At 45.9% G+C, this 285,024-nt stretch overlaps 10 protein-coding genes, 2 long non-coding RNA genes and 1 pseudogene across 28 annotated transcripts; 4 read left to right on the forward strand and 9 right to left on the reverse strand.

Moving 5' to 3' along the window:
- Positions 1-3,251: 3,251 nt before the first annotated feature.
- On the reverse strand, positions 3,252-4,275 carry LOC112320063 (ubiquitin-ribosomal protein eS31 fusion protein-like). Its single transcript, XM_024577441.1, has 2 exons — positions 4,120-4,275; positions 3,252-3,578 (listed from the first exon to the last, which is right to left on the reverse strand). Exons 1-2 carry the CDS (start codon positions 4,273-4,275, stop codon positions 3,252-3,254), a joined length of 483 nt encoding a protein of 160 aa, XP_024433209.1.
- Positions 4,276-7,211: 2,936 nt separating this feature from the next.
- LOC112319972 (protein FAM187B) lies at positions 7,212-15,557 on the forward strand. Its single transcript, XM_024577364.3, has 3 exons — positions 7,212-7,981; positions 10,951-11,336; positions 15,457-15,557. Exons 1-2 carry the CDS (start codon positions 7,212-7,214, stop codon positions 11,333-11,335), a joined length of 1,155 nt encoding a protein of 384 aa, XP_024433132.1. The 3' UTR covers position 11,336; positions 15,457-15,557.
- Positions 15,558-31,648: 16,091 nt separating this feature from the next.
- LOC112320254 (large ribosomal subunit protein eL32-like) lies at positions 31,649-32,056 on the forward strand (annotated as a pseudogene).
- Positions 32,057-73,732: 41,676 nt separating this feature from the next.
- FXYD5 (FXYD domain containing ion transport regulator 5) lies at positions 73,733-90,475 on the reverse strand. Its single transcript, XM_045185640.3, is given in 11 exon segments — positions 73,733-74,066; positions 81,657-81,731; positions 81,811-81,840; positions 82,844-82,936; positions 83,951-84,046; positions 85,500-85,586; positions 86,882-86,926; positions 87,690-87,770; positions 89,566-89,626; positions 90,342-90,434; positions 90,437-90,475. Coding segments are annotated over 11 exon segments (750 nt in total). The 3' UTR covers positions 73,733-74,016.
- A 403-nt stretch (positions 90,476-90,878) lies between these two features.
- FXYD7 (FXYD domain containing ion transport regulator 7) lies at positions 90,879-99,360 on the reverse strand. Of its 4 annotated transcripts, none has more exons than XM_024577633.4 (6): positions 99,212-99,360; positions 94,938-94,967; positions 93,215-93,289; positions 93,043-93,076; positions 92,859-92,899; positions 90,879-91,290 (listed from the first exon to the last, which is right to left on the reverse strand). In XM_024577633.4, the coding sequence occupies exons 1-6, from the start codon at positions 99,240-99,242 to the stop codon at positions 91,268-91,270; spliced, it is 234 nt and encodes a 77-aa protein (XP_024433401.1). In that variant the 5' UTR covers positions 99,243-99,360; the 3' UTR covers positions 90,879-91,267. The 4 variants fall into 4 exon arrangements, with proteins under 4 accessions (XP_024433401.1, XP_024433400.1, XP_053771334.1 ...); XM_024577632.4 differs by having other exon boundaries at positions 93,034-93,076; XM_053915359.2 differs by lacking the exon at positions 93,043-93,076.
- A 171-nt stretch (positions 99,361-99,531) lies between these two features.
- On the reverse strand, positions 99,532-103,740 carry FXYD1 (FXYD domain containing ion transport regulator 1). 4 transcript variants are annotated; one of them, XM_053916224.1, is made up of 7 exons: positions 103,603-103,740; positions 102,429-102,493; positions 101,925-101,957; positions 101,350-101,424; positions 100,995-101,031; positions 100,013-100,062; positions 99,532-99,833 (listed from the first exon to the last, which is right to left on the reverse strand). In XM_053916224.1, exons 2-7 carry the CDS (start codon positions 102,487-102,489, stop codon positions 99,811-99,813), a joined length of 279 nt encoding a protein of 92 aa, XP_053772199.1. In that variant the 5' UTR covers positions 102,490-102,493; positions 103,603-103,740; the 3' UTR covers positions 99,532-99,810. The 4 variants fall into 4 exon arrangements, with proteins under 4 accessions (XP_053772199.1, XP_053772198.1, XP_045041580.1 ...); XM_053916223.2 differs by lacking the exon at positions 103,603-103,740 and adding an exon at positions 103,453-103,503; XM_045185645.2 differs by lacking the exon at positions 103,603-103,740 and adding an exon at positions 103,132-103,193.
- Positions 103,741-107,124: 3,384 nt separating this feature from the next.
- On the forward strand, positions 107,125-115,703 carry LGI4 (leucine rich repeat LGI family member 4). Of its 3 annotated transcripts, XM_024577617.4 has the most exons (9): positions 107,126-107,975; positions 108,387-108,458; positions 108,709-108,780; positions 110,215-110,286; positions 110,417-110,488; positions 110,863-111,032; positions 113,177-113,341; positions 113,442-113,947; positions 114,803-115,703. In XM_024577617.4, the coding sequence occupies exons 1-9, from the start codon at positions 107,803-107,805 to the stop codon at positions 115,115-115,117; spliced, it is 1,617 nt and encodes a 538-aa protein (XP_024433385.2). In that variant the 5' UTR covers positions 107,126-107,802; the 3' UTR covers positions 115,118-115,703. The 3 variants fall into 3 exon arrangements, with proteins under 3 accessions (XP_045041537.2, XP_053772193.1, XP_024433385.2); XM_045185602.3 differs by lacking the exon at positions 110,215-110,286 and having other exon boundaries at positions 107,125-107,975; XM_053916218.2 differs by lacking the exons at positions 108,387-108,458; positions 108,709-108,780; positions 110,215-110,286 and having other exon boundaries at positions 107,125-107,975.
- A 902-nt stretch (positions 115,704-116,605) lies between these two features.
- FXYD3 (FXYD domain containing ion transport regulator 3) lies at positions 116,606-122,522 on the reverse strand. Of its 2 annotated transcripts, none has more exons than XM_053916220.2 (8): positions 122,429-122,522; positions 119,694-119,747; positions 118,551-118,583; positions 118,418-118,441; positions 117,466-117,540; positions 117,348-117,384; positions 116,921-116,958; positions 116,606-116,796 (listed from the first exon to the last, which is right to left on the reverse strand). In XM_053916220.2, exons 2-8 carry the CDS (start codon positions 119,731-119,733, stop codon positions 116,777-116,779), a joined length of 267 nt encoding a protein of 88 aa, XP_053772195.1. In that variant the 5' UTR covers positions 119,734-119,747; positions 122,429-122,522; the 3' UTR covers positions 116,606-116,776. The 2 variants fall into 2 exon arrangements, with proteins under 2 accessions (XP_053772195.1, XP_024433383.2); XM_024577615.4 differs by lacking the exon at positions 122,429-122,522 and adding an exon at positions 119,852-119,877.
- Positions 122,523-122,546: 24 nt separating this feature from the next.
- On the forward strand, positions 122,547-165,067 carry LOC123478425 (uncharacterized). The gene is made up of 3 exons (XR_006653626.2): positions 122,547-122,662; positions 125,888-125,986; positions 164,258-165,067. It is a non-coding gene; the product is annotated as an uncharacterized lncRNA (long non-coding RNA).
- On the reverse strand, positions 132,193-142,446 carry LOC139440384 (uncharacterized). The gene is made up of 3 exons (XR_011650606.1): positions 142,251-142,446; positions 135,589-135,722; positions 132,193-132,497 (listed from the first exon to the last, which is right to left on the reverse strand). It is a non-coding gene; the product is annotated as an uncharacterized lncRNA (long non-coding RNA).
- HPN (hepsin) lies at positions 161,599-178,657 on the reverse strand. 3 transcript variants are annotated; one of them, XM_045185604.3, is made up of 14 exons: positions 178,496-178,657; positions 177,880-177,949; positions 172,459-172,560; positions 172,341-172,382; positions 167,415-167,438; positions 166,686-166,815; positions 166,491-166,613; positions 166,315-166,355; positions 165,708-165,873; positions 165,417-165,607; positions 162,827-162,922; positions 162,491-162,633; positions 162,166-162,330; positions 161,599-161,946 (listed from the first exon to the last, which is right to left on the reverse strand). In XM_045185604.3, exons 2-14 carry the CDS (start codon positions 177,893-177,895, stop codon positions 161,908-161,910), a joined length of 1,278 nt encoding a protein of 425 aa, XP_045041539.2. In that variant the 5' UTR covers positions 177,896-177,949; positions 178,496-178,657; the 3' UTR covers positions 161,599-161,907. The 3 variants fall into 3 exon arrangements, with proteins under 3 accessions (XP_045041539.2, XP_053772194.1, XP_024433255.1); XM_053916219.2 differs by lacking the exon at positions 162,827-162,922; XM_024577487.3 differs by lacking the exon at positions 167,415-167,438 and having other exon boundaries at positions 178,496-178,655.
- Positions 178,658-180,567: 1,910 nt separating this feature from the next.
- Positions 180,568-189,946, reverse strand: SCN1B (sodium voltage-gated channel beta subunit 1). Of its 2 annotated transcripts, none has more exons than XM_024577646.3 (6): positions 189,550-189,946; positions 187,755-187,921; positions 186,756-186,996; positions 181,861-182,002; positions 181,275-181,346; positions 180,568-181,188 (listed from the first exon to the last, which is right to left on the reverse strand). In XM_024577646.3, exons 1-5 carry the CDS (start codon positions 189,587-189,589, stop codon positions 181,280-181,282), a joined length of 657 nt encoding a protein of 218 aa, XP_024433414.1. In that variant the 5' UTR covers positions 189,590-189,946; the 3' UTR covers positions 180,568-181,188; positions 181,275-181,279. The 2 variants fall into 2 exon arrangements, with proteins under 2 accessions (XP_024433414.1, XP_045041541.1); XM_045185606.2 differs by having other exon boundaries at positions 181,270-181,346.
- A 2,723-nt stretch (positions 189,947-192,669) lies between these two features.
- On the reverse strand, positions 192,670-216,156 carry GRAMD1A (GRAM domain containing 1A). 5 transcript variants are annotated; one of them, XM_024577546.3, is made up of 20 exons: positions 216,099-216,156; positions 215,011-215,310; positions 206,054-206,264; positions 205,946-205,966; positions 205,433-205,517; positions 205,203-205,306; positions 205,035-205,130; positions 204,138-204,218; positions 201,027-201,139; positions 200,729-200,879; positions 199,986-200,184; positions 198,874-199,017; positions 197,617-197,735; positions 197,397-197,539; positions 196,697-196,800; positions 196,440-196,613; positions 196,251-196,338; positions 194,980-195,087; positions 194,777-194,897; positions 192,670-193,125 (listed from the first exon to the last, which is right to left on the reverse strand). In XM_024577546.3, the coding sequence occupies exons 1-20, from the start codon at positions 216,131-216,133 to the stop codon at positions 193,033-193,035; spliced, it is 2,490 nt and encodes an 829-aa protein (XP_024433314.1). In that variant the 5' UTR covers positions 216,134-216,156; the 3' UTR covers positions 192,670-193,032. The 5 variants fall into 5 exon arrangements, 4 of the variants coding, with proteins under 4 accessions (XP_024433314.1, XP_053771439.1, XP_053771440.1 ...); XM_053915464.1 differs by lacking the exons at positions 215,011-215,310; positions 216,099-216,156 and adding exons at positions 206,366-206,479; positions 212,117-212,237; XM_053915465.2 differs by lacking the exons at positions 215,011-215,310; positions 216,099-216,156 and adding an exon at positions 212,053-212,327.
- Between the last annotated feature and the right edge of the window lie 68,868 nt (positions 216,157-285,024).

Raw genomic sequence — 285,024 nt, forward strand, 5'->3', positions numbered from 1 at the left:
TGCTGGATACAGTAATCTTGGATGTAGGTCCTTGCGTTTAATCTTGGGTAATGTAATTATGATGTGCCTTGGCGTGTTCCTCCTTGGGTCCAGCTTCTTTGGGACTCTCTGAGCTTCCTGGACTTCCCGGAAGTCTATTTCCTTTGCCAGATTAGGGAAGTTCTCCTTCATTACTTGTTCAAATAAGTTTTCAATTTTTTGTTCTTCCTCTTGTCCTTCTGGCACCCCTATAATTCGGATGTTGGAACGTTTCAAGGCGTCCGGGAGGTTCCTAAGCCTCTCCTCATTTTTCCAAGTTCTTATTTCTTCATTCTTTTCTGGTTGGATGTTTGTTTCTTCCTTCTGGTCCACACCATTGATTTGAGTCCCAGTTTCCTTCGCATCACTATTGGTTCCCTGTACATTTTCCTTTGTTTCTCTTAGCATAGGCTTCATTTTTTCATCTGTTTTTCGAATAGATTCAACCAAGTCTGTGAGCATATTGATAACCAGTGCTTTGAACTGTGCATCCGATAGGTTGGCTATCTCTTCGTCGCTTAGTTGTATTTTTTCTGGAGCTTTGAAGTGTTCTGTCATTTGGGCCATTTTTTTTTTTTGTCTTGGTGTGTCTGTTACTTTAAGGGGCGGAGCCTTAGGTGTTCACCAGGGCGGGGTAATGCTGGTCGCAGCAGCGCTGTGACGCTGTACGTGGGGGAGGGGCCGAGTGGGAGCAATGGCACCCGCCTCACTCTCCTCCGGATTTCAATCTTTCACTCCACTACCCACAATCAAACTGGGCCACTCTGGTGCTGGTTCCCGAGTGAGTGGGCCTGTGCACACTCTAGGCCCCTGTGGGTCTCTCCAACAACCTCTCCTGTGAGGCTGGGAGTCTCTCCTGCTGCCTCCCCAACCCCCACGGGCGTTTTCAATCAGAGGTTTGAGGCTTTATTTCTCCCGTGCTGGAGCCCTGGGTTACGCCGTCTGCTTCGCTCCCTGCCGTTCGTCCTGGTTTATCTGTGCACGAATGTGGGGCCGCGGGGTGCTACCCGCTGCTCTGCCTGCCCCATTCTCTGCCACTCTGAGTCCGGCCCTCTGGGTTTATCTGTGCAAATGTGGGGCCACAGGGTCTGCTAGTGCTTGGACTGCCTGCGCCATTTGTCCCACACTCCGCCAGTCTCAGTCCCGCCACAGCCACTCGAGTCCTCTCCACCCCGGTGCCCGTCTCCGCCCCTCCTACCAGTCTGGATGAATGTTTATTTTCTATTTTCTTGGTGTTGGTCCCCCTTGCTGTTCGATTCTCTGTCAGTTCTGGTTGTGCGAGGAGGCGCAGTGTGTCTACCTACGCCGCCATCTTGGTTCTCTTTTTATTGTACTTTTGTTTTTTGTCCAATTTATTTCTGGTATTTGAGATGCTTGGTTAGATCTTTAGTTTTTATCCTCTTTCCCCAAAATATGTAATCAGACTGTAAATTTCTCACTAAGCACAACATACCTGCATCTCACAAGTTTTGATAAGTTATATTTTCATCTTCAGTCAGTTACAAATACTTTATATTTTCAATTATGATTTCTTTTTTCACCCATTGCTTATTTAGACATTGCATTTTTAAGTATGTAGGAGTGTTCTTATTTTTTGTCATATATGTCCAGCTTAATTCTAAAGGTGAAAAATGTGATTCATTCCTTTAACATTTATGGCCTAGAATACGACCAATTTTGACATGTAAATGTGAATGGAATATATGTTCTAAAGTTGAGTGCTGTGTTCCTTATACAGGGTGTGGCAAAAGGATGTTTACAGTTGTTCACATGGAAAATAATACAATGATTAACAAATAATAATATACAAATAAACTCTGTGTTTTGTGTACTCACAACTATAAACCTTTTTTTGCCCCACCTTGTACATAAGTTAGGTCAAGTTTATATCAATCACATGGTTCAAATCCTCTATAGCACTACTAAAATTTTGTCTGCATGTTCCACTGTGGATTTGTCTATTGTAACATTTAGTACTCTCAGGTGTTGCTTTATATATTTTTAGGTTTATGTAAACTTAGGGTCATTATATCTTCCTGTTGAATTGACCATTTAATAAAATGTCTCTTTTAGTCTCTATTAATACTTTTGACCCTATTTTACTTTCTATTATTAATATAGCTACTACGGCAGTTTTCTTTTGGTTATCATTTGCATGATATTTTTCCATATTTTTACTTTCAACTTTTCTATATTCTTTTATTCTAGATGAGTGTCTTTTAAGCACTATATATTTAGGTATTTGTTTTTGTATTAAGCTTGAAAACCTTTGTCTTTTAATTGGAATATTTAGTTCATTTGCATTTAATGTAATTACTGATATAGCTGGGTGTAAAATATTTCTATTTTTCTACTTGTTCTTTTTTATGGTTCTTTTTTTTGCTTCTTTTTTTCTTGCTTTTGGATTCACCAAATATTTTTAAAATTATTTTTTCTATTTCCCCCTCTAGTAGCTTAGTAGATATGCATTCTGTTGTTAATTTTTTAATAATTTTCTCTAGAAATTACAACATTAATTCTCACTCATTAGGATACAATATAAATTTGTGCTTGTATCATTTCCTATGCAATGCAGAGAACTTAATAACCCTATAGCTCCTTGTATTTCCCTTCCATCTGCTGTGCTATGGTTATCAGGTATTTTTATTCCATGTATATTTTAAGCCCTGTGAGACATTATTTTAAAACACTCTCAATATTAATTTAGTTTTACCCACATTTTACTCTTCTAGTGCTCCCCCCCCCCCACACACACACACACTACATTCCTTCTATTTGGGATCATTTTCCTCCTGCCTGGAGAATTCTCTTCAGTATTACTTTTAGTATGCTCTACTGTGGTGAATTCTCTGTTTTCATCAGAAAATATCTTTATTTTTGCCTCCATCTTAGAAGGGTATTTTCATTGTAGTATATAGAATTGTATATATAGAGTTCTAGATTGGCAGTCATTTTCTGTTAGTGCTTTAAAGATGTCCTTCCATTGTTTTCCAGCTTCCATTACTTTTTACTAAGTTAATGTGGGTGCTTTGATTGTTGCTTTGAAAGTAATGTATCTTTTTCTTCCCTGGCCATTTTTAATATTTCCTCTTTGGTTTTTAGTAATGTTTTCTTGTGAAGTACTTAGGTTTGGTTTTCTTAATATTTATCCTGTGTGGGGTTTGAAGACTTTTTGTTTGTTTGTTTTGTCTTTTATTAACCCATATGTCTTTTAGTTTTTGTCCTTTATTAACTCACTTGTCTTTCATTTTATTGAAGCAACAGGTTAGACAACATTTGCCACAATAATGTCTGTCAAAGTGGCTGACCATAGAAACTCCAGCACCACATTCATCTGAAGGGCACTCCTGACAAAGGCAACTGATTTTGTTATTCTCATCCACTTTGTAGTATTTCAAGAGAGCCAAATCAGCCTTCTTTCTCTTACGTTTATTCTTCTTGGGAGTAGTGTAAGACTTCTTCTTCCTTTTCTTAGCTAGGTCTAAACCACCACGAAGTCTCAAGACAAGATGAAAAGTAGACTTCTTTTGAGTGTTATAGCCATGTAAAGTATGTGTTGGCTAAAAAGCTCATTTGTTTTTTTCTGTAAGATGGCCCTAGTAGCACTTAGCTGTCTTTAACTCCATTCAAAACAATTTTTAAAGATTTTATTGTGACAACTGTCATATCAACATGCATTAAAAAAAACACATCAAAATTGGTGAATTTTGTGTAGCCATTTTAACATTGAATATGGAAGAAAATACACATCATCTTTGGTATATTATGCATTATTATTTCAAGAAAGGTGAAACCACAACTGAAATGCAAAAAAAAAAAAAAAAAAAGATTTGTGCAGTGTATGTAGAAGGTGCAGTGACTGACTAATCAAATGTGTCAAAAATGGTTGTGGCATTTCATGCTGGAGATTTCTTGTTGGACAATGCTCCATGGTTGGGTAGAACAGTTGAAGTTTATAGCAATCAACTCAAGATATTAATTGAGAACAATCAATTTTATACCACACAGGAGATAGCCGACCTACTCAAAATATTCAAATCAAAAAGTTATTGATGAAAATGAAAAATTTGTCATTTATTTTACAGAAAAAAACATATGGACTTTTTGGCCACCCAATATGTCCATATTCAGTCTTTGCTGATCAGGAGGAGTTCCTTCCTTATCCTGGATCTTGGCCTTTACATTTTCTCTTGTATCTGAGGGTTCAACCTGAAGAGTGATTGTCTTCCCCATAAGGGTTTCCACAAAAATCAGCATGTTGGTGGCTGTTCCACCACAGATGGCTAATGACCTTCTTGAATTTGTGGCTTGATGTCTTTCATCAGTCTTGGAAAGTTTCATTCAGTACTTCTTCAAATATGGCTTATGCTTCTGCCCCTTTTTTTCTTTGGAGTCTCCATTTACATAAATGTTAGAATTTTTTACCATGTCTCATAAACCTCTTACACTGTTTTTTGTATTTTTCCTGTCTTTTTCTTTGTATAGATATTTTTCTATGGACCCATCTTTCATTTTCTTAGTTTTCTCTTCTGTAGTGTCTAATAGATTATTACCCTTTCTAGTGAATTTTTAATTTCACAAATTTTATTTTTTAATTGTAGTATTTTCATTTGCTTCTTTTATACAGATCAAAATCCTCATCTTGTCATCTCTTAGACATTAATAATAAGCCTACAGTTCTTATCAAGAGCATTAACCTGCTGTAAACTACTCAACTATAGCAGTAAGCAGAAATATCACCTACATTACTTACAGAATAGCAGGGAATCTGGATTATTGTATGAAATCTCTTGGATTTTACATGTTGCTCACTAATTTAAATATTCTAAAAACACCCTAAGAAGCTCATTAAGACATTTTTTCATCCAGTTTGTGACTCCTCACCTAGATAAAATGAAAGTTGGAAGTGAGCTTTCTCACAGTCTCCCCTCATAGATCTAATTACCTGTTTAGAAAAGATTCCCTGGGCTGAGGAGAAAGGCAGAGAGGTAGGGGGATGGAGGGGAAGTACTAGTGGTATAGATGTTAATGTGGCTTAGATAGAGGGGCTTTATAAGGTCTTGGGAAGCTCACAAAAAATCTAGATGGTATTATAGCTCTGAGGGCACAGAGAGAATGTGAGAGCAGAGGGGATGTGCTGCTCCTTGGGTGGGATTAGCAGCAAGATACCATAAAAGCAAGAGATTCAGAGTTTAAGCATATAGCTTATGCCACATACAGCCTGTAGAGGTCACCACATGGGGCAAGGGCATAGCTAAGAGAGCCCTCAGCCTTGAGGAGCCAGGGAAAGAGGAAGGCAGGATGTCTCAGCAAAGACTTGGTGAACTCTGACCATACCCACCATCACTCTTCTTTGGCTACTCCTCAGTTTCTCTGCCTCCTCATTTTTTAAGCAGACAGCCATGTCAGGGTCTAGCCCTCTCCTAGGAATATTCCTTCAAATATCGACGTGACTCTTTATCTCAATTTATTCAGGTGTTTATGAAGCTTCACCTTCTCAGAGCATGCTCAGACAGGCCATCAGGATGATCACATCCTCCCTAAGGTAGCTCGTAAACACACACAACATTTCCCTTTCTATCACCAATTCCCTACTCTATTTTTCTCTTTAGTAATTATTGTGCATTCACCTACACACAAAGATGTATTTGTAACCCCCAAATCAATACCCACAAGTGCTTTTATAGTCATTTACTGACAAACACAGAGTGATGAAAAAATTGAGTCACCTAACAATGCACATTCCCAGCTGAGGTTGAACAAGGTGACATTCTGCCTTCTTGTTTCAGCTCTCATACTACTAGTGTCCTTTTTACAGTATTTTTGTGCCACTTCATTTTGCATTTTTTGCTTTTTTGGGGGTGATTTTGCTGTATAAAATAGCTCCCAAACAAAGTGCTGAAGTGCTGCCTAATGTTCCTAAGTGCAAGAAATCTGAATTGCCACATAGAGAAAATACATGTGTTAAATAAGCTTTATTCAGGCTAGAGTTATAGCTGTTGGCTACAAGTTCAATGTTCATGAATCAACAATATATATTAAAGTGTCTTTAAATAGAAACCTACCTAAAGCAAGGTTATGTATTGGTCAGTTGACAAAAAACTGATGACCAAAGGTTTGTAGGACACTAACCCTATATTTCTCCTGGGAGCAGTGTTTCAGTATTTGCTAGTTCAGTGACTTAAAAAAAAAAAGTTTTCATTTTCAAAAAAAAAACCATGTGAATAATGAGAATCTGCTGCATCTGACAATATGTATTATATGTTTAATTTTTATCTGTCTCTTCCACTAGAAGGGAAGCTCAAAGAGGGCAGAGGCTGTTCACTGTGTAGCCTGTTCACTGATTAGAATAATGGCCAGCACGTGGTAGGCATTCAGGAAACATTGTGAAATGAGTGATGAAGGCAGATCAAGCCTGATAGCAATTACTTTTAATTTCAGGACTAAGGAGTTAGGAAAGGGTTTGGGAAGGGGGGAAATGAGAAAAATATTTATTTCTTTTATTTTTAAAGATTATAATTATTTATTTTTAAAGAGGGGAAGGGAGGAAGAAAGAGAGGGAGAGAAACATCGGTGTGTGGTTGTCCCTTGCACACCGCCTACTGGGGACCTGGCCCACAACCCAGGCATGTGTCCTAATGGGAATTGAATTGGTGACCCTTTGTTTCCCAGGCCAGCACCCGATCCACTGAGCCACACCAGCCAGGGCAGAAAAATATTTATTGTTTAAAAATTAATTGAGTTATGCAGATTACCTCTGGGAAGAGCCGGAGACCAGCATGTGCAAAGGTCCTGAGACAGGAGCACTTTGCTTTGTATTCAGGGGACAGCAAGAAGGCCAGCATGGCTGGAGAGGTTAATGGGGAGGGATAGGAGGTCAGAATGGTAACCAGAGGATTTATTTACATCTTCATCCCCAGTACTAAGAAATGTGCCCAGCACATAGTAGGTGTTCAGGAAAAGTATGTTGAATGTTTGTTTACATGTTATGCTTTAATGCCAAAGCATGGGGGTGGTAGGGAAATCCTGAATAGACAAATTAAGTTTTCTCCTACCCCAGCAAGGTGGAAGGCTTATAAGAGAAATTAAATAGGATTGTTAACTTCTCACAAAACAAATGGGGATGATGACCTTACATACCCATGGGGTGTACTCCAGTTCATTCTGCTGCCCAGGGCTACGGCATGAGTGTCATGGGTGACCTCACAATGTCCAGGGTGGTGCCCAGCCCACTGCCACAGTCCCAGTCCACCATGCTGTCCACCCTGTGGCTGCTGCTCAGCTCTGCGGTCTCACTGCTGGGGTTCTATGTTTCCATCAGCTGTCCCCGTGGCAAACAATGCCAGAGGGCCCTGCTTTCCAACAATGATATCTTTCTGCACTGCAACTCCCCTGGGGCACAGTGGTACTACTTTCTTCAAGATGGGACCAACTGGTCCAGCCCCACCCTCAGTTTTTCGAACATAGAAACAAGGCCCGAAGGTGGCATTCTCATTAGAAGTCCATTGCCATCCCAGACGGGCTTGTACAACTGTATTGACAAGAAAGGCATCCAAGTGGTACAGTTCGAGATTGACTTTCAGGACGTGAGCACCCTGCACATTACGCACAGAAGTCTGGGCCAAGTGCCCTTGCAGAATGAGACGCTGAGTCTTGGCCTCAAGGAACTCATCTTCACCCAGTGGGAGCCCTGGCAGGACTGTAACCGCTGTGGGGAGCCGGGTGAACGCAAACGCCTGGGGTACTGCTACATCCAGGAGCCCCTGGAGAAACCCATGCCCTGCCAGCTCTACCTGGGAAATGCTATTCTGTGGTCCAACCGCATGCGTCCTGAGATGCAGATAGAAGCCTGCCATGTCCAATGTAAAACATCAGATGTGGAGAATGTTTTTTTTGACAACTTTGAGCTCAGTGAGGAGTCAGGATCTGCATGGCTCACCTGCCCCTTGGGGTCCATCTACAGGTGATAGAAGTGTGCACCAGCCCTGCCATTGGTCCCTAGCCAGGCTCTCTCAGTCTGGGAGCCTTCATGGTTAACCCATGCAGAGAAGGAGGGGTTCTACATGGGTCGGCCCCACAGTCTGTCTCCACTGACTCCTTTGGCAGGAACCCCCTGGTGCCCACACACTGTTGCTTTACCAAGTAGAACAAGGACAGCCAATACTCAGGGAGGGCTTGGCTAACTGTGCCCATCCCTGTGCTGGACGATGCTGTGGACATGGTGGTCATCAGACTTCCTGCCCTTAGGAAGCCACCAGCCCAGAGGGAGGCAGCCCAGAATGGTTAGGGCTGGGATGGGAGAAGCCCAGGCCAGTGGAGGGGCTGTCCTGGGGAAGCCTAGGAAGCTGTGGGGCTCTGAGGCCTCTGACTCATCTGGGGGGGCCGGGGGCTCCAGAGGAGAGGATGATGTCTGAGGGATGCCCTCAGGGGCCTGCCTCCTGCAGCTAACACTCATATTCTTCCTACCTGGAGCCCCTGGGGAGTATCACCATTGGCCTCCTCTACCCCAGTAATAAGAATTAGAACCACTCATGGTTTCAATGGGGGCCAGCCCTGGGCAAACTCTCTTTGTGAACTGCATCCTCTCCCATCCCTTTTCCCTGGCCCCAGATGCTGTGGACTCCAAGGAAGTCCATCTATAGATGGGGAAATTGCAGCTGGGGGGAATGCAGTCCTTGACCCTTAATCTCACATACACCATGGAGTCCCCTTCCCCTTTTTCCCCATGCATCCTAGCAGTAGCCTCTCCCTTGCAAGGGGAGAGCCCTTGTAATCTCTTGGGGCCTCTGCAGCTATAGGTTCTCTGGGATCTGGCCTCACCAACTCCCTCTGGTTTTCTTTTCCTTGTTTATGCCAGCTGTGATTCTCATTCCTCTTTTTCTCATTCTTACATCGTTTTGTCTTATTTCCTCCTTTCTTCCTCCCCTTTTAAGTATAAAAACACCCACTCCCTAAAAAATAGCACAATTCAGAAGTACAGGAAAGTGCACTATGAATTCCTCCTTCCAACTACACTGGGACACCTACTTGTCACTTTCCAGACAAGGAGTTCCCAAGTGCCAGTCATTGGGAGCTTGAGGGAAGAGTGAAGAGAGGTTACTGAGGCTTCAAGAATAGCCTAGGTGTCTAGGAAGCTGACCGGAGTGGCACTTTGTGTGAAGTTTGTGTGAGGTTTGTCTGAGTAGAGAGATCTCAAGCTCTGGGTTCAGCCAGGTCTGGGTTCCAATCCAAACTCTGCCATTTTCCAGCTGTGTACCTGTGATGTTTCTCTAGGCCTCAGTTTCCCTGTCTGTAGAATAGGGGCTGCATTAGTTTGCTAGGTCTGCCATTACAAAGTATCACAAACCGGGTGGCTTAAAACAACAGGAATTTATTCTCTTACAGTTCTGGAGGCTGGAAGTCAAAAATCAAGCTGTCAGCAGGGCCATGAGCTGTCTCAGTTGCTGGGTAGGATCCTTCTTTCTGGCTGCTAGTGGTGGCCAGCAATCCTAAACCTTCCTTGGTTTATAGCTGCATCATTCTAATCTCTGCCTCCATCATCACTTGGCGTTAGCTCCGTGTGTGTCTGTGTCTGTGTCTGTGTCTCACCTCCTTATAAGGACACAGGTTGGGTCATACTGGATTTAGGGCCCACACTATTGCAATGACCCTATTTCCAAATAATGTCACATTCTGAGTTTCGATCAGAACATTAATTTGGAGAGGGCACTATCCGATTCAGTACAGAGGTCTTGCTACCCCTGGGCTCATGGGATAATTGTGATGCCTGAGGGGGCAAATGCCTGGGAAGGCACAACAACGTCTGACAAACTTCCAGACTGATAAGTGTTAGTTATTCCTTGTATGATTGTTGGCCTTGCCAATATTGTCTTTTGAGTGTCTCCTCTGTTTCTCAGCCACAATGGGTGTGCTGTGTGCCTGATTCACTTACCACTTTCCACATTATTCACTTACAGTGTCATTCACTTACCATTGAGCATTTATAAGGTGAACACTGTTCTGGGTATCTGAAATGCAGTGCAAAACAAAACTGAAAAAGAGTCCTGCCCTCAAAGAGCAATAATCAATCACATGAACAAAATATTCAGTATTTTAAACCATTTTTTAAAAGATTTTATTTATTTTTAGAGAGAGGGAAAGGGAGGGAGAAAGGGAGAGAAACATCAGTGTGTGGTTGCCTCTCATGCACCCCCCACTGGGGACCTGGCTCACAACCCAGGTGTGTGTCCTGACCAGGAATTGAACCAGTGACCTTTTGGTTCACAGGCCAGCACTGAATCCACGGAGCCACACCAGCCAGGGCCATATTCAGTATCTTAGATGGTGATAAAAGCAGTGAAGGAAGATGAGAGTGGGTGAGATAGAAGTTTTAAATAAGGAGGTCAGGGATGGCATCTCTGAGAAGGTGTGATTTCAGCCAAGACTGAAAGAAGGTGAGGGAGCTAAGTGCACTCCCAGCAGAGGGAGCACCCAGAGCGAAGGCCCTGAGGCAGGACCATGCCCAGCTTGTCAGAGGAACATCAAGGAGGACAGTGTGGCTGTAGCAGAAGTGAGGGGGAGAGTAGAAGAAATGAAGCCAGTCAGGTAAGGAGGCACAAATCATTTAGACAGCACTCTTGTTAATCCCTCAATCCCTAAACAATTCTCTGAGGTAGGTACAATTACTACACCCCCAGTGTTCAGATGGGGAAGTGGAAGCCCAGAGAAGTGGAGGCCTTTGGCCAGGTAGCCAACTCAGTATACAGAATGGCTCCAAAAACTCCCAGCTGTCCTGCCCCACCCTCCTTGCTCACGACTGCATAGTGTTCCTCAGAGACGGTGCTATTTGCTCTTCCCCAGGGAGGAGGATGCTGCTGTCTCCATCTCCTTCAGACATTTGTTCCTTTTCTCCCAGGGTGCTACAGCTGAGCCCTCCTTTGCCCTCCTTTGCAGGCCCATCATCTGGGAATCCAACAGTACACCCCTGACTTGGCAGGGCCAGCTCTCTGGCCAGGATGTGAGCACCATCCTAGAACCCTCCAGTGGCGGCAGGCGACTGCAGGTCTTCCAGCCAGCCATTTACAGGTGCTTCGTGCAGCAGGAGTTCATGGCTCGGTTCAACCCCAAGCCCAGTTTGGACACACTGGAGGTTCTGCAGAGAGAGGAAGCTAGACAACAGCAGGAGGCAAGGGAGGTCTGGAAGGGGAAGGACTCCATCCTCCAGGGGCTGAAACTGATGTTGCTGGTGGGCACTGTCCTGGGCCTGTTCGGGGTGCTGCTGAAGCTCTTCTGCCCTTCACAGAGTAAAAGAAGCAATCAGGTGCTACTGGTGAAATAAAGTGAGTTCCCAGTGCTCAGGAGATCTGGCCTCCTATATCTTCATTGCCTCAACTGTCATTTCCATAGTCTATGCTCTGTACCTGCCCCACACCACACTCTGAACGCATGTGGGCCACACACCCTTGGCCACAGCTAAGGGTGACTGAGCTTGTCCCTCTTCTAGGTCCTCCTCTGTTAAGTCATTAACATTCTCCATTCCATAGATGAGAAAATTGAGGCAAGCCTACCTGCCTAGTAATTGGAGGGGGGCTTCAGTTCAAATCCAGGTTGCCTGGCTCAAGCCCTGTGTTCATCACAAGAAAAAAGGAGAGGTAGAATGAGGCCATTTTGGGTGTGAATGTCTGTGGTTGGTAAACTGTAGTCACCCCACTCACTGCAGTTCCCTAAAGATAAGGACTGAGGCAGGGATAAGAGTATGTATTCCCTAGGTCCCCCAAGATCTGCACTGGTCTGCTGCCTTTCCTTGCCTGTCCCTTTCCCCACCTTGCCCTAGTTGTGCCCATGGCCTTTAGGCTTAGCTCTTAGTATATCTCCCCAAGGTAGGAGATGCTGCCAGATTGGTAGTCCAGGACAGTGGGATACACACCACCCTTTCTGGCTTTCACAATGGAAATAGCCCCCTCAGAACCTGAGATTGGAAGACAGGTCCCTTTACTGGGACAAGGGACAAGGCCTGGTACAGGCCACCCATGGAAATCAGTAGGACTAACTGTCCCAGAAATTCTATACACTGTTTAGCAGAGTGCAAGAGTGAGAAATAAAATATTAATGCCTCATCAAACTCATTGCCCTATAGTTCATCATGACCCAAAGAGTCCTGTAGACTGGGAGAGACTTCTGGTCAAGATGGATGTGTAGGTAGACATACTTCACCTCCTTGGGCAACCACAAAAAAGAATGATAGAATGACAACTAAATCTCAAAACAGATAACACCCAGAACTGTCAGAAAATAGAACTGTATGTAAGTCCAACCACCAAGGATTTAAAGAAGCCACAATCATCTAATTGGGTAGGAGGGACAGAGATGGGCAGAGAGGTGAGGAGACATGGTATGGCACACAGAGGCAGTGGCAGTGGCAGAATGGACATGGACAGTCCCACATTCATGTGTGGTGGATAAAAATTGGGAGGGATACCTTGGGAGTGAGCAATCCCAGCCACAGACCAGATCACACAGCCCAGGGTTCCAGGGCTGGGAAGATAAATCACCATAACTTCTGGCTATAAAAACCAGTGGGGGTTGGGGTGACAGAAGAAACTTCTGGATTTTCAGGACACTTCACTTCAAGGGCCAACGCAGTCTTAACACATATGCAGGCATACCCACTCTGGGACTCAACACCAGGGCAACAGCTAGAAGGGTGGCCAGTCACATATGGGGAGTGGGTAAAGTGACTGCAAATGGGGTGAGTGCTGGGCAAACCCTCAGAAGCCAGGCAGTGGCACAGTCTCCTCTCCAAGCCCTCCCTCCACACAGAGCCACAAAGAGGTGAAGGGGGTTTCTCCACCCTGGCGATTACCTAAGGCTCTGCTCCACACAATTTACAGGTGCCTTTTACAGGGAGTCAAAGAAGCTCTACCTAATACACATAAACAAACACAAGGAGGCTATCAAATTGAGACAAAGAAATATGGCCTAAATGAAAGAACAGAACAAGACTCTAGAAAAGGACTAAACAAAAAGAGAGATAGCCAACCTATCAGATGCAGAGTTCAAAACACTGCTGATCAAGATGCTCAAAGAAATAATTGAGTAAGGCAACAATATAAAGGAAGGAATGAAGGTTACACTAAGTGAAATAAAAATCCACAGGGAACCAACAGTGAAGGGAAGGAAGCAGGGATTCAAATCAATGATTTGGAACATAAGGAAGATAAATATTCAACTAGAAGAGAAAGAAGAAACAAGAATTTTTAAAAAATGAGGATAGTATAAGAAGACTCTGGGACATCTGCAAAAGTGCCAACATCCAAATCATAGGGATGCCAGAAGGAGAGGAGGAAGATTGAGCAATTAAAAACTTACTTTAAAAAAATAATGAAAGAAAACTTCCCTAATTAGGCAAAAGAAATAGACATACAAGTCCAGGAAGCACAGAGAGTCTCAAACAATTTGGACCCAAAGAGGACCACACCAAGACACTTCCTAATTAAAATGCCAAAGGTTAAAGATAGAGTATTAAAAGGAGCAAGGGAAAAGGAGACAGATACCTACAAAGGAGTTCCCATAAGACTATCAGCTGGTTTCTCAAAAGAAACTTTGCAGGTAAGAAGGTACTGGCAAAAAGTATTCAAAGTGATGAAAAGCCAGAACCTATGACCTAGATTACTCTATCCAGTAAAGCTATCATTTAGAATGGAAGGGCAGATAAAGTGCATCCCAGACAAGGTAAAGCTAAAGGAGTTCATCATCATCAAACCATTATTATATGAAATGTTAGGGGTAATTATTTAAGAAAAATAAGATGATAAAAACTATGAACATGAAAAAGGCAACAAATTCACAACTATCAACAACTGAATCTAGGAAGGAAGGAAGGAAGGAAGGAAGGGAGGGAGGGAGGGAGGGAGGGAGGGAGGGAGGGAGGGAGGGAGGGAGGGAGGAAGGAAGGAAGGGAGGAAGGAAAAAGAAAGAAAGAAAGAAAGAAAGAAAGAAAGAAAGAAAGAAAGAAAGAAAGAAAGAAAGAAAGAAAGAAAGAAAGAAAGAAAGAAAGAGAGAAAGAAAGAAAGAAAGAAAGAAAGAAAGAAAGAAAAAGAGAGAAAGAGAGAGAGAGAGAGAGAGAGAGAGAGGAAGGAAGGAAGGGAGGGAGGGAGGGAGGGAGGGAGGGAGGGAAGGAAGGAAGGAAGGAAGGAAGGAAGGAAGGAAGGAAGGAAGGAAGGAAGGAAGGAACAACCAGAACAGGAACAGAATCATAGGTATGGAGATCATTTGGAGGGTTATCAGCTAGGAGGGGGAAGAGGGAGGATAGGGGGAAAGGTGCAGGTATTAAAAAGCATAATTGGTAGGTACAAAATACACAGGGGGATGTTAAGAATAGTATAGAAAATAGAAAAGCCAAAGAACTTATATACATGACCCATGGACCTGAACTAAAGATGGGGAATTGCTGGAGGGAAGGGGAGTACCAGGCAGAGGCCAGCAAAGGGAGAAAAACTGGGACAGCTGTAATGACCTAATCAATAAAATATACTTGAAAGAAGAAGAAAAAAGAAACCAAGTATAAAACAAGTTATTCTATTCATATTTCCCTAAATTTTGATTTAGATTATGATGAAACCACTTGCAAGATTATAGAATAAATTTTTTAAAAATCAGATCAAGGATTTAAAAGAAAAAATGGGGGAGTGTTCATGGAGATCTAAAGGGGGTTTGTTGGGAGGCAGAGGCAGAGGCAGAGAATAACAACGATAATAGTTTCTAATATTTGTGGACCTCCTGGCATGGTCAGAACTTGGCCTTTCACAAACTTGTCCTCACAACCACCTGTGCAGCTGAGAACATCTAGGCACAGAGGGCTAAGGCAAGCTGCCTGAGGTCATACAGTGAAGTTAGGAAGGGGCCGGCAAAAGGAGAGTGAAAGACAACATCTGAGCCCTCACCCCACATGCTGCCAGGAACCCACTGTGGCCCTGTACCCATAGCAGTCCCTAGCATGTAGTGACTGGAGGCAGAACAGCCAGAGACAAGCCTGAGTCTGATACCTCGGCCTATGACTGGAGGTGGTATAATCCACACCCAGAGTTGTTGGTGCCCCAATGTGGCACACAAACTCTAAGGTCTCCCTAGTGATTTCCACCCCCACAGTCCCTGCCTCTTTGTGACTCCATTCCCTTCAGTGTGGACAACATCTGTGACTCATTTCTAACCAATAGAATATGGTGAAGGCATTGGGATGTCACACCCTTGATTGGATTACAGCTCCTCTGGCTGGCTTGATGAGTAAGCAACATGTTGAGCAAGCCCACTTTGCAGGGAGCCTCTAGTAGTCTCATGTAGCCTCTAGAATCTGAGGATGACAGCAAAAATCGTGAACCTCAGCACACAGCCATAAGGAAATGAACTTTGCAGACAACCTGAATGAGATTAGAAGCTAATTCTTCTCCAGTTGGTCCCTAGAGGAGAATGCAGTCTGACCACACCTGGACCACAGCCTTGGGAGATCCTGAGCAGAAGACCCAGTCAAGCCATGTCTGGACTCCTAACACATGGAAACTGGAGAATTATGAATGTGAGTTGTTCTAAGCTCTTAAATGTGTGTCAATTTGTTATGCGGTGACAGGCAACTCATACACCCACCCATATCCCTCAGCCCATCCCAAAGGCCCCCACAGCTTCAGCAGTTACATGGGTGGTTCCTGTGGGCACCGATGGCTTCCTAACTCCCATCAGGAGCCTGCTGGGCCAGGCTTTGGGTGGGGGGTGGCTGGAAGCTGGGAAGTTGATGATGCCAGAGGCAATCTTTACCCACAGGGATGGGAATGGAGGATGGATATCCAGCTTCCCCAGCCCTGGATGGTGTAATTCTGCAGCATTTTCTACTCATTCTCTCAGAGGATCCCAGCAGCACTGAGCTCCAGGTGGGTAAGGAAGCAACCATCTCATTAAAGCACCATTATCAGCTTATCCCACCTCCATGCCTTGTTCTCCCTCACTTCAGATTCCTGAAATTATATACTTCAAATGTTTTTTTAGCCCCACATTCCCTCTCTGTCTCCTGGGACTCTGAAGGCATAAATGTTAGACCTGTTGTTGTTCCATGGGTCCCTGAGATTTTGATCATTCTCTTCCAATTTTCTCTGTTGTTCAGGTTAGAGAATGTGTATTGATCTATCTTCAAGTTCACTGACTCCTTCCTCTGTTATCTCCATTCTGATATTCAGTCCATCCACTGAGCCTTTTACTTTTGTTATTGTAGTTTTTAGTTCTAAGATTTCCATCTGGTTGTTATTTATATCTTCTATCTCCTTGTTGAGACTTTCTATTTTGGTATTTGTTTTTAGGAGAACCCTAACTGAGACACCATGGTTGCTAACTCAATGGACTCCATGAGCCAAGTAGAAAACAAAACTAAGGGGAAAGACCTTGGGGAGCTGCTGCAATGTATGAGTTCTTACACGGGGTTGATGGAGAGGGGCTGTGGATCTATGCCATAGTTCTTGCTGATTAATGCCATGCACAAATGCAGGCCTGGTTCCTCAGGAAGTCTCGTATGATTCTGGGAATTAAGATGTTTCAGTGAAATCATCCAATTTATGAATGTTGGCTTAAATGAGTTTTCAAATACAATGCCAGCCAAATAAAACTATCCATAGGATGAATTCAGCCCACGGGTGTTTGTGAGCTCTTAGTTCAACTTTTATGGAGGTCAAGTGCACATTTCCATTTCAATTATTCAGTCAACAAATGTTTATTGAGCTGGAGTAGCCAGGGACAGACAACTTCTTTGGAGAGATGACATTTCAGATGAAGCTGAATAATAAGAAAGAGGTGGACAAGTAAAAATATGGAGGAAGGGTGTATTAGTTTCCTGTGGCTATTGTAATTTTTTATGATTTTTACGGCAAACTTAATGCCTTGAAACAATACAAATTTATAATCTTACTGTTCTGAGACCAGAAGTCCAAACTGAGCCTTACCTGAGTCTTAATTTGGTTTGGGTGATGGGGCAAGATGGTGGCAAAGTAGAAGGATTTGTCTTGCAATGCCTCCTAGAACCAAACTGAAAATAAAAATAAAGAGAGGAAACATACACCCAAAATAAACAACTGAAGTGTACCTGAGGAAAGACATTTAACCAAGGATGGACAGAAACCACCTCAAGACCAGTAGAAGGACAGGGATGCAAAAGGGGCCAACACCACTTTTATGGGCAGCAGGCTGAGTTTGCAGCATAGCTGTGGGAGTTTCACCCTGATGGGAATGAAGCCTGGGCCCCAGACCAGGCTCCCAAGCACAGAGCATCTGTGCTGGGATCACCTGCCCATGCAGCATCCAGCAGGAAAAAGCAACAGGGTTTTTGCCCACCAGAGAGAGACAGAGACTGCTGGAAACAAAACCATTTTTTTTCCTTTTATTTCTTTCTTTTTTCCTAAGGATCCAATGCACAGGATTTGTGTGCACAGCCACTCACCTTGGGCTTGGGTGAAGGGAGGGCAGTGCAGTCTACAGTCAAACAAGGAGAGTCTGGAGTCGGAGGCTGGGAGAAGAGTCATGGGAGAATGGCTGCTGGGTTCCTGGTGCTAGGACATACCTCCATACCACAGCAGCCATTTTTCCTGAGAACAGCAAGCCCCTCCCAGGGGAAAAACAATGACCCCACCCCATGGGAAGCCATTCACTCTACCCTCTGGTGTCCTCCTAGCCCCACTCTCTGGAATACTGCACACCCCACCCTCTGTATCCTGATCACCCTATCCTGCATCCTTTTTTTTTTTCTTTCTTACTTTTCCCCAACCTGCATCTTATCCCCTGCTGAGGAGAGAGTTAACATAGGCATAGTCAGGGGTGTTAGAGATTGGCTTTAGGGCACGGCCATTCCACACATATCTCTGGGAACCAGACAGGCATTCCTCCCTTGTGGGAGAGCTTTGGAATGCCCTCCCAGTTTCCAGCAGATCCAAACTCTGGGCCCTGGAAGCCCCACCAACTTTCCTACTATGGGCTTCTCCCTGCTAAGTTCAGGGAAATAATTTGGGACAGACTCAACATGCGGTGCTGGGTTGGGGGAACACACCCACCATCCTCCATGAAGTCTGAATGGCACCACCCATAGGAGATCCAGAGGTCCCATCCCCCAGATTCCATCAGAAGTTCTCTCAGAAACAGGTCAGTGGCTAGAGTAAGTCTAATGGCAGGACAACAGGCAGAGGCAGGTGTAGGTGGATTCTGCAGTGTCTTTGGTTGTTAGTTGTCCTATACCTGGGCCCTTGGCTGATAAAAAGCCAGCCTTGCAGAGCAGTGAGTCCCATCCTGGATGCAGGCAAGCCTGAAGGAAACAGCCAAAAACTGTGGATTGCTTCTAGCTTCAAACAGGCTGCCTATAGCTAGATGTGGACAGCATCTGACATTGGCTTACACCAGCTTCAGACAACATCAGAGTTGTAGCTAGAGGGAGAACCCATCAGGTAAGCACTAAATTCTGATGAACCCATCAGATAAGCACAAAATTCCAAATTCCACTTTGTTCCTTTTCATTATTTTTGTTATTTTTATTTCACATAGCTTTTCATCATTTCTTTATCTTCCATTTTTTCTTATTTTTTCTCTATTTTTCTTCCAAATCTTGTATTTTACTCTTTCCTTTTTTTACTCTATTTTGCCTTCTTCCTTCCTTTGCTTATTATTTTAAATTTAATTTTCCTTTCTTTGTTCTTTTGTGGCAGTTCCCTGTTTCTGTTCCTTATTCTTATAGTTTCTCTTCCCTCTATCTTCCCATACTCATTTTTCTTCCCTTTGATCTTCTTGTATTCCTTTTTCTCTTACAATATGCTGTTTATCTTTCCACTTTTATTCTTTGCTCTTTCATCACTGATTTTTCTGTTGTTGAGGGTTTTTTGTGCTTGTGTGGGTTTTGTTTTCTGTATTGTCTTGTTTTGTTCTGTCAGCACCTGCACAACAGCATATAAGACATGGTGGGGTTTGAGCCTCTTAGTCAGTCAGCTGGAGGCGAGAACCCACTGATGAATAGGCCAACAACAATCAAGAGTCAAATACAACAGGAGAGCCTACATATACTGTACAAGGGGCAGTCCTAGTGCATCCAGCTCAGGATATCAAGAGGACAGCACCAATGAAACTTATAGGACTCCTACCACATCAGGCCATGCTACAAAGACAGGAGGTCAAAGAAGATCTATCTAATATGTAGAAAGAAACAAAAAATAGCCAACTAAAATGGGGATACAAAGAAACAACCCCCAAATGAAAGAAAAAAGGAATCCCCAGATAAAAGGCTAAATGAAATTGAGGCAAGGAATTTGTCAGATACAGAATTCAAAGAAATGGTTATAAGGATGCTCAAGAAACTTAATGAGAATTACAAGGAACTTAGTGGGAACTTTATCATCATGAAAAAGTACATAGAAACCATGAATAAGAATGAGTTGGAAATGAAGAATGCAATATCTGAAATGAATACACTAGAAAGAATTAAAAGCAGGCTGACTGAAGCAGAGGATTGGATCAGCAATTGGAAGACAAGGTAGAGAAAAACACCCAATTAGAGCACCAAAAAGAAAAAAAAAAGACTTAAAAAGAGTGAGGATGGTTTAAGGGAACTTTAGGAAACATGAAATGTAACAAATCCACATGATAGGGGTACCAGAAGAAGAAGAAGAAAGCAGGATGGAATAGAAAACCTGTTTGAAGAAATAATGACAGAAAACTTCCATAACCTACTGAAGAAAAAAGTCACTCAAGTTCAGGAAGCACAGAGAATACCAATCAAGATGAATCCAAAGGGACCCACACCATGACACATCATAATTAAAATGGCAGTTTACAGACAAAGAGGGAATCTTAGAGGCAACAAGAGACAAACAGTCAGTTACCTAAAAGGGAGTTCCAATAAGACTCTCAGCTTACTTCTCAACAGAATCACTTCAGGCCAGAAGGGATTGGCATGAAGTATTCAAAATAATGAAAAGCAAGGATCTGCAACCAAGATTACTCTATCCAGTAATTCTATTATTAAATTTGAAGGCAAAATGAAGAGTTTCCCAGACAAAACAAAAGGGCTATAAAAGTTCATTAACACCAAACCAGCATGGCAAGAGATGTTAAAGGGACTGCTTTAAGAAGAAATGGCTGGGGGGGCAGCGGGGAGGAACATAGGTATATAGGAACAAAATGTCAATGAACAAGTGCCTATCAATAATAACCTTAAATGTAAATGGATGAAATGCTCCAATCAAAAGACATAGGGTAGCTGAATGGATAAGAAAACATGACCCGTATCTGTCTGCAAGAGACCCACCTCAGAACAAAAGTTTCACACAGGCTGAAAGTGAAGGTATAGAAAAAATATTCCATGCAAATGGAGACAAAAAAAAAGGCTGGAACAGCAATACTAATATCTGACAAAATAGACTTCAAAATGCAGGCCATAAAAAGAGACAAAGGTCACTACATAATATTAAAGGGATTGATCCAACAAGAGGATATGACACTTTTAAACATATATACATCCAATATATATAAAGAAAATATTGGTGAAATTTAAGCAAAATATCAACAGCAATGCAGGCAACACAGGGGATTTTAATACCCCACTATCACCATTGGCTAGATCTCCCAGACAAATATCAACAAGGAAACAGCTACCTTAAATGACACACTACATTGAATGGATTTAGTTGGTATTTACAGAACATCTCAACCCAAAGAAGCAGAATATACATTCTCTCAAGGGCACATGAATAATTCTCAAAGATAGACTACATGTTAGGACACAAAATAAATCTCAATAAATTCAAGAAAACTGAATTCATGTCAAGCATTTTCTTGGATCACAACAGCATGAAACTAGAAATCAACCTCAATAAAAAGGTCAAAATCATTCAAATACGTGGAGGCTAAATAGCATGCTATTAAATAGTGAATGGGTTATCAATGAGTTAAAGGAAGAAATCAAAAAGTACCTGGAAACAAATGAAAATGAACATACAACAACTCCAAACCTATGGGACACAGTGAAAGCAGTCCTGAGAAGGCACTTCATAGCATTACAGGCCTACCTAAAGAATATAGAAAATCTCAAATAAACAATATAACCCTACACCTAAGAGAACTAATAAGACAATGACAAGCAAAGCCCAAAGGCAGTAAAAGGAAATAATCAAGATCAGAGCAGAAATAAATGACATAGAGACTAAAAAAAACAATTAAAAAGATCAATGAATCCAGGAGCTGGATCTTCAAAAAGATAAACAAAATTGACAACACTTAACCAGACTCATCAATAAAAAAAGTGAGAAGATCCAAATTAATAAAATCAGAAGTGAAAGGGGAAATAACAATGGATATCAGAGAAATACAAAAGGATTGTAAGAAAATACTATGAACAACAATATGCCAGGAAACTGGAAAACCTTGGTGAAATGGATAAATTTCTAGAATCATACAATCTCTCAAAACTGGATCAGGAAGAAGGAGAATACCTGAATTGACTGATAACAACTAATAAAATTAAAACAGTAATCAAAAAACTCCCAGCAAACAAAAGTCCTGGGCCAGATGGTTTCACAGGTGAATTTTCCCAATCATTCAAAGAACTAACACCTATCCTTCTCAAAAACTATTCCAAAATATTCAAGAAGATGAATGGCTTCCAAGCTCTTTTTATGAGGCTGGTATTGTCCTAATTCCAAAACCAGGTAAAGACACAACAAAGAAAGTAAACTATAGGCCAATATCCCTGATGAACATTGATGCCAAAATCCTCAACAAAATACTAGTAAACCAAATCCAGCAACACATTAAAAAAGATCACACGCCACAATCAAATGGGATTTATCCTGGGGATGCAAGGTTGGTACAATATTCACAAGTCAATAAATGTGATGCATCACATAAACAAAAGGAAAGATAAAAATCATATGATTATATCAATAGATGCAGAAAAAGCATTTGATAAAATCCAGCACCCATTCATGACAAGAACTCTAAGCAAAGTGGGAATAGAGGGAACATACCTCAATGTAATAAAGTCCATATATGACAAACCTACAGGCCAATATCATGCTCAATGGGCAAAAACTAAAAGCATTTCCTCTAAGATCAGGTACAAAGACAGAGACCACTCTTATTCAACATAGTACTGGAAGTCCTAACCACAGCCATTAGAAAAGAAGAAGAAATAAAAGTTATCCAAATTGAAAAGGAGGAAGTAAAACTAACTGCCTTTATTGACAGACAACATGCTATTATATATTGAAAACCCTATAGGCTCCACCAAAAAACTACTAGACCTAATAAATAAATTTGTAAAAGTAGCAGGATACAAAATCAATACTCAGAAATCGATGGTGTTTCTATATACCAATAATGAACTATCTGAAACAGAAACAATTTAACCAAGGAGGTGAAAGGCCTGTATTCAGAAAACTATAGGGCACTGAAGAAAGAAATTTAGGAAGATACAAATAAGTGGAAGCATATACGATGTTTATGAAAGGGAATAACTAACATCATTAAAATGTCCATACTACCCAAAGCAATCTATATGTAGATTCAATGCAATTCCTATTAAAATACCAATGGCATAGTTCACAAATCTAAAATAAATACTCAAAAAAGTTTTATGGAACCAAAAACACCCCCAAATAGCCTCAGCAATCTTGAGAAAGAAGAACAAAGTTGGAGGGATCACAATACCTGATATAAAACTATTACAAGGCCACTGTAATCAAAACAGTCTGGTACTAGAATAAGAATAGACACATAGATCAATGGAACAAAATAGAGAGCCCAGAAATAAACCCATGCCTTTATGGTCAATTAGTATTACAAAGGAAGCTAGAGCATACGATGGAATAAAAACAGTCTCTTCAATAAATAGTGTTGGGAGAACTGGCCTAGTACTTGCAAAAAAATTGACCACCAACTCATACCATACACTAGAATAAATGCAAAATGGATAAAAGATTTAAATATAAGTTGCAATACCATAAGAATCTTATAGAAAAACATAGGCAGAACATTTTCAGATATCTTCTGTAGCAATTTTTTGCTAATATATAGCCTAGGTACTGGGATCAAAGGAGAAAATTATCAAATGGGACTACATCAAATTAAAAAGCTTCTGCACAGCTAAAGAAATCATCAGCAAAATGAAAAGGGAACCCACTGTATAGGAGAACATACTTGCCAATGATACATTAGGCAGGGGTTTAATCTCCAAAATATGTAGAGAACACTTGTGATTCATCACCAGGAAGACAAACAATCCAACTTAAAAATGGGAAAAGGGCATGAATAGACATTTCTCCAAGGAGGACATACAGAGGGCCCATAGACATATGAAAAAATGCTGAACATCATTAGTCATCAAAAAGATGGAAATTAAAAGCACAATGAGATATAGCCTCACAACTGCCAAAATGGCTATCAATAAATCAACAAACAAGTACTGGTGAGGATATGGAGAAAACGGAACCCTAGTGCACTGTTGGTGGTGATGCAGACTGGCACAACCACTCTGGACAATAGTACAGAGTTTCTTCACAAAATTAGAAATGGGACTGCTTTTTGATCCAGTGAGTCCACTTCTGGGAATATATCCAAAGAATCCCGAAACACCAATTCAAAAGAATATGTGGACCCCTTATCTTCATAGCCAGCATTATTACAATAGCCAAGATTTGGAAACAGCCTAAGTGCCCAAGAGTGGATGAGTGGATTAAAAATCTCTAGGACATTGAAATACTACACAGCAGTAAAAAAATAAATTCTTACCTTTAGTAACAGCTCGGATGGAACTGGAGATTAATATGCTAAGTTTAACAAGTCAGTCAATGAAAGGCAAATACTATATGATCTCACTTATAACTGGAATTTAATGAGACAAATGAATGAGCAAAATAGAGTCACAGGCACAGAAACATGGAACAGGTTGACAGCTGTAAGAGGGGAGAGGAGAGGTGGGGACTGGCTGAAATAAGGTGAAGGGATTTGACAAAGAACATACGAGGCCTGTCAGGAAAAGTTCCAACCATTGTTAATGAGAACATTTGAAACATTGATGTAACCTGGCAGCCAAGGAGAGTGGACTAGAATGCACATACATGAACAATGACAACTTCACTGTCCTAGTCAGTGAGGGTGGTAGGTGGCATTGAGTGAGCATGTGTACTGTGTGACTGTCACATTCAAAATGACTGAGCAAGTTGAGCAATGAATCTGAGTCCAATTTTGCGTTAAGCTTGAACATTCCTCTGTAGAAGCTATTCAGATGATTCAGAAGGCCACGGCTATGAGCAACTGGTGACTGGCAAGCTTCATCATGACAATGCATCCTCTCATGCATCATGTAGAGTTTTTTTGTAAAACATTAAATCACCCAGGTGACTCAGCCCCACTATAGTCCAGATTTGGAGCCCTGTGACTTCTGGCTTTTCCCAAAACTAAAATCACCTTTGAAAGGGAAGAGATTTCAGACTACCAATGAGATTTAGGAAAATATGATGGGGCAGCTGATGGTGAATGGGAGAACTGTGTGAGGACCCAAGGTGCCTACTTTGAAGGGGACTGAGGCATCATTGTCCTATGTACAATGTTTCTTGTATCTTGTATCTTCTTCAATAATTGTCTCTATTAGTCATAGTACATGGCTTGATACTTTCTGGACAGACCTTCTATATGCATGACCCATAAACATGAACAATGGTTTGGGGATTGACTGTGGGAATGGAGGGCTCCCTGGGAGAAGGGGGGAAAGGGGGAAACACTGGGACAACTATAATAACATAAACAATTAAAATGGGTTCATTTATTATTCCTTCTTTGTTTTTTATTGTTGTTCAATTACAGTTGTCCCCATTTCCCCCCTCCATTACTCTCCCCTGCCCTACCCGCCCCCACCTCCCACATTCAATCCTCCCCCCCACCATTGTCCTTGTCCATGGGTCCTTTATACATGTTCCTTGATGACCCTTTCTCTTCTTTCCCCCCTTATCTCCCTCCATCCTCCCCTCTGGTTACTGTCAGTTTGTTCTTTATTTCTGTGAACCAGATACATGGAAAAAATGGGTTTAAAATCAAGGTATTGGCAGGATAGGATCCTCTGGAGGCTCAAGGAAGAGAATCCATTTCCTTACCTTTTCCAGTTCTTCCTTCTCTTCAAAGTGAGTGGCAGAGCATTTTAAAATTTATCTCTCTGACTCTCCAACCTATGCTGCTGAGGTCACAGTTCCTTCTCTGACTCTGGCTTTCCTGCTTCCCTCTCATAAAAACCCCTGTGATTACATTGGGTTCATTCAGTAATCCAAAATAATCTCCCCATCTCAAGATCCTCATTATAATCACACTGCAAAGTCTCTTTCAGCTGGGGGTTGGAAACAGAGCTCTTTGGGGGACTATTATTCAGCCTACCACAAGTGGTCCAGGAAGAGGCAGTGTTTGTAAGGGCTCTGGGATGGGTGTTGGCTGGACCAGTGTTTGTTGGATGGACCCGACTGGGGAAAGCAGGAAATCAAAGAGGTAGCCAGGGGCCAGATCATGTGAGGCCCTAGGTAAGGGCTTTGGACCTTATTTGTAGTGAGATGGGAGCCATGGCAAGCTTTTGAGCAAAGGAGAGATGTGAGCTGATGTCCATTTAAAACAGGTGATTCTGACAAGGTAGAGTTCCTTACATGGGAAAGCCCTCAGATTGGAGCAAGAAGTCGCAGCCACTCTCCATGTGGCCAGCTGGACAATGAGATGTTACAGACTCCGTCTTGCAGAGTCTGCGTGGTTTGTGGCTGAAGACGAGAATAAATGCACACAGACTACAGAAGTCCTGTGGAGAAAAAGGGACGGTACAGCTACTTTCTCAAAATGAGTCCTACGGCTGCTTCTCTCAAGGGGAGAGCACCCTGGCCACTCTCTCAAGGGGAGAGCGCTCTGACCCTTGCCTGGACAGTCTTTTATTGTTTCTCTCAGGTCTTACATCAAAGAAGGGTTTATTATCTATTACATAGAATGTTGTTGTCTACATTTTAGGTATAATCAAGGAAGCGAAAATAACAAATGCAGAAGGGAAAGGTGGTGAGCTGATTGTGCTCCGTCCATGGGAAAATTCATACAGGCTTTGGAAATTACCTTGAAGATAGGCAATAAACATCTACTGTTTCAGACCAGGGTGAGGGAGTTTTAGCAAGAGCAAGCCAAAACAGTCTGGATGCATTTTCTGGGCCTGATTCCCACGGGAAAACCGGTCTGAGGGTCTGGCTCCTGACCACCACTTTGCTTCTGTAGGTTTTCCAATGCAGAGCTGAACCACATTGGCCATTGCCAAGCAGACCGGTTCCCTACAATGAGCTTTCATCATCTAGCAGAAGTGTTACCAAAGTGCAGTGTAACCCACTATGCCCCATATTTCATTTTTAACCACCCTATTCTGCTCTTTTCCTTTCCATATTGTAATTTTTGAAGACTTTTTTTAAGAGTAGTTTTAGGTTCACAGCAAAACTGAGAAAAGGTATCAAGATTTTTCACATACCCTCTGTGCCTACACATGCATAGCTTCCCCCCGTATCAACATCCCCACCGGGTACATTTGTTATAATTGACGAAACTACATTGACACATCATTATTACCCAACATTTGGTTTACATTAGGGTTCACTCTTGCTGGTGTACCTGCAATGTCCTAAAAATCCTCTGTGCTCTGCCATTCATTTCTCTCTCCAATTACACTTAACCACTACTGATCATTTTACTGCCTCCATAGTTTGCCTTTTTCAGAATGTCGTATTCAGTCATGTGCAGTTAACAACAGGAATACGTTCTGAAATATAAGGTGTTAGATGATTTTGTCATTGTGTGAACATCATAGAGTGCACTTACACAAACCTAGATGGTATAGCTTACTACATACACCTAGGCTATATGGTTTTGCCTATAGCTCCTAAGCTACAGTATAGCATGTTACTGTACAAACAAGAGATTAAATCATGCACTAGAGAAAATGATGCAACTGAGAGACTATAAACATGAGGTGTATGAGGCTGCTACTGACAATTGTTTCATAGCAATTTTATAAGCATAATGAGTAACATTAACTCTAAAATAACAGAAATTTAGTATAGTAAATACATAAACCAGTAGCATAGTCATTTATTGTCATAATCAGGTATTATGTACTGCATATATTGTATTGCTGTACTTTTATACAACTGATAGTGCAGTAGGTTTATTTACACCAACATCACAACACATCAGTAATGCATTGCACTGCCACCTTAAGGCAGCTACAGCCTCACTAGGTGATAGGAATTTTTCAGCTTCATTATAATCTTATGGAACCACCATCATATATGCGGTCTGTTGTTGAGTGAAACATCATTATGCAGTTCATGACTGTAATTGGAATCATACACAGAATGTCACCTTTTCAGACTGGCTTCTTTCACTTAGCAATACGCATTTACATTTCCTTCATGTGTTTTCATGGCTTGCTAGCTCATTTTTTTGCAGCATTGGTTAATATGCTATTGTCTGGATGTACCACAGTTTGTTTATCCACTCACTTACTGAAGGACGTCTTGGTTGCTTCCAAGTTTTGGCAATTATGAACAAATCTGCTATGAACATCTGTATGCAGGTTTTTGTACAAATATACATTTTCATCTCCTTTGAGTAAATACCAAGGAGTGTGACTGTTGGATTGTATAACGAGAGAATGTTTAGTTTTGAAAGAAACTGACAAACTGTCTTCCAAAATGGCTGTGCCATTTTGCATTCTCACTGGCAATAAATGGGAGTTCCTATGGCTTCACATCTTTGTCAGCATTTGCTTTGTTAGTGTTTCTGATTTTGGCCATTCTGGTAGGAGTGTAATGGTATTTTCTTATTGTTTTAATTTGCATTTCCCTGATGACATATGATATGGAGCATCTTTTCATATGCATATTTGTCATCTGCATACATTCATTGGTGAGATGTCTCATATTGTAGTTTTTTAACTTCTTAGGCTGACTTTTTAAAAACTATAATTGCTAATAAATCCAATTTTAGCACTTGGCCTTGCTACAGCCTCTTCTATCTGCTAGAGAAAGAAAGGAGAATAAAGAGGAAATGTTTCCTTTTTTTTTTTCTGATGCTGTAGAAATGCAGACAAGGCTGCCACTAGCCTATATGTTGTAGTGCCAATTTTAAAAAGGCTTCCATAGCCTGATACCAGGGTGCAACTTGGTGAATAGGGCATGGAGTAGATCTCTCCTTGCTCCTGGCTGGCCAATTTGCAAAGTGCGCAACCTGCACAACTCCACATGCCAATCCTGAACATAGACACTTACTGCATCATGAAATTGTCCTTGCAAATGTTACTTCTATTGGAGGAGTACTACAAGTCATTCTGTATTAGTCACTATAAAATAAACTCTGCTACTGTAACAAACCACAGAATAAACACAAAGATTTATTTCCTTCTCACATCATAATCAGAAACAGCTCAGGGCCTTCTTCAAAGCAATGACTCAAAAGTGTAGGCTGTCATCTGAAGTGTGGTTTCCAAGGTCATCACATAACAGACAGAGAGAACATAGAACCAGGTATGGAAGAGGTTAGGGCCAGGCTTAGAAGTGTCATTTGTTTTGTCCACATCCCATTGGCCAGGACACCATCACATAGCACCCACTTAACTGCAAAGGAAGTTTGCATATGTGGCCTTCTATGTGCCCAGGAAGAGAAGATAAATTGTTGGAAACCTGGCCAATTACTGCCACAATCCAGGCTCCAGAGATTGTGGCCATGTCCTCTGATGTAATTTTAACCTTTAAAAGATCAGTAATTCTCCCTGACTGGTGTGGCTCAGTGGATTGAGTGCTGGCCTGTGAACCAAAGGGTTGATAGTTTGATTCCCAGTCAGGGCACATGCCTGGGTTGTGGGCCAGGTCCCCAGTAGGGGGCGTGTGAGAGGCAACCACACACTGATGTTTCTCTCCTTCTCTCCCTCTCTTCCCCTCTTTCTAAAAATAAATATATAAAATCTTTTTAAAAATCTGTAATTCTTATTCCTTGTACTAATTTGTCAGCCTCAGAGTAACATTTAAATTGACACCCCTGAAACTTACATATACTCATCATTTCTTTGTTCAGATGTAAGAGGATCATTGGCACTTCTTTTTTAAAATTATATTTTATTGATTATGCTATTACAGTTGTCCTCACTTTTCCCCCTTTGCCCCCCTCCATCCACCACCCTCTACTCCCTTAGGAAATCCCCATACCATTGTTCATGTCCATGGGTCATATATATATATTCTTTGGCTACTCCATTTCCTATACTGTACTTTACATTCCCATGGCTATTCTGTAGCTACCAATTTGTACTTCTTAATCCCTTTATCACTTCACCCGTTCCCCTTCAACCCCTCCCAACTGGCAACTATCAAAATTCTCTCTGTATCCATGATTCTGTCTGTTTTTCTTGCTTGCTTAGCTTGTTTTTTAACAAGCTAAGCAAGTAAGGTTTGTATTTTTATAGGCTTGTATTTTTTGCCATTTTATCGTTCATAGTTTAGATATCCTTTTTCTTAAATAAGTCCCTTTAGCATTTCATATAATAATGGCTTGGTGATGAAGAACTCCTTTAGTTTTTTCTTGTCTGGGAAGCTCTTTATCTGCCCTTTGATGCTAAATAATAGCTTTGCTAGATAGAGTAATCTTGGCTGTAAGTCCCTACTTTTCATGACTTTGAATATTTCCTGCCAATCTCTTCTATCCTGCAAAGTTTCTTTAGAGAAATCAGCTGACAGTCTTATGGGAACTCCCTAGTAAGTAACTAACTTCTTTTCTCTTGCTGCTTTTAAGATCCTCTCTTTATCTTTAACCTTTGGCAGTTTAATCATGATGTGTCATGGAGTGGACCTGTTTGCATCACTCTTGTTCGGTACTGTCTGTGCTTCCTCAACTTGCATGTCTATTTCCTTCACCAAATTAGGGAAGTTTTCTTTCATTATTTTTTCAAATGGATTTCCAATTTCTTGCTCTTGCTCTTCTCCTTCTGACACCCCTATAATGTGAATGTTGGAATACCTGAAGTTGTCCCAGAGGCTGCTTATACTACCCTCATTTTTTTTTATTCTTTTTTCTTCTTCTTGTTCTGATTGGTTGTTTTTTGCTTCCTTATGTTCCATATCATTGATTCGATTCTCAGCTTCATGCACCCTACTGTTGTTTCCCTGTAAATTATTCTTTATTTCAGTTAGTATTCTTCGTTTCTGACTGGTTCTTTTTTATGTTGTTGAGGTCCTCACTAAGTTCCTTGAGCATCCTTATAACCAGTGTTTCGAACTCTGCATCTGATAGATTGCTTATCTCCATTTCATTTAGCTCCTTTTGTGTGTGTGTGTGTGTGTGTGGAGTTTTGATCTGTTCTTTCATTTGGGCCATGTTTTTTTCTCTCTCCTCATTTTGGCAGCCTCTCTGTGTTTGTTTCTATGTATTAGGTAAAGCTGCTTTGACTCTGTGCCTTGGTACCAGGTTTCAGGGTCCAGTGGCACAGCCTCCCCTATCATCCAAGCTGGGTACTTGAAGTGTGCCCTTTGTGTGGGCTGAGTACGCCCTCCTCTTGTAGTTGAGCCTTGGTTGCTGTTGGCAGATCAATGAGAGGGATTTACCCAGGCTAGGTAGCTGCAAGGATTGGCTGTGACCACTGACCACATTCCTCCACCCTCCATGGAGGATCAGCTGTGCAGGGGCAGTGTGATGGTGCTCCAACATGGTCTGTAGCTGTCCACTGGGTGCACTCACCCTGGGGTTTCCCAGGTGGTACAGGCCAACGTGTTTTGCCCAGAGCCACCCTGCCTGAGCTATAAAGCAATCTGAGATGGCTGCTACTTGTGCTGGGCTTGGAGATTCCCAGCCAAATCCAAGCTGTGGATTAAGCTGGCTGCAGCTAGTTGGGGCCTGGAGCTCAGTGAGGCCAGCTGTTGCTTGTTTGATAGGATTTAGGAAGTTGTGCATCATGAGCCATTCACATAGAAAAGCAGCTTGGGTGGGCCCATAAGTTGGGTGGGGCAGAGTCTCTGGATATCCCCAATATGGGTCAAACAGTGTTAGCCAGGTTGATGGAGTCTCAGATATGGCACCAACTTGCTGGCTCTATCAGGTAAGGATTTAGAAAAGGGACAATGGCCTTTGCTCCCCTTGATGCAAGACACTTCTCTTTCTCCCTGTATGCCCCTGGTGCTGATGGGGGACTCAAATGTTGGAATATTTTTAGTTTCAGGTAATAGCTAATAAGCTTAGTAATCAATGTATATTAAAAGCTATTGTTTCAGGAACTGAAGGTATGGCCCACCTTGACTCCAGGAGACCATAAGCAGTTCTACCTTTGTACATCGGGAGGACTGCAAGCAATCAAGATGGTATCTGAGCCATTGTGCTCCAGGGTGAGATACCCACCACCCAGGACACAGCTAAAGACCACCACCCAGGACACAAATGAAAGAATGCTTCAGCTTTTTATCTGATTAAATTTTCCCCTAAATTCCAATCCCCTTACCTATACTTTGCTTCTCCTTATAAAAGGGTCAGTTTAAAATGGAATTTAAGCTCTCTTCCTCGGTGCTGTCTACAGAGGTGGCAGCCATCTCTACTCAGCACCATGGATGCCCTCAGACCCCTGGTTAAACCTAAGATTGTCAAAAAGAGGACCAAGAAGTTCATTTGGCACCAGTCATACTGATATGTCAAAATTAAGCAGAACTGGTGGAAACCCATAGGTATTGGCAATAGGGTATGCAGGAGATTCAACGGCCAGATCTTGATGGTCAACATTGGTTATGGGAGCAACAAGAAAACAAAGCACATGCTTCCCAATGGTTTTTGAAAGTTCTTGGTCCACAACATCAAGGAGTTTGAAGTTCTTCTGATGTTCAACAAATCTTACTGTGCCGAGATTGCTCTCAATGTCTCCTCAAAGAACCTCAAAGCCATTTTGGAAAGAGCAGCCCAGCTGGCCATCAGAGTCATCAATCCCGATGCCAGGCTTCACAATGAAGAAAATGAATAGACAGATTGTGTACACACTGTATTTGTTTTAATAAAACCTCAAAATTCTGCAAAAAAAAATAAATAAAATGGAATTTAAGACAGTCTGTTAGGTAACCAACCTGCCATCTTCTCAGATCGCTGGCCATCTAAATAAAGCACCCATAAAGATTCAAACCCTGTCTTTGCTTATTGGGTCTGACAGGTGACAAGCAGCATGAACACTGGCTTTTCCAGTTTCAGTGCCTTTCAAAATGCTACCCCCATGCTGGAGCTCAGAGGGAGTGAGCCTAAGTAGGTGGGTCCTTGTGTGGGTTAAGAGAAATTGCTTGGGGCTCCAGAAGGTTCTTCCACTGGCTCAATCCCTGCTGGTTTTTACAGCCAGAAGTTGTGGGGACTTATTTCCCTGGCACTGGAACCCTGGGCTGACAGGCCTGTCATGGGGCTGGGACTCCTTGCTCCTGAGATATCCCTCCTGAATTTTATCCACCACACGTGGGTGAGGGACCAGCCCATTTCACATCTGTGCCCATTCTACCAGTCTGGATGGATGTGATTTCTTCAATTCTGTAGTTGTCAGATTTCCATTCGACTCAATTTCTGACAGTTCTGAGCAATGGTTGTTCTATATTTTAGTTGTAATTTTGATATGGTTGTGCAAAGAGGCAAGCCATATCTGCCCATGCTGCCATATTTGGCACCTCTTTTCCAACATTTAGATAAAAAATATCTTTAAACTGGCCAGTCTTATTAGGAAAAAAGTTTCAGAGGGTCCACATCCTTCAACAACAGCTTGGCACATATCCTGGTGGCTTTCATGTGGGTTCCTGGCCATCCTCTCCCTAAATTCTCAAGCAAATCCAAGAGGATCCTACATCTGCCTAAAACCCCAGCAATGTTTTTTGGGTCTCCTCCTCTTAGTTTATTTCTCATATCATTCAGGCCTCAGCTGAAGCATCACTGTTCCATGGAAGTCTTCTCACCACATTTAAATTTTCAGAATGGCCATTAGTGCTGCTCACCAAATCTGTCTGGGAATCCATCTTAAAGGAACAGGGTCAGAGATGCTTCTGGGCCTCCTTATGGTTGGGTGGGCCCATGCCATATGAGATGTGAGCAGTAGTATTCTGAGTCACTTCCAGGTTAGAGCAGTTAATTGCCAGAGCAGGATAATCTAGAGTTCTCTTACTTCTGTGCAGAACTCACAATACTTGAGAGGGAGGCTGCTCTGCCAGCCTGGGTCAAGGAGAGATCAGAGCTCCAGCTGACCCACAATAGACATGGCAGATAAGTAAAACAAATAAACTTATGTTAATATAAGCCATAGATTTGGAGGATGTTTGTAGCCACAGTATTACCCATTTCACATTGACTAACATACTCCTTCCAAAACACTTGTGACTTTTGCATTTTTAATGTGTTTCTGTCACTATGGGATAATTTTTTTAACCCACTGAGCTGAGAGCTCCATAACATCAGGGATATTTTTGTTGTTGTTTCTGCCACTGTATCCCCAGCTTCTGAAAGAGCTGAAATATAATAAGGGCTAGCTAAATGTATGTCAACTGATTGAAGGAAGAAATGAACAAGCAATAATCCTTGGAGTTAGATACAATTTTTCCTGTTTTAAAGGAATGAAATGGAAACTCAGAATGGTTGCATTGGTTGGTTGCCATGCTCAGAGTCGCATGGCAACCAACCAATGCAACCAATGCATGGAAAATGGCAGAGACTGGATCAGAACCTAGGTCTAACTGAGTGCAGACTGATTGTAGCTAGTTTGCAGCTATCTTTCCTTGACAGGAAGGCTTGAGGTACCAGGTGCACCTTTTCCCAAGAGTCTTCACCTCTCCCACCAGAGAATGTCTCTATGTTGGTGACACTAAGGGCTAAAGGGGTTGGGAATCCGTTGGACATCTACTCTGGAATGAATGATCCACAGCTGGCTAGACAAAGCAAGGAGGTTCAGAGTCGAAGGGGTGTTTGTCAGATATCTTTGTCCTTCATTTTACCTCTTTTAAAACAACTTCCATTAATTAAGTGCTCATTCTCTGCCAGGCACTATGCCAACAGCTTTAGGATCATGAGCCTACAGCATCTTTATTACCATCTCAAATGATTCCTGAGGGCCAGAGAGATGGGTTCACTTGCCCATGGATACAAAATTAGTGTATCAGTTATGGCTATAAAACAAAACACACCCCAAATCAGAGATTTAAAATAGTAAGCATTGCCTTGACTGATGTGGCTTATTGGGTTGTCATCCCACAAACCCTAATGTCTCTGCTTTGCTTCCCAGTCAGGGCACATGCCTGGGTTGTGAGCCAGGTCCCTGGTTGGGGGTGTGAGAGAAGCAACTGATGTTTCTCTCACACATTCATGTTTCTCTCCTTCTCCTTTTCTCTCCTTTCCCTCTCTCTAAAAATAAATAAATAAAATCTTTTGAAAAATAAATAAATAAGAGAGTAAGAATTTATTGCTTATAAGTTTGTAGACTTATAAGCTGGGTAGTTCTGGTCTCATCTGGAATCCTTCATGCTTCTCTGATCAACAGTGGGTTTGGCTCTGCTGATCTTGGTTGAGCTCTCTCATGTGTTCAAGAGTTGTCTGTCTGTAGGCTGGACCAGGTGTCATCAGCTGGGGCAACTGGGCTCTCCTCCACTTGGTCAACCCAGGCTAACCTAAAAGGTGGTGGCAGGGGTCCAAGAAAATGAATGGAAGCTGTAAGGCCTCTTGTGGCCCAGGCTCAGAACTAGCACATGGCCAGAGAGAGGGATAGGAAGGACTTGTCTTGCTATATGACCTGAAGTTCAGGTTTGGGAAAGCCTGTGGGTGTGTTGGATTAAACCAAGATGTATCGGTTATCTAATGCTGCATAAGAAACCACCCGAAACTCAGGGGCTTAATACAACAATTATTTATATTTCTCTTGATCCTTTAGGTTGGGAATATGGTCTGGGCTCAGGTGAGTAGTTCTTCAAGTTTTGACTGGGCTCATTCGTGATTCTGTAGTCAGCTCTGTAGGCTAGATGGCTCTGCTTCAGGGGGCTGGGCAGTTGGCTGGGAAGCCTCCAGTCTTTTATCCTACAGCAAGACATGTCCACAAGGTCAAGGCAAAGGTCCAAGAGAGCAAGCAGAAGCTGCAAGGCTTCTTGAAGCTTAAGCTTGAAACTAGCACAGCATCACCTTCACAATGTTCTGTTGGCCAAAACAAGTTACAAATTCAGCCCAGGTTCAAGGGGTAGGGAAACAGACTCCATCTCTTGATGAAAAGAGTGGCAAAATCATATTGTAAGAATTTATACAGAGGGAAGAAAAGGATTCCATCCATTCTGTAATCACTTTACCAAAGACAGTAAGTAACATAGATGGGATTCTAGCCCAGGAGACACACTGCCCCCACATAGCCCACTCTTCTCAAGCTTTAACACTTCTGTCCCTTTCCTTGTATTTCACACTGCCTCGAATATCTTCCCTGTTATTTGGGCCCCCACTAGTCTTCTGCATTAGTCAGAATACATTTGGCTGCAAGTAACAGAAATCTAAGCAGAGTGGTTTAACCTAAGAAGGAATTTATTAGCTGCTGGAATTGAGAAGTCTAAGAGTACGTTCTGCATCGGGCACAGTTAAACCCAGGTGCCCATAGAATATCCTCTGAGTTGTCTTTCTTCATTTTTCTACTCCGTGTGTGTGTGTGTGTGTGTGTGTGTGTGTGTGTTGTCTTAATCCCCGAGCAGAAGATGAGAGCAGCCCAAGGATTATATCACAGCAGTTTAGCAGCCTTGATGGAAAGGGATCACCCTATGGTAACAACAACAGCAACAACAGAGAGTTCATTGTGTTCCAGGCACTGTTCTAAGCATTGAGCAGGTGTTAACTTATTTAGTTCTCACAATACCCTATGAGATATAAGTAATCATTATCCCCATTATACAAATGAGGGTAGTGAGGGCCCATAGAGGTTAAGATCTATGTCTAAGGTTACATAAGTAATAAGTGATGGGGCTGGGAGTTGAACCCAACCAGGCCGGCTCCAGAGTCCTTGCTCTTAACCATTTAACTAGTTCAAACAGAAAAAATAGTAATGATAGCAAAATTCTATTCAGAGAAGATACTCTCTGCCTGACATTGTTCATAGCATTAGGGTATAACAACAACAATAATAAAATCGTATCCATTTAATCTTTCCAACGACCGTATAGGGTAGGCATTGTTATTATCTCCATTTTACAGATGGGAAAATTGAAGCACTGAGAGAGTTCATAAGCCTAAATTTACATGTGGGGCAGCTGGGACTTGAATCCAGACAGAAGGTCCTCTAGAATCTGCATCTGTTGCACCCAGGATCCCACTCATGAGTCAGGGGTGAGGTCAGCCTCTGGGAACTTCATTAAGTGAAATGGATGGAGGCCCCAGCACAGCCCAGCACTCTCACAGACCATGTGTCCACACTCCCTCCTCTACCCACCCTGCCACTTGGCACAGGCTTCCCAGAGCCCACTTGAGGACTTACCTAACACAGTCTGGGCCCTACAGCCAGTCCAAGAAAATGGGAAGAGGCCAGGCCTATGACACAAAGCAGGGCTCACCAGGGCCCAGCTTGGCACATGTGAGCTTGTGTCAAGGAGGGAGTGGGGTGGTAGGGACAACACCTGGTGCCATAGACAGCTGGGGTTAATTTTGAACCAATGACCTTGACACTTGCTAGACTTCTGCAAAACAGTCCCACCACCCCAACAGGAAGCCTGGTCAATATGCCAACTCATATTTCATGTATCTATGAGAAACCAAGACATGGCTATTTATGGCCTTTGGATTTGCCTGCTAAGGGAGAACTGGATAAATGTAATGGCATCACAAGAGCAGAATCTAGGTGATGCCACCTGCTCCCTAACACAGACAACAAGTGCCACTGGCCACATGACTCCTCAGGCTCTCATGGCAACCTGTGAGTGTGGAGAAATAGGCTCAGAGAGCCAGATGTAGCCGTGCTGGGGATGTAATGCAGGTGGACTCTTAACCAACCCAGCAAACTGTGTCAGCAGCATGGCCAGGAACTATAAGGGCAAAATTTTATTTTCAGTTATTTGCAGGAATCTTTGGAAAACTTTCATCCCCCACACTCCACCTTTCCTCTTCACTCTCATCCTTCCTCTTTGATATAAAAAATAGTTTCCTCTTGTCTCTGTTCTTCATTTCTTCCCCCTTCCTCTCTTCTTTTCTTCCTTTGTCTTCTTTTCTTTTAAAATTGAGGCCATAATTATAACACTAACAATAGCTAGCATTAGAGGGTCCAGGTAAATCACCCAGCCTCAGCTGACTCTAGCAAATGCCATTTTTATCCCCTTCTTACAGACCTAGGTGAGTAATACACCCGCCTCAGTTAGAATGCCAAGGTGGCTCCTCCAAGCTGTATCTCCCCAGTGCTTTTGGAATTTGCGTTACTCTAGCCACTGATGCAGTCTTCCTGACTGATGTGGTCACTGTGGCTGTCACTGTGGGTCACAGAAAGGAGTCAAGAAAGTGTCCACGTTTAGGGGAATCTGATGTTTGATTTAGTCTTACTCTGCAGTGGTTCACAGAAAAGTCTCCAATTCTATGGCCTTTCATAGAGTCACAGTTCTGTGCCTTAATTTCCCCCCTCATCCGTATTGTTGGGAGGATCAAATGAGTCGATACATGTGTAATGCTTAGGACACTGCCTGGACCAGAGCACATGCTTACTGAATGCTTGCTGTGGTAGTTGGTGCTGTTACTGATCAACTGTTGGTTCAAAGAGCTGGGTAGGACAAAGCCCTCGTGGGTGTGCCCACAGGGACCACTCCTTTTCTCCTGCTATCAAGCTGGGCTTTGCCTGTAGGCTGGTTTTCTAGGCTCCAACAGCAGCCTCCAATCCTCAGTCAGTAGATGTGATTTTGTTACCCCTTCTTCCAAGATATTATCAGTAGGGTGTGGACACTCACATGAATGAGATGTGCAGATACTTGGGATTTTAGGAGGGGAGGCTGCCAGGTTCTTAAATTCATGATTTCCAACCTCATTTCCTGATGGCTAACATGCTGATGTTGCAACATCAGCATGCCTAGTTACCCAACTCACCCCCTCCCTCCACCACTTCCTCCCACCAGAGACAAGCAATAGTCAGGGCTTCTGCTGTTACTCTTTTCGCACAATTTCTGCATCTCTTTGCAAGATGTTTGTGCCTCTGGTTTTTGATTCACCACTGTTACCCACAAAGCCATTCATTGTTGGCTTCCTGCTACAGAAGGTGAGGATTCAATTCATATCATGCCTCTTCTGAGGTAATAATACCATCCATTGATGCCTGGGCCTCAGTTTCCACAACTGTAAATGAGAATCATAATAGCACCTACCTCATAAGGTTGCTGTAAGGACTAAATAAATTCATTCCTGTGAAGCCCTTAGAATGGGGCCTTGCCCATAAGTAAGGGTGATAGGTTGGCTATTATTGTTGTTATTATAATTATCTTCATCATTTTTGGTTTTTGTATTAGTTATCTTTGTACCTTTCAAACACAGGCAGATCTCAATTTCTTTTTCTTGCCTTTCCCCTACCTTGGCCTGAAATGTGAGCAGGTGTCCATGAGACACTGAGGACAGCTCCTTGGATGGCACTGTAGCAGGAGAGGAGGGACAGCTGGGCTCTCACAGAGAAAGATCCAGGCTTCTGCCTGGTTGGAGTCACCATTATTTTGTATGTATATCTTTCAAAGCAGTGGACCCAATTTCCTAGCTATACATAGACTTTATTTCTTTCCCAATATTTAATTATGAAAGATTTCACCCCTACAGAAAAGTTGAGTGAATTTTACCATAATACCCACATACCTATCATCTAGATTCTACAATTGTTACCACTTTTCTGTATTTGCTTTATCATATACCTTTCAGTCCATCCTCTATTTATTCATCAATCCATAAGATTTTTTGATGGATTTTTAAATAAGCTTAAGTGAAGTATTTGAAAGTGAACATCAGTATTCTTAACCCCTAAACATTTCAACATTTATGTCACTAACTAGACTTCAGTGTTTATAGTTCTTTACTGAGTAAAATTTACATATGATGCTATGCACACATCTTAATATGTTTGCTGAGTTTTTACTAATGCATATACTATGGAATACAGCCCTTATTAAGATGAAGAAGTTTCTCATCATCCTATAAATTCTCTTTTACCTTTTCCCCTGTTATACCCATCCCCACCCCCAACCCCAAACAAGCATGGTTCTGATATTTTTATACATTTACTGTTGAATTGTCAGGATTGTTGACATATATGTTCTGGGAGTGGCCTTAATTAAATTTCATGGCTTGGTGGCTGGAGTTGAAAAAAAAATTCATTGTTGCCCTCTACAGAATATGGGGATCATAATCAACGCTATGATGCCGACAGTGACTGGGTCTGGAGAAGATAAGGGTCTCTCAGCGCTGACAGCCGGGACTGTGACTGGTGAGGGAAGTGGTCTGAACACTTAAGGGGCCTTACTGCTTAAGTTTCTGTGCCATCTTGTGTGCATTACCCACCCTGGGTGTATCACATAGAATGTTGTTGGCTGCAAGTAAGGGAAGAGCAAGATCCAAGCACCTTTAAAAATAAAAGCCTTTATTATTTTATAAAACAATTAGTCTCATCAAAGTAGGAAGTTCTACAGTGGTCAATGCATCACTTGAATGGGTATCTTCATAGACTAAGAATCATTGGCATGTTGGTAGCATATGTCATCCCTCAAGGTGGCAACATAGCTGCAACATTTCCAGCCATCATTTTCTTCTTTTTTTTAAAGATTTTATTTATTTACTTATTTATTTTTAAAGAGAGGGGAAGGGAAGGAGAAAGAGAGGGAAAGAAACATAAATCTGGGTTTGCCTCTCATGTGCCCCTTACTGGGGACCTGGCCCACAACCCAGGCATGTGCCCTGACTGGGAATTGAACCAGTGACCCTTTGGTTTGCAGGCCAGCCGTCACTTCACTGAGCCACACCAGGGTTCTTCTGAATTTTTGAAAAGAATCTATCAAGCCTATCGAAAGCACACTGATGCTGACCAACAGGCACCAGAAAATGTCCAATGGTAAACATGACTTTTATTGGCCAAAGTGTCCCAGGTATCAGAAGGAAACTCCAACGTTTAGATGGGGCATTAGGAATGAATCCCTCCCAGTTGGTGGACATAGTCTTTAAAGTTTACAACACCCAGGAAACAAGGAAATTGAGGCAGGCCACCATTTTCTTAGAAATAGTGTTGGAAAACCAGAAGAGATGGAACCTGCAAGGAAAAGGGAAAGACCCATTAGGTGCCAATCAATGTGCCTATTGCAAGGAGGAGGATCATTGGAGAAGGGAATGCCTGAAATTTGAAAGGAGAAATAAAGAGTATAAAAATCTTCACCGAGAAATGCTAGAACGGACTGGGGAATTTGATGATGAATGGGGGGGGCAAGGGCTCCCCTAGACATCTCCCAACATATTATATTTCCTCACAGGAGCCTTGGGTACAATTGACAGTGGGGAAAAAAGCTAATTAATTTTCTTATAGATATGGGAGCCACATATTCGGTGCTAAATACAAAATTAATCAAGAAAAGTTCATCTGCAGTAATGGTTACTAGAGTGACTGGACAATGACAAAAACAGGTGTTTCTTCAACCCCAAGAATGACAGCTTGAGATCAAAAGCTTATACATAGTTTTCTCTACATGCCAGACTGCCCCATTCCATTGCTGGGCTAAGATTTCTTTTCTAAATTGCATGCACTAGTAACTGAAACTGAAAAGAAAGTAGCAATTATGTGTAGAAGTCCCACTGGAACATGATATCCAGCTCCAGGCACTTCCCACTCACCCAGGAGGACTTAGAGGTAAATTTTTCTCACCCGAGATCTACGAGCAGGTCAATCAACCTGTTTGGGCCAATGCAACCCAAGATAGAGCGGTTAATATCCAACCTGTAAAAACTAAAGAAGGGTGTGGATCACATGGAAGAAACAATACCCCTTAAAAAGAAAGCTTTAGAGGGGATTCAACCAGTAGCCATAAATGACAATGTCCAGGACATTCATCCTGTAGGGCCCAACCCTTCAACTTTGTTAGACAACCCAAATGTTACCTTAAAGACTACCACTACCTTGAACCAGACCACCCTGCTCCTGGACTCAGAGGGAGACTCAGTCCTCCAGAATAATTTCTTAGACCAGCCACTGTCAGCACTGGACTGGGAGTTGTATATAGCCGGGAGCAGCTTCATGGAAAATGGCCGATGACAAGTTGGGTTTGGACTTCCTCACAGCATTCAAGGTGACAATGGACCGTAATTCACTTCCAGAAGGTTGGACATTACAGATTCAGTGGAAACTACAGGCATCTTAGAGACCCCATTCTACAGGAAAGACTAAGAAAATGAATAATATAATAAAGAAGACCCTGGCAAAAATATGCCAGGAAATGCATTTGAAATGGGACCAGGCACTCTGTATTGCCTTGGTCTGAATGAGGGCATCATCCAGAAGTGGGCTTAAATTGAGCCCTTTTGAAATAGTGTATGGGAGACCCTTCCAGATCTCTGTTTTAGAAACAGCCCCTTTATATTTAAAGTGTGAATCAAAAATCCAACAATATGTACAATGTTTAAGACAAACACTAAGAATTTTGCACAAGTTTGTTCATTGCAGGTCCATCTATCCATCAGATGAGAGCCTTACACCTGTTTCAGCTGGGAGACTGAGTCTTACAAAGACTGGAAGACTAGGCAGTTAGTCAAGAAATGGACCAGTCCCTATGATGTCCTGTTCACAACACACTCTTCCCCAAAGCTCATGGGAATCAAGCCTTGGATTCACTGCACATAAAAAAGCAGGTGCCACCTGGGGAGGGCTCAGACACTGATGCTGTGGTTGGTCCTGAAAGGGAAAGCTGAGCATGCACTCCTGAAGGAGCGTTAAAATTCTTCTTTTGGAAAGGGACAGAAACTCCCAAAGCTAAGTCCTTTCTTTGTTTTTTGCATTTCCCATGTGGTGGCTTCCTCAGCAAATTTATTCCGCTGAGGTGAAAGGGAGGTGCCACCCAAAGCCTTATTCCACAATAAGGATTTAGCAAGGCATAGGAAAAAAAGAGCCTGTTTCATGAAGTTATGAAATGTGTTTGCAAATCTAAGGACTTCTGGCTGTCTGATACAGACTTATAGTATAGTCTTTTCCATTGTTAAAAGGACAAGGATTGAAAGGGAGTTAGGCTACTGAAGGTGTATAGAAGGTTTGTGAAAGTTGTAGAAAAGTATATAGAATGTTGTGAAATTTTGTGAAACTTTTAAATTCGCAAAGAAAGAAACCTTAGTTCTTGGTTATAGTTATTCTTTGCTTGCTTTCTTATCTTTTGGGGACATGGCTTGATCTTTGCTGTTTTGTATACACCAGGAATCTTCTGTCTCTGCTGCTTGGGCTTCGTGCCATTTGGAGCTTGTCAGCTAGTTTGTGGTACTGGTTGGTGTGAGATAAAATTCTAAGGCTAATCCCAGGCTCTCCTTTTAGAGGATTTTAGTTTGAGAGTACTTGTTTGAAACTTTGTCTTTGCTTTAGATTTTGGTTTTTGTTCCTGTTTTGAAAGGAAATTGAGGATTCTAAAAGTTAAAAGTCCATATTAAAGTTGGAAAGAAATTTTATGGTTTTAGAAATAGAAGACATAAGGCATGGACATGCAATTTTGGTGGATATTGGAAGGACAAGTGTTTTTATTTTTGCTTTGTGTTTTTCTCCCTACTTCATCCCTCCAGAATTTGATATTCTTAATAAATGACTAATGGCGTAAAGTTTCTTTGCATGGATCCAGTAAGACCAGTTTCAAACTGTGGTTTTATTAACTAAAACTTTGACTGGAATACTATGTCTGAAGGAGGCATGCTTGGATTCTGGGTGTCACCAGAGAGCCTTGAGGAACTGAGATTGACTTTTGAAGCTAATGAAGACCCATTAGAGCAATGGTCTTGTACCTTGTTTGGTTTCATGGTTCATAGAAGTCTTTCCAGGTGAGGAACAAAGGTTGCTTTCCTAAAAGATGGCAAGGAAGAACTTTAAGACACCTTGGGAACCTCAAGGACTTGAGGGGTATAGGTACTGCAGGCAAAACTCAATGGCAGTTGTGTGGCTTGGCTCCTGTGCCCTGAGGGATGACTAAATCTCAATTAAACTCTCTTTGTGTAAGTTCCAGCAAAGCATATTAAAGAGCCTATGAGATTAATTGCTGCTCTTGTTGTGTTTATGCAAATAATCAAGCAAAATTAAAACTGGACTTAATGCAGCCTCTTTGATGACAATGAGGATGATCTTAGGGAGAGGGATCATGTCTCAAGAAAAATCACAATGCCTAATTGTGGATATTGGACTATAGTACAGCTAACTGTCTTTAAAGTTTTGTTTTCATTTGGAAGCTGAAATGGTTTCTGTACATGCCACACAGGTCTTACCTCAGCACTTGATGACATCACCAGATATGCTCAATTTAAAGGCAAGAAGAATTTGTTAAATTGTCACTGCAACTGGACCTGGCAACTGGACATCTCAAAAGACATTCTTGTGGACTTAGAGACTGGTTCATGATTTGTTGTGTGAATTAACCTTTGTGTTCTTCCTTCTGTTTTCATAGGTGCATGCCTTCTAACCTTCTTGCCAAAATGGTCACCTCTAAAATGCAACAAGGATGGCAACCTGTCCAGCAATGCCATCCTTTGAATATCACATACACCACTTCCCAGGGACAGCCAACTGACCTGGACTTTGCAAGATGCTTCTCCCTCACATAAAGGCTTCCTTTCATTCCAGACCACCACCTCCCCGCCCCCACACACACCTTTTTGTTAAGAATCTCTGGACCTGAGGATAGGTAATACTACAACTTAGCCAGCAGGAAGTAGTTACAGAAGAATGAGGCCTTTGTCCATTTGCCCTTTTAAGATTACAGGTGTCCAAAGAGTTGAAGGGGTAATTGATACCAGTAACCTGGCCAATACCCAGAGTGCCAGCAGGAGCAGAGGGGAGGGGCCACAAAGGAAGCACATTGTTGCCAGGGTAACCAGGCTAGCATGGCATGTGAAGACAGATCCCCTCACACCCTGAAAAGATGTGGCAGGAGGAAGTCATTGTGCTGAACTTGCCCAAGTCTAGTTTGGGAAAAAACAGGGTTGGTTGGGAGGGCCAGACCCCCACTCCCAAAGCACACAGGAGTTTAAGCACCTGGCCTGACCCACAGGGTTAGCTTATATAAACCAAGGAAAGGGAGAGACACACTCTTTCTTAGGCCCACCACACAGCTGTGTGGGCCTGGGCTTGCGGGACCAGCTGGCCCTGGAAACCATGTAGCTAATGGTGGCTTTGAGAAGGAGGGAGCCTGAGGCCCAACAGTGGCAGAGAAGCTGAGCTGCTTGGAGTGCATCTCACTGGCTGCCTGCAATTCCTCAAGGATGGTATTTTGAATGGGAGAAGGAACTCTGGGCACAGCCTGGGACTGGTTGGGCAGAGGGTTGTGGGGGTTTTCTCTGGGTTTTCCAGAGAGGATGGGCTTTGTGGTAGGAGCCTGCTGTCCTCCCAGATTGTGCAGCTTTCCCTTTCTCACCAAACCTCTGTCTCTGGAATTTGCCTATATGGGTGGTGGCAGGCAGATGAACCTTACTTTCATTTGGTAACACTATGACTGGCTTAGATCACTTTTCCTGAACATATGCACAGAGCTAATAAGCAAGCTAATAAAATCAGGGTTCTTCCCACAAAGATATAGAGAGAAGGAAAATGGATTTGCTTATTAATAATGCACATTGCTAGTCCTGCTGCTGGTTGCAGAGATGCTTCTGTAGTCATCCTGCTGCAGCCTGGATTTGGATTCTGCTTTTCTGCCTCAGGTTGAAGGAAACCCTCTCAGGATTCTTAGAACCAGAGTCTCTGGGGGCAGAGGGGAGGGGAAGGAAGCAACTGCTCATATCCCTCAAGGGAAAAGTAACTTAGCTTGACTGTCTGCATATCTTTGAGGCTTTATTACCAATCAGGCCTTGTTGCAAGTGACTGAAAACCAAACTAGTTTAAGCATAAGGGGATTTATTGGTTCTTATAATGGAAATGTCCAGGTGGAGTTTGGAGTTCCAGTATGGCTGAAGCCAAGTGTCCAAACACACTGAGGACTGTGCTCCTTTCCCTCTGACATTTCTGCTTTCCTCAGTATTGAGTTCATTTTCAGGCAGGTTCTCTCCTCCCCCAGCAGTTACAACTTCATATCCTACAACATAAGTAACCATGGCCAAAAATAATTTCAGTTTTCTAGTAGTTCCAGCAAAAGTCCTATGGCTGTCTCTCCTTGGCCCTTGGATGACCTGCTGATTTCTGGAGCTGAAAAATGGGGTTGGCCCCATTGAAATCATGACTAAGAGAAGGGAAGGATGGTTCCCAAAGAAAAATGAGAAGGGGAAATAAATGCCCATCAGGTTAATATACCTCAGATATATAAAGAGAAAGAGAACCCTTGGGAGCACTAATCTATCCTGTTTTATCACAAAAAGCATTTCAGCTGCTAACAGGGTGATAGGGGCTAAATTAGCTGGGAGTGGTCAGGAAAGGCCACCCCCAGCTAATTTAGTCAAAATTGAAAGCAGAGCCCTGAGGGATAAAAGACAGTGTTCCAAGCAGAGGGAACTGCAAGGGCAGATTTGATGGATGAGTGGTTAACTACAGGAATGAATAAGTGGATGCCTGTAAGTGGAGATTGTAGAAAAAGCCCCATCTTCCTTCTCTCAAGACCCATGAGCCCTGGTAGAAATTGGGGAGCTGGGATTGGACTTCAGACTTTGCAGTGGAAGTGGGGAGTGCACACATGGCCTCAGACAACAAGAGGAAGGTGGGTTTGAACTCCTCTAGAGCCAGGAGAAGGGGTTAACAGCAGACCCTGCCTGGGAGACCACAGCTCACACCCCTCCCTCCCTGGGCTCTCTGGGCTGCCTGTAAACCCCCACCCCCAGTCCAAAGCTTCCTCTCTCTTCCTTCTCTCATCCTCCTACCTCATTTTCACTTCCACTTTTCTGTTCTTCAAATATACCAAGGTTGTCCCCACTTCAGGGCCTTTGTGCTTGCTGTTCCCTCTGTCTGGAACTTCCTTCCCCAAGAGCTGGCTCATTCATAGCTCTCAGGTCTCAGCCAAGAATCTCATCCTCAGTGCAGCCCTCCCTGACCACCCCAACTGAAATTCCCACCTCCTTGCTCCTGCAGTCCCTTTTCAATCACACTATCCTGCTTCACTTCCTTTCTCTGAAACTTTCATGTTTGTGAGCCTGTTGTGGTCACAGCTGTCACCCCAGTGCCCAGCACAAAGCCTAGCATGGAGTAAGTGCTCAGAGAGTTCAAGATCCAGCGGCTCAGAGCCCTGCAGCACCAGGGACCTCATTCTGGTTATGCTGTACTTCCCATTGTAATAGTGCTCTCTCTGTGCCTCACTCAGTTCCCTCCTGTTAAATGGGCATAACAACAGATACAACTTCTGAAGACAACTTCTCTACAGCACATGAAGTACATGGAGCTTAGATTATAGTAGGTGTCCTATAAGAGTCAGCACTAAATTATCATCATCACCACTCAGGATTATTATGAAGTCTTTTGGAGGAAGTTCAGGCACAGTGGTTACGTGCATATGACTCTCTGATAGGGGAACTCAAAAGTCAAAGATTTTAGCCTTAGTTTACAGGCTTAAGTGACTAATGCATGTGGAAAGCTGTTATTCCAAGAACTGGAATGCATGACCACATGACTCCAGGTGGCCAACAAGCTATTCAACCTTTGTACCCCAGAGGTTTTGAAAGCCATGGAGATGGTATCTGAGCCATTGTGTTCTGGGAGGGAACCCCTGTGATATAGATAAAGTATTGTTGATCAACAGATAAAGAAGTACAGTGGTACTTTGGTACTTATCATTATTTTGATCTGGAACTCATGATGAGTACTGAAACCAACAAGTACCAAATGATGAAGCATTTTCTCTTGCAGGGTGGCATCATGACACATACAAGTTATAGCAAGTGTGACAAGTCCTGAGCAAGTGCCAAGTGCTGAAACATTTTTTTCTCTTCAAAATGCAACAATTACAGGGTTTGATGAGTTCTGAAGCCAACAAGTACCGAGGTATGACTGTACTAGGAATATCGGTGGGACTGCAACTCTTCCTAAATCCCTTATCCACCTTTTCTTCTTCTTATAAAAAGGTTGACTTGAAAGGAGATGTTAAGATGGTTTTTGAGGGTAAATAGCCTGCCATCTTCTCAGATCACCAGTCATGTGAATAAAGTGCCCATAAAGATTCCATGCTTTTCTCTATTTATTGGTTCTGGTAGTGACATCTCTAGTGTCCAGAGTCCATCCATGACTGCGCTTCCTGGCTGTATGACCCTGTTCAAGTCACCTCTCTGCTCTATGGCTCTCTTTCTGTAAAATGGGGTTCAATGGAGCATCACCAAGCTCCTGCACTCTGCATCAGACACACACACACACACACACACACAGAACTGTGGTGCAGGTTTAATGAGCTCATGCAGATAAAAGTGCCTAGTGCAGGACTCCAGGCAACAAATGAAAATTGATTTATGATGTAATTTGTTCATCCAACTTCAATCTAGAGAAGGGTTTGTGGATGAAGAGGGGACACATACGAAGCCTGACAAGTTCAGAGGAGGCCGTAGCCTTACAAACTCAGAGACCTAAAGTAACCACAAAGAATGGTCTAAAATTAAAACTTATTAACCAAAAGCAGGTCATGGTGAGCAGTCATTGCCCTAGGCTAGAATGTTCCATGACAAAAAGTCAATCTTCACCTTAATTAAGTCTATCTATTGTCTTTTTGCATCTATGATAATATACCTCCAGAATATTTAGTAACTTCCACTTTTTCCAAACACCTGGGACCAGAGCAAAAGCCACAGATCCCCTTATTATTGTTGTTGATATGTTCATTGTTGACTGTTAACTATCCTATGCCCACCTATGTAAAAGAAGCATGTGTCTACCATTTTACCTTTTTATCCAATCCCAAAGGTTTCTCTGCTTAGCTTTCTTCCATCCCCTATGCCTCCTCTTTTGATTGTAATGTATAAAATAAGGTGCAAAACTGTAATTTTTTCAGTCCATTGAGGTCTTGCTTCCCTGCAATTATCATCAGTTTGGCTCAAATAAAGCCATAAAAATTCTTACAAGTTTTGTTACTGAATAGCAAGTGGGGTCCTGCTGCCCACCGCCACCCTCTGGGCAAAATTCCAGAGGCAACAGTTTGATAATAAAGAAAGGAGTCTTTATTCAAAAGCTACACAATTTTGGGATAACAGCTTTCCACATGCCTTAGTCACTTACAGCTTTAATCACTTAAGCCTATCAACCAAGGCTAAAATCTTTAACACCTGAGTTCTATCATTCCCCCTGTTAGTTTTTAATTATCTTATTTCTATAGGATTAATTTACAAACTAAAACAACATAAGATACAAAGCTACACAATTTTGGAAGAATGCCAGGCTTCTGCCTCAGAGTCATCCCCTCTAGAACACTCTAAGAATAACCCTGCCATCCCTAGCCAGGCCAGCCCGATCTTAGGCTGCACCCGGAGTTCCTTCTCATCCAAAATACCACCCATTGAGAAATGCAGGCAGCTGCAACATGATCATCCAGGCATCCTCCAGAAAGAAAAGAGAGAAAGCCAGTATCTGCCCTCTTTTTATTTTGAATCTTCTGGCCCATAATTCCATGCACTCTGGAGGCAATCAGCTTCTCAGCCAATCCCATCCTACACTGTTTACCATTGCCTCAGGCAACCTCCTGCTACGGCCCCTCCCTACTCCTCCCCAGTGATCTGATCAGATTTCTCCTTCAGTTTGGATTTCTTGGCAGGATCTGTGTCTTCACCAATGGCTTGGGTTGGGCTTTACCTTCAACCCTCCCCCCACTTTTATCTCAACTCCCTAGGAACAGCGAGGGGCTATCCTTTACATGTCCTTTGCCCTATATAATGCTCCCTGCCTTGTCCATGCTGTCCCATAACTCTGGAATAGGCACTTACAGCGAGGGGAGTTGGGGGTGGGGGTGGGGTAGACTGGATCAGGAATTTCCCTGTTCTCTAAACCAGACACTTCTTTCTCTCTCCCTCTCTCCCCACTGCTCACCCCCCTGTCTCACTCTCTCTCTTTCAAAATCTCTCCCAATATCTCTTAGAGTTCAGTTGTCTTAACCCTTAAAGATCCCTTGGGGATGCAAGACAGGGACTTGGGAAAGCTGGCTTTTTTTATTTAGACTTCAGTATTTATTTTCACAAACTGGTAAAGTGTGCAACAAAAATATGAAGTCTGGTATTGTGTTCCTGCTTTTGAAAAATATTTGCAAGTAAGGACATGGAAAATAAAACAAAATTACTAAACAAAAAAGCATTGCCATCCAATAAAAAATGGGCAAAAGACCTGAAAAGACACCCCACCAAAGAAGATATATAGATGGCAATAAGCATATGAAAAAATGCTCCATATCATATGTCATCAAGGAAGTGCAAATTAAAACAACAATGAGATACCTCTACACACCTGTAGAATGGCCAAAATCCAAAACAGCACACCATCAAATACTGGCCCGGATGTGGAGCCACAGGAACTGTCAGTCATTGCTGATGGGAATGCAAAATGGGACAGCTACATTGGAAGACAGTTTGGCAGTTTCTTACAAAGCTAAATATACTCTTACCATATGGTCCAGCAATTGTACTCCTTAATATTTATTCAAAGGAGGTGTAAACATATCCACACAAAAGCCTGCACACTGATGTTTATAAGCAGCTTTATTCATAATTGCTAAAACTTGGAAGCAACCAAGATGTCCTGTGGTAGGTGAATGGATTCATAAACTGTGGTATATGCAAACAATGGAATATGATATTATGCAGTGCTAAAAAAGAAAGAGCTATCAAGTCATAAATAGACTTAAATGCATATTACTAATCGAAAGAAGCCCAATCTGAAAAAGCAACATACTGTATGATTCAAGCTATATGACACACTGGAAAAGGCAAAACTAAAGAAACAATTAAAAAATCAGTGGTTTCCAGGTGCAGGAGGGATAAATAGAGCACAGAGGATTTTTAGGGCAGTGCAGCTACTCTGTACAATATTATTGTGATAGATACGTGTCATTACACACTTGTCTAAACCCATAGAATGTACACCACCAGTAGTGAACCCTAATGAAAACTATGTACTTTGGGGGATAATGTGTGCAGGTGGGTTCATCCATTGTAACAAATGAATCACTCTGGTGGTAGATGTTAATAATGGGGGAATCGTGCCTGTGTGGGGACAGGGAATATATGAGAACTCTCTGTACTTTCGATTCAATTTTCCAATTAATCCAAAACTGTTCTAAAAATTAAAACTTATTAAATGAAAAATAAAAATCATTGCTATCAACCACAGTGGCTTTCAAAATTTCTTGACTCCAAGGAGGTCACTAATAGGACAAAAGCCACTTTCTCAGTCCCTCTTTCCCAGAGCTGGCTAGACATCCAAGCACAACTGACCCTAATTATTTTATGAGCCTTTATCCCCAGGACTAGAAAATTACTGGAAGCGCCCTGAAGGCTCAGAGGCTCAGGGAACTTACAGAACAGGACATACCAGACCACAACAGCCACCAGACCCTGCACCCAAAGATAACATCAAAACAAGCTGCAGCCTAACTGAAACATCCTGCTCTACAACCTCCCCATTACCCGATAAAAACTCAAAGCCCTAACCCCTCAGTGCTGGTGCTGGTGCATATCGCCACACCTAGCCCTTCCCCTCCCTTGGGAAAGTAAAATAAAACCGTTACTCTGTGCACTTTCTTCTCTTTGTGAATTCTCACAGCCTGTGTAATAGTCACCTTATATGACAATTTAGGATAAACACATGATCACAAAAGTTTCCCAAAACAACCCGTCCTGCCACCTGAGACAAACGCTAATACTTTGAAAATTTTCTTCTTGTATTTGATTTCATTAAAAATAAAGTGCTTGTCATGACCTACTACTACATTGATCTCATGAGTCACTAATCAGTCACTACACGCTGTATGCAAAGCTCTAATTACACACACAAAAAAGGATGTTTTAACACCAGAAAAAAGTAGGAGGCTTGTACCCATAAAATATTCCTTTACACTGAATACATTTCACTTAATGAAAACATCATAGTTTTGCTGTTAAAAAAAAATTCTGTAACAGATGGGAAGTGTGACATGGGTAGGCACAGATAAGGGAAGCTAATTCTGTGGAACTAATTTCAATCATTCATTCATTCATCCAGCAAATTTGTGTGGGGTGCTGAGGTATTGGCTGCAGTGATGAGCAGGAGCCAGCTCACACAAGCTGGCAAGAGCCTATTGTTAACATTTCAGGAATTGTGGTCAAAATCACATTGATGGCTTGAAATCAGCCATGGTGGGAGATTTACACCATGGAAATCAGCAAATGCTGTAAATCAGTGAATTCTCCCACCTCCACCTTACCCTGTAGCTGGTTGTTAAACATTCATGAGCATACTACTGGCCAGCAGTGGCCAACACGTGATCCCTGCCCCACCTGACAGAACTTATGTTCTAAAGGGCAGGGGCAGGGGGGAGGCATAGTTTACTGAAATAACCATAAACATAAATGTAAAGATCATAAATGTAAAGATGACAAATGCTATTAAGAAAAGGTATAGGAATCCATAATAGCATATGATGTCAGGGGTCCAAGAAGGTTTCCCTGGGCACAAGAAATCTAGCAGTGACTTGAACGATGAGGAGATTTAACTAGATAAAAAAATGCAGGGAAGAGTATTTCAGGGAGAAGGAATAGCATGTGCCCTGTATCAAGAAAGAGAACGATGAGTGTGAGTGATGTAGCTGGAGTAGAGAGCAAGTGAGAGCAGAACAAGAGATGGGAGGAGAGATGGCAGACATGGGGGCCAGCAGGCCTGCAGCGTGTGGTTTTCATGCCAGAGCAAGTCACACAAGGCTGCTCCCATGCTGTGTGGGAGAGGTTCCTATAAGTGCCCACTCTCATAGCTTCTCCCATCAAATTCTGTGAACTAGATTTATGTTATGAGTTGTACACAGCGGCAGAGGAAAGAGGACATCTCCATCTCTTCCTGGCCTGCCATTCATTAATGATGAAAACTTGCATTTTAAAATTCAACCTCTGGGAGGTCAGACATCATCATAATGAACATAAAGCATTTTGCTGAAACTTTGGAGAATGAGTTGAACTGATTTTAATTCAAAACAGTAAAGGAAGGAACATCTATGGTTTTTCTTTTAGCTAGCCTACGGTGAACTTTGAGCCAATGTCAAGAGGTGATTTAGTAGCTGATCAACCCACACCTAGAATAGATAATAAGAGAAACCAGAATATTTAACAAGGAGCAGTAGAAGAAACCAGGGGTTGATAATGAAGAACAGACACAGTCCACAGGCAGCTGCTTCCAGCATTTGCTGGCCTTGACATGAAAGAGATAAAAGCAATTTACCTGTGATCATACAGGGCAGAATGAAGATGATTAGGTGGCAATTATAATGGGGCAGCTTTCAGCCCAAAGTGAAGAAAGTCTGGCTCTGAAGTGACAAGAATTTGGTGGGTGTATCAGTCAGGATACTGCCACATAGCTGGCACTGTAACGAAATGTTCAACAGTTCATGCCAGGTTCCAGTTCTGGGTCCAAAGGAGTAAGCACATGCCACCCTTTCTTCCCCACTGGATGCAAATATAAAATCTGGATAGAAAGAAAATAGATAAAATCTGGACAGAATATGTGGCCCAGCTATTTGAAGATCCTGAAAAGTAAATCACAAAAGGTGGAATTCGATGTACACTGTGAGAAATAGATTTCTGTTGTTTATAATGTACTCGGTCTATGGTGTTTTGTTATAGTAGCCGGACGGACTAAGACATCATTCTGTGTCTTAGCAACTACCTCATTTGGTCATGGATATTTGGTGGAATTTGAATAAATGGTGAATTTACCATCTTATTTTTCTCCTGTATCCTCTGACCTGAACTCAACACAGTCCAAAACTCAGAAGGGAGCACTGTGGTGCAGACAGAGAGAAATCTAGGCAAAGTCTGGCTCAAGAAGCAGGAAAGGGAATTCCTAAAACTCAGAGAGAATGAGGAGATTTTCTTTTCTCTTCCTTTTCTCTTGCAGGAAAGCCCGCGGCAACAGCTATGATAGCAATAGTGCCTGGCAGTCAGTGGACAGAAGCCAAGACTGTGAGGTAGAGAGACCTTTATTCATTTGTTGGAGCCCTGGCTCCAGAAGAGCATAGCCAAACCTTATTTTTTCCCCATCTCTGTTGTCTTATCTCTTGATCTTAGACTTGATACAATCATGGAAGTGGCCAGTTTATAGCTGGAGGATCACAAAGGGGTGCTCAGAGGATCAGGAAGTACCAAGAAGGTATCAGAGAGAAAAGGGCTTAGGAAAGTTGCCCCATAAAGTTGTTTATATCCTCCTGGGCTCTTTGGCCTTAATTAACATATCGAAGACTTTGAGAACTAAGCTAATGGTTAGGCTTCTGCCCAGACCCCACGCTAACCACCAATGAGAAATCAGAATAGCATTGCCAATGCTTAAAAACTGAACTGACATTGGAACCACAGACTACAGAAGACAGGTAGGGACTTGCATTATGAATTTACCTGAGTCAATTGGCCTCTAAGACAAAACATCAGCAATCTTCATAGGATTTAAACAAGACTCAGAATTTCATAATACAATATCCATACTGTGCAGGAAACAATCCAAAATTACTTGGCATATGAAGAATTTCCCAAATCTTAACTCTCATGCACAACCAATAGATTTTATTGCAACAACACAAATGTTGGAATTATGTGAAAAAGTACTTTAAATCAGCTATTTCAAAGTGTTCAAACGAATGTGCAAACCAAGATGGCGGCGTAGGTAGACACACTGAGCCTCCTCGCACAACCAGAACTGACAGAAAATCGAACGGCAAGGAAGTCCGACACCAAGGAAATAAAAAATAAACATTCATCCAGACCGCTAGGAGGGGCAGAGACGGGCAGCCGGGGCAGAGAGGACTTGCATTGCCGTGGTGGAACCAAGACTGGAGGAGTGTGGGACGAACAGGGCAGGCAGTCTGACCACTAGCAGACCCAGTGGCCCCACATTCGCACACCGATAAACCAAGAGGGCTGGACTCAGAGTGGTGGAGAACGGGGCAGGCAGAGCGGCGGGCAGCACCCCGTGGCCCCACATTCGCGCACAGATAAACTGGGACGTGGGGAGCGAAGCAGACCGCGCAACCCAGGGCTCCAGCTCTGGGAAATAAAGCCTCAAACCTCTGATTGAAAACGCCCGTAGCGGTTGGGGAGGCAGCAGGAGAGACTCCCAGCCTCACGGAAGAGGTCGTTGGAGAGACCCACAGGGGCCTCGCTTAGAGTGTGCACAAGCCCACCCACTCGGGAACCAGCACCAGAGGGTCCCAGTTTGATTGTGGGTAGCAGAGTGAAAGATTGAAATCCGGAGCAGAGTGAAGCAGGCGCCATTGCTCCCTCTCAGCCCCTCCCCCATTTACAGCGTCACAGCACAGCAAACAACGTTACCCCACCCCGGTGAACACCTAAGGCTCTGCCTCTTTAAGTAACAGACGTGCTAAGACAAAAAAAAAAAAAAAAAAAAAAAAAAAAAAGGCCCAAATGACAGAACACTTCAAAGCTCCAGAAAAAACACAACTAAGCGAGGGAGAGATAGCCAACCTATCGGATGCACAGTTCAAAACACTGGTTATTAAGACGCTCACAGAATTGGTTGAATTTGTTCGAAAACTAGATGAAAAATGAAGCCTATGCTAAGAGAAACAAAGGAAAATGTACAGGGAACCAATAGTGATGAGAAGGAAACTGGGATCCAAATCAATGGTGTGGACCAGAAGGAAGAAAGAAACATCCAACCAGAAAAGAATGAAGAATTGGGAATTCAAAAAAATGAGGAGAGGCTTAGGAACCTCCAGGACATCTTGAAATGTTCCAACATCCGAATTATAGGGGTCCCAGAAGGAGAAGAGGAAGAACAAAAACTTGAAAACTTATTTGAACAAATAATGAGGGAGAACTTCCCTCATCTGGCAAAGGAAATAGACTTCCAGGAAGTCCAGGAAGCTCAGAGAGTCCCAAAGAAGCTGGACCCAAGGAGGAACACACCAAGGCACATCATAATTACATTACCCAAGATTAAACGCAAGGACCTACATCCAACATTACTGTATCCAGCAAAGTTATCATTTAGAATGGAAGGGCAAATAAAGTGCTTCTCAGATAAGGTCAAGTTAAAGAAGTTCATCATCACCAAGCCCTTATTATATGAAATGTTAAAGGGACTTACCTAAGAAAAAGAAGATAAAAAAAATGACAGCAAACTCACAGTTATTAACGACCACACCTAAAACAAAAACAAGAGCAAACTAGGCAAACAACTAGAACAGGAACAGAACCATAGAGATGGAGATCACATGGAGGGTTGTCAATAGGGGAGTGGGAGGGGGAGGGGGGGGAAAGGTACAGAGAATAAGTAGCATAGATGATAGGTGGAAAATAGACAGGGGGAGGGTAAGAATAGAGTAGGAAATGTAGAAGCCAAAGAACTTATAAGTATGACCCATGGACATGAACTATAGGGGGGGAATGTGGGAGGGAGGGGGTGGGCAGGATGGAGTGGAGTGAGGGGGGGGAAATGGGACAACTGTAATAGCATAATCAATAAATATATTAATAAAAAAATAAAAAAATAAAAGTGTTCAAATGAGCAATTTTAAACATTTTTGAAACAAATAAGAAAATAAAAGGTATCGGTAAAAAAATAGAATATACCAAGAAAAAAAATAAAGGGGAATTTTGCAAATGAAAAACACCATATAACCAAAAAAAAAAAATTTACAGGATGGTCTCAATATAAACATGATAGAAAAATGTAGTAAACTTAAAAGTACATTGTCAGAAATTATCCAATCTGCCAATCTGTACCATAGAGGGAAACAAAATTTTAAAAAATGAATAGACCTTTAGAAAACTGTGGAATAACAGCAACAGTTTTGACTTTGTGTTCCAGAAGGGCAGGAGAGAGTGTAGTGCTGGAAACTTAAAAAACAAACAAGCAAAAAATGTATGAAGAAATAATGGCTGAAAACTTTTTAATTTTTTGGAAAAACCCAAAAAGCCAAAACAGTTAACTCACTGGTTCAAGAACTTGAATGAATCCAAGAATAGCTTAAACCAAAAGAAATCCATGCACAGACAAATCATAATTAAACCACTAAACCCAAAATACGGAGAAAACATCTTGAGAGAAGCCAAAGTGAGACAACGCATTACCTACATATGAATGACACCCCAGTGACGGCAGGTTTCTCATCGGAAACCATGGGAGCCAAAGGGAAGTAGTTTTTAAGTGCTGAAAGAGAAGAACTGTCAACTAGAATTTTATATCCAGTGAAAATGTCTTTCATAAATGAAGATGCAATAAAGACATTCTCAGATTAATTAAACTAAGACATTTCATAGCCAGCAGAACTGCTCTACAAGAATTGCTAAAGGAAATGTTTCAGACACAAAGGAAAGGATACCATAAGATAGCTTGGAACCTCAGGAATAAAGGAGACAAACAGAAATGATAACTATCTTGGTAAATAGCGTAGACTGTTCTCCTGTTGAATTCTCTAAAATATGTTTGATAGTTGAAAGAAATAAGGTAACATTGTTGATGGGATTTTCATTTAATATAAATGTGATATATAGCAACTAACATAAAGGAGGAGAGGTAAAGGGACATATTAGTGGTAAGGTTTCAAGTAGTAAAATTTTGTTTATAAATATACTGTGAAAAGTTCAGTATGCATTTTAAGTTCCTACAGTTACCACTAAAAATTATTCAAAGATATAGTCAAAATTGTAATAAATAACTAAAAGTGAAATACTATTCCTACTTGATTAAGTGGTTTTAAAAAAAGATTGTATTTATTTTTTAGAGAGGGGGAAAGAAAGAATAAAGAGAGGAAAAGAAACATCAATGTGTGGTTGCCCCTTGCACACCCCCATTGGGGACCTGGCCCACAACCCAGGCATGTGCCCTGACTGGAAATTGACCTGGCAACACTTTATTTTGCAGGCCAGCACTCAATCCACTGAGTCACACCAGCCAAGGCTATTAGGTGGGGTTTTCTTTTAATCATGAAAGAATGTTGAATTTTGTCAGTGCTTTTTCTGCATAAGTAGAGATAAACACGGTGTTTTTTCCTTTATTCTGTTTATGTGGTGCATTACATTGATTGATTTTTGTATGTTGAGCTATCGTTGCATTCCAGGAATAAATTCCACTTGGTAATAATATGTAATTATTTTAATATACCATTGAATTTGGTTTGCTAGTATTTTATTGAGAATTTTGCATTGATGTTCATAAGGGATATTGGTCTCTAGTTTGTTTTTTTTCTTTCTAGTGTCTGTCTGGATTTCGTATCAGGATTATGCTGGCCTCATAGAATGAGATAGGATATGTTACCTACTCTCCAATTTTTTGGTTAAGTTTGAGAAGGATTGACCTTTTTTAAATGTTTGGTAATGTGAATGAAAAGGGGGCTACCTGGCAGACCTGACAAGTTCAATAACTGAAAGTTACCATTCAATGTTCTGACCATAAAAATTTCTCACTGAATAGGTCATAATAGGAACTCATATCCTAAGCTGTATGATAGATTAATCTTTACCTTGAGCAAGCCATATCCCTTTTGTTCTATTTTTGCATCTAGAATAGCAATCTTAAAATGGTAGAATGATCTCTTCTCCAGACGTCCAAAGATAAACACCTTGGTACCAGGACAAGAAAACTCCAACATTCTTCACTGTTATTTTTTACCCACCTACTGTAAACTATGTATGTTAAATGTTAACTATCTGTACCCACCGATGTAAAAAAAAAAAAAAGAGTATCTTTCCATTTTACTTTTTATGCAATCCTAGAGATTTCTTCACTTTACTTTCTCCTGCCTCCTTAATCTACCACCAACAGATTTCACATAAACTTCCTTACACCTTCTTTGATTCTAATGTATAAAATAAACTGCAAAACTGCTATTTCTCAGGGCATTTTCTCAGTCCTTTGAGATTTTACTTCTGTATCTGGCCCTCAACACTTGACCTAAAAAAACTGTTTCACCCTTTCTTTAGATTTGGAATTTGTTTCACAACAGTAGGGTTCACCAGTGAAGCCTTCAGGCCCAGAACTTTGGTGGGGGTGGGGGGTAGATTTTTGGTTACTGATTCAATCTCCATGCTATTGTACGTCTATTCAGATTTTCTCTTTCTTCATGATTTAGTCTTGTTAGGTTTTGTGTTTCAAGGATTTTTCCATTGGTCCATTTTATGTAGGTGATCCAATTTGTTTGTGTATAATTGTTCACAGTACCCCTATAATCTCTTAATTCTGTAGAGTTAGTAATAATGTCCCCACTTTCATTTTGACATTATTAATTTGAGTCTTCTCTTTTTTTCTTAGCTAAAGGCAATTTTATTACTCTTTTCAAAGAACTAGTTTTGGGTTTCACTGATTTTTCTCTCTTGTTTTTCTATTCTCTATTGTGTTAATCCCTGCTCTAATCTTTATCTTTCCTTTCTTCTGCTAGCTTTGAGTTTAGTTTGTTCTTTTTTTTTTAAGAAATGAAAATACATTTACTTTTAGAGAGAGGGGAAGGGAGTGAGAAAGAGAAGGAGAGAAACATCACTGTGTGGGAGATACATTGACTGGTTGCCTCTCACATGCCCCCAGCTGGGGACCTAGCCTGCAACCCAGGCATGTGCCCTGACTGGGAATCAAACCAGTGACCTTTTAATTCATAGGCTGGTGCTCAAACCACTGAGTCACCCCAGCCAGGGCTGCTGTTCTCTTTATAGTACCTTAAATTGTAGAGTTAGGTTGTTGATTTGCAATCTTTCTTACTTTTAATGTAAATATTTATAGCCATAATTTTTCCTCTAGCACTACTCTTGCTGCATTTCATAAATTTTGGTATGTTGTGTTTTTATTTTCATTCATCCATAAATATTTTATAATTTCCTTCTTATCTTTCCTTCATCATTGATTTTTAATATTATTTTCACAATTTTGTGAATTTTTTAGCTTTACTTCTGTGATTGATTTCTAACTTCATCTCATTGTGTCAGAGAAGGTACTTTGTATGATATCTATTTAAAAATATTTTTTCCTTTTTTTGATTTTAAAGGGAGGGGAAGGGAGGGAGAGTGAAGGAGAGAAAAAAATGATGAAGAGAGAGACATCAATCAGTTGCCTCTCCTAGGTGCCCTGACCTGGGACCAAACCTTCAACCCAGGCATGCGTCCTAACTGGAATTCGAACCCATGACCTTTTGGTCTATAGGACAATGCCCAAGCAATGGAGCCACATTGGCCAGGACTTGATATCTATTTTTTTTAAGATTGCATTTCTTTATGTTTAGAGAGAGGGGGAAGGGAAGGAGAGAGGGAGAGAAAGATCAATGTGTGGTTGCCTCTCACATGCCCCCTACTTGGGATCTGGCCCATAACCCAGGCATGTGCCCTTACTGGGAATCGAACCAGCAACCCTTTGGTTCGCAGGCCCGTGCTCAATCCGCTGAACTACACCAGCCAGGGCAATACTTATTTTTAAAAAATATCTAATGAGTCTTAATTTGTGACCTTGCATATGATATCCTGAAAAATGTCCATGTCTCTTTGAGAAGAATGTGTATGCTATTGTTCTAGGGTAGCGTGTTATGTATGTCTGTTAGATCTAGGTGGTTTATTCTAAGTCCTCTTTTGCCTGGTTGCTCTCTTCGTTATTGAGAGAAGGGTATTGAAGTTTCCCACTGTTGTAGAACTGTTTCTTTCTACCTTCAGTTCTGTCAGTTTTTGCTTCATGTTTTTCCATGGTCTGTTTAGGTTAGTAAAGGTTTATAATTATTGTATCTTCTTGTATTGAACCTTTTTTATTAATCTATAACATATTTCTTTGTCTCTTGTAACATGTTTTACTTAAACTCTATTTGGTCTGATATTAGTATATTCACCCCACACTCTTTTGGTTACTATACGAATGGAACATACTTTTTCATCACTTTAATTTCAATCTATTTGTGTCTTTGGATCTAAAATGAATCTGTTATGGGTTGTGTATGTGCTTACCCATTCTATCAATCTCTGTCTTTTCATTGGAGCATTTAATTCATTTACATTTAAAGTAATTACTGATAGAAAGAACTTACTTTTGTCATTTTCCTATTTAATTTCCAAATGTCTTACACCTTTGTAGTCTCATTTTCTGCATTGCTATCTTATTTTGTGTTCAGCTGATATTTGTGTGTATGTGTGTTTAGAGAATTTTTTCATATATTTTATTGATTATGCTATTACACTTGTCCCCTTTTCTCCCCTTTATTCCCCTCCACCCTGCACACTGCCTCCCACCTGCATCCCCCCCTCCTTCGGTTCAAGTCCATGGGTCATACATATAAATTCTTTGGTTTCTACATTTCCTATACTATTCTTAAACTCCCCCTATTTTCTACCTACCATTTATGCTACTTATTCCCTGTACCCTTTCCCCATTCTCCCCTTCCTCCTCACTGCTGATAACCCTCCATGTGATCTCCATTTCTGTGATTCTGTTCCTGTTCTAGTTGTTTGCTTAGTTTGTTTTTGGCTTTGTATTTTTTTAGGTTGGGTTGTTAACAGTTGTGACTTTGTTGTCATTTTACTGTTCGTATTTTTTATCTTCTTTTTCTTAGGTAAGTCTCTTTAACATTTCACATAAGAAGGGCTTGGTGATGATGAACTCCTTTAACTTTACCTTATCTGGGAAGCACTTTATCTGCCCTTCCATTCTAGATGATAGCTTTACTGGACAGAGTAATCTTGGATGCAGGTCCTTGCTTTTCATGACTTTGAATGCTTCTTTCCAGCCCCTTCTTGCTTGCAGGGTTTCTTTTGAGAAATCAGATGATAGCCTTATGGGAACTCCTTTGTAGGTAACTGTCTCCTTTTCTCTTGCTGCTTTTAAGATTTTCTCCCTATCTTTAATCTTGGGTAATGTAATTGTGATGTGCCTTGGTGTGTTCCTCTTTGGGTCCAACTTCTTTGGGACTCTCTGAGCTTCCTGAACTTCCTGGAAGTCTATTTCTTTTGCCAGTTTAGGGAAGTTCTCCTTTTTACTTTTTCATGTAAATTTTCCATTTCTTGCTCTTCCTTTTCTCCTTCTGGCACCCCTCTGATTCAGATGTCGGAACGTTTAAAGTTGTCCCAGAGTTTCCTAAGCCTCTCATTTTTTTTTTTTTGAATTGTTGTTTTTTCATTCTGTTCTGGTTAAATGTTTATTTCTTCCTTCTTGTCCAAACCATTGATTTGAGTCCCAGTTTCCTTCCTGTCACTCTTGGTTCCCTGTATATTTTCCTTTATTTCACTTTTCATAGCTTTCAATTTTTCCTCTATTTTGTGGCCATACTCAACCAGTTCCATGAGCATCCTGATTATCAGTGTTTTGAACTCTGTATCTGATAGGTTGGCTATCTCTTCAGTGCTTAGTTCTTTTTTTTTTTTTTTTTTTCCGCTTTCCTCTGTTCTTTCATTTGGGCCATTTTTTTGTCTCGGCGTGCCTATTATGTGGAAAGGGGCAGAGCCTTAGGGATTTGCCAGGGTGGGACAATGCACATCACTGCACTGTGGGGCTGTATGTGGAGGAGGGGTCTGAGAGGGAACAATGATGCTTCTTCAGCTCTCTGCTAGCTTTCAATCACTCCCACTGCTACCCACAAGTCAATTGGGCCCTTCTGGTGCTGATTCCCGGGTGGGTGGCTTTGTGTACATTCTAGGACCCTGTGGGTCTCTCCAATGAACTCTCCTATGAGGCTGGGAGTTTCTCCCACCACCTCAACCCTCACAGGTTTTTTCAGTATGAGGTTTTGAGGCTTTATTTCCCTTCGCTGGAACCATGGGTTGTGAGGTCTGTCTCACTCTCCAGTTGTTACTCCCTGTTTATCCACACACAAATGTAGGACCACCCAGTACACCAGCTGCCACCTTGCCACAAGTTCTCTTTGCCAGGCTGCCCATCACCACCCCTCCTACCGATCTGGATGAATGTTTCTTCTTTAACTCCTTGGTTGTCGGACTTCCATACAGTTTGCTTTCCTGTCAGTTCTGGTTGTTTTCTGTTTTTAAATTTGTTGTCCTTCTTTTGGTTGTGTGAGGAGGCAAAGTGTACTAACCTACACCTCCATCTTGGCCAGAAGTCCTCAGCTGATATATATATATATATATATATATATATTTAAATTTTTATTGTTATTCAATTACAGTTGTATGCCTTTTCTCCCCATCCCTCCACCCCACCCCAGCTGAACCCACCTCCCTCCCTCACCTCCACCCTCCCCCTTGATTTTGTCCATGTATCCTTTATAGTAGTTCCTGTAATAACCTCTCCTCACTGTCCCCTTCCCACTCCCCCCTGACCATTGTTAGATTGTTCTTAACTTCAATGCCTCTCATTATATTTTGTTTCCTTTTTTCTTTTGTTGATTATGTTCCAGTTAAAGGTGAGATCATATGGTATTTGTCCCTCACCGTCTGGCTTATTTCACTTAGCATAATGCTCTCCAGTTCCATCCATGCTGTTGCAAAGGGTATAAGCTCCTTCTTTCTCTCTGCTGCATAGAATTCCATTGTGTAAATATACCATAGTTTTTGGATCCACTCATTTGTTCAGCTGATATTTTTTAAGTAAGGAAATGTTTAAATCTCATTTCCTTATGTGTGTATGCTATGGCTATTTTCTTTGTGTTTACGATGGGGATTATATTTAATATCCCGAAGTTATAACTCTAATTTGAATTTATACCATCTTAATTTCAACAACATAGAAAAACTGTTTCTTTATAGCTCTGTTCCCACCCTTTTGGTTACTGGTGTACAAAACTATATACATCGTGTGCCCCCAAACATGAAGTAATAATTATTTTAAATACATTAGTCTCTCTTTTTTTACTTTTTAAGATTCTATTTATTTAGCCCTGGCTGGTGTGGCTCAGTGGACTGAGCGTTGACCTGCAAACCAATGGGTCGCCAGTTTGATTCCCAGTCAGGACACATGTCTGGGTTGCAGGTCAGGTCCTCAGTAGGGGGTGCAGGAGAGGCAACCACACACTGATGTTTCTCTGCTTCTCTTTCTCCCTCCTTTCCCCTCTCTCTAAAAATAAATAAATAAAATCTTTTTTTAATAAAAAGTTCACTGATTTTTTTCTTCTGTCTGCTCAAATGTACCATTGAATACCTCTAGTAATTTTTTTATTTCAGCTATGATGCATTTTAGTTCCAGAATTCCTTTTGGGTTTCATGTCTTTATTGACATTTACATTTTGTTCATATCTAATTTTTTTACTTTCTTCACCTAAACTTCTTTGAACATCTTTCAGACAGCTGTTTTGACATGTTTATCTATTAGATATGTTACCAGGTAATGCTCAGGGACAGTTTCTGTTGCTTTATTTTTTCCTATAAATAGGTCATGTTTTCCTGTTTCTTTCTATGCCTGGTGATTTTTTTTGGTTGTTGCTGAAAATCAGATATCTGTATTAAAATATGGAAACTCTGGAAATCAGATTTTCCCCATCCTCAAGTTTTGTTACTTTTGTTATTATTATCATTTATTGCTTTTATATTGTTGTAGGCTGTCTCTTTGCCAAGGAGCACAGAGTAAGTTTAAGGTCTTCTGAGGTCTTTTCTGAGCCTGCACCTTATCCTAAGTATTCATAGTCATTTTCTAATTTTCTCTGTATATGCTGTTGTTTTTTAATGGCCTAGCCTTTACTATCTGGCTCCCAAAAAGAGGCAAGGGGAGAAAAAAATAAAGGTGGGAAAAAGTGCACCAGCCCTTTAAATCTCCTGTTAGTTACTTCAGCTGGAGGGAGAGAGGCTTACGACATGAGGGAAGGTGCAAAAACATTGACTGCCTGCCTTTTTGTCTGCAACTCTGTGATCAGAAGTAGCAATCGGCGATAAGAACATAGATCCTTAATATTTGGAAGGCAACATGATTTTTGTCTACCCTGGTCCTGCAGGATATATGAAAGCTACTCTAGGAACACATTCAAAACTGCCTACCACAGGGCTGGGTTGGAGGTGTGAGTAGCTGCCACTGTGCTAAGAGCCAAAGCTGACTGAAATTAACCAAAATTTACCATCCAATCCTTGTTCTGGAAGTTGTTAGCCCTCAATAGACCCCAGAATACTTCAGTAGGCTCCCCACCTATTTCAATTCTAAGAGATACCATAAACTAGTGAATGCCAAAGGTCTCTGTGATATCTCTATTCTTAGTACTGTTTCGGCTTCACTAGCCACTGTAGTAACCATGCCCAATTTATCTGTGGCATGTAAGTGCCACCACGTCCCTACCACCCCTGGGTCTCATCGTACCTATTGCATTTAGAGATCCCTGTTCATTGGTAGACAACCCCACTAGAATTTCTGACCTACAGAGAAGAGCCACCATAGAGCTCTTCAAGGATGCCAAGACTTTCCCTCTTAAGTTTATTTCTGATAGCTATCTGATAGTTAATGATAGTGATATCATTGCATCCCCTTGACCTTCCCAGTGTCTGTGGATGAGTAAGTCTTAAATGACAAAGCTACTCAGTATTCCAATCTTCCTAAGCCTGTGTGCTTTTCCCCCAGATTTACTGAGGTATAATTGACAAGTAAAAATAATAATAGTTAAGTTGTACAATATAGTGCTTTGGTATATGCACATATTGTGAAATGATTTCCAAATCAAGCTAATTAACACAGCCATCACCTCAGACAATTATCCTTTTTTCCCCCTGTGGTCTTAGCAAATTTCAGTATTACTGTAATAAATACAGTATTATTAACTCAAGCCACTGTGCTCTATATTAGATCTTCAGAACTTACTCATCTTACATGACTGAAACTTTGTGCCCTTTAACCAACATCTCGCCATTTTGCCTCCACCCTGCAGTGAGCCCCTGGCAACTACCACCTACCGTCTTATTTTATGAGATTCTCATTTTTAGCTTCCAAGTATAAGTGATATCATGCGGTATTTGTCTTTCTGTGTCTGGCTTACTTTAGCATAGTGTCCTCCATGTCCTAAGCCTTCAGAGAACTTCCTGTATAGCAGGGGTCAGCACATTGCCACCCACAGGCTGTTTTTGTATGGCCTGCAGGCTAAAAATGGTTTTCACATTTTTTAATTGAAATAAAATCAAAAGAATAGTAATATTTTTAATGTGTAAAAATGATATAAAATTCAGATTATAGTGTTCATAAACTTTTTTTGGAACATAGCCATTTTCATTCATTTATAAATTGGCTGCTTTTCTGCTGTAATGGGAGACATGAATAGTTGTACTGGCACTGGCCTGTAAAACCTAAAATATTTGCTATCTGTCCTTTTATCAAAAAAGTTTGCTGACACATGCTCTACAATATACCAAGAATTTATGACATTTCAACCTAGTATAGGTCACCTTTGGGTCCATATACCAGTTAACCAGGCAAACTGTCAGAGCCATTCTTAGCCCCTGGAGCTCAAACACTGCATCCAGACAATTTCTGCTTAGTGAGCCAATATCAATAAATTTGACCTGATCTAACTTTATATTCTCCCACCTAATTCCACACTCTTAAGACCTATTTCCACACATATTTTCCAGCTTTATGTTGATAAAAATTGGCAAAGAGAAATCGGCAATTGTTTTGGTGTTATATTGTGCCTCTTTGTGGATCATACCTTACCCTTTGGATTCTGCTGAGATGTGGATCTAGCTATAGGTGTTAGAAGCAAGAAGAGGCAGTAGGAATAAGTCCTGACAAGGATCTACAGGATCTTTCCAGGCAACTATCTTAAGGAAGGCCATTACAGTTTCTTCATTCCAAAGGAGACGAGCCTCCTCAGACAGGGTTGCAGGCTGCTTCTATGAACAAAGAAGATTTAGCGGAATTTAGGGGTTTTAGGTCCCCAGGGTTATTAGAATCTGCTCATATGTCCTCATCCCAATTTTCAGGATCTTATACATTCCTAATCAGTATCATAACTTGAACAAGAAAGACCCTGTGAGGTTGAAAGTTCCATTGGTGTTGTAATCCTGTCGACCACAGGGTTTGACTTTGAGTTTCGTTTGTAGAACTCTCAACCTCACAGCCCTAGGAAATGAGGGTTTCTCTCAGTGCAGCCACAGAAGCTGCCAACCCCCTTATACAGATCTTGAGCTGGAAATTCAAAGCTCTGAGCTCACCATTTTCTTTCCCCAAGTTTTTCACCACAGTTAGAAGCAACCAACCAACACCATTACACTCTTTATTTTCACTAAATTGTTCTGTGGAAGCAGATACTTGATCACCCAGAGCCTTGCCTTCTACAGGCACCTGATACAGGGATCCCCTGGTAATGGTCTGAATAACTGTTTCCCCGCTTCAGGCTGTGACCTATCAGTGTTCCTTTACCACTGAAAACAGGGTTGTTAATGACTAAATGCAATTACATCAGGGAACCAACTCCAGAAAAACCTAGAACTCACCCTTAAGATTCTATTCTTCTGGAACCACCCTGAGACCAAATTCTGTGTCAGCAAAGCACAACCACTAATACACACACACACAATTTGTTACAGGGATTTGACCTTTCACAATTGTGGGAGCTAGTTAAGATCTCTCTTTCAGTCTGTTAACTCTGTGCTTATGCTGGAACTTGAAGTCCAAAGGCAGAGACAGTCAGGAAGGTAAGATGATGTAAGGTTGGGAAGATCAAGAACAATCTGAAACTCACAAGCACAAGTTTGGAGTCCATGAGTATGGACTAAAGCCCATGTTATTCTTTTTGGCTTTGACCTTGGTAGTGCAGGTGTCTTGCTGAAGCCAGGGCCCTTCATGATGGGGCTAAGCACACACCTGGCCCAGGAGTGGGACAAACTGAAGCAGGATCCAAGGGGAGGTGGAACAGCTGCAGGCCTAGTTGCTGCCTTACATGTAAGTCACAAAAGGCTGCTGCTTCCACCTGCACCCAGCAAATCCACTATGAGAACATCTCTGTGGCCTTCCCTAACCATAAGCATACACACATATAGGGAGGGGATTTCTGGAAAATGTAGTTTAACCTGGACAAGTGGACACATTACAAAGCCAACTTGGAGGATGTTCCAAAACCTGTTTAATCCCCACCAGCAGGAGCTAAAGCACTTTGATTCACCAACCTCCTTAGAAGCAAACGCACCTCACTGAAGCAGGCATTAGAGGTCTCTCCCAACACCCCATGAAAAACACAATCTAACTTCGTATGAGTAAATGGATTCCTTTCAGTTAATGTAATTTGGCCTTAATTCTTTCAGAATAAGAACCTTGTCAGTGTTGTACTCAGGAGGCTGGCTGCATTACAGGAGCCACTCCATTAGCTCTTGGCAAGAAATCTCTCCCCTGATGTAAGAGTGAAGGAGGAGGCTTCAGTTCAGTCACTGAACAGAAAAATGTGTCTTATGCCAGAAGGGGATTGGGCAGCAGATGACAGCCTTTGGGGAGCACTAGGGGTACTACTAGATGTCTTTTCCAAGTCTGAGATTCAGTGTTCTGCCCCCTAGAGGTCTTAACATACCCCAGTATTGTTTTCCCTGATGGTATTCAGAATGTCCTGGACTAGGTTAAAAGACTACATTTCCCAGTTTCTTTTTGCAGATAGAAGTGGCCAATCAAAAGCAAGTAGAAGTGTTTGAGAGGGGTTCCTGGAAACTTTCTTTAAAAGGTATTGAGTCACCTAGTGGTTTCTTTCTCCCACCATTTTCTTTGCTGCTTCCTTTTTTTCCCTGAAATGTGACATGAAGACTGAGGCTCCTGCAGCCACTTCATGATCTTGAGAACTACAGCCACATGCTAAGGATGGCAGAGCAGTAAGTCATAAGAAGCCTGATCCCTTATGACATCAAGGAACCCCTTCCTCAGCCTTGGGCTATACACTTCAGAGTTCTGTTTTGTGAGAGAGAAATAAATCACCTTCTTTAAGCCACTCTTGTTTCTGGCTTAAGTCTCTTGCAGTTGAAAACAGTTTCTGCTCCCAGAATTCTTACTACGTGAGATAATGCATTCCCTTTGTGGCGAGCTGTAGTATTGTTCACCAATATCCAGAAGATTGTAGTTTCCTGCCCTCTTAAACTCAAATATGGCCTTGCGATTTGCTTTGGCCAATGAGATGTGAGCAGAAATGATGTGTGTCCCTTCCTGGCAGAGGCTACAAGTACCAGTGTGTGTCTCACCTCATTCTCTTTTCTTTTTGTCAGTGATAAGCAGAAATGTTTCTGATAGCGGCTTCTCCATCAGCTTAGGCTGCAACATCATTCCCAGCTGACCCATGATGAACATGCAGTATGAAGGAGAAACAAACCTTTGTTTTTGTAAACCACTGAGAGTTTGAGGTTGCTTATTATTGCCAATTTTAAGCAGAAATGGGCTGTCTTGATATATAGGGAATTAGGGGCTGACAAGCTCTTTGGAAAGCCTAGCTGAGTGGGCTTTAGACTGCGACTTTGCCAACTATTCCCAGAACATGACTGCAAGGAAAACCTCATTCCTCCCGTTTCTCTCCTTCATCCTTACACACAACTACCACACTCACAATTCTGATGATGAATGTGAAGGGTGTTTTCTCTACACCAAGCAATTCTCTGTGATACCAGCTGGGTGTCCTACAGTTCAATCTGACATTAACAGAGTTAGTGCTGACCCCACAGGTTAGGGGCTCAGTCCCACAAGACTGCCCCTACCAATTCAGATGCCAATTGCTACTAGATCCTCAGATTACCCACAACTTCTGTCCAACTTGGCTACCAATTAAGGGTTTCCATGACTCCCCTCACCTTGGATTTTACTATTTGCTGGGAAAACTCACAGAATCAGGAAAACACTTACATTTACCAGCTTATTATATAATAACAAATATGATAAAAGCTACAGATAAGCAGTAAGACAAAGAGATACATAGGCTGAGGTCTAGAAGGGTCCTAAGCACAGGAGCATCTGTCCCATGGAGTTCTGGTATGCCGCCCTCCCAGTACATTGAAGTATTCACCAACCTGGAAGTTCTCTGGACCCCATACTATTGGGGTTATGGAGGCTTCATCATGTAGACATGATTGATCATTAACTCAATTTCCAGCCCCCTTCTCCTTACTAGATGATAGAGAATGGGGCTGAAAGTTTTAAGCTTTGGACTTCCTGGTGACCAGCCCCCATCTGGGAGCCCACTAAGCATCACCTCATCAGAACAAATGATACTGCTATCACCCAGGAAATTCTGAAGGATTTAAGAGCTCTGCATCAGGAACTAGGGTCAAAGACCAAATATTGGAACAGAAAATGCTCCTGGTGCTCTTATGACTTAGGAAATTATGAGGGCTTTAGAAGCTGCGTGCCAGGAACTGGAAACAAAAACCAACATATATATTTTCTATTATTTCACAATGACAAAACTGATCCATCTAAGGAGCTTCTCCCTCCACCCTAATTGGGAGGACCCATTGTGCATGGCACCTTCAGAATCCTGTTGCTGTGTCTATGATCCAGGACCAGACAGTCTTTACCAAGCAGGACATAACTGCTTTTTTGTTTTCAATTTTGTTGTGTTTTGTATTGAAGTATACCTAACATGTAGTAAAGTACACAGATCTTTTTTTCCTTTTTATTGAATTTATTGGGATGAATTGGTTAATAAAATTATGTAGGTTTCAGGTGTACAATTCTATAATACCTCAAAAAATTAAAAATAGGACTGCCTTATGACCCAGGTATTCCACTTCTGAAAATATATCTGAAGAAACCCAAAATGTTAATTCAAAAGAATATATGCATCCCTATGTTCACTGTAGCCTTATTTACAAAGTACACAGCTCTTAAGTGTATACTTCAGTAAGCTCTGAGCAATATATACATTCCTGTAATCTGTACCACTGTCAGGATCCACAACATTTCAATCTTTCAAGGATGTTCCCTCATGCACCTTCTCAGTCAACCCCCACCCCCACAGCAGAGAGAGTATAATAGTAGAGGCCACTGTTATTATCTTACCTCTACCACCATCAGTTAGTTTTGCTTATTCCAGAGCTTCATACAGGTGAAATTATACAGTCTGACCTCTTTTGTATCTGGCTCCTTTTATTCAAGATAAAGCTTTTGAGATTCATTTATGTGCTGTGTGCATCAGTAGTTCCTCCTTGTTATTGCTGAGCAGCATTCTACCACATGCATATGCCACAGTTGGTATCCACTCACCTATGCTGATGAACTTTTAGGGTTGCACTCAGTTTTTTTGTTTTTATAAATATTGCTGCTACAAACATTCATGTACAAGGCTTTGTGTGGACATCTGATTATGAGTTAAATTGCTGGGTCATATGTTAAGTGTACATTTACCTTGTAAAGAAACTGATAGTTTTCTAAAGTGATTGTGCCAAATTACAGCAATGAAAATTCCACTTGCTCCATATCCTCTTCAACACTTGGTATTGTTAGTCTTTTTAATTTTAGCAATTCTATGTGTGTGGTAGAGTCTCGTTCTGGTTTTTATTTACTTTTTATTGATGACTAAAGATATTGAGCATCTTTTCATGTGTTTATTGGCCATTTAGATGTTCTTTGTGAGTCTGTGTGCATAACTGCCTCTTAATGCTCACAGGTTAGTGACTGGACACTGCAATGGTGTGACAAAAAACCTCATCACCTCCGTAAATATACTCACAAGCAGAAAATAGCCAATTAGGCAGAAAGATATTCTCTTTTGGCCTTCTAAATTTCATAGAGGGATCTCTACTTAGCGGGGCTGAATCTGCATCCAGAACCCCATCTTAGGGGCATCACAGAAACATAGGATTAGCGTTTTCACCCCCACCCCACAGGAGATAGGGTGAGGGCTGAATGGAAGCAGAGTGCCAATCCACCAATGACCCGTGCAGTGGGTCAGCATTGCCCTTCCCCTACCCTGGAGGAGGCCAGGTATTCTCCTGAGCTGGTAAATCCTTTAGTCCAGGCTGTGCTGCAGTGGTGGCACATGAGATAGTTTTGGGCCCCAAATAATACTGCCTCACACTGAATCCCATCATAAGAGAACATATCACTTTTGAATGTCTTTTAATCGGTCAAATGACATGAGGTATGGGGGCTCTGTGTAGTAAAAATTAACCTTACCCCAAAAAAGGTCTGGCTTTTGCCCTTAGCTCCTGAAAGGTAAGACCCTGGAATATCCTGTCTCTGAAGAGTGTCTTTCTTTACCTGGGGGCCTTGGGCACCCTCCAAATAGTTTCTAACCATGGGACAGATGGTGGGGTCTTTGGGCCACAGGTACCAGCTCAGTCTCCAAAGAGGCTGAAAACTAAGGTGACCATGTGAGTGATCAGTGATGTCTTTGTGACTGAGCTCCTGTAAAAGGTCTGGGCACCATGGCTTGCAGAAGCTTCTGTAGTTGGCAGTATTCATGCATGTTACACATTGTTGCCAGAGGTAGCACTGTCCACGGGTCCACTGGGAAAAGACAATTGTGTTGGTACTTTCCTGGACTCTGCCCACATGTCTTTTTTCTTGGCTAATTCTAGTCTGGTTCTTTTCACTGTAATAAACTCTAACCTGAATATAATGGCTTTCCATGCATTCTGAGTACTTCCAGTGAATTATTGAACATCAGGGTGGCCTTGGAGACAAACTCGCAGTTGGTGGCACAAGTGAGAGTGGTCTTGGGCCTTCCAAGGCCTGCAATGTCTTTGGGCAGACAATTGCTGGTCTCCTCCAACAGAGCAGGCAGACTCTGGTCTCCCACTCAGAGCCCTGGGCCAACAACTTGGTTTCCAGCTAGAATGCAATTAATCCTTTTTCTTGTTTATTTTTATTGGGTTTATCTTTTTTCTTTAAAGATTTTATTTATTTTTATTGGGTTTATCTTTTTTCTTTAAAGATTTTATTTATTTTTAGAGAGAGGGGAAGGGAGGGAGAGAGGGTGGGAGAGAAACATCAATATGTGGCTGCCTGTCATGTGCCCGCCACTGGAGACCTGGCCCACAAACCAGGCCTGTGCCCTGACTGGGAATCAAACCGGCGAACCTTTGGTTTGCAGGCCGGCGCTCAATGCACTGAGCCACACCAGCCAGGGCTTATTGGGTTTATCTTAATGGCTATCTTCTATTTATATCAAGCAGTACTGGTTTTCCATATGATTGTAACTTTTAAAATAAATGTATTTAAGTTAAAAACTGAATTGACCTTATATATGTGTGTGTATATGTAATATACACTATCATATACATAAGAAAGAAAACCCCTCCTGATTATTTAGGCATCTGTTCTGATTAGTAGGTGGTGGGTGCCAATCAAAAATATTTTTAGTATTCTCCCTACATGCATATGTGTATCACATACAATATATATCATGTATATAGTATATCTATTATTCATAATTTATGTATATATAATACAGAATATATTCCACATATTTAAAATATATACCACATACAATAAATGTATTTGTTTTCATTGGATTCATCTTTCTGGTATCTTTTATTTATAGGAAGCAGTGTGGGTTTTTCTATACATGATAATGTCTTTTAAAATAAATTTATTTGTTAATAAGGGAGTTGATTTCTTAAAATAAAAGTTAATAATAATAATAATAATAATAATAATACAGGTAGAATGAAATTCTGGTGAAAAATTGAGAGGAGGAAATATATGTATATATTTATACTGTTTGATACACTGATATTTTCTTTTGTACTTATTACTTGTCTTTTTCTTTTTCTGATGTTACTCATAGTCCACTAAATTGATTTTGTAATCCATGAATAGGCTGTGACCTGAAGTTTGTGAAATATTGTTACACAAGCACCTGTGAACAGGACCTTGTCTCTTTACTTTGGCATGATGACTCTTTAGCTTGGGTAGAGGCCTCTGCTCCAAGCCCTGTGCTTCAGAGGGCCCGCTCTGGCCTCTTCTGGTTGAGCCCCTCCTCACAAGCTGCAGAACCCAAGAGTCTTCAAGAAGTGCCCACTGAAGCCTGTGCTTTTCTTAACTGTGCTCTGGGAAACTGGGACCCAGGATCCCCCACCCAAACTGCTCTGAACCCACTCCAGGGCCAGGTGGTCTTCTTGGTGGGCAGGCATTCTCTTAAATCAAGAGGTAGCCTAATTAGTGAGTTAGTGGTGTGGATAAAGGCTGGGTGCAGATAAACTCATGTGTGTGCATACTGGAGGGATTTGGGGTGTCAAGAAAAGGGGTCCACTATGGATGCGGGACCTGCCTTGTGCTTTACAGCCCAATCAATGTTAGGGGTGAGCTGACATTGGACACCAGGCTCTGTGTCTATGGCAACAGGTGCCTCAAGTTGCCATAGGCAAAATCCAGCACTGACCAAGGTCCTTGCAGCCCTTCCCCCAATCCCTCCCGTTTCACCCCAGGCTGGCTGCATTCACTATATTTTTTTGCCTTGGTTTTTGAGTGTGTGACCCTCTCACTTCAGTTCTCCAGGAGCCTCTCCCCAGCCTCTGCCATTTTCTTCCACCCTCAGTCATGAATGATCACAGATCATGAGACAAAGATTACAGTGCTTTACTTATTTGCTGAACAGAGTGGTCAACATGGTAGGTCAGTGCCTGGGGAGCTATGCAGCCTTCGGGGCAGGCAGAGTTGGGAAGGTAGGGGACTCAGGCCATCAGCCCTGGCTTTGGCTCCACCTGTGTCTTCCCTCTCAGGCTGGGCTTTAGTGAGTATTCAGTAGGTTCTGGGAGGGAAGGGAGGAGGTGGGCATGGTGAGCTGCTGGTGGCTTGGTCTCTGGTGCCCATCAGGTCATTGGCCCCCACTTCTGATGGGTTCACCTGTTATGATTCCTGCATAATCGGGGCAACTGCCTACACTTTCCACCTGTGGATGAAGGAAATGATCCCATCATGAACTGGAAGATATTGATTTCTGTGTGTGTGTACTCTGGATGCTGGAGGACAAGGTCTATCAACTTTGCTGCTCAGAGAGCACCAGCCAACTCTGAGCAAGGGACAAGAAGCAGATAGAAGTAGAGCCAGTGCAGGACCCATGGGAGGATCTTCCCCCACACACAGAGGAGCACTTTGGAAACATTCCTTATTTGTGTGTTATGTATTTGTACCACAAATGTTTATTGTGCACCTACCGTGTGCCAGACACTAGTCTAGGTACTGCAGACACAGCCAAGAACAACAGTTACTAAAAGTCTTGTTCTAGTAGAGCTGACTTTCTAGTAGGGGAGGCTAGCAATGAGATAAGTAACTAAGTCAACTGTATGGACGGTCGTAAGTCAGGTGGTGGTGAGCACTATGAAGAACAAACAATGGTGGTGGGAAGATGGTGGCAACATAGGTGGGAGCGGAATCCACTTCCCCTCAACGCCAGGGAAATACCTAGCTGATCTGAGCAGCAGAGCAAACAGCCAACAGTATTCCAGCATATACGAAGATCAGAGACCAAAGATAGAGGACATTGAAAGATCTGACGGTGAGACAACAAAACCTGGAGTGCTGAAAAGACTAGAGTTAGACCGTGTTAAACACATAAACGTCAGCTCAAGACCAGTGAGCACAGGAGAGTAAGGAGACAGCACCACCGAATCCCACTGGCATTCTACCATAGAAGTTCATATCATAAACCCAGGGAGTCAGAACAGAGCAATTTAAGAAGCAGAGGCCAACAAGAAGAGCCTCACAAACAATGGGAAGACAAAGAAACAATTCCCAAATGAAAGGAAAGGAGGAAGTCTCAGAAAGAATACTAACCGAAAAAGAGGCAAGTCAACTATCAGATACTGAGTTCAAAGCAATGGTTATCAGGAAGCTCACGGAGCTCTCTGAGCTCAAAGAGAACTACCAGAAACTACAAGGAAACTACAATGAACTCACTGCAAACTATATCAACATGAAAAAGGAAATAGAAACTATCAACAAGAGCCAAGAGGAAATGAAGAATACAATTTCTGAATTGAAGAACACAGTAGAAGGAATTAAAAGCAGACTTGATGAAGCAGAGGATCGGATCAGCAAGCTGGAGGATAAAGTAGAAAAAAACACCCAGAAGGAGCAAGAAAAAGAAAAGAGGCTCAGAAAGAATGAAGAGGGGTTAAGGGAAATGCAGGACAACATGAAACGTAACAATATCCGTATAATAGGAATACCAGAAGGAGAAGAAGAAGAGCAAGGGATAGAAAACCTGTTTGAAAAAGTAATGATGGAAAATTTCCCTAATCTGAGGAGAGAAAAAGTCACCCAAATCCAGGAATCACAGAGAGTCCCAAACAAGAGGAACCCAAAGAGACCCACTGCAAGACACATCATAATTAAAATGGCAAATTTCCAAGACAAAGAGAGGATCTTAAAGGCAGCAAGGGAGAAAAAGGAAGTAACATACAAGGGAGCCCCAATAGGGTTAGCAACTGACTTCTCAATGGAAACGCTCCAAGCCAGAAGAGAATGGCAAAAAATATTCCAAGTAATGAGAACCAGAGGCCTGCAACCAAGACTACTTTACCCAGCAAGGCTCTCAATCAAGATAGAAGACCAAATAAAGAGTTTCCCAGACAAAAGAAGTCTAAAAGAATACAGCTCCACCAAACCAGCTCTGCAAGAGATGCTAAAGGGACTGCTTTAAGGAAAGGAAGGAAAAGAGAAAGACAGAGGAACACAGGTAGGAAATAATGGCAATGAATAACTACCTATCGATAATAACCTTAAACGTAAATGGATTAAATGCTCCAATCAAAAGACATAGAACAGCTGAATGGATAAGAAAACATGACCCACACATATGCTGCCTACAAGAAACCCATCTCAGGACAAAAGACTTACACAGACTGAAAGTGAAGGGCTGGAAACAAATTTTCCAAGCAAACGGACAGGAAAAAAAAGCAGGGGTAGCAATACTCATATCAGACAAAATAGACTTCCAAAGAAGGGCCATAAAGAGAGACCCAGAAGGTCACTTCATAATACTCAAAAGAAGAATCCACCAAGAAGACATAAACATTATAAATATATATGCACCCAACATAGGAGCACCCAAATACATAAAGAAAATCTTGGAGGATTTCAAGAAAGATATTGACAGCAACACAATTATAGTAGGGGATTTTAACACCCCACTATCAAAAATGGACAGGTCTTCCAAACAAAAGATCAACAAAGATATTGTGTCACTTAACAATACCCTAGAGGAAATGGACTTAACTGATATATACAGAGCTTTTCATCCCAAAGAAGCAAAATACAAATTCTTTTCAAGTGTCCATGGAACTTTTTCAAAGATAGACCACATGATAGGACACAAAGCAAGCCTCAACAAATTCAAGAAAATTGAAATCATATCAAGCATCTTCTCTGACCACAAGGGTCTGAAACTAGAAACCAACCCCAAGGGTAAAAACCCAAAACACTCAAAATCATGGAGACTGAATAGCATGCTATTAAACAATGAAGGGGTCAAGAACGAGATTAGGGAAGAAATCAAAAAGTTCCTGGAAACAAATGAAAATGAACTCACAACAACCCAAAACCTATGGGACACAGCAAAGGCAGTCCTGAGAGGGAAGTTCATAGCAATACAGGCCTACCTTAAGAAGTTAGAAACAGTTCAAACAAACAACCTAACCCTACGCCTACAAGAACTGGAGGAACAACAACAAAGACAGCCCAGAGCAGGCAGAAGGAAGGAAATAACCAAGATCAGAGCAGAACTAAATGGCATAGAGACTAAAAGCACAATTGTAAGGATCAATGAATCCAGGAGCTGGTTCTCTGAAAAGATAAACAAAATCGACAAGCCTTTAAGTAGGCTTATCAAGAAGAAAAGAGAGAGGATCCAAATAAACAGAATTAGAAATGAAAGTGGAGAGATTACAACTGATACCACAGAAATACAAAGGATCGTAAGAAATTACTATGAAGACCTGTATGCTAAGAAATTTGAAAACCTAGATGAAATGGACACATTTCTAGATAAATATAATCTTCCAAAACCGACTGAAGAAGAAGCAGAAAACCTGAACAGACCAATATCAGCAAAGGAAATTGAAGCAGTCATCAAGAAACTCCCATCACATAAAAGCGCTGGACCAGATGGTTTCACAGGAGATTTCTACAAAGCTTTTAAGGAAGAACTAACCCCTATCCTTCACAGACTATTCGAAAATATCCAAACTGATGGAAGACTCCAAAACTCTTTTTATGAAGCCAACATCATCCTAATCCCAAAACCAGATAAAGACACAACGAAGAAAGAAAACTTCAGGCCAATATCACTGATGAACATAGACGCTAAAATTCTCAACAAAATATTAGCAAACCGCATCCAGCAATATATTAAAAAGATCATCCACTATGACCAAGTGGGATTCATCCCAGGGATGCAAGGATGGTACAATATTCACAAATCAATAAACATAATACATCACATCAACAACAGCAAAGACAAAAATCACATGATCATATCAATAGATGCGGAAAAAGCGTTCGATAAGATACAGCACCCATTTCTGATAAAAACACTCAGCAAAGTGGGAATAAAGGGAGCAGTCCTCAACATAATTAAGGCCATATATGAGAGACCTACAGCCAACATCATACTCAATGGACAAAAACTTAGAGCTTTCCCACTAAGATCAGGAACTAGACAAGGATGCCCTCTCTCACCACTCCTATTCAACATAGTATTGGAAGTCCTAGCCACAGCAATCAGACAAGAAAAAGAAATAAAAGGCATCCAAATTGGAAAGGAGGAAATGAAACTGTCACTGTTTGCAGACGACATGATAGTGTACATGGAAAACCCTATAGACTCCACTCAAAAACTACTCGACCTAATAAATGAATTTGGCAAAATAGCTGGATACAGAGTCAATACCCAGAAATCAAAGGCATTCCTGTACACCAACAACGAAACTGCAGAAACAGAAATCAGGAAAAAAATCCCATTCGATATAGCAACAAGAAAAATAAAGTACCTAGGAATAAACCTAACCAAGGAGGTAAAAGACCTGTACTCAGAAAACTACACAACACTGAAGAAAGAAATTAAGGAAGATACAAACAAATGGAAGCATGTACCATGTTCATGGATTGGAAGAATTAACATCATCAAAATGGCCATACTACCCAAAGCAATTTATAGATTCAATGCAATCCCTATTAGAGTACCCATGACATATTTCACAGATATAGAACAAACACTGCAGAAATTCATATGGAACCATAAACGACCTCGAATAGCAGCAGCAATTTTGAGAAAGAAGAACAAAGCAGGAGGGATCACAATACCTGATATCAAACTGTATTACAAGGCCACTGTAATCAAAACAGCCTGGCACTGGCATAAAAACAGGCACATAGACCAATGGAACAGAATAGAGAGCCCAGAAATAAACTCAAATCTATACAATCAATTAATATTTGACAAAGGAGGCAGGAGCATAAAATGGAGCAAAAACAGCCTCTTCAACAGATGGTGTTGGGAGATCTGGACAGCTACGTGCAAAAAAATGAAACTCGATCACCAACTTACGCCATACACGAAAATAAACTCAAGATGGATAAAAGACTTAAATATAAGCCGTAACACCATAAAAGTCCTTGAGGAAAACATTGGCAGGAAAATCGCAGACATTCCACGCAGCAACATGCTCACACACACATCCCCTAAAGCAAGGGACATAAAGGAAAGAATAAACAAATGGGACCTCATCAAAATAAAAAGCTTTCGCATGGCTAAAGAAAACAGCACCAAATTACAAAGAGAACCAACAGTATGGGAAAACATATTTGCCAATGATACCTCAGACAAGGGCCTGATCTCCAAAATATATAAAGAACTCACAGGACTCCACTCCAGGAAGACAAACAACCCAATTAAAAAATGGGCAAAGGACTTGAACAGACACTTCTCCAAGGAAGACATACAGAGGGCCCAGAGACATGAAAAGATGCTCAGCATCACTAGCCATCAGAGAGATGCAAATTAAAACCACAATGAGGTATCATCTCACACCAGTCAGAATGGCCAACATAAACAAATCCACAAATAAATGTTGGAGAGGATGTGGAGAAAAGGGAACCCTAGTGCACTGTTGGTAGGAATGCAGACTGGTGAGGCCACTGTGGAAAACAATATGGAATTTCCTCAGAAAACTAAAAATGGAACTGCCCTTTGACCCAGTAATTCCGCTGCTGGGATTATACCCTAAGAACACTGAAACACCAATCCAAAAGAATCTGTGCACCCCAATGTTCATAGCAGCACAATTTACAATAGCCAAGTACTGGCAGCAACCGAAGTGCCCATCAGCAAATGAGTGGATCCAAAAACTATGGTATATTTACACAATGGAATTCTACGCAGCAGAGAGAAAGAAGGAGCTTATACCCTTTGCAACAGCATGGATGAAACTGGAGAGCATTATGCTAAGTGAAATAAGCCAGGAAGTGAGGGACAAATACCATATGATCTCACCTTTAACTGGAACATAAGCAATAGAAGAAAAAAGCAAACAAAATATAACCAGAGACATTGAAGTTAAGAACAATCTAACAATAGCCAGGGCGGGGGTGGGGGGGTGGGGGCGGGGACAGTGGGTAGAGGGGATTACAGGAAATACTATAAAGGACACATGGACAAAACCAAGGGGGAGGGTGGAGAGGGGGGAGGGAGGTGGGTTCAGCTGGGGTGGGGTGGAGGGATGGGGAGAAAAGGCATACAACTGTAATTGAATAACAATTAAAAAAAAAAAGGAAGAAAAAAAAAAAAAAAGAACAAACAAGAACGAGGCAGAAGACCTGGAAGAGGTGAGAGGGGGGCCACTTGGACATCTGGAGGAAGGGTATTCCAAGCAGAGTAAACAGTCACTGCAAAGGCCCTGAAGTAGGAAGGGACAGGTGGGCAGGGAGACCAGGAGACTGGACTATAGTGAATGAGAGGGGATTTTAGAAGACGAAGGGTACTCTTGGTAACCATCCTTGTTTCCCTGACTCCTGGCCCCTCCTGGCCTCTTTCCATAGTTATTGCCATATGCTCAGCTCAATACTGCATCTAGGGCTCCTCCCTCTACCTGTTTGTTTTTTTTAAATCATCTTTCTCATCCTCAGGAATCAGTTCTGATTTTACCTCTTTAGAGGAAGCACCTCTCCCTGTCCCTCTCAGTCATGTCATGCGGCTTTATTTTCCTCATGGTTACTTTATTATCTCTCTCTGTATCCACTCTGCTCATTAGTGCATTTACCTGTTTGTTGTCATCCCCCTTTGAGATGTGAGCTCCCTGAGGGTGGGACCAGCATCATGGCAGTTTGGGCACAGAGTAGGTGCCCACAAATATTTGTCTGTGGAACAATTTATGGCCCCAGAACTAACATTCAGGCTCTGTCCTCACATAGACCTGACTCCAGTCCTTTCCTGATTCTTAATGTGCTATGTGACCTTGAACAAACCCCTCAGCCTCACTCTTCCTACAGGGGAGAGAGTAGGGCCAGACACAAAGTTAGGATCAGTAAATACGTGTTGCTTGACCCTTGATTCAGTGAGGTTCAAGCTCGTATTAACAATCTCTTTTTATTATTGTCAGTATTCTGCTTCCTACCTTAGGACTGAAAAGATGTGGCTGTGCCCATTTTCCTGGTAGGGAAGTTGGACAAGAGAGGTATTGAAACTTGGTATAGGTTACATAGCTTAACTGAGAGCTTGCAAACTGGGGGCCTCTGTGTTTTATTTAGCGTGCAGCATTTTAAAAACTTTTTAAAAAATTAGTTTCTCTGCTTGTGAGTCTCCCTCTGCTCCCTTCCCAATGTGCTGGTGGGCCTTGGGAGGCTGACCTGAGATGCTACCGTCCCAGCCCCTTGTCCTCTACTTGAGCATTGGCTAGGAGGCACCAGCAGGAGAGAGGAGGACAGGACGGGAGAGAGGTTTATTACCTGTTCAGTCCCCTCCACCCTGCGTCCTCTTGGCTGGGTTACAATGACACAGTGGCTGCAAACCTCTCCGATGGTTCCATCTTTCACCATGTCCCAACACAGCCATTGACTCCCCTCACACCTTCAGGCAGGTGTGATCACAGCTCTCCACTGCCACTAGTCCTGGAGGCTGCACCATCCTGTTATCCTGCTGCCACCATGTGAACAAGCCCAGGCCAATGAGGTGAAGAACTAAAGCACCTGACTGGCAGCTGACCTCAGATGTGTGAATAAATCCAGCTGTGACCAGAAGAACCACCCAGCTGAACCCAGCCTATATTTCCAAACTGCAGAATTGAGAGCTAGGTAAATGGTTGCCATTTCCAGCCACTGAATTCTGTGGTAGTTTGTATGCTATGAAACTAAGGGATATGCCTCATTTAAAATCACCTTACACAGGGGCCTTCATGAAGCTATCCCCCCACCCTAGGTCAGAGTGTATGCCAAGGCTTCCTCCCTCCCAATCTTGGTGCCCCTCCTGCCCAATGCCCATTCTCACTGGTGAGGATGACAATGCCTGTGATGAACAGCACAGCTGCAACCAACAGCCCCTGTTTCCGGAGAGTGACCTCGTCTGCAAAGAGAAAAGTGGAGAGGTATGGTGAGAAGGCCTTCACCCTTTCCTCCCCCTGCATCCTCCATGGGTAACTTACCATAGGAGAAGGGGTCATCCTCACTTGAACCTACAGGAGACAGACAGGGAGCAAGTCAAAGTTCAGCAAAGGTTTGTGGAGTGAATCAGTGAATGACAGGGTCAGGGAGAAGGGACAGCTGTGTTTCAGCATTGCTGCACTTAGAAGAAAACCCAAAGTCCTCATGTGGCACACAATCTGGCTCAATCACCTGTGACCTGCCAGGCCACTCCCAGCCCAGGGCCTTGGCACTGGCTGCTTCCTCTGCCCAGAGCCCTTCCCCAGATATCTTCATGGCTTCCCCTTCAACTCCTCCTCAGAGAGGTCTTCCTGGCCCTTTACAAAAATAGTGCCCGGTCACTCTCTGAGCTCAACCCCGTTATATTTTTCTTGATAGAACTTTAAAACCACATGACATATAATCAACATGGTTATTATTTATTGTTTCTCTCCCTGCACTGGAATGTCTGCTCCATGAGGACAGATATTTTTGCTGTCTCATTCACTGCTGTGGGCCTGGCACATAGGTGGATGCTCAATAAATACCTATTTAATGAATGAATGAATGAATGAATGAATGTGACACAGGGGTATATAATTTCCACCTGTTCATTGGGGTTGGCTGGTCAGGAAGTGGAATATAGAACCACAAGGGGAAGAATTATGGTGCCTCTAAAAACAGCTCCTCGTTGACCCCCAAGGTGATCTCAGATGCACAACTCCAGAAGAGAGCAGAAGGACCACCCAGCTGAGCCCAGACTTCCAAATTGCAGTCTCAAGTTTAGCCCTCAAGAACTAAACAAATGGTTCTCATTTTGAGTTATTGAGTTTTGGAGTGGTTTGCATGCAGCATTCATTTATGTATTCATTCATCCATTCAGATATTTATTGCATGTCTACCCTCTGCAGAGTGTCCACCCTCTGCCAGCCTTGAAGTTATGTATTCAGCCAACATATGTTTATTGAAGACTATTCTGTGCTGGGCAGTATTCCAGGTGCTAGAAACACACAGTGAACAAGAAATAGCTTGTTTCCAATCTGGGGAGTTACTGACCAGTTGTGCTCAGGACAGGGTCTGTCATGAAGTCCTGGTCTGGAGACTGCTTGGAGGGCGTAGTGCCTTTAGTGGGATCAGCAGGGAAAGTGGCTAGATATGGTGGAGGGCAGCAGTGAGCCATGGAGGGAAACAAGGGGCATCAGTTAAGGTCTGTATTTGTGAGAAACCCCTCTCTCACATCTACACATTCAGTGAGCAGGAACAGGTATCCCCCACTCTAAACCCTGAAACCAGTAAGGAATGGCAGGAATGGATATATTGAAATAAGCTCACACACCTTGGTTAAAACCAGTTGCCTCAACCTCCTGACTCCTCTCCTAGAACCCTGTGGACTGACCCATAGTTCAGGAAATAAAGGATGACATCTGTCATAGCCAGGCTGGGCGCCTCCAGGACCTTGGTCCAGTTACAGAGCATAGAGGCACTTGTTATAAAACATTTTGAATATCACCTCTGCTCCCAGGCCAAAAATACCAGAGGGTTCCTCTCTCTAAAAAAAAAATCAATGCCCCCCACGACCTGCCCTTCTGGCACTGAGAAGCACCCTCAGTGAAGTGGCTGATAGCCAATCTCAGCACCTCACTTCCAAAACATGAACCATTAGCCAAGGATTCTGACATGTTCAGGAAAGCCTTGCCCAGAGGTAGGCAAGATCCATAGCAGAAACAGAGGCAGGATTACAGAAAATGTAAAGGATAGACTGGGCAGTGTGTGGTGCTCAGGCACCCTGGCACTGAAGAGACTGGGCTCAAATTCTAGTTCTGCCCCCTGGGGCTGTGGGCTAGGGCCAGCAGAGTAACCTTTTAGGCCTCAGCTCCTTCCCTGTAAAATGGGGTTAAGATAGTTCCCACCACATAGGGTAGTTGTGAGCATTGAGTGAATACATGAAAGCTTAGCACAGTGTCCAGCACCAAGCAAACTCTCAGCTAATGTTGGCTGTTATTATCTACTTGGCATTCACTCCTCCATTCTTTTGGGAACAGCTTCGCCTTTCTTAAGTTGGTAGGGGACAGGGAGCTGTGGGTACAGCTCCAGCTTCCCTAGTCTATCTTGTTCTCCTACTGTAACCCAGGCCACAAGAGGAAGCATGTGACCCAGTCTCACCTTTCCCTGGGACCTTGCAAGTTCCAAGCAGGGATTCTGAGCGGAAGCTAGGTGAATCTTGGGAAGCTCTAGCCAGCAGATGATAGGAGCCATTTCCTCACAAGGTGGAAGACAAGATCCAGCATAAGAGAAAGAAAGATGGAAGGAGAGAGGTGTTGGGGGCTTTTGTGCTCAGGCTCTGGTCCACCCTGAGGCTGAGCAATGCTTTTACAATTTGGCTCCATGACCCGCCAGCCCAAATGAATTTCTGTCACATACAACCAAGAGTATGGAACAACACATAGTAAGTCAGATCAGCAAGGACTTGGAGCAAGTGAATCAGAGATGTGAAGATGTTTTCTCAATTGGGAATTGTGAACAGAGTTGCTCACCCCTACCCCCACTTGGGGAAGTCCCCAGGACCCTTTATTTCCATCTTTCACAAAATTGTTTTAATAGACAGATTCTGTCAGAATGAGGTATTTTACTGCAATCACTGGAAAATTGTAACAATTATAAAAATTGCCATGGGGAATGGCATGACCTTAGAGGTGGTGCTCTTACACAGTGCCCAAACTGCACACTGTGGATGTATCTCAGCCTAGGAGTGGCTCAAACTGCAGCACTTTCCAGCAGGGGCTGCTCCTCAAATACAGAGCATCACACAGACATTAGAAGCCACCTTCATCTAGGTTCAACCCCCTTTGACAACATTATCTACTCACTGGTCTTAAGGAAAACCACCTCTTCCCTGACTGACTCTTAGTGTGTGAAGTTCAGACAGGGCTGAGAGGTTTTCCAGCTTCAGGGTGGGGGGACAAGACTCAGGCTTCACCAATCAGAGCAGTCACTTTCCCAAGTTGCCATTTGTCAGACATGGGCATGTGACCCCAGCTGGGCCAATGAAAGTCAATGCTATACCTGGGGCTACAGATGATGAGAAAGAGATGTGGCTCTAGCTGATGAGTTTGTGAGCTAAACTTAGAACTCCAGAACCATCTTTGCCACCAAGAGGGGAAAAGCCACTTGAGAATGAAGACCACAGGGAGAAGGAGCAAGTCTGTCACGATGACGTGAGCTCCTTGATCCAGCGATGCCTGAAATTGGTACCTCTGGACTTTACAGAACATATACAACCAATAAGCCTTTGTTTTAAGTTGGGTTTTCTGTATTTTGCAATTAAAAAGCTCCTGCTCTAACATGAAGACATACACAACGGAAACATCCTCAGCCACATTTCTAGGTACCAGCTCCATGAAGGAATCTGAACAAGAGAAGGTCCTGAGTCTATCAGGTTTGGAAACTGTTATAAACTAGATTCCCCTCTTGGGGACACTTGCTGCAAATAAACTTTATTAAGATTCTGATAAATCTCACCAGAAGGAAACGTGTCTAACTTTATCTTAGAGTTTCGCAAACACCTTTGGCTGCAAACCAAAAAAAATTTTTTTTGGAAGATGTATTAACAATTCCCCAAATGGGTGCTCTGAGAAACATCCTTAGGGGAATGCTGACCTAGATAGAGAATTAAACAAAACTTGTATGTTGCTGTTCTACTGCTAGGCTCTACCTTCTGTCCCCGGAGCTGTAGTAAGAAGCACATCCACTCCTGTCAGGTGCTGTGTCTGCGTCTCCATCTGGGATGCTGTTACTTCTACTGAGGTCAGAAGACGAAGGAGGGGAGGATAAGAAACAAGTGAATCAGCAACACACAGATTCACAGAACAGCAAGGGGCCCTCTCCCCCAGATCCCACTGGCACAACTCAAAGATGTTCATTAGCCAAGTGGTACTGTGGGAGTGGGGTGGGAGACTCACATATTGCTGGTGGCAGGGCAAATTGGTGCAGCTTTGAAAACAAATGTTAGTGTTCATGTCCTTGACCCCATAGTGTTGTGGGCAAAAGCAGGGCTCCAGAGTCAGGTTCTTGGACCCTGATCCCAGCCATGTCACTGACATGCTGTGACACCTTGAGCGAGTTACTGTGAGCTTCCATGTCCCTGTCTGTAAGGTGGGGGTAATGATCACTTCTACCTCAGAGGGTTTGTGTGAAGATTGAATGAGTGATCAAGGGTAAAATATTTGGAACCAAAGTGGTGTAAGCAACCAGGGTGCTCATCAAGATATGCACAGCTTCATTAACTGTGCACAGGCACCCTGTGGAGAACACAGCACTGAAAAAATACAAGATCAATGTCTCTATGGGAATGTGGGAGAGCTTCCATATATTATTTCATGGGGGGAGGGGCAGGGCAGGAAGCCAGTTGCAGAATGACAATCGTTTAATACCCTTAAGCTCACACAAATACACCTCCCAGTCAGCATAGTTTTTCCAGGTTACACACACATAGTGTAGTCTCATTGGGGAACTACCCCCGACCCATTGCTAACAGTGGGAGCCTCCCAGAGATAGGGGAGAGAACAAAGATGAGGAATGAACAAAGGGACTTTGTCTTCCCTACCACATTTTTATTATTTATGAGGAGAATGTGTTTATGCATTACTGTATCATTAAACATTAATGATTTGAGGAGCACTTTTTGAATTATATTAGACTATAAGAAAAAGTTAAAAAATGATTTGAAAATTCAAAAAAGGAAAAATAAAGAAATTAAAGTAAGAAGTACATGGAGTTGGCCTGTGAGAAATTTGTGGGGTGTGTGCAAAGATGTATTCCTCAACCTGGTGGTGATTATACAGGGGTTCGACTTAGAATAATTTGCTAAGTTGTACATTTATGGTTTTTGTACTTTTCTACATGCATGGTGTTTTTCACAATTCCAAAAGTTTTTTTTAAAGAAGTGAGTGGAGTTGGCTCTCCCACCACAAATTAAACCAGGGGATTCAGAGCTGGGGAGCTGAAATGGGCAACCAAAAACCCAGGGTGTCAGAGGAAAAGGGGAAACGATGTCGGTCCCAGGCCCACCTGCCCCTGCACCGCTGCCCCACTCACCACTAGCCTGCAGGGTTGATGTCTGGAGTTCTGGGTGAACTGTGTCTGAAGTCCAGAAGCAGGGAGAGAAGAGAGAGAAGAGATGAAGAAGCTCCTTGAATGGTGGGCAGTATGAGGGGATTTCCATAGCAACTCAAGTTTGATGTAATGGAAATTAGTTAATTACTCATTGCCTAAATGCAATGCTAGCATCTCCCCTGCCTCAGGCCCTGCCCTCCCGCAGATGCCCATTCCTCTTCTCAGTATCCACCTACCCCTGGTAAGAACCCCAGAACTTCCTTTGGAGAACCGTCCTTTCCTGACACTTGGTCTACTTAGTTCATTGGGGCTGGCACCAGCTCTGCTGGAGGTTGAACATGAGACCCAAATCTGGCTAATAAGTTTTCTGTGCCTGTGGCCAAAATGATAAACTCACTGGTGGGCATAAGCTCACTGGTAGGCATGTGACCTGAGCCTGGTCAATGACACTCAGTCCTGGGACATTTGCTGGATTGAGGAAGGGGAAATTCCCTTTCCTTCAGATTTTTAGCAGGTAAGATGAAAGCCCCAGGTATCTAGATGCCATCTTGGTGCTATAAGAAGAGAAGCTGCCTGAGAATGAAGCCAACACAGAGGAAACAGAACAAAGAGATGAGAACAGGTTCCTGATAGCATCATCTAAGAACCTAGATCAAGCCATGCCTGAAGATCTATCCTTCAACTTTCAGTTACACAAATTCAAAATTTCTTGTTTGGTCCAGCTGAGATTTTTGTTGCCATTGTTATTTGCAATGACAGGAACTTACCAGACCTGTCCCTCTTTCCTCACCTGGGGTTTGAGTCACAGCATGAATGTTCACAGTGGTTGTGCCTGCTAGAGAAATGGATGTGGCCTCCTCCAATGTCTGTCCTGAGAAATCAAGAATGAGAAGCCAGGGAAGAGCCTTTGGTCCCCCTCTCATCAACCTGCACCCCTGCCCTCCCTTCTGAAACCTTGGGTGGTAATTCAAGAGGTCCTTCTGCTGGTGGAACAGCACACAGCTGTTTGATTGATCAGATTTGTTGGTTTCAATCCATGATGCTGGAAGTGTTTTAAGAAATACTAATGCCCCAGCACCCTTCCTCCAGCTGCCTTTCCCTGCCCATCCTTGTGGGATGGGAGATGGTTTAGCCCAGGCGTTAGAGTCAGCCAGGGCCCTGATCTCAAATTCTGTTCCCAACACCTTCCTTGCTGTGCAACCTAGAGCAAGTAAAGACCCTATTCTAAGCCTCAGTTGCCTCAACTGCAAAGTGAGGATAATTGAATCTACTTCTGAGGACTGTAGAGAGAGTAAAATAAGATGGAGGAGGGAAGAGTCTCCTCCACAGCTTAACATGCAGTCAATGCTGGACACAGCCACTGCCTTGCCCTTGCCCAGCCTCCATCCTCTCCCTCCTGGACACCACAGCCATCTCCTCCCTGGACTCCTGCTCTTGTCCTGCCCCTACAATCTGCTCCCCAGACACAGCAGAGGAGGAAGCCTTCGAACACCTGAGACAGATTGTGGCCTGGCTGGCTCAGAGCCTCCCCTGACTGCACCTTTCACTTGGTAAAAGCCAAAATCCTCACCCTATTTATAAGTCCCCCCTTCATCTAGACTCATGTCACCTTTCTGACCTCTCTTTTGCCCACCCTGCCCCTTGCTCACCCCAACCAATCCATGTGGCCTGCTTGCTGTTCCTTACGCTCACCAGACTCACTCTTTCCCCAGATATCTGCTTGGCTCATTCCCTCATTCCCTTCAAGTGTCTGCCCACATGTCACCTCCTAGTGAGGTCTTTTCTGACCACCCTATTTAAACAATCCTCATTCCTCTCCTCTATTTTTCTTCATAACACGTATCACCATCTAGCAGTCTATATAATTTACTGATGGGTTATTTATTTTCTCTCTTTCTGAAATAGAATATGAGCTCCTAGTTTATACATTGCTGTTTCCACAATGTATGAAATAAGATCTGGCACATAGTAGCTGATCAACAAATACTTGTTGAATGCTTGAAGGAATACATGAAAATCATTTTATCTAAGAGAACTAGGACAGTCAGGGGAGAGTAGGCTTGGGTTCCAGGGACAGGCAGGATGATTGGATTCCAGCCCCTTCACTCACTAGCCTCTGGCACAGGCACTTCTCTTAGCTGAGCCTGTTTCCTCATTGTATAACAGCCAGGGCAATATGTATAATACAGTAAAGCTGAACCCAAGGCCAACTTCCGTAGAAAGCACCTGTCAATGCCACCATAGCTATTGTCTTCAGGGAGCACTTCCCAAGCAAAGGGGAGACATCTCCAGCTCTTGAACTGGCTGTGGCTCACCCCCTTTGCCTAACTGTGCATCACCCAGGGATCCAGAGAGCTGTTCTGCTGGGAGCCCAGGATTCCTGGCTGCTGAGTAGAAAACTGACACCAATCTCCCCGCCAAATCAAACTCAGTTCTTTTTGGAAGAACTGAGATGGAGGTTGCTCAGCAGGACAGATTCTGGCTAGACTTGTTGGAAGCAGCCACCCAGGTCTGAGGTGCCCGAAAATGGTGTAATGTTGGCCCCTTCATCAGCACCCCCACTTCCTGGTACCAGCTCAGTCGGGGCCGGGCTGAGCACCCAGGCCAGTGCACTCAGGCAGAGCTGGGGGCTCTGCAGCAGGGTGGAGAAAAGGGCCAGGCCTTACCTCTGGTAGTGAGAATCAAGCCAACAATGGTGAGGAGATACAGGCGACCAGAGGGCGACATCTACGGGGAGATCAGGAGTTGAGGTTGGCCATGATGTTAGTGAGGCAGGTCCAGGGCAGCCCTCAGGGATCCTGCCAGCCCCTTCCCCAACCTGAGCAGGTATCTTTGCCTTCAAGGACCTCTTCCCAGGGCTAACAAGAGAGTCTCAGAAGTAAGGGTTCCCAACCGCCACTCCCCCCTTCCCCCTATAGGTCCCCAAAGAAAACAAGACACGTCAGACCAAACCGGGCTTCCAGTAGCAGCCACTGTACACGGACACCCCTGAGGCAAAGAAGCATTTACCCCACCCAGACTGACCCTGATGACCACCAAGAAGGGTATGGGGCACAGGAATAGATCCTGGGGCCTCCTCCCTCCTTCTGGGGCTGTCCCCAAGTGGAGGAGTCAGCAAGGAAGGGAAAAAGGAAGAGTGAGTAATGTGCTCCTGATCTCAGAGGAAAAAGTGACTGGTGTCAGGACCTCACTGCAGAGACAATAGAACTGGATGCTGGGCAGATCTGGGAAGGAGTGATCATGGAAGGGTAGAGGAGAGCTGGGGAGAGTGAGGCAGGAGGGAGAGAAGCAGGACAGCCCACGATGGCTGTAGGGTAGAGCAGGCCGGAGAAATGAGCATGAATGGGGGCAGAGAGGATCTGCTAAAACCAGTCTTTACCCACCTGGGCTCGGGCCCTCGGCCGAGGGGAGAGAGTGGAGAAGGGTCTGAGGAGAGACTTACGTCGGAGCTGGGGGTCCGAGCCGGCAGCCTCGAGGATAGAGGGCAGCTGCCGCAGCTGCGCCCAGGCGGAGGGTGTGGCCAGGAGAGTGCAGGCAGGAGGGCGGGTGGGCGGGGACCCAGACAGGCTCAGTCATTTCCTCTTGGGTTTCCTGGCTTCAAGAGCCCCGGGTAGGAGCAGGATGGTGGGGAGACGCCAAGGGTGTTGGGGGTGCAGGGATGAGAAGCAGGGCAGTGACCTCCACCCACCCTGCCTGTGGCAGGCACATCTTGGTTGGGTGGGTCTTCTTCGCGGAGGAGGGCAGAGACGAGGGGTAGGGAGGGGTCTATTAGGGCCTTTGGGGTAGGAGAAAGAAGGGCCAACTGGGGAGGGGTAGTTGAGGGGAGGGAAGAGAAACTCGAGGGGCTCAGAGAAAGAGGAGGAAACCACTGGAGAAGGGAAGAAGGAGGGATAATTCTGGGGACTTGGGCAAGAGCCCCCCAGGTTCAGTTTTGTCCCTCCCCTATTTCGTCCCCACAGATGAGAACACACAGACAGAACAAGGGGAAAAACCAAATGCACATTTATTTAGCTCAAGACGTAGACACCGAGGGTGCAGGGGAACGGATCTTTGGAGAGGAGACAAGGAGGTGCAGAGGAGAAGTACACGGGGACTCTGGGGGCTGTGTGGGGGTTGGACTCCTGGACTCCAGGAACTGGAGACCTGAGTCCCTGGATCTGGGACGCAGATGGGTCTTTGGGGGGTCGTCATTGCCAAGGCCTGGGGAGAGGCAGCAGGATGCAGCGGCTCCAGCCTCGGGGTGGGTGGGGCGGCTCATTCCGGGGATCGCTCCCAGCAGCGCAAGGCTGGGATCCCCACTGCCTCCACCCGGTCCTCAGGCTCCCACACTCAGGCAGGGACAGCAGTGGAGGTGCCCAGAGGCTGGTGTTACACGCCACCACCTCCAGGGGCTGGAGAGAGAGAGAGGGAGGGAAAGGGAGCAAGAGAGAATGAGAACTAGTTTGGGTCAGCGCCTAGAGGTGTGGAAGCAGCCCCCTCCCCAGAGCCAGTGAGCCCTCCATCCCCACCATGGAATCCAGATCCCCAAGGACTGACACCCTTGAGTTGTCTTGCCTCTCCACTCTCTAATGTGTGATCCACATAGGGACACCTGTGTGTCTTTGTCCTGCCCAATAAGACACTGTCATAGAGAGGAACATACCCGTGAAAAGGCCGAGGCACACTGGCCCAGCCTGGGCTTTTCTGCGGCTTCCTCTTTCCAGAAAGGGAGCCTCCATCTCCCTCCCATGCCCCTCAAACTCCTCCTACACCCCCCCTTACCCACACCCAGCCTCCTGAACATTGGGACACAATAGGAACTCCCCTGTTTCCAACCCACATGGGACCATCACTCAACCTGAGTGGGTCAGAATCCTGTACATTTTGTCAGACCCAGGCATCAGGGCCATCTTCTCCAATCATCCACAAAGTGTCCCCTTAATGTTTTTAAGTCTCATTAAAAGAACATGAAAAACACATAAAATTTCCCCCCACAAAATTTCCCCCAAATATTGAGTACCCCAAAGCCCATTTTTTAAGAGGCAGAGATATTCCCATCTGATTTTTTAAGTCCCTTTTAAAAAGGGGGGACGGGAGGGGGAGAGAAAGCAGTTCCACTAAAAACAGGTCGAGATATTTTTACATAATTAAAATTAACACCCCCAAGGAGTCACAATCTTTCATCTACATGCTTATCCTCATCCTACAGCCTACATCTCTCTCCAGCTTCCTTTACACCTTTCATCCACCTGTACCCACTCTCCCCCACCAACACCCCCACTCCTCCTATGCCCCCACTCCCCTCTGTACCCACCCCTCCTGCATTCCATTCTCCTGCCACCTCCATCCCCTTCATCCTCACCCTCAATCCCTTTTTCTTTTTATCCCTTTCCTATATTTTCTATCATTTCATCTTCATACTCCTTACATCAATTTTTAAAAATCTGTATTCTATACATCTCTCCTTTTGTTATTTTGATACTATTATTCAGAAGCCCTTCCTTCCTTCACCCCTTCCTCCCTCCCCCCTCCTTCCCTTCTCCTTCCTTTTTATCCATCATTTCATCCTAGACCTTCCAAAATGAACAATTAAGTCTGGAAAACATTCTGCCTTCCTGCTTCTCTAGTGCTCAACTCTGTCTTCATTTGACTGCAGAAGTCCTTTTCCCATGTGGGGCTCCTTTCTTCCCAGGCTTATGGCTTTCTACTCTGGGGAATTAGTTCATCCTTGCTTTTATAGGCTTGTGTACTTATTTCTGGGAGGCTTAGTGGACTCTTAAGGACATTTCACATCCCACTGACTTGTCATGGTTTAACATTTTTGATCTGTGGGATCTTGGCTCCTACTAAATTTCCTATGTCCATCCATTGGGTTGGTGGCCCCATTCTCGGGGATACCCAATGAAATTCCCCTTCTAATGACTCCCCTTCCTGCTCCCATCTGTCCTCCTTCCAGAACCACACACTTTCTCACCCTTACCTGAGGAGGGAAGCTCTGACTTACAGGACTTGCATGTGGGGCTATGGAAGCAAAGATGGAAAGAAAAGCATAAAGAGGCTCAATTGCAGCAGGCTTTACATAAAACACAAGGCAGGCCCTGAGCCCTTCTCTTACTGCCCCACCCCTCTTCCCTCTCTCCCCACTGCTGCCAGACCTCTCAGACCTGGAGTCCGCCTTCCTGCACTTCACTTTCTTGCCTGTTGGGAGAGAGATAGGCAGAACAAGAAGACAGGATGTAAGGGCCTGGTCAAAAGCCAACAGGGGAACTGTAGGTGCCTGACCCTGAGGTGGCCCACTTTGAGGGGTTTTAGAGCCCAGGAAAGGGTCACACTTACTGATGATGATGAGGATGCCCAGCAAGAACATTATGGTAGCCAGAGTCATGCCCACAGTCTGCACAGTGTCGTAGTCTGGAAAAGATAAGGGAGGACATCAAGGTGGGGGTGGCACCTCAGCCCCTCCCCCAGCCTGGCTTCAGATACTGCAGACAGAGGTCCAAAATTCAGGGATGCTGCAGGCTGTGCTGGAGGTTCCTCCAGTGGGTTAATGTGAGGACGGATCTAGCTCCTTTTGTCCTCTCTATCCCTTACCCCCTCCTCTGCAGTCTGTGGTTGTGTGTGTGTGTGTATGTGTGTGTGTATAAAATCTCCATCTACTGCCTCCTCCCCTGGTCCTGTCTACCAAAGTTGCATGTCTGGACTACTGCAGCAAGCAACCTTCTCTATGATCTCTGCCCTGCCACCCCACCCCTCAGCCAGAGGGATCTTATTAACACCTGAGTCAGATCAGGGTTCTCCTCAGCTCAGAGCTGTCCCTCTCCTCTCCCTGTATTTATTGCATGTCAAGTAAAAGCTAAAGTCCTCATCATAGCCCACAAGGCCCCATAAGATCCAGTCCCTGTTCCTTCTCAGACCTTACCCTGTTCTACTTCCCTTCAACCCCCTAATCCCAGGCACACTAGTCTCTCTGCTATTCCTGGACCATATCAGTCACAGTCCTACCTGAAGGCCTTTGCAAATGTGGTTCCCTCTTCCTGAGAGCTCTTCCCCCAAATATGCCTCCATTACCAGCTTCTGGGCTTTACAAATGTCAGTGAAAACTTCTCTAGCTGTCCTGTTTAGAATTTCCCATCCTCTCTTCAACACTTTCTAATCTCATTCTTTCTTTTATTTTTCTATATGAGTTATTTGTGTCTAATTATACTACAGTGAATATTTTTTTAAATATTAATTTGTGGAGCACCCACTGTGTAGAAGCAGTGGTCCAAGACTCTGCCCTCAGGAAGTTGACTTTCTTATTGTGATCAGGCACTAAACAAAAAATCGAGTCATGTGACTATGTATAGATGTGGTGTGGCTCTTCTTGCCTGGGATTCAGGGAGGGCCTCTTTTAGTCGAACAGTCAATATTTTATCTGAGGTCTGAAGAAGGAAAAGGAGCCTTAGCTGGCTGTGTGAAGAGCTAGAGGAGGAGTATTTCTGTCGGAGGAAGAGCAAGTGCAAAAGCCCTGAGGTGGGAAAGCACTTGGCACATTGGAGGAACAGTATGTGAGCAAAGGCAGAGGGCAGGAAGGTGTTTACAGAGGGAACTGAGGCAAGGTCTGCTAGACCTGGAAGTAATTTCTTTGAGCTTCCATGTTGTGGGAATGATTTAATGGCATCATCCAAGTAAATCTTTCCCACAACCCTCATAGGGGGGAACTATTACTATCCTTTATTTACAGAAGGGACCAAAAAGGCAAAGTTGCTTGCTCAAAGCCACAGTTAGTGAGTGAATAACACAGGATTCAAATTAACCTGGCCTCAGAGTTGTTTGCTACTCTGGTGACTCCAATGCACCAGCCCAGAGTCCTGGTGAAGCCTGAAGGGGGCCCAGAGGAGATACCCCCAATCTCATTCTGCCCTCCATGAGCCCAGCTGGTTTATCCACGTGATCACGTGGCTAGTGCCCCAGCACATATCAGCCACAACTGAAGCCACTTCAGCAGTGACCCGTGATGATCTGCAGCCACCCCTCCATCAAGCCCCAGGGTACCCTCATCACAGAATCTGCCACTCACCATAGTAAAATGGGTCAGGTTCCTGAGGAACTGGGAAGGAAGGCAGAAAAAGAGAGAAAGGGAAAAATATTTCAACACTGGGTTTCTTAACATTTTTGAGGATCCAGATGGGGCCACTGGCCCAATTGTTTCTGTGTAGAAATCAGATAGAGAGACCCCTCACTCTGGGTGATATAACTTTATGGCAGTACACATGGCTTAAAGCATAGGATGGATTCCAGTGTCCACTTAATTCATTAATTGGTACCTTCCCTTCCTTGTACAGTGCACGACCTACCCAACCACACATGGCAATCCTGGTCCTAGTCCCCTGTGGAGGTCTTTTGCAAGTTATAGACTTATTTCCTGGAAACACATACATAATCCCATTTACTTATGGTGCTGGGGGTAAAGAGACTCCATTACCATCGGGGGGGCTGCTGAGTGTACCGGCTTCCACTGAACACTCCCTAAAACCTGTCAGTCAACTGAGAGCTCTAAAAGGCAGGCACCGTAGCTACTGCTGTCATCCACCCACTCCTGCCATCACAGGGGAGCTGTCCTATAATATACCCTGTATTATGATGTATTTTATATTGCATATTTCTAAGGCATTACCAGTTTTAAGATTTATAATTGATTTTGTATAGCTTCCCCAGTGTGTGTGTTATGCATGAATATATATATAATTATATATGTATATATATATATATATAACTGTACCACATGAAATACACCCATTTTTTGGAAGACTCACTCTAACTTCATAAATGCTAATGTGTGGGTAAAATATATGTATATTTGGATTTACTTTTCCCCATCTCCCACCTCCCTGCCCCAAACTATACTCCCCTTCAGGAGAGCTCATAACATCCTTCCCATTGAAGAACCCATCCTGACGGCTCCCTAATGCCTCTCACAGTCCTTAGTACAGCAGTCTGCCTTGTCTAGAGCAGAATTCTAGGGCACCACTAGGGGAGGGGTACCAGCGATGCCAGGTGTTGGCATCAGTGTTCTTCCCCCTCCAGGCTCAGGGAGAGATTGCTGCCTTGAGGGGGACAAGGAGAGGGGCATGTGACTGATTCTGGCCAATGAATTCTGAGTGGAAACATCATCATCACTTTCAGACTAGAGCATTTAAGAGCCCATACAAGAGCTCCCTTTTGACTTTGGCCTGGTGACATAAATGTTCGAGATGGCAACTGCTCCAGTTTTCTTTGGTGAATAGAGACCCTCAGCTGACCTGTGATAGTATAAGTGAGTATAGTATAAGTGAGAAATAAACCTTGGTTGTCAAAAGCCACAGATTTTTGGTGCCATATGCTACCCCAGCATGCTCCAGCCTAAACTGATACAGGTGGCACCTAGGCAAGATCGTGAATAGCACTGACTCACACAATGTGTAAGTTCACCCTTCTCCGTTCTCTGTCCAGTCTTCAAAAAGGAAGCGTTAGGTAGGTGCTGATGTGCCTTTAACACCTTCCAACGCTGTTAATTTCCCCCTTTCCCCAAGAAAACACAGGTCTTGGGCTCAGAGACTTCAGCAGGCAACAATATCTAGGTAAAATTTTGTGACATTATTTGGTTTTCTCCTTTATTTATTCTCTAACCAGCACATGCCAGGCTCTCTTCTAAACACTTTACAGATATTAACACATTTAATTTCCACAGCAGCTTTCTGACGTAGGTGCCATCTTCATCCTCATTCCACAGAAGAGGAACACTAACGCCCAGAAAAGTGAAGTCATTCATTTATGATCATTTTATACTTGCCTTCAATTTAAGGCAAAAAATAATAATCCTTATTTTTCCATTTGTGGTGGTAATATAACATAAAGCTAATTAAGTTTTGTAAAAGTTAATCGTTTGAAGAAAAAATATTAAATAAATAGCAGTGTAGGGAACATTGGGATAGAGCAAAAATCATGAAGGTTTTTCTCAAAGGCATCAAGATGCAAAAACAATATTTTAGAGTCATCTGTGCTCTGTCTTAGCTCCTCCACCAGATAGGGACATTTGTACATTTGTTTGACTCATCTCTGTTGGTAATCCTGGAATTTATAAGTCTCTTAAAGAAGTTTTGAAGGAAGGAAGGCAGTAAGGAAAGAAGGAAGGGAGGAAGGAATGAAAGGAGAAAGAAAAGAAGGAAGGAAGGGAGGGCTCCTTCTGGCCTGCAGGAGACTGCATTAGAGGTGGAGCAGTTGGATTATCCTGCTTTTGTCTCTTGTGTTTCCATGCACCCTCCCTGACCCAAACCTTCAGAAGCCCACTGGGTGAGCGCTTGTCCCAGAATCCTCTTTGGTTCCTCCCTGGCTCTTCTGTGCTCCATGCAGAAGTTCTTCTGGTCCCTGCTGCCCCAGCAATCTGGGTCCTTAGGGCGAGGCTGGGCTAAGGGTGGAGCCAGGAGGCAGGAGGAGAAATGTGCACCACTCCTGGCCAAGTTCCAAAGACAGGAGGAAGGAGGCGGTTGCTGTGGCAACTGGGGCATCTTGAGAGAGGTGAAGGGTTCTGGTACCCCAGGCTGGGCGGGGTCCTGTGGGAGGCTTAAGGGTTGGGTTTCTAACTCCCTCTGCTCCCTTTGTACCTCCCTTTATTGCCCCTGCAGGGCTGGTTTCTGGCCAAGCTGAGGGTCCTTCTCAGGGGTAGGGACCCAGGCCCAGTGGGGCTCCTGCATTCCCTATTTGCCCCCTAACTCTCCCTCCTGCTCTGTGACAGGTTGGGGAAAGACTTCACTTTTCTCTTCCCACTCTCCCCTCCAACAATCCATTATTTAGTTTCCTTAAGCAGTTTGCAAGGCACAGCATGCTTTCCTCCCTTCTGGATTTCCCAAGACCTGTGGTCCCCTCTCACGGTGTAACTGGGGAAAAGGTGGGGGAAGCGCGGAGCTGAGGCATCTGTCCTCCCACCTCTGCCTGCCTGCTGTCGTCGATCCTGCTAACCATCTCCACAAAAAGAAGTCCTGGGCTCCCGCCAGGCCTGCTGGCTCAGCCCTGCCCCCTCTCCCTAGGGTGGCTTCCAGCCTCTGCAGCCCCCCCACCCCCGCCCTGCTTCAAATTCTGCAGATATGGCTCAGTGCAGCAGCCCCTGCCTGCCAGGAAAGGGGGCAGGGAAGGAAAGGTTGGAATGGGGTGGGGTTTCCTCAGCATCGATAGCCTATCCCCTGGCCCCACTTCCAGTGCTGGAAACCCTTTCCCTGCCCTCTGCCCTCAATGAAACCAATCTTCCCCTTGCTCCTCTGAAGAAGCTGGTTCAGGAAAGGAGGCTCTTAGGGGAAAGAGCCTGTTTAAATGGGTGCATATAACTGGGTTAATGGGTGTGAAATGTAAATCGCTGTGGCTGGATGGGGGTGGAGAGCAGCATCTGTGTGCACCCGAGTGCACCTCCCTGTCCAGACAACACCCCTGAATGAGGACTGGAAAGGAGGGTCTTGTCACCCATTCCTGCCCCGGGGGCGGGGGCTCACTGCAGTGGTTCAGGCCCCACCCTGTGCTGCCCCTCCTCCTCTCTCTATTCCTCTCTGGCGCTTTGGGTCTATCTCTCTCCTGCTCTTTCTCTATGCCTTCCTCTTCACAGTTACCTCAGTCTCTGTCTCTGATTTTCTCTCTTTCTCTGCCTCTCTGTTGCTCTCTGTCTCTCCCCTTCAGTCTCCCTGAATCTCTCTGAGTCTCCTATCTTTCTTTCTGGGTCTCCTGTCTTTTTTGATCCCTTTCAGGCTCTGTCAGTCAGTCTCCGTCTATATTCCTTTCTGTCTCCCCCTCTTTCTGTCTCGCTCTCACTTCCTCCCTCTGCCTGTCTTTCCCTTTTTCTCCCCTTTCCGGCTGAACCTGTCTGTCAGGAATTTCAGGAAACACCCACCATAAGAGCTGCCGTTGGAAAAAAGAGGGATATGGACCCCTTTCCTTTACCCACCTCAGGGACCCTGAATGGGCGGGAACCTCTGTGGCTGCAGACCCACTGGCCCTCAACCTCAAAGTCCCATCTCTTCGCGTCCGCTACCATCGCGGTGCTGTACAGGACCAGCCACCCGGTTGCCATAGCTACCGGTCTGAGCATCCTTTCTCTTGGGATTGAGCTCGCCGACCGCGGGTCCCACGAAGGAACACCACCACCGGGAGATGGTGTACAAGCCCAGAGGGGCTCCAAGGAGTGCACTGCAGGGGCCTCCGTCCATGGGAGGAACGGACATCCTCTTCCCCACGCCCCTCCCTTTCCAGTGTTGGTTTCTCCCCAGATTCTCTCTCTGAAGCAATAAGATCCCGGAGCCCCCCTGCGCCCTCTCCCCAGGCGACGCTCACCCTTCGTGGGGGCCTGGGTTGGGGTCGCCATGCCGCGCTGGAGCAAGGGGCGGCTGGATACTGAAGCGATGAATGCGAGGCTGCAGCAGCTGGAAGCTGGACGGACGGATGTCTGGGGGAGATCGGGGAGCCCTGGTGTTGGGGGGGACCGTAGCCAATGGGGGCCCAGAGAGCCCGCCCCCGTCCAGGCCACCCCCGCCCCCGCCCCCGCCCACTGCCAACGTCCCCGCCCCTTCCCCAAGAGTGGGGGCGCCCCCTGCCGGGCCCTAGGAAGTGTCTTCCCAGGCTTTCGCACAGAGGGACTGACATCCACAAAATGCTGTCAGGAGAGAAAAGAACGTTTTATTGAAGTTTGGAAGGCAGAGAGGAGTCGGTGGGGACTGGGATGGGGAAGAGCGCAATCCAGATGGCGGTGGGTGCGCGGGTGGTGGGTGGGAAGCGTCAGGTGCCAGGGGAATCCTGCGAGGGTGAAAAGGATGAGAGGCAGGAGAGCCCCCCAGCCCTCCTACCCCAGCCCTCGACCCCTCCTCCTCTCCCTTCCCTTCCCCAGTCTGCTCAGAGCTGTAGGGCCCGGCTGGGTTCCATCGCGCCAGGTGTTTCTACCGCCTGCGGGTGGACAGACCTGAGGGGGAACACAGAGAGTTCGGGTGTCAGGAGGGGTACCCTAGTTCCTGTGGATGGGGGAGCGGCAAGGGACTGCCCGGTTTCAGTTCAAGCCCTCCATACGCCCAGAGAGGGCCAGGAACCGGGATCATGGAACCAACCCTCACCCCCAAACACCCGAAGTCTTTCCAAACTCACGGCGGATGGAGCTGCGGAAAGTTCCCTCCTCTTCATCAGGTTCTCCAGTCCTGGGAATAGAGAAGCAGAGGGATTGGGAATGAGAAAGGAGAGGAACCCTTTCTCAGGAGAGTAGCCATTCCCAGAAACCCCCCTAATGCAGACCTCATTTCACAGACGGGTGTGGACTGAGGCCGAGATGGGCAAGGAGCAGGCGCGGGCTCCGTCGGAACATCAGAGAACCCAGGAGCCCTTTAAATGTGTGGCAGAAGTGCCCGTGAGGGTACCCGTGAGTACCTCCCAGAGTGCTGGGGAAGGGACTGGGGGTTGGTGGGGGAGGAACGACCAAATTTGTCCGGAGAGGCAGATGGCCTCGAAATGGCCTCATCTTCTAGAGTGATCTTGGGCAAGTCATTTTACCTCTCCGTGCCTCGGTTTCCTCATCTGTGAAATGAGGTTAATAACAGCGTCTACCTCAGGGACGTGGTGTGAAGGGTATCTGGCAATTGGGACATGCCCAGTAAATATTAGCTATTATCTACTATAACATCTATAATTGTTTTAACATGAAAAGGGTACTTATACATTGACTGGGCTTAAAATTTTTAATTTAAAGATGAACCAAAGAGCTAGCAAAAAGGCTGAGCTCAACTGGGCCACCAAGTGCTGGTCTCATTTCGCCGCGGCTCTTTCACAGGACTCATCACGCTTTATCATTTTATATTTGTGGAGCAGTTGGAACCTACGGCCAACGATTTTATATTTGTGGAGCAGTTGGAACCTATGGCCAACACCTCTACTGGGCTGGGAGCTCAGCCGGACAGAGAGGGCAGTTAATTCATTGCTTGGTCCCAGGACTCGCTTGGGGCTTAGCACGTAGTAGATGCTTAATACAAATTTGTTGAAGGGTCGGGCTCTGGCCGCGGGTAGGGTGGACTGCAGGCATCGTATTCAGAGCCCTGCAGAGCGGGAGCAGGTGAATGAGTGCTGGGAGGCCTCTTACCTCTGCTGCTGGTTGAATTTGCACCGGCACCTTCTGCCTGTGAGTAGGTAGTAGGGGGAAGACAGGGCTGAGAGTCTGTTCTAGGCCATCACCGAGAGGCGCTCCTGTTCCAGCGGGTGCTCGGGAGGGGCGGAACCGCCGGGGTGGGCGGGGCAGGGGTCGAGGGCCGGAATAGGAGCGGGGCAGAATTGGGCGGGGCTGGGCGGGGCAAGAACTGGGCACACGCGGTGGGTGGAAACAGGGCGGGGTTGGAGGCGGGGCAGTGAGGGGAGGGGCGGTGAGGGGGGGCAGGGACGAGGCGGTGCTTGGGTGGAAACTGGCAGAAGCAGGGCTGCAGGCAGTGGGGGCAGCTCACTGAGGATGATGAGAATTCCCAGAATAAAGAGAACCCCAGCGATGATAAGGCCTCCGATCCTCAGCGAGTGATAGTCTATTGGCAGCAGGGAGGAGGAAAGGAGAGAAGGGCAGAATGGGGCGGGGTGGGGGGGAGGTGGCAAGGAGGAAGGATGGGCAGGAGGAGAGGAGAAAGAAGATCAATCAGAGGAAGGAACAGATAGGGGGAGAGGGAGGAGGTGGACCAGGGAGAAGAGAGTGAAGGAAGGGGAGGAGGTGGGCAGTGCAGGGAGGACGGAGGATAAAAGAGAGCAAAGAAGGATGATGGCAAGGATGAGGGGGACAGGGAAGGGAGAAAGGACAGGAAGTAGCAGAGGATGGGCCATAAGATACTGAGAGGTAAAAGGTGAAAGAGAATCAGAGAGACAGAGAGGGATCAAAGAGAGACAGAGACACACAGAAAGAGGCAGAGAGAAGCAGAGGGGGGAGAGAGAGAGAGAGAGAGAGAGAGAGAGAGAGAGAGAGAGAATGAGGACAAGACAGGAAAACCCAGCCCCTGATCCAATTCCCAAACATAGATGCCCCTCTCTCCCTCACCGTAGGTGAATGGGTCATGTTCCTGTGGAGCTTCTGGAAAGAGAAAGAGAGATCAGGGGTTGGATGCTTCCCGGGATCCTGGACAGGGATGAGCATAAAGAGACCCTTTTGGAGGCTCTATCATCCTGGGCTGAGAATTGAGAAACAGTTGGACCCTGAGCAGGCTACCCACCCTCTGTTGGGTCTTGGCTACCCCTTCTGCACTGCCCTGGGTGAGGTGGGGAGCATCTAACTGTCCCAGCTCCCCATCTCATTACAGGTTGTCTGTGATTCCATCATTCTGGGGAAGCCAGGCACCATTCCGCCCTTTGCCCAACCTGGGCATCCTTTCCCCTCCCCCAAATACTAGTCTGTTCCTAGACCCCATGTCAGAACCCCAATTTCTTGGTGCCCCAACTGACTCAGTTTAGGCTAGAGTCACCAACTTGGTTCTGTTGCAGAGTTTTCCTGACTCCTGCCACCCTTGGGTCAGAGGTGGGTAGTGGGCTGTCTCCCCAGACTTACCTGCACTAGTCATCGCAAGGAAACCCACACAAAGGACCAAGATGTGGTTGAGAGATGCCATTGTCCTGGGGGATACCAAGGGTGAGAAAATGTATACCCTCGTCCACCCACCCACCCACCATTGTTGCCTGAACCCAAGGGGTTAAGTCAGAGACAGTTGAGACATAATTCCAAAAGCCTTGTCATCCACCCTGAGTAACAAGAGCACCCCCTCCTTCACAGGACACAATGTCACCAAATCAACTCACAGAATGGGGATCACATGGCAGCAGGGATGGGGTGAGATACACATAGCCCATGGGGATCTCCTGCAGGCCTGGGCCTCCCCACAGAAGGCCACAGAGTCCCCACACCAACTCTAGTGGAGAGCAGGAGACCTCACCCTACCCACATGGACAGACAGATACACTGCAAGGGACAAGACAGGCAGGACACGCCCAAGGGCCCACCTGCCCACACACCACGGCCTTGCTGTGTCCAAAATATCCCAGCCCTCCCGCTCTGGCTGCCGACAGCCACTCTGCCTGACCCTGGGTATAAATATCTCCCACTTCACTCTGGAGGAATTTGCCTCACACAGGCCACCATGGCAACAGCCTTCCTTCTCTTCCTCGGGGTCACGCACAACCCTGCTGGGGAAAAGGCCACCCCTTCTCCTCTTCTGGAAACAATGAGAAGAAGGAAAAATATTCCCTCCACCTACCCCTGGGTGACATCTTTCACAATCGGGCAACACCAGGCAAGTGACATGAGACAAAAGACAGATGCCAGGGGCAAGGACACACACATGCACACATGTGCGCATGCTCACACACACAAATACACATACAGGGGCTGAAATGGAGCCTGTTTCCCATAGTTCTGATTAGAGTAGGACATGAGGCGGAGACACAGTCAGGCACACAGTACTACTCAGCTAAGCTTCCAGTGCCCCCAAACAGTGACGCAACATGTGAATGTCCACAACCCACACCCAGCCATGGGGCAGCAGCAGGGAAGAGAGAAGTTACACTCGCACTCCCACCCCTTGGGGAAGCCCAATGTTTCCACCATATTCCCTTCCTCTTGGGTCCGGCCTGCCTGGGAAGACAGTGCTGGCCTCTCCTGCTCCCAAAATAGGCTGCCCAGCCAGACGAAGGGTGAGGCTGAGAGGGGAGGGGTGGGGGATGCTCACCCCAATCAGGCTGTCCCCTGATGGAAGCAGGCCCCCAAGTCCGGCTGTGACTGGGAGAGCACTTTGGACCCCCTGGCCCAGAGCTGGATGCACCGCCCCCAGCGGTCTTCCCTCCCAGCCCCACCCCAGCCATGCCCTCCCCAACCGGCAGCTGTAACTGGAGCTGGTGCTGGAGGGGGGCCAGGGGGCGGCCCCCAGCCCAGACCGCCCTGGCCCGCTAGGTTAACTCTCTCCGCTCAGATGGAGGAACACTAGATAGCCATGTGGGGAAAGCTGGCAAAGAGGACTGAATTGCAGGCACATACACACACACGCACATGCCTTGGGCCCGCCTCAGAGAGCTTCTAAGCTGAGCTAGGAGGTGTCAGTGATATTCTGTGCTGCTCCCTGGAAATTGGGTTCAGGCAGAACCTAAGGACACCTAGACTGAGTGTCGAGGAGCCCACTGACCCCTGACCCCAGTGTTCTTTGGAGCACTGGTCAGCAAACACCACAGGACTGTTTGGGGGACATTTCAGTGTGTGTATGTGTTGTCCACTGCTCACTGCAAAGTCCTTCCAGAATGTGTGCATACAGATACTGAAACCCACAGGCCCAGGTAAATAGGCAAAAAAGCATACAAATACATGTATGTATGTACATACAAACAGAGAGGCAGACAAACACACAGAATAACACAGAGAGAAACCCAAAGACACACACACAGCCAACACCACTTACACCAGTCACAAAAAAACAAGACCAACACATTTGTGTACCTAAACAACATACACTCATATTCATTCAGATGGATACCTGTACAGAGGCACAATCAAAGACACAGCCACACAACTATCCCCTCTTACAAATGGTCACAAAGATACATACTCTTATGAAGATATCCTTAAAAATGGTGGTACACAAACACACCAATACACACATGCCACACATAAATGCACTCAAAGATATAGGCACACAGGCACACAGCTGGCACTCCTATACAGTCTCAGAGATGTGAAAGCCCACAAACCTGTGTACACATGTGCACCGACACACACATATTTACATGGCACACAGAGAAGCAGAAACTCTGTCAAGGACACAGCAGACAGCCACAAAGACAGACACACACATCTGTGATCACACCTCATGCATGGCAAACAAGCACCCAGCTGGCCACACAGTCACAGACATGCAGGCTTGCACGCTTTCGTTTGCACATTGACAGCATCAAACATGAGTTGAGGTGTTTAACCCTGAACTTCTCCTTCCCTGAGCTCATGTGACCTCTAGGACTACCTGGAGGACAACACAGCTTGTGCCCTCATGGGCAGGCCATGTCAGAAAGCACTGGTGACAGAGAAACCTGGGGTCAGGACACAACCAGGACTCTGCCACTCCTGGTTGTGTGAACATGAGAAGTCCATGTGATCTCTCTGTGCCTCAGTTTCCCTTCCTATAAAATGGAGAAATCGTTGAGATCATACATGTAACCTCAGGCCAGGCTCAGAGGTCTCTGACTGGACATTGTTTTATTATTAATTCCATTTTAGGAAAGAGCAAGCCTAGGCTGAGCAAAGTGGAGCTAATTTTCCCAGGGTCCCCCTGGTGGTTAAGGGCAGAAACTGCCCCCCCTTTAGTCAAAGAGGTCGGAAGCAGGCCCAGACCTCAGGCTCTACAGGACACAGTGCACATGCTGACATTCAGGCAGGCGTAGCCCTGGCAAGCATATACATGTGTGTGCATGGCCTCAGAGGACCCAGGAGGCTTTGAAAGGCTCCCTCATCCCTGTCTGTCTGAGCCCTCACCCTCTGCCCCGACCCCCACCCCCACCCCCACCCCCAGGCCTGTACCCCAAGGTCACGAGCAGTCCCTGGTTAATGATAAGTCTGATGTTTATGTAGCACTGGGGAGGGGTGACAAGGAGCAAAAAGGTGAGTGAAGAGGGGGCACCTAGCCAGGTCTAGCTAATCCTCAACTCTCTCCCCTCACAGGGCCAGCTGCTTCAGAGAACAGTGGTTCAGCCACTTTCTAGCTGTGTGATGTTGGGCAAATGACTTAACCTCTCTGTAGCTCAGGTTCTTCTTCTGTAAAATGGAAATAATAACAGTATTCACCTTACAGGGAGGTTGGAATAATTATCTGAAATGATCTATGTGAATCATTTAGAACAAAACCTGGCACACAGGAAGTGACTATCATTATCATCCTTGTCATCCTCATTGTACGCTGGGGTGAGAACCTTGCTGGGCTGGGCATACTGTGTGGTTTAGGCCTATCTGTCCCCTCTGTGCCCTGGCACTATGTTCTTTATGTTTTCAAAGACTCTGAAAGGAGTTCATCATCCCTCATTTATAGCTGAGGTAACCAAGACCTGAGAGCCTTGCTCAAATCACAGAGCTGTTTAGATGCAGACATGTGCTTGGGTCCAGAGTCCACCCCAAGCCCACTGACCACTGTGTGGTGCCCACCCGGCACTGCACCCCAAGCTGGGAGTGTGGCCTCCATCATCTCACTGAATGTTCGACACACCTGGGAAATGGGTGTCATGATTGCCCCATTTGACAGATGGGAAAACTGAAGATCAGGAAGACTGAATGATTTGCCTAAATCCACACAGAACTGGAACCAAGATCTTTGAGACCCTGCCTTTGGGGCCCTGCCCCAAGTTTTTTGGATGTGTGCAGCAGAAGGAGAGAAGCTGTGTATTTTACTCAATGTCAGGAATGAGTGGTTAGGTTTGGATCTGTCCAGTGCCATGAAACACTATTTAAATTCCTCATGCTTCAGTTTTCCCATCTATAAAGTGGGAATGAGTAATACCACCCACCTCATGAGGCTCTTGTGAGGACTGAGTAAATTCATATAGAGACAGACACACAGTAAGTGTTCAGTAAGCATTATTACTACTATTCAGGGTTTGGCAACAAGTGCCATTTATTTATTTTTCTTATTTAATGGACAAAATCTATCCAAATTGCTAAAAGCTTAGTCCAAATAAAAACAACCACTATCTATGACTTCTGATTTCTAGAGAAAGAATGCAAAATCATGTGTAGAGGCCCTGGGGCTTAGGCTCCAGCCCTGGCTCTGCCCTTTCCGGGTATGCTAGACCTCAAATTACCTGACTTCTCTCCTCAGTATGTCCCTCTGTAAAATAGCCATAAAATAGTATCAACCCCAGAAGGCTGTGGAGGGGTCAGAAGACCCTTCAGGACAGGGTCTGGTGCAGAGTCAGTGCTGTAGAAGGGGATGGTATTATTATCATCTTTTTTTCTTGGGTTGACTCTCTACCCCCAGTACGCGGTGGACACTCAAGGGGTTAATTTTGAACTGGGAAAGAGGTGGGTTTGGGGCAGGGTAGCGCCTGCCAAGTGTGGCCACCAGAGGGAGCAGCTGGACCTGAGCTGGCCCCTCCAAGCTTGTTTGCCAGCGCCGCCAACAGGGTCCTGCTGCCCGGGGTGGGGGCTGTCTGGGAGTAACTAAGGTGACTCCAGCCTCGCAGTGGTCTCTCCTCTCAGCTCCTTCCTGCCTGTAGAGCCATCTGGTCCCCACCCTGGTGGCATCCTCCTCACTCTCTGAATGGGGAACCGGGGTAGGGGGTTAGAAGGGAGTGGCCAGGGCAGCTTCAGCCTTTGGTGACTCCTCCCCTCCCATGGGGCCATCCAGGCCCTTCCCCAGCGCTGCTCTTCCTATGGCCTCTGACCCCCCTCCTTATTCTTACCCGGCTTTTTGGGCGCACCCGGTGCCCATTGAGTCCCTCTCCCAAACCTCTTGGGAGAAGGGGTGTGGGAGGAGGGGAAGAAACATACACAGAGCTGGAAAGGGGGGTTGGGAGACAAGAAATAAAGACAGAAGGAGACACACACACCACAGAGAGGCCGACAGACTGAGAGACAGACAGAGAAACAGAGACAGAAAAAGAGACAAAGGCAGAAATAGAGACAGAGTGGGAAATAGACTAACTCACTGAGTAAGAAATAGAGAGGGGGAGAGAGAGAGAGAACAAGGAAAGAGATATAAACAGAAAATTAGACTCCAAAGAGATACAGGGAGAAAGACAGATTGAAAGAAAGAACAGAAAGAGAAGAGAGAAGCCAGGGCAGAGTGTGCCAGCTGGCGGAATGGAGGGTTCCCTGGCTTGGGAGATGTAGTGGCTGAAGCCTGGGCAGAACTGGGTGGGCAGGAAGAAGCTGGTGCCTCAGCGGGGGTGAGGGGAGCATGGGAGGGGCAGGCATTTTGCTGTTGCTGCTGCTGGCTGAGGCCAGGACGGGGGTGGCCTGGAGACCCCCAAAGGGAAAATGTCCTCTGAGCTGCTCCTGCTCCAAAGACAGTGCCCTCTGTGAAGGCTCCCCGGACCTGCCCGAGAACTTCTCCCCGACCCTGCTGTCACTGTGAGTGCTAGGCCTTTTGGGGGCTTGAGGGTGGGGATGGGAGTTCTGGGATCCCAGGGTTTAGGGACAGGGGGTCAAGAAGGGGTCTGTCAGGATCTTGGAAGGTGGGCAGCAAAGGATGTTGGGATGCCCAAAAGGGGACTGCTGGCATTTGAAAGGGAGCAGAAGGGAAATTCCAAAGGGCAGCAGCAGCATTAGCAGCCTAGGAGAAGGGATTGCCAGGGGGTGGGCTGGGTGCCATCGGGATCCTTGCCAAGTGAGGCGGGCAAATGTCTGTCTCCCTGGGATATAGGGGAAATACACCCAGGGTCAGGGTGGCATGCCAGAGTCCCCCAGACAGGAGACAGCTCTGGGATGACGCTGGAGCATTGGAGTAGTTTTCTCCTCACCCACCATTGCCCATGTCACCAGCTCACTTGTTAAGACTGGAGCTACCCAGCTGAAGACCGGCAGCTTCCTGAGGGTGCCGTCACTGCACCTGCTGTGAGTGGGGCCCAGCAGAGCCAACAACTAGCTCAAGGGAGTGGGTGTTCATGCACATATGTGTGGGGCTGGATGCACACATATGTATGTCTGTGAAAGCGTTTGTATACACACATTTACTCACATCGAATGCATGCATGTGTGTGTGTGTATCAGACCGTGCCCAGGTGGGTTGAGGGTGGGGGCCAATTTAAAATGTCAGATAGGGGGCAGCAACTCTTGAAAATTTTCTTTCTTGCTCCCTCGCCAGCCTCCTCACATTCAACTCCTTCTCCGTGATTGAGGACGATGCATTTGCGGGCCTGTCCCACCTACAGTATCTGTGAGTGAGGACAGGGGATGGGGCCAGAATGGGGACCTGAGAGAGGAAGGAGGGGCCCCTCTGTGGCTTCCAGAGTAAGGGGAGGTAGGACTTGTTGCCCTGGGGAGGAAGTGTCTGGACAAGGGTCAGTCCCTCCTTGAGGGACAAGGGGCCTAGCCTCGTGGGTGGGGTCAGGGCCCCTGCTTAACTGTGTAATCTCAGCCTGCTCCTCTCACTGCTCTCTGCTTGAAGACCCACAAAGAGCCTGGATACCCGAGACTGTTTCTGGCCCTTCCTGACTTACGGAAGTCCAGGGAGGGTGCAAAGAGGCCAGAGACAGAAAATGTTTCAAATTAACAGGAAACAGCTCTGAATTAGTGATGGTAGTGATGGTGGTGGTGGGGGTGGTGGTGACAATAGTATGACCGTGTTGGTAATGGTGTTGATGTTAGTGTTGAAGAGGATGGTGATGAAGATGATCCTGCTGCTGCTGCTCACAGGGAAGTGGTGGCATTATTGCGAACAATGGAGTGGGGCTGATGTTGATAAAAATGGCCGACCCAACAGTGATGTGCTGTTGGTGATATGATGAAGTTCGAGGGGTTGGTGGTAGTGACAATTATCAGTGTAGCAGACATTGGTAATTCCAGTATTAGTGTCAGTGTTGGTGTGCATGATGGCTGTGTGTGGGATGTCAGTGTTGGTGCGATGAAGATGTTGTTAGTACTAGGTTTGGTGGTGATGGTGGAAGTGTTGGTATGGATAAAAGTTGTGGCAGTAGTGGTGCTAGGGATGGGTGAAGAGGGGAGTGTTGGGGATGATGGTGATATTGTTGGGGTTGGCAACGCCGGTGCTAGTGCTGGTGCTTGTGATAATGGTGGCAGTGCTGATGATGACAGTGGCAGCCATCTTGGTAATGATCATGAAGGCTGTGTTGTTGGTGAAGCTATTAGTGTTGCTGATGTTGGGGTTGGTAATGATAAGAGTTGGTGCTGGTGTGGATGATGGGAGTGGGTGGTGACATTGGTGTTGGTGGGGAGGGTGGCAGTGTTGGTGACAGTGGTGGCACAGTATGGTGTTGGTGATAATGGTACTTATTAGTACTGGGGTTGAAGGCAATGGTAGTGGCATGGGTATTGGTCATAATGGATAGCAGTGGACGTGCTAGTGGTGAAACCAGTGCTAGTGCTGGCATCGGGGGGCACATGGGTGGTGATGGTGGTGGCAGCATTCATCGTGAGGCTGGCAATGGCCACGGGTCTGGCTCTTGGCTCCCAGGACAGTAGACTGGGACCTCAGTGAGAAGTTTTGGGGGAGGCATCCCTTGAGATTATGCCAAGTGTAGGGGGAGAATTCAGCACATTCCAGTGGCATATGGCTTCCATGGGGTGAGTTCCCCTAAAAACTGTGGAACCACAGCAAGAAACTCCCCCTCACCCCACCTTCCCTCCACAGCTTCATCGAGGACAATGAGATTGGCTCCATCTCTAAGAATGCTCTCAGAGGACTTCGCTCACTCACACACCTGTATGTGCCTTCCAGGCCTCACTCCTCCACTGCCCCAGCCCACCCTGACAGGCACCCCACACTCCACCACCCAGACACAGGGTGTCCTGGTAGCTGCTGACAGTCCCTCCTCTTTCTCTCCTTCCTCCAGGAGCCTGGCCAATAACCATCTTGAGACCCTTCCCAGATTCCTGTTCCGAGGCCTGGAGACCCTGACTCATGTGTGAGGCTCAAGGAGACTGGGTGGGGGTGGTGTGAATGTTTGAGAAGGGAGGGGATATCTGTGGCCACTTTTGGTGGGCACAATGTATACAGCTGGACTGGTTCATATTTTTCACACCACTTGTGGGGCTCCATCCTGAACTCTTGCCCCTTTCTGAGTTACAGAGCCATAGTTTGGGGGTAGAATCAGAATCTTGGGCCAGTGTGTGTGTTGGGGGATGGGGAATACTTTAGGGTTCACAGTCCTTGAGGAGTCAGTCTTGAAGTCAGTGTTGCATGATGGCTGTGTGTAGGAAAGGGAGGGGTGGGGGTGGGGAGTGTGGCCTCCAAGGGGTGGAAGCCGGGTCGCAGCCCCTCCCCGGCCTCTTGCCCCAGGGACCTCCGTGGGAACCCGTTCCAGTGTGACTGCCGTGTCCTCTGGCTGCTGCAGTGGATGCCCAGCGTGAACGCCAGCGTGGGGACTGGGGCCTGCGCCGGCCCCACCGCCCTGGCCCACATGCAGCTCCGCCACCTCGACCCCAAGACGTTCAAGTGCAGAGCCATAGGTGGGGGCTTTCCCTGTGGGGTGGGGGTGGTACCACAGGGGTTCCCAGAAGAAGGTGGGAGATTGGGTACAGTGGCCAGGGCTGAGGGGTTCACCACACTTCCTGCTTCCTGCCATTTCCTGGCTGTGAGACTCTGAGGGAACAGCATCACAACACTGAGCCTCAGTTTCTCTCTGTAAAATGGAAGTAATAAACAGTGACGTAGGATTGCTGTGAGAATTCAGTGATGTGTCCACGACCACAGAGCATTTGGCACAGGGCCTGGGATGCGAGGCCCTTATAAATGTTCACTCTTGTTATTGCTGTTATTAATATAAAAATGGCCATTTCTAAAGTGCATCCTATGATCATTTCACTTTTTCATAAATATATTTTTGTACCATTATGGGTACTGGACAATGCAGAGGACACAGCAGTGATGAAGACAGTACTGGGTCTAGTCCTCACAGAGCCCACAGTCCGGAGGAAAGCAGAGACTGATAGTTCAGAATGACCAGGGCCAGGTTAGGGGTGGCACAGAGTGGTCAGGGCTGGGAGGTGGAGAACCTGCAGGGTTGTGGGAGCCCAGAGCCAGAGCGAGGGCCAGACACTCCTGAAGGAGTGGACATTTGAGTTCAAATTTGAAGGCTATTAATATAATAACTATTGTCATATTCATCATCATCTAAGTGTGACATATTTTAGGTCCGTGGGACTCATAGAACAAGAGTATTTAACTTAAGCGTCATTCTTTATTAAGTTATTCAGCAAATATTCACCAAGGTCCACTCTGTCCCCAGCCCAGTGAGAGGCAATGGGTACACCGGGGTGATCAAGATAGGCCTGTGTCCTGGCGGGGGGGCAACAGACATTATATAAAACATTGCACAAATAAATGTATGCTACATGTTGTGGTAAACACAGGGAGTGATGGAGAAGGTAAGGGGGGTTCCTACCTTACATGGGGTGTCTCAGAAATCTCCTCTGAAGAGATGGCATTAGATCTGGAGGCAGCTGAGTCAAGTGCAGTGGGAAGAGCATTGTAGAGCAAGGGGACTGATGTGCAATGGTCCTGAGGTGGCATAGAGTTGTCATGCTTGAGGATCAGAGGAAGGCACGTCTGGCTTGGGGGAGTGAGTGAAGACAAGAACCCAGAGGAGGTCAAAGGTGCAGAAGCCTCACTGTACAGGACATTGAAAGCAACAGAAAGGAGAGTGGATTTCCCCCTGAAGGCTGTGGGAAGCTATGGTGTGTTTTGAGCAAGGAGTGATAATTTGATGGACATTTTAAAAGATCCCTCTGGGTGGGCATCCTTGGTAGTTTTGGTCATTGCCCCAACCCTGGCACCTAGAAACAAGGCCTGGCACACAGAGCTAAGTAGTATGACCTGGCACCAACTGCTAGGCTCTACCACCACTGTGCTGGGTGACCTGGGTACATTGTTACCATAAAGGTTAAGGTATAATAAAGAGATTCAAAATGCCATGAGTTAAAGACAGAGGGTCTAAGGTGTGCACTCCAGGCAGGTGGAGCAGCCCCTGGGTGTTGTCCTAGTTTTCATGGTTGACACCAACTTGTGGCAGGTCCATGTACCAGTTCTTGGGGAGAAGGGAAGGAGACCAAGTCCGGGATGAGCCACCTTCATACACTTGAGGCAGGCATTACACCCACCACTCTGCCGCTGTTCCATTGGGAGTTTGGCCTGGACGTGGCCACACCTAACTTTGGGAGCGGGTGCTGGGGGACTGCTGGGATAATGTGGCCTCTGGCTGGGCAGATTTGTGCCCAGCTCCAATCTTATTTCATGGAAGATGGGAAGGATGGATTTTGCTGGACAATTGGCTGCCTGTGTCTCTTAGCTTTAGTTTGCACATCTGTGAAGTGGATGTAATAACAGAATGTACCTTATAGGGACTTTGTGAAATTAAATGAATAGATAAACGTTGTTTCTAAGCACGTATTTGATAATGCCACAAAGCTTAGAAAATAAACTATTATCATGTTGGTTTGAGTTAATACATCTATAAATTAAAAAGATTCCACTCTATGTCCCTACAAGACAAACACCATGATGGTCCTCATTTCAGACATGTGCAAACGGAGGCTTGGTGATGAGGACCGTTGGGGTCCCCGGGGCCTACCTGACTCTCTCCTGCCACCCTCAGAGCTGTCCCGGTTCCAGACAGTTGGAGAGTCAGCACTGGGTGTGGAGCCTTTCTCATACCAGGGGGAACCCCACATCGTCCTGGCACAGCCTTTTGCTGGCCGCTGCCTGATCCTCACCTGGGACTACAGCCTGCAGCGCTTCTGGCCAGAGGAAGAGCTGTCCGGTGAGCCCCCCTCCCATGTTCCTGCCTGCTCAGTAGCCTGCCTCAGGCCTGCCCTGCCCAGCTGGCCTGACCTGCCTCTTGTTCTGTGACTCCCCCACAGCGCCCTCAGTGGTGTCCTGTAAGCCTCTGGTGTTGGGCCTGCGCCTCTTCATGCTGGCTGCCCGCCTCTGGGGAGGCTCACAGCTGTGGTCCCGGCCCAGCCCTGACCTGCGCCTGGCCCCCACTCAGGCCCTTGCCCCGAAGCAGCTGCTGCGGCCCAATGATGCTGAGCTCCTGTGGCTAGATGGGCAGCCCTGCTTCGTGGTGGTCGATGCCTCCAAGGCAGGCAGCACCACACTGCTGTGCCGCGACGGGCCTGGCTTTTACCCACGCCAGAGCCTCCATGCCTGGCACCGGGACACAGATGCTGAGGTCCTTGAGCTGGATGGCCGGCCTCATCTGCTGTTGGCCTCAGCCTCACAGCGGCCGGTGCTCTTCCACTGGTTTGGGGGCCGCTTCGAAAGGCGCACAGACATCCCTGAGGCTGAGGACGTCTATGCCACACGCCACTTCCAGGCCAATGGGGATGTGTTCCTGTGCCTGACACGCTACATTGGGGACTCCATGGTAAGCCTAGACCCAACCAGGTAGGAGGGGCAGCAGAGGCCACAAGCCACTCCTGACCTGCAGCTGACTCTTACTCAAGGGCTGCCTTTTTAGCACAGACCACCCAATGTGGGCTGGTCTTTCAGCATTGACTCCCACTGGCACATTGGCCTCTAAACTCTGACCCAGGCTCTCAGGCTGATCTTCAAACTCCAAACTCATCTAATGTGTTGATCCTTGAATCTGACCCTACCCCAACACTGACTTCAAGACTGACCCCTCAAGGACTGTGAACCCTACAGTACTCCCCATTCCCCAACATAGACACTGGCCTGAGATTCTGATTCTACTCCCAAACTGTGGCTCTGTAACGCTGACTCACTGCATTTGACCACAACACCACACTCTGAATCCCCAAGGCTGATGCACCCCAGCACTATCTTTTCAGAGTAAAATATAGCCAGGGGGAGAGTCTGAGCCTACAAGGCACTGATCTGATTCAGATGTCCATATAGTGTCTGTGTGGGGGGCAGACTGTGGGCACAGGGATAGGAATAGTGGGACCTGGGAAGAGGAGACTATAGCTGGGTCAGAGAGCAGCCAGAGGAGATTGGAGCAATATATACCATAGTAGGTAAAACTGACAGATTTCCATTACTGATGGATTCTATTTGGGGTGTGTGGGAAACAGAAGGCGCCAAGAATGTGGCCTGAGCAGCTGGGTGGAAACATCTATAAAGATAAGAAAGCCATAAGAGTTTGGGGAAACTACAGGCCTGTTTATAAGCAGTTTCCAAGTCCTACAAAGCCTAGAGGACTACCAGCAGGCCTGGCCATCCTGGATCCCAGGCCCTAACTTGCCACCACACTTCACAGGTCATGCGCTGGGATGGCTCCATGTTTCGTCTGCTACAGCAACTTCCATCACGTGGTGCCCATGTCTTCCAGCCACTTCTCATCGCCAGGGACCAGCTGGCTATCCTGGGCAGCGACTTTGCCTTCAGCCAGGTCTTCCGCCTTGATCCTAAGAAGGGGCTCCTGGAACCTTTGCAGGAGCTGGGGCCCCCGGCTTTGGTGGCCCCGCGGGACTTTGCCCACATCACCATGGCTGGCAGGCACTTCCTCTTTGCTGCTTGCTTCAAGGGCCCCACACAGATCTACCAGCTTCACGAATTAGACCTCAGTGCCTGACACTGGATGGGACCCTGGACGTGGCTGGTGAAGGGGTTGGTGTGAGAAATCTTAGGCCTCTGGACAACCTCTTGATTGACCTCCTGGCCCCACTTGGGATTATGGCTGGTCTTGTGAAATACTGGCCACAGGCCAAGTTCAAGGCAAGAGCTGTCCTCCCAGTCTAAAGCAACAGCTTTGCTGGGTTGCAAATGCCCCCCCACCAAGGGTGATATGAGAGCTCAGGCTGGAGCATGGAGCCAGAATCCAGCATCATGGTGGGGGTAAGGTGCAGAGTTCCGTGAGGTCTGGAAGCAGCCCCTTCCTGTCAAACCACCCTTCCTGCTCCCTGTGAAAGTACTCAGGAGGAGATAACTTTCCTCTCAATCTGGCCAATCGCTTTTAGTGCACCCCTCCATGACGTCATCAGTTGCTGGGCGGGGTTTCCCTACCAGGTTTACTAACTTCCCCTGCTGCTTGTGCGCTTGCCTGCTGCTAAGGCGGAAACCAGCCTGTTTACGTCTTGCTCGCGGAGGGGAATGGGAGGGAAAGCGAGAGTTGTTGTAGGGCGTCCCGGGTACCCCTTTCCGGTGGGTGCCAGGGTTGAGGGCAGAAGGTGTCTGAACTCAATAAATGCGCTGTGCACCCGCCCCACTCGTTGTTGTGGGATCATTGGGAGAGTGCATCCTGAGTGACATGGCTGGGGGGCGGTGCCCCAGGAGGAGTGTTACGGAGGGTGTGGTCCCAGAAGTGAGCCTTCGGAGTTGTCTAAGGATTGTGGGTTCATGATTATGGGGGGCTTAGGGGATGTTCAAGGGATATAAGGGCATTATCAGGGACAGGTCACAAGTTTATTGTGGGTCTTTTCTTGGGTCTGTTTTTGAGAGTGTTTTGAAGGGTTGTAGACATTTTAAAGGGTGGCTCTTGGGGAGATTTGGAGGTCTTAGTGGGTTTTGGGGAGTCTCAAGGAAGTTTGAGACTCATTGGAGGTTCTCACGCCATATGGCCATCATCCTATATTATGAGGGTTATCATGGACAATTATTTAAAGGTCTCACAGGGACATTTGGGTATTAGGAAGGGTCTTCAGTAATAAAGTGGGGTCTCAGCAGTGAGTGGAAGGGTTATAGAAGTCCTACTATTAAAATCATAACCTATCTGTGTACTCATGTCACGGTATGAACAACCTTGACATGAGTACCCAGTGTCCACCTGAATGTCCCAGCACTTCTTCTGGTTATAGCTCCCTTTCACTCTCAGAACGTCCCCTATTTGAATACTAGAAAATTCTCAATTGCACACGTGGCTCCCAAGACCATGGAGGCAGAGAAGAGAGCCCATGCCATTCACCAGGTCATGAGGGAATAGGCCTTCGGGCTTTTTCTAACAGAGATTCAGCTTCCAGCTTCTGTGGCAGCCTCCAGTGCATGTCCACCTTCTGCCCCCCACCCCAAGTCCTACTCCAAAGCACACATAGGGAGTCTCAAGACTGCTTGGGCGAGAGGAAGATCATTTTAGATTAAAAATTTAATGAAGAGATCCCTCTGTTGAGAAGTGAGATGAGGCCTGCAAGGCCTTCTGAGAAGAGGAGGGAGGATTCCATCCTGGAGTGAGGTTCCTGTGCAGAATCAGGACGTAGGGAAAGAGAGAGGCTCTCTGTGCTCTTTTGTGGATCTGTCCTCAACAGTTGTGGGCAGAGCCTGGGAGAGGTGATGGGGTCAGCTCGTGAGAATGGATGGAGATCTTCCTCCCCAGGGCACGTGCATACACACACACACACCTCACATCCAATGTTCCCCTCAGCCCCATCTGTCCCTGTCTTACCTGGAGTGACAAGAGGTGGGGTGTCCCCTGATTGGTGGCTGAGAAAAGAAAAGTGGTGAGATCTATATCCACCATTTGTCCTCTCCCTCAAGACTAGAAGATTCTCAGAAAACTGTACTTGAACAACAATAAAATTAATAAATAAAATTAAATTAAAAGACTAGAATATTCTCAGCTTTCCCTAACGTAGCTTCTGGACTATTTTTCCATCATAGGGTTGTACAACCCTGGGGTCCAAAGCATTTCAAGATTTGGGGCTCTCTGAGGGTTTTCAGCTCTGAAGAATAAACCTAGGAAGTCTTAGTGGCAGGAATTCTCCAGGGCAGAGCCTGGAGGCCTGGCCTCTTTCTGTAAGATTTCTCTTTCACTCATGAAAGGTGTGTGTCCAGCATGAGACAGGCAGGCACACACAGGGAACCTATCTCACCTGGGCTTCTGGCTGAACTTGCATTTGCATTTCCCACCTGTTAGGGAGAGGGGAACAGTCAAGAGAGGGGACCCACAGCACTGCCCTGCCCCACTCCCCTGCCTGCTCCTCCACTCACTCATGAGGACGATGATGCCAATGGCACACAGAATCCCCGCACAGATGAGCCCGCCGACCCGGAGGCTGTGCCAGTCTAGGAGAAACCCAGAGGGGGCCCTCAATGCCAGCTAGTGTCCCCCCTATTCAAGCCCCCATCCACTTAACAAAGATATATTGGGTACGTATGATGTGCTGGGGATACAGCAGTGCAGACAACAAACCCCAGCCTTCCTTTGCTCATGTTTAGTTGATACGCAAGCAAGTGACAAGAGATTTAATGTAGGATCAGGTGGAGAGAAGTGGTCTGAAGACGAATAAGCAGAGCCAGGGAACAGAAAGTCAGATGGCAACTCTTTTAGGGAGAGTGGGCAGGAAAGGCCTCTCTAAGGGGCCCCACTTGAGCAGAGACATAGGGAGGAGGTGAGGAAGGGAGGCATGGGGCTTGTGGGAGAAAGTATTCCAGACAGAGAGATCAGAAGGTATGAAAGTCCAGAGGCTGGGAGTATGTCTGCTGAGTCTGAGCAACAGCAGAGAAGCCATTGTGGCCTGAGCAGCAGCAGTGAGGTGGAGAAGGGGGAGTAATGACAGAGGGGTGGCCCAGAGCAGATCATGTAGCATCTGGAGGCCACAGAAAGATTTGGATCAAATAGCTCAGCTCCTCCAGGAAGTTTTCTCAAGTCAACCCTTCTCCCAGAAGAGTTGACCTGAACCATAACAATGGCTTCTTGTGAACTGTCCTTGATTCTTGTAAACTGTCCTTGCTGGATAGTCATGGATCTTCCCAAGGACTAGGCTGGCACGTCTTGTTCCCTTAATTCACTGTGTTTACTGGCCAGTGCTTCAGTCCAGTCCCATCCTTGCCCCCTTTTCACCCACATCAGACCCTCGTCCAGCTCTCTGTGGGAACTTTGGTACAAAATAGTATGAGGGGTGGGGGTAGGAGGAGCGAGGGGAAGGGCACCAGCTCTTACCATAGTAAAAAGGACTGTTTTTATCTGAAAGGAAAGAAAAAAAGAACATGAATCCAGGAAAACAGTTGGGATGTAGGGGTCTCAGGGGGAGAATTTTGAGGTGGAACTGGTAGAAGAGTACAGTCTGACTTACCTTCTGGGTCGTTGGCCTCCAGTGCAGGAAGGCCTGGTGGGAGAATCAGGGAAGGAGAGGAGTTGGTGGTGCAAGTAGGACCACAGGGCCTCAGGGATAATGTCCCCTGATGGACAGTTCCCTGCCTCCTGAGGGTGCAGGGGTCCAGCCCCAAACTAGCTGCCCCAGCATGTCCCATCTCAAAGTGTGGACCCTCCCTCCACTCAGCCCCACACCTGAGAGCCACACCAGCATTTTGCCTCCTGAAATCGGTGTTAATCTGGGTGGCTTTAGGCCACCCTTCGTCCAAATGTTTCCAGACACCTGCTAACCCATGCCTCCTCCAGAAACAAAGAGTGTTCTTGTCCACATAACAGACAGTGTTGGTGCCCATTCGTCCTCAGAGCTCATCTCCTTGTTCTGTCTGTTCTAGCATTGGCTCACCACTCCCCTTTAAAGCAACTTACTAAGTATAAACTAAGTAGACTTTATTTAAAAATACATTGTTCTGTCCCTATCCTAAATGGAATACCAGTCTTGCCTGATGTAACAGATAAAAGGAAACACAATGAAAGCAAGGACTACAATTGAATTCTGTCTAGAAAGAGTAGGCTGTCTGAGCTCTGGGCCTAAGCTCTGTCCTTTCTTGGTTAAAGGGAGATCAATAATTTTAAATTATACTTAAAGTACAAACAAATAGTGCTTACTCTGTACAGGCACTGTTCTAAGTGCTTTTCAAATACCAACTTGTTTAATCCTCACAGTGACTTTTATGTAAGTGCTATTATAGTCCTAATTTTTACAGATAAGGAAACTGAGGCACTGGTAACTTGTTACATAACCTCTAAGTTCCCAGTTAGTCCTTGTAACAAAGTGTTAGGGAGGTGTGGAAGACACAGCACAAGACTGAGCCTTTTCCTTGATCTCATCAATGAGATCAAGACTGGACTTTTCTAGCCAGTTTAGCTGCTGCTATGAGAGGTCCTGTCTTTGTGTTCTCTTGAAATCACCAGTGTGACACTTCTTCCCTCAAGGAGGTGCTATCCTGACAGTCATCAACCCACAGGGGAGGCAGAAAACACAAGAGAGCCAGACACACGTGAGGCTTGCCTGCCATTCAGCTGAGGAGTTCAAGGGAAAGGCATTTCAGGACACAGCACTCACCTGCCAGGAGGATGAACAGGCTCAGGGCCACTTGTTGCATGATGGAGAACTGGCCTGGAGGGGTGCAGGGGAGGGCCCAGCTTTAGCAGGGATGCCACCAGGGCCTCTGGTTCCCAATCCCCTCCTCCTCTACACCCGACCCAGGGTTCACAGTTTACCCCAGAGCAGAAAGGCTGGCATTGAAGGCTGAGAGACAAGGAGCTGAAAAGTGTAGTGGGATCTAGGTGAGAACTCAGAGAGAGCAGCAATAATAACTCACTGGACATAGACTTGAGGTATGAAGTCCTGGCAACCAAATGAGGGGGAAGCTGCCTGCAGTTAACCCCATTTTATAGATTGGGAAACCGAGGCTCTGATAGGTACCTTGCCAGAAGTGGGATTTAAACCGGGCCTGTCTCTACAGCAGCTGCCCCTGACTCAGAAAGGACTCTCAGGGCCTCGGGGTGTTTTGGGAAATGGGGTGTTAGAAGCCAGGTGGCAGGAGGCCTGGTCCCTGGGAGTGTTTCTCATAGACAGCTTGGAACCTGCCTGCCTTGCCTAGACTTTGCAGACCTCAGGCTGCCCAGGAAAGGGTGCGGGGGAGAGAACATAAGGTTGGGGTGGTGAGAGGGCAGACTTGGGAGAAGAATTGGCCTGGCTGCGGCCCCAGCCCCATCTTTTGTGCCACCCTGACCCCTGGCCCCCAATTCTGCCCCACCTCTGCCCATCCCACCTCAGTACCTGGTTCTTTCTATCCCAGTTCCAGGCACTGCTCCTAATCCAGCCCCTGCCAAGCTCCTCCTGATGACAAACTCTTCCTCCTTCACCAGCGAGCCCTGCCCAGCATGATGAGGACCCCTCTGTCCTCGCCTGGTCTAGGGTTAGTCCATCCTTCCACCATCATCTGTGCCCGGGATCAGCACCTGGTCTGTGTGCGTCCCCCTAGATCCACAGGACCCCACTCTCCCCACCCTCTCCCTGCCCCTGTCCCATGGCCACAAGCATATGTTGTTGTAACCTTAGCAAGAGCTTACACTTAACTCTGATCCACCCCACACTGGGCACTGCCAAATGCCCTTGCTGCGTTTTCACTCATTTAATCCCCAACAACCCTGGAGGTCATCTGTTACGTACTCCCTTTAATGATGGGAGAATATATATCCTTCCCAACCCTAATAAAAAGCCCATTTGAGCCCTGGCTGGTGTGGCTCAGTGGACTGAGCACCAGCCTGTGGACCAAAAGGTCACCACTTTGACTCCTGGTCAGAGCACGTGCCTGGGTTGCTGGCCAGGTCCCCAGCTGGGGGCATGTGAGAGGTAGCCGATCCATGTTTATGTGGCACATCAATGTTTCTTTCCCTCTCTCTCTCTCTCTCCTTTCCCCTCTCTCTAAAAATAAATAAAATCTTTAAAAAAATAAAATAAAATCTTTAAAAAAACCCTCATTTGACAGTACCTGCTGTGTCCTTGCAGGGACTCCTGTCCACAGGTGGAGAGGACACCCCCCCATCTCTCTCTCTCTTCCCTCCATGAAACACCCACCCAAGTTGCTTTCTGTTTCAGGAAGAGGACCTGTAGTTTGGGGGAATATTACTAAGGTAGTTAGAAATGCACAAAGTTTAGGGGCAGTCTGGACTGAGTGTGTGGGCCCAATAGCCCAAAGGCTCTGGGCTCAGGTCTGTAGAAGCTCTGCTGTTGTTGAAAGCTGCCTTGTGAGGCTTTGTCACGCTGTGACTATACTAGTACTAGTAACAGAGCTTGGACTTATTGAGTGTTCAACCCATGGCAGGAGCTGGTCTCAGCTCTGTGCACTTCCTTGCACATATAATCTTCCCAGCTTGATGAAGTTGGCACTATGATTAGCCCACGTTGCTGTCGCAACTCAGTAACCCCTGCAAGCTAAGCTTAATGCACTATACTCTGTTACCCGAAACTCAGAGTCTCAGCTCTTAAGCCTCTTTCCTTGGGATCCTCCAAGTCCCCTACCTGCTGGGAGGCCTTTGTTACTCCCCCTCTCTGAGGCGCCACCCAGCATCCCCAGCTCAGGGGAGACTGATGGCTGGCTCAGCTGTTCTCCAGCCTCTACACAACATTCCCAGCCTGGCTCTCCCTGTGGGGCAGGCTGCTGGGAGCTGGTCTGCCCTCCTCTTTTCCTGTCAGGCCCTTGTTGGAAGAGGCCCTGAGCTTCTCCCAAACTGATAGTTGGTGTGAGGCTTGGAGAGGAAGGCAGCTTGCAGGAGGAGGCTCTGCCCACCCCTTTCCACTCCTGTCTCTGCCACCTGCCCTCTGCTCTCCCCTCTGTTCCTCCACGATGGTGGCCAGGCCTTTTAGGCAGGCAGAATGACTCCCCATGCCCCTGAAATAAACTCCCCAAAGGTGGTTACAGATCCTCAGGAACCGCCTTTTCTGAGATCCATAGGACCCTAGACACTCTGAGTCTACCCAATCACCCTCCATCTGCTGATACCCCTGGCCACCTATGGTCGGTCCACTTAGATACCCCATTCACCCGGGTACCCCCAACCCACTTCTGTTTACCCAGATGCCCCTGGCACTCCAGATATCCCCGTCCCACCTGTGGACCTTATCCTCACCCCAGCTGGCTCACCCAGCCCCTGAGAGGAGAATGATGGGAGGAGGATCACATTAGGGGCTTTCACTAATCTCCTGCCCACTCCCCAGAAAAGGGCCTTGAAGGGTGAAGGTCCTAGAGTCTTTAAAAGAGAGCAGTGGAGGGAGGGGGCCCCAGTTCTCACCTGTGTGGCTCCCTAGGCCGTGTGGAGGTTCCAGGTTCCGCCTGAGCCCTACCTTTATTAGCAGTTGCCACGCCCTAAGCAAACCTGGGCAAAGCTGGGCAGGCAGAGAACAAGTCAGACTCCCTAAAGCACAGGGGCTCTCATCCCATTCCTGCTCTTAAAGAGACAGCTCCTGCCACCAACCCCACTAAGTGACAGGAAGCTCCCTGGGGTCCAAGGTCACAGCAGCCTCAGGTGAGGTACAGTGAGAATAAGATGGGCTGGAACTCACCCTTCATCCCTCACCTTAGAGGAGGGGGCTTCCTCCAATGGGGGTTCTCCTGCCCCTTAGAAAAGGACCTGGAAGGAAGAAGTTCCAGCATCTGGCAGTCTGGTGGAGCACTGGGGGAGGGCTATCCAGGGGTATAATATCCTAACTTCTTTTACTTAAATTGTGTGTTGTGCTTGGAGGAGGGATTGGCAGCAGTTTTGGGAGATCTTAAGTCCTCTTCCAGGCCACTTGTGGCTGTTGACTTGGTCTGAGGGTCAACAGAAGATGTTGACATGACCAAGGTCCTAAAGTAAGGGTGGAGCTGTTAGGCCTTAGACCATGACCTCTTCCTCGTCATGTCCATCTTGCCCTAGAGAGACTGGGAACTGGCTCCTGAGCACCAGGCCAGACCTCCCTAGCTCAGGCTCTTCCCAAGAGTGCTAGGAGCCTGGGACTTCACAGTGGGCCTTGGGCTGGGGGACTGCCTCCCACTCCGGACAAGGCCCACTGCACTGCACATGGCTCCTTTCTCCCTCTCCTGCCCCTCCTCCTCCTCATGGCATTCCTTCCGGCTGGGGTCTGTGCAGGCCCCCACATGGTCCCTGTTGGGGTGCATCCTCCCCCCAATTCCGCCTTTTTAGACAGAGAGACTTTTGTCTGGGGGCTGGATGTAGAACAAGGCGCCTTTGAGTGGCTGGCGGAGGATTGGGGTCATGGGGAGGGGCAGGGCCAGGAAAGGGTGGCTCTGTGCTGGCCACCAGCTGGACTCCAGGCGACCCCCAACACTATCATAGGGGTGGGGAGGAGGGCTGCAGGAACCAGGCCAAGGAGAGGGTACTATCAGGAGGGTGGAGTGCAGGACAAGGAAAGGGGGTTTGGAGGTGAAGCCTCTGCTGGGGGCTGTCTGCTGGGGGCAAGGAGAACAGGACCTCCCCCCCTTCTCAGCAGGGAGGCAGGAATGTTCACCCAGCTACATGGCTTTCTTTATGTGATTCCCTCAGGCAATTTCTCAATCCCATGCCCTAGACTGGGATAAGGTCTCCTGCTACTCCCATTCAAAAGGGTCCAATCCCTGTAAGGAGTGAAGGGGGCACTCAGAGAACGTGGGGCTCAGTCAAAACGGGAAATGCTGGGAGGGGGTGCGGTGGAGATAGAAACAGAGGAAAGCGGGGCCTGATGGGGATTCCAGTCCAGCTCAGGGGTCTTTGTGTCTAGGCAGGTAGCATCTCTTGCCCAAATAGTTCAAGATTGTAATGTCCCTGGGAAGACCCCTTCCCTTCCGTGGTCTTTTGGGAGTGGAGTGGTGTCTCCCTCTGCCGGGAAGTCTGGAAACTACAAGCATCAGAGAGCAATAAGGGCGGAGTGCACTGTGGCTAACTAAGAAGGCGTGCCCTGTCCTTCACCTGTGCCAGAGTCTGCAAACTCAGATTCCAAAGATGCCAGGCAGGAATCATGAACGAGTGCAGCAGGACGGGCGTGAGATTATAAGGTACAGTGGCAACTGGGCAAACAGGAGAACTATTGTCCTGCCTAAAGGGTAGCCACTAAAAAGACTGGAGCAAGCTCACATGGATAGAGAGAAGTACTTCCCAGATAACTTGTTAAGGGAAAAAAGTAAGATGCAGTGAAGTGTGCTACCAGTTGTGAATGGGGAATCAATGTATATGCATATACATTAATGAATAAAATATTGTTGCTTCTGAGGAGGTAGACTGGGAGGCTGCAGGATGGGGTGGAAGAAACACTCACTTATATATCCTGAAAAAGTATTACCTTGGAAAAAAAGTTTGATTAAAAAATTAAAGGATAGACTTTACACAGTTTCAGCCAATTACTACTATATTTTCAATAGGTATAAGAAACCTGAATATTTATGTGGAGTTACCAATATTAAAAATTGAATCAGATTATTTTAAAAATTACGCAGGTCAAACAGAACACATCTGAGGGCCAGTCTCAGTCTGGAAGACCACCAATTAGAGACTTTGTCAACTTCATTTCCTAAATTAAAAAAATATATATTTTCACCCAAGGATATGCTTATTTATTTTAGAGAAAGAGTGGAAGGGAGAAAAAGAGAGAGGGAGAGAAACGTCAACGTGAGAGACAAACATCCACGAAACATCCATCACTTGCCTCCTACACGCCCCTACTGGAGACCTAACCCACAACCCAGGCATGTGCCCTGACCAAGAATCAAACCCAAGACCTTTTGGTTTATGGGACGATGCTCCATAAAACTAAGCCACAGCAGCCAGGACTCCTGGATCTTAATCACTGTGGTTTTGAATTTGGATATCCAGGTGTTTATGGGACTTATACCCAATCCAGGCCAACCATAGCTTCCTCCGAGGGCTGGACTGGAATGTGCCACAACGAAGAGTGAGCTGGGCTCAGGCTGGGGCTTATGGCTGGGAGGGATAGGACCAGAGACTCTGCCCCGTGTATGGGTGAAGGTGTTCACAATGGGACCTTTGGGAGGGTCTTCAGGGAGTCGGGTGAGTGCAGTCCCTTGCACCATATTGGGGGTTGGACTCTTTCAGGGTGGGTTCTCTAGGTCAAATTTGACTTTAGTCTTATTAAAGTGTGTCCACTTATTTATTTATGTACATGTTTATATATAAATATGTTATATATATTTATTATATTGTATATATAATAATGTTACTTGAACTAGTTCTCTTTCATTTTGCTTTTGAAATCCTTTGGCCCTGAAGAACCTGTCGAAGCTGTGATTGGCTGCAGTTTTTCAGTATCCTGGGAATCCTTTCTAAATGAGAAAAACCAAACCCACAGAGTTTCTGAACATCACAAAGTTTTCAGGAATGTTGCATAAAAATATAAAAGTAAGACCATAGGGCAGGGATGTCAAACTCATTTTCACCAGGGGCCACATAAGCATCCCGGTTGCCTTCAGAAGGCCGAATGTAATTTTAGGATTGTATAAATGTTACTCCTTAACTAGGGGCAAGGAGCTCAGCACTGCTGCTCAGTAGAAACAAGGTGCCAGGCAGGATAAAACAAGGTGGAGGGCCGGATTTGGCCCTGAGGCCTTGTGTTTGCCACCTGTGCCATAAGGCGTTTTGTAGTCACTGAATCAAAGTTATATTAATTTTGGTTTTTAATATTCAGGGGTCAATAATTTTAATTTCATTTTTTTAATTCCTCACCTGAAGATATGTTAATGTTTACTGATTTTTTTTTAACAGTGAGAGGAAGGGAGAGAGAGAGAAGCATCTATGTGAGAGAGAAACATCGATCAGCTGTCTCCTGTACACGTCCTAACATGGGTTGAATCTGAAACCTAGGTATGTGCCCTGACTCTATTGAGATCTATGGGGATCAAACTCGCAACTTTTGGTGTACAGGACAGCATTCCAACCAACTAAGTCACCTGGCCAGGGCTATTGTTCTTTTAAGGCTATGAATGTTGCCACATGTTACAGAATGGACCAGTGGGGGCGGGGGGGATAAAATACTATTACCAAATGGACCCCATTCTCCCGGGGTCCCCCTGTACTAGGTTTGCCTTGCCTGCCACCAGTGAATTATGGCTCTCAGTGTCAGAGATTAGTGAAAAGGAAAGGAATTATTTATTCAAAAGTTATACAGACTTATAGTAATGACTTAATATCTTCATTAAAATCCTAAAGTCCCTTAAAATACCCACAAACACACACAGTCCTTCCTTCCACCCTTTGCCCAGTCTGGGGTACCGTATCTCAGGAAAAAAATAGAAGTTCATGGCTCAGGTAGGCCATGGTTCTTTCCAGTATTCTGTGCTTGGCTGGCAGGCCTCCTGAGGCTCCCAGCACCATCAGCTGTGTCACTGCGATCTCCAGTTCTTAATCCAAACCTGTGTGGCATCTTCTCCTGGCCCACCAGCAGTAGTCCTTTCACCCCCTCCCTTCCCACAGCGTCTCTTGCATTCTTCCAAACTTCTAAGAGAGAGCTCTACATCACTGCTACATCTTGCTTGCTGGCTTCCTAAACTGCGTGGCAAAGGAAGCCCCAAAGCCTCATCGTTCCCCCTCTGCATGGCTGCGGTGCCTGGGTTTAAATCCAAGTGCCAGTCTTCTTCTGCATCCCCACTTCTGACTCCTCCCACAATTGGCTACACCTGCCAGCATTCCCATATTTTTCCAGCTTTTCTGGGTTGCATGGTGGGTCCAGGCAGGTGTGGCCCCAGGGCAAGAAGTGAGTCATCTGCAAACTCTCACTCAGGCACTATAACCAGGGGGAGTTGCCTTCCAGTTACATACTGGGTGGAAGTCACTCCCATCTCCCTGGCTCAAAGCTTGGCTGCAGCTATTTAACATATCCATGAGACCAGTCAAAAGTTATAGATATGTTAAATGACCATTCCTAGGTTATTTGCAAAACTGTTGCTATACAGATCAACTCTCAATGGCCCTGCTCCATGTGTCCCATCCCCCAGTTCAGACTTGTGGGGGTGAGGACATCCTATATATATTTTTTAATATTTCCTGGACACCCTGAGCTCTGGACCCCATTACAAATCCCTCTTTGTGGGGCCCCCTGGCTGCACCCTGTTATACACAGGCTCCTGGTAATTTCATAGGCCCTAAATGGGCTAGGCTGGAGTGTGGGAGCCAGAGGCACCCTCACCCATGAGAGGGGTTCTGGTTGGGCCAGTTCCCCACCTTCCCAGGTGGAGACTGAGAGTCCAGGTTGGTGGGTTGGGGAGGTATGGTTACAGCAATACTCCAAACTCCTACTTCCTGGGCAAGATAGGGACAGAGAGACCCATGGGCAGACAAGTATGGCCTCCTGGGGTTCTAGAACTGCTCCCTGTGGCCTCTGTATTCAGCACCTGTGAAAGAAGAGTGGGTGCTGGTGTTGACAGGAGAGACCTGGTTCTTCTTGCTGACACATGTAAAGAATCAGCAATAGATCAGTACATCTATTAGCATTTAATCAGTTTATTAGTGACCTGTTCCCATGGAAGAGAATGGAACTAGCTAGAGTGGGGGGTGAAAGGCAAAGTTTCAGGGCAAAGCAGGGTGGCAAAAGAGTGGCTGAAAACCAAGGTGTCCCGAGAGCCAAGAGCGCCAAGAGCACCCCGAGCCTCCGAGAAAGAGAGAGAGAGAGAGAGAGAGAGAGAGAGAGAGAGAGAGAGAGAGAGAGAGAGAGAGAGAGGGAGAGGGAGAGAGAGAGAGTCTTTTGTTCTGAGGACTTATATAGTTAGTGGGATAGGAGGAAAAAAAGGTTACATATTGATTAACAGGTGAATGTGGTGTCAGCTTTCCTGGGGGAATGTGACCACCCAAACTTAGGTGTATGTGGGGGGTCTGTTAGCTCCAATCCTTATCTTGCTCCAGACTCCATTTGTTCATCTTGTTATAAAACGAATACATAACAGGAGGCAGTTAATTAAAATTGGGGCACTTTCCTAAAGTTACTTATGGGCTCTTTCTGCAAGCATCAGGGACTCCCTCATAAAACAGATAGTGACCAGAGGTAGACAGTTAAACAAAGTTGTTTTATGGGCTGCTTCTTTGGGCACCGGGGACCCACTCCCGAATTCCAGTCCCTGAGATGAAAGCACAGTTTCGAGGCTTTCTTTCCCAGGTAGTGAAAATGCTACATAGAATTTCAAGGACTTCCATTCTTTCTTGCTATCATAGTGTTTCTAGTGATGTTGGAACACCTGGCAATATTATCGCACCAGGCTCAGGACTGCTGAGTTAGTGTAAGAAACATGTCTCCTTCCTCCTCCCTTCCTCGGTTTACTGTTTAATCTACCTAAGTGGTAAAAGACATTGCCTGGCAACCAGGATGCTAGATGCTGGTCAGTAACAGCAGTGCAGTCTCAGAGTTCTTCCTGTGCTGTCTCCTGCCCCACTGGCAGGTGGCCCAGTCCCGCCACTTTGGGGTAGTGTGGCTGTGAACTTCCAGGAGCCACTTGAAGTGCCACACAGGATGGCCTACGCTCTACTGGCCCCTTGAGCTCTGCCCTCTGTGCTGCTTTGATGTCATCGCCCACCAAGAGAAGCTGGAAATGTTGGTTTTTATGATGTTACCTCCTGGTTTTTAAATGTTGGTAAGTGACTTGGTAAATGTTGGTAATTCCTTTGACACCTTGTGGCCCAATGGTTGGATAAGGCCCCGGGGATACTGGTTTGAGTCCTCCATTTTAGGCACTAGGCAAGCTGGAGGAGGTTCAGCTCCACCCACCCCCAACACTGTCACTCTGTTCCAGCCTTTTTCTATTCCCGGAACACTCCAGTCATGTTTCTGCCTCAGGGCCTTTGCAACAGCTGCTCCCTCTATCTGGAATTTTTTTCCACAGGTCAGTGGGGCTCATTCTGTTACATTCTTCAAGTCTTGGCTTAAATGCCACCTTGTCACATGGCCTTCCCTGGCCACCCTATTTAAAATCAAAACCACACTCCGCTCTTTCTATTCCCTTATTGTGGTAGGCAGTTAGACAGACATGAGCAGAGCAAGGATGATGGGGCAGAAAGCCCCAGGGTGCCTAACAACTGGGAAAACAAGGATTTCACCCCCAGGATGACCTGTCCTCCCCTAGCATATCGCTGGTCCTGCTGTTTGGACTCCTCAAACTTTCATATTGTTGGTCATGCTATTTAGAATTCCTGACCTTTCCTCCTTAGAGATAACATCTAGGCCTCAGTTGTTTTTCAGCTCCAGGCCCAGAAAAGCAGTAAAACTGGGTGGATGATGCCAGTGTTACCAGACAGGGGCCTGGCCCTGAGTGGATCTGTCTAGGACCATTTGTAGCGTGTGGGTTCTTGACTTTGTGTAGGAAAAATTCGACAACATGAGTCCAGGTGACTATGAGGATACATTTTTTTTTAAAGCTGGGGACATTGAAACAAGGAAGAGCTTAGATGGAAGAAGCAACAGGAGAGCCTAGATGGAGCTGCCTTAGCTCACTGCAAAGTCAGAGAAAAGGGGGCTTTGGGGATAGGTCCAGGGGATCAGCCTGGGACAAGCTGCCAGCTGCCCACTGCCTAGAGTTGAGGAGACCTGTGCCTGTGGGGAAGGAAGGGAGAAGAAGAAAGGAAAGGGAATGGCATGGGCTGCTCCCCAGGAGAGCGAATACTTTGGGTCCTTTGTGTTGAGGCTTTTATCTCTTTATTTTATTGATTAGAGGAGGTCTCAGGGGAAGGTTTCAGTAGAATATGGATCAGTTCTCCAGGTATGCTCTTCCTGGGTCATGGTCTCCACTGATTGGTCAGTGGCAGGGCAGGGCGGTCTTTAGTTGAAGTTGGTTCTGCTGTTGCCCACCTGGTTTTGCTGGTTTTTGGGGCCTGGAGCTGACATACAACTGAGGCTTAGATATTATCTCCAGGGAGGTGACCTTTTGTGTCTGGCTGTAAATTGCTCAGTCACTGTGTTCAGCTGTCTACCTCAGATTCCCTGTTCCACTTGCCGAGGAATTTTCCTAGCTTCTCATTACCCAGCCTCACCAGGACCAGCTGCATTGACCCACTTGGCTCCAACCAATCAGGGGAGAGCATAATCCTGAAAGGACATACCTGGAAAGCCGTTGAATATTCTATTGAGATACTCCCCTGAGACCTCTCCTAAAATCTCCACCCTTAAAAGCCCTTAGGATGGAGAGGAGAACCAAGATGGCAGCGTAGGTAGACACACTGCGCCTCCTCGCACAACCAGAACTGACAGAAAATCGAACCGAAAGGAAGTCTGACACCAAGTAGATAAAAAAGAAACATACATCCAGACTGGTAGGAGGGGCGGAGATGGGCACCGGGGCAGAGAGGACTCACGTGGCCGTGGCAGGACCAAGACTGGCGGAGTGTGGGATGAACAGGGCAGGCAGTCTGACCACCAGCAGACCCTGTGGCCCCACATTCACACACAGATAAACCGAGAGGGCCGGACTCAGAGTGGCGGAGAACGGGGCAGGCAGAGCAGTGGGTAGCACCCCGTGGCCCGACACTCACGCACAGATAAACTGGGACGAACGGCGGGGAGCAAAGCAGACCGCGTAACCCAGGGCTCCAGCGCGGGGAAATAAAGCCTCAAACCTCTGATTGAAAATGCCAGGGGAGGTTGGGGAGGCAGCAGGAGAGACTCCCAGCCTCACGGGAGAGGTCGTTGGAGAGACCCACAGGGGCCTAGAGTGTGCACAAGCCCACCCACTCAGGAACCAGCACCAGGGGGGCTCAATTTGACTGTGGGTAGCGGAGGGAGTGACTGAAATCCAGTGGAGAGTGGAGCAGGCGCCATTGCTCCCTCTCGGCCCCTCCCCCAGGTACAGCATCACAGCGCTGCGACCAGCGTTACCCCGCCCTGGTGAACACCTAAGGCTCCGCCCCTTTAAGTAACAGACGCACCAAGACAAAAAAAAAAAAAAAAGGCCCAAATGACAGAACACTTCAAAGCTCCAGAAAAAATACAACTAAGGGAGGAAGAGATAGCCAACCTATCAGATGCACAGTTCAAAACACTGGTTATTAAGACGCTCATGGAATTGGTTGAATTTGGTCGAAAACTAGATGAAAAAAAGAAGGCTATGCTAAGAGAGAGAAAGGAAAATGTACAGGGAACCAATAGTGATGAGAAGGAAACTGGGATCCAAATCAATGGTGTGGACCAGAAGGAAGAAAGAAACATCCAACCAGAAAAGAATGAAGAAACAAGAACTTGGAAAAATGAGGAGAGGCTTAGGATCCTCCAGGACATCTTGAAACGTTCCAACATCCGAATTATAGGGGTGCCAGAAGGAGAAGAGGAAGAACAAAAAATTGAAAACTTATTTGAACAAATAATGAAGGAGAAATTCCCCAGTCTGGCAAAGGAAATAGACTTCCAGGAAGTCCAGGAAGCTCAGAGAGTCCCAAAGAAGCTGGACCCAAGGAGGAACACCCCAAGGCACATCATAATTACATTACCCAAGATTAAACAGGAGAGAATCTTAGAAGCAGCAAGAGAAAAGGACACAGTTACCTACAAAGGAGTTCCCATAAGACTGTCAGATGATTTCTCCAAAGAGACCTTACAGGCAAGAAGGAACTGGCAAGAAGTATTCCAAGTCATGAAAGGCAAGGGCCTACATCCAAGATTACTGTATCCAGCAAAGCTATCATTTAGAATGGAAGGGCAGATAAAGAGCTTCTCAGATAAGGTCAAGTTAAAGGAGTTCATCATCACCAAGCCCTTATTATATGAAATGTTAAAGGGACTTCTCTAAGAAAAAGAAGATAAAAAATATGAACAGTAAAAATGACAGCAAACTCACAGTTATTAACAACCACACCTAAAACCAAAACAAAAGAAAACTAAGCAAACAACTAGAACAGAAACAGAACCACAGAAATGGAGATCACATGGAGGGTTATCAATAGGGGATTGGGAGGGGGAGAGAGGGGGGGAAAGTACAGAGAACAAATAGCATAAATGATAGGTGGAAAATAGACAGGGGGAGGGTAAGAATAGTATAGGAAATGTAGAAGCCAAAGACCTTATAAGTATGACCCATGGACATGAACTCTAGGGGGGGAATGTGGGAGGGAGGGGGTGGGCAGGATGGAGTTGAGTGAAGGGGCGGAAATGGGACAACTGTAATAGTATAATCAATAAATATATCAAAAAAAATTATTGAATTATGTGACTTTAAAACCCAGGCTTAGGCCCTGGCCTGTGTGGCTCAGTGGATTGCCAGCCTGCAAACCAAAAGGGTCACTGGTTCAGTTCCCGGTCAGGGCACAAGCCTGGGTTGCAGGCCAGGTCCCCCGTAGGAGGTGAGTGAGAGGCAACCACACACTGATGCTCTCTTCCTCTTCTTCTCCCTCCCTTCCTCTCTCCCTAAAAATAAATAAATAAAATCTTTTTAAAAAAAGCCCTTAGGATGCAGGACCCATCAAGCTCTTCCTCTTAGTAGTGTGTTGGATCCTTTCCCCTCCCCCTCTGCTTTCTCCCAGGCGAGTTTCCCATGCCTCTCCTAAGATCTAAGGGGCTCTTCTCTTGCCTCTGTAACTTTTTTACCAAGCCCATTTCTCCTACCACTTGCTTCTTCTACCTCTGTGACTTTCTAAATAAACTTTCTCTTATAGTTTGAATCTTGGCTCTAAATTCTTTCTTAGCCAGAACTCAAGTACAGAGGTTGCTGAACCAAGGCCCACTCTGACTCCACCGATCTAATACGTCGTGCTGTCACAAGTAACCAGGTTCTTGGTGATCGCCAAAGAGTTGAACCAAACCCACAGAGAGTTTATAGCAGAAAGAGAGAGAGCAGATTTATTATGCAATAGTACACTCCACAGAACATGGGAGCAGGCCAACTCTGAGCAGAGACTGACCTCAGGGGCTGAAGGGATTCAATTCTTATAGGGCGGATCCTTCCTGGCTAGTTTAGGCGGGGTTTTATTGTGCATGTACAAGTAGTTGTATTACTTTAAGCTACTGCACATGTGGTCTCCCATGATTTTCCTTGATTGGCCACCGGGAAAAGGGATCACACAATGTTAATTTATTATAATGCTATTATAATGAAGCAAGGGTCATGCAGCATCTTCTGCACAGGTGCATTCATGATTCACCATGATTCAGCACTTTTCCAGAAAGTGGGAACAACTGGTCTTGGGACAGGGTCTCTATCCTGTATCCACGTCGTTTATCTTAGCACTGGGGCACCTCCAGAATTTTCTCCTTCCTGACTATCCCTGCCTCAGTGCCATTCTTGCTGCCACCAACAGTATAACTTATCAATCTTCAAAGCATTTTCTAGGAAACTTCTCTTTGCTTTCTTGATTTGCAGCTTCCCCTGCTAGCATGTCATCTCCTCCTGAGCAGAATGAAATGCTCCCTTTCTCTGATGGCCTGCAGGCTAATAGCGCATGCTGTAGCTATGCTAATTTTACCAGGAGCATTCTTGCTTGAGGCTGAGCAGCCCCCTTGTCAGCAAAGGGGTAGGGAAATACACACACAGTAATGACTATTTTTCAAAGTTTCACAGGAGTCTCTGTAACAGGACTCAGACAAGGTGGAGGAGAGTATCCAAGGGTTGAGGGTGTCAAAGGGACTGAGAAATTTCACACTGTTCCTTGGATCCTTTTTGATGCTTACCTGTCTATTTGTCTACCTGTCTACTTGTCTACCTGTCTACGAACAACCCCTACCCTTTGCCTAGCTCCTTCTCCATTCCCTTAATAAAGGATGCCTGGAATTCAAACTCTCTTAAGATAAATTTGAAAATCAGTTCTCCTATCTTCTCAAGCTAGACCTTCTGGATCAATAAACCTTTCCTTGCTCCAAACTCTGATCTATTGAATATTGGCCTTTCTTTTTGAGACAGATTAGTAAAAAGCTGGGAAAAATCCTTGACAAGTAAAATGAGGAAAACTGAGACAGATGGTTAGACAAATGGCCAAACAATTTACAGCCAGCTAAACAATTGCAAGGTCTTATCTTCCCTAACCAAGGACACTTAGGAGTAAATGGTTTACACATTCCAGACCATGTGGGGATGGGGGAGAGGGAGACCTGCCTTAGTTCTGCTGGTCCCTTTCCAGTGACATTCTTTGAAGGTGAAACTGACCAGAAAAGTACTTTGATCCTTCTCTACAGTTCACTTGGACTCATCAGCTATCAAAAGAAATACCTGGAAGGCTGCTGAATAGTTTGTTGAGACCCTCCCCTAAGATCTCCCCTAAAATTCCTGCCTTTGGAAAACGAATAAAAACTCTTAAGACAAAGGATGCCAGTGCATACTCTCCCGTGGACATGACCTGCCTCCCCCACTTCTTTCCTCAGGCATGTATCTTTGTTTTCTTTTTCCCACTAGTCTTGTAACCAGGAGAGCAGAGGGCAACAGCAGCTTGTCCCTGGCTAAGACCCTGATCTTTTCTCCAGGGGCCCTCCTTTTGTCTAACTTTTCAGTGAGCCGAAAAGCAGCTCTGCCTAGGATCACTCCTGTTACTGTGCTTTTGCTTCTTCCATCCTAAGTCCTTCCTTTATTTTACTGTCCCTAAGCTTTAATAAATCTACTCTCAAAATCACCTGGACTTGTGTCTTGAAATCTTTCCTGCACAAGCGTGAGACAAACCCTCACATGCCAGAGCATGCCAGGGCAGACCTGCCTTGATCCCAGTTCCTTTCTGGTGACATTTTGAAGCATCAGGCACACAAACCTCGGGCTTGTAACACTCCCAAGGATTTTCATCTAAATTATAGAACAATGCCTGGCACATAGCAGGTTCTCATGAAGTAGTTGTTAATAAAAGTACTCTCATCCCTCTCAACACCATCATGGTGTCACAGGTGGGCACAGGTAACCAGATTCTTGGTGATCGTGGACAAAGAATTGATCTGAACACACAGAGTTTATTGCAGAAAGAAAGAGAGCAGATCTATTAAGCGGTAGTACACTCCACAGAACACGGGAGCGGGCCAACTCTGAGCAGAGATTGACCTCAGGGGCTAGAGGGATTCTATTCTTATAGGACCAATATTTCCTGGCTAGTTTAGGCGGGGTTTCAGTAACCATGTGCAAGAAGTTGTATTACTTTAAATCTACTGCGCATGTGGTCTCCCATGATTTTCCTTGATTGGCCACTGGGGAAGGGGGTCCCACAATGTTAATTGATTATAATGCTATTATAATGAAGCAGGGATCATTCATGATTCGCCATGATTCAGCACTTTTCCAGAAAGTGGGGACAACCAGTCTTAGAACAGTGTCTCTGTCCTGTATCAATGTCCTATGTCTTAGCCATGGGGTACCTACTTCCAGAGTTTCCTCCTTCCTGACTATCTCCTGACTCAACTTTTCCCCTGAGAGGCATGGTTCCCAAAAATCTTTTTGGGGTTGTTGAAAGTCAGAGATCATTCTTCCGTAATTTCTTCCAGCTTAGGTGGGATAGTGGCCCCTACCTATTGAGAACCACGGAATTCTCACCCTATTCTATCCAAAGGTTGAAGAGGAACTCCTGAGGCCATCATGGATGCTGTATGTTGGTCAGCTTCAGCATCACTCTCAGGGGTTGGTTGGAAACCCTGCAGCATCATCAATTTGATATGGAGCTGCTTAGTCTAGAAGACACAAATTTAACAAGTAAATTAAACAAACAAGGTCCTACAAATAATAAGAACAGCAATGTTATTAAGGGACCTAAGAGGAGTAGTAGTCACATTAAGCTAGGGAACCAGGAGGTCAAGGTATCCCTAATTCCTTGGCCCTGTTGATTATATTTATGTAGCCATTCTGCCTGTTCATATATTTTCCTCATGTTAGTTTCAACCATTCCAGAGTTATTTACATAGGTGTGGCTGGTTTTATTGATAGCAACACAACCACACCTTGTTCTGCTAGAAGATTGTCAAGGGCAAAGCGGTTATCCATGACTACATTTGCCAGTGAGCCTACTGATCATGATAGTCCAGCTAGAGTATTGGCAGTATTTTTGGAGACTTTTCTATAATCTTACTGAGTTTGCTTAGGGTGGCCTGATGGTAGGCAAAGCCTCCCCAGGAGGCTGCAGCAACTATAGTGGTAGCAGCTCCAGCTACTACTAGACCAAAAGCTCATTTTCTTCTGCTGAAAGATGGACTTCCAAGATGCTGTGTTTTGTTTATAATGGTAAGGTCTTGAGGTGCCAAGGTCTCTAAGGTACAGTCACCCCCATGTTAAGGGTCACTGAGATGTGTATAAACTATAGCATCTTGAAGTTCTGAATGATCTGTTAGCCAGTTATTGGGCGTCCCACACAGCCAGACAACGCCCAGGGATGCTGCAATGACTGTGGCATTGGTGGAGTTGTATTTGTTAAGGAGGGTGCATGGCAAGGGGGAAAGGCAATCCTAAAGGGGGCCTAAATTATCTCCCCAATCTTCCCCTCTTACAGGTAGTGGTAGAAATTTTGCAAATACTCCTTGAAGGGGTTGGTTTAATTTCCAACTAACACATTTTGAAGTATCATTGGTATCTGCATTATGGCTTTTGTCAAAGTAGCAATGGGTACCATTAGGAATGCAATTAGAATCATAATTCGGGTAGCATACTATATGTGGCCAATTCAAAGATTTGAAAATTTCTCCCTTAGAAGCATTCTGTAGAAAGCTGGAACTTGAAAGAGAGGCCAGGGCTTCAAATGGGTTAATGGCCCTGGTAAGAGTATTATTATAACATCAGGTGCATTCTATAGTACTGTCGCATTTAAGAGAGGTACTGGAGTAATTAAATGACTTCAATTCTAGTGGAGTCATACGGAAGCACAAAGGAGGGTTCTGCTCTTATTGGTGAACCATTTGTTGTCAGGGTTTTCAAATGGTTGGTTTAGCAAGTCAGTCCTGCTGGAGTGAGTAAGATTAATGTCTGAGCAGGGATGGGTCAAATCTGGGGATGACTCTGTAGGCATTAAGGAGGCTGGATTTAAGGTATCACAGGTCTTTACAGTCAAAGACTGTATAGGGGAAGAGCCTGATATTTGGTCAGTCTATCTCCTGTTAGCTTTCCTTTCTAATAGTCCTTGTACCTGATATGGAGTTAAGACCTCTAATTTCTGCCCGAGAATTAACTTAGCAGCTTCCTCAGTTAGCATGGCTGCAGCTGCAACTGCTCTTAGACACGGAGGCCACCTGGTTGCTACAGTGTCCAGTATTTTAAAGAAATATGCAACCGGCTGAGGTTCATTCCCCAGTCATTGGACTAAGACCCTTAAAGCTATTCCTTGCTTCTCTGCTATGTATAGAGAGAAAGGCTTATTTAAGTCAGGGATGCCTAAGCTTGGGAACTCGACTAGGGCCTGCCTGATTTTATTAAAAGCCTGATAACATTCCTTTTTGCATATAATGAGTTCAGTGTCTGGTCCCTTAGTAGCTTTGTACAAAGGTTTGGCAATTAGTCCAAAGTTGGGGATCCAAATCCTACAGAATCCTGCCAAATCCTACAGAATTGTTGCTAAAAAGGAGCGAAGCTGCTGTTTAGTAGCAGGTGGAGTTAACTTAGTAATGGCTTTAATTCTCTCCTGTGATAATTGCCTAAAACCAGGAGTCAAAATATACCCTAAATAGTTTACTTTTTGTTTGGTAATCTGAGCCTTCTTTGATACCTGATATCCTCTTTCAGCTAGGAAATTCAGAGTCTGGGTGGTACTTTGATCAGAAGCCTTCTTGGAGGGGCTGCAGATTAGTATGTCATCTACATATTGTAAAATGGCTCCACCTTGTAACTATAATTCTCTAAGATCCTTTTCTAATACTCTAGCAAAGAGGTGGGGACTGACCCTGAACCTTGCAGCAGCACAGTCCAAGTGTATAGGGGATGTATCATCGTCTCTGGATCAGTCTACTCAAAAGCAAACGGATACTGAAAGTCAGGATGCAAAGGGATGCAGAAGAAGGCATCTTTCAAATCTAACACTGAATACCACTGAGTATAATCAGGTACCTCTGAGAGAAAGGTATGAGGGTTAGCTACTATTGGATGTAAAGGGACTACTGCTTCATTGACTAATCTTAGATCCTGGAATAGCCTATACTCTCTGGTGCGTGTTACTACTGGTAAGATGGGAGTGTTGCAAGGAGACTGAGAAGGAACTATGAGCCCATGTTGTATAGATTTAGTTATGGTAAACTGTAACCCTTCTAAAGCCTCCCTCTTATTAAGATACTGCTTCCTGTGAGGATAAATCTGACCTGGGTAAACTTTAATTGGATTTTAACCAGTAGAGCAGTCTTCACTCTTCCCAGAATCTCTGACTCCCAAATTAGCGGGTTTACTGCATCCAGAACTGAACTTGGGATCTCCTCCTGGTTTCAGCTCCTACTGATTATTGTGACCTTGCTTAACTCAAGTGGCTCTTCAGGGAACAAGATGGTTCCCATTAGGGCTAAAAGGTCCCAGCCTAACAGAGGGATAGGGCACTCAGGAGCAGCCAAAAAGGAGTCTTTGAATATTTGACTCTGAAATTGGCAAGTGATAGGGAATGTATGGAAGTAGACCTTAAGTTTTCCTTTGATCCCCACTATTTTAGCTGATTTGGAGGAAAGAGATCCAGGGTAAGAGTTAAGGACAGAGTAAGTGGCCCCAGTATCAACAAGAAAGTTGACTTTCTTACCTGCCACATCCAGAGTTACCTGAGACTCATTGGTAGAGATGGGAATATGAGTATTCCCTGGGGCCAACTTGTTCTCCAGGCACCCTCAGTCCTCGAGAGTAACCATGGCCTTGGGTGATGACCCCTTTCCACTCTGGGAATGGGGGCAGTGCCAGGAGTTGGAACTGATGTTCTTGCATAGATGACAGTGTCCCAGAGGTGGTCAAGTGCAGTTCTTTGCCCAGGGTTCAGGGTGCTTGCACTTATAACAGGTCTGATCCTTTCACCCCTGATTCTTTTGAGACCTTCCCAAGCTCCCCTGATGGGGCTGGTTTCTGCCAAAAGTGCTATTAATGGCTAGCGCTACTAAAGGCTAGCTACTAAAGAAGCTCAGCTTGCTTCTCCATTTTCTTCTTTCCCTGTTTTCTTTCCTTGAAATCTCTGTTGTTGAAGACTGAAAAGGCTGTATCCATGAGCTGTTCGAGGGGGTCTGTGGGCCCATTTGTAATTTCTGAAGTTGTAGGCTAAATGGAGGCAGTCTGGCTTCCTCACCCAGGTATCTGGGTAACTAAGGGGAGCAGTGTTCCCATAACCTTGAATGGGCCTGATAAGTAGTGTTCTCATAGGCTTGAGTGGACTTGCGTGTGCAGAATTATGCTATGTTATATAATTTTCTGGTTTTGTTTGCCTCCAGTACTTAAGCAGGTAGGGGCTCTCTGCTGGGTGCCACAACATTTGCCATGCTGGGGAGCAAGGGCCACGACATGTACCATATAAGGGGGCAGGTGACATGCAGTGTGCCACACAGAGACATGCAGGGGGACACTCAGCTTGCAGCGTTCATGGCTCGCCCACCTGTGAATAAAGGCATGTCAAGCATCCCCACGGCTCTGCGCATTTTCTTCTGTCTCCCCGAAGCTAGAGTGTACCTGCCAGGCCTTGACAGGCTGCAACACAGAAGCTTTCTGTGAATATCAAGGATGGACTGGCTTATAAAATGCTGGCTGATCAAGATTCGACATTCTAAGGAGGACAGATCCTTATACAAGTTCGTATATTTTCACAAGGCTTCTACTAGTCTGTTTCTGAAGAGAGCCAGGTCTCCTTCCTTGCCCTGGGTGATTTCCCTAATGTTTTCATAATTTACAGGTTTCTTGATGCAGTTTGTCATTCCTGCCAGTAGGCAATTTATCATTGCATCCCTACTCCTGATTCCCACCTGAGTATAGTATCCCCAGTCAGGATCTTGGTCTGGGATGGCTTGGGTGGCAGGCTGGTTAGTGCCAGGGTTCTAGGTATGCAGCTGGTCTGCATGTTTACAAGCCTCCTCCCACATTCGCTGTTTCTCATCTGGGGATCAGCAGGTGGTCAGAATTATGTACAAATCCCTCCATGACATGCTGAAGGCTAAAGAGTCGGGAAATTACTAGTGAAATGCAAAGGGTCCTCCAAAAAACACCCTAGCCTGTCTTTACATTGTTGTAAATCAGTTCTATAGATGGGCACTTGCACCCTTATAGTGCCTTCAGCGCCTGCTACCTCCCTGAAGAGTAGGAGTGTAGGAGTAGTAGGAAGATAAGAAGCACCATTCCTAGTATGTCCTGCTGGGATGAGTTCTTTCTCAGCTGGGCTTTGAGTTGTCCATAGCGTGAGGTGGTGGAGAGGTTGATCCCTCTAAGGTAGGGACAGAGACTCCCAAACTCTGGGGTTCCCTTAATCTCCCTTGAGAGATAGGTGGGGAATAAGGAGGGTATCTTCTAATTGATCAACACTTGGGCCTGAGGTTCTGTCAGGGTGGGGCCAGAGCAAAATGAGGGATCTCAGGACAGAGCCATAAATGCCTGCACGCAAGGAATTTTGGGCCATTTTCCTTCCCTCCAGAAGAATAGATCTAACTGTAGGATAGTATTATAATTCCTGTTCCCATTTTCAGGCCATATCTCTCTGTCCCCTAATTTATATTGGGGCCAAACAGTGTTACAAAAGAAAACTAATCTCTTCCTTTTAAATTTTTAGGGTCAAATTTATCCCAATTGCTAAGAATGCAACCCAATGGTGATTGGGAAGGGATGGAAGGTGTGGCTCCCATCTCAACTGCAGTGATCCTAAAGAGAAGGAAAAAAAAACCCACAGAGACTCCTTTGCAATCTAGAGGCATCTCTCTTTGCTTGCCTCAGGAGCTTTCCTCGTGGGCCACAGGGCATCCCCCGGGATCCCACTGACCTTCCAGACGTCCCTGGTGAAAGAAATCCTAGTGAGTGTCAGCTGACACAAATCTAAAAGACTTAAGAGGATCGCCACAGTCTAGTTTTGTTTCTTTTTCTATCCTTAATTCAGAGGTTTCTAGTTCCCTGGACACCATTAGCATAATTCATGGTCCTATTGAGTGTCCAGGCTGCAAAGAACTGTTGGGAGGGAACCAGTCCAGCATCCTTGAGCAGTTGCCTATAATCCTGACGACCCCAGACCCACTGCTCTACCCAAGTAGCCTAAGTACATTTCCATTCCTGTATTCTCCATGTACCGAGACCCTCACCTTCCTGTAAGCCTTCAGGTCTGGGGCAAAGGATGTGTCTTGCTAGCAAAATAGTTTCTGGCCCTGTAAACAACCAAGAAGGGCATGAAGATGACCTTATTATAAAATGACTCTTTTCCAAATCACAAAGAGGACACTTGGGTATTCTTCTACCTAATTTTTCCAGAGCTTTAAGAAATTGTACCTGAGTCTAGAATTTCCACAGAAGGGACCTCAAGAGGTGTCTGAAGGTCCCCTCCTTTGCACTGGAGGTGGACCTCACAGCGGGATGACGGACTGAGAGGGGAAATTAAAATACCCCTCTAGGGGCAAGTAAACCACCTGAGAATTTCAAATTCAACTAATTGGGTAAGAGTGGTTCCATGTGGCCATTTCTGGTAACAAATGACCAGTAGGCGCCTGTTAAGTGGCTCTGTCCAATGTTGCTGCTTACAATGATAGTATATACAGGCCAAAGTTGGGAGTGACCCATTCCTGCAACTATAGTTAGCAATGGGACTATTAGTGACCCCAAAATAGATATTCTGGGTACAAATACAGCAGGAACCCTTCCTACACAAAAGGCAAGTGGGGTACAGGTGCAGGTATAAAGGCCAAAAGTCAGCCGGGGAGGACAAGCCTAAAAAACTATCTGTGGGCCTGACAAGGAGACTGCAAAGGAAGTCATAGCACAGGAGAGGTGGTGACTGATATCCCGTATCAAACTATGCCTATGAGGGAGCAGCCTTGGGGTGGGGCAGTGTCTTGTGGTTTTCAGTGTGCTTGACCGGGGTGCAGACATTGTCTTGCACCTGGTGGGGGCTGAGGCTAACCCCGTTCTGCATCCCGGTTATCCTATCACGGGTGTCTTCAAGTGGTGGGCACCCTTGCGGCTTTTAACTGGCCGACCCGTGCCCGCAATTTACCGGCCGACCTTCTGTCAGAGAACATCAGACTCACCAAAACGGAATAGATGGCAATGAGTGCCAGGGCAGCAAAGGGGCTTACCACTCCGGTGTCTTCTCCTGGCTGGCTCGCCAAAAACTGTCGCAGGTGGGCACAGGTGACCAGGTTCTTGGTGATTGTGGACAAAGAACTGAACTGAATGCAGAGAGAGTTTATAGCAGAAAGAGAGAGAGAGAGCAGATTTATTAAGCGATAGTACACTCCACAGAACATGGGAGCAGGCCAACTCTGAGCAGAGACTGACCTCAGAGGCTGAAAGGATTCAATTCTTATAGGGCGGATCCTTCCTGGCTAGTTTAGGCGGGGTTTTATTGTGCATGTACAAGTAGTTGTATTACTTTAAGCTACTGCACATGTGGTGTCCCATGATTTGGCCACCAGGGAATAGCATTATTATAATGCTATTATAATGAAACAGGGGTCATATAGCATCTTCTGTGCAGGTGCATTCATGATTCACCATGACTCAGAGCTTTTCCAGAAAGTGGGGACAACTGGTCTCAGGACAGGTGTGTGGACATTTTCTTGCACCTGGTCAGGGCTAAGGTGTCCCCCCACCTGTCCTGTATCCATGTCCTTTATCTTAGCCCTGGGGCACCTCCCCAGTTTCCTCCTTCCTGACTATCCCTGCTTTAGTGCAGGCCTTGCTGGAGCTGAGGTAGGAGGGGTGGTGAGGACAGAGCTACTAATAGGGGGCAGGTGGGCATGAAGGAGTAAAGTTTCTGACAGGCCTGGACTAGTTTCCTCATCACTGAGGGAGGAGAATTGGGGTCTTGGGGTCTTGGGTTTGAGTGGGAATTACAGGAAAGGAGCAGGCAAGCTACATGTCTGGGATGGGGGCTGATGGGTCAAGGGGGGAGCCCTGCAGCCTTCTCCTAGTCTGCCTTAGTCACTAAGACAAAGATCTCAAACTGGTGGCCCCAGGGTCAAACCCAGCTATTGTATATGTTTCCTTTGGTTCATAAAGTGTTGCAAAAATTCATAGTTGCTAACATTTAAACATCGGGATATTTCAACAAAACAAGCTGCATCTCCAGCTTCTCTTAGAAGACCTGTCCTAATTGGGCTCCATTTCCCTTTGGGGGCAGTTTTTGGAAGGGCAGGTTCATCTGCCCAGAGTGACCAAGGCCCCATCTTTGTCTGTTTTGAAGCTTCATGATAGGGAGCAAGGAAGAGGGACTCACAGCGGCTCTGGCCTCAGGCCTGGCCTGGTCGTCTCCCATCTCAGACCTACCTTTTAACTACGTGGGCATGGTACAGCACAGACCCTGGACAGTTGCTCCTCGGATATTATCAGGGTGGGGTTTATGCAGGAAAGATTCCCAGATCCGTCATCAGGCCTGCCCGTGGTCAGGGAAAAGGCACAATTAAGGAAAAGCTTGGTGTATTTTCTGACTCTTTCTGGAAAACACTTTGACAGGCAAAGCAACAGAGAAGACTGTCTTTGGAAATACTCATACAAAAAGAATCAGGAGATTCTGAGATGCAAGAAACTCAGAAAAAAATAACATAGATACAGGCAGACATAAAGTAAATGAGACAAAACACTAAGAACTGGTGAATCTCTGCAAAGGGTATTTGGGTTCATTATACTGTGCTGTTTATGTAACTTTTCTATAGTTCAAAAAATTCAAAATGAAAGTTAGAGAAAATCAATGAAAGGTTTTAAATTAAAGTTAACACAAAATAAATTACAAGATAAAAAACAACAGTAAAAATAGAGGAAAAAGTAAATTCAGGATTGGGTAACTTAAAAGTTAAGTAAACAATTTTATTGAGCTTAGGAAATAATATATTTATGTACATCATATATATTATATATTAATTATAATATATATTTTTTCCTTTTAGATAAAAGCCTGCATTCTCTCTTGCCCTTCAATAATGTCGTCCTTTTCCTCCCCTTGGATCAGTTGCCAGTCTCTGACCCCTCATGCGTCTTCCTAGGGGTGGGTGCCTTCCCCTGCCTGGCTGCCCAGCCTCAGCCTGGGGTCCCCACTCTGTGGCTGGTGCTAGGGCTGGCAGTCTCCTGCCTGGCTGCAGAAACAGAGATGAGGCTGCAGTTCTAAGAGCTTGGCTCTGTGGCTCTGTGGAGGCACTGACCCAGCAGCCTGCTGGCAGCAGTACTTCTGACATCTCAGCATTCCCATCCTCCTTCCCTGCACCTTGCTGTCCAAAAAGGTGGTGCTGTGCCCAGCAAGAGCCAGCTCCACAGCCCTGCACATCCCTGAGTCATTTGCCTACTATTGCTAACTGTCTCCCCCATTTTCAAAGAACAATCCTGGCGCATGCAGCTGCAGGACTTACTGCCTCCTAGGCAGGTATAATTCTCCTAGTGGAAGAAGCTGTGGCACAGAGGGGCTTAGTCACTTAGCTGCAGTCACACAGTTAATTAAGAGTCAAAGTTAGAATTCCAAGCCAACTTTGTCTGCCTTCACATCGTGTGTGTAGGGGTGGTGGTGACAAAGGACAATAGGGCCCCACTTAACTTTGAGGGTCTGAAGAACAGACAAGAGGGTGGGAAGAGGGAATAAGACCCCAGAGAATATTTTCAGAACCAACCACTTGTCCCACTCCACTGCTGACCCTGGCCCAGCCTCCATCCTTTGCCTCGTGGACATCACAGATGACTCCTCCCTAGCCTCCTGCCCCTGTCTCTACACCTACAGTTGGCTCCCCACACACTGCCAGAGCGAGCCTGTGAACTGCTGAGTCAGGCCAGGGACCTCCTGGTTGAGCCTTCCCTGCTGCACCTCATTCCTGGTAAAAAGGCAAAGTCCTCACTATGACCCCATAAGTCCCGTCAAGCTAGTTGCAGCCTCTGTAGCCTTCTCTCCTCCCCCTCAGCCTCTCCCTCACTGGCTCACTCAGCGCCAGCCACACTGGCCTCTGCGCTGTTCCTCCAACACCCCAGCTACCTTTCCAGCCTCCAGACATTTGCACTTGCCCCTCCCTCTAGGGATTCACTCTTCCCACGGATGTGCCCTCAGGTCCCACTCTCATCTCCTTTCTTCAGGGCTTTGCTCAGACATCACTTTCTTGATGAAGCTTTCCTTGGCCACTCTGTTTTACCACAGCTTCCACCTGGCATGCACAGCCTCCTCACCACCCACCGCCATCCTGTTCTGTCCTTTATTTTTTCCATAGCACTGGCACATACCCTCCTGACATACACCTATTGGTTATATTTATTGTCTCTTTCCCCATTTGGAATGTCAGCTCACTGAGTGAGGGACATTGCCTGTTTTATTCCCTCTGTGTCCCCAGCACTAAGCACAGGGTCTGGCCCATAGTACATGCTCAGGAAATATTTGTTGAGTGAATGAATAAAAACCAATTTCGAGAGTGACTATGTCCTACGCCGGTAACAGATGAATCAGGTACCCAATCTACTTAAACAGATCACACTTTGAAGGCACACAGTAGGCCCACAGTTGGAGAAGTAAGGAAGTCAGAGCCAGAATGCCTAGATTCAAATCCTTGCTCTACCCCCTTTTCACTGTGTGATTTCAGGTATGCAAGTCCTCACAGGCCTCAGTTTCCCCAACTGTGCAATGGGGATAAAAATAGCACTCACCCTGCAGGGCTGCCCTTTAGATTCAATAGGGTTGTGGTGTGGGAAGCTGACAGCATGACTAATTCTGAAAGCTGTTTCTTTCCTGGAAGGGGTGAGGTGGGAGGGGCACGGCTGTGTGTATTCCAATAACCAACAATGAAACTGTTGTAGGCAGAGGACCTCAGAAAAATACATCCATCTATGTGGGTTCCAGAAAAAGTCTCAGGTTTCAGAAGGCAGGTCTTCCTGGGTATTTACATTCTTTGTAAATGAATGTAAATTTGCAGGACTTCTACAACAAGAAATACTGGTTTGGAAATGTGAGCTCACTGGGGTGGGTTCCCATTTCATCCTTGTCCCTGCAGTGAGCAGCAGTGAATGTTGAGGGGATCTCTCCCACCTGCAGCTCCTGAAGGGAAGGCCACATTAGTTTAAGACAATCTCTGGGCAACAATGATTGGTTCAGTAGGGTCCAATCAAAGTGAAGCACTAGTATTTTGTTTAGTGTCTAGGGGAGAAAAGAATTGGGGTTTGCTTTGGATGATGGGGAATACATATTTGAGGCCTGGAAATTGCAATATTTTGCCAGCACAAGAAAAGCCAGCCTGAGGACAAAGTTAAAACTGTAGAGGACCACCAACTAAGAGAAAGACTGAGAAAGAATCAGCACCCTGTTAAAACCATGCCTGATTTCACTATAGAATTTTCAGTTACGTAATCAAAAATTTTACTTGTTTAAGTTCTAATGTGGTATCCTCATATTTGTAATCAAGAAAAGCCAAACTGGTGGGATGGGGGGAAAGGCAGAAAATTGTACTTGAACAACAATTTAAAAAAAAAAAGAAGCCAAACTGGTATACAAAGAAATTTTGTGGAGCCAGAATTGCAGCACTTTTACTGGATCTGTCACATACTTTTTACTTAGTTTGAGCCAATGTGTTTCTTTTAGCTTCAAACAGATCAAGTTTCTCTAGAGGCCAATAAGTGCTTACCTCAGGTCAAGTCTCTCTCTATGTGGACAATCTGGGTCCGGTTTGCCCGGACAGATGTCTTTGAAATGCACCTGTTCTCCCTCCAAAATTCCACCTTGAAAAGAGCCAAAGGACCAAAGGAACCACAGGACTTGGCAGAGACAGAAGCACAGTTTGACCTAACTCTGCACTACTGTTCTATGCAGGGGCCTGTCCTGGCAGGGCTAGGAGCCCTCAGTGTCCTGCCGGCCGCTGAGGGATCCTGGGGACTCATACTAGCCACCTCCAAGCCTCCGCTCCTGGCCAGCCTCTCCCTTCCAACGCCCGACAGCCCAGGCACAGTTTTATAAACTTTAACCGCCAGCCCCCCCCATTGTTTTACCTCTCCCTAGGGCCCAGCACCAACCGCCCTCCCCCACCACCCCAACTTGAACACGGGCTCTTTATATTGGCCTCAGATTTGTTTTGAAGACTAAGCAAGTAGAATAAGTTGTTTGTGACAGTGCTTGGCACATCATGAGCCCAGGATAGATGTGACCTATTGTTACTCCAGAAACAGCCCCTAGTCCCCCTACCTTTCCAGCTCCATGAACACTGTCCCACCCCTCTCCCCTACTCCAAAGCATTTGAGGGCTCCCTACTGCCTGGAGATCAGATTCATACTGGCTCTAACATCACGAGGGTAGGGCATGGTATTAGGGGCACCCTGACTCCCAGGATGGCTCCCTGGAGGCTTTTGGTGCCTTTTGGTGGGGCAAGGGACTGGTGCCCCCCCACAAGAATGTGCCTTGCTCCTATTGCAACACTGATGTTCAAACCTCTGATCTCCAAGCACTAGGGAGCCAGCAAAAACTGCTGCAGGAAAGGAGAGCAGGACGTTTTGGGGACAATCAGAAAGGTCCTAATATGGATTAGGTTTTTCATGATATCAGAGAGTAATTGTTTAATTTGTTAGGTGTGAACAAATCATGGCCCTTTTTTGGTACTAATTGATTAGAGAGTCATACTAACATATTTACAGGTTTACACAATATCTGGGATTTGCTTTACAAAATGTAAATAAATAAGGTGAGAAATGGGTGGATAAAAGGCTGGCCATGGTTGAGCTGCCTGATGGATACAGGAGCACTCATTATACCATTCTCTCTACTTTTGTTTATGTTTGAAAATATCCATACTATAGAACTGAAGTAAATAAGAAAGAAAGAATTGAAGGAAGTTGCTGTATTAAAACTTCTTCCATCCCTGGAGAAAAAAAATCTTGGGTTCAAGTCTCAACAAGTGTCAAAAATTAGCTGTGAACAAATGACTTTACCTCTGTGAGCCTCAGTTTTCCCAACGGTGAGAAAAGATAAAAACAGTCATGTCTCTTACTCACAGAGTGTTTCTGAGGTGACAGCAACAAGTGCATGGAGTCCTTAGCCCCAAGCCTGAGACAGTGAGGATGCTCAGTAAATATTAACAGTTGGGATTATTATCTTGGCATCTTTGGGAATTAGAAAGGTGAGCCTCTCAGATCAGGCTTTCTGAGGGTGGAAAAGGACACCCAGTTCACTTGACAGGGAGGCAGGGAATAGCACAGGGTCATAGACTAAGGCCAAGGGTGGCATTAAAGTATATAGCAATCTGTAGAATACAGGCTCTGCACCAATCAGCATGCATCCACTGAAGCCTGGGAAGGTTCTGGAAGCCCCTGCCACAGCAGGCTTTGGCATGTGGGAAGTAACTGAGAGCACTCGGGAGTATAGAAGTGTTTGTCTGTAGCACAGATGAGTTTCCAACCTGCTCTACCATGACTCCCCACAGAAGGAAGAATTCCACCAGTGCCTGTTGGTGACATTTGTGTCTTGGCAGACTGGCATATGTCTGCAGGGCCAAGTGGAAGATGTGGTCACAGCGCCCAACAAGACACAGATCATTGACACACACCCACCGACATAACTGGTATTATTTTGAATGAAGTTCATGTGTTCAACTACATATGTGTTCATCTACTACACACAAGCACTTTGAGACACTTAGCATAACTCAGTGAAGGAAACAGATACAATCCTTGACACAGCTGGATACGTGTGAGTCTGGGTTATTTCCCTGTGACAGGGGCAAAAGGCCCCTGGGGGTCCCGCAGGAGCCAGCACTGCCTCCTGGCTGGCACAGTCTGCCCCTCCTGACTACAGACTGGACAGGCAGCCCCACAGTCATCCTCACAAGCCTTGCTCTTCTTCTCCAATGTAATGCAGGCCTCAGCATCATCCCTGGGGTCACTGTTGCATTGTATTTGCCGCAGAGCCCACCAGTGTGACCCTCATATGGCTGTGGCAGGATGAGGATGTGGGTGTAGGTGAGGTCTGTACTGAGCCATAGGCCAAAGCCAGACTGTGGCATGGAGGAGAGGCCATTCCAGGCCAGGACAGGCCTGCGCCCATTCAAACTTGCAGGAGGGTCGTTGTCTGCCATTTACCTGACCAGTAGACAGATAAAAATTCAGAACAGGACCATGTTGGTTTGGTTCAGTGCTGCTTAGCACATAGTAGGTGTTCAAATATATGTAAAATATTTTTAAGTAAGGAGACAAAGGCAGAATTATAACTGAATATTTCTTGTTTAATCCTGCTTAGCATCCTTTTCTCCTTTCTTTGGATTTCTTTGGGTAACCACCCCTCTAATCTCTGGCCATGTAGTTCACAGGAGTTTTCAGCACATGACCCAGTAAGTGTCTCATTGTGGTTTTAATTTGCATCTCTCTGATTAGTGACATTGCACATCTTCTCACGCATCTTTTGGCCATCTGTACAACCTCTTTGGAGAAATGTCTATTCAGGGCCTCTGCTCATTTATTAATTGGATTGTTTTTTTGTGTTAAGTTGTAGGAGTTCTTTCTTTTTTAAAAGATTTTATTTATATATTTTAGAGAGGAGGAGGGAGGGAGAAAGAGGAGAGAAACACTACTGTTTGGTTGCCTCTCACACGCCCCCTACTGGGGAACTGGCCCGCAACCCAGGCATGTGCCCTAGACTGGGAATCAAACTGGCAAAACTTTGATTAGCAGGCTGGCACTCAATCCACTGAGCCACACCAGCTAGGTCAAGTTGTAGGAGTTCTTTATCAATTTTGTATCATTGGCACATATGTTCTCCCATTTGATAGATTGTCTTTTCATTTTGTTGATTGTTTCCTTTGCTGTGCAAAACCTTTTCAGTTTGATGCAGTCCCATCTGTTTATTTTATTCTTTTGTTTCCCTTGACCAAGGAGAGATATACTAAGAAAATATTACTGACAGCAGCATTAAAGAGTTTACTGCCTGTGTTTTCTTCAAGGAGTTTTATGGTTTTGGGTACTAGAAGTCTTTAATTCATTTTGAGTTTATTCTTGTATATGGCATAAAAAAGTGATCTGATTTTATTTTTGCATCTATCTGTTCAGTTTTCACAACACCATTTATTAAAGAGACTATCTTTACCCTACCATATATTCTTCCTTCTTTTGTCATAGATTAATTGGCCATGTAGGTGTGGGTTTATTCCTGGGTTCTCTATTCTGTTCCATTGATCTATATGTCTGTTTTTACATCAGTACCATGCTGTTTTTTATTACCATAGTCTTGTAGTATAGTTTGATAACTTTGTCCTTTTTTTCTCAATTTGCTGCGACTATTCAAGGTCTTTTGTGGTTTCATATAAATTTTAGAATTATTTGTTCTAGTTCTGTGGAAAATGCCACTGGTATTTTCAGAGGGATTGCTTTGAATCTATAGATCGCTTTGGGTGTAGACATTTTAACAATAATAATTCTTCCTATCCATGAGCACGGTATATTCCTTCTATTTTCTTCATTTTTTTCCTCAATGTCTTATAATTTTCTAAGCACAGGTCTTTTACCTCCTTGGCTCATTTTATTCCTAGTGTTTTTAATGCAGTTGTAAATGGGGTTATTTCTGTGATTTCTCTTTCTGATTGTTATTGGTAAATAAAAATACGATTGATTTTTGAATACTAATTTTGTACCCTGTTAATTTACTGAATGTATTTACCATTTTAATAGTTTTTTTGTGGAATCTTTAGGGTTTTTTATATATAGTATCATGTCATCTGCAAATAACAATTTTACTTTTTTCTTTTCTGTTTGGATGACTTATTTCTCTTCCTTGTCTGATTGTTATGACTGATAGGACTTCCAATACTATGTTAAATAACAGTGGTGAAAGGGGACATCTTTGCTTGTTCCTGATCTTAAGGAGAACACTTTTAGGTTTTTCTCATTAAGTATGATGTTAGCTGTGGATTTGTCATATATGGCCTTTATTAAGTTGAGGGGTGCTCCTGGACCAGCCCATGATGCACCAGCTCCCCCTGCACTCACCCCCTGCAGGTAAACACCTTCCAGGTGACCAATGGCACCTCTTGAGCACTGTTTCTTTACAAGGACATCCAGTGAATCATGTGCTTGGCCAATGGCAGAAGCCCCACAATGGCCTGGTGGGGGCATCATGGTCCAGGTGAGTGGGGAACCAGGAGAGGCTGACCAGTCCTCAGCAAGGTGAAGAGATGGCCTGACTGACCCTGTCCCCAATCACAGCCTAGGCAGGCTCCAACAGTGGCTAGCAGAAGGACTATTTCACCCTCCCTGGCTCTAGCACCTCTGACATCCTGTGTGTAGCAGGCACCAGCAACATGGATGTCTTGGGGTGCTGAGTCTTCCACACCAGCACCTTTGCGATTGGTTCCCAATGTCTATGCCTACAATGGTGAGGCGGCTGGGGTCCTACCCCAGACCTGCCCATTGCCAGACCTACATGGGCCCATGGGGATTAGGAGCCTAAAGCTCCAGCCCTCTCCTCCTCCAGGACCATGGCCCCCAACCCTTTCCATCCTCAGATCCAGGATTCCATGCCCCAACTCAAGGCACCCCCACTCAGCACCACTTTATCTACAGCACATTTCCTGCCCCTCAGTGCCTCTTTCTGGAACAGCGGTGCCTGTAGCTCCTGGTGCTGCTAGGGGAAGGAAGGCCAGGTATGCTCCTGGATGGAGGGATGCCACTGGGCAGGGTCAGCACTGGGCACCTATATACCCCTTCCCATGCTGCCAGTCCCCTCACTGTCCCTCCAGCTGCTGGGCTGCCAGTATGACAGCTGTGGCTCCAGCTTTGCCAGTTTGTCCTGGCCTGACTCCTGGCATCTGCATGGAGCTCGTGCAGGACTGGTGAGTCCCAATGTGAAAGGTCTTAGTACAGCTGGTGATCCAAAGGCCCAATGAAACACATGCTGGTGAGTGAACTTGGGGGCTGAGCAAGAGGGTGAAGCAGGGATGGGGCATCTATGGAGTGACAGGCACAATCAGATGAACAGGTTGTTACAGAGACTGTCACAGAGACAGGCAGGCAGGGAATCAATTGGCAGATGAACAGGCAGATGGAAAGAATGATAGGCAGAGAGATAGTTAAAAAGACAGAACATCAGGCAGATGGACACACAGATGAGCAGAAAGATAAAATGGTTAGGCAGATGGACAGGTGGTAAAAAAAAAGATGACAGAATGATACTGGAATGAACAGAAGAGGCAGCAAGACACAACTTACATAGACAGATGGGAATGGTGGATAGATAGCAAACTGAGTGGTGGACACACCTGAGGCAGACAGATGGTCACTGGAGAGATGAAGCCTCCCCAGGCCTGGACTTCACCATGAGCCTCTTCACCCCTCAGTGTAGCCCTCCATGGCCTTGGCACAACTCCTCCACTTTACCCTTCCCACCTTTCTTTGTTGCACAACCCTGACTCCCACCTGAGTTCCCTAACTCCAGGCACTGGTTGACCTCACTGGCCATCTACCCTGCTGGCCTACTGACCCTCCTGCTTCTTCCCCAGGCCTTTACTCCTTGGATTTCAGACTCCCTCAGTAATTCCTCCTGGCCTACACTCTCATCTCCCATGCTCTCCCTCCCACTCACCAGACAAAACCCACTTCAGAAGGCTCCCCTCTCACACTTATCTCTGAACTCAAGCAGCTGACCCCTGGGCCAGCTTCATACTGAGAAGAGGAGGCTCAACAACATCTGGCTGTGAAAATCAGCAGGGACTCAGTCCAGGTGAGATGGAGGGCTGCTGTAGACCCAGGTGTCTTCTTAGAAGTCCTAACACAGATATACTCACTCACACTCACCCTAAGCTCCAGAGAAGGAACAGCAGCTGGAAAAGCTCCAGGGACATATGGGAAGAAACTGAATTATATGGCTTCAGGGCAAGAGCTAGAGGAGCAGCTCTCTCTGGGACAGAAGTGCTGTCAGGTGCCATTGTTCCTTTGTGGAGAACCTCCCCCCCACACAGCCTGCTGGCAGAGGCAAGTACCAAAACCTGAGTTTCCATTTATCTGGCTAACACTGTTCCTGCTCCACTCTGATGATTTTCTGGGACCTCATTCCACCCAATTCAAGTGCCAACCTGAAATCTTTCAGAGGCTAATCCACACAAACTGCCAGCCTGTGTTGGGAACCACTCTGCCTGGTTTCAGAATATTTAACCCTCCATGGCTAAGGCTGAGTAAGAGACCTTGGGACCATATGCTGCTAAGGAGACAAAACTTATCTCCCTGGCAGGGGCACCACCTCTGCCCCCTTTTACTTTACCCTTCTTGGACCCGAGCGTATGACTGGTTAGACAATGATGGGTAAGATTCCTCAAAGGAGGGATGACCTAAGACAGGCACGGTCATGAAGGGGCCCTCAGGGAAGGACTTGGGGGACTATAGAAAAAGGGGGTGATGGACCCTCATCCCTTGGCTTTGTCATAGCCTGAGTCCTCATTCTGTCTGCAAGAAGTCTCCTAATCTCTTGGCTGCCTTACTTCCCCTGCCTGATTTAAGCCTGAAACAATGACAGAGGGTGGTGCAGTGCTGTGCTGGAAAGGGTGGGTTCCCCAGGGTGATCAGGCCTAAGAAAGAATACATAAAATCCTGTGAAACTGCTTTGCTAAGAATACGCTCAATTTTCTGATAAGGATCCCAGCATGAAATGAATTTGTTTCCCAAAGTTTTATAGCCCTTTAGTTAACTGACCCTGACTGAGAATGAGCCCATATAGTTCTTTGTATGTTATCTATTGTTTGATCCTTACTGCCTGACAATGACTGATGAGCTTTACCTGTATTCCTGTGCAAACTGAACCCAATAAAAGCGCACTGAGGAAAAGGCTCCTGGCTCTTCTCCTTTGAGAGATCAGCCACCTTTCCTCCCCAAGCAGATCATGTCTTGGTAGACTTATTCTCATCTGTGGAAACCGGGGGCTCTGCAGGCGGAGCACCCCCACAAGCCTGGGCCCATGCTGAGGACTTTTCTAAAATCTCTCAAAGGTCCACAAATCACAAAGAAGAAGCAGCTGACCTCAGCATACCCTGTACCTCTTGCTAAAGGGTCCCAAGCCTAACACTAATGTAGCCAGCCTTGGTTCACAGCATAACCACTCTCAGGCACCTTCAAGCCCAGCAAAGGCAGTTACCACCAACTGCAGATCATTTTGTAGCTCCTACCAGGTGACCCCAGGTTAGACACAGTCAGCAGCTGACCTTGGCCTGTACCAGAGCCCCTCCCAAGAGGCCTGTGAACCAACATACCTGATGGACCACTTCAGACCACTCCAGAGCACCACCCAATTAGTGCCACAAACAACAAACCCAAAGGGTGGACTCAACAGGCACCAGAGCCCTGCTAAAGCAAATTCCACTCTGTGGGGTCAGCCCTTGCACAACAGCTTGTCCTCTGTAGTCACAGCCAGTCAGCCTGGGGGTTAATCTCACTCACTGGTGTGCCAACAGCAATCAAAACTCCACTACAACAAGAGGGCACACACAACCCACACGGGGGACACCCTGGCTCAGGTAAACAGGAAGACTGCGCCAGTGGGCCCAGCAGGTGTAGGACACCTTCTACATAAGGATACCCTGCCACTACTGGGGCATGTAGCAGATCTACCTAATACATAGAAACAAACATAGGGAGGCAGACAACATGAGGAGACAAAGAAACAGGGCCCAAATGAAAGAACAGGACAAAACTCTAGAAAAGGAGCTATGCAAAATGGAGACAAGGAATCTACCAGATGCAGAGTTCAAAACACTGGTTATAAGGGTGCTGAATGAGCTTAGGGGAAGAGTAGATGATCTCAGTAAGAACTTCAATAAAGAGTTAGGAAACATTAAAAAAGAAGATAGAAAACATAATAAAGAACCAGTCAGAAATAAAGAATGCAATAACTGAAATGAAAAATACACTAGATGGAATCAACAGCAGATTAGATGAAGCAGAGGAATGAGTCAGTAATTTGGAAGGGAAATGAGTAGAAAACATCTAATCAGAATAGCAGAAAGAAAAAAACTTTTAAATGAGGATAGTTTAAGAGGCCTCTGGGACAACATCAAGTATACCAACATCCCTATCATAGGGATACCATAAGGAGAAGAGAGGGCAAGGGATTAAGAACATATTTGAAGAAATAATGGCTGAAAATTTTCCTAACCTGGTAAGTAAAATAGACATACAAGTTTAGGAAATGCAGAGAGTCCCAAACAAGGTGAACCCAAAGAGGCCCACACCAAGACATACCATAATTAAAATACCAAAGGTCAAAAAAGAGATAATCTAAAAAGCAGCAAGAGAAAAGCTGTTAGTTACCTACAAGAGAGCTCTCATAACACTGTCAGCTGATTTCTCAAGAGGAGCTTTGCAGGCCAGAAGAGATTGATGCAAAATATTCAAATGACCTACAACCAAGTATTTTCTACCCAGAAGGCTATCATTGAGAATCAAAGGACGAAGACAACGAGTTTCCCAGACAAGAAAAAGTTAAGGAGTTTATCACCACCAAACCAGTATTACAAGAAATGTTAAAGGGACTTCTTTAAGAAGAAGGAAAAATATTTAAAATATGAATAAGAAAATATAGTAAAGAAAAAATGCTAATTGACAGAGGCAAACACATAATACAAGCAATGGATCAACCCACTCTAAAGCTAGCACAAAGGTTAAAAGGCAAAGGTAGGAAGATCATGTGTAATATAACAGTAAATTAAGGGGCACACACAAACACACACACATACTAAAAAAGTAAAAAATACTGACAAAAACTGATGTGGGGGTGTGAATAAGAGTGTTAGTGATTTTAGAATGTGTTCAAGCTTATGCATTCATCAATTTAAAATAGACTGTTATAAACATAGCAGTTGGTATGTGTGAAACAATGGCAACCCCACAATAAAAATCTACATGAGATATACAAGAAAAAAAAGAAAGGAGTCCAAACACCGTGCTACAGAAAGTCATCAACATATAATAGAAGAGAGTAAAGGAATAAGAAAGGAACAGAGAAATATGAAACAATCAGAAAACAATAAAGTGGCGATAACTATATACTCATCAATAATTACTTCAAATGTAAATAAATTCACTGCCCCAATCAAAACACAATTGGGTAAAGAAGCTGTCATATTCAATGGCATATTACTGGGCGACAAAAGAGAATGAAATCTTACCATATGCCACACATGGATGGACCTAGAGGGTAATATGCTGAGTGAAATAAGTCAGACAGAGAAAGGCAAATACTATATGATTTCACTTGCATGTGGAATCTAAAAAACAAAATAAATTAACAAACAAAGCAGAAACAAGGTCCTAGATACAGAAAACAAACTGCTGGTTACAGGATGGTTGGGGAGCTGGGTGGAAAACATGAAGGGATTAAGAAGTACAGATTGGGAGAACCAAGATGGCGGCGTAGGTAGACACACTGCGCCTCCTCGCACAACCAGAACTGACAGAGAATTGAACGGCAAGGAGGACCTACACCAAAAATAGAAAATAAACATTCTTCCAGACCGGTAGGAGGGGTGGAGACGGGTAGCCGGGGTGGAGAGGACTCGCGTGGCTGTGGCAGGACTGAGATTGGCGGAGTGTGGGACAAACGGCGCAGGCAGTCTGACCACTAGCAGGCCCTGCGGCCCCACATTCCCACAGATAAACCCAGAGGGCCGGACTCAGAGTGGCGGAGAACGGGGCAGGCAGAGTGGCGGGTAGCACCCCGTGGCCCCACATTCACGCACAGATAAACCGGACAAACGGCAGGGAGCAAATCAGATGAGGCAACCCAGGGCTCCAGCTCCGGGAAATAAAGCCTCAAACCTCTGATAGAAAACTCCTGTGGGGGTTGGGGCAGCAGCAGGAGAGACTCCCAGTCTCACAGGAGAGGTCGTTGGAGAGACCCACAGGGGCCTGGGGCGTGCACAGGCCCACCCACTCAGGAACCAGCACCAGAGGGGCCCAATTTGATTGTGGGTAGCGAAGGGAGTGACTGAAATCCAGTGGAGAGTGGAGCCGGCGCCATCGCTCCCTCTCAGCCCCTCCCCCACGTACAGCATCACAGCACAGTGACCAGCATTACCCTGCCCGGGTGAACACCTAAGGCTCCGCCCCGTAAAGTAACAGACGCGCCAAGACAAACAAACAAAAAAAAGGTCCAAATGACAGAACACTTCAAAGCTCCAGAAAAAATACAACTAAGCGAGGAAAAGATAGCCAACCTATCAGATGCACAGTTCAAAACACTGGTTATCAAGATGCTCACAGAATTGGTTGAATCTGTTCGAAAAACAGATGAAAAAATGAAGGCTATGCTAAGAGAAACAAAGGAAAATGTACAGGGAACCAATAGTGATGAGAAGGAAACTGGGACTCAAATCAATGGTGTGGACCAGAAGGAAGAAACAAACATCCAACCAGAAAAGAATGAAGAAACAAGAACTTGGAAAAATGAGGAGAGGCTTAGGAACCTCCAGGACACCTTGAAACGTTCCAACATCCGAATTACAGGGGTGCCAGAAGGAGAAGAGGAAGAACAAAAAATTGAAAACTTATTTGAACAAATAATGAAGGAGAACTTCCCGAATCTGGCAAAGGAAATAGACTTCTGGGAAGTCCAGGAAGCTCAGAGAGTCCCAAAGAAGCTGGACCCAAGGAGGAACACACCAAGGCACATCATAATTACATTACCCAGGATTAAACGCAAGGACCTACATCCAACATTACTGTATCCAGCAAAGCTATCACTTAGAATGGAAGGGAAGATAAAGTGCTTCTCAGATAAGGTCAAGTTAAAGGAGTTCATCATCACCAAGCCCTTATTATATGAAATGTTAAAGGGACTTCTCTAAGAAAAAGAAGATAAAAAATATGAACAGTAAAAATGACAGCAAACTCACAGTTATTAACAACCACACCTAAAACCAAAACAAAAGAAAACTAAGCAAACAACTAGAACAGAAACAGAACCACAGAAATGGAGATCACATGGAGGGTTATCAATAGGGGATTGGGAGGGGGAGAGAGGGGGGGAAAGTACAGAGAACAAATAGCATAAATGATAGGTGGAAAATAGACAGGGGGAGGGTAAGAATAGTATAGGAAATGTAGAAGCCAAAGAACTTATAAGTATGACCCATGGACATGAACTATAGGGGGGGAATGTGGGAGGGAGGGGGTGGGCAGGATGGAGTGGAGTGGGGGGGAAATGGGACAACTGTAATAGCATAATCAATAAATATAAGAAAAGTACAGATTGGTAGTTACAAAGTAGTCTACCAATGGGGATGGAAAGTACAGCATAGGGAATGTAGTCTATAATATTGTAATAACTATGTGTGGTGCCATTTATCAGGGGGATTACTTTGTAAGTTATATACATGTACTATGCTGTACACCTGATTGTTGAATGTCAACTGTAATTGAAAAAAAAATTTTAAATTGTTACAGACATACAGAAAGCTGAATATCACCATCTAAGAATGAATTTCTGAGACATAAAAACAAATCAGCAAAAGTATTAAACACTGCTGTCAGAATTTTATTATCCATGTTATAGCAGGCAAATCAGGCTGAACACTCTCATGAGGATAATTTGTTCTCTCGCGGCTGCTAATGTGCTTTTATAGCGAATAAGTTCCTATGGCTGTTCTAAAACATGGCTCAGAATTTTTTCGGCAGGTTGAAACTTAGCATCTGTCTCTGTCTCCTCTCCTTGGGTCTGGGCAGGCTTGTGACCACTTCAACCAACAGAGTAAAACAGCAGTGAAGGCGGCATGTAAAAGGCAGCATTGCTGGAAAACTCAGTCTAGAGCTGGGGTGTGAAACTCATTATCACCGGGGGCCACATCAGCCTCCTGGCTGCCTTTAAAGGGCCAAATGTAATTTTAGGACTGTATAAATGTAAGTACTCCTTAACTGTTAAGCAAGAGCTCGGCACTGCTGTCAGGCAGAAACAAGGTGCTGGGCCAGATAAAACAAGGTAGAGGGCTGGATTCGGCCCTTGGGCCTTGTGTTTGCCACCTGTGGTCCAGAGCTCTGAGCCATGTGAGAAGTCCAGATGTCCTGAGGCAGCCCTCTTAGCAGGATACCCAAGCGACCTGCACAGACACTAAGTTGGTAATCTCAGGGATGCCCAGTCTCTGAGCCATTCCAGCCCAGACATCAGGCTCGTGAGTAAAGAAGCTCACAATCTCAGTCTCTGTTCACTGAGTTGCTCTACCCTTTAAATCTTCTGGCTGAGGACCTGGACATCACAGAGCAGAGACAAGCTGTCCTGTCTGACTTTCTGAGCCACAGAATCTGTGAGCTTAATAAATGGTTGCTATTTCACACCACTGAGTTTGGGGTGGTTTGTTATAAAGTAATGGAACTGGAACAGCTGCTCACTCAATAACTGCAGTGTTTAAATAGTATTACTTTTCTGCAAAAACTGAAATCCATTCCCTACTTGCACCACTGTTGGAACGTTCACAATAATTATTTCTGAATATAAAACGAATGCCCATCACAATCATTGATAATCATGGTGCCATTTTACTTACAGACTAACTGTTGTGAACAAATAATTGTACATTTCTTAATTTGACTGGAGAATGCAACTTATAAACCACATACGGAGCTTTCCGTTCCAAGTTACACTCAAGAGGATTTTCTACATTTGAAAGTGAATATTCAGCTATAAGCCTAAACTGTGAATGCAGAGCCTTGCGTTGCTCCTGATGTGGTCACATTAGGTAAGACCACCCAAGTACTTCTGGCTCAGGGATGCACAGCAAGGACACAGAAGTAAGAGTTTTGATATTAAGCTTTTGCGAAGACCAAAGTTCCAGCAGCACTTCAGAGCAACCCTGAGATTGTTATTATTTTTCTAATCTCTGTGAGATTTCTCTGGGGTGGGTGGCAAGGTTGGTGGGAACAGGAGGAGAAACAGAGGCTCACCGACCGCTAGCACACAGAGGAAACTGGTGAATGACCATCGAGTGAATTGCAATCTCCTGACTCCTTTCCCCTCCAAGGCAGCAATGATGCCGGCAGAACCCGCAGGTGCCGCCTGGGTGACAATTTCCCAGTAGGTTGCCTATGGATTTGTAATGCCCAAACTTCAGACAGGTACCCTAGAATAGGGCCACATCCCCTCAGGTCCCCACAGAGCAGCAGCGTCTCTACTTAGATCAGCTCCCCGCCCACCCCAACCCCGCCAGGACATGATCATGTCTGCTTAGAACCCTGAGGGTGGGCCATGTTCTGAGTCCCAGAACTTCATAAAGCCCATGTACAGTATGCTTTTCAGCAGACAATTACAAAGGAAAATTTATAGTCACAGCCCTGTAACTCAATACATGTCTAAGAGAGCCATGTGAGTCAAGTCTCCAATTGCATCACAAACAGGGTGAGTAGGACAGCACAGCCACATACAGACGTTTGGAGAAACTGCGTGGAGCTCTACAAACGAGGCCTGGAACTGGGGTGCTTGGGTTGGACAGAGGCAGGGTGAGGATCAACCATACTAACTGTTTGGTGTGCTTGGAGCATTTTCCAAGACAGTAAGTTATTCAAAAGTGATTTCCTATGTCTGTGTTTTAGGAAATTGTTTCAGGACTTGTAGTTGATGGGCAAAACATTGTAATTTTTGTCGTTGAAAGTCATAGGAAACAGGCACTCGATGAGGCATTAGCATTGCCCTGCAGAGAGCATCTAGTTTTCAGTAACACGTGGACAAGTCTAGGCAAAAAAGGCCTTAATTTCTGTTTGGAAGCAGTAGCGCCCCCTGGTGGCCACTGAGCCCCCACAATATGGGCAGATGCTCTAGAGAACAGAGTGGGCTCCACTCCAGCTGGATGAAGGAAGATGTGGGGGTCACAGGCTGTGCTCACAGGGCCTGGTGCTCCTGTCTACATCCTACAGGTCCTTGTTTCCTGAGTTGACCAAAGATAGATGTCCTTTTTTCTTTATGGGGCATCTATGTTCATTTTTTTTCAGGAAATAGCACCCCATTTTGGGGCAGGGGATCCCCTATACTCATGTAGTTCTTGAGGGTCAAACCTCTGACCACATCTCATGGGTCAGATGCACAGCAATTTGATAAGGGATGAGCAAATGACCCAGATCTGTCCAGTGAGAGCCAGACCTGGGCTTTTTTGCTATAGCTACTGGGAAAGAAGCATTCCCTTTCCAGTGGGGCTACTAAGTGGTACATGGCATATAAGCCCAGCATTTGGGTGAGTGGTGGGGTCATCTCTGTCTGTGCTTATAGAGGAGGTTGCTTGTAAGTGAAGCTGACCCAGAGAAAAGCAGATCTGAGAGGAAAAGAGGTACAGTCCTGATGAAAAATATTTGAACAGCTGGATTCAGCAGTACCTGAAGCCAGCTGCTTCAGGGCATTCCCAGTTAAGTGAGCCAGTGGGAATTAGAGGATCACAGTCCCCACCTGATTTGTTCCAGGCCCTAATTCCTCACTTCCTTTCCCCCTAAATGTCCTCCTTGCTCCTTACATTTGCTAACTCAGAGGCTACATTAATCAAAACCCATCTTTATTATTTAAAGAACAGCCTGCCATCAGAGACACTTTGATAGGGGTCCCCAGATGGTAGAACAATATTTACATGGGGGTCAGGAAGGTGAGGCTCGAGTGGTCCCAGGGCTGAGTGGGCCCGCCACTGTGGAAGATAGGACCCTGGAGGGAGGGTATCCTTGGACCTGTGGGCCAGGCCCAAGAAGAAAAATGTTCCATCCCAGGGCCAGGGTGGATCCCACCATGTGGGGCTGAGGCCAGCTAGGTCAACTTCGACTCTGGAGGCATTCACAGCAAGGGAAAGCATCAGGTCAGAGCTGAGTCACCATGCCGCTGGCTTCGGAGTGAATCTGGGGAAAGACAGTTGGGGGCCTTCTGAGGTCTGAGGGGCTTCCCTGAAAGTCCCACAACTAACCTCCTCTCCCCAAAAGGCCTTTGAAATCCATCTGTTCCACTGGATGCCTCTTCTAGGCCTGAGCAAAGGTCTCCAGAAAACCCCTGCCTTCCTTTCCCCCCATGAGAGTCCCAGACTTTCCCATCCTTTGGCTCCATCTGGGTCCAACTTTCACCTTTATGGCCTGGAAGATCCACTCCCGGAAGTCACTGACTTTGGTGTAGACGCCTGGCTTCTGGGCCAGGGCACAGCCAGTGCCCCAGCTCACGATGCCACACAGCCGCCAACGTGGGGTCCGAGAGATGCTGTCCTCACACACAAAGGGACCACCACTGTCGCCCTAGTGGGGGAAGAGGAGGCATGGCTGGAGACCCTTTCAGATGGCCCTGGGCTGTGGCCACAAAGCCCTCTGGCCCTGAGATAGGGAGCCTGACCACCCACTGCCCTGCGTCTCCATGTCTGGAGTGACAGGGCCAGGGGCTGCCCCCACAATCCCTCACCTGACAAGCATCGATGCCACCCTCAAGGTAGCCAGCACAGAACATCTTGGGCTTGATCTGATTCCCATAGAAGTCAGGGCCGTTGCAGACATCATTGCTGATTATGGGCACTCGGGCCTCCTGGAGTACTCCAGCCTGGTGGCCTGGGGGTTGTGCAGGCAGGGCTGGCAAGAGCTGGGGAGCATGGACAACCCCCTTCCCTCCTGTGATCACCCCAGGCTCCTCAGTGTCCCAATGGCCCAGGGCCAAGAGGCACTCAACCTGCCAAACTGCCCTTTCCCAGCCCATGTCAGAGTAGCCCTGATGGTGGCTTGCCAGGCAAAGGACAGTACTCACCATAGTACTGTGTGTTACCCCAGCCAGTCACTGTACAGATCTTGCCATCCACCAGGGCCTGGCCAGCAGCTGGGAGGCACACAGGCTGGATGTATTCTGTGAGAGAGACCACGCCGGTCCAGCCCCACCTGGTACCTACCTTTGTCCAGCGACCTCCAGTGCCCCCAGCATACCCCTTCCCCTGATCTTTTATAACAACCACAGTAGAAGTTGCTGTCTACTGAGAGCTCACTCTGTATTAGGCACCTTCCTGTTTCAGTTATCTAATCTTCCATCAGCACAACAAGGTAAGGGTGACTGTTACCCCATTTGACAGAGGGGGGAAAAAGGCCAAGTCAGTTTTCCAAAGTCTCGTAATGAGTCAATGGCAAAGCCAGAATTTGAACCCAGATTGCCCAATTCCCAAGCCTGTGTTCTTAACCATGGCCTACAAGGCCATACCCCAATAGAGCATGACTTTGTGAGAAATAGAAAAAGTAAGTATCTGTCTTGAGATACTTGACTCCCACTTGTCATAAAATCATAATAAATACACAGGTCTACACTGGCCATGGTGAGAATTGTGCCCCTGATGTACGGCACAACCCATGTAGCAGTCCTGGCAGCCCCGCCTGAGCCTCAGACTCTCAGGTGCAAAATGGACACAATCATTGCAGTAGGAAATTGGTGAAACGTTGAGTAGCATGCCTAGTTAACAGGAAGTGCTGACATAACTGGTAATAGTAATAAACAACGACAATAGCAATGGCTGCTAACATTAACTGAGGGCTCACTATCTGCTGGCATCGCTCTGAGCTCTTTCCTCATATTCACCTTTTTAATCATCTCAGTAATACCAGGAAGTCATTTTACAGGTGAGGGAAATGGAGGCACAGAGAGGTTAAAGCCATATGCTCCAGATCATACAGCGTAAGTGTCTGCATCTTAAACCAAGCGACTCCCACCCCATCCCCCGTGCCTCCTGAACACTTCCTTACTTCAGTGTTGTTAAGCCCTCACTCTTTTCATGAAAGAGAAGACTTTGGTTTGTCTTAAAGAAAAAATATGTATCACTCTCTTAAATGGAAAACTAGTGTCACAAGTCATTAAAAAGAAAATAGTCATAAAAATAAGTATAATGCAAACCACAAAATGGTCCTGGCCTTTCTGGCAGCACAGACTCCAGTGCCGGGAGGCCTGGGCTCGAATCTTTGCCATTTGCTGGCTGTGAATATTTGAGGCATTATTTACCTTGTCTGTGTTGGGCCCCTTCCCATGGAAAACAGGGTCACGAAAGGACCCGCCCTCCCAGGCTGCGGTGAGAACTGATGAGCATGTGCGCGGGACACCAAGAACAGCGCCTGACATGCAGAAGGCACTACACAGGTGTTGGTGTTCATTACTCTCATCACTGTCATATTATTTTATTGTATTGTTTCATTGTTATTTCAGACTGTTGCCTGCTGGAGGCTCATCATCACCAGTATTATGGTTTTGTTATCACCACCATCACCATGACTACGATGAGGCTTGCTCAAAGTGAAGCCCCAGGAGTGCTCAGCCCACAGGCCGGCCTGGAGATGTGTCAGAGGCACGCCGGACCCATGGGAGTATTTCTCATTGAAAGCACAGGGGGGAGTAGCAGGGGGGGAATGCAGACAACTGTACTTGAACAATAATAAAATTTCAAAAAAGAAATAAACCATCTTAAATCTAAAAAAAAAATACAGGGATGCCCAGAGCAGCTGCAGGGGAAATAACTCCTAACTGCCTCTCTGATTCATTCATATATTTAAAACATTTTTTCGTTTCCTTTGGTTATCTTTTGGTAACAGCTTTTTGGGGGGCTATAATTCATGTACCATACAATTCACCCACATAAGGCATGCAAGTCCATGGTTTTTGGTGGGTTTACAGACAGATGTTGAGTAGCATGTTGGGCAATAGTAAGGTACATCTACCACCACAATCAATTTTAGAGCATTTCATCACCCCAAAAGAAACTCTGTATTCTTACCTATCACCCCCTAACTTCCCCATCCCTGTCCCCACCCAGCCTGGAAACCACCAATCTGCTTGCTTTCTCTACAGACACGCCTATTCTGGACAGTCCATATAAATGGGAGCATGCAGAGGTCTCTTCTGTCCAACTTCTTTTTTAGTGTAATGTTCTCAAGGGTCACCCATGGCATATCATGAATCAGTATTTCATTCCTTTCTGTGGCCAAATATTATTCTATGGTATGGATGGATCGACCACATTTTTATCCATTTGTCAGAGGATAGATCTTGGTTGTTCCCACCTTCTGACTACTGTGAACAGTGGTGCTGTGAATGTTTGTGTACAAATTCCTGTGTGAATATGTGTTTTCATTTCTTTTGGGGGTGTCCTCTGGGAGTGGAATTGCTGGGTCACATGGTAACTCCGTTTCATTTTTTGAGGCACTGCCAGATAGTTACAAAGCGACTGCACTAATCACTCCTTCTTGATGGACACCAACTTGCAACTCTCCAGAGCATGTCCTTTATCGCCATGGACTCCTAGGCCCCTGGCCCCTCTGACCTCCTGGCCTCTGGAGTCCCCAGGCCAAGGCTTAGCCCCCAGACTCACCTGTGAGGGGCAGGGAGCTGGAGAGGTGCACCAGAGCAATATCATTGCTGTTCTCCTCACTGTTGGGATCTCGAAAGGGGAGATAGCCCCCATGGTAGATTACTGCTTGAACCCCCAGCTGCAGGCCATGGGGTGAGGCCTGGGCTACAGCACCGGCAAACACTCGCCATCGGGACAGGACCCGGTTCCGCCTACCAGAGAACAGGAGGGGAGGGTGGCAGCCTTCCTGGCCACAGCCTCCCCACCTAGCTGATCCCTGCCACCCTCCTTAGTGCTATGGGGGTCACTTACTCAGGGAAGCAGTGGGCGGCTGTTAGCACCCAGTCTCCAGAGAGCAGGGACCCCCCACAGAGGTGTGCTCCATCATAGCGAAGACTGACTTGCCATGGCCACTTGCCCAGGCTGGTGTCCTGGCCTCCTACAATGCGGTCAACAGGCAGCTTCCTGCGGCCACAGTCTGTGGGAGAGGGGCAGTCAGGGAGGGTGGGGGAGGGGACCTGGAGCCTTAGGGGCCAGCCCTACCCAAAGGGGTCTGAGAGAACACACCCTACCTCTGGGGTATGTGAGGGGGCATGAGTGGGACCTGAGGGATCTGAGGAGACATGGGCCCACCCCGGGGGAGTCTGAGATGACATGACCCATCTCTGAGGACCTATGGGGACATGGCCCTGCTTTGGGGGTAGAGAGGACATGGACGCACCACACTAGGAGAGTCTGAGAAGACACAGCTTCATCCTTGGAAGATCTAAGAAGATATGACCCTGCTTGAGGGTGTCTGATGGGACAAGACCCTGCCCTTGAGGTACCTGAAGGTGACACAGCCATATCCTTGGATGATCTAAGGGGTCATGGCCTTACCCTGGTCTAAGGAAGAGGGTTCTGAGTTTCAGGGTCTCACCTTGGCAGGTGGTAGCCAGGAAGCGGCCCCTGGGACAGTCACTGTAAGAGGGATAGAGATAGAAACAAAAAAGCCAATTCAGACAGACAGAAGGAAGATGAGGAAGAGCAGGTGGGACAACTCGGGAGCTGCAGGGCCCAGGGTGTGTGCTCCCACCTGCCCGCTGCCCTCCTCACCACACAGAGATGACCTCGAGCAGCCTCTGGGCATGGGGCAGCCTTCCCTCATCCACACAGAAGAAGCCTGATGTGCCGTTGGCGCCCGCTGTCCGCACATCCAGCTCCGAGTGGGTCAGTGCCCTGGGCAGGGCAGGGATCAGGCCTGCTCCTCCCACCCTCCCGCTGCCACCCCTCCAAGGGGCACCCCAGTACCTGAGGAAGCCCATCTCTTCACAGCTAAGCCCCGCCACCCTGGCATTGGAGCGTGAGGAACACAGCAACCGCCATGTCCCCTCTGTCTCATCAAACACTGTGAGCCGAGTGTCCGCCGGGCTGACCTGCACTGCAGGGGGACAAGACGGGCCACATGGGTCAGCTTCCTGCCCCAATCCCTCCTGGCTGTTCTATGGCTATGGGGTTCTAGTTCAGAGTCCTGGAGGGACTGATCAGAGCACCCTATGCCCCCCACACTTGTGATTGTGCCCAGAAGGCCACATGATTCAAGTCAGACCAAGGAACAGTGGCCCTGGAACTTTGGCTGGCCCTGCTGGAACCAGGGAACTGCCTCTTTCCAAGGAGATTCCTACGCTGGTGGCTCACGTGCTATAAGTCTGGTACTTTGCTAGGACATTTGGAAAGAGGGAAACTGTTTCAACCAATCTCTAAGAGAACGGTGTATGAGAGTGGATCTGCTGGGGCCATATGTTCACCCCCTTGAGGAGAAAAACAAGCCAACATGGAGGAAAGCGAAGAGAGGTCTGATAACAGTTTTAAAGCCCCTTGATGGAGCCAGAATTAAAGAACCTCTTTTTCACTTAGCTAGTTTATTTTTTTCTTTTGTCTTTTGCATCTGAGGTCCCTGAACTAATACATCAGATTACCAAAATATTTAAATAGATACCCTATGGCCTTAAATTTTAAAAAAGAGGAAAGGATAGTTACCTTGTCTGTAGGACTTGTTAGAGGCTTGAATATATTAAAGTGCATAGTAATTTTTCCAAGCAGAGGATGTAGTATTCATTCATTCATTTATTCATTCTTTCAACAAACGTTAACTCTTAACTAGACACACACTTCAGGCGCAGTCCTGTAAGGGGTGATGCTGGGTACACGAAGGTGACCAAGACAGCCTTCACCAAGCCAAAGTTTGGGGCAAAGGGAACAGACAACAATAAAAAAGTCACCCAACCAAGCACGTCCTCACATACTGAGAAGGGGCGGGGCACAGATGTACAGGCTGGATAGAGCTTGTGAGGGATGCCCGTTGTCTGGAGCTGGTGGTGTTGAAAAACTGATGCACCTTCAGCCCCTCGCAGGCCACTCCCCACACAGGGCCAGAGGACCCTTGTTCACACCTAAGCCAGGTCTCAGCCCTCAGTCGCATTTATGTAAATTCATCAAACACTCAGTACATGCTGCCTGTAGCTTAGGCAACGAAGAAATCAGATAAAAACCCTGCCCTGTGGCACTCAAAGGCCAGTAGGTAAGATGGAAATGAAAGGGACCAGTGAGAAAAATTGACTGTGTGTCACAAAAGACAGGGCCAGGGAAACAAATCAACATTGACAGAGTTAGCGGTGCTGGTGCTGGTGTGAGCAGTGAGGGGGAGGGAAGGTTGCGATTTTCAATACCTGGGAAGAGAAAACTTCCCTGAGGTGGTAAGTGAACCAAGATTTGAAGGAAGTGAGAAAGAGAGTTGCAAAGATAAGTAAGGGAACTGAGAACTGCAAGTACAAAGATCCCATGGCTGGGTGTGAGGGGCTGAGGAACAGCAAGTAGGCTGGAGCAGAGGGAGCAAGGGGAAGATGATGCAGGAGACAGACTGGATCAACATAAGGACTTTGCTTTTACCAAGACTGAGGTGCAGCTGGGGAGGCTCCGAGCCTAGAGGGCCTGACCTGACTCTGGTTGCAGGCTTCCTCTGGCTGCATGTGGGGAGCAGACTTTGGGGTGGGGAGGGGTACAGGAGACCAAGGAAGAGGCAGCTGGGCGGTCCAGGAGGGAGAGGATGGAGGCTGGGCCAGAGAGGGCAGTGGAGGGGGAGAAGAGTTTAGGTCCACCCACAGGGTTTGGGGACACACTGGATGAGGGAAAGAGAGAGAGAGGTCAAGGACAATTCCAAGGTGTTTGGCCTGAGCCACTAGAAGGACGAAGTTGCCCCTGACAGGGATGGGGAAGGCGGGGAGGGAAGGTTTGGGGGAAGAACAGCTGTGAGTCTCTCTCTCCTGGGCCTCCTGCAGGGCTGGTTTTCAGAGAGCGCATGCTGCAGAACTGACTGCAGTGTATGGTCACTTATGCACCCGAAAAATCCAGTGAGGCCACACCCGAGCTGAGTTTTCCTGAAGCCCTGCAGAACTGGACAAGGACTTCCAGGGAGAACCCTGTCCTGCCGAGGACCTACTGGGTGCCATTGCTATGCTATGTGCTCTCCCTGACACTTCAACCAAGGCCTTCACAGACCTCTATGGCCACAAAGATCATCCCCATCTTCCTAATGGGGAAGCGGGAGCTTGGAGAGGTAGGGTGACTTGCCCAACATCACCAAGTAAGGGAGAGGCAGACAGAGGACATGCATTTAGGCCCAGTGACTCTAAATCCCAAGCTTTTAACATTGCCCCACACAGCCTCTCAGTCAACATCCCCTCTTAAGGGTGAAACAATAATTACACTGACTACATATCACTGTGAGGTGCCTGTGAGCTGGCCTCATGCTATGTGCCCTAGCTGGGGGTTCTTCCAGACCCAACACTATATTGGGAGGAAGAGACCATTTCCATGCCCATCTCACAGATGAAGAAAATGAGCCTCAAAAAGGATGTACTTGCCCAGGGGCCTAAAAACTGGCAAAGCCAGGATTTAAACCCAGGCCTGCTGACCTGCATAGTCCCTGCTCCTGTGTGTCTCACAGAGACCCTTACTTGTCTTCACCCTGAATACACTCACCCACAGCCCATACTAAGAGCTTCCTGGCTTATAAGAAAAGATGAGATACTGCAATTTGCAACCACATGGATGGACCCTGAGAATACCATATCAAGCGAAATAAGTCAGACGGAAAGTCAAGACCACATGATTTGACTCAGATGTGGGATATAAAACTAAAAGCAACAAATGAACAAACAAGATAAACAAACAAAGAAAACCTCACAGACACAGACAGCAGCACGGTTGTTACCAGAGGAAGGGGGTGGGGGGATAGGAAAGGGGTCAAATATATGGCGACAGAAGGAGATGTGACTCTGGGAGGTGCTGCACAATGCAGTACATAGATGACATATCACAGAAATGTACACTTGAATCCTGTGTAATTTTATCAACCAATGTCACCCCAATACATTTAATTTTTAAACATTTTTTAGAAAGAGCTTCCTGGCTGTCTTGTCTTAATCATGGCCCCTTGCTCTGAGGTAGGTGCAGGGGGTACCCACCACCCCTTGAGTTCCAAAATCAAGACTTGGAATTTGAAACACCAAGTAGGGTGAGGTGAATTCTTATTTTGAAATAAGTGCTCCAGATTTCCAGAAAGTATGGTGTTTTAGGAAAACATAATCACTTTATGAATGTATTTTGGGGAAGGTGGAGGGGGGAGGGAATATAAAATGCCCCCTGTAATTATTTTTAAAGCCACATTCTGTGTCACCGCTTCTCACTGTTAAAGTCTTCTCATTTGTATAAGTTTAAGCAATGCAAAGTGTGTTTTGGGTCACCTGGTTTGCCTACCAAATTGTTTGATATATTTGGAAAGGTGACAACCCCAGAAAAATAAGATGGAAATACTTTTGTTATTTTGTTTTTTGTTACGTTTGTGTGTGTGTGTGTGTGTGTGTGTGTGTGGTAATTTCCCAATGCTTGTGAAAAACTCAAGTATAGTTGAAGTGCAAGGGTGCTGGTGTTGGCCACAGTCGGGCCAGAACTGTGGCCCGATTACCTTCCTTCCAGGGGAAGCCCAGGACAAGTTAGTTCACCTTAGCAATTTGTCTTCGTGCTTATCAGTTAAGCAACGATTTCCCGAGCACCTGCTATGTTCAGGACACTGGGGCAGCAGAAACCTGCCCCTTCCCTCCTAAAATTGACTGGGAGTAAATAATCCACTGTGGTGTGAGGAGAGTTTTACCTGGGGCAGCAGGGATGGCTGTGGGCTTAGGGGAGCATGGAGTCTAGGGGTGCAGGAAGGCCTCGCTCAGGAAAGTTAAAGCCCAAAGGGTGAGACACAAAAGCCAATGTTCGCCAAGTTGGCCAAGAGCCAAGCACTGCATGGATCATCATGTCCTCTAATCCTCACCCCTAGCTGACAGAGGAAGACAGCGAGACTCAAAGAGGGCCCTCCACTCGGCAGCAACACTGCAGAACCCCCAAACATGCATCTGGGTGTGTACTGGAAAGAGATGGGTGAACAAAGGCTGTGGTGTCAGGAGGGTCCTTTGAGGGTGTGGCAGTGCCAGGAGCAAGGGTGAAGTTTGGGCAGAGAGGGCCCTTGGGGCCTTCAAGCTGCTGGGATTTCAGGCCAGTGTCGGTAGAAGCCATGGAGGGGCTTTCAGCAGACACGTGATCCCTCTGCTGTGCCACTTATGTGACATGTGGTCTTGGGGAGGTCAGTTCGGTTCACTGGGCCTCAGTTTCCCCCATCTGCAAATCGGGGGTGATGATGATGGTCCCAGTGTCACAGGGCTACTGTGCACAAAGGCCAGAGCCAGGGCCTGGCACATGTGAGCCCTCACTGCGGTAATTTGCTGGGCTGTTTCTTGAGAAACTCCAGCATGTAGTGGTTCTGCACAAGCGCTGGGTCCAGGCTGCCTGCATCCAGATCCTAGACTTGCTGCTTACCAGCTCTGTGACCTGCAGAAGTCACTTGGCTTTTCTGTGCCTCGGTTTCCCAATATTAAAATGGGCTGTTGTGAGGACTTCATGAACTGGTACCTGCAAAGCCCAAGGCCTGTGCCTGGTACTTATAAATGATCTCTAAGTGCTGGCTCTGAACACTAACTCTGATGTTGGCTCCCCTTGTCTAGATTTTTATTTCTTTTCTTAATGTGAACTGAGTCCTTTATAGAACTAGATGAGGCTCATGGGAGTGAAAAATACATCACCCAACTTCCCCTTCCTTCCTGCTGTCCTGCACCACAGAATGGCAGCTTGGAGCTGGCATTTGGGATGATTCATTCAATTATTCCATAGTGAGCTTTTGCTTTTATTTCTCAGTGTGGTCATTCTCTCCTACCTGCCGCAGGCACATCTCTATCGGGCAAGCCTAAGAGCTGTTCCTGGTCCCATCATCGACCAGCTGTGTGTCCTCTCTGGTCCTCACTTTCCACATCTGTGCATGGAGATAATAGAAGCTACCTCCTAGGGCAGTTAGAAGGGTTCGCTTGTTTTAGACTTGTTTTGACTATGCCTGCAGTAAGAAACAATTCTGCATTCTGATGTGGCCCTGAGCTTCTGTTTCTGGGGCAAAGCATTCCATGGCTGTGAGCCTCAGTTTTCCCATCTTTAAAATGAAGAGAATAACAATGCTGCCATCATAAAACCGAAACAAAAGGTTAACAAGAGTTTTCCTTACTGAAAAAGATGCACTTCAATATTTTCTAGTCTAATCTATCATACTTTTTAAAATGTGGTTTTCAACTCACTAATTTAATTTCATGATGCATTAATGGGTAACACATTTAGAGTCTGAAAAACACTGGGTTAGACAAGTGAATTGCTTGGAATAGCATGTGGTCCAGAGCAAGCACTCAGCATGAGTGCACTTTTTTAACCAGCCTTTCTTCATGCATTCATGCATTCATTCCAAAAATCCTTCCATTGAACTCCCACCAGGTACAGATTTCCTCCACAGCTCCCCAGAGGGTCCCAGACTGCTTTACTCACCTGGATACAGTGGCTCCTGATCACTCTTGAGTAGAACAGTCACTGCAGAGAAGGCAGAGGTGAGGGCAGGCAGGCTGAGGGGGTAGGGGAGGGTAGAGGTGCTGGGGGCCATTCTCACCAATGGCCCAGGATGCCGCCCCGATGCCTGTCAGGAGCAGCAGGGTCCCCACAGTGAGGGCTGCTAACTTGGGTCCAGAGCAACATGGCACAGTCTGGCCACCTGCAACAGACACCATGCTTGAGCCATTGCCAGTCCTGTCCATGTCAGGGCAGGGTCTGGGCTCAGGGCCAGCTCTGCCCTGCCCCCAGGGCTCACTTAGCATGTAGAGCCTGCCATGCCTCAGTCCCAGCTTCCTGGGGCCGGGCTAAAGCTCCCCCTGCAGCAAGGACGACCAGGTACTCAGCTCTCCGAAGGCTGCATCTGGGAATGGGCATGGCTGGGACAGCTGTCAGCCTCCCTGCCTGCACTCCTAGCACTTATGGAATTTCTCCTCCCCAATGAAGCTGCACTTTTGTAGCTCCCTCATCACATTGGGCCATCTCTTCCTGGATCTCACTTCTGCTAACTTTTTCAGAGATTCTTGGAGCCTCTTGGGGACTGTGACCCCTGACCTTTGCCCTGTTGGCAGCTCTCTTGCCTGCTGTTTGGCATTTCCTCACTGCCTCATTTCTCTCTGCTATTCCAGACCCTCTGTCCTGGGGTACCCTCCAAAACCAGATCTTTCCCACAGGGCCCAACTCCAAGGTCAAGTTTGCCCCTGGAGGTGGAGAACCTAAGTTTGGAAACCTGCCAGCCTCACTTAATACTGGCCTTCCCCACTCTCAGCTGAGACCTTGGGCAGGTGACATCACCTCTTTGAGCCTCGGCTTCCTCATCTTTTTAATGGGCTTCTATCTAGCACTCACCTCTAAAAATAATGCTTTTAAATAATCAAGTTCTTTTAAATAATAGTAACAGCCAAACTCTCATCAGATGCTTACTGTGCACCAAGTACAGCTCTAACTGCATTAACTTTTTCAGTCCTTATCTCAGTGAGGATTCCCACTTTTCATACAGCGGGAATAGGCTCAGAGAAGAGTTACATGCCTGAAGTGACTCAGCCAGGAAAGGCAGTACTAAGTCCTGAACCCTGGGCAGATTCGGACCAAGAGCCCAAATGTATAACCACCAAGCCATGTTACCTCGTCCTGTGCTGTAGTCCCTACCATATAGCAAGTTCGCAATGCTTTTAAATCATTCAAGTTGTGTGGTCCTGGGCAACTTTCTTCCCCTCTCTGGGCCTCAGTCTTCTCATTGGTAAAACAGAGCCCTATCCATTCATTGTCCTGTTGGGGCATCTGCTGTGCACCTGGCACCATTCTAGACTTGGGGACACATCCAAAAACAAGATGGAGGAGATGCTGGCTCTCACAGGGCTCACATTGCATGTGTGTAAGTGAGAGGGAGAAGTAAACAAGTATGCAAGTAAATGAACTTGATAACTTCCAGATTGTGGCAAAGACTATGAGACAAATAATGTATGTAAGACATAGTAGGTGGCTTCTTGGGGTGCTCAGAGAGGGCCTCCCTAATAAGTGACCTTTGAGCGGAGACCTGAAGAAGGAAGCCAGCATGCAAAGACCTCAAGGAAGAGCATTGTGGACAGAGGGAACAGCACAGGCAAAGGCCCTGAGGCATGAATAAGCACAATCTGTTAGAGAGCATTGACATGGCCAGAATGGCATGCATTTGGGGAAGGCAGTGGGACCAAGGATGGGGCCAGCTGGAGAGGCCTGGTGACCTGAGGTAAAGATGGATTTTATCCCCAGTGCTACGAGGCACCTGGGGATTTCAGGAGGAATGAAGAGAAAAAGCTCCTGAAAGCCTTCAGCTAGGCCTGGCATGCACCTGGCTGCCCTTGGCATCTGCAAGGCACATTGTGGGCTGCGGAAGATCCCACTCTCTCATCTGGGTCATAGTAGTACACCTGGTAGGCACAGGGTCAGGCAAGCACCCGGAACAGAGTGGAGAGCAGTTCAGGACCTTCCTGGGATGGCCATCGTCTGAGTGTCTTAAGAATTGGAGAGCCCAGTGGCTCCTGTCAAGGCATGAGAGAACATTCTCTCCCTCTGAAGAGGCCCCAAGTGGGCCAGGCCAAGCCAACCCAGCCCTAAGCTGGAAGACCCCTCCATGTCTCATGAGGGTGTCTCAGACCCAGCTCCCAACTCTGTACCCAAGCATTTTGTCAGTTCTCGTGGGAGGTCCTGGTTCCCTTGTGTCCCAATGTGCTCTGCCACTCAGAGCCCAGCCTAGCAGCTTTGGTATGTCTGCCAGGGCGGAAAGCACTGCCACCCATGTCTCTCAGGGTGAGAGGAGGAAACTCCTTCCATGCCCTCTGGTTCAGGGAACTTTGAGCAACCCCAAAACAGGTGCCACTAGTGGGACAGGAGTATCCTCACTCTGTGAGGGACCATTCTTGACATGATTCTTTGGCAGCGATGGGGCCTTGGAGATCAGTAAGCCAGCTCCCATGCCGTCTCCCAGCTTCTCCCACAGGCCTGCTCTCCGCTCCTCCAGGGGCACCTGGCTGCCCTTGTCGTCTTATAGGACAGTTCTGTCCACACCATTTGGATGCAAAACCTTCACAAGTGACGTCTCTAGCTCCTTGTCTCTAAAACTCCACTCAACTCATGGCTTCGTGTCTCAGTCCCCCTCAGACCCAACTTCAACTTTCTGAATGAAAGTTCTCTCATTTAAATTCTGGGACACCCAGATGCCTTGCCCTCTACTTCTCTGTCAGTGCCTTCATCTCCTGACCTCTTGGCTCCCTGAAATCTGGAATTCACAGAGCTGGCCATGGCCTCCTCCCTCTCATACCTCCCCACTTTCAAGCCTGTCTCACCCACCTCCACGGCCTCAGTTTCCTTTTTCTCTCCTGAGCCCTGGACTCTTCTGCAGACCAGGGGTTGTGCAGCCTCTTAAATGACTCTCCCTGGATTCTTCTAGGCCTTGTACACCCTCCAGGCCACATACTGGCTTCCATGTCTCCTCAAACCCTCAGGTCCCGTGGCAGAGGCCCTCATCCTCAGGACTGTCCCTCCTCTGCAGGATGCCTCCCTCCCTTCAGAGCTCCACAGCCTGCAGTCCTCCTGAATGTGTCCTGTCCGCTTCTCCTTCCCTGTCCCCAGCCCTATCCAACCCTGGCTCAGAACCCCTCTGGGCTGGCCTCTACATGGAAGCCTAGGGGGCTCTTGCTAAATATCAAATCCAACCTGTCCCTTCTTTACACAGAACCCTCCATGACTCCCCAGGGTCCCCTAGGACACAGTCTAAGGCCCTCACCCTGGGGTGCCTGCCACTCTAGGATATAAGCATGGCTGTTAGAGATTTGAAGGTTGAATACACGTTTCTCTCAACCTCCAGATGGCCATATGAGTCATTATCAGACACCCAAGAGAGCTTTCAAAAGGCAACTGAAACCACAGGACTTACAAATACAAGTTAGAAAAAAGAAACACAGAATAGCCGCTAGTGCCATCTTGTGGAGGTGCCCAGCACTGCCAAGGCATCTACCTGCCGCTCATCAAAACAAGTGGGACAGACACCTCATCACCCTCCCAACCCCATTTTAAGTTTACCTCCAGAAATACCCACATTATCTATGTGCCACTGCACCCCCAGTGGTTTGTTACCCCCCTAACATTTAGTTAGGCTCTTCCCTCTGCATGGTGCATGCTACCTTCGCCCTCCTCATTCTGAATGCCAACTCAGATATTACCACCTCCAAGTATAGGTCACCAGAAGCACCAAGCCCCTCGAACTGTGCATAACACAAACCTAAGCAGCCACACATTCCTCCTACCTCCAATGGCTTTAATAGCCACTGCACTAGCAGTGGCTATTAAATCGGATGTTGGCTTCTAACCCTGTCCTGCAGTTCCTTAAATCTTTGTAACTGTTCATGAGGAAGGTATCACTGTTATCACTACCCTGGTTACAGATGAGGAAGCAGCCTAGAGAGATGCAGGTGCCAACCCTGGGTCACACAGGATGTGAGCACAGCACCACAACCTTTTAGCATCTGTGTCCAGGTTTGACCACACCCTCCAGTCAGACTCCCCTCCAAGACTGGGCCCGAGCTGCCTGGGCTCGCACTGGAGCCCACTCTGCTTCAGTTCTCCCTGTACCCAGACCTGTGTCTGTCCAAACTTCCCAGCTCGCTTTGTTTTTCTTCATCGATTCATTCACCCATAGACCCCAACCCTGGAGACTCCCTTCACTCGGCTCCAGGAAAGAATCCCCCAGATGGTGTGGGGCTGCACTGTCCACCTGCTCAGCAAGGGCACAGGGTCCTCTGAGCCACTGGGAGCCTGGCTGCACTCTGGGCTATAGCAGAATGGTTAGGGGTCTGAGTGGCTAACTCTTCTGAGACCCAAGGAGGCCAGTGATCCACACTGATCATTTCAGATGACACACACAGCACTTTCTGCTTTTGAATACTCCCACCACCCTATGAGGTGTGCATGAGTACCATGTCCATTTTACAGATGATGAAACTAAGGCCCAGAGAGTTAGGTATACTGCTTGCTCAGGGCCTCACAGCTAGCAAGTACTATTTTCTAGGACCAAACCCAGCCAGCCTAGTTCCAGGAGGAAGAGAGGGAGTCAGCCCACCTGGACAGGACAGGAAGGAAAAGCCGCATTTCCTCAATCCCCTCCAGCTGGACCCCCCAACTGTCTCCCCAGTGTGGAAGAGGTTAAGAGGTATCCAGGCTGCGGGAAGTCCTGGCTCAGGGCTGCGAAGAGCCCTTGAGTACCAGCCACTCAGCAGTGGCTTCTTTCTGTAATCCCGGAGTGGTTTCTCTGCTCTCTCTCCCCTCTTCATCCTTCCTGCTGAGTCCAAAGTCCTCCCTCTGCTCTTTTGCCCACCATGCCAGGAGGTAGGAGGAGTGTCTGGAATTGGTGGGGGTCTTGAATCCCTGGGTTTCCAAGTCCACTGACCTCTGTCATGACAGCTCTGGTTCACGGCATGCATCTGACAGGCTTACCCCCTGCCATTGTCCCTGACCCCAAAAACCTCATGTAGGTAGGTAGCCTTAGGACCCATGCGTGACCCAGGGGGGAAGTGAAGCCCAGAAAAATGATGTCACTTGCACAAGATCATACAACAAAAAAGTGGCAGAAGCAGGTTCAAATACAGGCCAAAAGATTCAGCTCCCGAGTCTGTGTCCTTAACCGTGACAGTCTGACTCCCCACCGCAGCCCCAAGGGGAGGACAGGTCCAGGGTCAACTGAAGAATTGCTGAGGGGTGAGGAGAAACTGAGGTAGGGAGCCAGGAAGGTCACGTGGGGTAGCAGGGAGGCAGATGGTGGCACAGCCTCACAGAAAATTTGGTTAATGGTTAATCAGGTGGAGAAAGCTTCAGAAGGGGGTGGGGATGGGCCCAGGAGGAGTGCCAGAGAGAGGGGGCTCCAAGGGGGCAGAGGGTTGGGAAGAGAGCACAGAGGGCGGGGTGTTAGGCAGAGCCAAAGTCGGGGCTCAGGGAAAGGGGGACTCACCCTCCTTCTCTGCCATGTCACGGCCTCTTGTTAATGATTCCCCGGCTGACCTCCTGGGCCGGGGCAGGACCTGTGGGGAGATGAACGGGGAGGCAGGACCTGGGGAGCCCAGCCCAGCTCCAGTGCCCCCAGTCCCCGGCGTCCATCCAGGGAAGCTGGAGGACCTGGGCCCTGGCCAGAGCACGCTGTGATCACGGACACAGATTGGGCTGGGTTCAAGGATGGGGTCAGTATCTGACCAGGGGCCTGGGGGACACTTGGATTTGCCGGGCTGGGGGCTCCCATGTCTAAGCCTCGAGAGGAGGCGATTGAAGGTCTGAACTCCAATGTTGAACAGGGGCCTGAAATCCTGGGTCTTGGGGAAAGAGGGCTTTGGGGGCCAGGACGCCATGGTATGAGGTTGGAGGGGTATAGGAGCCTGGACTCCTGGGTCTGAGGGAGGAGGAGACTGGGGCCCAATCTCTGAATCTGAGGAAGATAGGGTTGCTCCAAGAACCTTGGAAAGAAGTCAGAGAGCCCACTCTCAGGGTCCCTCTATTGGGAGGTAAGCATTAGGTTAGGTGGGAGTGAGGTGACCCCTGTCCTGGGAACTGGAACTGAGGGCCCTGGTCCTTACCCTGGGGTCCGGCAGGTGGGGGTGAATCTGAGAGATGGTGCCAGTTGAGGGTCAGTCTCCAGGCCTGGGCAGGAGCATGATGGCCCCGCAGTAGTGGCGCGGCCGGGAGGCAGAGGCAGCGGCGTGGGGCCTGCTAGGCCTGGCTGCCTCACCTGAGGAGGAGGGGGCTGGGTAGGAGGCGGGGAAAGGGGTGGGGAGGGGCGGGCAAAGGGATTGGCAGCACCAGAGGCCACCTGGCTGGTGGGGCAGGGTTTGCCGAGGCTGGACAAGGCCAGCCCAGCCACCTGCCTCCCTCTAGCCTGAGGGGTGGGCCCAGGTGTGCCAATCTAAGGAGAGGTGGGAGGACGGACAGGCCTGGCCTGAGGATGGGGGTTTGGTGGGACAGAACAGGCTGGTGGTGCCTTCAAGGACTGAAGGATGGGGATGCGAACTAGAGAGAGTCAGACAGAGGGCCCCAACTGCCCTGCTACTTCTCCTGCCTCCTGCCCAGCCCCCACCCAGCCCCCGCCCAGTAGGTCGAACTCCATCCCCATTCACCCCTGCCCCTTCCAGCACCCCCGGTCCAGGTCCTAACTAAGGCAGTCCCTGTCCCTGCCCCAGTTCCAGACTCTGCCCCAGATTTCTCCCCCAGCCCCAATTCTTGCTCTAGCCTCTGCCCCTTCCCAAGTTCCCAGCCCAGCCCCTGTCTGCTTTGCTCTGCTCACCCTACCCCCCCACCCCCCCCCACCCCCGCCCCAACACACACAACCTCCTCCCCCTAGCTGCTTTCCCACAAGTCACAGGGGCTGGTTTGCTTTGGCAGCCTCTCTGCCGCCTGCAGCAATGACCTCTGGATCCTGCGAAGTCCTAGATATGGGGGAAGGGGGCTTGGCCCAGAAAAGGCGGCACTAAGTGCTGAGGCCCAAGCCAAGTGGGCGGAAGTGTCCAGAGGCAGACACACAGTGCCCCACCAGTGGTCAAGAGTGATCCATGTCACATCCCAGGGCCAAATAAACACCAGACACCTAGGGACACCACCGGATACCTGGCTTTAGACAGCTACATAAACACAGACCACAGCTGCTCATCCCAACTAGGCTGTCCCTGCATAATCAAAGCCACCTGTTCACCTGCCTCAAAGCCACAGCCTCCCACAGGGTCCCTCTGGTGTAGACTTGGTGCTGCTCAGCACCTAGTCTCTCCTTCTCTCTCCATTCAGGGTCCTCTCTTCCCTTTCCCTTTCTCCCACTCCCTCCACTGCAGAGAGACCCACGCTGCTGAGGAATGAGTGAAGAAACACAATGGTGTCTCTATAGTCGGGCTGCTAAATTTCTAAAATCAATAGCTTGAAGTATGAGGAAACTATTCTTTCTTTAGAATAGGGAACTTGAACTTTTGAGCTGTGCAGCAATGCCTGGAGATACAGACAAACCCTACAGATAACCTGCTGAAGAACTTAAGAAAGAATGTCCATGTATCCAAGACCCCTGACATCTGGAAGATCACCATTTCAGACCAATTCAGGAGCTAAGAACTCAGAGAACTAATTTTTTCCCCTCAACATTGTACTTTTTACTACTATAAGAACTGTCAATTTTTCTCTTTTCTTGAGAACACTCTGGATGTTACGTGGTAGTGTTTCTTGTTTTCAAACTCCAAGACCCTTGAATAAAACTTTGCCACTTTTAATCTTAGCAAAGCCTCCTGATTCATTTATGCTTGGCGGTTTGGTCGACACTGCTAGCCTGGAACACAAAAGCCCATGCCACTGCTGCCTCGCCTCTCCACAGCAGCACCCTCCCGATTGCCTCCCTGGCTCCCTCCCGGCCTCCCTCCCACTCATGGTCCCTGCTGAGCTAATGACACCCCCAACCCCACATTAATCAAGCACTAAGTGGATGCACCTGCTGGGCCTTCCAGCAGCTGCTGAGCCTGAGATGCCGCACCCAACTGCTCCTTCCCATCCTTATCCCTCAATGTGTGCAGAGAGGCCCCTCTACCTGCCTGAGAGGGCAGGTCCCTGGGAAAACTGAGGCTCTTGGATTTGGAGGTGGGGTGTAGAGGGTAACTGGGCTCGTGAGAGAGACTATGAATCAAGTCCAAGAATCTTTATTTCATGAACAAAACTACCTGTGTAAAGAGACGAGGCTGACTGGGCCCCTTTCTAAGTGGCCGCAATCCAAGGCTGGTGAGAGAGGGCGGAGTTGGGCCGGGCAAGAGTGCATCACAGGAGAGGGGACCCCAGGTCCAGCCAGAGGAAGCAGGAGGGGAAATGTCGGTGAGGGTTTAAGTGGGTCCCAAAGCCCCTGCCCTGAACTGTTCCAGCTGGTCACAACCCTGCTGGGCAGGGAGAAGCTGGGCCCTGTAGTGCGTGTTTGAGCGGCCAACATGTGCAAATCAGCAAGAAGGAGGGGTGCGGAGCTGCTGCCCCCACCTCACCGCCCCCCCCCAAAACAGGCAGCAGAAGCAAGGGTGGGGGCAGCGGCAGTATTGCTTTACCCATCATGCATGGTGAGAGTGGGCGAGTGGGCAGGAGGAAGAAGGCTGGATTAGGGGTTTGAGCCAAGCCCCCTGCCCCCTCCCACCCTGGAGGCTCCGCTGACAGGACTCTGAGGCTGTGGAGGCCCAGGAATGGCCAACCCCCATTGGCGGGGTAGGCTGTGCCCAGATGTTCCCAATTAGGGCTGGCTCTTCTTTGAGGCGAAGCCCAGGGCCTAAAGGTGAGGGAAAGACAGAATCAGGGACCTAGTGAACTGACACCATCCCAGGCCACCAGCCCCCGCCCACCTACCCACCTTACCAGGGCTATTCGGCCACCTGGACACCCGTACAGTTCTCTTTACTTTCTGAGGTGATGGCCAAGTATTCCGAGCTGTGGGGGCAAAGGCCAGGTAGACAGTGACCCCCTCATCAGCCTGGCCCACCATCAGGAGACTGAAGAGGGTTGTGGTCCCTGTCCCAGGTGCACTGGGCTCCAGAGTTAGAAAAGGAGGGGACTATGGGCCAGACTCCTGGTGACCCACAAGAAGTCCAGGCTGGGGGCCTGGAGCCCTGAGTCTGAGGTAGGCGGGGACTAGGGGCTCAGACTCCTGGGTCCTGGTGAAGAAAGAGACTGGGACCTGGATGCCTGTATCTTTGGGGGACTGGATGTTGGGCATGAACCTTGGGTGCTAAGAGAAGTGGGGGCCGAGAGTCTGAGGTAGGAGGGGTCTGGGACCTGACCACAACCTTATCCCATCTCTGACAACAAATGCCCCCCTCCAAGGACAACTTGCAGGTGGTGCCCTGGGTTGCTCCCCTGTCCCCTCCCCATTCAGCTCATGCTCCCCTGTGGGAGGCCCTGGGTGTCCTGGCTTGCTTTCTCCCTCCTCACAAGCCCCACTTACGCATTTTCTTGAGCAGCAGCCTCCGTGGCAGCAGCGATCTTCTTGTAACAATAAACCATCTCTGCCACAAGCCATATGGTCAACACCACGATGAGCACATACATCATGATCTCAGACACGATGGACGCCATGTCTCTGTTGGCTGCAGGGGCCAGGCAGGAGTAAGTGGCAGCTGAGGCCAGGCTCAGGAGGCAAGACAGCCTGTGTTCCTTGAGCTTGTTGTGCCAGCTCGGGCAAGTGGCTCGACTTCCCTGGGCCTGGTCTGCAAATGGGAATGTGCCGCTTCCCTAGAGTCATCATTGTTACTAGTCACCATGTGTGGATGGGCTTCAGGACCACCTCACCCTGCCTCCCTGTGTAACTCAGAGGTGCATCTGTGTCAGTCAGGCGGCTGTAGGTGCCCAAGAGCTATAGCTCTGCAAACAGAAGGCTCAGGTTCAAGTCCTGGCTCTGCCACTTGCCAGTTGTATGACCTTGGGCAAGTGACTCAACCTCTCTGGGTCTCAGTTTCACAATATCTCATTTATGAGAGTGCTGTAAGAATTTCAAAAGCTTTAAAAATCCTTAGAATAGTGCTTGACATATAGACATCACTCAATAAATGTTTGTTATCATTGCCCTGGCTGGTATGGCTCAGTGGATTGAGTGTCGGCCTGCGAACCGACTTGGTCAGGGTGTGTGCCTGGGTTGCAGGCCAGGTTCCCAGCTGGGTGTGTACGAGAGGCAACCGATCTATGTTTCTCTTGCACATCATCGATGTTTTTCTTCCTTTTTCTCCCTCCCTTCTCTTCTTTTAAAAAATGTTTGCTATTATTAATATTATTATTACTGTTATTGTTGAGGCAGTACAGCAAAGTAGTTAAGAGCAGGGGATTTAGGGTCAGACAGCCAGGCTTCAAATTCTGCCTCTGCTTCTTAATAGCCACATGACCTTAGACAAGCAACTCTCCCTCTCTGGGCTTTGATTCCCTCTCTGTAAAGTGGGGATGATCATACTCATGCCTTCTCACAGGTTACTGGGGAGAGTAAACATCACTTAACAACCCACATGTGCTTGGATGCACTCACACATAGCAGTGCCTAAGTGTTGGCTACTGGCGGCTGTTTTCCGGAAACCCTCCATCTCTCCACAGCACTGGATCTTGCCACCATCAGCTTTCTTTCATTTAGCATAAATTTAAACTGTAACAAGAGCACACTTAGCCAGGAGACCAGAGTCAAAGGCTACTGTGGCATCCTGAGCTAGATTTCACAGGTGTCCCTTCTGGTTGGCCAGGATCTCATCGTCCCTGCTGTGCCCATGTGGTCTTCCTCCCTGTCAGTGCGTACTTTCTGCTCCTCGCCTGTGCAGATGGCACTGATGCTTTCTGGGCCAGAGTGAGGGAGGGTGCAGGGCTAGATGCTTCTCCTCGTCTCCCAGGAGGACCTGGGGACAGGGTTCCATGCTTCATTCATTCACTCAAAAGTATCTCATGAATGCATCTTATGCGGTGAATTTGTGCTCTCAGCCAAGCCCTGTATTTCATTCTTTATCGGAGCATCTCCATAAACAGCTCTTCAAACAACCCCGAAGACAGAGATAGCCCACGTCAGCCGACCTTAAGAAGCACACTGGGATGATGTATGTTGGATATAGCTCACGTCACTAGAATTCTCAACCCTCCTTCTGGAACTCAGTGCCCAAATGGATTTAAGTCATCTGGTATCTCCTTCTCTGCCAATCTGATTAGGACAGTGACAGGCACAGGTCTGTAGCCCATTTTCCAGACAAGGATATTAAGACCCAGAGACGGGAAGGGGCTGAGTAAGGATGAACAGCCAGGACTGAACTCAGAGCCAGAATTCAACCCCAACTGTAACTGACTATCAGGTCTGAGCTCCCATCTGCTCTGCAAAGTTTCCACAGACAAAGAAAGACTTGTAATAGCTGCTGTACAGCAAGTGCAGTCTCCACCAACCCCCACACATCTCAGGAGGGAGGACCATCAGTCCCCTGTATTACAGATGAGGGACTGAGGCACAGGGGCCACAGAGAGGCCCAGAGGCATCTTTTCTGGGGGGGATCTTTGATCTCTTCAAAAATCCCAAATCTTCCAAGCGCTTCCCCTTCATGCCCACGCAGGCCAGACTTCTCACCAGCCTGAGACACTGCTTCCCCTCGACACATGCTTCACTCACACAGGGGACATCTGACGAAAGAGTGAAGAAGACAGACAGAGTCACTGTGGTCAAGCTGCTAAGTACGAAAATCAGGTAGGCTGAGGCAGAGGAAAAGGACGCCACTCTTGCTTTAACTAGCCTGGGAACTTCAACTCGTGAACTCCCCGAGTCTGACTGGAGACGGACTGCACGTACCCTACAGGCAATGCTCTGATTGCCCCTTAAGGACTTAGAAAAGAATGTTCAGGTGTCCAGACCTACTGACATCCATTATCCAGACCCTTGGACACCTGGAAGATTATCATCTCAGATTAATCCAGAGGCTTAGAATGCAGGGCTGATTTTTTTACAAAAATGCACTTTTTATTGTAAGAACTCTTAGCTTTTCTTTCTTCTTCACAACATTCTGGGTATTGTATAGTTGTGTTTCCGGTTTGAAAATCCTAAGACTTTTCAATGTATCTTGATCATTTACTCCTAGCCAAAGCCTCCTGATTCACTCCCACTTGGCCGACACATCCAGAACAGAGGTGGCCCTCATGTCCTCCTCCGCCAGCCCCACTGCTGCTGGAGGGCCGCAGGGGCTCCCCACCATCTCTGCACCTCAGCCAGGCCGGGCTAGCTCTCTCCACCAATACCCACTGCCCCTCCTTCAGAAGTGATTCAGTTTACTCCTTGGCAGTTATCAATCACCAGGAGGCAATAAGGGCTGATAGGCAATGTTGAGACTGCAGTAAGAGAGTGAACTATAATAAAAAAGAATACGGCATGGCCGGCAATGCTAGTAATACAATGATATCATGGGTCATGAAAGAAATACTATTGTGTGATGAGTAACACTAAAAATACTACAGTGTGGTGGGTGATGAATATACTGTAGTATAACAAGTAAAATTTTAAAATATTACAATAGGGTTGATATTTTAAAATACTATATATATATAGCATGGTATGTAATGATAAAAATATGATAGTATGGTAGATAATGTTAAAAACACTCTAGTATGATGAATTACGACAAAAATACTGCTGTATGCTTGGTGATGCTAAGGCAGCACAGTGCAGGACATCATGTAGCATAGTGGGCAATGTTAAAAGGCAACACTATAACATGGTAGGCAGTGCTGCAACCGCACGCTCTGGAAACAACGTCAAAAGCTCCACATTATGGTAAATGTTGTTAAGAACATAGGCTCTGGGAGGTAGTACAATATAGTAGATAACACTAAATAAAGAGAGAGACTGTACTGAGTCACAAGCGTGCCTGAGCCCCACCACAGGATCCACCACGAAGATGACAGTGGTAGCCTGAGCCAGGCCACAGCCACAAGATGGAAAGAACCTGGGGGCCTGATGGATGCATGGAGCCTCCCCACCCGCATGACCCCTCACCCCAGCACTGATTTGAGAGACAGAATTGACACAGACTTTAAGCTGCAGTGTTTGGGGGCATCTTTGTCACAGCCACTCCACTCTCCCCCAACTCACGTGGGCGGGGTTCCGTCTTCTATGTGTGTGGGTGGCTGCCCACCCAGCATCTGTGTCCTACACCAAAGAGTCTCTCAGACACATATCCTGCATCGAATTTTGCTAGATCACTTTCATAATAAACGTAAAAATGTTACATAATTATCAAAATAAACCCACAAGCTCTGGCTGCCAGCAGAAGACAGTGAATCATACAAAGAACAGAAATGGCAGTCACACAGGCTTGGTTGGCTTCCAATTCAGGTCCCAGTTCTGTGACCTTGGCCATGTAATCTTACCTCCCTGAGCCTGGGCTTCCCCATCTATAGAGTTCCCAGAGGGACTCTATAGCAGGCACTGAGGCCTGTCTCGGAGAAAGGAAGGACAATGCGCACTGTCCCTGATGCTGTGTATGTGCTGCGGGCCCCAAAGGGTGTCCCTGCCATAGTTCTTTGGTGGTCCAGCGTCTGGGATATCTCCCTAACTCTCTGAGCTGATAATGGATCATAGGGCCCTGGGAACTTCTAATTTACATCCATTGGAAGATGGTTCAGAGAAGGGATCCAAGGCAGCTGAAGCCAAAATAATGAAACGGTTCAAAACCACCTTAGATCCCACTGCTCACTGTGGCTCTAGACCTGGGGCACTGGCGTCTCTCAACAGCTGTTCAGAAATGAACCCTGGGCCCACCCAGATCCGCTGAGTCAGGATCCGCACACTGCCGAGACTCCTAGAGGGTTGTGTGCACAGTAGAACTGGAGAATCACTACTCTAGGTGGCACGCTCATACCTCTTCTCCCACTGTCACGCTCTTGATAAACAGAGCTGCCACCGCTGCCCTCACGTACCAAGGCCTTGCCGCCAGGCATGCCAGCAGCTGATACCAGCATATCACTCAATCCTCACAACCTCCCCGGAACACAGAAATGGCTCAGACAACACCCTGAAAGGCAGATACCATTGCCATCTTATTTCCTATGGGACAACTTTGGCTCAGAGATAGAATGGCACCTGCCAGAGGTCACACGGCACAGGTAGCAGAGGTTTCACACCCAGAACTTCCATGGGAGACCCTTGCTGTGACATCTCTGTGAGTTGAAGGGAAATGGAGGCCAGAGCTGGAGTTGGGGAAAGAGGTGCTGCTCCCCCTGCTGTTGTGGCGGTTGGCTGGCCCAGGAGCGGAGCCAGCTATTCCTGACCTGCCATCTGTCCCTCCATCTGGCTGCCGATGGGCAGCAGGAATGGGAGACGGGCAGGGTCTGACTCACCTTTGTCCACCACATCCACGTGGATCTTTTTGATGACGGTGGTTTTGTACTCGTAGTTTTCGAAGAAGAGCAGGCGGTAGACGTGGCACTCGTAGTCGCCCGAGTGGTTGTAGGTGACATTCGTGATGAAGATGGACAGGTCCTGCAGGTCCTTGGTGCCCCGGCTGCCGTTCCACACCACACGGCCCTCAAAGCGCTCATCTTCCTCCAGCTGCAGCACCTCGTTCTCATAGCGCAGGATCTGGGGGCAGCGGTGGGGGGTCACTGATGAGCCCATGTGCCCCGCCTAGCTCTCTATTCTGTCCCTTGCCCTGACACACAGAGAGACAGACAGACACACACGTGGGCTCAGGCAGGGAGAGCACAGAGGGGCTAGGGTCATGCCTGGGCCAGCCCCGGACCCTGATTGTGCCCCTAGTCCTGAGACGCACACACTCACACACATCTCTCACCTGTCCCCCAACCCCCGTTCAGCCTCCCTGGCCCAGATTCTCTATGATTCTGCCTGGGCCACCAGACATACACCTCACACACGGACAGAGGCAGCCTGATCCAGCTGCTATAGACCCTGATTTTCCAGTTGCCCTAAAAGTGTGTGGTACCTCCTCAGATATAATTCAAAATACACATAGTGTAAATGAGGTCCAAATAGTTCTGCTTCTCCTCTATGACGACCACCCAAAACATTTTTGCTAGTACAAAATAATTCCAATGACATTGTGCTAACCATGGGCCAGGTCAATCAACCCAATCCATCCTCACACAGACCTATAAGGTCCTAGAGACCAGGACCACTCTCCCTTTAGAAAGGAGACAACTGAGGCTCAGACAGGTTCAGTGACTTGCCCAAAGTCACCAGCTGGTTAGTGGTGGAGACGGAACTTGAACCCAGGTCATCCGTAACAGCACATTACTGAAAGCAAACAACTACCCCCCAATCCTGCCCTCACTCCAACACCGACACCCACCCTCCCACCCCAAGGCCATGTGCCCACACACCTTGACAAACTCCTCAGTGCCCTTCTGGCGGAAGGTCCACTCCGTGAAGGTCTCAGCGGTGGTCTCGCTGCGGCGCTTGCAGGAGATGCACAGAATTTTGAAAGTCTCTCCGTACACGGCCTCTGTCTCGGAGTCCACCTCCACGCAGCCCGCCCAGGCGGAGGACACTGCAGAGACACCGCGGGCACCCATCACCCTCGGCCAAGCTAGACCTGCTGGTCATTGGCCCTCTGGCCCCTCGGAAACCATTTGTTTCCCCTCAATAACGAATGGACAGAACTGGGCACTGAGACTGGCCTTATCACTTGCTGAGTGCCCTTGGCAAGCCACCCATCTGCTCTGAGCCTCAATTTTCCTCTGTGGACGGTGAGGAAAGCAATTATTTCTGCTTGTGGAAGCTGCTGAGCAGATTCCATAAGTTCGGTAAGGTCCCAGCAGTGGGCTGGCACACAGAAGGCCCCCAATCAGTAGGGCTGTTACTGTGCTCGGTAACTCCAAGTCTGTGCTGCCCAACTACCCCTTCCTTCTTCAGAAGGCCACTTGGCTGGGACACTGCAGCATCTAGGTGGTGTGTATAGAATTCCAACTGCGTTAGAAGGTAAAGGCGGCAGTCATTCCTACCATTATTGCTCTGCAAAACCAGCCAGCCCCAGGGAAGGTTGGGAGAAGGCAAGTTCTCAAAGAGGGAGGTGGGCGCTGGAACCAGGGTAGACCCACACTCCATCCCTATTCCCCAGTACCACAAGTTCCTGTCATCCACCTCCTCCCCAACTTTTCTTGACTCTGTCCTCAGGCTCCCACCTCCTATTAGCTTCTTCAAATTCACCAAGCTGTTTTCTGCCTCAGAGCCTTTGCACCTCCACTGGATTCTAGTGCCTTTGGGTCCCTCCTCCACATTCTCACTTGCCATCTCCTTCCTGACCCCCAAAGGTCACTAGTTAATGCTGTGTCTTTCTAGCTCCAGCTCTGGGTCTTTTTCTCAGTCCCTGAGTCTTTTCCTCTACTAATCAAGGGGGTTTCTTGTCCTTCTCCTCTGCTGTCTCTTTCAATCTCTCCAAGTAACTCTGTCTCAAACTCCCCCTCTTTATCTCTCCTGGGTTCTCTCTGAAGGTCCCACCAGTCTGTGTTCTCTTTCCAGTCTCAGACACACTCTCAGCTCGCTCTCTCTCTCTCTCTCTCTCTCCACCTTTCCCTGTCCCCCTTTAAACCCCATTCCTTCCCCTGTCTACCAGTGTCTCCATCCCTTTCTGTCTCTTAATTTTCTCTCTCCACAGTTCAGATGAACTCTTCTTAATCTCTCTGGCAAACTCTGCATCTCTCCCGTCTCTTTCTGCCCCTTTACTTCCATCTCCCAGTCCCCGCGGAGCACTCCGGAGTACTCCGGGTCCTTCTGTGTCTCTCGCTCCTTCCATCTCCTGCCACCATCTCTCTGTCTCTCCATCTCCTCTCAGTCTCCGGGAGCCGCCACCCCTCCCACTCCCCGCCCCCCCCACCCCCCCGCCGCGGCCGTGGGTGTCACATTGCAGCCTGCGGGGCTCCCGGAGCAGCTGACTCCGCGTTTCCTCGCCCCCGGACCGAAGCCACGAAGCTATGCCGGCAGGACTCCCGCGGGCTCTGGACCACCCGCACCTTCAACCCTACCCCAAGCTCCGCACCCGGCGCGCACAACTTCTGAAGGCACTCAGGCCGGGGGAAGAGCTGGAGCGGCCCTCGCCCCACTCCAGGGTCCCGAGCGCGAACCTGATACCCCGTTGCGCCCCGCTGAGCCCCTCGCCTCGCGCCCCCACGCACTTACCCAGCGCCGTGCCGACCACGAAGGCCAGCAGTGTCCCCATGACTGCGTCGCGCGCGCTGCACCTCTCTCCCAGGCCGCCGGTATTAATAGCCAGGCGAGAGGCGGCGGGACCCGGCGGCGGTTCTAATGTCCCCGGGAGCGCGCGGGCGCAGCAGCTGCAGCTCTGGGACTAGTGAGGGGGGAAGAGGGGGGGCGCGGCCCCCCCGCTCCGGTTACCGCCAGGGGCCCAGCCCCGGGGACCGGCGTCCGGGCATCCCCGCCGCGCGGGCGGCAGCCGCTGCTCGGGCTACTGCGCTGGCGCGCACGGCCGGGCTCATCCACCAGATGCCCCGACCCAGACCCCCTTCGACTCGGGCGCTGGGGCTCGGGCTGTGCTCTCCTGCGCACTGCAGCGACGGCGGACCGGGAGGGAGAAGGGAGAGGGAGGGGGCGGGATGAATCACCCCGGGGGGGGGGGGAGGGGGGAGGGCGCGGCCGCCCAGCCTTTGCCGCAGCGGCCCGGGAGGCGCCGCTGCACCGCTTCTCCGAGTGGTGCAGGGACCACGGCTTCCTGGCACCGGCGCATTGCCTGGGTGTCCGGCCCCTCAAGACGCTAGGGACCTCCAGGATTAGAGTCTGGGAAAGGTCACCCTCAGAGTCACAAGGGGGCAGAGAGGGCTGTTTGGGGACAGAGCTTGAGACTTCACATTATAGAGGTCATCCTCCTGGGATCTAAGGGGTCTTGAAGGGACCTACAAGTAACCTCTCTCTGAGATCCCTGGCATCAGGCCTGAAGGTCACTGTGTGGGAACCCAAGTGGGCAGGGGTGGGGGGGATGGAGGTCAGGCTAGGGCTACCTATAATACTTCAGACCCCTCCAAAGCAGGATCCAAAGGAGAAGCTGCCCTGGGGGGTTGGGTGGTATCTTTCAGGAGGATGCCCCCTTCTTTGTCTTTGACATCATCTTCTATTTCTTTCTCCCCACCACTCCTGAGCTGCTTGCCCAGGTCCCTGCTTTCCCAACAGAGCAAGCTCACTTCTGCCTCTGGGCCTTTGCCCTTGCTTTTCCCTCTGTCTGGGCCACTCTTCTCCCAAGTAACCAAAAGGTTCACTCCAGGTGTTCCTGCAGCTTCTAGCTTCAATGTCACCTATGTCAGGTCTTCTGTCCATTCCAGGGAAACTGCCTCCCGGGTCCCTTACTTTACCTCCTTTACTTTTTTCCCCACAGCAATTGTCACCAGACATTGTACTCTTCCTTTATGTAGTTTCCCTGTTCTCTGTCTGTCCCTCTAACCCAGGAATATAAACTCCCCCAGGGTGAGGACTTTATCCGGTGCACCAGTGTCTCCATCACCTTGAACTGTGCCTGGCACACTGCAGGTGCTTGATAAGTGTTTGTCAAATGAATGAATGAATGAATGAATGATAAATAAATAAATAAATGCCAATGCTAGAGCTCTTGTGATGTGCTGAGTGCATTTCTACCTCCCTAAACGTGTGTGGCAAGTTCTATTATTATCCCCATTTCACAGAGAGGAAACTGAGGCTGAGTCACTCCCTCCACTAGGGTCATGGCCCTGGCCTCAGGTGGGTCTGGAATCCTGCCCAATGATGGCAGGTGGCCTGTCTTCTGAGTAGGTTCTGCCAAGTGGAGAGGATGAGGGTGGGGCTTTGGGCTGTCAGGCCCTGGTGGGAGTAAGGGTCTGGCTGGGGGTCATTGTCCAGTTCCTGGCCACCAGTTCTGGGTGGGATGAAGTTCTGGAAACCCCCTGGCCCAGCTCTGCTGGGCACTAGGAACCAGGATGTGGGACAGGACATGGGCAGGGTCAGGAAGCTGGGGACACCGGACACCTTTGTGGTCTGGGCCTCTGTGCCAGCACTTACTTCCTGGATTATGAAATTCCCCTACAGAAAATAACCTTCTTGCTGCTCTGAGCCCTCCCTCTGGCTGGGTGGCAGGCAGAGGCACAATGAGGACAGGCCTTAAACCCTGAACAGGGGACCTGCCGACAGACCCACAAGCTGATGTTCCCTGAGCACCTGCTACGGGCTTGGTGCTGCTCCATGCACATTACTGACATTAACTCATCTAATTCTCCCTACAGGTGGGCAGGGGGAACTGAGGCTCAGAGTAACTTGCCATGACCACACAGCCAGGGAGAGGAGAGGTGAGCTCTGTTGTCTGTCTCCTGTGGTACACCCTCCTCTAGTCCTCTGCGCCAAGCCATCAATTACAAAGACTCTTACAGACTCACTGACATGTCGAAGGTCTCTCTTTACCCCTCAATCACTCTGGAACTAGCATAGGGTTTGAGGGGACAATCTAAGTTAAACCTGGACCAGGGACTTCACCTCTAGGCCCATTTCCTCATCAATAAGAGAGGGGTCCAGATGGCCTCATGCGGATAGGCCGTTGTGGAGTCCTGAAGGGGTTAGCACCTTGCATCTTCATGTGGAGTCACCAGGGGACAGGCTTCCCTGTTGAAGGGCCTCAGACATGCAACTACTTGTCTCCAACTCATAGAGCCAACGTGCGAATTAGATGAACATCAGACCATGGTACTTAGGTTGGCATGTACTTGGTGCACAGAACATGAGTACTTTTCTTCCTTCAACTTTTCTGATGAACAACATTACTGAATATTAACCCTATTATAAGCTGCCACTTTTATTAACTTCTTGCATCCTCATAAAGCAGTTCTTCAAAGTGGGACCACTGGACAACATCACCTGGGAACCTGCTCAAAGTACAAGCTGTCAGCTTACCCTGGACCTGCTGAATCACACTCTGCCAGGAAGTCTGGTGATCGGCCCTCCCGGAGATTCCGACATGGCTTAAGTTTGAGAACAACTCATGTCTAACAACCCTGGAAGACCGGGGCTATTCTTATGCCCACTGAACAGCAGAGGAAACTAAATCTGAGAGAGGCGACCAGCTCCAGTCTATGTGCCTAAGTATCAGAGGTAGAATTTGAACCCAGGCCACCAAGATTAGTCTGTCCTAGGAACCCCTGCACTGGATGCTGATGATGCGAAGCTTGTGTAAGATGCTAGGGAATTCCTGGTCATGTCAGTGACTATGGCCCCAGAAAATGAACAGAACCCCTCCCTCCCACTCCCTGGGCCCCAGAGACATTCACAGCCATTTCCAACCCTTTATTGGGGCTCTGTCAGCCCAAATAAATACAATATATTAAACCCAGAGCTGAGGGAATCTTGCACCCCAGGAGGTGCCTTCCACAACCCCAGCTGGACAAAATAAGTTAGCAGGGAGCCTGCCAAAGGCCAGGCCAGCTCCCTGGCTGGGCAGGCGATGGCAGCTGCACTAGTACACGCTGGTCTAAAGTGCATCTCTGTTCTGTGGTCCCCGTGACTGCATGGCCCCTGGCCAGGCCACCGGGATGGGTGGGCAGGAGGTTCCCGGTGCTCGCACTGTGCCAGCAGTGGTCACCAAGGTTGTGTCCATCTGACCATTTGCAGGGATGGCTGGGTGGCCAGACATCCTCAGGAGAAGCTATCATCAGGCTGTGGCTGGGAGTCGAAGGGAGGGTCTGAGACGGTGATGCCTTGATGCAGCTTCTCCAGCGAAAACTTCATCTGGTGGAAGAGGTGGGCAGGGTGGTCAGACAGCGCTGGAGGGGTGATGTCACCCCCCATCCTGCAGTTGAGAAACTGGGGAAGGTCCAGAGAGGCCATGCCCCCCTCCAGGGTCACCGTATAACACCAGCTGAGCAATACTATACCCAGTTTAATTTATCACAGATGGTCTCGGTTCGAGTCTGGGCTCTGCTACTTACTGGGAAGCCTAGGGCAAGCCCCTTGCCTGTCCCAGGTGCCTTAGCTGAAAGAAGGGTCAGTAATACCTGCTTCACCAGGTTATTTCAGGGATCTGATGGCACACAGGAGGTGCCCGATGCATGTTATTCTTATTCCCTGCTGTGAAACCTTGGGCAAGTTTGATTGCCTCACACCTCAGCATCCCTATCTGTTATGTTCCGGGGACAAGAACATCCCCCTCATAGCCAGGCCATGAGAAGCAAAGCAGTTGGTCATTTTGGCACTTGGAAGAGCCCAGCTTAATCAGTGTCTGCTGTTAGCTCTCATTTGAGAAGTCAACTCAGTGCCCACGGCAATTTGAGAGGAAAATGAGAATTTAACTCAGGATGGGTAGGCCCTGCCCACCCTTGCTCTGAGAGATGGGGCCCTAGCTTCAAAACCCCCTACCCTGTCCTCCACAGCCCTTCCCAGAGTGAATGTTTCCATCCACACATAACTGCAGGGCACAGTGAGGCCCCAAGGTAAGCCTCAGCATTATGGCCTGTAGGGGCCAGACACAGTCTGCACCTTGGGCTCTGACACCCTCGGGTAGCCAGCCAATGCCAGGTGCTCCCCAGCTTCCCACACTCACTCCCCACATTAGGTACTTACCCCAGGTGTCTGAAATTTGTGCTGACCCACATTTATTGAGCACCTGCTGTATGCCTGGCACTGGGCTTATACTAATAGCAAACATACATAGAGTGTTTACTATGATGTTGGCACTATTCCAATGTGAATTCATTTAATTCTCATAACAGTCTTTGAGGTGATGTCAATTACTACCCCATTTACACAGGAGGAAGCCAAGGCCCCAAGTCTCTTGCACAAGGTCATACACCAGAATTTGAACATGCCTTCTGAATAGATGCTGCTCCTGAACTACAGGGGTTCTATGGGGTAACCCCTTCTACAGGTGAGACCCCAACAGCCTTTGGAAAATCTCTCCGCAACCCTTATGTGATCCCCTTAGTTACCCCAAAGTGGGGAGAGACTCAGACACCAAGTCTTGCCTACCCCTGGCCTCTGTGGCTGGTTCGGGGAGGGCATGTGACCCCAGCCGCCAATGAGAGTAAGTCCTTTCCTTTGGATGTCAGCCTCGAGCTGCAGGTACTACCTTGGTCATCCTCGGGGAGAGAACACCCAGAACTAAGCCAACCCTGGGTGTGGGCAGAGTCTAAAGATGGTACCAGAGACCAATTCTTACTGCCATTAAGTGGCTGGATCCAGCCAGGCCTAGTCGGCCACACCTGGACTTTTTTCCCAGTATGGGAGCCAATAAATTCTTTCATTCTGCGGATTTTTCTGACAACCCTGGAAGGTGGGGGACTATGAATGGCTTCCTCATCTTATGGAGGAGGACACGGTGGCCCAGAGGCATGTGCCACATCTTCGGGTTTGAGTGCAGGGTCCCAGAGCCCCAGGGCCATACCTCATCCAGAAGCTCCACCGAGGCCCGCAGGATCTGCCTCCACTTGTGCACCTCAGCGCTGTGGAACTGCTTCTGCAGGGCCAGGACCTCCGCCCATTCGGCAGCCGTCTGGGGGAACTTGCTGTGCGGGGTGCAGAGCCTGAGTAGAGCCTTGGCCTCCCGCAACCTGCCCTAGCTCTCAACCCCCTCAGGTACCCACTCACTCCTTGGCCAGGGCCAGACTGTGCCAGGACTCAAAGGTGTGGGCCGTCCTCTCCAGGGACCAGAGGCGGTAAAAGAGGAGAACATTGAGGGCGATGAGGACGATGAGGCTGAGGGCAGGAGTCAGAGGTCAGGAGTCAGGATTGATGCTCCCACAAGTTGGGCACACACACAACCACACCTTGAAGGGACACCACGACTACTCTCTCTTCAGAGGAGGAAGCTAAGACTCAGAGAAGAGGAGAGACATGCAAAGTCAGGGTTCAAACCCAGGCCCGTCCAATGCCCACACCCTTAACTGCCACACCAAACAAGCTCACTGGGAGAGCCAAGGATGTGGAATAGAGAAGGGGCTGCAGCCAGGGGTGAGACATGAGGTGAGGGGAGGTGCAGGATGCCGGACCCTACCTCGCACAGATCCTGAGGAGGCGGTGAGGGGGAGACAAAGAGACGAGAGCTACTCAGCCCATCCTACCCACCCCACCCCTCCTTGACCCCAGCTCCTAGCAGAGCGTGCCCTTCAGCCTCTCACTGGGAAGTGAGGCTGGCCCAGAGAGGCTGGGTACATGGCCAATCTGCCTCTCACCTCCTAAGGTCCGCTGGAAGCATGGATCTCACTTCCATTTCCTCGGTGTCCTGCCCCTCCACACCTCCTCCCTGCCTAGCCCTCTGGGGCCTCAGCTCAGGAGTCCTCTGCTTTCCCAGGAAGCCGTCCCTGACTGTCCACTTGTCCTGCCTGGCAGAAGCCTTCACTGGCCTCCCAAAGCTTCCCTACCCAGGCCCTGTTCCCTCTGCCTGTTTCCCCCATCACTTTGGTCTGGTGCCAGAACTGTCTCCCCCAGAGCTGCCTGTCACTGCTGTGTGCCCAGCCTCACCCAGCTTAGGGTTAAACACAGAAAACACGAATGAAGTGTGTAAGTAAAATTGTTTCTTTTGCATACCTCTCCTGGTTCACCCAATTTTGCCTCATTTGGATACTGATTCCTCCAGAAAGCCCTCCCTGCCCCCTGGGTGAGGTCAGGTCCCTCTAACCTCCCAGAGTCCCAGGCATCCGTCTCCCAGCAGGCAGACCTCTCCATGCGAATAGAGCTGTATACTGTACACAGAGCTCTGCTGGGCACAGCTCGAACATTGGCTCCTTTATTCCTTGCTCTCAGGTGAGGCCACATTCCCATTTAAGCTGAGGCCCAGTGAGGCCAGGCACTTGCCCAAGGTCACACAGCTGAGATGCAGATACAGACCTGTCTGACCAAAGCCTGGCCCATTTACTCACACAATGCTGATGAGCACCAGGGCACTGGGGATGCCTGTCCCGGGGCCCTGGTCCGTGGTCGGTTCTGAGAAACGGGAGCTAAGGGAGCCTGTGGGAGAGCAACTCAGAGTCAGACGGACTCATCCAGCCCACCCCACGCCACCTGGGCCCTGCTCATCCACCTGCCCTGCCCAGGCCAGACGGACGCACCCGAGGTGTGCATGCCAGCCCGGGTACAGGGGTCAGGGTCTGGGTGCTGGGGCCCATCACCATGACCCCTCCAACTCAAGGGCCGCTTCCGCCTCCGCAGGCCTGACAGCAATCCCCGGGAGTCCTTCCCGCCTTCCTCCAGGGACAGCTTCTCAGCCTTGGCAAGCTCTCGCTCTGTGGAGACAAGAGAGGTCTCTGCAGGTCTGCATCCAGCCAGGCCACGACCCTATCCTGCCCTGGCCGACTCTGTCCCCTACCCAGGTGGTGGAAATAATCCTCAATGCCGTTCCACGAGTTCTTCTCAATGAGAGACTTCACAAGGCTCCAGGGCTGCTTCCGGTAGCGGATCTCAGAGGACACTCTAGGGTTGGGGAAATGGGGGCAGGGTCTGACTCCAGCCTTGCTGCCCCACTCCCAGGGGGTGCTTTCCTCTCTAATTCAGAGAGGGCCCTGTGTACCCACAGACAAAACAGATGCATCCGCCTCACCCACCCATCACTTCCCTGTGATCCGTGCTCACCCGAAGTGCCAGTCAGTCAGCCTGTAACCCCCTCTCTGTCCACACCACCACCTCAGCAAGTCTCCCGTCCGTAAGTGCCGCCTCAGCACTGCCCATGCACATTGCAGGCTTCACACACCTTGGTCCTGAACCCCTCTTCTGTCTTGCTGCTGCATGCAACTCCACATGGGGGTCTTTGGTAGCTTGACATGTCCCCAACTGATCTCCTGATCATCCCCCAAACCTACTTCTCCCCATCTTCCCCATCCTGGTCAATGGCAGTTCCATCCTCCTAGAGGCTCAGGCCAAACACCTCTGGGTATTCCTGGCCCCTTAGGGACCAACACTTCTGCTTGCCTACCAGGGTAGCAACCAACATTCAGCAACTGACTTTGGCTGGGGAGCACAGGGCGGGGGCCCTGGGAACACCAGAGCATCAGGTGGAAGCAGGTGCTCACCGAAGACGGGCTTTATTCCGGGCAAGGCCTAGGATGCAGTAACGGTGGGCAGTGTAGAAGTAGTCCTGGTAAGGGATGCCCTGCGTCAGCACCTCTGAGTCCACCACACATCCGCCTGCCTGTGGGCCGCGTCGGAACAGCGTCTGCAGGGCAGGGGAGGAGGGAGTCAGGGCTGCCCCACCCGGCTGTCCCACCGGGCTGGCCACCCTGCCTGACTCACCTGTGTCTCTACCACTGAGGCACTCTTGGGACCCAGCGGGTTGCTGATGGGAATGGTATAGGTCAACACTCGGCGCTGATGGCACTTGCTGTCCCCACTCCAGGGGCTCAAGGTCACATCTGGGGCAGGGAGAGCAGAATGGGGACACTATTCACCAGCCCTTTGCCTACAGGCTGTAGGAGATTCAGCCTTTTTGAAAGGTTCCAGTTTTCTTGGGCTTTGCCCCAAACCCACCCTTCCTCCATGTCCCCACCGTGCCTACCCCACGTTCCTTGGGACGCCTAAAACTTTAGATGTTGATGATACGCAGAGCTGGAACCTTTCCCCTCCCTACACTTCTCATCCCTCCTGCAGCCTCAGTTTCCCTCTCCATATCAGTCCTGGCTTCTCCCCTGAGCCTCAGACCTAGGGCCCTGTGACCTCCTGAACACCTTTCCCTCCAAGTCCCCTGGACCCCTCATACCTACTGGGCCCCACACTGGCCTCAGCATCTCTTCAAACCTGCTCATCCTCTGGAGCCTTATCTCAGGAGTGGTCCAGCTGTCCTCTAGGTGCCCCCACCTGACCCCCAGGCCTGCATACTCCCTCCTCTGTCTGGCTCTTGAGCTCCTCTGCTGGTCCCGTGGTCAACCCTTCCACTTGACCTGCTGCTGTGGCTTCCCCTCTCCATACCTGGCCACAGGGGCCCAGCTTCAAGGGATTTCTCACAGTGCCTGCCTCCAGCCTCAGGGCCTATGTAGGTTCCTTTCCCCCACCTCCTCCCCTTTCTGGAAAAGTCCCTCCTTCAGGCCTTAGTTTCTATTTCCCATTCTTCCAGCAGCGAGTCCTGATCAGATCACAGCTACCTCTCTGACACTCACATTTATCTGTGTGAGAATCTATTTATCTTCATCCTCACTAGATCCTGGGGTACATCTGTGCTGGTCTCTGCATAGAGTAGTATTAAATATATGATCGTCAAATTTATGAAATATGTACTATTGGCTACTGTTCTAGCCACTTTTCTAGCATTAACCTATTTAGATCTCCCGAGACCCTGATAAGGCAGGTACTATTATCATACCTCCATTATGCAGAAGGAACTGAGGCACAGAGAGACTGGAACCCTGCTAGTAAGAGGCAGAACACTCTGCTCTCACGGATGCTGCTTTCAACCGCCTCACCCTGACACACCTAACCATCACAGCAGCGCCTGCCTGTCTCCAGGCTTGTCCTCCCCCCACCTCCCCTGTGTCTGGGGAATCTCAGTCCCCTAACCTGTGAACTTGCACTGCTCCAGGAAGCCCTGCAGGAAGGGTGAGTCTGAGAAGAGCATCTGCTGGAGCCGTTCGGCGCCCACATGGAAGACAGAATTGATGAGGAGACGGCCAGAGAGATCAGGATGCAGGGCAGCCAGGTCCGCTGGGAGACACAGAAGGGCAGCAAATGAGGCCACCAGCATGCCTCCTTCCTCAAAGCAGTTCCTTGGTTTCCCTCTGGAGACCACTCTATGCCACTCCTGGCCTTGTGGAATGGATGGGCAGACCTGTCTGCCTAGACCAGAGTGGACACTGTGTCACAGGGGGGGGGGTTTCAGGTGGCATGTGCCCTAAGCCCAAACAATCAGAGCCATCATGATTGGTTCTCATTATAGGTCCAGCCAACTGCATTCCCAGTCATCACAGACTCATAAGCCTGTGACTGTTGGCCACAGGGATTGGTTCAGGAGCCAGGCAGCCACAGTGGTTGGTTCTGAGGGGTGTGTGTGACCCCAAGCAGCCACAGAGATTGGTTCAGGAGTTGGCTCGTTTTCCACTCAGAGCCAACCCTAGAGCTTTAGTACAGCCACTGGGTAAAGCATCTTTTCTCTCTGCTAGGCTTGTCTGGAGCAGGGCAGCATCTCTCTCTGCCCCAACAAGAGGAGAATCTACCTGGGAATGAAGTTGGCATAGAGAAATAGAAATGATGATGATGATGGAAATTATAGCAGCCTATACTTACTAACTGGCCCAAGTACTTTACATATGTTAACTCATTTAATTCTATTAACAACAACCCTATGAAGTGGATATTATTATTGCTAATCCCATTTTTCACATGAGGGAAATGAGGCTCACAGAAAAATGATTCGCCCAGGTTACACAGCTAGGAACCACTGTGGCCAGAATTTGAATCCCAGCAATCTTGCTTCAGAGTTTGTGCTCCTATCTGCCTTGATCTGCTACTTTTAAAGCAGAGCTAAAGACAGATGTCTAACAACACTATTAAATGCCTTACCTACCCACTCCCTGGGTGTTTTGGTCCAGTGATCCAGCAAACCCCTTGCTTAAGCCAGTCTGAGTAGTTTGTCATATATAACTAAAGCCAATGATTTGAGCCACCTGCTTCACCTTCTTCCCCCGTGGACGAGGAGGAGTTACTTGTGTCTGTCAACAACTCCTCACTGGGCAGCAGATCCAAGGGGCCCGGGGAAGTGGGTCCTTCAGGTGGGGTGGGCTCTGCGTTTGGGGATTCGGCCACTGGAGTCACCGTCTGGCTGGAAGAGGCGTCTGGCTGTCTGTCTGTCTGCTCCTCCTTGTCCTCCTCTGCCTGCAGAGAATGACTTAGTCTAGCCTTGTCCCACTTCCATCCCAGCCTGAGGGCTTCCTTTGTGCCCACACTGGCCATAAGAATTCAAGTCTAAGAAAACCAGTGCTGGGAGGTGACATGTATGTGGAGAGCTTACAGCTGAGCTTCAGGGGGGCCCTGAGGCCACCCAGACAAGGGCTCCTCTTAGCCCCTTGCAGGCCTATCTTGGATGACTGGGCTATAAGCTTTCTTATGCCTGTCCTGTCCATGCCTTGTCTGGGTCCATCCATCCATCCATCCCTCTCTTGCCTCTTCTGTCTGTCGCTCTTTCCATCTGTCTGTCTCCCTTTTGCTTGTCTCTCTGGTTCCCTACCTGTTCCTGTTTACCTTGACCATCTCCCCAGCTCTGTCTTATCCCTCCACCTATCCCTTTTCTTACCCCTCCACCTACCTCTTCTCTGTCCCTCTGACCTTTCCCTCCCTGGTCCCCCCCCCTCTCCCTGACACCACCTCCAGCCTTCCTCTGTCTCTTCCCCACAGCACCCTCCTCTCTCCTTCTGCTCACCCCATGGTCTGCATCGCTGCTGGCTCGGGAAAGGTTGGGGGTGATGCGGCCACGGCGCGACCCCACCGGGCTTGGCTCCTGGCTGTGGTCAGCTGCCCCTGAGGGGGTGATATCACTCAGGGCAATCACATCTCCCACTTCCTTGGGGCTCCTGCAATGAAAGGGAAGGTGTGGGATCACTGTATCCTTGAAACCCCACACACCCACCGCAGTCCACCTGGAAGTCCAAGAGTTCTTCACGCAGCCTCTTTTGTCTCTCCCAACCCCTCCAGAAACCAGCTGTCAACCTTTGACTCACCCCAGGCCATTCAGCTGCAAGGGGCAGACATAGTCCTCATCCTCGCTGGTGAGGCCCAGCTCTGAGCCGTAGCACTGATGCACCAGGTGCCAGAGCTCGCGGGGACTCAGCGTCTGGGCAGGGAAAGTGAGGTCAGGGTTGGCCTCCACCACACCCAGGCCAGAGCACCTTCCATCCAGTCCCCAGCCCCAGCAGTTCCCCCAGTGCCCACACAGGGCAGCATGGTCTCCTGTATCAGATCTTACATCCCATGACAGCCCAGTGGGGAGGAGCCAGTGTGCTCAGCACTTTCCCCTCAGGTTCTCACAATATGCAGCTACAGGTTAACGGTCCCAGTTGTACACAGTATACAAGGCCCAGGGGCAAGAAGTCATGTACTTGAGGCCACACAAGTGACCAGAGGTAACTCAGGGATTCAAACCTAGCCAGCCTCCAGAACCTCTGCTCCCACCCCCCACCCCCATGCTGTCCTGCCCGCATCCATTTCTCTAGTGTGCTCAGGAGCCCCGGTCTCTCAGCTACTCATGGCCCAAAGGGGTGGATACCAATGATAAAACAGTTACAGTAATGATAGCAGCAGCAGACACGCACTGAGTTGTTACTATATGCCAGGCATTCTTCTCATCCTTTCACGTGAGCTAACTCACTGAGTCTTTAAAACAATTCGGTAAAGTCAGTGCTAATATCATCATTTTAAGACAATGACACAGGCAGAGAGGTGCCCAAGTGGCAGTGCTGAAATGTTCTCCCAGGGGCTGGTCTAGTACCCTGGAGCTAACCTCTGGACAACCCTGCCTCATAAGAGGTGACACTGCTGAGCACTTACTCTGGGCTCAAGTCTGGTTGCTATGAAGTAGGGAGAGTCCCCATCTGACCAATGGGGTCTGGTAACTTAACCAGGTCACGCACCTCCTCAGTGATGGGGACAGGACTCCAACCCTGGCAATCTGGTTGCAGGGCCTAAACTCTGAACCCTCCTCTGCACTTGCCCTTCTTGCAGGCTTTGATGTTGTCCTGTCTCATAGATCAGGCTCCTGCTCCAGCACTCCTGCCCCCTACTGGCCATAGCTGGAGCTGCCCCTGAGAGGGCAGGACAGAAGCATAGCGCTGCTGGAGTGGTTCTGGCCTTCTGAGGCGCTACAGGCCAGCAGCAACAAGCCATGCGAACCCGACGTCTAGCCACACTCCTTCTCTGCCAGCATAACTCTGATTTGTTTGGCGTGAAAATCTTCTCCAGCCAATTCATCTTTCCTTTGCCACACACCCAACTTCTTTTGCAGCCAAAGGCAGTCATGTGACCCCGTTCTAGCCAAAGAAATACAGAGCAAAATTTAAAGGAAGCTTTTCCTCCCTTATAAAGGAATTTCCACTTTCTATCCACCCTGTCCCCCTTCATGTTTGGGACACTTCCATGAGGTCTGGACTAGAGCAGCCACCTTGTAACCAACCACAGGACAAGCATGTGAACCAAACATCATTATACAGAGGATGAATGTGGAAACATGGACAAGAACTTGGGTCCTTGATCCTTCACACCCACCCTGGACCATCCGCCTGCAGACCTCTCATGACATGAGCATCAGCGTGACACAGTGGTTGAGCGTCACACTGACACTCGACCACACTGACAGAACCTGACTGCAGTGGGCCAGAACCCAGCTCTGCCACATAAAAGCCCATGTGACCAGGGGCAAGTCTAATACTCCATGCCCCACTGGTAAAATAAAAATGACGACCACACTGCCATGTGGGGTGGTTGTGAGGATGAAATAAGTTCATTCATGTAATACTCAGATCAATGCCTGGCACTAAGTAGCACCAGTGTTAGCTACTACTACCTCGTGAAATGATTCAGTGTCTGTTTGCTTAAACTATTGTTTGGTTGGCATTTCAGTTACTTATTGCCAAATGCATCCTATGTAAACCTATGCAACCACAGAGGGCATTCCAGGAGAGCCTGCCAAGGGCTAGCACTCAATGGGCTATCGGACTGTAGCAAGTGAAGGTCTAAAATCCCTGCCTCAAAGACTTCAGGCCAAGACATGACTCAAAATTAAGAATTTGGACTTAAGAAAAGTAGCACAGAGCCAATACTGTGTGCTGTAACAGAGCACCAATAATAGTAACTCTTATATTTTGTATCCAGTGCAGTATATGACAGAGGTCCTCAAAGTATGGTCCAAAGATTTCTTCGGGTCACTTAGACCCTTTCAGGCTGCCCCTGAGGTCAAAATTATTTTCATAAGCATAAGTATTACTAGTAGTATAAGATGTTACTTATCTTTTCACTTTCATTCTCTCAAGAGTATACAGTGGTTTTCTAGAGTCTCTACAACAGGTGATGCTGTAGTTTTTCTGGTCGCTAATGCAATGTGTTGTGTATTCTTGTGCTTAAAAATTTCTCAGTTTCAGTTTCTAATACAGTAGATACTGATAGATATAACCTTCTTACACAAATGCTTTTTGGAGCCTACAATTATTTTAAGGAGTGTAAAGCATTTCTGGAACTATAAAGTTTGAGAATCATCGGTATATTCTATTAATATATCAGATACTTAACTTTACACTGAATTGCATCTAAGACCTGTTCCAGGCGTGTGCAGTAACAACATGAACAGACATAGGGAGACACAGACCTGTGCTATGCAACAGGCATGCCTGGCCATTTAAGTTTACATTAATTAAAATTAAATAAAAAATGCAGATTCCCCAACCACACTAGCTACTTTTTAAGAGTTCAAGCGGCACACGTGGACAGTGGCTACTCTACTGGCCAGCACAGATAGAGGACACTTCCGTCGCAGCAGAGAGCTCGATTGTGCAGTGCTCATATGTGTGATAAATACGTTACTAGCTCAGAGCAGATTTTGCTGCCACATATGAAAAATGTTATGGTGAGTAAGGGGCTGTGGATATACATTTCTAGTGGGCAGCGCCAGGCACTAGAGGCCAGGGTGGTCCCTTGTGGGGCCCATGGGGGATGCTGCTGCTATGTCCAGGCAGATGCCCATGGAAAGGAGCTGGGCATTCCTCCAGTTCTGGCACCCCTGGCTCCACGGTCTCCCCTGGCCCACCCCCAAAGTCCCCTGTCCAGGCCTCCTCCAGGCCCACCTTTTCAAGCAGCGCATTCTGCCAGAGGCGGAAAAGGAGCAGGAAGCAGCGGTCCCGGGCTCCAAAAGAGGTGAAGAAATGCTGCAGGAGAGAGATGGGGTTTGAGAGAGACACAAAAGGGTGGAGGGGCAGCTCCATCCCCATCCAGCTCTGTCCCAATCTCCATCCTGATGTATATCCATTCACTTATCCCTTCATTCATTCTGTAGAATGTTTATCCTGTGCCCAACCTGGCACTGGACGCTGGAGTCACTGTAATGGCGAGATGGTCCCTAGCTCTGTACCCAGAGCTCGCAGGCTAAGGCAGGCACATCTCCAGATGGGGTCAGTCCAGAGGGATTGGGCTGGGAGGAGGGATGCCCAGAGCAATTTCCCAATCTCGTTTGCCCATTGGGTGGTCAACTGATCTTCTTTTGACCAATAAAACACAAAGGAATTCTGCTGTGAAGTGTCGTGTGTGTGTGTGTGTGCGCGCGCACACACACACAGCCACATTTCTTTCTCCCTTCCCGTCTGAGCCACTGATGTGAGGCAGCCATCTTGGGACCACGAGACAATATCACAGGGACAGAATGGAGTGTCAGGGAAGGCTCCCAAGGAGAGAGGACATCTGAGTTGTAGATACGTAGGAGGGAAGAATTTTACTATTAATCCTATCTCAGAGCAGCTGTGTGAGGGGACAGACTGTGGGGACTGTGACACCAGGAGGCTGGTCTGGAGATCCAGGTCAGAGATGATGGGAACCTGGGCCAGGGCAGGGGCAGGGAGAACAAAGAGAAAGCTGCAGACTGAGAGAAGATCAGGGTGCAGAAAAAACAGGGCTTTGGTGGGGGAAGAAGGGAGGAGTTGGCTAAGATCAGTGACCACATGGCCTTGTCAGCAGGTCCTCTCACTCACCTTCTCACTCTCTGTGCAGATCTGGATGGCGTTGGGGATCAGCTTGGCTGTCTTTTCCTTCTTCAGGCACGTCACTTCCTTCAACTGGATGGAAATCTAAGAAGGACAGGTGGGTCAGGAGGGGCCAGAGCCCTGCCAGGGCCCCTTCTCATCCCTGCATGGGCTCACTGTTGTCTCCCAGCGAAAGATGTTGCTGTAGAAGCAGATCCAGTTCTCGGAGAGATAGAGGCGGCCCTGGAGGAGGATCTCACGCTGCAAGGCACAGGAGTAATCTGAGGCGGCCAGGGGAGAGACAGGCAGACACCCGAGTCACAAGGCTGGCCTACCCAGCACCCAGGCGGGGAGGTTCGGGAGGGCAGAGATGGGAACTCAGGACTGGGGAGGGCATCAGGACTGACCCACAATGAGGCGTTCAGCTTCAGGGAGTTTGCTGAACAGTTTCCGGAAGTCCTCATTCCGCTGTTTGTACGTGGGGCTCAGCATCTGGGGGAAGTGTGGGAGGTGTGAATCCAGGTGGGGTTCATCCCTAATTCTGCCCCACTATGCTCCCAGAAGCCTCCCAGTCTCTTCTGCCCCAGAGAGGCTCTCTGAGGCTTCAAGTCTAGCTTATTCTGGCTTCCACTGCCAGTAACACAAGAGTAAACATTATTAGAGTTCCCGTTTACTGATTTCTACATAAGCCAGGTCCTATGTCACATACCCACCAGCATCATTGACTCTTAGTAAAAGTTCCCTTGTAAAGTGGGGACTGTTTCTCAAGGAGAGAGGTCCACAGAAGTTAAGCAACTCACTCAAGGTCACACAACACATAAGTAGCAACAAAGATATGACCCAAGGTCTGCTGACCCAGCCCCACTTGACTGCTGTCCCCTCCCTCCAACCCCTCTAGCAAGCCCCTGCCCAATACTTACACTGTACCAGCTCTGCATCTTCTGCAAGAGAAAGGAGTGGAATCAGAACAAGGCCCCGGATCCCTGGCTTTCCACCCCTCTCCCCAGTTGGCCAGGGCCTGCACCAACCTTACTGTTGCGGATGAAGTTCCGGCTGCCCAGGCTCTGGGTGCTGGGTGTCCCAGGCACCCCACCCTTCTCTGAGGAGCTATCTGACCCCTTCTCCACCATGGTGCCTGGTTCTGGCTCAGGGTGGGGTCGGCTTGGGGGCAAGAGCTGCAGTCGCTTACGGAGAGATGGTGAGCTGCTTGGCGTGCTCCGGCCGGAGTGGGGGGTAGTACTGGGGGTAGGGGGAGAAGAACGGGTTATGGGACAAAACAAACCAGGGGGTGTAGACAGGCCTATTTTGGGAGGCCTGTGCATCAGCCCACTGATCCTTACCCATCCACTCTACTCCACTTCCTAGCAGCATGGCCCAGAGCAGGTTCCCTAACTGTTCCTCAGTTACTGTATCTGTGACCCAGGGATCAGAAATATAGGTCCTCATCTGGTTGTCTGGAGGTAAATGAACAATAAATGTACAGTGCTTCTAATATAGCCTGGAATACAGTGAGCTCTCAATATACCTGCTATATTTTGAATTAACTTCTTAGTCATTTATACAATAAAAACTTATCGAGCAGCCCCTTTTTACTTGGTTGCTTGGGCTAAAAACCTAAGCATCTTATTTTCTTTCTTGCTCTTCCACATTTCTAATCTGTTAGTAAAGTCCCACCTGGTCCACCTCGAAAATCTATTTCCATTATTTCTATTAGCCCCACTTCCCCTGCTCCATCCAGTGACATGGCCCAGCTTCCATCCTCAGCCTCCTGCACACCGGTCACCCTCTACAGTCTGCTCCTCACACACAGCCAGAGGGGCCTATGAACCCGTGTCTGGTCAGGTCAGGGCCCTCCTGGTTGAGTCCTCACCAGGCTGCACCTCAAGTCGGCTGAAAGTAAAGTCCTTACCTTGGCACCCAAGGCCCTAATGTGGTCCCTGTCACTCCCTCCATTCCAGCCTCCTTTTGTCCCAGAAGCCCACCAAGTGCATTTCTGTGTCAAGGCCGCTGCACTTCTATTCCCCGTGCCTGAATGTCCTTCCACAGCCCCAGCATAAGCAGCTGTCTTATTCCACTCAAATGCATTTCCCGCGGTGGCCCAGCTGGAAGTAGCCCCCAGCTCCACTCACACCATCTCGACTCATCCTGATCACTTATTCAGTTTGGTCATTGTCTGCTCCAGACTATAAACTTCAGGAGGTCCTGACTGCACTGTGTCCCCAGCACCCAAAACTATATCTGGCACAGAGTGAACTTTGAATACACATCGGTGACTCCATGAATAATCCATGTGCTGCCTAGAGTGGGGAGCAGCAAAGACCACCGGATGTGGTCCCTGCCTTGGGGAATTAGCCTGCTGCTGGGAGGCAGCCACAGAACAAGTAGAACGCTCAGAGGACTGAATAAACACAAACTCTCGTGGGGTCAGTTTGGGGGCATTTGAAGGGACACTCACTGTTGACTTTGTATCAGGACCCACTGTCGTGGCACATTCTGTGTATGATGAATTGTACCGATCCTCACACAACACTGAGCATTTGGTACTGTTATTGCCTCCTTTGCAACAGAAACTGAGGCCCAAAGTGGCAAACCACTTGTCCAACGTTTAATCCAGAGCAGGATTCCAACATAGGGCATTTCATCTCCCCTGGGGAGGGGGTGGGAGCTCCTCAAACACTCAGGGCTCCTCACACTTTTCTCTTTTGCCTCCAAGCTTTAGCACGAGCTCTTCCCTTTGTCCAGACTGTCCTTCCTCTTCTTTGCCTAGCAAATTCTTATACATCCTTCAGAACTCTTGCTCTACACCTTCCCCCTCCTGGACACTGCCCCCACTTCTGTGGGTCCCCCCAGCTCCCATCCCAGTTCTAATCACTCTGCCTATACTTCCCTCGTCCTAGCCCTGACTACTTTGTGCTATCACTGTTTGATGACAGCTCCAGAGATCTGTAAGCTCCCTGTTGTCTTGGTCACTGTTCTGTCCCTAGTATTGCTCAGGACAGGAACCAGGGCAGGCATTCATGTCATACTTGTGACATGAATTTGAGGAACTAAATAAATAAAATAGATGTGATGTAGGCCACCACCACTCCTCCTAGACTTTCAAAGCCACCTTCTCCTAAGGTCTCCCTGCTCTGTCCTTGTCCCCCCACATGCATCCAGAGGGAGCCTGTGAACCACAGTCAGGCCAGGGCCCTCCTGGTAAGCCCTCCCCTGGCTGCACCTCACTCTGGCTAAGGGCTAGATGCTCTCATCGCCCCCTCATTCACTCTTCCTGAGCTCCTTCCTTGACTGTTCCTTCTGCCAAATGCCCTTCCTCCCAGATGTCTGCAGGTATCTGCTCAATGAACACGTCTCCAAGACATCTTCCTTCACCTCTCTATTTAAAACACACTCCTCACATCCTGACACTCCCTCCTCTCCATCTCTCCCCCTCAGCACTTCCCTGACCCAACCTTCTGTATCTGTCCTTGTTTCTTTTTTTCTTTTTAAAAGATTTACTTATTTATTTTTAGAGGGGGGGGAGGGAGAAAGAGATGGAATGAAACATCAGTGTGTGGTTGCCTCATGTGTGCTCCCAAGTGGGGACCTGACCTGCAACCCAGGCATGTGCCCTGACTGGGAATCAAACCGGCAACTCTGGTTCACAGGCCAGCACTCAATCCACTGAGCCACATCAGCTAGGTCTGTTCTTGTTTCTTATCCTCCTACATAGAAGGTGCACCCCAGGGGGTAAAGAGGTTTAGTTCCCAGCTGCATGCTCCTTGGCCATTTGCTCTGGTGGGCAGAATGAATGAATGACCCTCCACTCCCCCCACCCAGAACTCGGACTCAACCAGGTGTGTGACTTGCCCAGGCCTCCGAGGGCTGAGGCTGTGGCAAGTCTCAGTTTGGCCACTTCCCTATGTGACCTTGGGCTAGAGCCTGAACCTTCCTGTACCTGTTTCTCTTGAGTACAATGGGAATATAAAAGTATCTACCTCGCAGGGCTGGCTGGAGGAGGGCATATGTACATATAGCCCACCACAAGGAAGGCACTCTGCTTTGATTATCCAGGGCTGTCAGACTGAAGTGGAGTACATGGCCCTGCCACTGTGCCCGCACACCTGTGTCTAAGATGCTACACTGACCCCAACAGGTTACGGCAAGACACCTCAGCCTGGTGTGTGGAGCCCAAACTGACCCCAACTGCAGTCGTTCACTGGCCACCTGCCACGCGCCAGGCACTGGACACGTGAAAGTGAGTGAACTAGGTATAATCCCCGCCCGCAGGACCTGATGTTGTTTGGAAAACAGACAATCAATATGGGAACATGTAAATGAGGGTGATAATCTCACTGACACTAGTCACATGAACAGCAGCAGCAACACCTGGCAGTTTTGAGAACACAGATTCTGGCACCCACTACAGACCTCCTAAATCAAAGACAGGGTGGGGCCCAAGAGAATGATGCATGTTCAAGTTGGAGGACCACAGTAATAAGGGAGGGCTAGGTGGATGGGTGGGGTACAGGGCACACTTGAGCTAAGCCAGGAGGATAAAAAACAGATCTAGCAAAGGGAGGGGGAAGATAGTTTTAGGGGCAGGAATAATGAGTTCAGGGAAAGGGCTGAGATTGGCAGGTCTGAAGAGTGAGGTGGCCAGTGGGGCTGGGAAAGGAGGACAGGAGGGCACAGGCCTACCCACAGGTATGGTGGGTCCTGGTCAGCTGTGGATGGGTCTGAAGGAGAGGTGACCACACTCCTCACCTGCCTCATCTTCTCCCCTCTGGTGTGAACTGCAGACCCCTCCTTAACCTGTCTTAGTCTCCTGTATCCACAGGACAGGGGAAGGCATCTAAGGACAGGTCTAACACATACAGACAGAGCAGGGCAGGGCCCACATCCCCAGATCTTGCTCCTCGGAGGGAGGAACAGGAAGTGCTCTAGGGCAGACACAGCCCTGAGGCTGCCCAACCAGGCAGACTGCAGCAGAGAGAAGGGAGGAGCCCCAAGTCTCTATAGGACCGTTATGGGGGTGGGGACTCAGAAGAGAATGGGGTTTTTGCCACTGCAGACACCTCACCTCCAGCTTCCTGGGCCTAAACAGGCTCAGAGCTCCCTCTGGTCTGAGCAGACCAGATGCACACACAGGTACGCATTAAAGGGAAACTCGACAGCCAGTGTCACAGGCAAACTATAGTTTCCCACAGCTGCAAGAAGTCTTCCCTACACTCCCACCCCCAGCAGTAGCACCACAGGTATGTTACTGTCACAAACAGCCACAAGTCCCAACATAATTACACACACACGCAGCATTACAAGTACACTACAGCCACAAAGTCCCAGAAGTTACATGCACTCACACACCCAGCTGCAGAGGGTCACAGAAACACAGAAAACCACAAAAAGCCCCAGATATATTACACTCATGCATACAGCTACAAGAACATCTCAGAGAAGAGTTGAAAGGAAATATTCCCAGTTAGAGAGAATCACACAGTCAAAGAACAGTCACAGAGGACCCCAGCTAACACATGCACAACCTAGGGAAATTAAGTCATAGGGTCAGCTCAGCTCCTTTGGTGCTCACCATCTGGCGGGGAAAACAAAGCAAAGGCCTGCTCCAACATGGCAAGGGATGGAGGTGTCAGCAGCTGTTGCTGACAGAGAACCCTGACAATCGCACAGAAGTTAAGGACTCAGAATAATGCAGCCCCTGGGGTTGTGACCACATCTCAACAACATAATGGCCAGGGATGTTCTTTATAAACCATAACAGGGGAACAATGTCAGTTATGATTATTGCTCCAGAGAGTCAAGGGTACCTCTAAGGTCTCAAGAGGGAGGGGCTGAGGCCCACAAGGGGTCTCTTTCTTTTGCCCTTCACACACACAAAGCCCCAGAGGGTCCGCTGCACATATGGAAACCCAGGCACATACATATAACAGTGTTACCAAGGGACACACACAGGGACTTTCACACAAAGATGGAATCTGAAGGAAATTACAGGCACAACCCCAGAGGGTCTCAGACATACATGTCTGGCCCCAGACACACAACATCACACTTGGACACACAGGTAACTAACATTTGCACACAGAGCTAATAGGTTCAGAGGTAAATTATAGGCACATTCAGAGGAAAATGGTCGTAGCACCAAGCACAGAGGCTCAGACACATACAGTCACACATTACAGTTACAACTGGACACAGGCAACTCACAGTGACACTTGGAACCACAGATGGAGTCAGATATAAATTACACACACACAGCCAGGGAGGATCGCAGCTGTCTGCACCCTAGAAACCTAGACACATGCACACACACTCCAAAGTCCCAATCTGACAACAGAGGTCTGATGGGGTGATACACACCACACACATACAACAGCAGAAGGTCGTAGCCACACAAGCTGAGCCCCGACACACACAGAGTCATAGTCAGATACATGCAGGGAACTTACAGACCACATGGAATTCGAGGTAAATTACACACACACACACAGCCAAAGAGGATTGCAGCAGCCTGCAAACTAGGAAAACAGACACGCATACACAAGCTTCCAAGACATCTACAATTCATAATTGAAAAGCGGGCCAGACATGGTGCAGAAAGACCCCAGAGGGGTCAGGCACGCGATCGGTCGGCCACACGGAAACCCCCACCCCCAGTAACCCTGGCGGAGACTAGAGGAGACACAGGAGGACTGTGGGAGGAGGACCAGGCCCAGCGGGGCTGCTCCTGGGTCTGACTCGGGGTCCCAGGCCTGTGAGCCCGCTCTGCCTCCAGCCCAGGCCCAAAGAACCGGGTCAGCTTTGCTCCCACCCCTCGCCTCCCAAGCAGGGATGAGCCAGGCCAGGGCCCTCCCCACAGGCGCGCTTCCCGCGAAATCAGCCCGCGACCCCAGCGAAAGCCCCGCCAACCTGGCGCATGGAGCGACCAGCCAGGCCAAAGCCTCCCCGCCATCAGCCCTCAGTGCCCGGGTGCACCCTAGGACGCCGAGCCCCATCCCCACCCCGGCCGACCCCAGGGCACAGGCTCCCGGACCTCGGCTCCGGCTGGGGCCATTGCCCCGCCTGGTCGACCCTGTCTCCTCCCGCCCGGTCCTTACTCGAACATCGATGCGGCAGCGGGAGCGCCCAGCCGCCGGGCAGGGCTGGGCCGGCTGAGCGGGGCTGGGCCGAGCTAGAGGTCCCAGCAGGACACCCGCCCCGCCGTCCGAGGCCGCCGCCCCACCGACCCAGCCGCAGGCACAAAAGGCCTAAGCTGCCGGAGGCCGCAGCGGCGTAAGGCAGCCCCTTCCCGCTCCCGCCCCTGCGCGTCAAGGTCCCCCGCCCGCGGGGGAGGAGGGGGAGGGGCTGGCCCAGGCCGGGGGGCGGGGCCTGGACGCCGGAGGTCGAGGCGGACGGCCCGCAGCGGTGCGAGGGAGACGCGGGAGGGTGCGGGCCAGTCCAGGCCGCGCAGGGAGCGCGCGACCGAGAGAGGCCCCGAAGGAGAAGTAGAGACAGTGGGACTCGGGGGCCGCAGGAGGAGGAAGAGCGAGACCGAGAAATCGAGGGGGGCTGCTGGGACGCTGGAGATACGGGAGAGAGGAAAGAGAAGGAGACGGAGGCCGAGAATCTAAGGAGAGACTGACAGAGAAACAGAGGCCGACTGGATTAAATCAAAATGCCGTGGCAGCTGCCTCGGCACAGGCTGCCACCTCTCCCCTAGTGCCCGGGAAAGGGGTCCTCAGCTCCAACGACGCCCCTGGCCGGGAGCTCCTCTCCCTCCAGGGCGGAATCTAAGAGGTGGGGCGGAGCTGGGGGTGGATGGAGATTCTGGGAAACCGAGGTGTTGGGGCGGCTTGCGCTGGGTAAGGAGGGTCCTCACAGCTGCTAGAAGGGTTGTCCCCAGGTGGTCTCAGCGCCCATCAGCCAGGCCGAGTTAGAATTCAGCCTCCCTGGTGCTTATCTACGCTGTGACCTTGAGTAAGCCAGCCCACTACTTCAGTGGTTAAGGGCTTTCCCACGGAACAGCGTGGGGAAGGGCAGAAGCAGCAGCACTTTCACAGACAGAAGCCCCGTTTCAAAAGATGGGAAGGGAGTGGCCCAAGTCACCCAGCGAGTAGGCTGCAGAGTTGAAGCAACCCTGCTGTGAGGCCATAACCTGCGGCTATCTCTGTGGCAGCTGCCTGAGTCTGTTGGTCCTGGACTCCTTTGCCCTAGAACACAGAATGTGAGGCCCACCTCAAAGCTTCTGGCAGAAGCACCTGCGCACAGAGAATTGCTCCCTGACCCTCTGCAGGATAGGTTATTCCTTCCTCTTGAAAAAAAATCCATTCCCACCCCCCTTCCCAGCCTCCAAGCGGCATGACTCCTCCATATTGGTGGATGGCAGGCCCCAAACTTAAGTCTTTCTTGACCCCTGTCTTTCTGTCACACCCACACAACCTATCCGCGATCTAAACTCTTCTCCCCCTCCACTGCCCACCCTAACCCAGCCTCAGTCCTCTCCCTCCTGGAGCATCACAGCTACCTCCTCCCTGTCTGCTACTCTGGTGCAGGCTCCCACAGTCCTCTCCCCTTAGGGAGCCAGAGGGAGTCAGGTCTCTGAGCCCTCCTGTGGCTCCACCTCATTCCCAGCTAAAAGCAAAGCCCTCACCTTGATACCCAAGACGTCATTTTGACTTCACTTCTGTCTCCCCCCTGCTCACTCCCTCCAGCCCCCTAGCCTCCCTGAATTTTCCTCTGACTCACAGGCACATAACCTGCCCTGGGGCCTTTGCACTTGCTGTTCCTTGTGCTTGGAACTTGGAAGCTCTTCCCTCAGTTCTTCTCTTGACTGCCTCTCACCATCAGATCTCAGGTAGGCCCTCCTTCCACCATCTCCCTCCCTCTCACTTGCCTGTTTCTTGTTTTGAAATACTTTAACATTTTTAATTAGGGAATGTTTATTTCAAACAAGAAAATATGTAACAGTCATCCATGTTTCCACCACCCATATAATTGACGTGGACATTTTGTCATTTTTGCTTCAGATCCTTTCTTCTTTGTTGTTGTTTTTTAAGAAATAAATGATTATAGTTACAGCCAAAGGCTGAGATCCTACCCCTGTTTTCTCTGCCTCGGCCCCCAAAGTACACAGTGCCCTGAAGTTGGTGTGTGTTCTTCCTGTGCACTTCCCCATCCTTTTTGTAGGGAGGCATCCACCAGCAATACAATGTGTATTATTGTTCAATATCTTTAAAAGATACACAATTAGACTCCTATATCATTTTATAACATGCTTTCTCCATCATCATAGTTTTCTGAGATTTCTCCACATTGACACACAGAGCTCTACTTCATAAACTTTTAACTCTTTTCATGTGTTCATTGTTGGAAGAAACCTCAGTGGATATTTCTCTTCAGGGCCAGTGTAGTTCTTTTCCTCTTTTCCCCTGTAGCCTTGAACCTCCCAGTTCCTGTCTCCTTGTGCCAGGAGCAGAGTTTCTTTGCAGTTTTGCTTAAACTTTTGTTGTTGTTGTTGTTGCCCATGAGCTGCAACAGGAAATACCTTTTATATTGGCTTCCAGTACATACTTAGAAATATACTTAATGTCACAAAAGCTTCAGGAAACCACACTTATTCACTATACCTCATATACTATGTATTTTTAATTCTATCCTTGTTCTGTTTGGGAGAAAGTGCTGACTGCAATGCACTACATTGGTTTCATGGTCCTTAAAAGGGTCATGACCCACAGTCTGAAAAACATTGGGTAGATTGAAGGGGGTGTCTATCTCCAGTCTGAGTAGGCAGGCAGTGCTCAGCTAAGCTCAGAGGTGCTTGTCCCAATGCATACTCCCACTTGCCTGTTTTTGTTTTTGCATCTATTTTACAACTTCAAGTCAGGCTAAGGCCACATTCTAACTAAACTTCAGCCCTCCTCTCCTGGACAGTGACAACCACAGGAAGCCCACATTTGAGCATGAGTCCCTAGAAAGAGAAAAACCCTTTCCTGTACCAACACCTGGGTCTCACCTGTCCTGGAGCAGACTATCCATGTCTGAGGTCCTCAGCAGCTGTAGGTGCTGGGGCCTTGGGGTGCAGTGAGGTGACTCCCCATCACTTGATGGCGTTATCTGAATGGAGGGCACCTCCAGGAGCCTCCAGGGCTCTTCATCCTGTGGCTGCTGGCTCTGCCACTCAGCTGGGGAGACAAGTGAGGCCTGGGAACCACCCTGGGTCAGTGGGGGCGCCCCAGAGAGCAGGGGCAAGAGCTCAGCCATGGGGAGGGCTCTGCCTGCTTGGTTGGGGGCCTTGGACAGCAGGTGTGGTTCTCTGTGGAAGAAAAACGAGAGGTGAAGGGGAGAGCTCCTGTCCAAGCCCTGCCCCTCCAAAAAAGGGAGATGAGCTAGGTGCAGAGCACTGTGTGAGGGTCAGAGAGGTTTGGGTGGCATTTCCACCTCTGTAGGTATCCTCCCTTCATGACCCTGAGCCTCAGTTTCCTCTTCTGGATGCTCAAGGTCCTGATGCTGACACCCTAGGGTGGCTAAGCAGTGTCAGAGAACTATGACATATGGAGGGCCCAGCACACAGCAAGTGGTCAGTGAATGTTCATGAAACCTGTTCATGGCCAGGGTTTATTTTTCTGAGTATTCACCAAGGCCAAGTCCTGGGTTTTCTATGAACCCACCACCCAGCTCCCTTCCACACACAAGGCCACAAAGGAGCCACGCCCGAGGGGCCCCAGCGGCTCAGGCCTGGGTAACGGCTGATCAAGAGAGGCGGAATCCAGGATTTCCCTTCCCTGTTTGCTCAGCAATTACCCCTCCCAAGACAAACAACAGGAGGGTGGCTGGGCTGCGCTGCGGTCTCCTCAGATGGGAGGAAGCCAGGCTGGTTTCTGCGATTGCAGCCGTGATATTGGAGGCCACCTGGGCCTGGGGAGACCAGATCAGTGTCTGTCTGTCCTTGCAGCAAGGGCTTCTTGGCACCCAGCTGCCGGGGAATAGGGAAATAGGACCTGTGGGACCTAGAGAGGGTTTCCCCCAGTTCAGGGAAGACTCTGACACTTACAGGCCAGGCCTGGACCCCAGGGCCCTTTCCAGGCACCCCAATACTCCTACCTTATGGCTTCTACCTCCTTCTGTCCTGACAGCATTTGGACTTCCAGGGTAAAGGCAAGAGAACAGGCACTTCCTTCCCCCAGGAATCTTGGCTGGGCTAGAGAGTCATGACCTCGCCAGTTGGAATAGCATGTCCACTGGAGTCATATTCCCCTCAGGCCAACTGGAAGAAAGGACAAAGTGGGGGTGGGGGTGTGCATGCCATAGAGGAGGCTGAAGTTGGAGGTCATCTTGCCCTTCCCTCTTGTCTTCACCCTGGACCTCTACTGATCCATCCTCCTGTTGGCCAGCAGCCAGCTACAGCCTAGCTTCTCTCCCCACTACTCTCCCAGAACTGTTCCTCAAAGCCTAGAGATCCTCCAGGTGGCCAAATCCAATACACTTTCCACTTCTCATCTTCTCGCCCTGCTCTTACAAGGTGGAACCTGGGAGACCCCTCTTCCTTCTGGGAGGTTCTCACAGCCTCCAAAATATCACAGTTTCTGGCTCCCATCCCATCTCACTTTTGTGCACAGCTCTGTCTCCTGTACCTGATCTGCAAAAGTGGTACTCCTATGGCTTAGGTCCAGGCACTTCTCTCTGACTTTTCCATTTTTATTACATAATAATCGATATATATTGAAGTCTGTCTGTACCATAGATATGAGTTACAAAGTATAACAATAAAATGAACCCCATGACCCCCACCCGCCCAGTTTGAGAACCAGCACCCTCTGATGAGTGCTTCTCCCCTACTGCCTTAGGCTTCTCCCCCACCCCACCCTGCCATCTTCCATTACTCCCTCATTTGTCAGGTATCATCCATTCACATTTCTTATTTTTTTGGTATTTTGAAATTTTTTTGTTTTGTTTTACTTTTTTTCTTTTCCCCCCACTCATTTTTAATAGTTTTTATCACATTGGTATACATTCTGGTTTGCAGGACCACGCCTGACCCATTGAGCCACACCAGTCAGGACAAGAGTCTTTCTTAAGGGTTGAGTCATATGGGCACCTGGGCTTACAGTTAGGATTGTCTTTACCTTTTCTGATCTCTGCCTTACAGGCAGAGTTTTGAGTAAAGTTTATGGTTGGCATTAGGGCTATGGAGAGAAGGAAACTTACTAGAAACCAATGTCCCTGGAAACATGGGAAGGGATGGTATGTAGACATGAAATCTCAAACAGAGCAGGGCTACTAAGAACTCCACGTGAAGGCTCCCATGTTTCCTGTCTTAAAATCTCTGTGGGCTGGAAACCTCCTGCTTCTTATTTCATTATTTCTACCTTCCCCCACATTCAGGGAAGTAGCAGCATCCTGAATCTGTCCACTGGAGTCTCCTCCCAGTGGGGCCACGTCATAGGTTGAGGGGTGCAAATTTTGTAGAATTTCCATAGCATTCTTCTACCTGAGGAGTTGATGCACAGATGAAGTCAACGCTGGCTTCCATTTTCCACTCTTATGTGGGTATTTAATAGAGTGTGGGCTTATGCATTTCGGGCAAATAATAAGCAATCATGTGAGATTTGCATTCCCCAGATACTTCAAGATTTCCTGACTGTATCTGTTTCCATTGAACTGTGACTTATGGTTTCTTGTCTGTGTCCACATGGGTTTGGTAAGTTGACTTCTTACCAAACCTCACCCACACTCTATATACGTAAGCTTTCTTACCCAAGTGTGTCTGATTTTAACAAATCCCTTCCCACACTCTCCACTCTGGAAAGTCCCAAATTCTCTAATATCCTCCTCTTGTGTACTTTGCCCAATCGCTGAGCTAGACTGAGCTACATTTCTATACAACTGATGAGTTTGCAGGTGCTAACTGGCTGTTTCCTCCCAGACACTTTCTGCCTTGACCTCCCAGACAGTGTTGTTGGGCCTCAGTTTCTCATGAAGTTGGTTCGTCTCTCCAGCATCTCAAATTCACGTGCTTCTGCTCTCAGAGCAAAGGCACCCTGTCCAAGACCACTTCCTGCCCTTAAACTTGGGGCCATCTGGAGAGGAAGCTTGGTGTACCTTGAATTTCCAAGGACTCAGCACCTTCACAGGAACAGGGCAGGAGCGATGAAAATGGGTATTTTTGCACCGTGTCAACCAGGGGATTAAAGACTAATCCTCCCGAGGGCTTCTTCCTTCTCCATGACTTTTTCCCCAGCAGCTAGTTTCCTTTTTTGCCTTCTTATTTTATATATTTCATTCTCCTAAAAACTGCAAGGAGGGGCACAGACAGTCTAAGAAAGTATGGCTTGTTCTACTTCTCAAAACCAAAAGAACTGCGTTTTTTTTTCCTGATCATGTGGGTCAATTTCTGCAAGGATGTGTCAGGACCAAATATATCATTTTCTGTAGAAAATAACTGCTTTGGAGGGATCTATGATGCCCTGTGGAACTTCCATCTAGTATTTTGCCCAAACTGAGGACTCTTCAAAGAAACTTCTGGATATAGGAGGCTTCATTCCAGCAGTGATGGTGGGGAGCTTTTTGATAAACTGCAATGATTTTCTGGGTTGTCTCCCCTCTCACTGACACACACCTTGTAGGCTGCTCTTCTTGAAAATGGGAATTAGACCATGGACAGCTGGGGCCAGTCCTAGTAGTCAATGAGCTTAGAGCCCTCATCTGTGAAATGTGGAAAATGTTATTACCCACCTCGAGGGCTTTTGAGAGAGTCTAATAAGATAATAGAAGTAAAATGCCTAGGCTGGGCTTGGTGCATGGTGAGTACCCAATCACTGTTTTAGTTATTATCATATGTTCCAGGGGGTGAGGGAGGAGTGTTTACCCGAGCATCCATGGGTCATGGTTTCTACAACCACTCTATATAAGATGCTGGAAATCAGATGCTGGGAAAATAGAGCCAGGAGAAACATAAAAATTCTAGAATGCTTGTCATGTCTCCATGTTGGTTTTGTTTAGTTCTAGGTGTTTTCACACACCACTTATTAAGCAAGTTCTTAAAATAAGAAGGTGATGCATACTTGCTCGCAAAGAGACCAAAGAAGGGAGGACCTGAAAAGATTTCATTGGGCTCCACAGTCAGGCCTATGAGGAGGACAGTCCTTTAAACAGGATAGGTTTGGTATGGCTATTTTTTCTCTGTTTTATGTATTGATATTATGCATATTTTAGATTTTATTTTAAAAATTTACTTAGCATAATGCTCTCCAGTTCCATCCATGCCATTGCAAAGGGTATAAGCTCCTTCTTTCTCTCTGCTGCGTAGAATTCCAGGGGAGGGGATAGTGGGGAGAGGGGTCTACAAGAGCTACTATAAAGGACACAAGGACAAAATCAAGGGGGAGGATAAAGGTGGGGGAGGGAGGTGGGACTGGCTGAAAATGCAGACAATTGTAACTGAATAAAAAATAAATAAATAGAAAAAAATAAAATAAAATAAAAATTTAAGTATGGATAATTTTACAGGAAACAACTAGCCTTGCCCCTAAGTCCTGAGAAAAGGAAGGGCAGGAGTCAGGGAACTGGCCACACAGTAGAGAAGGAAACAGGCCCTGCAAGGAGCAGACACCTCTAGATGGAGCACATTCTCACAGTGGCCTACACTGCGGTGGAGGAGGTTTGCAAATCCACACTGACAAGCTGGTTCGAACAACTCTTTGTTTGTTTGTTTTATTTTTATTATTCATTGGGGAGGTCAAAGGAATATTAGAAGATAAAGGATTCCATTGAATCAGTGAGGGGACAGAAGATTTGTTACCTCGCTCATGTTACCCAGGTGGGAGTGCAGTGGCTGTGCACAGGTGTACTCCCACTACTGATCAGCAAGGGTGTTTTGACCTGCTCCATTTCTGACCTAGGCCAGTTCACCCCTCCTTAGGCAACCTCGTGGTACCCCACTCCCAGGAAGTACCCATAGTGATGCCGACCTTAGTGTGGACACATGATTGGCATAGCACACTGCAGCCTAGAACTCCTGGGCTCAAGAGATCTGCCTCAGCCTCCAGAGTAGCTGGGACTACAGGCCCATGCAAATGTGCCTCACCATTCTCAATTCTTGTACATTCAGCAAACCACTACCTATTCTCAGAACTGAGAGGAAAAGTCTGGCTACCCACCACTACATCACCCAAGAGAAAAGATGAAAGATCCACTGAAAAAAAATGTACAAGAGATGATCTTAAAAGCAGTGGAAATAAAAGATAGGTAACTGATATGAAACCAAAATTTCTGCTGATTTCTCAACAGCAAAAACAGAACAAGAGACCAAAAGAGCATGCCTCTCACATGCTGAGAGAAAACAGTTGTCAGCCCAGAACTGTCTTCCCCACAGTCTTGCAAAGCTGGAGATGAATTAAACACACTTTTGGACAAAACCCCCCCTGAAATATTGTGTTATAAACAGATCCTCAATAGAGGAAATTCTAAAGAATTCGGCTCTGAAGAAAGGAGCAATACTTGAGAGAAGATATGAACTGTCAGGTGGAATAATGAACAATTGAAGTGACAAATGTGTGAACAGATCTAAATGGACAGTGAGAGAATAAAACAACTAATTTTTGTTTTTCAGATTAAAGAAATAGACTAGAACTAAAATACATGATAATGTGGATGGAAAAGGGGCCACATCCTAACCATCCTAGTTTGGTGGACTTAAAAATTCAGGAGATAAGAGACATTGAAGTTAAGAACAATCTAACAATAGCCAGGGAGGAGTGGGGTGGGGACAGTGGGAAGAGGGGATTACAGGAACTACTATAAAGGACACAAGGACCAAATCAAGGGGGAGGGTGGAGGTGGGGGAGGGAGGTGGGTTCAGCTGGGGTGGGTTGGAGGGATGGGGAGAAAAGGCACACAACTGTAATTGAATAACAATAAAAATTGTAAAAAAATTCAGGGGATAAAAGTACCCACATAAGATAGTCTGAACACACAAATTCCTAACTAAAAAGCAGATCACGGCAGTTAGTCACATTCTAGGCCTGAAGCTTCCTTGACAAAAGTCACTCTTAACCTTAAGTGAGCCTGTTGTTTTTTGCTGTTGTTGTTGTTATTTTGCATCAAAGGTAACATACCCTTGGAATATCAGAGCAATCTTCTTTTCCATACCCCTCAGGTCACAACCACTGCTCCAGAGCTCCAGCCCACTAGAACCCCTCATTATCTCATTTCCCCACACCATCACTGTGTGCTGTGAATGTTAATTATGAACTATCCAGTACCCACCAATGTAAAAGAAATATGTGTCTCTCCATCTTACTCTTTATTCAATCTCAGAGATTCCTCCCCGCCCCCACCATGGTTTCTCCCGCCTCACTTATCTACCACCAATGGATTTCATGTAAGCCCTTGTAACAGGGTGCAGCCAGGAGGCCCCCGACTAGGGATTTGTAATGGGGTCCAGAGTTCAGGGTGTCCAGGATCCCCACAAGTCTGAACTGGGGGATGGGACACATGGAGCAGGGCTATTGAGAGCTGTTTTGCATAGCAACCGTTTTGCAACTAACCTCAGGCACGGTCATTTAACATATCTCTAACTTTTGACTGGTTGCATAGATATGTTAAATAGCTGTGGCCTTGCTTTGAGCCAGGGAGATGGGAGTGACTTCAACCCAAGATGTAACTGGGAAGCAACTCCCCTGGTTACAGCACCTGCGTGAGAGCTTGGAGATGATTGACCCCACACCACAGGGCCACACCTGCCCGGGCTTACTATGGCAGCCCAGAAAAGCTGGAAAAATATGGGAATGCTGGCGGGTGTAGTTGATTGTGGGAGGAGTCAGAAATGGGACTGCAGAGGAAGATTGGCGCTGGGATTTAAACCCAGGCACAGCAGTCATGCTAGGTGGGGACTACACGGCTTTGGGGTGCTCCCTTTTGCCACATAGCTTAGGAATCAGGAGAGACCTTGCTGGGAAGAAAAGGGTGAAAGGACTCTTGCTGGTGGGCCATAAGAAGGTGCCACGTGGTTTTAGATTAACTGAAGATTGTGGTGGTGACGCAGCTGATGGTGCTGGGAACCGCAGGAGGCTGGCCAGTCTAGTGCAGATTGCTGGGAACTGAGGGGCTATCTGAGCCACAGACTTCTGTTTCTTTTCCTGAGATGTGGTACCCAGGACTGGGCAGAGGCAGAAGGAAGGACTGTGTGCGTTTGCAGGTATTCTAAGAGACTTTGTGATCTCAATGAAGACATTCAGTCATTACTCTTAAGTTTGTACAATTTTTGAATAAATAATTCCTTCCTTTTTCACCAATCTCTGGCATTGAGAGACGTAATTCCCTAGCAGTGGGCAAGGCGAACCTAATACAGGGGACCCCTGGAGAAGAGGGGGATCCATTCGGTAATAGTATCTCATCCGCCCCCCCCACACGGGTCTGTTTCTGTAACATAGCTACATGCTGTTTACCAAACAACTGACATGTAAGGATAAAGAAAGGCTGAAAATAAAAGGGTGGAAAAAGATTTATCAGGACAACACTAACCAAAGAAAAGTAGTGTAGCTGTAATAACATTGGACAAAAAATATGTTAAAGCAAAAACATTTCTAAAGGTAAAGATAGCCTAACAATATAAAAGTTCACTTCACTAGGAAGATATGACAGTTCCAAGCTTGGATGCACTAATGAGCAAATTGTAGCCAATAAGGAAACAATATACATTATTTTAAGCACACATGAAATATTTACAAAATTTCACCACACTCTAGAACATAAAGATAGTGCCAATGAAAAGTTATAGTTCTGGATGGCAAACAAGTGCAATCTCTGGTCACAATAAAATTAAGTCAGAAATCAACAACAAAAGGATTACTAGAAAAGGTCATATATTTGAAAATTAAGAAACACACTTCTAAATAACTCATGAGTCCAAAAAGAAACCATAATAGAAATCAGACAATTTATGGAAACTGACAAAACTTTGGAAAGATAGATAAAGGGAAAAAAACAGAGAGAAGCACAAACAAACCAAATTAAAAATGAATAAAAAGGACAAAAATACAGATGCTAGAGATATTAAAATGATAATGAAAGAACATTATGATCAAATTTTTATGAATATATTTGAAAGCTTAGATGCAATGGACAAATTAATTCCTAGGAAAAAATATAATTTATCAAAACAGATCCAAGAAATACAAAATATAAATTGTCATATTTCAAATAAATCATGTAAGTTGAATTACTGATTAAAAATCCTGCTCCCTGCACTTCCCCATGAGATCATACACAAACATTCAGACAAAATGTTTTTAAGAGGGAATTCTGTTGAACACATAAGGGAAAAGTAACTTCAACCTTATACAAACTGTTTTACAGTAAGTAAAGTAAGGAAAGATCTCCCAACTCATTTAAAAAGGCTAGCATTACCTTTATATCAAAAAATGTATTCACATTACAAAAAAGGGAAATTATACACATAAGAATAGATGCAAAAATCCTAAAAAAAATTAGCAAACTGAATCTTGCAGTTGGGTTTATGACAAAAAGGCAAGGAAAATCAATGAATGTAATTCAACACAATAACAGATCCAAAGATGCAAGAAAAAATTTCTAAAAAATTCAAGATTGTTTTTTGATTAAAAACTCCTAGCAAACTAGAAATAGAAGAGTACTTTAACTGATAATGGTATATGTACTAAAAGGAAAACTCCTAGAAAGTAGAGTACAAAACAAAATGGGTAAGAGAAAAGATAAGACAATTAGGTAAGTCCATAAATCCCCCCAAAAGAGAAAACAGAAAATACAGCAGTGAAGTGAAAGAAATTAGAAGGGCCCAACACAGGTGTTAAAACATGGTAATGATACTTCAGAATGTCAGTTCTAAAAGTTTCCAGGAAGAAAAAAAAAAGGATTATGTGTTGGAAGCTCACTGGAAGCTCTGGGAAAAAAGCTATTTAACCTAGACTCTATCAAACTATCAATCAAGTGGAAACAGAATTAGACATACATACAGTGCCTCAAAAAATTGCCTCCCAAACCATTATGAAGGTTAGAACTCTTTCTCAGGAAGTGCTGGAAGATACTTCCACCACCACCACCAACAACAAAAAAAGCCCACAAAAATCCCAAAGAAAGAGAAAATGGGATAATCAACATACAATATGGACTTCTCCCAGCCTAAAAACTTGGCAGCTGGCTGAAAGAACAGCCAGTCCAGCTTGAAGCAGAACAGAGATATTGGAGCTTAACTTATTCAGAGGGGGAAAAGGGGGCAAATTTTAGCTCTAGTTGTAAGAAAAACAAAAAGGTTACGTGACAATGAAATGTAAATCACAGCGCACTACATAGCAAAGCTCTGACTAATGTTTTCCTATTCATAATATAATCACAGAACATTGACAATAAAAATCTTTTTTAGGTTATTTGTTGATTTATTTATATGTTTTACTGATTATGCTATTACAGTTGTCCCATTTTTTTTCTCCCTTTCATTCCCCTCCACCCTGTACCTACACTCGCACCAGCATTCCCCCACCTTAGTTTATGTCCATGGGTCATACATATAAGTTCTTTGGCTTCTCCATATCCAGTACTATTCTTAACCTTCCCCTGTCTATTTTGTACCTATCATTTATGCTTCTTATTCCCCGTACCTTTTTCCCCATTTTCCTCCCCCCACCCCGCTCCCTGCTGATAACCCTCCATGTGATCTCCATTTCTGTGAATCTGTTCCTATTTCAGTTGTTTGCTTAGTTTGTTTTTGTTTTTGTTTTTAGGTTCAGTTGTTGATGCTTGTGAGTTTGATGTTATTTTATTGTTCATAATTTTTATCTTCTTTTTCTTACATAAGTCCCCTTAACATTTCATATAATAAGGGCCTGGTGATGATGAACTCCTTCAGCTTGACCTTATCTGGGAAGCACTTTATCTGCTCTTCCATTCTACATGATAGCTTTGCTGGATAGAGTAATCTTGGATGTAGGTCTTTGCCCTTCATGATTTTGAATGCTTATTCCAGCCCCTTCTTGCCTGTAAGGTCTCTTTTGAGAAATCAGCTGATAGTCTTATGGGAACTCCTTTGTAGGTAACTGTCTCCATTTCTCTTGTTGCTTTTAAGATTCTCTCCTTATCTTTAATCCTGGCTAATGTAATTATAGTGTGCTTTGGTGTGTGCTTCCTTGGGTCCAACTTCTTTGGGACTCTCTGAGCTTCCTGGACTTCCTAGAAGTCTATTTCCTTTGCCAGATTAGGGGAGTTCTCCTTCATTATGTTTTCAAATAAGTTTTCAATTTCTTGCTCTTCCTCTTCTCCTTCTGGCACCACTATGATTCAGATGTTAGAATGTTTAAAGTTGTCCCAGAGGTTCCTAAGCCTCTCCTCATTTTGTAAAATTCTTGTTTCTTCATTCTATTCCAGTTGAATGTTTATTTCTTCCTTTTACGCCAAATCATTGATTTAAGTCGCAGTCTCCTTTCCGTCACCGTTGGTTCCCTGTACATTTTCCTTCATTTTACTTTTCATAGCCTTCACTTTTTCCTCTATTTTGCAACCACACTCAACCGTTTCTGTGAGCAGCCTGATTACCAGTGTTTTGAACTCTGCATCTGATAGGTTATCTATGTCTTCAATGCTTAGTTCTATTTTTGGAGCTTTGACCTGTTCTTTCATTTGGGCCATATTTCTTTGTCTCCAAGCACCTGTTATGTTGTAAGGAGCAGAGCCTTAGGTATTCACCAGGGTGGGGCAACCCACTTTGCTGCATCTGTAGGGGAGGGGTCTGAGAGGGAACAATGCTGCTTGCTCAGCTCTTGGCTGGCTTTCAGTCACTTCCCCCACTACCCACATGCAAATTGGGCTCTTTTGGTGCTGATTCCTGGGTGGGTGGGTTTGTGTCTGTTCTGGGACCCTGTGGGTCTGTCCAACGAACTCTCCTGTGAGGCTGGGAGTTTCTCCCACTGTTGCAACCCCCACAGGTTTTTATAGTCAGAGGTTTTGAGGAATTTTTTTTTTTTTTCCCATACTGGGACCCTGGGTTTTGGGTCTGTCTCACTCTCCAGTTGTTCCTCCCAGTTTATCTGCATGCAAATGTGGAACCACCTGGTCCACTAGCCACTGCCTCACCCACCCTCATCTTCCAGCCAATGCCTTGCTGTGAGTCTTTACCCCAGCTGCTCCTCTCTGCCCCTCCTATCAGTCTGGATGAATGTTTCTTCTTTAACTCCTTGGTTGTCAGACTTGCATACAGTTTGATTTTCTGGCAGCTCTGGTTATTTTTTTTGTTTTTAAATTTGTTGTTGTCCTTCTCTTGGTTGTACAAAGAGGCAAACTATATGTACCTACGCCTCCATCTTGGCCAGAAGTCTTGACAATAAAAATCTTGAAATAACTTTGAGGGGTGGATGGAAGGGAAGGAAATATGTGTGTGGAAGAGGAGTGGTGAGAACTGATTCATCACCATCTAGTAAAAAGTAAATTGGTAATACATACGATTAAAAAATCAGGACTATATATCAACTTATTATTTATAAACATGAAGGTTAAAATAGACATATTGACCAAAAAAAGAGTGGCTAACTCTGGAGAGTGGAATCAGGAATGAGAAAACATAAGGTAACGGAGACAACCGCTTGTTGAAGTAACCCACCTTTTCTATTAAAATTTCTATTGAAATTAAAATTGGAAAAGTCTGCATTTATTAGGCCCAATGATTTTAATTCTAAGAATCCAAGTGATGGAAATATATAATATGCATAAGCATTTTTGTACAGGAATGTTCAATGCAGCATGGTTTACCATGTAGACAATGGAAAAAGGCATTTTGTGTGATATTTTCAAGATATTGTTAATAGGACATTATAATTAATGGTTTGACTTTCTCCATTATGAATATGCCTGCATAAAAGTGCTAAGCTAATGTTTCAAACACTTACTTGTAATGCCCTTTAGGCATTATAAATACTTAATAAACATGAGTGGAATGAATGTATTACAAAAACAAGTAACAAAAAGTAAGGGATGCATTTTATTGTACATGAATTATTCTTCAATAACATTAAAATGAAAAAAGATATTAGGATGTGCATATTACACAGAAACATGGAGCAATATCAGAAGAGCTATAAGACGAAAATAATGGATTATGAGAAGTGGCTGGAAGGCATGGGAAGGTTGTTTATATCTTTTTGACATTACATGATGTTCAAATGTTAAATGTATGTTTTTTTAATACAGCTATATATATGTATCTAGAGTTTGAAAGGCACATAAAATATAGCAGTCATTTTCCAAACACTTATTTTGAGGAGATTAGAATTATGTCAATTTATTTCATGGTGGGTGCCATTATTGTCTTTCTTTCCTTCTTTTTGTTTTTAATAATTTTTTTAAAAGTGTTCACCTGAGGACATATTTATTGATCCCAGAGAAAGAGGAAGGGAGAGAGAGAAAAACATCGATGCATGGGGACTGAACTCACAACCCAGATGGGTGCCCCAACCAGAAATTGAACCTTCGACCCTTTGATTCACAGGATGATGTTCCAACCAGCTGAGCTACACTAGCCATGCATCGTCTTTCTTTTCTACACTGTTGATTTCATTCACCACTTCCAGCAGGCCATGAACTGCTATTGGGTATTTTTTATAAGTAGGGATTGGTGAGGCCCACTGTCTGTGGTTCAAGCAACAGAACCTGAAGATTCTTCCAGAAACAAATACATAAACTAGATTGTACTTCTGTCATTATACCATGAGTTCTCACTTTCCGCTTGATGCTCAGCTCCTGGTCACATTGATTTCCAGCCAGATGAGGTGTCCCAGCCAGGCCTGAACCTCAGTAAATTTGATGGAAGATTTGTCTTGACACTAAAATACCACCAGGTTCTGCTCTTCCACATGCCTAATGTTGAGGTAGGGAGCGGGGAACTACAATGGTGGTGAGTTTGCCATGTCAGGGATACCCTCTGTTGACCCCAAGAAACAATCCTGATGGCTAATTGGGTTCAAATTTAAAGACAGAGCCTAGTGGCCATTGTTGAACAGCCTCTCACTCAGGCCATGCTTCAGGAAAATACCTGTACTGAACTGCCTGTCTGCACTGTGTTTCTGCTGGCTGAGCCAACCATTATAAAGGAGTTCCTGGAATCCTATTTCAGCTAATAGGACTGAGACTTGCCCCATCCAGTTGTAGCTTTGCAGCTATATCCTCATTAGCAACTCCACTGAGCAACCAGAGTGGCTCCATTCCCACCTAGTCGTGACTGCTTTTTGGACCAATCAAACTGCAAGGATTTGGAGCCCTCATTTGTGTGAGAATGAACCAGTCAGGGATTGGGAGCTGAAACTTTTCTTTAAATAAGTCAGCTCTCCTCTGGTTCTGCACCCACATGGCTGGAGCTGTAACATTGAAGATATCGTACCTGGTGGAGTGGAGTGGAGCTGTCCTGTCTTAGCAGGCTGGAGCCATCTTTCTGGACAGGGGCTGAGTGCCAACACTGGGGCTAGGCCATCTTGTGCCCATTGCTACCTCACAGCTGCTCTGTTCCATAGCCATGCTATATCATACTTGATCTCTATCAAAATTGAGCCATTTGCACTGAAAATTGTCTTCCTTTACCGCATCCCAAATTGGGAACTTGGGTTAGCACCCTGAATTGGCACCAATGACCATCAGTTGAAACCTGTAACCTCCTCAGCTTGGCATTCACGGCCCCCATGCTGACCCCATCTAACTTAAATATCAGAACACAACTCCCACTGCTCCTCAGAGTGCATCCTCCACTCAAGTCACACTATCTCCCACACTTTGGCCTACCTACTGACACTCATTCTGCTTTAACATTTAGTTTACAGGCAACTTTCACTGTAAATTCCTCAACACAAATCCTCTCCAAGAAATCTTTGGTCCCAAAAGAAATGCATGTTTTTTGTCAGAGTAACTATTACCTTGAATCAAGGTATTCATCACCATTCAGGATCATCCTATAGAATAAGAGTTCCCCAAGGAAAATTACTAGGTATTTGTCACACAGAATTAATGCCACAAAAGTTTGCTGAATTAGTATGCTCCTGTAGTATCTTTCATCCTTCAGCATCCAGTTTAACTATCACCTCCTCTAGAAAGTCTTCCTAATTGCTTAGAGTAAGATGGGTCCTTCTATAATATCTCATGCCATCCTACTGCTTTACATTGGTTATGAAAGTCATAATTTACCTGAGTGACTGTTTGAATGTCCATCTCTTCTAGTAGACTCTGCACACCACAAGACAGGGACAGGACATGACTGGATCATCAGATTCCCAGTGCAAAGTACAGTGTTTGGCACACAGTTGAGGCTCAGAAAATTGCTTGTGAAATGGAAGAATTCAAGTGTGAGCAGAGAACTTTTTTCCTACATTTTATTATAGACATTTCCTTCCTTCCTTCCTTCCTTCCTTCCTTCCTTCCTTCCTTCCTTCCTTCCTTCCTTCCTTTTATCCTCACTCTAGGATATGCTTATTGATTTTAGAGAGAAGGGAAGGGAGAGAGAGAGAAATGCCAATGTGAGAGAGAAACATTGATCAGTTGCCTCTCTCACATGCCCCAACTGGGACCACACAAGCCCCAACATGGACTGAACCCACAACCCAGGCATGTGCCCTGACCAGGAATTGAACCCACAGCCCTTAGGTTTATGGGACAACACTCCAACCAACTGAGCCACACTGGCCAGGGCTACTATGGAAATTTTCAAACATTCCCAGAAGTAGAGAGAAAAACATAAAAACTGTGATGTATACATCATCCAGCTTTGACAGTTACTAATATTCTTGTCAATCCTCTGATGCATTTGAAAAAAAATCAACTTATTGGGGTATAATTTACACACAATAAAATGTACTTGTTTTGGGTATACACTTCAATGACTTTTGGCAAATACATATATTCATGACGCCTAGAAGTTCCCCTGTGGCACAGAGTTTTGGGGATAAAAATTCTTAGTGAAAGTCTACTACCTTGCTGGGATCCGATCCAAGACAAGCAGAGGGAGGGGGCTTGGGCCTTGTAGAAACTGGAGATTTTAAATGCCTTGAGGGCAACATGAAGAGAAGGATTAAGGCTCTTAAACCCCCTTCACTCTCCTGGACCCAACCCCACATTGACCTCAACTTGTCCATTCATAATACTCTTTTTACCCACACACTCATGTAAGTTTCTTCCTTAGTGATCTGAGAATAGGGAAACAAAGGTCTTTTCCCTTTACACTGGGGTGTAGTTCCTGAAACACTCTACCCAGTTACCATTGCTCTTCCTTCAGCCTGCCTATCATCAGTCTTCATGTCTACTGCTGGTGGGCTCTTCACCTGCCATCAGCTGCCCCTCACAAGGCCCTAAGTATGGAACAAGAGCAAAGAGAGGCCTCCTGCATCCTGGATGTCAGACACTGATTCTTGGTGCCAGGGGCAGAGTGGGCTGAGCCTTGGCCACATCCCCACCCTGGACAGGTACTGCAGGCTCTTGGATGGCCAGGACTCAGCAAAGAAAGTGGGAGATGGTGAGAGGCAAGCCATGGGAGCAGGGTCAGTTTAGCTGGTCAAGGGAGGAGTGGGTTCAAGATGGGGCCTCATTCTGATGGGCAGAAACACAAGGTGAAGCCAGGGCACATTGTTTCACATCCTTCCTACATCTCAGATGTCTGGGAAGGAGAGTTCTTTAAGGATCCAAGAAGGAGAAGGGTTTTTGAGCCCAGAGGAGTAAGGGCACTTGACAGGAGAAAATGGGGAGCAGGAAGGCTCTGAATGAAAGAGTCAACATCCAGAGGTTTACTGAATTCTCTAAAGAACAATGTAGCATTTCCTTGGAGCAGGAAATACATTCAGACTTTAACTTCCGATTTCTGCATTGTAGAGAGGAACAGAAAAGGAATGGTATGCAGGAGATTTGACAATTATGTGAGAAGATCCTGACAGTATTTCTTTCTACATACCCTATCTCCCACAGCTGTTAGTTTAGAGGTTAGAGCCCACCTTACCATGTGCAGAACCGTGGCCACTTACTCTTCTGTGTCTGTGTCCTTCCTCTCAGATTTAATTTCACAAATCTCTTCACTTTATTTGTAATTCCCTCATTCCACAAATACTGTATTTTTCAGACTATAAGGATGCACCCCCCAAAAAAAATTTGGGAGGAAATTGGGGGTGCATCTTATAGTCCGAATGTAGCTTACCTGGTTCACTGGGACGGTGGGGGGGGGGGGGAGAGGGGGTGGCAGCAGTGGAGCGGGTTTTTTTTTTCCCTATTTTCTTCTTCTAAAACCTAGGTGCGACTTATGGTCCGGTGCATCTTATAGTCCGAAAAACACATTATTTTGTTAAAGTGCTAGAGATACAAGAAGAAATAAGTTCCTTGCATTGAAGAAATATTACCATTATTGAGAAATTCTCAATACTACATATTGAGAATTTACTCCATACCTAGCGACTTTTCTATTGAAAATGAGAAAGGATATGAGCCAGCAGATATTTGGTAGAAGATTAACTGAAAATTCCATAATAACAAAACAAACCCTCAACTTGGAGAGGAGAATGGAGAAGAAAGAACAAAGACAAAATTCCTGGAAATGCTCCCATGTGGTGAGGAAAGAGTGGCCTGAAGTGGGATATTGCCACATCCTGGACATAGTGCTCAGAAACTCAGGAGATTTAAGAAAGTAATTTCTTGTTCTAATTCTGCCTGACTCATTCTGCAAATTTCAGCATAACATTTACCTCACTGTCACTCACTTTTCCACGTCTCTACCAATGTCATCTGATGCAGGCGGGTATTGTGAAAATGAAATAATGCACATAAAAGTACATTGGAAATTGCAAAGTGCTCTATAAATGGAAAGGGATAAATATTTTTTAGTCCCTCCTGAAATACTGAGTTTCTCTGTTCTCCAGGTACCTTCTTTCTTGAAGTTCAGCTCATGAGGTCCATCACCAGCTGGGGTCTGCCCAGGCCATGTAGCAGTTCTGGAAGATGCATCATCCAGCAAACACTCACAGGGGGGAACTAACACAGTTTCTGCTCTCCAGCAGCCTGAGGCACCGTCACTGATCAGGGAGCACATCACTGAGCATGTGCTGGGGGACCACAATTTCTGTCTGAGTAATTGGTGTTTAACCTAGGTCTTTGAAGTACTTTGAATATGTGGGAATACTTCAGTGTTCTTCATTGTTTCATATTTCCACATTTGCCCTGACTGAACTATAACCCAGAAGCCACTGAGTTCTGGGGTCTTACATTCCAGGAGATCCCTGGGCGTGGGGTTTATGCCCTTCTCTCCTGCACCAGGTGGTATGGCACTGCACAGCACAGCTCCATTTATACACAAGGTTCTACAGTGTGGAATGAGCTGTACTCACAGAGATTCTCAACCTGGGCTGCATATTAAAATCCTCAGGGGAGCTTTTAAAACTCCAGATTGTTAAAATAAAACTCTAGGGGGAAAGGAGGGGTGAGGAGGGAGTGCCCTTGCATCAGGGATTTTTTAACTTCCTGCGGGTGATTCTAACAAGCAGCCAAGGATGAGAACCACTGAGCTGGAGTGCCCTCGAATGTCAATGTTCACACGAATTGTCTGGGATCTTGCCAAAATGCAGGTTCACATTCAGCAGGTCTGGGCTTGGGGCCTGAGATTCTGCTTTTCTAGTAAGTTAGCAGGCTATGCTGGTGCTGTTGGTAATGGGACCACAGTGACAGAAGGGATCTGGAACTTAGGCAATGCTCCCATCGACAAGGATTGTGGTTCATGCGTCCTCTGGTGGCCAACAACTCCTTAGCAGCACCCAGGGGAGAAGAACTGATATTAGAAGCTTCCTCTACTAGATATAATTTCTGGGATATTTACAGATTCTTCTCCAGAGCCCAGACACCAGCATCTTCATTTCAGCCTCATAGTAACCTGAGCAGAGCCCAGCCAAACTTTCCAGGACTCCTGACCATAAAACTGTGAAATAATAAATGGGTATTTGTTTGCCTATAAATGGGCAATAGAAAATGAATACAGGAAGTTTTATAAGCTAATAACAGGACAAATGAGAATCCCCAAACCACAAGATTGTCCAATGACCCTGCACCATGTCTATTCTCTTAGTTTAGGCAGACAGATCTGTTTCCCTACTCCTGCCCCAGTGGGAGAAGTAGAAAGGATTGTACTTCCATTTATCAAGATTATACCTGCTGCCTGTTTTTTTCATGACTACACACATTTTTACTTTGTGATGTCTGTTGTCAGTGACACTCATGAAAGTTCAAGGATGGCAGGGGGTAACTTTACTCTCTGTGACAGACTGTGTTTTCCAAAGATGAATTCCATCCCATGTGCCCTTCTTACCATTGACCTTGAGACTCCTCCATCGAGATATGAGATCTATGTTTCCTTCTCTTGAATCCAGCTGACCTGAGACAATGGTGGGAATGATTCTAGGTGACTTTCAAGGTTAAATCATAAAAGGTGAGACACCATTCCTGTCTTTTTCTCTTAGGATGCTCCTCCTTAGAACTCAGACACCATGCTATGAGAAAGCCCAAGCAACCACATAGAAGGGCAACCTGTGAGTGTCCTGGCCACAGCTGGAGCTGAGAGCCAGAGTCAATTATAGACATATGAGTGAGAAAGACTTCAGAAGATTCCAGCTCCCTGACTTTAAGCCTCCCTAGCTGATGCTGAGTGAAGCAGACATGTCCAAATTGCAGAACTGTGAGCAAAATACATGATGCTTTAAACCACTAAACATTGGGGTGACTTGTTATGTGGCAATAGGCAACTGGAACACTCTCAGACTCTCCCAAGGACAATGCACTGAGTTTGATGAGGTGTAGGGGTGAGGGTGAGGAAACTCGGGTTTTGATTAATTATAAGTGAGTGACATATTTTCATTAATTACTATTTTTCAAAGATGTTATTAATTTTTTTATTTTTAGAAAGAGGAAAAATGAGGAAGTAAGAGAGGGAGAGAAACATCTATGTGTGAGAGAAGCATCTATTGGTTACCTCTCAAACACCCCCAACTGGGGACCTGCCCCACAACCTAGGCATGTGCCCTGACTGGGAATCTAATCAGCAACCTTTTGGTTTGTGGGACGATACCCAACCCACTGAGCCCCACCAGTCAGGGCTAATTACTATTTTTAAAAGGCAGTCTCCTTAGAGATTAAGTCCAATGCTTATAAACTATTAGGAAATCAGCCCTAAAATGGTTTAGAAAGACGCGTTTTTCCAACTTTTCTTCTTTGTCATTTAATTAATTTAAAAAGTTGTCTCCTGCCCTGGCTGGTGTGGCTCAGTGGTTTGAGCGCTGGCCTGCAGACTGAAAGGTTGCTGGTTTGATTCCTAGTCAGGGCACATGTGTGGGTTGCAGGCCAGGTCCCCAGTTGGGGGCGTACAAGAGGCAGCTGATCGATGTATCTCTCACATGTCGATGGTTCTCTCCCTCTCTTTCTCTCTCCTTCCCACTTTTTCTAAAAATAAATAAATATTTAAAAAGTCTCCTTAAAGAATTCTCATAAACAGTCTAGACCAGAGAGAAGTACAGTTTTAGGTACTTTTCTTCAAGTACTTCTGTACCTATGGGAGGCAGACTTCTAAGTGGTGCTCCCGTGATCCCCACCTCCTGTTATTGGTGCCCTTGTATAATTTCCTTCCCTTCAGTGTGGCTCTGGTTTCCTGACTTGCTTCTAGCTGATAGACTATGGCAAAGGGGATGGGATGTCACATCAATGATTAGGTTACAAAAGATTGTGTCTTCTCTCTGCTAGCAGATTTTCCTAATTGTCTTCCTGGCTTGCACACTTGGATGACACAAGTTGCCATGTTGGACAAGAGGACTTGAAGCAGCCTCTGGCCAACAGCCAGTGAAGAACTGAGGCCCTCATCCCACAGCCTGCGATAAACAGAATGAACTTGGAAGAAGCTCCTTTCCAGTTGAAAAGTGAGAAGAGACATCAGCTCTGGCTGGCATCTCGGAGACACGCTGAGTAGGGGAGCCAGTGAAGCTGTGCCTGAACTCCTGACACACAGAGACTGGGAGATAATAACTGTGTGTTTTTCTAAGCCACTAAGTTCGAGAACACTTTGCTATGCTGTAATAGATAACTGATATACTATCTTTCCCCTTGAGACAGGATAGTAAGAAGCTAGGAAAATTCCTTGGCAAGTGGAATAGAGAAACTGAGACAGACAGCTGAACACAGCGACCAAGCAATTTACAGCCAGATACAAAAGGTCACCTCCCTAGAAATAATATCTAGGCCTCAGTTGCATTTCATCTCCAGGATCAGCTACAATGACTAATGATCCCTGCCCTGTCACTGACCAATCAGTGGAGACCCTGACCCTGAAAGAGAACACGTGGAAAACTGATCAATATTCTGCTGAAACCCTCCCTTGAGACCTCCTCTAAGATAACCCTGCAAGAGAGAGATAAAAGCCTCAAGACAAAGTGCCCAGCACGTGCTGTCCCTCTGAGGAGCAGCCATTTCCATTCCCTTCTTCTTCCCTTTCTTCTTCCCCGACAGGCACAAGTCTCCTAAACTCTAAGGAACACTGAGACTTGCAATCAGGGGAGCAATGGGCAGCAGCAGCTCATCCCAGGCTGATCCTCCGGACCTGTCCCAAAGCCCACTTGTCTCTGACTTCCCAGTTAGCTAAGGCAGCCCAGCCCAGGTTCTCCTGTTGCTTCTTCTGTGCTTGGCCCTTCCTTGTTTCATTGTCCCCAGCTTTAATAAATATATCCTTATAGTCACCTGGACTCATGTTGTGAAATCTTTCCTACACAAGGTGAAGAACCAACACACTACAGGTTGGCCCTAGGCAGACCCACTCAGGGCCAGGCCCCTGTCTGGAACACCCTGGCTGCCCATGTGTTATTTCTTTATCAGAATCCCCATCACACTCAGGCTAAACATGTGCCCACACTCCCCCCACACACCAGAGTTCTCACCTAAGTGTGCCAGCCAGTGTCTAGATGAAGGAAGTATTTCAGTTCCACACTGGCTTCTTTCCTTGGTTTCTGTACCTGTGTTTGCTGAGCTGATCTTAGAACATTTGACTCATTGTTTCCCCCTTATGAATCTTCTCCCCTGGAGCTATGTTAGATTCTGTCTGATCAGATGAAGCCTCAGTCATAGACTCTACACCCACCCCATCGTGCAATGTCACAAATTCACGTGCACACCATCTGGGCCACACAGGGCTCCAGCTCTGCACAAGTGGCTTCCTCAGGATGTACTGGATCTTCCTTGTGGCAGGAAGAACCATTTCCTCCAAGTCATGAACTGCCTCTCATTTGAGCTCCTGCCCTCTTTCTGTGGCAATTCTGACCCCTGGGTCAGAGCCATTTATGCTTCTCCAAGTCAGAAGATGAGAAGTCCTGCCCAGCACAACTGATGCAGGAATTCTTGATTGGAGCAGGCCAGAGGGCAAGAGGAGCAGAAGTGGACTTCTGGGCTGAGTTTCACTGGAAGAACATTTGGATGCAGGACACTGAAAATTGGGGCCATCTTGGTATTTCTTCTTTGTCTCCATGCCTCCCCTCTTTGCCTCCCCTCTTTGCCCCCTACACACTCATATTTATGTGGCAGTATCAGTTGTTTGCCCCAAGAAGGTGCCTTCGCACCCCCGAGCTTTCCTTTTGTCTTCAGACATTACAATTTTAATTTACATTCTGTAAACCAGAGCCAAGCACTGCACACCAAGATAAACAGACCTACTATGGCTATCAAGTACTAGAGAAAAGAGTACTTTCCCAGGACTTTTGAGTTAACCTCTGCAATGGTTTTCAGGGCAAGACATAGAAGAGGATGTTTTCAGTATCCTGGAGGCATACTGTAGTTACCACCCCCGTGTTATGAAAAAAGATACAGCAAGACTGGTTAGGTAACCACCACACAGGTGCAATTGGAGCCATTGGTGGTCTTCTGTACCAGAGGATACCGCCTGAAGGGAGACTACTGCTAGTTTCCTCATCCTCTTAGAAGCCAATGAACATTACTCTGTGGGGAAATGCCCTGAGTGCTCCTGTGAGAAATAAGGAAAATGGGAGGCTTGCAGTACCGAGGTCCCTGGGATATAACAAAGTGCCACAAGCAACAGGAAATAATGGTTTCAGGAAACAAGTTAGCAGGCTTGTGTGCTCATTTTTTCCATCCATTTAACAGTACTTATTGAGTATCCAGTAGGTTTCAGACACTGTTCTATAGAAGAGGATAAACATATAGAGCTATAGGGGTTCAGAAAGACTTGTCCCAAAATGTGCTGCTGTGGTATATGGATTATTTTGAACTAAAGGCAATCAAGAGCCTTCAGGATCATGAGAAATTTCTGCCCCCCTCCTCTCAACTACCCAGAAGAATTTAATTAGGGACCTTGCCCATAAAAAGAGTTACTATCAGAAATAACTTTTTATGATCCATCTATAGGGCAGGGCAAACTTGTAATCACTGACCGACAGACCTAGGTAGGCCTAGGAGGAATGGAAAATCACCAGGTGGGAAAACTGTACCATGGGAAACTGTAGCTTGGGAAACTGCCTGCCGACCCTGCCCAGGACAAACAAATGCCTGGCTACGATTGGGGTCTGGGGTCGGCCTATCCGGCATAACAGGATGCAGCTTTAACTTGAGCCTGACAAGGTGTGTCAAGAACAACAGTCAGCAGAAATGGCACCCAGAAACCAGCTCTAGCCAATCAGATTCTGACACCCCAACCAGGTACCCTTCATGGGTTTTAGCGCTTAAAAACCCTGCCCTAAGAACAACCAAGGAAGTCATAACTTCCCTCGGTTGGCTCCCCAACCTCCCTCGGTTGGCCCCACTTCCCCCCACAAGTCTTAACCTCCCTTGGCTGACTGCACTTTCTCCACTTTCCCCCATGAGTGCCAACATCCCTTGGTTGGTTCCACTTTTCTCTCTTATTCTCCACTAATAAACCCTACTCCTCAGCTTGCTCCGTCTGTCTGGTTTCTTGAGCAACTCCAACCTAACACTGACCGTCTGCTCTTTTTATTGTCCTGCAATAACCTTCTTTATTCCCCTCTGAAACCTCAAGGTGACTGACCTCATCCCAAGCTCAAAATGTCATATATGCCTCATTCTCCTTTTCTGTTTTTGATCCTCTCACATATGTAGGGTCTCTAACTTTCTCATGTATGTGGGGTTCCCATGCACATGAAATTAAGTTGGTTTTCTCTTGTCAATCTGTCTCATGTTGAGGAGGAAAGAACCAGGGGAAGAAAGGAGGAACTTTTCACTTTCCCCACAGAGCAAAATCTCAAATCAGGATCCATTCCAAATGGTGCAAAGACACAACCATAAAGCAAAAAAACCCATGAAATACTATAAGTATTTTTTAGTATTTTTATACTAAAAATACCTGAAGAATATTTTTATTTATTTATTTTAAACTATTTTATTTATTTATTTTTAGAGAGAGGAGAAGGGTGGGAGAAAGAGAGGGAGAGAAACATCAATGTGCGGTTGCCTCTTGCACGCCCCACACTGGGGACCCAGCCCACAACCCAGACATGTGCTCTGACTGGGAATCAAACCGCTGATCCTTTGGTTCGCTGGCCAGAGCTTAACCCCCTGAGCCACACCAGCCAGAGCTGGAAGAGTATTTTTAAAAATTAACCTCAGTGCCCTGACCAGAGTGGCTCTGTTGGTTGGGCATCATCCCACACAGCAAAATGTTGCTGGTTTGATTCCCATTCAGGGCCCATGCCTGGGTTGTGAGTTCCATCCCAAACCAGGGCGCATATGAGAGGCTATGTCTCTCGATGTGTCTCTCTCACATCAATGTTTCTTTTTTTTTAATTTAAATATATTTATTGATTATGCTATTACAGTTGTCCCATTTCCGCCCCCCACTCCACTCCATCCTGCCCACCCCCCTCCCTTCCACATTCCCCCCCCCATAGTTCATGTCCATGGGTCATACTTATAAGTTCTTTGGCTTCTACATTTCCTACACTATTTTTACCCTCCCCCTGTCTATTTTCCACTTATCATCTATGCTACTTATTCTCTGTACCTTTACCCCCCTCGCCCCCTCCCACTCCCTTATTGACAACCCTCATGTTCTAGTTGTTTGCCTAGTTTGCTCTCGTTTTTGTTTTATGTGTGGTCGTTAATAACTGTGAGTTTGCTGTCATTTTTACTGTTCCTATTTTTGATCTTCTTTTTCTTAGGTAACTCCCTTTAACATTTCATGTAATAAGGGCTTGGTGATGATGAGCTTCTTTAACTTGACCTTATCTGAGAAGCTCTTTATCTTCCCTTCCATTCTAAATGATAGCTTTGCTGGATACAGTAATCTTGGATGTAGGTCCTTGCGTTTAATCTTGGGTAATGTAATTATGATGTGCCTTGGTGTGTTCCTCCTTGGGTCCAGCTTCTTTGGGACTCTCTGAGCTTCCTGGACTTCCCGGAAGTCTATTTCCTTTGCCAGATCGGGGAAGTTCTCCATTATTTGTTCAAATAAGTTTTCAATTTTTTGTTCTTCCTCTTCTCTCCTTCTGGCACCCCTGTAATTCGGATGTTGGAACGTTTCAAGGTGTCCTGGAGGTTCCTAAGCCTCTCCTCATTTTTCCAAGTTCTTGTTTCTTCATTCTTTTCTGGTTGGATGTTTCTTTCTTCCTTCTGGTCCACACCATTGATTTGAGTCCCAGTTTCCTTCTCATCACTATTGGTTCCCTGTACATTTTCCTTTGTTTCTCTTAGCATAGGCTTCATTTTTTCATCTGTTTTCGAACAGATTCAACCAAGTCTGTGAGCATATTGATAACCAGTGCTTTGAACTGTGCATCCGATAGGTTGGCTATCTCTTCGTCGCTTAGTTGTATTTTTTTCTGGAGCTTTGAAGTGTTCTGTCATTTGGGCCTTTTTTTTTTTTGTTTGTCTGTCTTGGCGCGTCTGTTACTTTAAGGGGCGGAGCCTTAGGTGTTCACCGGGGTGGGGTAATGCTGGTCGCTGCGCTGTGACGCTGTACGTGGGGGAGGGGCCGAGTGGGAGCAATGGCGCCCGCCTCACTGTCCTCCGGATTTCAATCTTTCACTCCGATACCCACAATCAAACTGGGCCACTCTGGTGCTGGTTCCCGAGTAAGTGGGCCTGTGCACACTCTAGGCCCCTGTGGGTCTCTCCAACAACCTCTCCTGTGAGGCTGGGAGTCTCTCCTGCTGCCGCCCCAACCCCCAGGGGCGCTTTCAATCAGAGGTTTGAGGCTTTATTTCCCTGAGCTGGAGCCCTGGGTTGCACAGTCTGCTTCGCTGTCCGCTGTTCGTCAGGTTTATCTGTGGGCGAATGTGGTGCCGCAGGGTGCTACCCGCCACTCTGCCTGCCCCACTCTCCGCCACTCTGAGTCCGGCCCTCTGGGTTTATCTGTGCAAATGTGGGGCCGCAGGGTCTGCTAGTGCTCGGACTGCCTGCGCCGTTTGTCCCACACTCCGCCAGTCTCAGTCCCGCCACAGCCACACGAGTCCTCTCCACCCCGGTGCCCGTCTCCGCCCCTCCTACCAGTCTGGATGAATGTTTATTTTCTATTTCCTTGGTGTTGGTCCCCCTTGCTGTTCGATTCTCTGTCAGTTCTGGTTGTGCGAGGAGGCGCAGTGTGTCTACCTACGCCGCCATCTTGGTTCCCCTCCACATCAATGTTTCTCACCCTCTCTCTCTTCCTCCCTTCCCCTCTCTAAAAATAAATAAATAAAATCTTTAAAAAAATAAATCTCAACTTTGGGGTGACATTTCTATATATGATGTCATGAACATAAAAATGTCTTATTAAGCAATGCCATAAACAAAATAAAACACAAATAACATAGTAATCAAAATAATTGTTAGCATATAACAAAGGGTTAATTTTCCACATATTTAAAGAACTCCTAAAATCAATAAGAAAAACAACAATTCAGTTAAAAAAATGGGCAAAGAATATGAAAACATTGTTCATAGGAAAGGAAAACCTAAGGCCTCTTAAATATAAGACCATCTACTCAACTTTACTCATATTAAGAGAAATGTGAATTTAAACTACAAGGAAGCATAATTCTTCATGTATCAGACTGGCTATGGCAAAAAAAGTTTGATAACCTAGTGCTGGTGATGATGTGGGCAAACAGGCATCATCATAAGTTGTTGGTAGGAACATAAATTGACATCAACTCTATAGAAAGCTACCAGTTTCAAAATATTTATTAAAATTATCAGTACACCTAGCTATTAACCACAAATTATGGTGCTAGACAATTCCCTACAGATATAGTCAAAGATATGAGGTATGACATAGATATTAAGTTATTCACTTCAGCCTTTTTTTCCCTTGTGGTACAAAAAGATTGGAAACAATTCAAATGTTCACCAAGCGGGAGCTAGTTAAATGAATTACGTTAAGTGCAGTGATATGCAGGGATATGTTTACCTACCGCTCACTGTCCAGGGGGAAAAAAGCACTGATTTGTAGCATTTGGATTCTCTATGCATTTATAAGCAAATATGAATCTAGATTTTTATTTTCTAAGCACAAAATGTACTCCATATTTAAATAGTTTTATTTCTTAGGTCTTAGTCTGGCCCCTCTTCTCTCTATCCATCTTCTCTTTTCCTCACTTTCACTCCCCTCGTGTTAATTATCCCTGGGAGACCAGTGACTCCCAAATCTCCATCCTCAGCTTGGTCCTCAGAACTCCTGAATCTATCTGTCTATTGGATGGTTTCCCCCAATTTCTTGTTTACTGTTGTTGTTCACTTCAGGCATCTCTTAGCCAGATTTTCTTCATGACCCTTCACCTGTCTCCATCATCCCCACTTCAGGTGACCTCAACACTCCTTCCCACCCACAAACATATTTTCTGGAAATGTTCTGTTCCTAAATGTATCTATTGCAATTTTTTGTTTTGGAATAACTTTAGGTTCACAGAAGGAGAATGAAAATAATACTCAGAGTTTCCATATACCAAGCTATATTTAGCTTCCTCTGATATAAATATTCTGAATAATCATTATACAATGACCAAAACTAAAGAATTAATATTGGTACTATTGAATAAACTCTAAACTTTTTAGGAGTTCACCAGCTAATATACTCCCTGTATTCTAGGACCCAATCCAGTATCCCACATTGCCTTTTGCTGTCATTGTTGCCTTAGCTGCTTAGTCTCCTCCAATCTGTGACAATCTCTCCTTGTCTTTCATGACCTTGACACTCTTGACAAGTCGTTATAATATTGCAATATACAATAAGAAACATATGTGTTTGGTCTTTGTCCTGTTTCTGTCACTGAGCTCCAAAAACCCTTGCACAAAGGTGTCTTTTTATGCTAATGAGGTGATTTTTTGACCCCACCAAAGGATGGGGGCTGGTTGCCAGGAGAACCCAATAATACAATTGGAGGTTTTGAATTTTCATCCCCACTCCACTCCACCTTTGGGGAAGAAAGAGTTGCTGGAGGTTTGACCAATTTATAATGGCCAAGATTTAATCAATTGTGCCAATGTAATTAGATCTCCATAAAAACCCAAAAGGTTGAGGTTAGGACAGCTTATGGGTTGGTGAACACATGGAGATCTGGGGTTGGAAGCTCTGTTCCCCTTCCCCACAACTTCCTTATGCATCTCTTCTACCTGGCTATTCCTGAGTTATATCCTTTCATAATAAACTAATAATCTAGTAAGTAAAATGTTTCTCTGAGTCCTGCGAGCCACTCTAACAAATTAATTGCACCTGAGGAGGGGATCATGGTACCCTCCAATCTGTAGTCAATTAATCAGTGCACAGGTGATAACCTGTGCTTGCAACTGGCATCTGAAGTGTGTGTAGGGGTACAGTTTCTAGGGAGATGCTGTCAGAATTGAGTTGAATTGTAGGACAATCAGCTGGTGTCACAGAGAATTACTTGGTGGTTTGGGGAACCACTCCCCCAACACACATAATGATTGGTGACCAGAACTATCACAAATATTTTGTAGTTTATCCCTTCATTTAGGGATGTCTGATTTTTTCTCACAATCACAATGAAGTTATATGTTTATGATTTATGACAAGGATGCCACAGGAGTGACGTGCCTCTCTCAGTACTTCATAGCAAGAGAGCCATGATGTTAATAGGACATTACTGGTGGTGGTGACCTTGATCACCTGCCTAGGATTGTGTCTGCTGAATTTTTTTACTATAAAGTTCTTATTTTTCCTTTGTCAATAATAAATTTCTCTGCATCTATTTTCCTTATAAGCTTAGCACATAGTATAGTAAGTACACAAAATAAGGTTGCAGTCTTGAAAAGTCATCAACTTAGACCCCACCTCTACTTTCCCTGGCACTGAGGGAGGGAATCTAGAGTAGTTTTTAAGCTGATAAATTTGGTTTGTTTTTAGACTGAGGTTCTCTGTGGTCTCAGCCCTTTAGACTAATGCTCTGGGAAGGGGATATCTACCACATCCCCTTCCAACACCCACTGTTTCCCCAGGACTCAGTGGCACCTACTAATGGTTCACGCCATTGAGGCAGAGAAAGATGGTGTTGGGGCCTGTGCCTGCCAGTTGTAGAGCCTGTGAGAGCAGTGTGGCTATGAGAGTCCCAGAAGGCATGAGGAGGAGCCTTGCTCATTATGGAGGCAGGGCCTGAAGGAATTGTCCCTATAACCACTGGTGGCAACTCCCTCTTGAATATGTCGCTCAAAGCCCTTTCTCCACAGTACAAATGTGCAAGCTTCATTTCATCTTTTCTAGCTTTTATTCCATCCCTACCCATCACTTGTCTGGTCAATTTATCCACTCCTGCATTCCTTCATCCATCTTCTTGATATTCATTTTATTCATGCCTGCTCTCAGTAAATATGCATCAATCACCCAATGTTTGCTACTTTAATATTAGGATACAAAGAAGAATGAGACACCCCAGTTCCTTGCCCTGATGGAGCTCAATGTGGGACTGGGATGGGAAACATACTGGGTTAACTTCCCACAGATGGTGAACAGTTGCAGACTATAATGAAGGAAGAGGAAGCCAGGGGGTTGAGTAACAGCTAGTGGGTGTGGAGGCTTCCCCTAGGAATTGGGGAGGTGGCTGGCTCAGGAATTCTGGCAGGAGATAAGGGTGGCCTTGACCACCATAGATGGTGGATGTTGTAGAATCTGCAGGGCTTGGATGCTGCCTGTAGGAGCAAAGTGGGATGGAGGAGCAAGGTGTGAGTGCGGTGCACCTTGGCAAGGACAAGGAGCCTGGGCAACTGCACATAATTCCCAGCTGCAGAGTATCCCTATATCAGTCGAACTTGATATTTAAATGTTGGTGATCCCTAGGGCTCAGTCCCAGCTAGGAAAGACCTAAAACTGGAGACCCATTCCCAGTACCTGGAATTAGGCTCCCAGGCTTGTTGGGCTGTCCTTATTGCAGTGTGGCCAGGGCTGCTACCTCAATCTGTTTTCTGACTTCCAAATCTTGGCTTTGTCTCTCTTTCCATGCCTCTGCCCCAGACATTATCTCTGCTCAAAGTTATATGCAGATTTCAAACTGCACAGGGACCAGTGTCCCTAACCTCTTTGTTGTTCAAGGGTAAATTGTATAACTTTGGAAATCAGGAGGAAATATTTGGTATTCAAAATCAGGGGGAAAGAGTGAACTCACCTAAGGAGATAGAAAGACAAGAGGTACCATGGCCATGCCCTTAAGACTACAATGTAGAGTTTGGGTGGAGAAGGAGGGGGTGGGGAGACTAGTGTTGGTGGACAGTATCAATGTCCGACTGGTTAAAGGAATGAGGTAGCTAAGGTGGTAAGGGGAAAACAAAGACAGTGTGATATCTAAGAAGGTAGGAGAGGAAGGAGGTACAGAAGAAAGCGGTTTGGGTCAAATACTACTGGAAGATTGAGTAAAATATACCCATTCATCAGATTATTTATTCATTCAGCTATCTATACGTTTTCATTAACTCAGAAGTAACTCTCCAAATTTCCATTAATCAATAGGGTAATTATTCTATTAATCACACATCTTTTAAATGAATTGACTTATCCTTCATTAATTTAATCCTCACACTGAGTGCTTCTTATGCATCAGGGCACTAGGAGTAGGCAGAGATGGAAGGACCTAAACTCACTGCCTTGGAGAAAGTGAAGACTTGGTTAGGCCATGTATACTGATACCTGCTACAGAAGGGTCAGAGCCAAACATAGTACTTATGATGGAGGAGGGAGGGGAGGGTCACTTCCTAGAGGAGGTACCACAGAGCTGTTGGAATTTTGTCCAGATGTCAGGACGAAAAGGGTGAGGCCTGAACAAGGCCAGTGAGGAGAGGTTGTGGAGGACTGAGAAGCAATCCTCTAAAATGACATGTCTGGGAGTTGGAAGAAGTGGCAAAGGGAGGAGTTCAAAATGGCTTGGGTTTAGGCCATTCTCACAAGTGTTTATGTGCCAAATGGCTTTCTACATAAATACACTGTTTTCCACACAACCTGTGGTTCAGAGAACCTAGGACACCACATCCTCACCAACTGCAGACCCCATGCCAGATTACATTTTAGTTTTGGGCTTCCCTCACTATCCCATTTAGCCTATGATCTCTTCCTTTATTGGGTCATTTATTCATTCAGAAAATTTTTATTGTGGTAATATTGTATCTTAGCATTGAACCAAGATCTGGAGTTACATCAATGAATAAGATATGTCCTTTATACTGAGTGAGCTAATATAATGAAATATTTATTATCACAGATAGCATTGAGCACCTACCGCAAATAAGCCTTTTATGATTAATGTTTTCACAAACACTGTAAATCATCTTTTGCCCTCCTGCCACTCTTGTTTTGCAGTTTAGGAATTCAAAGCACAAGAAAACTTGGTGACTTTGCTAATGTCACAGTTTTTATGAGGATTTAAAGCAGACCTATGAGACTCAAAAGCTCTTATTATTAATTGTTTTCCAATACATATTGGATCAAAATTTCTTAACTCAATCTGGATAATCTTTTCACCCCAGAGATGGACCTGGTCCTGGAGAGAAGCCACCCCATGCCTCCATTCCACACAGGAGACCCAAGCCAGGGCAGCTGGAGGAGTTGTTCCCTCTTGTTTTTCTCTTTCCCACTTTTCACCCAGCCTACTCAGTGTCTGCTTCTTCAGTGGACATAGCTTCCTCTGGGTCCACTCTGGGTTGGTTACATTCAAGAAGTCTGCTGTTCCAGTCAAATTCAGGCAATATTTTTGATTTGGTTGATCTTTTGGCATCAGTTTTTAATTTGAGAATTACATAGGCATTGCTAACAATCAGTGGCTTTTCTCCAGTACTTTAGAATTTATAAAGTGTTCTCACACATACGAGGTCTGTCTGGAAAATGTGCAACCATTGTTAATATAACGAGAATGTATTGCACAACATCAATGTAACCTGGCAGCCAAGGAGAGTGGACTGGAATGTACATGCACTGTACTAGTCAGTGCGGGCAGTGGATGCTGTTGAGTGAGCATGTGTGTACTGAGTGGCCATTGCATTCAAAATGACTGAGTGAGTAGAGCAATGAATCTGCATCAGATTTTGTGTTAAGCTTGAGCTTTCCTCCATGGAAACTATTCAGATGATCCAGAAGGCCACGGCTATGGGCAACTGATGATTTGCAGCTTCATCACAACAACATACCTGCTCATGCATCATGTCTCATGCCGAGTTTTTTTTTCTTCTTTTCTTTTTTATTTTTTTTCAGCTTTTATTTATTTTTATTGTTGTTCTCCGGGAAAAAGGGTGAAGGGTTTGCAGGAACAATTATAAAGGACACATGAACAATAACAAGGGGGGGTGAAAACAGGGGAGGAAGGTGGAGAGGGCTGGGGTGTTGGGCTGGGGTCAGGGGGAAAGGCAGAAAACTGTACTTGAACATCATGCTGAGTTTTGTGATGAAACATTAAATTACCCAGGTGACTCAGGCCCTCTACAGCCCAGATTTGGCACTCTGCAACTTCCGGCTTTTCCCAAAACTAAAGTCACCTTTGAAAGGGAAGAGACTTCAGACCATTGATGAGATTCAGAAAAATATGAAGGGGCAGCTGATGGCAATTGGGAGAACTGTGTAAGGTCCCAAGATGCCTACTTTGAAAGAGACTGAGGCATCATTGTCCTATGTACAATGTTTCTTGTATGTTATTCAATAAATACTTCTATTTTTCATATTACATGGCTGGAAACCTTCTGGACAGACCTGGTATTATCCTAGTGTGCAGTCTCAATGACCCTGGTTGTAACCACTATTCCCTAATCTAAAACATGAGGAACCTAAAGCTTAGCAAGGGAGGTAATGGCCCAAAAGAAAGGTGAACCCAGAATTAGAACCCAAATCTTCAGACTTTTTGTAACAGAACTTAGATGTTTCCATGAAAGAGGTTCTATAGTAGGGAGAAGATTTAAGAATGATACTGGGAAATCAGCAAGGTTTGTGAAAGGAGGCAGTGAGGGGCTCTGTAGAAAAAGAAGACTTATAAGTTAGTAGACATTTATGGAAAAGTAAATGAAAAAAATAAATACAGAGAGATGAAATATTAAGACATCTATAAAATGAGGGGAAAGTAGTGATAAGATTGTAACAGAGAGAACGAGGATGTGGTTGTATGAAACTCATCTTCACTGCGTAGGAAGCAAGGGCAGGAGTTATATATCACTGTGTTCTGAAAGGAGCATAGCACTTGGAAGTACGTGAGCTGGACCTTGTATCAGTTCTGCCTTATTAACTAAGTGCCACCAGATATCACTATTAACCTACCATTCAGTTTCTTCAACAATTAAATGATTATAATTTGAGGGGAATTTTGGCCAGTGAGGTTCCCCAGGACATCACAGATGAGAATAAAGAGTCATCCCAGACACAATCTTGTTGCTCCAGTGGAGAAGGGGGGGCAATTCCCTCTAGTGGAGAATGCCCAAAGCCCTTCTCTGACACGGCTTTTATTAGGGTTGGGAAGGGCAGGGGGATACAGCACACATGCATAGCTTATCAATCAATGTCCAGAAGGCTATAGTCATAAAAAACTAACACTATCTATAGATAAAAATTAAAGAAACACAGAGATCATTTCAGGTTGGGGTCTGCGAGACATGCAGACACCAGATGGCTGTTAAGGCATATATCATGAAGTAGGGAGTTTCACTCCTTATGCCTTGAACTCAAACATCTGGTTTATACCAACAGGGCTTATTGCTGAGCAGAGCTGGCTTCAAAGGACAAAAATGTACATTTTAGGCCTGATTCCCATAGGACCCTTGGTGTTAGAATCAAGTCATGCCTGCCACCTGCATTATGACCTGGTTGTCCAGGGAGACTTACTAGCCCTTTTCAGAGCTTGCTGTCATGGGGCTACAATCTCTGAAACCACACAGAGAGGTCCCCAGCAATAATTCCTAAGGTGAGTGTAAAGATTAAGTACTACAACATTCATTAATACTTCGTGAGAAATTAAGCATGTGCAGGTATCATGATTCTAATAATAATAACTCTTATAATTCTAATTCACTTCCAATTTAATTTATTTAAATATCTCCATATTTAAAGTCACTGCATGGATATTGTGTCACCTTGGTTACACTAGAACCATCTTCCTCAGAAGCCCCTTCCCTGTATGATTTTGTCAAAGTTGGCCAAAATTTTGTGAGATTTAGGTAATGGAAATAAAGAAGCAGACATCACTCTCTGAACATCTTCATGGTCAGATGCAGTGACAGACACAGAGGAGTCGAGGGTTTCAGCTTGTCCTTGTTCAACTTCACTCCACATCCAGCTCTTCTCAACTTTGGCCCTGCTGACCAACAGTGGCCCAGGCCCATTGCCAGGTACTTGACTGTGGACTCATAAAAGCAACAATCTCCCATGTGGACTTTTCCACCAGCTCCCACTTTGCAGTCCCGGTTTGGTTGAAGCACGTTCATGGCTTCTCAGATTGACAAATTGGTGACATCTATGAAACTCCAGCTCCCATTCCAGGCTCTTCTTTCCCAGCTCCTTCCACAGTTGTTTGAGATCTCATTCTTATAATCAATCTCTATTGCAGAATACTTACTGAGGTTCTACTTCCCTAGCTGAATCCTGACTGATTGATGGTATCTGTACAGTGAGTGGTAGGGAATGAAACCTTAAGAATGGGAATCTGGAATTGATTATTTGATTCAATAGATTTAACCTCACTCATGGCCTTGTCTCCAGTGGTAAAGGACACATTGGGATTAGATCCAGAGGAGTAAGTGGAAGTTACACTAACCTCCTCCCAAAACCAATCTGGAATTACAACAAAATTGTAGAGAAATTGTCCTGAATAAACGACTGAACACTAGTTGGAGAGAAGTGTTATAACCATGGGCAGAAGAAGAAACCACTTCACCACAACATGACTGGTAGGAAGTGCAGAGGAAGCACGAGAGGGCTGGCTGGGCTTCCATGGGTGGCAGCTAAAGTTCTGGAGGGATATTTCAGCAGCTGGGGGGTTCCCCCTGAGAAGTGTGGGGTCCAAACCCAAACTGGGCTCCCTAGGCTATAGCACAGAGCTGGAAAGAAACCCACATAACAGCCAGCTTTGTATGCCAGGGAGAGAAGCCCAGAGATGTAGAGAGCCTCTTAAAGGGCCAATGCACAAAATTTAATTTGCAGCCACTTACCCTGGGCTCCAGCAGAGGGAGGGCAGAGTCCACTTGAGGAGAATCTGGGGCTGGTGGCTCTGGGGAGAGAACTGAAGGAACAGCTACCAAGATCCTTATGCTGAGTCATTCCTCATACTGCAGAAACCATCTTTCTCAGGCAGAGCACTCCTCTCCAACTGGCATCAGCTTGAGGAGAAGCGATAGCCCTGCCTGCAGAAATTACTCTGCCCCACCCTGCGGTGCTTAAACACAACTGCTGATTACACCTTGTTTAGATTAACAACCCATCAGTTTAACAAACTGATTAGTTTAATGTCTAAAGGAGAAAATACAAAGCAGCCAAAATGGGAAAACAAAGAAACAGACCCCAAATGAAAGAACAAGAGAATTCTCCAGAAGAACTAGATGAAATGGAGGCAAGCAATTTATCAGATAGAGAGTTTAGAGTAATGATTACAAGGATACTCAAAAGCATGAAAAAATACATAGAAACCATAAAAAAAAGGACCAGTCAGATAAAGAATACAATATCTGAGATAAATAATACACTGGGAGGAATAAACAGAAGGTTAGATGAAGCAGAGGGTAGAACAAGTGTTTTGGAAGACAAGGTAGAAAAAACACCCAGGCAGAGCAGAAAAAAGAAAAAGGGATTTTTCTTTGCAGCATTTTTCACTGTAGTCAAAACATAAAAACCAACTAGGTTGGAAGATGGCAGTGAGGTAGGTGGGAGCAGAGCCCATTTCCCCAGAGCACAGGTGGAACACCTAGCAGATCTCCTGAGGACCAGAATGGACAGCCAGTGGTATCCCAGCTTATATGAAGGTTGGAGGCCAAAATTATAGAGGATCTTGAAAAACAGACGGTGAGGAGATTGCTTTGGGACGGTAAGTTCCCTGGGACCAGCGCAGGGACCAGGGCTGCTGCAGCCCCCAGCTTGGCCCAGTGCCTGCCCGCGCATGCCACAGGATCCTGGGATGAGAGCCAGATCAATAGCTCCCTCCCCTACCAAACAGGGAGTATAGAACGGCACCAGGATGGGCTTGGATGCTTGAAGTCGCTGGGGGGAATAAAGACAAAGTGGAAAATGCACAGGGGTGGTGTTCACCTGCTGAGACTCTGGATGCCAGCTAGATCATTACCAGAGAAATTGGGGAGCCAGGTGATACCTGGAGAAGGGAGAAGAGTTGGGCTGTGATAGACCCTGACCTGGATAGTCTCAGGTCTAGTTAGAAAGTTGGGCTTTGTGAGAGGCCGGGCGCTTGTTAGGAGTGGCAGGCTTGAACAGGAGGATTTTGTTCAAAAAAAGTCTCTTGGTAGCTGTTTAGGGAACTCTCCCACAGTGGCTGCCCCCGCTGCCCCAGCCACCACAATCGAAGCCATGCCCCTGTTCCTGCTTGCTGGGGCTGGCTCACTAGGAGGAAGGAGGAGTCAATGCCACCCCTGCCACCAGAGGAGAGCAGCAAGGCTCAGGGAGTTAGCAGTCCCCAGAAAGACTTAACTCAGTGGGGGAGCTGAACTACCCTGACAAGACTTTGGGAGTACCTAGCACCTAGGACAGCAAAGAGTAGAAGGTGGTGTATGAGTTGCCCCTAATTAGTGCACCACAAAGACAGCACAACTGGTGGATTGAAGGTGCCAGCTTGGTGCAGAGGGGCAGTGGGGGCCTGGCAGCGAACAGAGGAACTGGGCTGGAATCTGGGAAACTGTGAAGATTTTGGCCCAGACCTGGCTCCCATCCTCACAAAACCATAGGAAGTGAGAATAGTGAAGACCAACACCCCTCAGCCTCGGCAGCCAGGAAGACCAGCAGAACTTGCTTGGCCAGTTTAAAGTCAGCAGGAGGCTTTTCTTTTTTTTTTCCCTTTTTTCCCCCAAGTGAGACATTAAGATCTGGGGCTGTGAAAGGACCAGAGTCAGACCCAAAGAAGGATCACAAGGCTAATCCCCACAACCGAGAAACAGACAAATTTCACTTTGTTATTCCAGAGAACTTGCATGTTATTGTTTATTTATATTATTATTTTTTTCATTATTTTTACTTCTTTTATTTTTATTAGTATTTTTTTACTTCTCCTCTTTCTCTTTACTTTTCTTCCTTTTATTTGTTCAGTTAATTGCATTGTTTGACTGGTTTTCCTTGTTCTCTCTTTCATAGTGTATTTTAATTGTCCTTCTTTCACTTCACTTGTGTTCCAATAGCATACTACTCTGGGTCATATACTTCCTATTCTTGTTATTCAGATCATATAAATTCTGTCATGTGATTGTTGTCCCAGTATTATTGTAAATAATTGTTGTTCACACAATTGTAAATACTACACAGCACCCCACCTGGATCTTAGCCCACTTCACTATCATCTAGAACTGTATTACTGTTCTAGTTAACTCTATTCTCTTGCACACTGTGCCTATTTTCTATCCTTTACTCTCACTATATTTCATAATCTGACCTCCCACAAGCTCACTGTTTTCTGGATTCAACTCACAATCATCCCCCCCTCTAACAAGAGTCTAATCTATTTTCCACCCTTTCTAAAAAGTGGCTAGTTGGGTGAAATATCACAGTTAACACTATACTTATCCACAGGATCTCCTATCTCTTCTTTATGGGTAGGTACTTTAAATACCATAGAATACACTCGTGCCATTTAATCCATTTTTCCTGCCACCTCAAACTGATCACATAAAAGAGTAGGTGGGAGCTGTGAACACCAATATACCTGCTGGAAAAGAGAACCCATCAACAAAGGAACCACCAGCAGATAATAAAGGAAGATGGCAGAAGAGTGAGTGAAAGCCACACTAACCTCCACCCAGAACCAATCTGGAATTATAACTAAGTGGTGGAGAAGTGATCCAGAACAAACAACTAAACAATAGCTAGAGAGAAACCTCATGACCTCAGACAGACAGAAGAACTAGCTTCAACCCAACCTGTCTAGGCCTGCACAACAGCATACAAGATGTGGTGGGCAGAGTGACCCTCAGTTGACCAGCTGGAGGGAAGAACCCATGAGAGAATGACCCAACAACAATCAAAACTCAAATACATCCTGAGACCCAACATAAATGACAGCCCAAGAGCAGCAAGTTCAGGAGATCAAGGAGAATGCACCATTGAACCTCACAGGTCTCCTACCATAGAAGTTCACACCACAAACCCAGGGAGTCAGAACAGATCAATTTAAGAAGCAGAAGCTAACAAAAGAGACTCACAAACAATGGAAAGACAAAGAAACAACCCCAAACAAAAGGAAAGGACAGAGCCTCCGAAAGAATGCTAATTGAAATAAAGGCAAGTCAACTATCAGATATTGAGTTCAAAGCAATGGTTACAAGGAAGCTCAATGAGCTCACAGAGAATTACCAAAAACTAGAGGGAAACTACAATGAACTCACTGCAAACTATATCAACATGAAAAAGGAAATAGAAACTGTCAACAAGGGCCAAAAGGAAATGAAGAATATAATTTCTGAATTGAAGAACACAGTAGAAAGAATCAAAAGCAGGTTAGATGAAGTAGAGGATGGAATCAGCAAGCTGGAGAACAAGGTAGAAAAAAACACCCAGAATGAGCAACAGAAGGAAAAAAAGACTGAAAAAGAATGAAGAGGGGTTACGGGAACTGCAGAACAACATGAAATGTAATAATATCTGTATACTAGGGATACCAGAAGGAGAAGAAGACAAAGGATAGAAAGCCCGTATGAAAAAGTAATGATGAAAAATTTCCCCAATTTGATGACAGAAAAAGCCACACAAGTCCAGGAACCAGAGAGGGTTCCAATCAAGAGGAACCCAAAGAGGCCCACTTCAAGACACATTATAATGAAAAGGTAAAAATTCCAAGACAAAGAGAGAATCTTAAAGGCAGCAAAGAGAAACAGGAAGTAACCTACAAGAGAGCTCTGATAAGGCTGGCAGCTGACTTCTCAAAAGAAACATTACAAGCCTGAAGGGAATGGCAAGAATATTCCAAGTAATGAAAAGCAAAGGCCTGCAATCGAGACTACTGTATCCAGCAAGGTTCTCAGTTGAAATGGAAGGACAAATAAGGAGTTTCTGGACAAAAGAAGGCTGAGAAAATACATCTCCACCAAACCATCATTGCAAGATATGCTAGAGGAACTGCTTTAAGAAGAGGGAGAAAAACAGCGAGAGAGAAAGGAATAAAGGTAAAAAGCGAGTAAAATGACAATGAATAAGTACTTATCAATAATAACTTTAAATGTAAATGGATTAAATGCTCCAATCAAAAGACATAGAATAGCTGAGTGGATAAGAAATCATGACCCACACATATGCTGCCTACAAGAGACCCACCTCAGGACAAAAGACATACACAGACTGAAAAGTGAAGGGCTGGAAACAAATTTTCCAAGCAAATGGACAGAAAAAAAAAGCAGGGGTAGCAATACTCATATCAGACAAAATAGGCTTCAAAACAAAGGCCATAAAAAGCAACACAGAAGATCACTTCATAATACTCAAGGGAAGAATCCATCAAGAAGATGTAAACATTATAAACATATATGCATCCAACATATGAGTACCCAAATATATAAGGAAAATCTTGGAGGACTACAAGAAAGATATTGACAGCAACACAATTATACTAGGGGACTTTAACACTCAACTGCCAAAAATGGATAGATCTCCAAACAAAGTGTCAACAAAGAATTTGTGTCATTGAACAGTGTCCTAGATCAAATGGAGTTAATTGATATATATAGAGCTTTTCATCCCAAAGAAGCAAAATACACATTCTTTTCAAATGTAATGGGACATTTTCAAAGATAGACCACATGACATGACACAAAACAAGGCTCAAAAAATTCAAGGCAATTGAAATCATATCAAGCATTATCTCTGACCGCAGGGACTGAAACTAGAAACCAATCTCAAGGAAAAAACTCAAAAACACTCAAACTCATGGAGATTGAATAGCATGCTATTAAACAACGAATGAGTTAAGAATGAGATCAAGGAAGAAATCAAAAGGTTCCTGGAAACAAATGAAGATTAACCCAGGACAATCCAAAACCTATCAGACATACCAAAGGCAGTCTTGAAGGGGAAGTTCCTAGCCATACAGGCTTACCTAAAAAAGATAGAAATATTTCAAATAAACAACCTAACCCTACACCTACAGGAACTCAAGTAACAACAACAAAGACAGCCAAGAGCAAGTAGAAGGAAGGATATAACCATGATCAGAGCAGAATTAAATGACATAGAGAGTGAAAAGCATAATTCTAAGGGTCAATAAATCCAGGAGCTGGTTCTTTGAAAAGATAAGCAAAATTGACAATCCTTTAAGCAGACTCATCAAGAAAAACAGAGAAGACCCAAATAAACAAAATCAGAAATGAAAAAGGGGAGATTACAACTAACACCACAGAATTATAAAGGATTGTAAGAAATTACTATGAAGTATATGCCAAGAAATTTGAAAACCTAGGTGAAATGGAAAATTTTCTAGAAAAAAATATCATCTTCCAAAACTGAATGAAGAAGAAGCAGAAAGCTTGAACAGACCAATAACAGCTAACAAAGTTGAAGCAGTAATCAAAAAACTTCCAACACACAAAAGCCCAGGACTGGATGGTTTCACAGGAGAAATTTACTAAGCATTTAAGGAAGAGCTAACCCCTATCCTTCACAGACTATTCCAAAAATCCAAAAAGATGAAGCTTCCCAAACTCTTTTTATGAAGCCACATTGTCATAATCCCAAAACCAGATGAAGACACAACAAAGAAAGAAAACTTCAGGCCAATATCTCTGATGAACATAGATGCTAAAATTCTCAACAAAATATTGGCAAACCACATCCAGCAATACATTAAAAACATCATACACCATAATCAAGTAGAATTCATCCCAGGAATGCAAGGATGGTACAATATTCACATATCAATAAATGCAATACATCACATAAACAAAATTAAAGACATAAAATCACATAATCTTAGCAATAGACAAAGAAAAAGCATTTGATAAGATACAGTACCCATTTATGTTAAAAACACTCAGAAAACTGGGAGTAGAGGAAGCATTCCACAAGATAATGAAGGCAATATATGAGAGACCTACAACCAACATCATATTGAATGGAGACAAACTAAAAGCTAACCCACTAAGATCAGGAACAAGAAAAGGATTTTCACTTTCACTATTCCTATTCAGCATAGTACTGGGAGTCCTAGCCACAGCAATCAGACAAGAAAAAGAAATAAAAGGCATCCAAATTGGAAAGGAGGAAGCAAAGCTGTCATTGTTTGCAGATGACATGATAGTGTACATAGAAAATCCTATAGACTCCACTAAAAAACTACTCGACCTAATAAGTGAATTTGGCAAAACAGCTGGATACAAAGTCAATACTGAGAAAGCAAAGGCATTTTTGTACACCAACAATGAAATATCAGATACAGAAATCAGGAAAAAAAATCCCATTTGATATAGCGACAAGAAAAATAAAGTACCTAGGAATAAACCTAACCAAGGAGGTAAAAGACCTAAACTCAGAAAACAACACAACACTGAAGAAAGAAATTAAGGAGACACAAACAAATGGAAGCATGCACCATGTTCATGGATGGGAAGAATTAACATCATCAAAATGGCCATACTACCCAAAGCAATTTATACACTCAATGCAATCCCTATTAAAGTACCAATGACATATTTCACAGATATAGAACAAACATTTCAAAAATTTATATAGAACCATAAATGACTCCAAATAGCTGCAGCAATTTTGAGAAAGAAGAACAAAGTAGGAGGGATCACAATACCTCATATCAAACTGTATTACAAGGCCACTATAATCAAAACAGTCTGGTACTGGCATAAGAACAGACACATAGACCAATGGAACAGCATAGAGAGCCCAGAAATAAACCTAAGTCTCTATGATCAATTAATATTTGACAGAGGGGGTAGAAGCATACAATGAAGTAAAAATAGCCTCTCCAACAAATGGTGTTGGGAGATCTGGACAGCTACATGCAAAAAAATGAAACTCGATCACCAACTTACACCATACAAAAAAATAAATTCAAGGTGGATAAAAGATTTAAATATTAGTTGTGACACCATAAAAGTCCTAGAGGAAAACATTGTCAAGAAAATCTAAGATATTACATGCAGCAATATTTTCACTGATATGTCCCCTAGAGTAAGGGACATAAAGGAAAGAATAAACAAATGGAATCTCATCAAAATAAAAAGCTTCTGCATGGCTAAAGGAAGCAGAATTAAAATGAAAAGATAACCAACTTATGGGAAAACATATTTGTGAATGATACCTCGGACAAGGGTTTTTGTTTTTGTTTTTGTTTTCTTATTTCAGTCATTTATTTTTGCATTTATAAGGTGTTTTGGTTTTTTTATTATTTTATTGTTGTTCAATTACAGTTGTCTGCATTTTCTCCCCACCCCTCTAACCCACGCCTGCCAAACCCACCTACCTCCCCTGCTTCCACCCTTCCCCTTGGTTTTGTCCATGTGTCCTTTATAGTAGTTCCTGAAAACCCTTCTCCCCACTGTCCCTTGCCCCCTCCCCTCTGGCTATTGTTACATTATTCTTAACTCCAATGTCTCTACTTATATTTTGTTTTTTTTCTTCTGTTGATTATGTTCCAGTTAAAGGTGAGATCAAATGGTATTTTTTCCTCACTGCCTGGCTTATTTCACTTAGCATAATGCTCTCCAGTTCCATCCATGCTGTCAGACAAGGGTTTGATCTCCAAAATATATGAAGAACTCACACGACTCCACTCCAGGAAGACAAACAACCCAATTAAAAAATGGGCAAAGGACTTGAACAGACACTTCTCCAAGGGAGACATACAGAGGGCCCAGAGATATATGAAAAGATGCTCAGCATTACTAGCCATCACAGAGATGCAAATTAAAACCACAATGAGATATCACTTCATACCAGTGAGAATGGACATCATAAATCAACAAACAAAAAGTGTTGGAAAGGATGAGGAGAAAAGGGAACCCTAGTGCACTGTTGGTGGGAATGCAGACTGGTGCAGGCACTCTGAAAAACAGTATGGAATTTCCTCAGAAAACTAAAAATGGAATTGCCTTTTGACCCAGCAATTCCACTGCTGGATTATATCCTAAGAACCCTGAAACACCAATCCAAAAGAACCTATGCACCCCAATGATCATAGCAGCACAATTTACAATGGCCAAGTGCTGGAAGCAACCTAAGTGCCCATCAGTAAATGAACGGATCAAAAAACTATGGTACATTTACATGATGTAGGACAATGCAGCAGAAAGAAATAAGGAGCTCCTACCCTTTGGGACAGCATGAATGGAACTGGAGAGCATTATGCTAACTGAAATAAGTCAGAGGGTGAAAGACAAATACCATATGATCTCACTTTTAGGTGCAACCTAATCAACAAAACAAATGAGCAAGCAAAATATAACCAGAGACATTGATATTAAGAACAAACTGACAGGAACCAGAGGGGAGGCAGGAGTGGATAATGGGGGCAAAGGGAGGAAGGGTTTTTCAGGAACAACTATAGAGATCACATGGACAAAACAAGAAAAAAAGAGAGAGGACCCAAGTAAATAAAATCAGAATTGAAAGAGGCGAACTAACAACTGACACCAATAAAATACAAAGGATTGTAAGAATATATTATGAACAATTATATGCCAACAAACTGACAACCTGGATGAAATGGATAAACTCCTAGAAACATACAATCTTCCAAAACTAAATCAGGAAGAATCAGAGAATCTGAATAGACAGACTACACCTAATGAAATTGAAGCAGTAATCAAAAAACTCACAACAAACAAATGCAGGACCAAATGACTTCACAGGTGAATTTTATCAAACCTTCTGAGAAGAACTAACTTACACCTCTTCTTCTCAAACTATTTCATAAAATTCAAGAGGAGGAAAGGCTCCCAAAATCATTTTATGAGGCCAGCATTATCCTAATTCCAAAACCAGACAAAGATACTATGAAGAAAGAAAATATAGGCCAATATCCCTGTTGAACATAGATGCTAAAATTCTCAAGGAAATATTAGCAAACTGAATCCAGCAATGCATCAAAAAGACCATACACCATGATCAAGTGGGATTTATTACAGGAATGCAAGGTTGGTACAACATTCACAAATCAATAAATGTGTTTCACCACATAAAATGAAGGATAAAAGTCACATGATCATATCAATAGATGCAGAAAAAGACTTTGATAAAATCCAGCACCCATTTATGATAAAAACTCTTAGGAAAGTGGAAATGGAACATTCCTAAACATAATAAAGGCAATATATGACAAACCCACTGCCACCATCATACTCAATGTGCAAAAACGGCAAGCATGCCCCTTAAGATTGGGAAGAAGACAGGAATGTCCAGTTTCTTTTTTTTCAATTTTTAAATTATTTTATTGTTGTTTGATTACAGTTGTCTGCATTTTATCCCCACCTCTCTACCAGGAATGTCCACTTTCACCTCTCTTATTCAACATAATACCGGAAGTCCTAGCCTTGGCAATCAGACAAGAAGAAGAAATAAAAGGCATCCAAATTGGAAGGGAAGAAGTGAAACTGTGTTTATTTGCAGATGACATGATGCTGTTCATAGAAAACCTCAAAGATTCTACCAAGAAACTATGAGGACTTATACATGAACTCAGCAAAGTAGCAGGATACAAAATTAATATCCGGAAATCAGTTGCATTTTATACCAATAACAAACTAAGAGAAAAGGAAATTAAGAAAGCAATCACAATTGCTTCAAAAATAATAAAATACCTAGGAATAAACCTAACCAAGGGTGTAAAATACCTGTACATGGAAAATTATAAGACACTGAAGAAAGAAATTGAAGAAGATACAAAAAAATGGAAGCACATATCATGTTCATGGATAGGAAGAATTAACATCATTAAAATGTCTATACTATCCCAAGCAATCTATAGATTCAATGCAATTCCTATCAAGATTCCAATGCAGTATTTCACAGAACTAGAACAAATATTTCAAAAATTTATGTGGCACCACAAAAGGCCCCACATAGCAACAGCGATCCTGAGAAAGAAGAAAAAAGTTGGAGGAATCATGCTACCTAATATCAAACTATACTACAAGGCCATAGTAATCAAAACAGTCTGGTAACAGAATGAAAGCAGACACACTGATCAATGAAACAGAGTAGAGAGCCCAGAAATAAACCCACACTTTTAAAGTCAATTAATATTTGCAAGAGGGAGCAAGCACATAAAATGGGCTGAAGATAGTTTATTCAATAAATAGTGTTGGGAAAATTGGACAGATATGTGTAGAAAAATGAAGCTAGACTACCTTCTGATACCACACACAAGAACAAATTCTTTTTTTTTTACAAATTCAAAATAGATCAAAGACTTAAATGTTAGACACAAAACCATAAAAATCCTAGAAGAAAACATAGGCAGCAAAATCTTGGATACTACTCATAGAAATGTTTTTTATATCGGGGGAGATATATCTCCCCAGGAGATGGGAAGCAAAAGAAAATGTAAACAAATGGGACTAGATCAAACTCAAACGTTTTTGCACAGCAAAGGAAAACATCAACAAAATAAAAAGGCAACCAAAGAATAGGAGAAGTTATTTGCTGATACATCTGATAAGGAGTTAATATCCAAAACTTATAAAGTATTTACAGAACTCAACACCAAAAACCAAACAACCTAATTAAAAAATGGGAAAAGGATCTGAATAGGACATGCAGATGGCCAATAAACATATGAAAAGATGCTCAACATCACTAATCATCAGAGAAATGTAAATTAAACCACAATGAGATACCATTTCACACCTATCAGATGGCTATCATCAATAAATCAATAAACAACAAGTGCTGGTGAGGATATGGAGGGAGGGGAACCCTTTTGCACTGTTCGTGGGAATGCAGACTGGTGCAGCCTATGTGGAAAGCAGAATGGAGATATATCAAAAAATTACAAATGGATCGGCCTTTGACCCAGCAATCTCACTTCTGGGAATATATCCAAAAGAACCCAAAACACTAATTCAAAAGAACATAAGCACCCTTATGTTCATTGCAGCAGTATTTACAATCACCAAGATGCAGAAGCAGCCCAAGTGTCCATCAATACATGAGTGGATAAAACAACTATAGGACATTTTTTAAAAATTTTTATAGTTATTCAATTACAGTTGTTTGCTTTTTTTAAAAATTTTATTGTTATTCAATTACAAAGTTGTGTGCCTTTTCTCCCCATCCCTCCACCCCACCCTAGCCGAAACCACCTCCCTCCACAACCTCGACCCTCCCCCTTGATTTTGTCCATGTGTCCTTTATAGTAGTTCCTGTAATCCCCTCTCCTCACTGACCCTCCCCACTTCCCTGGGGTTATTGTTAGATTGTTCTTAACTTCAATGTCTCTGGATATACTTTGTTGCTTTTTTCTTTTGTTGATTATGTTCCAGTTAAAGGTGAGATCATATGGTATTTGTCCCTCACTGCCTGGCTTATTTCACTTAGCATAATGCTCTCCAGTTCCATCCATGCTGTTGCAGAGGGCATAAGCTCCTTCTTTCTCTCTGCTGCATAGAATTCCATTGTGTAAATGTACCATAGTTTTAGGATCCACTCATTTGCTGATAGGCACTTAGGTTGCTTCCAGTACTTGGCTATTGTAAATTGTGCTGCTATGAACATTGGGGTGCATAGGTTCTTTTGGACTGGAGTTTCAGGCTTCTTAGGGTATAATCCCAGCAGCGGAATTGCTGCGTCAAAGGGCAGTTCCATTTTTAGTTTTCTGAAGAAATTCCATACTGTTTTCCACAGTGCCCTCACCAGTATACATTCCCACCAACAGTGCACTAGGGTTCCCTTTTCTCCACATCCTCTCCAACATTTGTTTGTTGATTTGTTTATGTTGGCCACTCTGACTGGTGTGAGATGGTACTTCATTGTGGTTTTAATTTGCATCTCTCTGATGGCTAGTGATGCTGAGCATCTTTTCATATGTCTCTGGGCCCTCTGTATGTCTTATTTGGTGAAGTGTCTGTTCAAGTCCTTTGCCCAATTTTTAATGGGGTTGTTTGTCTTCCTGGACTGGAGTTGTGTGAGTTCTTTATATATTTTGGAGATCAGGCCCTAGTCTGAGGTATCATTGGCAAATATGTTTTCCCATACTGTTGGTTCCCTTTTCATTTTAATGCTGTTTTCTTTAGCCAGGCAGAAGCTTTTTATTTTGATTAGGTCACATTTGTTTATTCTTTCCTTTATGTCCTTTGCTTTAGGGGACGTGTCTGTGAGGATGTTGCTGCATGGAATGTCTGAGATTTTCCTGCCAATGTTTTCCTCTAGGACTTTTATGGTGTTATGACTTATATTTAAGTCTTTTATGCACCTTGAATTTCTTTTTGTGTGTAGTGTAAGTTGGTGATCAAGTTTCATTTTTTTCATGTAGCTGTCCAGATCTCCGGACATCATTTGTTGAAGAGGCTATTTTTGCTCCATTTTATGCTCCTGCCTCCTTTGTCAAATATTAATTGACCGTAAAGGCTTGAGTTTATTTCTAGGCTCTCTATTCTGTTCCATTGGTCTATGTGCCTGTTTTTATGCCAGTACCAGGCTGTTTTGATTACAGTGGCCTTGTAATACAGTTTGAAATCAGGTATTGTGATCCCTTCTGCTTTGTTCTTCTTTCTCAAAGTTGCTGCAGCTCTTTGGGGTCATTTATGGTTCCATATGAATTTCTGAAATGTTTGTTCTATATCTGTGAAATATGTCATGGATATTTTAATAGGGATTGCATTGAATCTATAAATCACATTGGGTACTATGGGCATTTTGATGATATTAATTCTTCCCATCCATGAACATGGTACATGCTTCTATTTGTTTGTGTCTTCCTTAATTTCTTTCTTCAGTGTTGTGTTGTTTTCTGAGTTTAGGTCTTTTACCTCCTTGGTTAGGTTTATTCCTAGGTACTTTATTTTTCTTGTTGCTATATCAAATGGGATTTTTTTCCTGATTTCTGTTTCTGGTGTTTCATTGTTGGAATGCCTTTGATTTCTGAATATTGACTTTGTATCCAGCTGTTTTGCCAAATTCATTTATTAGGTCGAGTAGTTTTTTGGTGGAGTCTATAGAATTTTCCATGTACACTATCATGTCATCTGCAAACAGGGACAGTTTTACTTCCTCCTTTCCAATTTGGATGCCTTTTATTTCTTTTTCTTCTCTGATTGCTGTGGCTAGGACTTCCAGTACTATGTTGAATAGGAGTGGTGAGAGAGGGCATCCTTGTCTTGTTCCTGATCTTAGTGGGAAAGCTCTAAGTTTTGAGTATGATGTTGGCTGTAGGTCTCTCATATATGGCCTTTATTATGTTGAGGAATGCTCCCTCTATTCCCACTTTGCTGAGTGTGTTTATCATAAATGGGTACTGTATCTTATCAAATGCTTTTTCCGAATCTACTGATATGATCATGTGATTTTTGCCTTTGCTGTTGTTTATGTGGTGTATTATGTTTATTGATTTGTGAATATTGTACCATCTTTGCATCCCTGGGATGAATCCCACTTGGTCATGGTGTGTGATCTTTTTAATGTATTGCTGGATGTGGTTTGCCAATATTTTGTTGAGGATTTTGTCGTCTATGTTCATCAGCGATATTGGCCTGAAGTTTTCTTTCTTTGTTGTGTCTTTATCTGGTTTTGGGATTGGATGATGCTGGCTTCATAAAAAGAGTTTGGGAGTCTTCCATCAGTTTGGATTTTTTCAAATAGTCTGTGAAGGATAGGGGTTAGCTCTTCCTTAAATGCTTTGTAGAATTCTCCTGTGCAACCATCTGGTCCAGGGCTTTTGTGTGTTGGGAGTTTTTGGATGACTGCTTCAATTCCCCTGCTGTTATTGGTCTGTTCAGACTTTCTGCTGCTTCTTCATTCAGTTTTGGAAGATTATATTTTTCTAGAAATGTGTCCATTTCACCTAGGTTTTCAAATTTCTTGGCATACAGTTCTTCGTAGTAATTTCTTACAATCCTTTGTATTTCTGTGGTATCAGTTGTAATCTCTCCTCTTTCATTTCTAATTGTGTTTATTTGGATCCTCTCTCTGTTTTTCTTGATGAGCCTGCTGAAAGGCTTGTTGATTTTGTTTATCTTTTCAAAGAACCAGCTCCTGGATTCATTGATCCTTAGAATTGTGCTTTTAGTCTCTATGTCATTTAACTCTGCTCTGATCTTGGTTATTTCCTTCCTTCTACTTGCTCTGGGCTGTCTTTGTTGTTGTTCCTCCAGTTCTTGTAGGCGTAGGGTTAGGTAGTTTGTTTGAAATGTTTCTATCTTTTTCAGGTAGACCTGTATTGCTATGAACTTCCCTCTCAGGACTGCCTTTGCTGTGTCCCATAGGTTTTGGGTTGTTGTGAGTTCATTTTCATTTGTTTCCAGAAAGTTTTTGATTTCTTCCCTAATCTCGTTCTTGACCCATTCATTGTTTAATAGCATGCTATTCAGTCTCCATGTGTTTGAGTGTTTTGGGTTTTTTCCTTTGGGGTTGGTTTCTAGTTTCAGTCCCTTGTGGTCAGAGAAAATGCTTGATATGATTTCAATTGCCTTGAATTTGTTGAGGCTTGCATTGTGTCATGTCATGTGGTCTATCTTTGAAAATGTTCCATGTACACTTGAAAAGAATGTGCATTTTGCTTCTTTGGGATGAAAAGCTCTCTATATATCAGTTAAGTCCATTTCCTCTAGGGTATTGTTAAGTGACACAATATCCTTGTTGATATTTTGTTTGGAAGACCTGTCCATTTTTGATAGTGGGGTGTTAAAGTCCCCTACTATAATTGTGTTGCTGTCAATATCTTTCTTGAAGTCCTCCAAGATTTTCTTTATATATTTGGGTGCTCCTATGTTGGGTGCATATATATTTACAGTGTTTATGTCTTCCTGGTGGATTCTTCCTTTGAGTATTATGAAGTGACCTTCTGGGTCTCTCTTTGTGGCCCTTCTTTGGAAGTCTATTTTGTCTGATATGAGTATTGCTACCCCTGCTTTTTTTTTCCTGTCCGTTTGCTTGGAAAATTTGTTTCCAGCCCTTCACTTCCAGTCTGTGTAGGTCTTCTGTCCTGAGGTGGGTCTCTTGTAGGCAGCATATGTGTGGGTCATGTTTTCTTATCCATTCAGCTAATCTATGTCTTTTGATTGGAGCATTTAATCCATTTACATTTAAGGTTATTATTAATAGGTAGTTATTCATTGCCATTTTTTCATACCTGTGTTCCTCTCTCTTTCTCTTTTCCTTCCTTTTCTTAAAGTAGCCCCTTTAGCATCTCTTGCAGAGCTGGTTTGGTGGAAGTATATTCTTTTAGACTCCTTTTGTCTGGAAAACTCTTTATTTGGCCTTTTATCTTGATTGAGAGCCTTGCTGGGTAAAGTAGCCTCGTTGCAGGCCTCTGTTTCTCATTACTTGGAATATTTTTTGCCATTCTCTTCTGGCTTGGAGCGTTTCCATTGAGAAGTCAGCTGCTGGTCTTATTGGTGCTGCCTTTTATGTTACTTCCTGTTTCTCCCTTTTTGCCTTTAAGGTCCTCTCTTTGTCTTGGAATTTTGCCATTTTAATTATGATGTGTCTTGCAGTGGGCCTCTTTGGGTTCCTCTTGATTGGGACTCTCTGTGTTTCCTGGATTTGGGTGACTTTTTCTCTCCTCAGATTAGGGAAATTTTCCATCATTACTTTTTCTAACAGGTTTTCTATCCCTTGCTCTTCTTCTTCTCCTTCTGGTATTCCTATTATACGGATATTGTTACATTTCATGTTGTCCTGCATTTCCCTTAACCCCTCTTCATTCTTTCTGAGCCTCTTTTCCTTTTCTTTCTCTTTCTGGGTGTTTTTTTCTACTTTGTCCTCCAGCTCGCTGATCCAATCCTCTGCTTCATCAAGTTTGCTTTTCATTCCTTCTTCTGTGTTCTTCAATTCAGAAATTGTATTCTTCATTTCCTCTTGGCCCTTGTTGATAGTTTCTATTTCCTTTTTCATGTTAATATAGTTTGCAGTGAGTTCATTGTAGTTTCCCTGTATTTTTTTGTAGTTCTCTGGGAGCTCAGTGAGTTCAGTGAGCTTCCTGATAACCATTGCTTTGAACTCAGTATCTGATAGTTGAGTTGCCTCTTTTTCAGTTAGCATTCTTTCTGAGGCTTCCTCCTTTCCTTTCATTTGGGGATTGTTTCTTTGTCTTCCCATTGTTTGTGAGACTCTTCTTGTTAGCCTCTGCTTCTTAGATTGATCTATTCTGACTCCCTGGGTTTATGGTATGAACTTCTATGTAGAATGCCAATGGGATTCTGTGGTGCTATCCTCTTAATCTCCTGTGCTCACTGGTCTTGAGCTGATGTTTATGGGTGTAACACGGTCTAACTCTGGTCTTTTCTGCACTCCAGGTTTTATTGTCTCACCTGTGGGAAAAAGAGAATGGTGGGGGTGGGGGGGAACAACGGAAGGAGGGAAAAAGGGAATAGAAAAGGAAAGGAAGGAAGGGAGAAGGAATAAAGAAAGATCAGAGGCAAGATAAGAAGGAATTTTAACGAAAGTTAAAACAAAAGAATAAAAGAAGGCAGAAGAAGGAATAAAAAAGGTAAAGGATGGAAGGAAGAAGGAATAAAAAAAAAAAAGAAAGAAGGACAGAAAGGAAGAAGGAATTCAGGGGGAGAGGAAAGAAAAAAAAAAGTCTTCTGCTGGCTTTAAACTGGTCAGGTTAGTTCTGCTGGTCTTCCTGTCTGTGGAACGGGAGGGGGTGGTTGGAAGGATTGGTTTCACTTTTCTCCCTTCCTGAGCCACACTCTTCCCTGTTTTCAGCCTGCAGGCCAGTTCCTCTGGGTCCCCCTGCTCCCCACTAGGCCTTTAGATCACCACTTGTGCTGTCCTTGAGTTGCACCAATTAGGGGCAACTCACACTCCCCCTTCTTGCTCTTTGCTGTCTTATTTGCTAGGGGCTCTTGGTGCTGCTATGGGGTAGTTCAGCCCCCTACTAGGTCGAGTCTTTCGGGGGAATGCAGTCTCTCCTAGCCCTGCAGCTCCCCTCTGCTGGGTGTTCTGCCTTAGTCATAAAAAGCCAGTAGGCCCTGCAGGGCTCTGTTGGCAGGGGCTATGTAGGAGTTGTTCAGAACCGGTACTTTTAGGTGTGGTCCCCGGCAGGCACCACACCTGATCAGCAGATCTGTGGTTTTGAGCCTGGGTTGCGCACGGCCAGTCTTTCTGCTGCTTTGGGCCTAAGTCGCGTGCGGGCAGCCGGCAGGACCAGCCACTTTGGGACTGAGTTGCATGGGGCAGGCCCACCTGCAGCTTTGGGACCTAGTCGCACTTGGCCAGTCTTTCTGCTGCTTTGGCCTGGTCGGTGTGCTGCCTTGGCCCTGTGTGTGGGGCAGCTAGCCTCTGTTCCTGGTGCGCATCCACCCACCCGAGGTTTCAGGTGTGGGCGCCACGCCAGGGTCTCAGGTGTGGGCGGCCAGCTGGGGTTTCAGTTGTGGGCCCCTAGTCCACTGATCTGGGTGTGTGCAACAGGGCTTCAGGTGAGTGCTGGGGCTGCGTATCCCTCCTTCGCAGTCCAGGGGCTGAGGGGGGAGGGGCACCAGAGGCCGCGGCTGCTGCGGAGAGTTCTCTAACTAGCCCCTGATTGCCTCTATTTTCTTTTTCTTTTTGAGAAATTCTTCCTATTCAAGCCCCCCTGGTCCAAGCAAGCACCTGGCTGCTCACACAGCTCAGCCTGGCTCTCTCCCAAGAATCCTGCAGCAGACCCTGCACCCGGGCCAGGGCTTCAGCCGCCCTGGTCCCCGCGCAGGTCCCAGGGACCTTATTGTCCTTAAGCACTCTTCTTACCGTCAGATCTTTCAATGTCCTCTATCTTTGGTCTCCGATCTGCATATATGCTGGAATACTGTTGGCTGTTCGCTCTGCTCCTCAGATCAGCTAGGTGTTTCACTGGTGTTGAGGGGAAGTGGACTCTGCTTCCACCTATCTCGCCACTATCTTCTCCTCCTGAGTCGGAATAAATCTCTCCTTACTTTTTTGAATTCTTGTTTCTTCGTGCTGTTCGGGTTGACTGTTTCTTTCAACCAAACCATTGATTTGAGTCCCAGTTTCCTTCCTGTCACTGTTGGTTCCCTATACATTTTCCTTTATTTCACTTAGCATAGCCTTCATTTTTTCCTCTAATTTGCAACCATTTTCAACCAATTCTGTGAGCATCCTGATTACCAGTGTTTTGAACTGCACATCTGATAGGTTGGCTATCTCTTTGTAGCTAAGTTATATTATTTCTGGAGCTTTAATGTGTTCTTTCATTTGGTCCATTCTTTTTTTTTTTTTTTTTTTTTTGGTCTCAATGTGTCTGTTATGTAGCAAGGGGCAGAGCCTTAGGTTTTCACAAGGGTGGGGGAACACAGGTCGCTGCGTTGTGACGCTGTATGTGGGGGAGGGGTCCGAGAGGGAACAGTGCCGTTAATCTGCTCTCTGCCGGTTTTCACTTTCCCCACTACCCACAATCAAATTGGGCCCTTCTGGTGCTGATTCCAAGGTGGTTGGGTTTGTTTACATTCTAAGACCCTGTGGGTCTCCCCAGTGAACTCTCCTGTGAAGCTGAGAATTTCTCCCACTGCTGCCTCAATCCTCACAGGTGTTTTCAGTCAGAGGCTTTGAGGCTTTATTTCCCCTCGCTGGAACCTTGGGTTGCTTGGTCTATCTCGCTCCCCAGTTGTTCCTCCAGGTTTATCTGCACACCAATGTGGGACTGCCCAGGCCACAATCCACCGTCTCACCAGGTCCACCAGCCGCTGCATTGTCTCGAGTCCTCTCTGCCCAACTGCCTCTCTCTGCCCCTCCTACCAGTCTGGATGAATGTTTCTTCTTCAACTCCTTGGTTGTTGGACTTCCATGCAGTTTGATTTTCTGTCAGTTCTGGTTGGTTTTTGTTTTAGAATTTGTTGTTGTCTTTCTTTTGGTTGTGCAAGGAAGCACAGTGTGTCTACCTATGCCTCCATCTTGGCCAGAAGTCTGTAACAAGGTTTTGTTTCTTGAAGAGGAGCTTGAGGTCCTTGATGGGTTCATAAGAGTAGGTCTCAGGCCCTGGCAGGCATGGCTCAGTGGATTGTGTGCTGGCCTGCAAACCAAAGGGTTGCCAGTTTGGTTCCCAGTCAGGGCACATGCCTCGGCTGCGGGCCAGGCTCCCTGGCTGGAGGCATGGGAGAGGCAACCAGTCAATATATCTCTCATACATTGCTGTTTCCTCCGTCTTTTTCTCTCTCCCTTCACATCTCTCCAAAAACAAATAAAATGTTTTAAAAAAGAGTAGGTCTCAGGTTGTGGTCCCTACAAGGACTCACAAGAAATAGGTTTAATTCAAGATCATTGAACACAATTGGGTATCCCAGAGGTGCTTAGTAGGACCTGATATGGGTCCTTCCATCTGGGTTCTACTTGGAATCAAGACAGTTGTCCATCCAGGTTTTTAAATACAACATGTCTAATGGTTTAGCTTGTTTGTTTTGGTGGTCTTTACTGAGAGCAGGTAGAATTTTGTTTCCATATTTCTGTAATGCTTTTTGTACCTGTCCTAGATTAATTATGTAAGATAATAGCTGGAGGATTTCCTTACCTATTAGCAGGTAAGATTTCAGAAAGGGCCTGCCATAGGTGAGTTCAAAGGGGCTTACTTGTACATTTTCTTTAGGTGCAGCTCTCATTCTCATAAGCCTATGGGTAAGATAGATACCCAGGTCTCTGAGGTTTCTTGGCATAGCTTGGCTAGAGTCCTTTTTAGGGTTTAAGTAGCTCTTTCTACCTTATGAGAGGATTGAGGTCTCTATGGTGAGTGTAAGTGATAGTTAATTCCTAAAGCTTGAGCCCACTGTTGTATAACCTTGGCTACAAGAAAGGGTCTAGGAGAACCAAGATGGTGACATAGGTAGACACACTGCGCCTCCTCACACAACCAGAACTCACAGAAAATCGAACAGCAAGGAAGTCCGACACCAAGTAGATAAAAAAGAAACATACATTCAGACCGGTAGGAGGGGTGGAGATGGGCCTGGGGCAGAGAGGACTCGAGTGGCCGTGGCGGGACCGAGCCTGGCAGAGTGTGGGACGAACGGGGCAGGCAGTCCGACCACTAGCAGATCCTGCGGCCCTACAGTCCAGCACAGATAAACCGAGAGGGCCAGACTCAGAGTGGTGGAGAATGGGGCAGGCAGAGTGGCAGGTAGCACCCCGCAGCCCCACATTTGCGCACAGATAAACCAGGACTAATGGCAGGGAGCGAAGCAGACCGCGTAACCCAGGGCTCTAGTGCAGGGAAATAAAGCCTCAAACCTCTGATTGAAAATGCCCGTGGGGGTTGGGGGAGTGGCGGGGGAGACCCCCAGCCTCATAGGAGAGGTCATTCGGGGGACCCATGGGGGCCTGGTGTGTGCACAAGCCCACCCACTCAGGAACCAGCACCAGAGGGGCCCATTTGATTGTGGGTAGCAGAAGGAGTGACTGTAATCCGGTGGAGAGTGGAGCAATGCCATTGCTCCCTCTCGGCCCCTCCCCCAGGTACAGCTTCACAGCGCAGCAACCAGCATTACCCCGCCCCGGGAACACCTAAGGCTCCGCCCCTTTAAGTAACAGATGCGCCAAGACAAAGAAAAAAAAATGGTCCAAATGACAGAACACTTCAAAGCTCCAGAAAAAAAACAACTAAGCAAGGAAGAGATAGCCAACCTATCGGATGCACAGTTCAAAACACTGGTTATTAAGACACTCACAGAATTGGCTGAATTTGGTCGAAAAGTAGATGAAAAAATGAAGGCTATGCTAAGAGAAACAAAGGAAAATGTACAGGGAACCAATAGTGATGTGAAGGAAACTGGGATCCAAATCAATGGTGTGGACCAGAAGGAAGAAAGAAACATCCAAACAGAAAAGAATGAAGAAACAAGAACCTCCAGGACATCTTGAAACGTTCCAACATCCGAATTATAGGGGTGCCAGTGGGAGAAGAGGAAGAACAAAAAATCGAAAACTTATTTGAACAAATAATGAAGGAGAATTTCCCCAACCTGGCAAAGGAAATAGACTTCCAGGAAGTCCAGGAAGCTCAGAGAGTCCCAAAGAAGCTGGACCAAGGAGGAACACCCCAAGGCACATCATAATTACATTACCCAAGATTACACAGAAGGAGAGAATCTTAGAAGCTGCAAGAGAAAAGGACACAGTTACCTACAAAGGACTTCCCATAAGACTGTCAGCTGATTTCCCCAAAGAGACCTTACAGGCAAGAAGGGACTGGCAAGAAGTATTCCAAGTCATGAAAGGCAAGGCCCTACATCCAAGATTACTGTATCCAGCAAAGTTATCATTTAGAATGAAAGGGAAGATAAAGTGCTTCTCAGATAAGGTCAAGTTAAAGGAGTTCATTATCACCAAGCCATTATTATATGAAATGTTAAAGGGACTTCTCTAAGAAAAAGAATATCAAAAATAGGAACAGTAAAAATGACAGCAAACTGACAGTTATTAACAACCACACCTAAAACCAAAACAAAAGAAAACTAAGCAAACAACTAGAACAGAAACAGAACCACAGAAATGGAGATCACATGGAGGGTTATCAATAGGGGATTGGGAGGGGGAGAGAGGGGGGAAAGGTACAGAGAATAAATAGCATAAATGATAGGTGGAAAATAGACAGGGGGAGGGTAAGAATAGTGTAGGAAATGTAGAAGCCAAAGAACTTATAAGTATGACCCATGGACATGAACTATAGGGGGGAATGTGGGAGGGAGGGGGTGGGCAGGATGGAGTTGAGTGAAGGGGGGGAAATGGGACAACTGTAATAGCATAATCAATAAATATATCAAAAAAAAGAAAAAAAGAAAGGGTCTATCGTTACTCTGTAAGATTCTTCATAGTCCAAACCTAGGTAAGATTTCTTTTAGTAAGTACTTGGCCACATCAGTAGTTCTTTCTGTTCTGATAGGAAAGGCTTCAACCCATCCAGTGAAGTGTCTACTAATACTAGCAAATATTTAAATCCAGAGGGCATTTGGGTGAAGTCAATTTTCCAGTCCTCCCAAGGGTATGTGACCCAGTGTTGTATTGGCATCAGGAGGGGAGATGGAGGAAGGTGACTCTGGGGGTTATTTTTGGAGCAGAGCACACACACTTGGGTCACTTTCTTTATAGTTTTATGAAGCCCTCGTGTCACAAACAGCTGAGAGACAAGAGTGGTAAGAGTATCTCTCGCAAAGTGGGTGTCATCATGGAGCATTTTGATATATTTCCATTTTAAGGTTCAAGGTAATCCAGCCTGCCAGATCTTTAAAGAACGAACTCTCTAAGGCCCAACTCTCTAAGACCTGCTCCATGGTATAGGAGGAGCCTTCTGGAGGCTGAGAAAGTTTGAGAAACAGAGCTGCCTCTAGGGCAAAAGCTGTGCCACTATCCTAGCTGCCTAATCTGCCAGTTTATTGCCTTTAGTTATATCTTTGTTCCTCTTTTGGTGGTCCTGGCAGTGTATTACTGCCACTTTTGGAGGGAGTGTTACAGCTGTCAGGAGTTCTAAAATTTGTTGATTTTTTCATGAGGTGTTTTTCTGCTGTTAAAAGTTATTTTACTTTCAAATAGCAGCATGGGTATATAATATTAAAAGCCCATATTTTGAGTCAGTATAGATATTAACTCAGAGGGGTTTTTTCCTAATTGTAAGGATCTAGTGAGTGCTATAAATTCAGTTTTGGGGGGACAAAGTAGTAGGGGGCAAAGGTTTTGCCTCTATTGTTTCCTGAAGACTGACAGTGGAACACCTGGCCTTTGACCCCATCTTGTATAACACTGCCATCATTTGTAAACCATTCTACTTCAGGGTTAAGTAAAGGTTCATCTTTTAAGTAAGGCATACTTGAATATACTTGTTCAATAGTTTCTATGCATTGGTTTTTAACCTGGGTTTCTTTGTTTTTTTGTAGAAGGGCGGCAGGATTGAGAATTTGACGAAGTTTCAGGGTTAATTCAGAAGAGTTGTTGAGGATCCCATTTACCCCAGTGATCAAACAGGTTTTGGAGTAAGAAATTAATTAATTTGTTTACCTGGAGCTTTTGTGGGGACATAACAAATGGTTTTGAAAACTTAGACAGTTTCCCAGCCTTTTTATTTGTCATTAAAATTACCACTTTACTTTGCCATCTATTTATGTGCCTTCCTTTTTTTCTTATTTCTTTTCTCCATTTCCATTTCCCTTATTGAATTTTCTTCTCCAATGCCTTTCTTCCCTATAATGTGTATAACCCTTTCTTTTACTCTTTCTTGCCTTTTTAATTCCCTCAATTCTTTCTCTTTTGGTTTCTTCCCTCTACACAGTCTTTCTGAAACTTACACAAATCTTCTGCTATTTTCATTAACCTTCTGTGGTTTTTCTAGTTCCTTTTAGTTGGCCTTTTCTTAACTCATTCAAAAATAACCAACTTTAGAACAACCTACTTTAAATTCTATTTCTTAAAAATATATTGCCATAACTTACATTTTTTATTACCAAAATCATACCTTTTTTGAATTCTTAGAAATCTTAATTTTTGTCACAAAAGTTATAACTTTTATTTATTTTTGTTATATTTTATTGATTATGCTATTACAGTTGTCCCAGGTTTTCCCCCTTTGCACCCCTCCACCCAACAACCCCCAGTCCCTCAGGCAATCCCCTCACCATTGTTCATGTCCATGGGTCATGCATAGGTTCCTTCCTACTCCATTTCTTCTACTGTACTTTACATCCCCATGGCTATTTTGTAACTATCCATTTGTACTTCTTAATCTCCTCACCTCTTCACCCATTCCCCCACACACCCCTCCCTTTTGGCAACCATCAAAACATTCTCTGTATCCATGGTTCTGGCTCTGTTTTTCTTGTTTGCTTAGTTTGTTTTTTGGACTCAGTTTTTGATAGGTATGTATTTATTGCCATTTTATTGTTCATAGTTTTGATCTTCTTTTTCTTAATTAAGTTCCTTTAACATTTTTTAAAGAGTTTTTTAAAATATTTTATTTATTTATTTTTAGATAGAGGGGAAGGGAGGGAGAAAGAGATGGAGAGAAACATCAATGTGTGAGAGATACATTGATAGGTTGCCTCTTGCATGCCACCAATTGGGGATCTGGCTCACAACTCAAGCATGTGCCCTGACTGGAAATTGAACCAGTGACCTTTCAGTTCTCAGGCCAGTGCTCAATACACTGAGGCACACTAGCCAGGGCAACATTTCATATAATAATTGTTTGGTGACGAAGAATTCCTTTAGTTTTTTTTTCTTGTCTGGGAAGATCTTTATCTGCCCTCCAATTCTAAATGATATCTTTGTTGGGTAGAGCAGTCTTGGCTATAGGTCCCTGCTTTTCATGACTTTGAATATTTCTTGCCAATCCCTTTAGCCTACAAAGTTTCATTTGAGAAATCAGCTGACAGTCTTATGGGAATTCTCCTGTAGGTAACTAACTGCTTTTCCCTTGCTGATTTTAAGATTTTCTCTTTGGCCCTGACTGGTGTGGCTCAGTGGATTGAGTGCTGGCCTGTGAACTAAAGGGTCGCTGGTTTGTTCCCAGTCAAGGCACATGCCTGGGTTGCAGGCCAGGTCCCCAGTAAGGGGTGCATGAGAGGCAACCACTCAATGATGTTTTCCTCCCTCTCTTTCTCCAATGATGTTTTCCTCCCTCTCTTTCTCCCTCCCTTCCCCTCTGTATAAAAATAAATATTTTTAAAAACATCTTTTAAAAGATTCTTTCTTTATCTTCAACTTATGGCATTTTAATTTGATGTATCTTGGAGTGGGCCTCTTTGCATCCATCTTGTTTGGGGCTCTCTGTGCTTCCGGACTTGCATGCCTATTTCCTTTACTAAATTAGGGAAGTTTTCTAACATTTTTTCAAATAAATTTCCAATTTCTTGCTCTTTCTCTTCTCCTTCTGGCACCCTTATGATGCAAATGTCGGACCACTTGAAGTTGTCCTGGAGACTGCTTACACTATCTTCACTATTTTTTTTGATTATTTTTTTATTATTTTTTCTTCTTGTTATTCTGATTGGTTGTGTTTTTCTTCCTTATGTCCCAAATCATTGATTTGATTCTCAGCTTCATCCACTCTACTGTTGTTTCCCTGTAAATTGTTCTTTATTTCAATTAATGTATTCTTCATTTTTTTTTTTTTGAAGATTTTTATTTATTTACTTTTAAAGAGAGGGGAAGGGACAGAGAAAGAGAGGGAGAGAAACATCAAAGTATCATTGCCTCTCATGCACCCCCTACTGGGGACCTGGTCTGCAACCCAGGCATGTGCCCTGACTGGGAATCGAACCTGCGACCTTTTGGTTCACAGGGTGGTTCTCAATCCACTGAGCCACACCAGCCAGGCCTGTATTTTTCATTTCTGACTGAATCTTTTTTATGCTGTTGAGGTCCTCACTAAATTCCTTGGGCATCCTTATAACCAGTGTTTTGAGCTCTGCATCTGATAGGCTGCTTATCTCCATTTTGTTTAGTTCTTTTTCAGAGTTTTGATCTGTTCTTTCATTTAGGCCATGTTTCTTTGTCTGCTCATTTTGGCAGCATCCCTGTGCTTTTTTCTATGTATTAGGCATAGCTGTTATGACTCCCTGTCTTGGTAGTGTGGCCTAATGTAGCAGGTGTCCAGTGGCACAGCCTCCCTATCTTCCAAGCTGGATACTCAAGGCACACCCTTGGTGTGGGCTGAGTATACCCTCCTCTTGTAGTTGACTTGATTGCTGTTGGCAGATCAATGGGAGGGATTTATACAGGCCTGTGAGCTGCAAGGATTGGCTCTGACAACTTACCACCAACCTCCACTCTCGATGGAGGATCAGCTATTCAGGGGCAGGGTGGTGGTACTCCATTGTGGTCTGTAGCTGTGCACTGGGTGTGCAAACTCTGGTATTTCCCAGGTGGTGCAGGCCAAGGTCAGCCTCCACCTGTGTTTTGTCCAGAGCCACCCTGCCAGAGCTATAAAGCAACTTGAGATGGCTGCTACTTGTATTGGGCTTGGAGATTCCCAGGTGAAGCCAAGCTGTGAATCTAGGCTGGTTGCTGCTAACGCAGGCCTTACAGCTACTTAGCAAGGAGTACAGGAGCTGGGTGCTCCCTAAGGCTGGCTGTGGCTTACTTGAGAGGATTTAAGAAGTTGTGAAGCTTGAGCCAAGACCAGCCATTCATATGGAAAAGCAGCTTGGGTGGGCCTCTAAGTTGGGTGGGACAAAGTCTCTGGGGATCTCCAGGGTTGGGCAGTTTTAGCCAAGTTGATAGAGTCTCAGATATGACACCAGCCTGCTAGCTCTGTGGCTCTGTAGGGTGAGAGCTCAGAAAAGGGACAATGGCCTCTGCCTGCCCCTTTCCCCCCCAGCTCTCATCTTGATGCCAGACACTTCAGTTTCTCCCTGTATTCCCCTAGTGAGTTTCAAGTTGCTACCCCAGGAGTGAGTCTAAGTCTGTGTGTGGGTTCTTTAAGAGGAACTGCTTAGGACTGCAGGAGTTTCTTCCACTGACTTAGTCACTGCTGATGTTTGCAGCCAGAAATTATGGGGACTTACCTTCCTGGCACTGGAACCCTGGGCTTGGACCTGGTGTGGGGCTGTGACTCCTTGCTCCTGAAATATCCATCCTGAATTTTTATCCACTACATGTGGATGTGGGACCAGCATGTTCCATGTCTCTGCCCCTTCTACCAGTCTGGATGGATGTGGTTTCTTTAATTTGGTAGTTGTCAGACTTCCATTCAACTCAATTTCTGATGGTTCATAGTGATGGTTGTTCTATATGTTAGTTGTAATTTTGAAGTGGTTGTGCAAGGAGGTGAGCCATGTTTACCTAGGCCACCATCTTTACCAGAATCCCCAAAAGTCATAACTTTTAGAAATAGTTTTTTTCTCAATGACAAATATACTCACATTTTTAAGACATAACAGAGATAACATGAAACTTTTTGTAAACCCAGGCAAAACAAACATATATTTTGTGTTAATAACTTTAAAAGACATTATTTAAATTACCCATTTGGATTCTTGGTGATTACATTCCTTTAGTGTGCTCTTTAATCATCTAGTGTTCTTGACAACTTTTAAGGAGGCTGGAGAAGAGGGGAGGTATCAGGCATTGGCTACTTCAGCTGTTGAATTTTTAAATTGCCAGTTTCCCCTTCACATTGTGGTGGCATATCTCCCCTGCTGTTTCCATAGCCTGCACAGGATTTGGGGTAATATTAATTTCCCTATTATTCCCAGGACCACAGCAGTTCTCAAGTCTCCAGGAGGAGGATTTAGAGTGTTTAAAATACTCATTTGTTTTTATTTTCCTTCAATTACCTTAGCCTTGTTTACATTTCTAATTACCCAGTAGGAAGAGTTGTTGAGAGTCAATGAAAGCTTCAAAGGTCATGAATTAGCTGTGGAAACAAAGAAAGTCTTAGCTCCCATTGAAGGAATTACATATGTAGTATCCCAAAGAGTGGATTAAACAGGAGAAAGAGAAACCTGGTGACAGAAGATAAGGTGTGGTATGACAGGAATAAAGTTGTTGAAATTGGTGTAATAAATGCTTCGGATAGAGGACCAGGAGTTATAGTATGAGTAGAGAAATGTGCAGAAAGAAAAATACAAAGAGAAATCACATTTGACTGATGGACATGTTTACGCTGTGCCCTGAAGGTAGCCTTACCAATGACCAGGGCAGTAGCCAGGTGCCCTGGGGATGGATTTACCCCACTTATAAGACTCATCTCTACGCTGGCCAAACAAACAGAAGGGAAGAGATTCATTTGGACATATGGGTGATCGTGTCCTGACTTACTGAACCCCACCACCCAAGTGTCACTTGGGGATGGTCTTGTGGGCAGGTGACTCCATGTCCAGCCTTACTTCCATTTCAGCCTTCAGGAGGCACTTTTTGACAAAGGATTTACTTGACAGCTTACAGGTAGTTTTCCCAACACTGACAATAATAAGTGATAGGAAAGATGAATTGGAGAGTAAAGAGAAATCAACTTTGTGCCCCATGTTGGATGCCAAACTGTCACTGGATGGGGACCAGGCCTGAAGCAGGTCTGCCTTGGGCCTGCTGGTCATGTGTGGGTTCCTGACTTCATGTAGGAAAGATTTCACAACACAAGTCCAGGTGATTTTGAGAATACATTTATTAAAGCTGGGGACAGTGGAAAAAAGAAAATGGCTTAAGATAGAAGCAACAGGAGAGAGCCTTAGTGGGGCTGCTTTGGCTTTCTGAGAAATACAAGTCACAGTGACAGAAGTGAACTAACTGGAAAGTCAGAGAAAAAGGAGGTCTTAGAGACAGGTTCAGGGGGTGTGCCTGGGATAAGATTTGACTGCCTGCCAGTCCCCTGTTTGCAAGTCTCGTGGGGTCCCTTAGAATCTAGAAGAAAGAGGTCCGAGACACAAGGTGTGAGCATGCTCTAGCAACAGCACACCATGGGTCCTTTGTCTTGAGGCTTTTTATCTTTGGCAGGCTGGAATCCTAGGGGAGGTCTCAGGAGAGGGTCTTAACAGAATACTCATTAGCTGTTCAGGTGTATCCTTCAATATGTTAATTCATTAAAATGTATGTATACAGGGGTCAGGAGTTATTTTCTGCTTAGTTTTGTTTTCAAAGAATGTCATTGAAGCCATGACATGTGTGGTTCAGTTGGATGGGTGTCATCCTGCAAAGTGAAGGGTTGCCAGTTAAATTCCCAGTCAGAGCATATGCCTGGGTTGTGGGTTTGATCCCTGGTCTGGGCACATGGGAGAGGCAACCGATCAAGTTTTCTCTCTCACACTGATATTTCTCTCCCTCTATTTCTCCCTCCCATCCCTTCTCTCTAAAGGTAAGTAAATAAAAATTAAAGAGTAGCTTTGTTTTAAAAAAAAAAAGAATTTCATTGAAGAGGGATAAGGACTGAGGCCCTTGTGTCCTAGATGGTCTGGAATATGTAAAGGATTTGCTCCTAAGTGTCCTTGGTTAGGAAAGACAAAACCTTGTGATTCATTAACTGACTGTAAATTGCTAATAATTTTGTCTTGTTTCCCTTATTCCACTTATCAAAGAACTTTTATAGCTTCTTACTATCCTGCCTCATTACCACATGATTTATCTTTTAAAATCCCTTTCTGTGTCTAACTTTGTAAAGCCCAACATAGCTTATTTATTTATTTATTTATTTATTTATTTATTTATTTAATTCAGTTACAATTGTCTGCATTTTCTCCCCTTCCCTCCACCCCACCCCAGCCAGTCCCACCTCCCTCCCCCACCTCTACCCTCCCCCTTGATTTTGTCCTTGTGTCCTTTATAGTAGCTCCAGACCTCTCTCCCCACTATCCCCTCCCCACTCCCCTCTGGCTATTGTTACAATGTTCTTAATTTCAATGTCTCTCGTGCACTGTTGTTGGGAATGCAGACTGGTGTGGCCACTGTGGAAAACAGTATGGAATTTCCTCAGAAAACTAAAAATGGAACTGCCCTTTGACCCAGCAATTCCGCTGCTGGGATTATACCCTAGGAACCCTGAAACACCCATCCAAAAGAACCTATGCACCCCAATGTTCATAGCAGCACAATTTACAATAGCCAACATAGCTTTTTGTTAAACTCCATAATCCCTTTTAAACTATTGGGCAGATATTTAATTTCTAATTGTAATGTTAATATTTCACATTGGTCCAAGGATCTAATCTTTGAAGTCTGGACTTCCTGCCCCCTCCCCCTCATTTTGCCCTCTGACAGCTTTCATAAATTACCCAAGTTTTCCTGAGCCTTTATAGCTCTCCAAGCCCTTGCTAATCCCTACATTTAGGACATGCTCATTCACATTCTTGACTCACTTTGGGCTAAAAGAAAAAAGCCAGATAGATGTAGGACATATCTGGGAAGCAGAGTCTTTAGTAGTGGATATAAACCTCATTACACCTCTCCCTGAACTAAATCAATAGTCTAAAACCTGAGGTGACTTATAGTCTCAGACCTATTACTCATGAATTTCTTGACAAGAGCCTTTTTAGCTCCCCATCTAGCCCCCACAATACCTGTTCTACCTAATTGAAAAGGTTCCCAAATGGTCCAAGAATTGTGAGCCATAAATAAAATTGTAAAATCTACATTGTTTTTGTTCCCAATGCATCTATAATCTCTGACTCTGTGAATTTACCATCATTGACTTATGCTCTGCTATCATCCTAACTCCCTATACCTATTCTTTACATGGAAAAAATACAGTACACTGGGACAATTATGTTCCAGGGGTTTCTGAAGCCCCACTTATTTTGCTCATATATTAAGTGTAAATCTAAAGAATTTGGTCTTCCCTTGTAATTCAACCCTTATTCAATATGTGGATGAACTTCTTTGTTCTACTAGGCTTAGTAACTCAGACAGACACTCAACACTTATTAGAAGCTCTGACTTAGAAGAAACATGAGGTTTCAGGGAAAAACAAAACTTTGCAGGTGCCTTATTTTAGAACACGATGTCTCCCCTGAGGGAAAAACCTTGTCCTCAGAATTATTAACACCATTCTTAATTGTCCTCTGCCTGAAACAAAAAGACAACTCTGGGACTTTAGAGGATTAACTGGATATTGCAGAAGTGGAGCCCTAATTTTCTGCTATAGTATCTTTTTTGTATGGCATAACTTTGAAACTATGCTTGACTGCAATGGGACTCACTTTCCATGATGGTATTTGAATCCTTAAAAACCTCCCTGTTCTCTATCCCACATAGGGACTCCTAAACCACTTGTTGCTCTTTTTGCTATACATTCATGAAAGAAATGGGTTTAGATGCCCCATTTCAGAAGCATAATGGAAACCAAAGGCCCATGGGTTATTTTAGCCTCACTCTGGACCCAGCAGCTGAAGCCTTTGCTTCGTGTTTTTGAGCAGTTGTGGCAACAGCAAAATTGGTTCAAGCTACAGTGAATCTGTTGTTAGTCATACCCTGAAATTTATGTGCCCCATGCCACCCAAACCCTTCTCCTAACTAAAACACTAAATATTTTTGACCTTTCATCTTACCTCTCCTGACTTCCTTTTGCTTTCTCCTCCTCACATTACAATCTCCTGTGATCAAAATCTTAAGCTTGCTGCTCTTCTTTCTTTCCTAACTGAGAAATAGCCACATGACTGCATTACAGCCACCTACACTTTAATCGTTTCTCATCCTGACCTTTCAGAGGTTCCCCTTAAAGACCCAAACCTCATCCTCTTTGTTGTTAGATCTTATCTCCATAGCTCAGAAGGAGCATTCTAGGCAGTACAGGATATGCCACTACAGATTTTCAAAACCCTGTGGAATATGAATCTCTGGCTAACAGCAAATCATCTCAGACTGCAGAACTTAATTCTCACAAGGCCTACACTTCAGTGAAGGATAAGAGAATTAATATCTACTTAGATAGCAGGTATGCCTTTGAGTTAGTACATGACGGATACGTTAGAAAAATCCAGAGCTTTTATACCTACAACTGGAACACTAATTAAAGATGAGTAACAGATGGCTGACTTCCTAGAGGGTTTATTATTACCAAAAGAAGTGGCCATTTTTTTTTAAAAAAAAAGGAAGCTCAGGCCCTGGCCATGTACGTCAGTTGGTTAGAGCATTGTCCCAGTACGCCAAGGTTGTGGGTTCAATCTCCAGTCATGGCACATACAAGAATCAACCAATGAATGCGTAAATAAGTGGAACAACAAATCTCTCTCTCTATCTTTATTTCTCTCCAATAAATAAAAAATAAATAAAAAAGAAGCCTGTATGGGTAATGAGATCACAAGGCAAAGGGGAAACCCATTAGCTAATGATGAGCTAGCTGCTTATAAATCTGCTCCAGTTCCACTATAATCAGACAGAATGTTACAACTACTCTTCCTATGATCTGATCCTTTAATAGAGGAAATGAAAATCAGTTCAAAGCCTCTAAGATTAAAATGCCAATTGGGAACAAGCTAGATGTTTTACTCTGTTACATTGTGGGACTGAGCCCTTAACCTGTGGGATCTGTCGGGGGTTCAGAAGGAGCCAACCATGTGCCTCGGTGGTGTCGACCAAAGGTCATCAGCACCAATTTGATACCACCAGAAATTTCAAGTTTGGAATGTAGTGAAGAAGAAAACGTTATTCACTACAAACAACTCAATTGTGATAGAGCACAGTTGTGAAAATAGCACTGCTCTTGAGAGGTCCTGGGGCCAGGCCCCTGTCTGGCTAGACAGCTCTGTTGTGCTCCCCCATGGTCTGCTCTGCTCTTATGAGACATCTTCAGTGTTTCAGCTCCAACTCCAGCCAGGGAAACACAGGCTTCAGTCTTTGGTGGAAAGGGAAAGTATGTTCCCAGAGTGTGAGAAGAACTGACTTATACAGCCAGAAGGCCCTGCTCCTGGTGCCTGATTGGTTTGTCCTCACACAAATGAGGACTCCAAATCCTTGCAGTTTGATTGATCCAAAAAGCACTGTGTTATTGCTTAGAATGGAGCCTCTTTGGACCAATGAAGAAGCTGATGGGTCTACAGCTACATAGCTCCTATTGGATGGGAAAACTTTCCAGTCCTATTGGTTGAAATCGAATTCCAGAAAGTTGTTATAAAGGATTTTCTCAGATGGAAGAAACACGGTGCAGGAAGGCAGTTCAGTGCAGGAGGAAGGCAGCTTAGTGCAGGCTTCTCCCTAAAGTGCAGTTTGCATGAGAGTCCCCTGTATAGAAATGGCTGCTAGGTTTAATTTTTTAATTTGAGCCCAGTTAGCCACTGGGAGCCCTTCTTGGTAGGTATCTTCTCTCTCAGTGTCCACAATGGTATGCAGATTATTTTGAGCTAAAGGCAACAGAGACCTTCTGGGCTCAAGAGAAACTTCAGTTCCTCCCAATCTAACCATCCAGAGAAATTTGAATTAGGAGCCTTCCCCGTAAGAACAGATGATCAGAGATAACCTTTTTTGACCTCTCTATGTGGTGAAGAAAATACTAACTACTGAACATGTACTCTCCCTGCAAGAGTCTTCCAAAGCCCCAACGTGCCTTAACTCATGCCTAGCTCAGGACGTCATATATGCCCATTTTCCTTTTCTGTCTTTAAATCTGTAATTTATGTGGAGTCAATGACTCTCTCATGTATGCAGGATCCAATACACACAAAATTAAATTTTATTTTCTCTTGTCATCCTGTCTCTAGTTGATTTGATTATTTTGCCAGACAAAAGATCCATAAAAGGTAAAGGAAAAAATTTTCCCTTCCCCATAGAGCTGATACTATCTCCAAGTAGATAGTGTCGAAGTGAGTTAAGTTTGTAAGTGTCTGTTGAGAATTGGAGAATTGCTTGATGATGCTGGAAAAACACACAGTATTGGAGGTACATGCTATCAACTATTTTGGCTTTGTCCAATATCACCAACTTGTATGATTGATAATAAAATAAATCATGTTAATGCTAAAAAATTATGAGCAAAATACATATTCTTTTTAATCTTACATGGAACCAAGATAGACCACCTCCTGGACCATGAAATATAGCTTAACGATTTTAAAGAATATAAATCATGCAATGTATGACTTCAGACTACAACAGAATTAAACTAGAAGTCAATAATAGAAAGATAGCTGGAATATTCTCAAATACCTCAAATATTTGTAGATTAAGCAACACACTTTAAACATGTAGATTAAAAAGAAAATCTCAGTTTTCAGTCAAGATGGTGAAGTAGCTAAGCAAGTACTTCCATCCTCTCACAACCACATCAAAATTACAACTAAACTACCATCATTCAGAACTGCCAGAAATCTAGCTGAACAGTCCTATAACTAAGGATATACAGAAGCCACATCAAGACTGGTAGGAGGGAGACTTCCAGACAAGATTGAGGCATAGGTAGACACACTGTGCCTCCTCACACAACCAAAAGAAGGACAACAACAAATTTTAAACCAAAAACCAACCATAACTGACAGAAAATCAAACTGTATGGAAGTCTGACAACCAAGGAGTTATAAAAGAAACATTCATCCAGACCGGTAGGAGGGGTAGAGACAGGCAGCTGGGCAGAGAGGACTCTCACAACAAGGCAGAGGCTGGAAGACCGGGGCAGGAAAAGCAGCGGCTGGTGGAGAGGGCAGTCCAACATCTGCAAGCAGATAAACCAGTAAGAACAACTGGGGAGCAAGATAGATCAAGCAACCCAGGATTCCAGCATGGGAAATAAAGCCTCAAAGCCTCTGACTGAAAAAACCTGTGAGGGTTGAGGCAGCAGGAGAAACTCCCAGCCTCACAGGAGAGTTTGTTGGAGTGACCCACAAGGTCCTAGAACATACACAAAACCACCCACCCGGAAATCAGCACCAGAAGGGCCCAATTTGATTAGTGGTAGTAGAAGAAGTGACTGAAAGCTGACAGAGAGCTGAAGAAGTGGCATTGTTCCCTCTTGGACCCCTCCCCCACATATACCACCACAATGCAGCAACAGCGGTTGCCCCACCCTGGTGAATACCTAAGGCTCCACCCATTACTACATAATAGGCAAACTGAGACCAAAAAAAAAAATGGCCCAAATGAAAGAACACATCAAAGCTCCAGAAAAAATACAACTAAGGTACGAAGAGATAGCCAACCTATCAGATGCACAGTTCAAAACACTGGTAGTCAGGATGCTCACGGAAATGGTTGGGTATAGTCATAAAATAGAGGAAAAAGTGAAGACTATGAAAAGTGAAATAAAGGAAAATGTATAGGGAACCAACAGTGACGTGAAGGAAACCAGGACTCAAATCAATGGTTTGGATAAGAAGGAAGAAATAAACATTCAACCAGAACAGAATGAAGAAACAAGAATTTTAAAAAATGAGGAGATGCTTAGGAACCACCAGGACTTTAAACATTCCAACATCTGAATCATAAGGGCTCCAGAAGGAGAAGAGGAAGAGCAAGAAATTGAAAACTTATTTGAACAAATAATGAAGGAGACTTTCCCCAATCTGGCAAAGGAAATAGACTTCCATGAAGTCCAGGAAGCTCAGAGAGTCCCAAAGAAGTTGGACTCAAGGAAGCACACACCAAGGCACATCATAATTACATTAGCCAAGATTAAAGATAAAGAGAGGTTCTTAAAAGCAGCAAGAGAAAAGGAGACTGATGTGGACCCCAGCCTACAGGATCCGTGTGTTTTGGATGTGACGAACAAATTCACATGGACTACAGAAGTCCTGTGGAGAAAAAGGGATGGCATGGCCACTCTCTCAGTGACAGAGGGCGCTCCACCCCTGCCTGGACAGGCTTTATTGCTTTTCTGGGCACATTACTTCAAGGATGGTCCTCATTTTAATATGCACAGGTTTG

The sequence above is a fragment of the Desmodus rotundus genome, chromosome 12 (genome assembly GCF_022682495.2).
Source record: "Desmodus rotundus isolate HL8 chromosome 12, HLdesRot8A.1, whole genome shotgun sequence".
Classification (NCBI taxonomy): domain Eukaryota; kingdom Metazoa; phylum Chordata; class Mammalia; order Chiroptera; family Phyllostomidae; genus Desmodus; species Desmodus rotundus.

Excerpts from the sequence above, each read along its gene's own strand:
- LOC112320063 (XM_024577441.1), bottom strand. The coding sequence starts at position 4,275 with ATGCTGATTTTTGTGGAAACCCTTATGGGGAAGACAATCACTCTTCAG. Across the intron at positions 3,579-4,119 it reads ACATATTGGGTGGCCAAAAA|CCAACACATACTTTACATGG; the intron begins GTCCATATGTTT and ends TGAGCTTTTTAG.
- LOC112319972 (XM_024577364.3), top strand. The coding sequence starts at position 7,212 with ATGGGTGACCTCACAATGTCCAGGGTGGTGCCCAGCCCACTGCCACAG. Across the intron at positions 7,982-10,950 it reads CCCTTGGGGTCCATCTACAG|GCCCATCATCTGGGAATCCA; the intron begins GTGATAGAAGTG and ends CCTCCTTTGCAG.
- FXYD7 (XM_053915359.2), bottom strand. The coding sequence starts at position 99,242 with ATGGCGACCCCAACCCAGGCCCCCACGAAGG. Across the intron at positions 93,290-94,937 it reads ACCTGACCCATTTTACTATG|ACTACGACACTGTGCAGACT; the intron begins GTGAGTGGCAGA and ends TATCTTTTCCAG. Across the intron at positions 92,900-93,214 it reads GGGCATCCTCATCATCATCA|CCCCACATGCAAGTCCTGTA; the intron begins GTAAGTGTGACC and ends TTGCTTCCATAG.
- FXYD1 (XM_045185645.2), bottom strand. The coding sequence starts at position 103,178 with ATGTCACTTGCCTGGTGTTGCCCGATTGTGAAAGATGTCACCCAGGG. Across the intron at positions 101,032-101,349 it reads GGGAATTCTCATCATCCTCA|GCAGAAGGTGCCGGTGCAAA; the intron begins GTGAGCTGCCCC and ends ACCTACTCACAG. Across the intron at positions 99,834-100,012 it reads TTTCCGCAGCTCCATCCGCC|GTCTGTCCACCCGCAGGCGG; the intron begins GTGAGTTTGGAA and ends GTTCCCCCTCAG.
- LGI4 (XM_024577617.4), top strand. The coding sequence starts at position 107,803 with ATGGGAGGGGCAGGCATTTTGCTGTTGCTGCTGCTGGCTGAGGCCAGG. Across the intron at positions 110,287-110,416 it reads CTTCGCTCACTCACACACCT|GAGCCTGGCCAATAACCATC; the intron begins GTATGTGCCTTC and ends TCCTTCCTCCAG. Across the intron at positions 113,342-113,441 it reads GCCAGAGGAAGAGCTGTCCG|CGCCCTCAGTGGTGTCCTGT; the intron begins GTGAGCCCCCCT and ends ACTCCCCCACAG.
- FXYD3 (XM_024577615.4), bottom strand. The coding sequence starts at position 119,873 with ATGCCAGCCTTTCTGCTCTGGG. Across the intron at positions 118,584-119,693 it reads CCTGTTCATCCTCCTGGCAG|GCCTTCCTGCACTGGAGGCC; the intron begins GTGAGTGCTGTG and ends TTCTCCCACCAG. Across the intron at positions 117,385-117,465 it reads TGGCATCATCGTCCTCATGA|GTGGGAAATGCAAATGCAAG; the intron begins GTGAGTGGAGGA and ends TCTCCCTAACAG.
- HPN (XM_045185604.3), bottom strand. Across the intron at positions 172,383-172,458 it reads GGCGGCATCCTGGGCCATTG|TGACTGTTCTACTCAAGAGT; the intron begins GTGAGAATGGCC and ends CCTTCTCTGCAG. Across the intron at positions 166,614-166,685 it reads GAAGAGATGGGCTTCCTCAG|GGCACTGACCCACTCGGAGC; the intron begins GTACTGGGGTGC and ends TGCCCTGCCCAG.
- SCN1B (XM_024577646.3), bottom strand. The coding sequence starts at position 189,589 with ATGGGGACACTGCTGGCCTTCGTGGTCGGCACGGCGCTGG. Across the intron at positions 186,997-187,754 it reads GCACTGAGGAGTTTGTCAAG|ATCCTGCGCTATGAGAACGA; the intron begins GTGTGTGGGCAC and ends CGCTGCCCCCAG. Across the intron at positions 181,347-181,860 it reads GCTGCTGCTCAAGAAAATGC|CTCGGAATACTTGGCCATCA; the intron begins GTAAGTGGGGCT and ends TTGCCCCCACAG.
- GRAMD1A (XM_024577546.3), bottom strand. The coding sequence starts at position 216,133 with ATGCTGTCAGGACAGAAGGAGGTAGAAGCCATAAG. Across the intron at positions 200,880-201,026 it reads TTGCAGCTGAATGGCCTGGG|GAGCCCCAAGGAAGTGGGAG; the intron begins GTGAGTCAAAGG and ends CTTTCATTGCAG. Across the intron at positions 195,088-196,250 it reads CTGGTGCTCATCAGCATTGT|CCTCATCGTCCTCATCGCCC; the intron begins GTGAGTAAATGG and ends TCCTGCCCTCAG.